Source organism: Melanerpes formicivorus, unplaced genomic scaffold, assembly GCF_026170545.1.
Source record: "Melanerpes formicivorus ecotype bairdi unplaced genomic scaffold, bMelFor1.0.p_v2 SCAF_4, whole genome shotgun sequence".
In the NCBI taxonomy this organism is placed as follows: Eukaryota; Metazoa; Chordata; class Aves; order Piciformes; family Picidae; genus Melanerpes; species Melanerpes formicivorus.
In genome coordinates, this window is record NW_027142356.1 from 39,516,739 (window position 1) to 39,802,062 (window position 285,324).

Consider the following 285,324-nt stretch of genomic DNA (forward strand, 5'->3'; position numbering starts at 1 on the left):
TCTCCTCTCCTGCCCTGCTGCCCACTCTCCCCTGGCTGCAGCCTAGGACATGGTTTGCCTTAAGCAGTGCCAGTTTCCAGTGGCTGTGTGTGCTGTGCTGGAGCTCACTGGAGCATCCCAAAGGAAATGCCACTCAACACTGAAGAGCAGGTGCTTGATTTTCAGGAGGCAGAAGCTTTGCAGCATTTGCTGTGAGATTTGAGCAACCAATGGAGAGCTATTTAAAACAAACCCCAACAACAACAGAAGGTTTGAAAAGAATATTTGTCATGTTTCAGAGCTCTTTGTGGCTCCTGCAGAGCAATATTCCTCACTCTGAAAGGTCACCACCACAAATAAATCAAGTCTGTCCCCAGCTAAAGCATCGTGCTGATAACAGAAATGAAACAATGCATGGAGTTAGGCTTCTCACCACAGACTCCTGTCAGGCCAGCATCTATCTTAGCTTCAAACACCGCTTTGAGAACATCATTTTACTTCCCTTCTGTTGTGAAATTACCTTTAAGTGTCCACTATGAGCTGGCCAGTTATTGAAGACAATCAATCAAGGTAGGGACTTCTGTGCTGCTCAGCCCTTCTGTGCTGCTCTGGGTGGTGCTCAGCCCTCCTGTGCTGCTGCCCGTGGTGCTCAGCCTCCTGTGCTGCTCTGGGTGGTGCTCAGCCTCCTGTGCTGCTCTGGGTGGTGGTCAGCCCTCCTGTGCTGCTCTGGGTGGTGCTCAGCCCTCCTGTGCTGCTCTGGGTGGTGCTCAGCCCTCCTGTGCTGCTCTGGGTGGTGCTCAGCCTCCTGTGCTGCTCTGGGTGGTGCTCAGCCCTCCTGTGCTGCTCTGGGTGGTGCTCAGCCTCCTGTGCTGCTCTCGGTGGTGCTCAGCCCTCCTGTGCTGCTCTGGGTGGTGCTCAGCCCTTCTGTGCTGCTGCCCGTGGTGCTCAGCCTCCTGTGCTGCTCTCGGTGGTGCTCAGCCCTCCTGTGCTGCTCTGGGTGGTGCTCAGCCCTTCTGTGCTGCTGCCCGTGGTGCTCAGCCTCCTGTGCTGCTCTCAGTGGTGCTCAGCCCTTCTGTGCTGCTCTGGGTGGTGCTCAGCCTTCTGTGCTGCTCTCAGTGGTGCTCAGCCCTCCTGTGCTGCTCTGGGTGGTGCTCAGCCCAGCCCCTGTGCCAGGCCAGCGCTGCAGTGCCAGGGGAAGCCCAAGTGCGGGGCTGTGCTGCTTCAGGAGCTGGGCGAGGTTTGCCTGGCTGCCGGGTGCTGGGCAGAGGGATTTTGTTTCCCGGGACCCTTGGAGACAGACTCCCAGCAGGAGCCAGCCCCAGGCTTGCCTCTGGCCACCAATCCATCACAGCCTTGCTGTCTCCCACCGCAGCTGCTAGCACCCCACAGCTCCTCTTGGTTTCTCAGCTTCCAGTGCCTGTCTGCCTCCCCCCATCCCTCTGCTCTGCCCTGCTGAGGCCACATCTGGAATGTTGTGTCCAGCTCTGGGCCCCTCAGCTCAAGAAGGAGCTCAGGGAGCTGCTTGAGAGAGTCCAGCAGAGGCCAGGAGAGGAGAGCTGCTGGGAGGGAGCAGCTCAGCAAGGTTAAGGATGGACACAGCAAGGAAAATCTCTGCTCCTTTTCCTGCCAGCTTCTGAGAGGGGAGAGGAGAAGAGGAGAGACCATTGCTCCCTCTGCCAGCTTGACTCGCCAGAGGAGGCTGAACGTGTCAGCTCTGTCCTGACCACTGGGAGCTGGGGGGCCCCCAGCTAGGCCAGCTGCAGCTCCCTGAAGGAGCCATGGGAGCACAAGAGCTGGGAGTGCTGCTGGGATGGTGGGCATAAGGCTGTGGAGCTCAGGCACTGAAGGCTCAGGGCTGTGCTCCACAGGCAGGGGCACCTCCACTGAGTTCAGGACTACTTCTGCCTTCTCCAGGAAGGGATTGATCCCAGGCTGCCTCAGTGCACCTGAGCTGTGGGAAACCATCACCCTCCTCTACTGTTTTGCACACCCTGACACCTTGCTGTTTACACCTCCTGCCTCCCTGTGTCCTGACTCAGCCTCTCTCCCAGGCACCCAGCACCAGAACAAGAGGACACAGTCTCAAGCTGTGCCAGGGGAGGTTCAGGCTGGAGGTGAGGAAGAAATTCTTCCCAGCAAGAGAGATTGGCCATGGGGATGTGCTGCCCAGGGAGGTGGTGGAGGAAGAGCCTGGATGAGGCCCTTGGTGCCATGGTTGAGTTGATCAGATGGTGCTGGGGGATAGGTTGGACTGGATGATCTCTGAGGTCTCTTCCACCCTGGTTAATTCTGTTCTATTTTGCCCACCTCAGCTGTCTGGTGACACCCTGGGAGAAGGAATTTCCCAGCTCCTCGTGACATCAGAAGGGATCAGCTTTCAAACTCAATTGCAGCTTATGCTAGGTGAGCAATTCAGCTCATATGAAACCCTGGTGGGCTGTAACATGCTGCCAGGCTTGGGGGTGTTCCCTCTTTACACACACCCCCACCCTTCCCCTTCCCAGTATCTGCAGGGGGCTACAGGAAAGCTGGGGAGGGACTTTTGAGGGTGTCAGGGAGTGATAGGACTGGGGGGGATGGAGCAAAACTAGAAGTGGGGAGATTGAGATTGGATGTGAGGAAGAAGTTGTTCCCCAGGAGGGTGGTGAGAGCCTGGCACAGGTTGCCCAGGGAGGTGGTGGAAGCCTCCTGCCTGGAGGTGTTTGCAGCCAGGCTGGATGTGGCTGTGAGCAACCTGCTGCAGTGTGAGGTGTCCCTGCCCATGGCAGGGGGTTGGGGCTGGCTGAGCCTTGAGGTCCCTTCCAGCCCTGACAGCTCTGTGATTCTTTAGTGTTTGCAAGCCAAACACAAAGTCTTCCTTTGACAATGAGGCTACCTTCTTCCTTTTCACCTTGCCTTGCTCAGGCTGAGCATCACCCCACACTCTCCTGCAGTTTCACATCCCCTGTGGGTTAGGCAAAGGCCTTTCTGACATTCTCATTCTTTTCTGAGGTTTGCTCAGACTCACTGTAAGCCACACCTAAGCTGCATGACCCCCTTCCCCCCCACCCCCAGTATGACATGGATTCATATCACACTGATTTGCTCTTCACCTGGAAAGCAGCTTTCAGCCTGCATGCCCTCTCCCACTGGCTCTGCCCAGCACCAAGGAAGCCTCTCAGAAGTCTGACATTTCATCCTTCCATTGCCTGCTCTCCACTGACAAACTGTTAAATGCACAGAGCTGTGCCCTGCCCAAAGCCCAGCTGCTGTGCCAGGGAGGACACAGAGAGCAGAAGGCCAGACACCATCCCGAGCTCTAGCCAGGGAGTGGCAGTGATGGATGATCAGCTACCCAAAGATGCTATCACTGGGACCCACAAAGGTTCCCCTGACTCCAAAGGACACCACCAGCATAGCACAGCTCAGGCTGGAGGGGACCTCAGAGATCTCCTCAGGGACTGCACAGAAAAGAGAGGGGCCTGGAGACAACCCCAAGAGGCTGCTAGCTCCTGGCACAGCTTTTCAGAAGCTCTCTGCTCTGTCCAGCAAGTTTTGAATCTCTGTTTGCAGCATCTCTGCCATCCTCAGCCCACGCAGGGCTCAGCAGTGCCTCACTTCACTCACCACACAGGCTCTGTAAACCTTCAGCATTCATCCCACACAGGACAGAGGCTTACTCTGGAGTCATTAGTGTGCCAGAGGCTGGTCCATAGCACAGGTAGTATCACTGTGGGGTGAAAGCTGTTGTTAGAATTGGTGGCTCCTGGCTTGTGTGCAGCCTAAGGTTTGCTGTGTATTTGGAGCCCCCCAGCCTTGCCTTTTCCCCTGTGCCATGCTTGTGCCACTGCAGCTCTGCTGCAGAACCTGAGGAGAGCTGCATGCAACCTCTATTTGTATTCATTTCTCAGCTGACATCTTGAACTGTTAGCTGGCTTCTGAGATCCAGGGGGTTCCCACAGGACCCTTCACTGGTGAGTGGAAAGCTGAGCTTGGATGTGACCTCTCAGCCTCTTCTTCATTCTGCAGCTTGTAAGCAGGCTGTTCCTGCGCAGCTGCCTACCAGACAAGAAGCTACTGCCACAGATCTGCTCTGTGCTTTGTTTTCCCTCCCCTGTGGCACCATTTCCTACCATTGCTTGTCCTGTTGAAGACATTCTGCTCTCACAATGCATACAAGGTGAGGAGCTTGCCTGGAAAGCTCTGTGTGAGTCACACACCTTGTGGAAAGCTTGCAGGAATCATGCTGCCAGACTGTGCCTGGGACAGAGATTTCCTGAGCAGGCAAAGCAGTGCTCTCCTGGCTCTGACCCTGGCTGCAGGTGCAAATCTCTCTCGATTTCAGGTAAGTGCTGTGGCTTTGTTTAAAAACTAGAGAGAGAGGCCTGTGCTGGGCTCTGGGTTCAGAGAAAACACAAAGGGAGCTGCAGTGAGTCCTGCCTTTGAGAGAGAAGGTGACACAGCTGTGTACTGCACTTGTTCCCAGGGGGCACACAGGCAGCAGAGGAGCAGAGGGCTTTTCTCTGCCTGCATGAGACTGAACATTTCAAAGAATCAATCCTAGAACAGCTCAGGCTGGGAGGGAGCTCAGAGCTCAGCTCCTCCAACCTCCACACCATGCCCAGGGACACCTCTCAGCTACACTCAGCTGCTCAAGGCCTCATCCAGCCTGGCCTTCAGCACCCCCAGGCAGGAGGCAGCCACAGCCTCCCTGGGCAGCCTGGGCCAGAGGCTCAGCAGCCTCCTGCTCAACAACTTCTTCCTCAGCTCCACTCTAACCCTGCTCTGCCTCAGCTTCAAACCATTCCCCCTGGGCCTGTCTGCAGACACCCTGAGGAGAAGTCCCTCTGCAGCCTTCCTGCAGGATCCCTTCAGCTCCTGGCAGGCAGCTCTGAGGTCCCCCCAGAGCCTTCTCCTCTGCAGGCTGCACAGCCCCAGCTCCCTCAGCCTGTGCTCACAGCAGAGCTGCTCCAGCCCTTGGAGCATCTCTGTGGTCTCCTCTGGACTCTCTCCAGCAGCTCTGTGTCCTGCTCCTGCTGGGGACACCAGAGCTGGAGGCAGGATTGGAGGTGAGGTCTGAGCAGAGCAGAGCCAGGGGGCAGAATGCCCTCTCCTGCCCTGCTGCCCACACTCCCCTGGCTGCAGCCCAGGATCCATGCTGCACACTGCAGTTGTGCTCCTGGGGAGCTGTAGTTCAGGCTATGCTCTACCACACAGGGGGTGGGGGAAGAGTGCAAACTCAGCTTCCAAGTTGCTCCTTATTAGTTGCTGTATGGTTGCTATATGTTTAATTCACTAATTGCTGTGTATTTACACTACAAAGGAGTCCCTTGCTGAAGCTCTGTTTCAAATTCATCATTCTGCTGGTTCTCATCCAGTCTCCTGTCCTCCAAAGCAGCACCATGGGGAGATGACTTCTTCCCCAGCTGGGCTCCCAGACAACCAGAGCTGATTGCACTTTCCTGTCCAGGACTTCTGCCTTCTCTTTCTTTCTTCTTTGGCACATCCATTGGAAAGGCTCCCAGAACGTTTTGATCTTTGATTTTCAGGCTGCTGAGGTCTGCCATTAATTTTTAGTGGTGATCTATAATTCATCTGTTTGGTTATTGCTGTCTGGAGCACTTCTGCACAGCCCAGGGGCTTTGCACAGAGGGCAGAAGGAACAGGTGAACCAACTCTGGCTTGAAGAAAAGCTATCACCGTAGCTTATGAACATAAGCTCTAATTGAAGGGGCAGTTAATTACCTTGCTGCCTTCTCTGTCTTCTCCTGCAGCAGTGTGCCCAGCCTTTATTGCTTGCCTGCACATTCCAAGAGCAAAGGAGGAGCTGAGCAGGCAAGGCAGGGTACAGGCACACAGTGTGGGAGTCTGAACAGCTGAACCTGTCAGATTTATCACTCTGTAAACCCACAGGACCCCCCGAAGGCAGCCTGGGGAAGTGACTCGAGCAGCAGTGTGTTTGATGGGACTGGCTCAAGGCTCCTCCAGAGCCAGATCACTCTCTTGCACTCTGCTGCTGCACACTTGTGCTGGGATGACTGATCAGCCTCTCAGCACCCAGCTGCCAGGGCACAGATTCTAACAGCCTCAGTTTAAGACACAAAGTATCTCTGCATAATTAAATGATGTAGTTATCAAGGCCTTGAGAGTCAGCCTGCTTGTGGCTCTGCAAGCACCAACAGCTACTCACTGCCAGGACAGGTCTGCCACACTGGGCAGCAGATTGCCAGCAGCATCCTCTGAGTAGGGAGAGCCTGAGGTCCCCACTCTGTGATGTGGAATTGCTTGGGATGGAAGAGACCTCCAAGATCATCAAGTCCAGCCATCAACCCAGCACCACCATGGCCACTGAGCCATAGTTCTGGTTCACATCCCATCACCACCACCCTGTGCTTTGTACTGAACAGGTGGGTGACAGGCTGCAGCAGGTGGGAGGCCACACAAGGCTTGGGCTCACCAATGCTGCTAACAAATGCTATTGCTCTCCAGAACAGGTAGCAGCTTCTGTCCCTGGCCAGCAGACTTGTGAAGCCTTTTGGGTCAGGATCTGAGATGAGAATGAAACCTGAGTTCACAAACTGTTTTTGCAGCCTGTGAGGTCAGAGAGGTTGCAAAGCTGGACAGAAATAGAAAGGATTAGAGTGGGACTTCAAAACACAGAGCTTACACTTTGGAGCATGAGAGACTCTCATCCCAATCTGCCTGCTCCCTTCAGAGCTCACCTTTGACTCAGGGGAAATAAAACCAGCAGGGCAATGTGCAATGCAGGAGTTATGCCAAAGGCCCCTCTAGGACACACTGACCTGCACAGCAGAGTCCCAGGAGCTGGCATTTAGAGCTCATCCAGAGCAGTGTGGGCAGCAGGGCAGGAGAGGGGATCCTGCCCCTGGGCTCTGCTCTGCTCAGACCTCACCTCCAATCCTGCCTCCAGCTCTGCTGTCCCCAGCAGGAGAAGGACACAGAGCTGCTGGAGGGAGCCCAGAGGAGGCCACAGAGATGCTCCAAGGGCTGGAGCAGCTCTGCTGTGAGCACAGGCTGAGGGAGCTGGGGGTGTGCAGCCTGCAGAGGAGAAGGCTCCAGGGGGACCTCAGAGCTGCTGCCAGGAGCTGAAGGGATCCTGCAGGAAGGCTGCAGAGGGACTTCTCCTCAGGGTGTCTGCAGACAGGCCCAGGGGGAATGGTTTGAAGCTGAGGCAGAGCAGGGTTAGAGTGGAGCTGAGGAAGAAGTTGTTGAGCAGGAGGCTGCTGAGCCTCTGGCCCAGGCTGCCCAGGGAGGCTGTGGCTGCCTCCTGCCTGGGGGTGCTGAAGGCCAGGCTGGATGAGGCCTTGAGCAGCTGAGTGCAGCTGAGAGGAGTCCCTGGGCATGGTGTGGAGGTTGAAGGAGCTGAGCTCTGAGCTCCCTTCCAGTCTGAGCCCTTCTGGGATTGTCTGAATCTGTCCTAGGAAATGCTGAAGATGTCTCCTTGCATCCCCAGCCCAAGGCAGGAACGATGCCAGCACTCACAGCTCTCTGCCTGTTCTGATACCCTGGGGCTAATCCACCCTTGAATGACCACAACCAATCTGATCCCCAGCAATGGATCTAGTGGGAGACACTTCATCCCATCTTGAGATTGGCTTTGAAACTGCTTTCTAGAGACATAGTAGGATGAGGAATTACTCCTGATTCCCTGGTAGCTGTGGCATTTCTGCTCTGCTGTAAGGGGTGAATGATCTACACCCAAAAGTAGGAAAGGAAAACTTCTAGCAAAGGCTACCTGTAGGAAATTTGCCCTCAAGGAGAGCTGGAGAGCTGGATTAGGATGCTTGGAACCTGCCTTGCCTGGCACTTGGGTAGGATGCCAGAGGAAAAGCAGAGCAAAAAGAAAGGCAAAAAAGGAGAGAGAGAAGGTTTCAGGGCTGCAGTTCCTGTGGAATTTTGAGGGCAGGAGAGCTAATTCTGCTGTGTGCCCTGGGCAAACAGCCTGCCTGGGCAAACAGCCTGCCTGGGCACACTGTGGTTACCACAGCAACCACTGGCAGGCAAGGCATCCCACAGCAAACAGTGAACAACTCTGATGAACCTGGACTTGATTACAAGGGATGGTGCAGGCTGAGGTCTCTGGGGGAAGAATGAAACCTGAGGGTTGTGGCTGGTGCAGAAGGACTGGGCCTGAGATAAAGGAATCCTTTGTGCCCATGTCACATGTGGCTGGTTTTTGCCAGGCCATGGTGTGAGCACAGCAGCAGGGAGTACAGAGAGATTCCTGTGGCAGACAGAGAAGTGGAGCTGAAGGAGGACAACTGGGCAGGGAGGACATCCTTCAAAGAAAGCTCTGAGGATGCACAGAAAGCTCCTGCAGCTTAAATGGAACAGGGTCAGCACCTGCCAACGAACAGTGCCCAGCTCAGATCACCAGCACTGCTTAGGAAGAAGTTGTTCCCCAGGAGGGTGGTGAGAGCCTGGCACAGGCTGCCCAGGGAGGTGGTGGCAGCCTCACCCCTGGAGGTGTTTGCAGCCAGGCTGGAGGTGGCTGTGAGCAGCCTGCTGCAGTGTGAGGTGTCCCTGCCCATGGCAGGGGGCTGGGACTGGCCGAGCCTTGATGTCCCTTCCAACCCTGACAGCTCTGTGAGTCTATTTCCCAGAGGCTATGAAAGGTGTCAGCAGTCAGATCAGCCAAAGAAGCAGGTCACAGCCTGGGAAAATCACATCTCCTTTGGAGAAGACTTTACATTACCTTATTTCTGTGTTTGAAGACAGGAATTCTGAGACCTGATGTGTGGTGCTGAGCAAATGTTACCTCTGCCCTGGTAACACAACATGCAGTAAGGTCACAGAGGCTGGGAGGGACCTCTAGAGATCACCCAGTCCAAGCCCCTGCCAGAGCAGCAGCACCCAGGGCAGGTCACCCAGAACACATCCAGGGGGGTTTGGAAAGGCTCCAGAGCAGGAGACTCCACAACCTCTCTGGGCAGCCTGCTCCAGGCTCTGCCACCCTCACCCTGCAGCACCCTCCTGGTGCTGGGGTGGAACCGATGAAGCTGCCCCTTCCCTGCTCAGCCCTGCCTCATGGCTGTCACCCACTGCATGCCCTGATCAGTCAGTCCTGCTTTCACTGCAAATAAGCAGCTCCAACAGAGAGAGGCTTCTGACTGCTGCAAATAGCACTGCTGGTGACACGGGAACAGCGTGGGATGTGCTCCCACTGGTCATTTACACACATAGCACCTGGGTGTTAAATATTAGGGCAGAAACAAGCCACTCTCTCATGCAAATCAGAGGCACTTCTTGTGCTCCTCAGGAGAGAGATGCCAGCCTGGCTCCTTCATTAGGGAAGGAGTGCTCAGGCTTCACTCACTGTGTAATCAAGTGGTTAGAGTCAACTACAGATAAAGCTTATCAGCCAGGGGAATAGAAGAGTCCTTTGAAACAAATGGCAAAGAAAGTCCTGAGAAGCAATCTGCATCTAGAGAGCTCAAACAGCTCTCCTTTCCAGCAGCAAAGCCTCCTACAGCAACTAATAAAAGCAAATCCCCAAGGCAGGACCCAATGGAACCACAGCCTCCCTGGGCAGCCTGGGCCAGAGGCTCAGCAGCCTCCTGCTCAACAACTTCTTCCTCAGCTCCACTCTAACCCTGCTCTGCCTCAGCTCCAAACCATTCCCCCTGGGCCTGTCTGCAGCCACCCTGAGGAGAAGTCCCTCTGCAGCCTTCCTGCAGGATCCCTTCAGCTCCTGGCAGGCAGCTCTGAGGTCCCCCCAGAGCCTTCTCCTCTGCAGGCTGCACAGCCCCAGCTCCCTCAGCCTGTGCTCACAGCAGAGCTGCTCCAGCCCTGGGATCATCTTTGTGGCTCAGCAGTGTTCACTGAAGTGAAATAAAAGCCTTTCCACCCCCTGCCCCAGGAAAATGATCCTGACTTGCAGTATATTTGCTTCATTTACTGTCAATTAAAAAGGGGGAAAAAACCCAACCTCCAGCCCAGGACTCCTTGAGCCCCAGCTTTGAGCATGGCAAAAGAGAAGATAAACCATTCACCAAGCACACAAGCAAGCTCTCCTCTTCTGCTCCCCAAGGCCAAGCCCAGCACATGCCCAGCATCAGCTCTTCCTTTCCTAGTCTCAGCTTGCCCTGTTTGGGCCTCAGTGATGCCCAGCCCCTGGCAGACCCTCTGGTGATGCAGGGGGTTTGGAGTTTCTTTCTGTTTCTCCAGCCTGCTTCTTGCTGCTTTCCTCTGCCTTGTGAAGCAGAAGGAGCTGAGCCCTTCCCCCAAAGGAGAGAGAGGCATGGCCAGCACCCCCACACACAGGACACATCCTGAATGCACTGAAGGGCCCCAGCATCTTCTGAGAGCCTTGAGGTATTCCTTTGGTCCAGGGAAAGACTGAACTGAATCAGAGGAGGAAGCCAGGCATGGGGGGAGGACTGAAAACCAAACACCTGCAGACCACTGAAGTCTGCAGCCCCGCTCCTGGGACAGCCCACCCCACAGACACACACAGAGCTCCCTCTGAGCATGCAGTGTGAGGCTGTGCAGGGACAGGGCTGCTGCTCTCTGGCAGTAGGTTCTCTTGCTCACAGGCCACCTCAGCTCTTAACAGGAGGAAGTTTTATTATCCTCTCCACACTATGCTTTGTACAGAACACAAGGTCTTAGCTACTCCCTGGTCTAATTTCTGACTCTTCATCAAACCTCTTCATTACAGACACAATGCTCTCTGCCTCCAGGGGGGCTTTAACAGCTCCATATCCCACAGGGACCTTGAATCAAATTAATCTCGAATCAAGCCGACCCAGAGAGACAATTGCTCCCAGAACTTCCAGGGAAGCCTGTGCTGAGCAGCCCAGCTCTCAGCAAGAGGTGTAAGCCTCCCCTCCCACCAGCCCCAGGCTCTTCCTCTCCCGGGAGAAGCGCAGGGAGCTGCCCCCAGCAGCAGCAGAGCAGGAGGAGGATTAGCTGGGCTGAAGGGAGCGCTAAGGCTCATTGTGCTGCGATGGGCACAGCAGGGTTCTGACTCACACCACTCATTAACCCCAGCAATCTGGGGCCGTGTGGACCCAAGGAAGCCAGGATGTGTATCTGGGCTCTGAAGGCAGATCTCACAAAGCCTAAGACCAAGACTTACTGAGAGGAAATTCACTTTCTGTTCACAGCCATGGCAGCTGTGTGCTGGGCTGGCTCATTTCTGCAGGGGCTGACTCAGCCACAGCTACACATCACACACAGTGACTGTGGCCAGCTCTGGGCCCCTCAGCTCAGGAAGGACCTCAGGGAGCTGCTGAGAGAGTCCAGCACAGAGCTGCTGCAGGCAGTGGAACATCTCCCTGGGAGCACAGGCTGAGGCAGCTGGGGCTTGGAGCTGGGAGCAGAGGAGCCTGAGGGCTGCCCTCAGTGCTGGGGAACAAGATGTGCAGGGCTGGAGCCAGGCTCTGCTCAGGGATGGCCAAGCACAGCACAAGGGGCACTGGGGACAAGCTGGAGCAGAGGAGCTGCCAGGGGAACAGGAGGGAAAACTTTGTCCCTATGAGGGTGGCAGAGCCTGGAGCAGGCTGCCCAGAGAGAGGTTGTGGAGTCTCCTCTGGAGCCTTTCCAACCCCCCTGGATGTGTTCTGTGTGCCCTGCCCTGGGTGATGCTGCTCTGGCAGGGGCTTGGTCTGGGTGGCCTCTGGAGGTCCCTTCTGTGGTTCTGTGGCTTTGCCAGAAGCTGTTGGGCAGTGTAAAAGTTACCTCTCTAGATAATTCTGAAGGGAAGGGAGTGCCCTGAGCCATCAGGTAATGCAGAAAGCTGCACCTGTCAACGGGTTCTGAATCAAAGGGAAGGAGTTTGAATGACCTGGGGAAACAAGCAAGCACAAAGATCCAAAGGGAAGTTCCTCATCAGTAACCCACCCAAAGGCTTTTAATTGCATGTGCCTGCAGGGTGCTGTATCAAAGATGCAGATGGCAGTGGGCTTGGCACCAGGGCTTTGGTGCAGTGTGCTGCCTCCAGAGCTCCCCTTTCTGAAAGGGAAATGATGCAAAGCTTCAGTGAAATCCAACGACTAAGGTTTGTCTGAGGATGCAGCCCACTCCTCCCCTGTTTGCTCATAAGTGATTCATCTCTGTGGGAAACTGAAGATCTCCCTGCTGCACCCTGTGAAGTCTCAATAATTCTGCTTGAGAAAACAGGAGAGAGATTTTTCCACACCATTTTTGCCAGCACCATGCAGAATCAGCCATTCCCTTGGACCCCAGAAGTCTTTGCTACATGTCAGTAAATGAAGTATTAAAGAACCACAGAATGAGTTGGGTTGGAAGGGAGCTTAAAGATCTTCTAGTTCCAACCTACCTGCCATGGGCTGGGACACCTCCCACCAGCCCAGGTGGCTCAAAGCCCTGTTCAGCCTGGACTTAAACACTTCCAGGGACGAGATGTCCACAGCCTGCCTGGGCAACCTCTTCCAGTGCCTCACCAGCCTCACTTCAAAGAATTTCTTCCTCCTCTCCAGGCTCTGCTCAGGGATGGCCAAGCACAGCACAAGGGGCACTGGGGGCAGGCTGGAGCAGAGGACCTGCCAGGGGAACAGAAGGGAAAACTTTGTCCCTGTGAGGGTGGCAGAGCCTGGAGCAGGCTGCCCAGAGAGGCTGTGGAGTCTCCTGCTCTGGAGCCTTTCCAACCCCACCTGGATGTGTTCTGTGTGCCCTGCCCTGGGTGATGCTGCTCTGGCAGTGGGGTGGACTCAGTCTTTTGAGGTCCCTTCCAGCCCCTACCATTCTGTGGCCCTCACCATGTGTCCTTCAGATGGAATCTGTCACCTGTGAACAGTTGCAGGCCTCCAGATCCCTGTGCCTAACTTCATTTTAAGCAGGTCCTTCAAGCAGGCTGAGAGCAGACCCACTCCATCTGTTTTCAGACTCACAGCCTCTGCAGCTGGGGTTTTAGAGGTCAGAGCTCCTGAAGCCTGTCCCCACAAATACATCAGATTCATCATGTGAGGAAACCATAAAGATCAGGAAAGGTGTTTGATGCATGACTGGAGACTGCCCTCAGTGAGGTCCATGCTCTCCTCTCACAAGCTGCTGCCAGACACTTGCCTGGCACAAAAGGTTCCTGTCTTGTGGAACGCTTGCTGTGAGAGCAAAGCCTTGCAGAGGCCTTCCTGCCACACAGAGCAAGGAATGCCTTTCCCCTTCCAGCTGTGGCAAGGATTGCAAATTGCTATTTGTGCTCTGGGGGCAATTTTCCTCCTATAGATGGACCAAAATTTACTTACATTGTGGCAATTATGTTTACTAAAGCTGCTCAAGTGTGTCATCAAAATGCACTGCCGCAGGGTGAACAGCTCCCTTGTGAGGAGCTTCCCAGCCAGTGCAGACACCACCAGCAGGAGGAGGTTCACAGGCACTGGGGTCTGCCAGCCCTCGCACTGACTGTCCAGAGAGCTGGAAGGGAACCCTGGAACCAAACCAGGAGCAGCTATGCAAGAATGAAAAGAGTGGTGATGATGACAGCCTCAGCCAGAGCCTGCCGAGGAGGCTGCTCCTGGAGCGTGATTCCTTTAGAGACAACCTGATGGAGCCAAGGGAGGCCTTCAGCTGCACTGCTGTGCCTCTCCCTTTGGCAGTGTCTCCATTGTGCAGCATGCACTTGCTGCAGTCCTTGCAAGGGAGCAGCCAGCAAATGGGGACAAAGTCACAGAGTGCACAACGAATCTAACCCCTGCTGGGCTGCAGAGCTTGGGGTGCAGAAGTGCACAAGGTGATAAACCTTTGGGTTTATATAGGTACAGTATCTGCAGAGACTGAGACCTCACAGAACCCTGGAACAGCTCAGGCTGGAAGGGAGCTCAGAGCTCAGCTCCTCCAAGCTCCACACCATGCCCAGGGACACCTCCCAGCTACACTCAGCTGCTCAAGGCCTCATCCAGCCTGGCCTGCAGCACCCCCAGGCAGGAGGCACTGCTGGAGCAGTGATATTCAAACCAGGGTGGGTTGGGTGCTTGAAAAAGCTTTGAGATCAAGAACTGAGTTTTCTCAGCATTCCACATCCAGCTAGAGGAATGAAGACAGATGTGTAGAGCAATTGCTCAGGGTCCTTTACAAGGTCACAGCACCCAGCTCTCCTTCTCACAAGAAGGAAATCAGTGCTTAATTACTTCTGAACCAGCTCAGGACATGGTGGAGTTTTTCAGGTTAATCACAGAAACACTCAGGGTGGAACACAGCCTCAGGAGCACCAAGTCCAACCCAGAGTCCTGCTCTGCAAGGCTCACCCCTAAACCACAGCCCCAAGCACCACAGCCAAACCACCTGCAAACACAGCCAGGCTTGGGGACTCCACCACTCCCTGCCCAGCACATTCCAAGCCCTGACCACTCTGGATGGGAAAAATGTTTCCTACTGCCCAGTCTAACCCTCCCCTGTCCCAGCCTGAGGCCATTGCCTCTTGTTCTGTCACTAATTACCTGGGAGCAGAGACCAGCAGCAGCCTCTCCACAGCCTCCTGTCAGGGAGCTGCAGACAGCCAGGAGGTCTCCCCTCAGCCTCCTCTCTTTCACACTAACCAGCCCCAGCTCCTTCAGTTGCTCTCCATCAGATTTCTTCTCCAGGCCCTTCCCAGCTTCCTTGCCCTGCTCTGCCCTGGCTCCAGCACCTCCACATCTCTCTTGTCCTGAGCTGCCCAGAGCTGGCCGCAGCACTCCAGGTGTGGCCTGCCCAGGGCTGAGTGCCAGGGGACACTCCGGGAGGTCTCTGCCTGCCAGGGCCAGCTCCTGCTGATGAGCGCAGCAGAGCAGCGCAGGGTGAGGAGCTCGCTGTCGCCTGGCAGTGCAGCCGTGCCCCCAGCAGCATTCAGCAGGGCAATCGCTGCAGCTCAGGGTCCCTGCAGCCTGCCTGGGGGGAGTCAGTGCCACCACCACCAGCTCCGCTGGGAAAAAGAGACTCTGAGGCCAATGTTCCATCATTCATTTAGCTGTTTAGTTTGTTGGCAGAGAGATGAATGCCATGAACATCCTTAATTACTTTTCCTGTCCCTTGACAAAAGCGATTGTTAGGAAGGGAAATGAGACTTTCAGAAGCAATCAAAGCAAGGACTCCGCTATGTCAGAGGTCTCCCACACAACAGGAACGATCGGAAGCACTTATCAGCTGGTTTCTGAGGGGGTCTGAGGGGGATGAGAGACACAATGGCAGTTAATGAGAGACATGTGCGTGCCCCAAGCAGCCCGGGGAGGGGGGTGCTTCCATCGCATTGCTGAGGCATCCACTGTACCCCATCATCCCCCAGCTATGGGACACAGGAGCACGATTCCACAGACATCATCTTGAGTGTTTGCTCCATTGTGGCTCTGAAAGCCAGCAGAATACCTCCAGGGAGGAACAACCTTTACAGCTCAGCTTCAGAAGCCTCTGCAGGGCTCAAAGTGGTTCTGCTCCTTGCTGAGACTTCATGGGAAACACTGGTGGAAGCCAACCACCATTGTTACTTAGCTACAGCTTCATGTCCAGCAGAGAAGAGCTCTAGGGGCTGCTTAGCAAACTGCTTCCTCCCTCCATGGCCAAACAACTCATTTGCCCATCAGTAATGAAGTAACTTTACTGTGCTCCCAAAATAGGCACAGCTGAACAAACTCAGTCACAACCTACCAGGGGATAAAGTGCTAGAGAGGACTGAAGCCTGCACATGGCCTCTGAGCTGGAACCCAGCTGCCTGCATCAAAATCTGCCTCAAGACACAATGGATGCAACCTTTTTACACTTCAGTTAGCCTTGGGTTTGCCTGGTCCTGTGAGCAGCACTCTTAGCTGCTTCATTCCTGGTCCTGTGAGCAGCACTCTTAGCTGCTTCATTCCTGGTCCTGTGAGCAGCACTCTTAGCTGCTTCATTCCTGGTCCTGTGAGCAGCACTCTTAGCTGCTTCATTCCTGGTCCTGTGAGCAGCACTCTTAGCTGCTTCATTCCTGGTCCTGTGAGCAGCACTCTTAGCTGCTTCATTCCTGGTCCTGTGAGCAGCACTCTTAGCTGCTTCATTCCTGGTCCTGTGAGCAGCACTCTTAGCTGCTTCATTCCTGGTCCTGTGAGCAGCACTCTTAGCTGCTTCATTCCTGGTCCTGTGAGCAGCACTCTTAGCTGCTTCATTCCTGGTCCTGTGAGCAGCACTCTTAGCTGCTTCATTCCTGGTCCTGTGAGCAGCACTCTTAGCTGCTTCATTCCTGGTCCTGTGAGCAGCACTCTTAGCTGCTTCATTCCTAAGAAGAGGGAGAGAGTGGAAGTGTTCTGTGTGACCTGCTCCAGGTGCCCCTGCCCTGGCAGGGGCCTGGACTGGGTGGTCTCTGGAGGTCCCTTCCAGCCCCTAACATTCTGTGATGCTGTGGGCAGGAGGAAACACAGAGAGCTGAACACCAGGAACAAAATCTTGGATGAGTGTGGAACAAAGCAAGGCAAACACCACCTCTGCTGAACACCTTTCTGAGCAGCAGCCATTCCTCAGGCCCAGGATGGAAGCCCTGCATTTCCTACCAGCTCACTCCAGCACGTTCTGTGGGCAAAGGGATTGGCCAAGCTCTCGGAGAGCAGAGATCCCACAAGCAGAGGTGGTGGATAGCAGCAGCAGGCTGTGTGCTGGAACAATGTGACCTGTGCAAGGGGCTGGCACTCCTGGAAAGAGAGAAGGGTGCTCACAATGTCCTAAGGAGCTCTCTCAACACTTCTGGACAGGGCTCTTTGCACCCAGAGCCCCAGCAGTGTGATTTGGCTGAGTGTTCCACACAGCCTAGGGGAGCCCTGACTGGAAAAGGAAAGAAATTGTGTGTGGGGGGTGTTACATACAACTAAATCCATTTAATGCTCCTGCACCTGGGGCTGAATTGTTGAGCACTGTTTGACTTCAGAACTCTTAAAGGCTCTTTTTCCCTGCTCCTGGAGAGGGAGGAGATAAGATCTGGAGAGCAGTGGAAGAGTGATAGCCAGGAATTCTCAGTTTACAGCCTGCTCCTTCTGGGCTGTTTGCAGGGCAGAGCTTTAGCCAAGCTCCTTCTCAAACCCAGGGGTTATGTTCAGGTTCTTCAGTAGTTACAGAGGAGTTCCATGCAAATAAGGCAGCCTGGAGGCTGCTGGTGGCCAATTAAGGGACAGTCCAGGACGGGCAGCAGTCATCCCTCCCCTTTCCTAGCACTTCCTCGATGCCAAGGTGCAATATGATGCTTCAGAGCAGGTACCAGCAACGTGGTACCAGCAGTGTGCAGCCTGGGGGGCAGGCTGGGAGCATTTGCCTTCCATGCCCTCATGCTCAGAGAAAGACAGATGGGTGCTGGCACACTGCTGCTGGCTGCCTGCATTCCCACTCAGCAGAGCTCACTTAACTGGATGAATCTCCAGCAAGGCTGCAGACTTCTGCCAGTGGCCAAATTGAATCTTCCCAGGATTAGAAAGACACAAAGCATCCCTGCAGAGAAGTGCTGCAAGGTTTGGCAGCCAGCTGCTGGCCTGGGCTGGAAGGCACAGGCTCCAGGTGGAGAGGCAGAGCTGCTGGGCAGCTCAATCCTGCCAGGGCTCTGCCTTCAATACCTCATGCAGGAAGTGTTTCCCTTGTGAGTTAGAGTGGCATGAGGAGCACCCAGGGGATGCTGAATCCAGCCATGACAATGGGTTCCTGCTCTGGGAGAGCCACCTGACAGTTTTTCAGTGTCTGTCAGTCATCCTTCATTGGAACAATCTTAGTAGCAGCAAAAAGTGACACTGGAGAAACAGATTGCCTCTGTGCAGGGCCTTCTGCCCTGCTCTGCTCTGAGACAGCTCATCAAATGAGCAATGAATTGGAATAGTGCTCAAGATCACCTGCTGATCAAATTCATCTCAGCTGAGTCAGGTCAATTTGTCTCCTGCACTGTTAATAACAAGACAGAGGTAGTGGGATAGCCTAATTTGTCTTAGTTCCTGAGCTGACAACACCTCAGTTCAATATTCTTATTGATCACCATTGACTATTTATTTCTCTTTTGAGCTCCTCTGTGTGTCAAATGCTTTATCCACTCCCACTGTGGAGTGGCACAGGAGACAAGATGAAATGCAAGCAGCCAGAACAACTTAATGAATGCTCTGCTCCAAGCAGCACACCTGACAGGTTCAGCCTGCTCCTGCCTGTGGGCTGATTGCCACACTGGGACCACCCTCATGTAAATAAACCAAAGCAAAGCAACCCAAAAAAGCAGTGCAAAAAGAATCCTGGAATGGCTCAGGCTGGAAGGGAGCTCAGAGCTCAGCCCCTCCAACCTCCACACCATGCCCAGGGACACCTCTCAGCTACACTCAGCTGCTCAAGGCCTCATCCAGCCTGGCCTTCAGCACCCCCAGGCAGGAGGCAGCCACAGCCTCCCTGGGCAGCCTGGGCCAGAGGCTCAGCAGCCTCCTGCTCAACAACTTCTTCCTCAGCTCCACTCTAACCCTGCTCTGCCTCAGCTTCAAACCATTCCCCCTTGGTCTGTCTGCAGACACCCTGAGGAGAAGTCCCTCTGCAGCCTTCCTGCAGGATGCCTTCAGGTCCTGGCAGGCAGCTCTGAGGTCCCCCCAGAGCCTTCTCCTCTGCAGGCTGCACACCCCCAGCTCCCTCAGCCTGTGCTCACAGCAGAGCTGCTCCAGCCCTTGGAGTCCAGGGGCAGGATCCCCTCTCCTGCCCTGCTGCCCACCCTGCTCTGGCTGCAGCCAGCACTCAGCTGCCTGAGGGCTGCAGGAGGCACTGCTGGCTCCTGGGGAGCTGCTCAGCACCCAGCACCCCCAAGGCTCTTTCTTCAGAGCTGCTCTCAGCCTGGATTTGTGCCTGGCCCAGCTGTAGATGGTATCAGCACAGGACAGTAAGATGGCCAGAGCAGTGCAGGTGACTGCTGAGACCCAGCTGAATGCCTGCAGCTTGCACTGCCACACTCATGGCTCAAACTCTGCAGCATGCTCAGCACTGACTGAAACCATTGCCAATGGCTCTGCTGTGAAGTGAGCAGAAGGCATCAAGCACATGCACTAATCACTCTCACAAACCAGGAGCTGAGATCAGTTGCCCCCTCCCCTTCCTGGTAGCCATTCTTGCCAAGCACGAGGGAGAAGGAAGAGCTCTTGCACAAGATCTCATCAGAGCAGCTGTTGAGCCCTGGCTCCCGAGGTGCTGTGAGGATGTAGTCCCTTAGTAACACCAACAGCTCTTAGCTTGCTGGTTGAAAGTTTGCCATCCCTTGGTTTTCTACCTTAAATCAGAGTGGAAGGCAGCAGGTTGACACCACTAGAACACCAGAATTCTCCCCTGCAGACCCTCTGATGCCTCTCCAGCTGCTCTCTAGCTTCACCAAGTTGTCCAAAATACAGTTCAGGATGCCTCTGAAAGCTGCCCCCCAGGCACCAAGCAAGGAAGACCTTGGCCATGGCACATGATTGTATTTCTCCAAGTGTGGCTAAAGCTCACAGTGGAGGCAGGACAAAACCACTAGCTGATGGTGCTAGTGGTCACTTAGCTACTCACCCTGTGAGCAGCCTCAGAGAGCTTACTGAGGACTGCTGCCTACCAGCAGCTGAAGGCTCCTTCCCCTGACTGGGAGCTCAGTACACTGCAGAGGGGTTGGAGCAGTTAGGGCAGTCCCCAGCCAGGCTAAAAAGCACCTTTGACCACGGGGTCATTCATTCTTGCCACACGTGAAGCACTAAAGAGCATTGCAGGGATGACTTCCAACAGGGATCCAACTTCCCATAAGGAAAAACACCAACCCCAACACTTTCCTCTGAAGGGCTTTTCCCAGCCTCAACTGCTGCACACAGCTTTTACCTGGCTCTCTAGAGAGCTCTCATCTCCAGAGGGCACCAGACACAGGGCACCTGCTGGCAGGCAATTCCCTTCCCTCCAGGGGTACTCACCTGCTGGCAGGCAATTCCCTTCCCTCCAGGGGGACTCCCCAGGCTGCTTCCCCTGGAACACGGATGACAGGATGTGTCCTGTGAAGCAGAGCCCCAGAGCCAGCAGGAGAAGCCGACACAAGAGCTGGGCTGAGGAGGAACTACAGCCACATGCTGTTAGGAAGGCAGAAACCTATCAGGAGGAAGAAGGCACCAGCTGCAACAGCTTCAAGCACTGATTACCAATCAAGCACCCAGCAGGACCTCCTGGAGTCTCCTTGAAGCACCTTTTGACCCTCAGAGGACTGGCTGGAGGAGCAGTCTGGGAGGTGGGAAACTTGTGAGAGACCTGAGTGCAGTCTGAGAGAGAGACCTTGCATGAGGCTGATGTGGCTGCAAACCACCCCAGAGCAGCCAGGAGGTGAGGCTCAGGCAGGCACTCAGGCACTCCAAAGCAGCTTCCTCTGCTGCTCCCTGGATGTCCATCAGTGTTCTCCAAATGTGGTTTAAAACCCCAGAGCACCAACCAACCACCCCCCATTGCCTGCCCAGTGACATACAGAACTAAACCTTTGTGTCTGAGCTTGCTGAGTGCTCAGGAAGCAGAGGAGCTGAGGTGCCAGCAGAGCACCCTGCCTGCCATGAACCAGGGGAGCATGGGGGGAGAAGAAACCACAGCTGGAAGAGCAGCCCCTAGGAGAGGGGCAGCTATGGGCAGAGGTCACAGAGAGATTGTGCTGAACAGTGAAATGGTCAAAGGGAGCTAACCCTGCTGCCTCCCTGGTGTGGCTTTAACACAGGGCTGGGGAAGGAGCCAGAGGTGCCCCCGGGGGCTGAGGACTGCATTGTTCTTGCTTTCCAGCAAGCCTTGGTGGCTGTGCTCGCAGAGCAGGGGTTCCCTGCAGCTGGGGCACTCCTGGGCCCTTGTTGGCAGCAGAGAGGAGCAGTGCCAGAGGACTGTGTGTCCCCTCTGCAGCAGCACTGTGAGCCCTCAGTGCTCCTGTTAAGGGCATCCTTTAATCAGAAGGGAGCCAGCCCCTGCAGGCGGGGAGAACTGAAGACCTTGCAGAGGAGTATTTCAGGGAGGAGCTGGGGGAAAGCCAGCAGGCACACAAGAGCACCTGGTTCAGGCTGATGTGACCCCTGAGAGGATGTGAGCCTGTCTGAAGGGCCAGGAGGGAACCACCACCACAATCACAATGGAGAGAGCAGACAGAGCAGGCTGGTGGCCAGGCCAGCTGGCTGGCAGCTGCAGTGCCAGACACGGCAGGAAGGGCAAAGCACACAGGGCTCCTGTGCCTGGTGCAGGAGGTGGCCCTGAGGCCATGCCCACACTCCATGCAGGGCCTGCAGCTGACAGGCTGGAGGGGTCAGGCCGTCAGGGAGCAGCTGCACTGCAGGCACCAGAGCAAGGAGCTCAGGTGTCAGGAAGTGACCAGGACTGGGTGGGACAGAAGGAAGCGCTCCAGAGCCTTGCATGCAGAGCCTGAGGAGGGGATTGGGACTCAGCAGCTTGAAGGGGATGTGTGCAGCCTTTAGAGCGGTGGAGGAAGGTGGGTGCAGAGCTGGAGCTGCACTGGGGGGCATGCAGACTTGCCTTGAGGAAACATTTCTTTACTGAGGTGGTAACCAAGCCCTGGAAGAGGCTCCCTAGAGATGTGCCCAACGCCCCAGGCCTGCCAGTGTCTCAGAGGCATTTGGACTACACCCTTGGGAATGTGCTTCAGCTTTCAGCCTGATCTGCTGCGGTCTGGGTGTTGGACTTCTGCAGGTCCCTGCCCAGCTGCAGGCTGTGGATGCTCCTGGGGGGGAGTTCTCCCTAAATCCCCTGCTGCCACTGCCAGAGGCTGGTCTGACTTAGACTTGGGCATTGGTTGGGTTAAGTGCATCACCTGGGTGTCTTCTCCTGAGCCCACAGAAGTCCAAAGGCAACGTTCCTGGGAAAACTTTGCAGTGACATCTGAGGTGCTCCACGCAGAGGGTGATCAGGAGGGTCTGACAGCATCTTGAAAGGTGGCTTAGAAAGTGCAGCATCACTTCCATCTGTTCTTGTATTACACTCCAGAGGGCGAGGTCGTTAACCTGGACAACTTCCACTAATTAGCAATTAGTGCAAACTGTTAGAGTCCTAAGGAGTTCTAAGGCTAATGGGCAGCAAAGGAGAAGACAGAAGGAGGAGAACCATCCTGACTGAAAAAGAAACAATTAACAGAGCTTCGGGACAATTCTTCCTCCCAGAGCAGGGCTGCCAGGGAGCTGCAAAGCAGAACCTCCCCTGCAGAACCTGAGCTGACAGAGGAGATGTCTCCATGGAGGCGAGACTGCAGCCTGCTCTCTGCTCCTCCTCTGCACTGCACCATCCTGAGCCTGCTGACCACTGCCGGGGTGTCTGAGCTCTCTGCTCCCTGCTAACAGCAGAGCAGTCCTGCAGCTCAGCAGCTTCTTCCCGTTTACAAACTCAGTTCGTGTTTGGTTTTGAACCCCCCCTCCCCGACCCCAGGGCTGTGTAACAGCTGGCAAAAACCTGTGGCCAGCAGCACTGCCTCCCCCTGAGAGCTCACACTGACTTTCCTCAGCCTGGGCACTGTCTGAGGAGGTGCAGCCAGCTCGGCTGGGAGGACAAACCCACCACGAGACCATCACAAGGAGCAAACTGCACTGTGGCAGCTGAACATTGCCATCCAGCTGCTTCTGCCCCTTGTGTACAGGGTGAAGGATTTATCTGTGTCCCAAGGCTTCAAATCCAGATCATTGCTAGAGCTCTGTGTGTGAAGCACGGCCCAGTCCCAGCAGCTTGCTCCCCTGACTCCTGGCACTCAAGGACACGACAGAGAATGTTCGTTGAGCCAGAAGGGCTTCTTAGGACTTGCACAAAACACTTTCACCACAACAGATGCTGCTGCAATTCAGGTCAGAGGTGGGAGTGGTGCAGACCTGCAGTGGTGCACAGAAGCCACACAGATCTGGAAAGGGAGATACTGCTTCTTGCATTGCCTCAAAGTTGGTTTTACTCAGCTCAACCAAGCAAAGGTGAAGCACTGTGGAAATGGCTCAGGCTGGAAGGGAGCTCAGAGCTCCTCTCCTCCAACCTCCACACCATGCCCAGGGACACCTCTCAGCTACACTCAGCTGCTCAGGGCCTCATCCAGCCTGGCCTTCAGCACCCCCAGGCAGGAGGCAGCCACAGCCTCCCTGGGCAGCCTGGGCCAGAGGCTCAGCAGCCTCCTGCTCAACAACTTCTTCCTCAGCTCCACTCTAACCCTGCTCTGCCTCAGCTCCAAACCATTCCCCCTTGGCCTGTCTGCAGACACCCTGAGCAGAAGTCCCTCTGCAGCCTTCCTGCAGGATCCCTCAGTACTAAAGCAAGCTGCAAAGATCCCCCCTCACAGGAAGGAGAGGTGAGACCGTGGGGAGCAGCACAGGCTGTGCACCCAGCGTGGAGCTCCAGCTGTTTTCCAGCTTCTGTGACTAGAGAAGGTCAATGAATGCACATTTGACACGAGTTTATACTAAAGGATTTTATTTACACTCATTTAAAAACTGCTGTAACTTCTCTGGTGACACAGCACAGGGTGGGGGGGACACATCACCTGCTAAAAGGGAATAATACACCATGGGGGGGGTTGTCTTTGGAATGTCCACCCTTGGTCTGACTGAAGTGGTTTGTTGGGCAGACTGTGCCAGATTTACCTCGAGCTTTGCTCCTTCTCTTGCCTAAACCCAGCTGGGGGTTGCCTCCCCCAGCCCCAGCCCTGCTGCTCTGCAGCTGCTGAGCAGGTTGGGGTCAATGTATTTTCCCCTTTCAGCTCCCAGGAGACGATATGGCCATTGAGAAAGGGTTCTGTGGGTTAGAGACAGCATCCAGAACTCCCCAAAGCACTGGTGTGCTCCATGAGACCAGAGAGACAGAGCCCACAGGAGAGGAAAGCCATGCAAGACTTTGGAAACTGGAGGGAGCCCAAGAGAGCCTTTCAGGAGGCAGCTCCAGGGGTCTGGAGGATTGTGTGGTGACCTGCTCCAAAGGAATGCTGACATGCATGGGAAGAGACCTTCGTCATCACAGCACTGCTGAAAGGCCTTTCCCAGGGGGAAGGGAAGAACCAGCAGCTTCAGAGAAGATTTTTAGCAGGGTTACTGCAGTCTGGCTAGGAACCTTGAGCATGAAACCACCACGGAGAGCAGCCCCCCTCAGAGCAGCTTTGCCCTGCCTGTGATCTGATTCAGAAGCAGGAAGTGTTTCTGGACAAGAGATGCAGGCAGGGGCCTCACCTGGGCTCTAAGCCTGTCAGTGAGATGTGGTCAGATGCAGACAGATGATGTGCTTGAAAAGCCCTCACCACAAACAGAAGCTTGCAGCAGCCCAGCTCCTGAGCTGGTGCTCTGCCTTCCTCAGCTACTGCTTCTGCAATGCTCAGAGACTCCTTGGCTGCTGGGGAGCTTGCTCCCAGCTACCCTTTGGAAAACCCAGCCAAGCCAAATGCAAATACTCTGCAGGCCAAACTCTGACCCCAAAAACCCTCCGAGGGAGAGCACCTCAGCCATCTATAGGCCGTTGTCCAGCTCCTAACTCTGGCTGCAGCTGTGCTCTGTTTGCATGCTGCAGGCTAACCTTCTCCCAGGACTGCCCCTTTGTGTTCTGTATAGCTTCCACAGCTGACAGGCTGCAGCTCCCACCATGGCCAGAGCAGCAGCAGAGGCTCTCTGGTGCCCTCTGCACTGGCTCTGTCCTATGACCAGAGCACTTCTGGTCCTGGAAAGGATTTCTGAGTCAGGGCCATCCTGAAACTCTTCCTCTGCTTCCTGTGCTTTGGGCAGAGGTGAGGAGGAGCTCTAACTCAGCGTGCCTGCCTCCCCCTTTAGACTGCAAACCTCCTCTAGTGCCACTCCCTGCCCCTTTTCCCCACACCTTCACCCCCTTTCTGTGCCCTCTCCCTGTTCCACGTTTCTCTTGCGTGCTTGCTCTCTGCCCCTCGCCCTGCTGCAGCAGCAGGGGTGGTCTCCAGCAACAAGCACTCCTTTCAGCCATGAGCAAGGGCAGCTTCAGCAGCTGCCAGGAGCCCTTCCTCTCCCCATTACACTTACAGACAGGGATTCCAGGGTGTCCACAGCCAGGTTGTGCAACAAGAATCAAGCAGAGCCCCCAGTGGTGAGGACTCATTTCCCTCACCCAACTCCTTTGGAGGAGGGAAGGGAAGCAGCAGGGTCTGCAGAGCCTCCCTGGAAGCACCTGGAAGATCAGGACTTGCACATTCATTGCCTCCATGAGCAGCACAACTCCTCCCCTTTGCAGAGACCACTGGGCCCAGACAGGCAAAGGCAGGGGATGTTGTTACCATTTCCTTTTATCTGACCAATTTTGGACATGTTGCAGTTTGTTAACCTGCTTTTGACACAGGAGTGAGGGTTGCACAATCATTTGGAGCTTCCCTTGTGTGGGAGCCCAAAGGGTAGCTGCAGGGAGGGGTGGGAATGACTTGCAGAGGGGAAGTGCCCTGCTGTGGCTGATGCAGGTAGAAACAGTGCAAAATTCACAGCCTGTGGCTTTGCTTTTGCATGACCTTTTAAAGGAGATGGAAAACCTGCTCCAAAGAGATGGAATTTGTCGTCATTCCCTGCTGCCTTCACCTGGGTGTGAATCCACCCTCCTGCACTGGCCTGTTTTCAGCCCCTGCTGCCACACCTGCAAGCAGAGCTCGCAGTCAGCTGGAGAAGCACAGAATTCATACCCAGGCTCCTGCTTTCCTCCTTTCCAATCATGTTCTTACAGAGAGTCAGGAAAAGACAGGAAAGAGAAAGTCCTGTGGATATAAACACATCAGAGTGATTCATCTCCATCTGACCTCCTGTCCCTGCTGCTGAGCTCCTGCTCACCGCCTCTGCACCACTGTGCTGCCCACTCCTGCGCACATCAAACACCCCAGCACCTTCTCTGTCTGTCCAAGGTTATAGGAGGGTCCTGCCTTACCCTGGGGAGCACAAAACCTTTCACTCCACATCCTGGAGATCAGATCTAAATTGATGTCTCTCTGTGTCTCTTTTGCCTCTTACATGACTTCTGTTTTCACAATGCAAATTCACCTCAGCTGAGGCAGCAGCTTCCTTTTTGCTACAGTTCCAGCAGCTTACCCAGCAAGAAGCCTGATAAAGAATCAGCTAAATCCTTTCCCTTGTCTATTCTTCTGTTGTTCTTCAGCCTGCAGAGGAGAAGGCTCTGGGGGGACCTCAGAGCTGCCTGCCAGGACCTGAAGGGATCCTGCAGGAAGGCTGAAGAGGGACTTCTCCTCAGGGTGTCTGCAGACAGGCCCAGGGGGAATGGTTTGAAGCTGAGGAAGAGCAGGGTTAGAGTGGAGCTGAGGAAGAAGTTGTTGAGCAGGAGGCTGCTGAGCCTCTGGCCCAGGCTGCCCAGGGAGGCTGTGGCTGCCTCCTGCCTGGGGGTGCTGAAGGCCAGGCTGGATGAGGCCCTGAGCAGCTGAGTGTAGCTGAGAGGTGTCCCTGGGCATGGTGTGGAGGTTGGAGGAGCTGAGCTCTGAGCTCCCTTCCAGCCTGAGCCATTCTAGGATGATTCTATGAAGAAAGGAGGAGGCTAAAGGCAGAGATGAAGCTCAACTGCAGAAATGGGAGTGGGTGGAAGATAGGGGGAAAGATTTTATGCTCAGCAACTGCTGCAGTGGTTGGGACAAGAGAACTGAGCCTTTGAGTTGACTCAAGACCTAGTGAGACCTCCATTACTGAGCATTCTGTGCAGCTGTTGGTTTTGTGCAGAAATGATGACTTTGAGGCCTTATGCAGTGAGCCACTGGCTGGCTGCTGTGGCTGCTGCTGAAGCATGGCCTGCAGGAGCTCAGTGCAGACAAACCACCCACAAGCTCACCCTGCCTCTTGCCAGAGCTCCCTGCGAGGCTGCGCTGCCGGCAGAGCTGACACCACCCAACTCCACCACAGGGCACTTGCTCACCTTGCTGGCATCACCAAAAGGGTTCAGTGGCTGCCAAGTGGCTCTGAATCAGGAGCACTTCACACACAGTTATTACTTCTGCTGGCAAGGTGCAATGGAACCTGGACAGTGGAGTGGACTCCTTACAGCAGCCGAGATGCAGCACTGCTGTTTGAACTTTACTAATGGTGATGCAGAAATAAAACCTGCTCTGCTCTGAGGGTGGATTTGCTCAGGAGCCACAGCCCAGGGCAGAGCTGCTCTTCACATGGAGTGTTTTGGAAATAAAATCCTACTATAGAGTCCCAGAACAGCTCAGGATGGAAGGGAGCTCAGAGCTCAGCTCCTCCAACCTCCCCTCCATGCCCAGGGACACCTCTCAGCTGCACTCAGCTGCTCAGGGCCTCATCCAGCCTGGCCTGCAGCACCCCCAGGCAGGAGGCAGCCACAGCCTCCCTGGGCAGCCTGGGCCAGAGGCTCAGCAGCCTCCTGCTCAACAACTTCTTCCTCAGCTCCACTCTAACCCTGCTCTGCCTCAGCTTCAAACCATTCCCCCTTGGCCTGTCTGCAGACACCCTGAGGAGAAGTCCCTCTGCAGCCTTCCTGCAGGATCCCTTCAGGTCCTGGCAGGCAGCTCTGAGGTCCCCCCAGAGCCTCTCTTCTGCAGGCTGAACCCCCCCAGCTCCCTCAGCCTGTGCTCACAGCAGAGCTGCTCCAGCCCTTGGAGCATCTTTGTGGCCTCCTCTGGGCTCTCTCCAGCAGCTCTGTGTCCTTCTGCTGCTGGGGACAGCAGAGCTGGAGTCAGGATTGGAGATGAGGTCTGAGCAGAGCTCAGGGACAGGATCCCCTCTGCTGCCCTGCTGCCCTCACTCCCCTGGCTGCTGCCCAGCACACTGTGTGTGTGAGGACAAAAAGACTGAAAGCCAAATGAGAGCTGCCATGAAACAGCTAACTGATCAGAGGGAAATGTACTCTGACAAAGAAATCTGCCCATCAAAAACATGCAGAAAACCTAAACGCTTCTCAGCACCTCCCCAGATCTGCCTCTCACCCTTAGGAAGTTTCCTGCTTGATTCTTCCTGGAAGGAGCTCTGCTTTCCCCTGCATCATGTCTGTTTTATGGAGGAGCTCCAGGTGCAAAGGCTAAGATCAAATGAATGAAGTGCAGGAGGGATTCCAGGTGGCTGTGTCAAGTCCATACTGGAAGAGTTCTAGCTTTCCAAGCAAAAAGCAATTTCCAACTTCCAAAACCTTGCTAGTGTGGCCACAAAACAAACACTCCAAGGAAAAGGAGCACAGAAGAATCCTGAAGCTGCAGTGGAGTGCTTCTGGATAATCCCATCTACAGGTACAAGGGAGAGTCCAGCAGATAGAAAAGAGCTTTGTCTTGCCTACAGCAAGAGAGTACAAAAGCACAGCTTTTGCCATTTTGGTACTATTGCAGTTGTACAAAGATATTGCATAGTAGGTGTAAGAAAATAGTTCCCATCTTTTATACAGATATTTATAGCCAGAGGGGAGCCCGGGGCAGGGAGGGGGCAAAGCAGAGAGGATGAGCAGGCTCCCAGCGCTACGGGAAGGGAGGGGACGCTCCAGCTTCAGTCCTGCTCCCATGGAGCATCCCAGAACAGCAGCTGCTGACAAGCCACAGGCCAGTGGCTGGGGGTGGTGTATTGTTGCTGTGGGTGTTTTGTGTGTTTGCTTTATTTAGGCAATGATTCAGTATCCAAATAAAACACATCAACACGAGCAGATGGTGTTAGCAACTGAAACGTCCTGCACTCACCCCTCTAGGCATTTGTGGCTTTATCTTCAAGCCTCTGCACCTCAGATGAATTCAGCTATCCAGTCAAGCACCACAGCATGGTTTCAGCTGAACCAAGCAATGCCTGGGCACACGCTGGAATGCAAACTCTTTCCTTAGGAACAGCAGAGGATCCTCACCTGCAGGAGCAGTGATGGAGCTGCACCAGCTGACAGGAGCTTCAAGCCCTGGGGCAAAGTGAACAATCCACAGCTCCAAAGGCTGCCCAGATGGAAGCCACCACACCATTCCATGTTGTCATCACCACTTGTCAGCTCCTCCTTCCAGCAGGACTCGTGGCAGCAGCAGTGCCAGCGTTGGGTACCACACAGGGGTCAGTCTGTGGTCTCATCCCTTCCCCGAGGGATGGACTGCAACACAAACCACCCAGCCAGGTGCTCAGGCAGCCTGCCTGATGCTTTCATTTCCCTGTCCTTTAACCAAGACAGAGACAGGAGCAGATATGCAGAGGAGGAATCTGTTGATGTGTTAAGTGCATGCAGCCAGTAAGGCCCTTCCACACATTCCCCTGTTGCCATGAGGAGAGCCCTGAAGAAGTCACACAGCTGCATCAGCACCTTGGTGGTGCCCAGACCAGCACTCGAGCACAGGCAGCAGCTGTATTGAGACAAGTCCCTGAACACTACACAGCCCTCAGAGGCACATTTTAGCCACTGCCTTCCCTTTTTTTGTTTTTAATTACCCAAATATTAAAGCTCAAAACTGTCCCAAGGCCTCCAGTCTTTTGCTGCAAGTGTCACAGCAGAGTGATTGCTACTGGGACACTCTTGCCTGAACCAGAGGAGCGATGCCTCTCTCCTAAAGCACACTAACAAAACAGGCAGGCAGAGAGACATTAGCTGAGGTTCCATCACAATCTGAATGTCAGCTGTGATAAATTGCCCTCAGAGACTGCAAACATTTGGAGGCAGGGCCAGGTGTGGGTGTGGAAGGTGACAACAAGAGCAGGGCTGTTTCCTACGGCTTAGCAGGCGACCACCTCGGCGCTAGCACAGCAGCGCTGCAGAGCACAGCTATGGCTCCGTGTTTGAATGTGGTATCTGTGCTGAGAGCTGCCCCTTTCCTCCCACCTGAAGGCAGGGTGGTGTCCTGCCTTCTTCCTGATAGATCTGGGGACTACTATGAGCAGCACAGCTCTGCTAGTGAGGGTTTTGCTATTGCCCCTTCCAGCCAGCCAAGCACTCTGTTGCTGCTGCCCCTCAGGAAGGATGACGCTGCTCACACAGGATTGGTGTCTCAGCTTTTCAGTTCTCTAAAGGCATTGAAATCACGTGGGCTCATAATGTTCTCTAAAACAAAACCTGAGATTTTTACCCCTCTGGGAGTTTTCAATGGATTGAAAGTAAAACATCAATGTTCTGTAATTCAGGAGAATGCTAAGCCGTGAGGAGAAATCTTTCTGCTGCCTGGCAGGCTGCTAAAGCTCTCAAACACTCTCTGCTTCAGACTGAGGATCCTCCAAGCAAGGCAATTCCAGCAAGGCAGAGCTCTGTGGGCTGGCTGGTTTGGTTTTGTGGAGTCCAATGTGCCATCTCCACTTCTGCCCTGAGTAAAGTGGGAAATCATTTCAGCCTTGCTGCTAAAAGGAATCTAGCAACAAGGGACTCTTTTTTCCTTACCTGCTCATTCCTACCCAAGCTGCTGTAAAACATACAGAGAATCATAGACCTGTCAGGGTTGGAAGGGACCTCAAGGATCATCCAGTTCCAACACCCCTGCCGTGGGCAGGGACACCTCACACCAGAGCAGGTTGCTCAGAATGAGGCTTTGCAGCTGATGGGCAGACACCTTTGTGGGAAGCAGTGCAGGTAAGGTGAAGGGCAAACAAGAACATCTCAGTGGGAAAATCATGGGAAAGGCTTTGCAAGCCACCCTGTGGGGTTATTAGAGGAGAAAAACAAACCCAACAAAACCCTTGGTGCAGTTGTGTGCAATCGGTAAGAAGCTGCAAGGGAATTCACTACAGAGATGAGTGACCGATGTCTGCCCCGTGTCCTTCAGGCAGGCAGTGCTTGTAGGTGTGCACAGGTAAGGACTACACAGGGATGGATGTGTCCTCATCCCCACCTCTACCTTCGATTTCCTCCTGACATGCTCCTTTTCTGCATGACTTCCACACTCCCACCACATTCCTTGTGTCTGTAAGAGGAATGCATCCACTTCCCTGCAGCTCTCAGGGTCTGTGTTATGGCTGCTCGTTCTCAGGCCCTCATGTCCCTCTCTCTCTGTTCCCTTCAGTAGAGACCCTCAGGCTTTTAGTATATTTTCGTGCAATATTTTCTGATCTATTTTCTTCCCAAGTGAAAGAATAAAATGCTCACAGAAACAACAGCTCAGCTGTTAACAGCCTTCTTTTGAAGAGATAAAATACTCCACTTAAAATCTTCCCTCAGCTGGTAGAAACAGCAAATGAGGGAGGAACTGTCGCCGTGGGGTGAAACTCACCCCTCCAAAGAGGACTGATGGATGGCAGGCACCAGGCAAGCCACGCACGTGCCTGGTGCTGGTCTTCTGCACAGGAGTGGATTTCACCTGAAGTGAAACAGAACCAGCCTCAGGAGGTGGCAGTAAGATGCAAAGGGAATTGCAGGACTCCTTTGCTCATTTTATTTTGTTGTTGCTTCTCTAAGAAAAGAGAAACCTCTGTGTGGCTCTGCCCACCTCGCACTGCCTCCCCTGACTCCAGAGCTCCCTTGCACAAGGCACTATGGCGTGTCTGACCTCACCCTCAGAAGCCTCTACAGCCCCATGCTAGCTGATGTAATTCCACGGACAGAATGCCAGCCACACTTACCTCACGGGATCAGGCCATCTGCCACAAGAGGAAGCATGTTAAACCTGTTTTACACGCCTGGGTTCTGCAAGTTTCAAGCTGCTCTCCTTAATCAGCATTGTGATAAATGTACTAGCAGCATCCCAAAGCACTTTTCCCCCCTGAGGTTTCAGTGACCAGCTCAGCCAAACAAGTCTGAAGGTTGACACAAGGAGGAAATGCCCCATCAAAGCAACCCAGCAGGAGATCCAAGTGCTAAGGTGGCTAAAGTCAGCATAGCGTGGGTGTACTTCTGACTCCTGAATGCCATGGCTCCTGTGGCTGCTGCCCCTGCTTCACGGAGCTCGGCAGCCTGTGGTGGGCAGAGCAACAGAGGTGACTGCCAGGGCAGCTGTCAGCACTGCCCAGGAGATGGGCGCTAACGCTTGCACCCTGGGCAAATGGACCAGATGAGCCTGTGGAGAGGCCAATTACAATCACCTTGTGAGGAGCAACACACTGATCAACAGACACATCCTCAGCACTGCCCTCTTCTCCAGGAGCCGTGTGCTCTGCTTCGCACGCAGCAGCCAGGGAAGCGCTGGGTAAGGCCACTCGGGTCTGGGGAGCCAGAGCAGGTGTCTGCTTAACTCTGAGGGGGACTATTGCTGAGCACCTCCACAATCTGCCTGGTGTACAAAACCCTAGGCTGGGCAGACAAAGAGTGACACCACGCTCTGAAGGGAAGTAAACTGAGGGAGGGACTCTGTGTGTGTGCCTGTGCCTCTGTGTGTGTGTCTGTGCCTCTGTGTGTGTGTGTGTGCCTCTGTGTGTGTGTGTTAAAAAGGGCCTGCTGCAGGGAACCCTTTAGTCAAGCCGGCGTCAGGCAGCGCTGCCAAGCTGAGACGTTCAGGGAGAAAAGTTCACATCCACAAAAGATGAATGGGAAATTGTGCTTTCAGACATGAAACTTATTGATCACAGAGGGTGGAACCAGTTCATCTCACCATCAGGTTCTGGGCACGTCCGTGCACTGCGTGTCTGTGTCTGCGTGCAGTCCGTATCCAGGTCCCGCACCAACCCAGGACTGTGTGCTTCACTTCACGAGGCAAAGGCACCTGTGTTGTTCTCCCTTGGGGGCAAGGGGACGCCACGTTCCAGGTCTCCTGGTGGTGAACACACTGATTTCTGAGCGTCACTCCCATCTGCAGGCCGAGGGCAAGGCAAACCGGGCGAGAGGCGGCGCCGCGCTCCTGCCCGGGCTGGAGGCAGCCGCTCTGGAGCGGTGGAGGCGCTGCCAGGGAGGCTGCACGGAGCTGTGAAGCAGAGGGGCAGTACCAAAAGGCTACTCTGGTGTGAGGAGAACCCGCAGTCACTCTAGCTCCACAAGCAGATGTTGCTACTGGACTGACACGTGGAGCCTGCTCCTGCTGGGGACAGGTAGAGTTTGCCATTGGGGCAGGCGCAGAGCTCATAGATAGTCTGGCGAGGAGCTGAGGAGCTGGGGGAGGAGGAGGAGGCAAAGGAACCCACTGGCAGATTCCCCAGGCGGATCGTGTCTGCATCTAGAAATATCTGCAAGAGGGTGGAAAGAGCACAGGAGTGAGAAAGTTTCTTCCAGCATGCTGAGCTGTTTGACAGAAGGCTTGGAGGTGGTCATGAGGTAGTTAAACCTGTGTCAGAAACGAGAGCTCTTCCCTTAGCAGCACTGGAGAGGCTGTGAGGAAGATGAGAAATACCTCAGGAAGTCATCTCTAACAACAAAAGAGCTGTCACCAGTTATTGGGCTTCAGCTCTGGGCAATTTTACAGCCATTAGTTCTCCTTACAGTAACTCATAGCTTCACAGACTCACAGAATGCTGCAGGTTGGAAGGGACCTTAACCATCATCCAGTTCCAACCCCCCTCCAGGGGCAGGGACACCTCCCGCCAGATCAGGGTGCTGGAGGCCTCATCCAGTCCAGCCCTGAGCACCCCCAGGAAGGGGGCACCCACGACATCCAGCCACCACAGGAGCTAGGACAGGAGCACACAGAGGTATCTCCCCCAGAGGTGGTTCGGATCCAAGCAGAGTTACACAGAGCCATTTAGAGGACCCTGAGTGGGTGGATTTTCACCTGCACCTGCTACCGTTAGCATTTCTTCATTCATGGCAGCAGCGTATCCTTGCTGGGGAAGAATCTGCATTTTAATAGGTGTGAAGTGATACTGAAGCACATTCCCCAGTGGGTACCTGCAGGCAGCTAGAATATGTGCTGAACGGTGCTAAATTGCAGGGGCTTAACAAAAGCTACAGCCAGAGAATAATTAGGTGAGAGCACAGAGTCACAAGCACGAAATAAAGAGCTTATTTGCCCTGAATTAAGCAAAGGTCTCAGGTTAGAGTCTTATTAAAGAGGTCATCAAGCTGTTCCCACTTGTTTCTGAACATTAAATGTGGTTTAAAAATACAGCTGTTGCTAACCTCCTGCCAGTGGATGCAACACTGCTGGGATGAAGCTGCAGACACTGACAAAGTCCATGGATCCGGCTCCAGCTCTGCAGGGTTTGCATTCATGCCTGCAATGCTTAGCCCTGGCCATGGTACATGTTGGATAATCACTCTCATGAAATCCAGCAGCTAAAGCAAGCTCAGGCACTAAGCCTCACTGCAGACTAGGAGCTTCCAGGGGACAGATCACAAATCAAAATGGCCTAAAGCCCAGCAGGTAACAGCATGGAGCTTGGGAGAAGGTGAAGTCCTAAAAGCAGAGATCACAGAACCAGAGAAGGGCTCAGGCTGGGAGGGAGCTCAGAGCTCAGCTCCTCCAACCTCCCCACCAGGCCCAGGGACACCTCTCAGCTACACTCAGCTGCTCAAGGCCTCATCCAGCCTGGCCTTCAGCACCCCCAGGCAGGAGGCAGCCACAGCCTCCCTGGGCAGCCTGGGCCAGAGCCTCAGCAGCCTCCTGCTCAACAACTTCTTCCTCAGCTCCACTCTAACCCTGCTCTGCCTCAGCTCCAAACCATTCCCCCTGGGCCTGTCTGCAGACACCCTGAGGAGAAGTCCCTCTGCAGCCTTCCTGCAGGTCCTGGCAGGCAGCTCTGAGGTCCCCCCAGAGCCTTCTCCTCTGCAGGCTGCACAGCCCCAGCTCCCTCAGCCTGTGCTCACAGCAGAGCTGCTCCAGTCCTTGGAGCATCTTTGTGGCCTCCTCAGTACAAGCCCCAACCACTGCCAGTCTTCCAGCCCCCAGAGTGAAGATGCTGTCATCAGGAGGAATTTACACTAAAAGGGAGGACCTCAGAGGCACAGAGAGCAACTGAGTGGTGTGAGCCCTGTTTCAATTCACATCCTGACTGACAGAGGAATTGATTCCAAAACTGGAGTGCATTTTCATGGCACAGCAGTGGTGTGGTTACACAAACACTGATGCATTGCTGCTTTGAAAGCTCAGTGTCACAGACTGGAATAATTAGGATTCAACACCCACCCAGAAATGTGAATGGTGCTGGGGAAAAGAAATTAATCATGTTCTGCTGGAGCTGGGACTGAAAAATAATGATTCCAAATGTAAAACTTCAGAGCACCTAGGAGTCAATGTGCAAGTGACTACAGCAAGCACAAGGAGCAAACTAGTAGCAAATGAGGGCAGGGGGAAGTGAACCAGGAGCTGGAAGTGGTGAAGTGTAGGATGGAAACGAAGGAGGTAATCACCAGTCAGAGGAGTGACAGGCAATAAAAACTGCTCTTCCACTTCTCATGTGAGAAGAAGAGAAGTGTCCACTGCTAGCACAGCCATGGTGGAGCTGCCTGACAGCCCTGCAGAAGCATGCAGCGGCACTCAGCCCTGTGCAAGGGGCAGCGCAGCTCCCTGCCGAGCAGCGCTCAGCACCAGGCTGCAGGGCAGGGCTTTGATAAACACTTCCCATTGCAGCACTGCCTCCACAGGATATTAAGCAGCAGCCAGCAGTGCCAGGCACTTCTAATCAGCAGCTCCTGGGAACTTGTAACAAGCAGATCTCAACAATCAAATCAAAGGAAGTGAGTGGCCTTCTGGGCTCCTCACACTGCTTCCCCCTCAGCCCTGACACCCCTGGGATATCAAAGGAGATAAGAGAAAGACTAATTCTGTGCTTTTGATTAAAAAAGGCAGAAGCAGGAGATATGAGGCTATTATATGTGGTGATAATAACAAGCACTTCAGTGCAAAAGGTGAGTAAGAAATCCAAGGCCTACTTGCTGTGTGGGCAGAGCTTGTGCCTGGTGCTTCTAACAGTGGCCGCAGTGTTGGTGGGGAAGGACCAGGAGACGTCTGCCAATAAGAATCAGATTGGTTCTAAGAGACATCAAACCAGAGAACCATTTTGGCTGGAAAAGCCCTAGAGGTCTTTGAGTCCAGCTGTTGCCTTAACACCACCCTGGCCATCAAACCCTGTCCCCAGGTGCCATCTGTTTAACACTTCCTGCCTGGCAGCCTGCTCCAATCCCTGACCACTCTTGCAGCAAACACATTTGTCCTGATATTCAATCTAAACCTCCCCTGGCACAACGTGATGCCATTTCCTCTGGTCCTGTCAGTTGTGACTTGTGAGAAGAGAACAACCCCCACCTCACTCCAACCTCCTCTCAGGGAGCTGCAGAGAGCAATGAGGTCTCCCTCAGCCTCCTCTGCTCCGGACTGAACACCCCCAGCTCCCTCAGTTGCTCCTCACCGGCCCTGTACTGCAGACCCTTCCCCAGCTTGCTTGCCCTTCTCTGGCCATGCTCCAGCCCCTCAATGTCCTTCTGGGAGTGAGAGCCCCCAAACTGAACACAGTGTTTGAGGTGCAGCCTCCCCAGTGCTGAGTCCAGGGGAACAATCCCTGCCCTGCTCCTGCTGGCCACACCATTGCTGATCCAGGCCAGGACGCTGGAGGCCTTCTTGGCCACCTGGGCACTGCTGGCTCATGATCAGCCAGCTGCCGAGCAGCACCCCCAGGTCCTTCCCTGCCAGCAGCTTCCCAGGCTGTGGATAGCAGGGCATGGTGTTAGACAAAGGACTGCAGGGGCTTCTGGTGCAGCTGTGTCGCTGTTAGCTAGCTGGGAAGGCTGTGCAGTTGAAACTGCTCAGCACTGGGGAAGCCCCAGACGAAGAGGATTAATAAAGATGGCTTCAAGCTAGCATCAAAAGCTAATTTGTGCATCTGCTGACTAGGTGACCAGGCTGGATGAGGCTCTGGCCAGGCTGATCTAGTGTGGGCTGTCCCTGCCCATGGCAGGGGGGTGGGAACTAGCTAATCCTTGTAGTCCCTTCCAGCCCTGAGGCAACACTGCTATCCATCAGTTATGCAGAGGTTCCAAGACATCATCACAGCAGCCCAGTGTGTGAGGGGTTTCAAAGGAACAGTCCATGTCTGGGGATACAAACTCTCCCCTCTGAGCAGCTGCTACAAAGTGAAATGCATGGCCAGAACATCCTGCAGGATCAGGAGAAATCCCACTCATTACTCCCTCTTGCCTGCTGTGGTGAGGTGTTTAGAAAGAAGCAAAGAAGTGGTGAGGAACAAAGGGCATTTGTCAGGTGTCCAGGGAAGACTGTTGCTGGATGACAGCAGCCACTGCAGTGCTCTGTGCATGGCCTTCCTCTATGCCTCTGTGCTGTGGAAGGTATGAGGTAAGCCATTTCATACTTCACAATGCATCAAGGCCAGGCATGCTCTACAAATTAACTTCCTCATTAATAACTGCCTGAAGCTGCAAAGGCAAGGCTTTGTTTCAAAATCAAATGCTACCTTACTGATGTTAACTAACTGTCACAGCAGCTGAATGGGATCCTTCAACTCAGTAATTAAAGGAGGGCAGAAAGCCTTCCACTCATCCCCACTAATTTCTCTCCACCCAGATGACAGTGATGAGTCAGCTGCTTCAAGGCTGTGAAAATGAACTGCAGCACACATTTGTCAGACTGGGTTTGGGGAGTAAAAAGTGGAGGTTTGAGCTCTGAGTTTACCACTGCTTATTTTTCACTGAACTCACTTCACCCACACCAAACAATTAATGACACCATGCAGAGCATAGAATCCTGGAATGGCTCAGGCTGGGAGGGAGCTCAGAGCTCAGCTCCTCCAACCTCCACACCATACCCAGGGACACCTCTCAGCTACACTCAGCTGCTCAGGGCCTCATCCAGCCTGGCCTTCAGCACCCCCAGGCAGGAGGCAGCCACAGCCTCCCTGGGCAGCCTGGGCCAGAGGCTCAGCAGCCTCCTGCTCAACAACTTCTTCCTCAGCTCCACTCTAACCCTGCTCTGCCTCAGCTCCAAACCATTCCCCCTGGGCCTGTCTGCAGCCACCCTGAGGAGAAGTCCCTCTGCAGCCTTCCTGCAGGATCCCTTCCTTCAGGCACTGGAAGATGAGAGGTTATGGGAAGAGCTGGCTGCCAGAGAAACTCAGACAGGCTGGGTAGTAGACACATACTTGAAGCTCTGAATTAAGGAGCTATTGTGCTTTAAGTATGCAGCACAGCCACAGCAACAGCAGAATGCTCTGCAAGCAGGCCTCTGGTGGGTGTCAGGCACAGCTGCTCTGCTGCACTGCCATGCCAAGGGGCTGCACTGCAGGGCTGCAGCTGTCCCAGTGCTGCCCCTGCCTGTTGCTAGGTGTTTGGGCAGTTGTTTATAAAGCACCTAGGAGCACTGGGTAAGAAGCAATGCAATGCAGCCCCCAAAGGCAAATCATTTCTGAAGAGTTCCTTCCCCATTGGATATTTACATTCAGTGATTTGTTTTCCACAACTGCTGCAGCCTGGCAAATCCCCTGGAGAGCACCTCTGAAAGCTGCCCATTTCTACACAGTGCTGGCAGGAACCTGGGCACAGGGTGGCTGGGTTTGGTCTTACACCACTCTAAGGGCTGGCAGAGGAGGGCCTCTCATGTCTGCAGGGCATGGATTGCCAGCTGACCCACTGACAGGTTCTCAAACCATGCTCCTGAGTTCACACAGGAAGAACCTCTACCAAAACCTTTGTATGGATCATCTCTTGATGTCAGGCTGATCACTGGGCCCAGACACTGCTGGAACAGTCCGGGGCACACATCACTGAAGATCTCTGTCCCTCCTGCAGAGGTGGTGCCAGTTCAAGGGGTGAACCACACTGCACCAAACTGATTAACCCTCTTCAGCATGCTGTAAGGAAGTGCTCATCCAAATCAATCCAAACGTTGGTTCAGCTTGCCAGGCTGATCCAAACTCATGTCCCAGCACTGCCACTTAGCTCTCTCTGTCTCATGGCTCTAATGAAGGACTGGGTCGCTCTTTCCTGGTCTCTTGGATTGAAAGTCATTCTTACCTATGCACATTCACATCTATTTCAGTGTGAATGGAATCAGTGGCTCAAATGCTTGCCAAAAGCAAACAAGCATTAATAATGGAGCCAGCTGAACCACAACCACTTCTGTGGAGGCAAAAGCAGAGCACCCCTGTGATGTTTATGCTGCTGCTGAGCAAACCTTCCCCACAGCATTTGCTTGATGCTGGGCAGAGCTGTAGAGCATTGCTCTGCTGCCTGAACTTACCTCCCCTTCTGTGGACTGCAAGTGCAGTTCTTTCCTACAGGTAGCTTTCAAGTCTCCTGCAGCTGCATTGACTTGCACTCCCCTGGGTGCTTCCATCACCAAAGACCTGGTAGGAGATTCAAGTCTGAAAGACAGAAACAATCACTGAGAAAAAAATGCACTGAATTGCACCAACCTCCCCAGCACCAAGGCCCAGAGTGCATGCAGGTAAAACTGCATTGTGAAGGGTAAAGAACAGGTATGATCCTCTCACTGCTGGGTAGGACTTGGAGGAAGAAAACAATTAAGCATGGCTTTGAATCTATTCCTATTCCAGACAGCATTTAAGCATACACTGAGATCAGCTGGTCTGCTTAGGGATGCTTACCAGCATCAGCAGCTAACTTACTTGACTGTACTAACACTGGGACAGAGCTGCTTAGGAGCCCAAATGTCTCCATGAGTGCCTCTGTGGAGACAGCTTAATAACTAAAGCCTGCTCAGGGACCAACGACAAATGCTCAACTCAATCAAAAACTAAACCCAGCACCACTCATAAAGGTTGAAGTGGTGATGTAAAACTGATTGGAAGGACTTTGCTTCCCTGGGCTTATTGATACTGAGGGCAGCTGTGGCAGTGTTTGCTATAAACAAGAATCACAGAGTGCCTCAGGCTGGAAGGGAGCTCAGAGCTCAGCTCCTCCAACCCCCACACCATGCCCAGGGACACCTCTCAGCTACACTCAGCTGCTCAAGGCCTCATCCAGCCTGGCTTTCAGCACCCCCAGGCAGGAGGCAGCCACAGCCTCCCTGGGCAGCCTGGGCCAGAGGCTCAGCAGCCTCCTGCTCAACAACTTCTTCCTCAGCTCCACTCTAACCCTGCTCTGCCTCAGCTCCAAACCATTCCCCCTTGGCCTGTCTGCAGCCACCCTGAGGAGAAGTCCCTCTGCAGCCTTCCTGCAGGATCCCTTCAGGTGCTGGCAGGAGCTAACAATAAAGGCTAAGAGGCTCTCTTCTCTCTCTGTTATTGTACCTTTTTCACACTCCCTTCTGCTCTGCACAATGCTCATTGTGCTCTTTAGCTCTGTTAGAGCAGGGTTAAAGCACATTGCACTGGGTCTTGGTGTCTTTCCTCAAAGCAAGGTCTTCTGTTGCCAGCCTTTCAGTTTCTCCTACCCTAGGCTCAGGATCCTGCACACCCTGAATGCAGAACTGTGCTCTCTGAGCTCCTCTGTCTCACAGCAATCTCAAGGTTTCTCTAAAAGCAAGCACTGCTGCAAGGATTTCCTCAGACACTTAACAGGAAAGATGGTCAGAAGAAAACTCTATTGAGCCAGGAAACAAAACTATGGATTCCAGTTGTGTTCAGCTGTTAGAGTCCTGTTCAGGGGGAGATAAGGCTGGCCAGCTATTTATATCCCAATAACTCAATGGCAGAACACAGCTCCACTCCACCTGAGCAAAGGCTAAGATGAAATCTATTACTGATAGAAATGTCTAAATGAAAAGCTCCAAGGAAACACTGCATGTCCTTCTCCACCAGACTGTACTTGGAGTGCAAGCTCATATCCACCCAAAAATACAGTGAGGGAGGAGATGGATAAAGGAACAAACAGGATCTGCCAAGCAATGGAACAAGAGGATTTCAGTGCATTTCAGCTACTGAGGTGCACAGGAGAGTGATGGAGTCTGCCCCCAGAAGGCCACACTCGCACACAAAGCCAGGCACTGAGATGGTGTCTGTGAAGGATCTGTTTTGTGTCACTGGCACTCAACAGGGAAAGGAAAAACAAAGAACAAATCACTAAATTGAAGTGAAAGCCTTCTTTGCCACTACAAAACAAACCCATGAGAAGCAGGTGTCCAGAGAGGGGAGAAGATGACTTGGAGCCATCTGTATGAAACAAAGCAGCAATTGGCTACAAAGAACAGAAGCAGCAGAAAAATCTGAATGCCTGTTGGTGCTGAGCCTTTCCCTTCCTGAGGCTGCAGAGAAGATTCTGCAGCTCTTTGTACCTAAAAAAAATCATCCTCCAGCTCTGCTGTCCCCAGCAGGAGAAGGACACAGAGCTGCTGGAGGGAGGCCAGAGGAGGCCACAGAGATGCTCCAAGGGCTGGAGCAGCTCTGCTGTGAGCACAGCCTGAGGGAGCTGGGGCTGTGCAGCCTGCAGAGGAGAAGGCTCTGGGGGGGACCTCAGAGCTGCCTGCCAGGAGCTGAAGGGATCCTGCAGGAAGGCTGCAGAGGGACTTCTCCTCAGGGTGTCTGCAGACAGGCCCAGGGGGAATGGTTTGGAGCTGAGGCAGAGCAGGGTTAGAGTGGAGCTGAGGAAGAAGTTGTTGAGCAGGAGGCTGCTGAGCCTCTGGCCCAGGCTGCCCAGGGAGGCTGTGGCTGCCTCCTGCCTGGGGGTGCTGAAGGCCAGGCTGGATGAGGCCTTGAGCAGCTGAGTGTAGCTGAGAGGTGTCCCTGGGCATGGTGTGGAGGTTGGAGGAGCTGAGCTCTGAGCTCCCTCCCAGCCTGAGCTGTTCTAGGATTCTATGAACTCATTCTTGGGTTTGTTGGTCTCTGGATGATCTCCATCTGAAGAGTGGCCTGAGCTGCAGAGTCTCCAGCACGCTGCTGGAGCTGCAGAGGTCTGCACACACACACAGATTGTTGTTACTTCCTCAGTGCTCTGAGGTAAATTACCTTTGATGTGCAGCTGCTTTATAACATTTGTTCTGTTTGAAAGGCTTCAATCTCTGCCTGAAACCTCTTGCAACACTTCCCACTGCAGCACTCATCCCCCCAAGGAGAAGGCCATTACTGCAGCCACAGAGCAGGAATTGTCTCTGCTTTTGTTTACTTCTGTGGGTGAATTTTTGTTCACACGATTCAGTTGCTCTCTCCCAGACAACAAACAGCTAGGATGGAGAATGGAACTGCAGGGAATGGCTCTTCTGCTTTTTAATGACCAATCCTTGGGTTGTGAATTAAGGACACAGTGCAGAGGATCAAAGCTCTGTGTGTTTGTGGAGCCTTCATTAAAGACTCACTGCCAAAAAGGGAAACATTTCCAGTAGCTGGAATCTGCTCCTTTGAAGGCACTGCAGAATCTCTCCTGAGGAATGCAGGAACATTGATTTCTCATTTGCTGTTTTCTGTTTACAAGCTGACCTAGATTGTATTAGGGAAAAACTATGTGAAGAGATTTAATTTGGGGGGGTAAGAAGCATTTCAGATTCACCTCTTGCATCTCCCTTGCACCCACATGGGATATAATTCATCTCTGTTAATTGTGCTCTGCTGGCTAGCAGAGGCTGTTCCTAAAAATAGAAGGGCACAGAAGATTCCCCTGTGCAGGTGTGAATAATTCATTTGCTTTGTCTGTGTTTGAGCACTGGATCCAGCCCATGCTGCTCAGCACAATGACTGCAATGAATTTCTGCCAGCCTGGAATGGGTGTTCAAAACACTGCACTGGAAAACCTGCTGCCAGCTAGAGATCACACATGGAAAGCAGGTAGTCCTTGCCTCTGCACTGCCAGCCCTGCAACTGAAGGTCAAGGATCAATCACACAATGGCTCAGGTTGGAAGGGAGCTCAGAGCTCATCAGAGGTCAGGCAGGAGGCAGCCACAGCCTCCCTGGGCAGCCTGGGCCAGAGGCTCAGCAGCCTCCTGCTCAACAACTTCTTCCTCAGCTCCACTCTAACCCTGCTCTGCCTCAGCTCCAAACCATTCCCCCTGGGCCTGGCTGCAGACACCCTGAGGAGAAGTCCCTCTGCAGCCTTCCTGCAGGATCCCTTCAGCTCCTGGCAGGCAGCTCTGAGGTCCCCCCAGAGCCTTCTCCTCTGCAGGCTGCACAGCCCCAGCTCCCTCAGCCTGTGCTCACAGCAGAGCTGCTCCAGCCCTTGGAGCATCTCTGTGGTCTCCTCTGGGCTCCCTGCAGCAGCTCTGTGTCCTTCTCCTGCTGGGGACACCAGAACTGGACAAGGCCAGGCGGGATGAGGCCTTGAGCAGCTGAGTCTAGCTGAGGTGTCCCTGGGCACGGTGTGGAGGTTGGAGATGAGCTCTGAGCTCCCTTCCAGCCTGAGCCATCCTAGGATGCTGTGATGAAGCTCCATCTGACACCTGTGACAACACAGCCCCTAAGGGCACAACTTGGCTCTGCTTTGTGACTTCACAACATAGGTCTCAAGTAAGAAACAGGCAGAGGTAAGGCCTGCAACAGCAAATATTAACTTGACTTCCCCCCCAATATTCCATTTTGAAGTAGAAGAAACTTAAATGAAGAGAAATCTTTCTTGACCTGTGAGCAAAGAGGAGCACAGCTCAGTGGGGCAGCTGATGCTTTGCCCATGCTGTGAGTGCATCTGACCTTGGCCTTTGTGGGCATTATGCCATCCTCACAACCCCTGAAATTCTCCTTCCCCCACAATTCATCTCCCCAAGAGTGAGTCCTGCCTGGCCTGCACGTGCCCTGGTTTCAGCTCCCAGAGGCTGCATCACCACAGTGGCTCCAGCTGAGTGCTTTAATATTGTCTGACAGAGAAGATAAAGCAGAAATCCAATTTCCCCACACAGGGAAATAAAGCTTCTCAGCTGAGAATATGAAAAATATTAGAGGAGCAAAATGTCATTAAAGAGTTTTTTGGGTGAAGTTATTAAAGGAACAGGAAATGGAGAAGCATCCAGGAAAGCTGAGCAGGGCTGGAGGGAGCGAGTTTTAACAGAGGAGCCTGACAAAATCAGCAGGAGGTGTGGGGAAGGTGAGAGAGAACCTGGGGCCTGAGTGGGTGAGGGCAGAGCCAGAACAGCTAAGGACACTAAGGGACCAGTCAGGACACTAAGAACATAAGCCAAAAGCCTGGCTGCAGTCTCAGGCAGCAAACCCCCCATGCATTCCAGAGTGCAAAGCCCAGGAAGAGCTCAACCTGTGAAAATGGAACCAGTGAGCAAGCAGGGGAGGATCAGAATGTGGGTTATCACTTCACACAGGCTTGAAAGCCTCAACCTGCAGGCAGAGAGAGAGACCTGCACGTGAGCAATCCAAAGCAGGTTCCTAGAGAAAGCTATGGGTGAAGGACTCCTCAGAACCCCAATGTCCTGCAGCTATCCCCTACTGCACCCTTCCCACCACCTTCCTTGTTTTGCTGTGACCTGCAGCCCCTTCCCCTGCCCTGCACAGCCTCAGTTTATATCCAGCTGCTTTTTGTTCCTACTGTGTCTTACCTACACTGCAATGATAACCTTTATTACAGGCATTCTCCTCCAGGTGCTGCAGTGCTGAGGTTGGTTGAGCCACAGAGATGCTCCAAGGGCTGGAGCAGCTCTGCTGTGAGCACAGCCTGAGGGAGCTGGGGCTGTGCAGCCTGCAGAGAAGGCTCTGGGGGGACCTCAGAGCTGCCTGCCAGGAGCTGAAGGGATCCTGCAGGAAGGCTGCAGAGGGACTTCTCCTCAGGGTGTCTGCAGCCAGGCCCAGGGGGAATGGTTTGGAGCTGAGGCAGAGCAGGGTTAGAGTGGAGCTGAGGAAGAAGTTGTTGAGCAGGAGGCTGCTGAGCCTCTGGCCCAGGCTGCCCAGGGAGGCTGTGGCTGCCTCCTGCCTGGGGGTGCTGAAGGCCAGGCTGGATGAGGCCCTGAGCAGCTGAGTGTAGCTGAGAGGTGTCCCTGGGCATGGTGTGGAGGTTGGAGGAGCTGAGCTCTGAGCTCCCTCCCAGCCTGAGCTGTTCCAGGGCTCTTGGCTCATAACCCTTCAGCCAGCATGCTTTCAGCAAGCCCCAGGCTGTCCTGGCCCCCAGGCCCAAGTGCCATTCTTTCCATCCTGGCTCTGTGAGATCTGGACTATGATTTGGATACCTGCAGGGCTCATAGTGTCTGCCCTACAGATCCTGGGAGTTGAGCTCAATCTCCTCTGGGCAGGAAGCCATGCAGAAGAAGTCAGATCCACAGCAGCTTCACATAGCCACTGTGCTCCAGCCACTCTGCTCTCTGGCCATACTCTGCAGTTTTCAGGGAGGAGCACCTGTAGTGTCTGTTGCTAACAGTGTGCTGCATGGAAGTAAAGCTCAGCTGAGACTGGGGAACGTTTCTCCTGTCCCACAGTCTGAAATCCTGGCTAGTGAGGCTTTCCCTCAGAAAAGGATTCTCCAGAATCCTTTGTGGAAGCTGCTAAGTGATTTTGTGTCGATCCAAAGACCTAATAAAGCCTGGCTTTCATTAGCTGGGAGAAGCAGCATAAGAGGATCAGGCCTTAGAATCAGGGAAGTAAATCCTAGCTTGCTAAGGTAATCTTGACACTTCTCTTGCTGCTTGTTCTCACAGGAACACAGTTAGGAGAGCTCACCTGCCAGTGGAATATGGCCCCAAATGCTGGCTTCAGGGTGACAGTGCATTAGAGCATGGGGCATGGTACTAGCCATGCACAGGGGACAGCCAGCAGGTGAATGCTGAGAGCTTTGCCCTCAATAACCTCCTTACTAAGGCACTGAATTAATGTGGGGGTGTGCTCTGGGGATAACTCCAGATCCAGTTTAACAGATGGTTCCTCTTCTCCTGGTCAAGCCTCACATGCCACTGACCACCAGGCTTTGGGCACCATCTCCCACAGCATCCTCCCGGGGAAACTCAAGAACAGAGGCTCAGGTGATTGGAGCATGTGGCTTGGAAACTGGATCAACAGCAGGGTTCAGAGAGCTGTGGTCAGCAGCACAGAGTCCAGCTGGAGGCCTGTGCACAGGGGTGTTCCCCAGGGGCCAGTTCTGGGGCCAGTTTTGTTCAGTATCTTTACCAATGACCTGGATTGAGTGCACCCTCGGCAGGTTTGCTGATGGTACCCAGCTGGTGGGTGGCTGACACCTGCCAGGCTGTGCTGCCATGCAATGAGAGCTGGGCAAGGGAGAACCTCAGGAAGTTCAAGAGGGACAAGCACAGAGTCCTGTGTGTGGGAAGGACAGTAACAGGCACAGGAACAGGACAGGGAGCATCCTGCTAGAAAGCAGCTTCAAGGAGAAGGACCTTGGAGTCCTGGTGGACAGCAGACTCTCCATAGGACAGGAACAGGTGCCTGATGGTTGGCATCTTTCAAGCCATCTTTTGAGGCATTTAAGGGCTGGCTTAATAAGAGAGCAAAATATCTGTCCTCTAGAAGCCTGGAAGCAGAGGAGGCACCAGACAGCCTGAGGAGAAGTCCCTCTGCAGCCTTCCTGCAGGATCCCTTCAGGTGCTGGCAGGAGCTAACAATGAAGGCTAAGAGGATCTCTTCTCTCTCTGTTACTGCACATTTTTCACACTCCTTTTTGCTCTGCCCAATGCTCATTGTGCTCTTTAGCTCTGTTAGAGCAGGGTTAAAGAACATAGTGCTGGGTCTTGGTGTCTTTCCTCAAAGCCCTTCAGGTCCTGGCAGGCAGCTCTGAGGTCCCCCCCAGAGCCTTCTCCTCTGCAGGCTGCACAGCCCCAGCTCCCTCAGCCTGTGCTCACAGCAGAGCTGCTCCAGCCCTTGGAGCATCTTTGTGGCCTCCTCTGGACTCACTCCAGCTCCAACAGCTCTGTGTCCTTCTCCTGCTGGGGACACCATCAGGACACAGAGGAAGGCCACAAAGACCTTCCATGGGCTGGGACTCTTAAACAGGACTGTACTGATTTGACCTCACCAAACCCCTGACTGCCATCCCTGGGAACACACTGCTCAAGGATCCTTCTGTGGCAGACATGTCACTGCCAGAGAGGAACCTATCCTGCACCTGGTGTGCTAGAGGTTTGTGGGGACTTGTGGGCTTGTTAGGAGAAATGAGTCCAGCAGTGCCTTGGAGCTGCATGAGTCAGTCAGCAGGCAGCAATACCACTACACAGACCATTCAGAGAACTGCTTTCCATCAAGGCTTCATTGGCTTGGAGAATACTTGATTGTTGAAAACAACTTTTTGAACAGCACCTACTTGAGGTCTTGGGAAGGCTCTGCTCTGATATGGGGTGTCTCCACAGAGTGGCCAAACACTGCCCCTTCCGTGCCTAAAACACAAATAAAATAGAGTGTAATTACTTGGGAAGAGAAACACACAGCGAGCACAGGCTGGCACCTCGCTGCAGCCTGGGCAGCAGCGCTTCTGCAGCTTTGACTGCACCCCGCTCTCACAACCTGGCCCTACACCACCTGGAACTTCTGCTTCTCAGCAGATGAGTGTCACACAGCGACCTGAACACCCCTCCAGATCCACTCCTTCCAGCACTGCCTCGCCAGGGGGGCCAGGGGGCGTTTTAGAGACCAGCAAGAAACACATCACAGCTCTGTTTGACCCCCTCCCAGCCCTTCAGAAATGCCTGCTGCTGTTTGAGGGATGCTCCATAGATGAAGATGCTCAGCTCCCAGGAGTTTTGAAGCAACAGCCTCCTGCCTGAAGCTGCTGCCTTGCACCCCAGCATCTGACAGCTGCAAAGCTTCCTTCTGTCAGCTCTTTCTCACTGACCACCTGTTCTAAAGGAAATGTATCTGGGATGCCTTTGGTTCCAGGGGTGGTAGGGGACTCTCGTGTGGCTCTTGCTAGCCATTCAAAATCAAGGTGAAGAGAATGGATGAGTGCTTAAACCTGAACTGATTCTGTGCTGAGTTTGATGTTTATACCTAGGTGCAAACTGGAATTCCATGTCCTTAGTTACATGACCAAAACTTGTCTTGCTCAAACTGCTTGCCAATGGAGAGAGTGAGGAGTCTGATAAATGGGCACTGGAGCCATGTGGGGGGAAAAAGACAAACATTGAGAGGGTGCATTTTTGAAACGCAGTGTTTGGGGGTTTGAAGGCACAAAAGGTTCTGATTCCAACACAGCAAGTTGTTTGTTAAAGTCATAGAGCAGACACCAACATGTGGTGGCTGGCACTGCCAAAGCAGTGCTTCACTCAGACACAAGGACCGGCTGCAGAGCAGTCCCTTATAGCACTCAGTTGGCAACTGATAGGTAGCCATAGCCTCATCATCCTCCCCTGAGCTAATCCTTTGCTGAGGAGTCAGCCGTTTGCCTCTCACTGTTTGGAGCCACAGCCGTGTGCCTGGACGCCCTGGCTTGCCTTCTCTGAGGCCGTGCAGCGGCAGCGTGCAATGGACTAGGGCAGGGCTGTGGTGCGAAAGCCTTTCCATCAGAGAACGGCCAGTGAGAGGAAAGCACTGAATCAAAGCAGCTGCAAACCAGGCGATGCTTTTACTTCCTATCACTAGAAATAAGATCAAGGAAGCTGGGATAATTGCAGCTGATGACTAAATGATCTGGGATTAACTGCTGCCGTTCAGCAAGAGCTTTCCTGCGTCCTGAATGCACTCACGAACCCCCCAGCAAGGTCTCACAGCAGCTGTTTGAGAAGTGTGCAACAGAGGGGAGGAACCGTTCTGATGGTCTCAGTGCTTTAACTACACATCTGCAATCACTCAGGGCATTTGCACAAGGTTTGGCTGCTAATGGCAGACATTTACAGATCATTACAGCTACACGTGGAGTGAAGTGATCAGGATTGAAAGCAGAACATGCAGTTGATGCCACTGCACAGTGCTAAAGACCTGAGGAAACAAGGGGGGAAAGCTGAGTCAATGTTAAACTAAGTTACTGCAGGAAAATCGTCAGTGTTTGTAAGCGTCTCTACTCATCTGCTTCTTTTGAAACCAGCAAGCCCTAAAAGCCCAAACAAACAAACCCAGCGCCCCTAAAATCCCCAAAGCAACCAACCAACCCCAACCAAGAACCCCCCGACCCCAACCAACACCCCTAAAATCCCCAAACCAACCCCAACCAACACCCCTAAAATCCCCAAACCATCCACCCAAAACCAATCAAAAAGCCCCCAACCCCAGCCAAGCAAGACCAACCAACCAAGAGCAAACCAAACCCCAAGCAATCAAACCCAACAAATGAACAAAAAGCCAAGCCAGAACAAATTCCTTCCTTGTAAAATCCTCTGGTGCTGGGGAGGATCCAAGAGAGGACCTCTGGCAATAGTGAAGCCCAGGATTTTATCTCCAGAAATCTCGAAGCTTCCCAAACATCTTAGTAAAGCGTCCTGGGAAAACCTTTTCATTCCAGCTGCTGCTTTGAAGCTCTCAGATGAACACAGCCAAATCCCCTCTATATAACTAAACGTTGCTGAGTGTTGCAGAGAACCACAGGAGAGAGAAAAGAAAAGGTGGACTCTTTCACCTCCAAGCATTTGCAGAGGTGCTGTGCAGGGTCTGCTTCTCACCCCTGACACTGCCTTGCAGTTCTGCTGCCTTTAAGGGACAGGAGTAGCACCTCGGTACAGCCAAAATCAACCTTGCCCTCATCCATAGCTGCAGGCAAGAAACTCCAGGAGCTGAGCATCAGAAATCAAAGAGTGTGCTTCCAGATCCCACTCTTCTTGTCCTTCAGCAAAGCCAAATGCCAGGGGCCCTTGGTGGAGTTGGAGGTAGCAGCTGGGAGATGAAGATGTTAATAAGTGAGCAGGATGAAGAATTGCCCAGTCTCTGCTGATGGGAAGATGACAGCTGTGGCCTCAGAATGAATGCAAAGATGCAGAAAGCATCCCTGCAGTATGGGGCAGACACTAAATCAATCAGAAGTGCCAAAGACATTATCAGGCAGAGTGCCAGCAGAAGAGGAATGACAGCTTCAAAGCAGTTATTAGCATCTGCCCACTTCCAGCAGCACCTGGATGAGATGAGATGAGATGAGATGAGACGAGACGAGATGGGTTTTCCCTTAACAGGGTAGAGCTGGAGAAAGACAAACCAACATTACACAAGGAGATTGACATTCCAGGCAGGTGGAATTCAGCATAAGTGGGGCTTGAACCTCTGCTATGAAGAGAGGCTGAGAGCCCTGGGGCTGTTTAGTCTGGAGAGGAGAAGGCTGAGAGGGATCTGATCAATGTCTAGCAAAGAGCCTTTGACTCTCCAGTCAAGTGCAAGAGAGCCAATCTCTACTGAAACAGGGCAAGCAGACACTCATTTAGCCTGCAGAGGTGTGAGAGACTAAATCTTCTCTCTCCTGATGTGGCTCAACAAAGATAAACTCACCTTTGCTGCTGGCCCAGACGATGGACCCAAGGCCACTGCTGCCATACCTTCGGGAACATGCATGACAAGATCATCCCCAGCCATCAGGTACCCCGGTAAAGGAGGATGGTGAGACAATGGATTCACCACTTGGCCCCTGATGTATATTGGGTCCAGACCTCTGTCCAAGCACAAAGGAATGCACAGGAAGATTTCCTGGGGGACAATACTTGGACACATACCTAAAGACTAAGAGCTGTATAAAAGACTTGAGCAAGTACTGGCTCAGGAGAAGAAAAACACAGATGAAGTAAAACACAGGAGAAGGACAACACTGCTGAGAAGGAAAGCAGGAGAGAGGGAAAAGCCCTGGGGCAAAGCTGCTCTGAAGAAAACCAGAGAGAATACCAGGAGAGAAAATATGACAGAGACATCACCAGGGAGCCTGGAAGAATCAGAGCAAGAGAAACCCTCTCTCCGTGTCCTAAGCTCTGCCTGCTGCAGCTCATGGAGCTGAAGAAGCTCGCCAGAGGACATCTCTCCCACAGCCAAAACTGCAGCACCCCTCTACAGACCCAACACCTCCTGCAGCACCTTTCCTCCACAGACCCAACACCTCCTGCAGCACCTTTCCTCCACAGACCCAACACCTCCTGCAGCACCTTTCCTCCACAGACCCAACACCTCCTGCAGCACCTTTCCTCCACAGACTCAGTCTTGGGGGTGGGGGGTGTGGTAGTGTAATTCCTTTCCTCTTCTCTCCCTCTCTATTCTCTCTCTCTCCCCTTCTGATCCATCCACTTTATTTGTGTAATGAACAGTCCAGCTGTTGATATTTTGGCCTCATTTGTGCCTCTAATCTCATAACATGAGAATATTCAAATGAACTGAGGCTTTTTCCCTCTCTGGACCAAGACAAGAGGAGAAGGCTGAGAGGAGATCTTAGCAACACCCATAAATAGCTGAGGGGTGGGGGTCAGGGTGAAGGTGCCAGGCTCTGTTTGGTGGTGCCCAGTGACAGCACAAGGAACAGTGGGGACAGGCTGGGACACAGCAGGTTCCACCTCAACACCAGGAGACTTCTGCATGGTGATGGTGGCAGAGCCTGGAGCAGGCTGCCCAGAGAGGTTGTGGAGTCTCCTGCTCTGGAGCCTTTCCAACCCCCCTGGATGTGTTCCTGTGTGGCCTGCCCTGGGTGCTCCTGCTCTGGCAGGGGGTTGGACATTCTGTGATTCAGTGATCTCCTAAACAGCACTGAACTACAGGCTCTAACTTCCCATCTAATTAACCAAAAACTAACGAATACCTTCCTGCAGCTTTCCTGCAGCTGTGTACTTTCCACTAATGCTGACCCACATATTTTACTTGCTGGGCAACCCCCCCCAGTGTTCTTGACCCTGATGTTTAGGTGCTGGCAACCCCCCCAGTGAGTTCTGGCTGCCTGACCTGTTGCACCTTTCTTAGTGAAGCAGGGTCATGCCAAGTGCCTGCTTTCCATCCAGCATGAGATTAAAGGAACAGAGGATGTTCCTGAACTTGCTGGCAGCATATTCTCTGAGGATAAAGGACTGCCATACTTTGGCTGTTGAGGCCAGCTGAGAAGGAAAGTACACATGGAAGGTTCTGTTCTCAAACAGCAGAAGGAGCAAGCGTGGTTTGGTTTGAATTTCAGTGTTTTGTGCTCTCACAGCTTGCTGAGTGGTGAGCTGCAACCCGCTGTCGTCCAGCTTGGACCCACTGCTCCTCGAAGTGATGCTGCAAACAGAGCTGCCTGGGGGGGACAGCAGCAGGACTTGGGATTCCAAGTGAGCAGCAGCAGTTTTTAATGAAGGAAAGATGCTTCAGGTGGTTAGATGCCATTCCCAACGATAAACCACTCATGGGCTACAAAACACAGCAAGGTGCTAGGAACTGCTTTCCCTGAGGGACAGAATCACAACCAAGGCCTACTCTGAGAGGAGGGAGATTCCAGAGAGCTGAATGAATACCCCAAAATACAAGAATCAAAAGCAAAGGCCTGAACCATCAAGGCCTTTCAAGCACACTCCAAAGGAAGTAGGCAGGGAACTGAATTCACAGGAACATGAGTTAGGATGGAGAGGTAGAAAAGGTGAACCTTTCAGAGGAAATAAATAGCAAGGGCACAGACTCTGTGCAAAGGATGTGGAATCAGACTGTAACTGAAGAGAACTACTCCCACCCCAGCTTCCAGGGGAAGAGGAGGCACAAATCCAGGCTGGGCAGTGACTGGCTGGAAAGTAGCCCTGAAGAGAGAGACTTGGGGGTGCTGGTGGACAAAAAGCTCAACATGAGCTCTCAGTGTGCACTTGCAGCCCGCAAAGCCAATCAGATCCTGGGCTACATCAGGAGAAGTGTGGCTAGCAGGTCGAGGGAGGTGATCCTCCCCCTCTACTCAGCCCTGGTGAGACCCCACCTGGAGTACTGTGTCCAGTTCTGGAGCCCCTATTACAAGAGGGATGTGGAGGTGCTGGAACGTGTCCAGAGAAGGGCCACGAGGATGATCAGAGGGCTGGAGCACCTCTCCTATGAGGACAGACTGAAGGAGTTGGGGCTGTTCAGTCTGCAGAAGAGAAGGCTCCCAGGTGACCTCATTGTGGCCTTCCAGTATCTGAAAGGGGGCTACAGGAAGGCTGGGGAGGGACTGCTCAGGATCTCAGGTAGTGATAGGACTAGGGGGAATGGAATGAAGCTGGAGGTGGGGAGATTCAGGCTAGATGTGAGGAGGAGGTTCTTCACCATGAGAGTGGTGAAACCCTGGAATGGGTTGTCCAGGGAGGTGGTCGAGGCCCCGTCCCTGGGGGTGTTTAAGACCAGGCTGGCTGAGGCTCTGTCCAGGCTGATCTAGTGTGGGGTGTCCCTGCCCATGGCAGGGGGGTTGGAACTGGATGATCCTTGTGGTCCCTTCCAACCCTGACTGATACTATGAAACTATGAAACTATAAGTGAAGACTTCCACAGAACCAAGCAGCCCTGAAGGCAAAGCTCTGGTCAAAGAGTGCTGCTGGCTGTAGAGGAAGACTCAGTAACCAGCAGGAGTCTGGGGAAACACTAGAAGCCCACTTCTGTACTGACAGAGAAAGCTCCTTGGGCACTGCAGATCCAGAAACACACCAGAGCAAAGAGCCTCAAGCTACAGCCAGAACCATCACACGAAGCTGCCCAAGCTGAGCACTCAGCACTCAGACAGGCTTGGGGAAACTCTTCATCTCTGCTCAGGTTACAGGCTCCTGAAATTCAGCATTTGGGAAATGACAAGTGTGAGAAAAACAACAGAAGCACAGAGATCCTCCTTGGCCTGTCTGCAGACACCCTGAGGAGAAGTCCCTCTGCAGCCTTGCTGCAGGATCCCTTCAGCTCCTGGCAGGCAGCTCTGAGGTCCCCCCAGAGCCTTCTCCTCTGCAGGCTGCACAGCCCCAGCTCCCTCAGCCTGTGCTCACAGCAGAGCTGCTCCAGCCCTTGGAGCATCTCTGTGGCCTCCTCTGGGCTCTCTGCAGCAGCTCTGTGTCCTTCTGCTGCTGGGGACAGCAGAGCTGGAGGCAGGATTGGAGGTGAGGTCTGAGCAGAGCAGAGCCCAGGGGCAGGATGCCCTCTCCTGCCCTGCTGCCCTCTCTCCCCTGGCTGCAGCCCAGCAGAGGATTTGCCACATCCTGTTTTGGCATGCAAATGAGAGAGGGTCATGCCTGCTCCCCTGCCTGTAACTTCACATCCCAAATCTGTGTGGGCAACACTCGTTTTACTCTGCTGACAAAGTGAATCTGAGCAGAATGAGCCTAGTCATAGCTCATGACTAGTCATAGCTATATGAGCATAGTCATAGCAATGCACAGTGATATAACTCAGTTAATACCTGGGAATGGCCTTTGCAGACGCTGTGGTGGGAGGAAAGCAGTCACTGTCTGGAGATGGAACTGCTGAGGAGCCACAGCACAAGTGGCTATTGCTTCAGAACCCCAGGGAAGTTGACAAATAAAGGAAGTGTTTAGGAGGAGTAAGTTCTACAAAATAACAATTTCTGTCACACCTTTCCCTTTTCTCTGCTCTGCTGTATGACAACAAAAACTCCTCACCAGAATCATTTGCTGCTGGGATTGATAAGAGTCTCCTTGAACAATAACAAGAGCTGGGGACATGAACAGATTTAAAGCTTGCATTTAGACTCCATAGCAAACCAGCCCTGCAAGCAGCCAGGAAATACCTTCCCTTCCTGGCCACATGTGACACTGGGGACTTGCAGCCTTCTGCTAATGGTGAAATGACTCTGGGTTCACAACAGTGGAGCACAACCAAAGCCTCCCTTGCCTCCATTCAAGCTCTGAAGTGTAATGGGGGCAGTTCTGTGTTTGATAAACCAGAACCAACAAACAACTAAAGCCACTCTCACTCTGTTGCAGGAAGGGACCCTAGGCTTTGGAGCACTCAGTGTCTTGCTCTAGTGAATACTCAATCAGCTGCAAACCAGAATGGTTGTTTCCTTGATGGGAAACAAATGAATCCATGCAGGGAGGATGACCACAGAGCAGGCACCGCCAGGGGCTCGCCTGGGAGGAAGAGAATAGAATAAACTCGGATGGCCCAGCTGGAGCATGAAGGCTTTCACTTCAAGGCTAATCAATCACCCAACAATTTGATCCTGATTTCTAGTGGAATCAGTGTGATGTGCCCCCAGGACCTGAAGGGATCCTGCAGGAAGGCTGCAGAGGGACTTCTCCTCAGGGTGTCTGCAGACAGGCCCAGGGGGAATGGTTTGAAGCTGAGGCAGAGCAGGGTTAGAGTGGAGCTGAGGAAGAAGTTGTTGAGCAGGAGGGTGCTGAGCCTCTGGCCCAGGCTGCCCAGGGAGGCTGTGGCTGCCTCCTGCCTGGGGGTGCTGAAGGCCAGGCTGGATGAGGCCCTGAGCAGCTGAGTGTAGCTGAGAGGTGTCCCTGGGCATGGTGTGGAGGTTGGAGGAGCTGAGCTCTGAGCTCCCTTCCAGCCTGAGCTGTTCTGGGATGCTGTGATAATTCTCTGAACAGATTTGTGCCTAGCAGACCCAGCTGAAGCACAAGTGTCAGGAGCTCCAGTTACTGCAACCACAGTGATTATTTTCTTGCAGATTGGAGCAATAAATTGCAGACCCAGTATTAGTTCCTCAGAAGCTGTTAGAGTTTCAGTTTGATACTGTCACTGGTTACCTTATCACCTATTGTGACATTCTTTCTATCCCTCCTCTTCATTAGTGTTCCAGTTTGCTCTCTAGCAGTAAATGACTCCAAAGACCAGAGCACACTGACCCTGGCATTGCCACAAAGCAAGAGGGCAAATGACTTAGCTAGGCCTTTCCTGCAGCTGCAAATAGAAAGTGTGCAGCTGTGGGGCAGGGTGAAGGTGCAGCAGTAACTTTGTCACTCAGTAGTCACCTCCAAGCCAGCCCAGCGGTGAAGCAACCTGTGAGCAGCTGTGTTTCACACCAGCTAGTGCCAGGGCTGGAAGCCATCACTGGCCATGCAGCAAGAGCCTGTCCCTGTGGGAGCTGTGTTCCCCACAGGATGCTCTCTGCAGGGAAGCAGAATCACAGAACCACAGAGTTTAGGGGTTGGAAGAGACCTTTGAGATCCTCCCATCCAGCCACTCACCCAGAGCTCACGATCCCAGCACTGCTGCTGAGCCTCATCCCTCAGCACCACATCCATGCATCACTTCAACACCTCCAGGGATGGTGACTCCAGCACCTCCCTGGGCAGCCTGTTCCAGGGCTCTGTCAGCCCCACAGCAAAGGAGTTTTTCCTCCCAGTGAGGACATGCTGGATAAGTGGGTTTCAAATCCAGGCCCATGACTTTCAGCCTGCCTGTGGAAGCCCTTCCCATTGCAGACAGCTGGGAGCTCCCCTGGCTGTGCTTGCAATCAGCTCCACAGCTGTGTCTCAAGAGCGATGCCCTGCCAGGCTGCTCTGTTGCCAGGTGGCTAGCCTCCTGCAATAAGATTGTCTTTCAGAGCTCTGCTACAGACAAGGCTGGACATGAATGGCTTCCCTGAGATCTAAATAAGCTTATCAGAAGCCTTATTGATCCAGGCCTTCAGGGGTATATATTAATGTAGCCATCACTGGGGAAGCACAGGAATTCTGTAGAGCTGTGAAGCACTTTTGTCACTGCCAGATAAAGAGAAAAGCATCCTGGTTGACTGGTGTCCAAGGCACTGAGAGCCCAGCAGATCTGCTTAGAGGTTTAACTTTTCACTGCACCATCAACCAGAGGGCTTTTACCAGGGGCACCCAATTTGGCTGTGTAAACCAGCTTAAAGTGATTAAGTGCTTCCCTTCATCTTGTGAGACCTCCATCTCCACATCCCATCTGTTCAGAGTGACAATCCCCCAGCTGAACATGGCAAATCCAGGATCCTCTTTGCTATTCATACCAAAGTGCCCACTCAGGCTCTGGAGCTCCAGATCTATGCCTGCTGTAGTAACAACAGACATCAAATAATCATTCATCCTTCTGCAGCTCAGTACTTGCTATAAATATTTCATGTCCACTTTTGCAGCCTCAGTTACCTCCCCATCTGTTTCCTTACATGTCTGCCCTAGCCCCTTTCCATAACCACGAGCCATATTCTCACTGTATCACTTCTTTTAACTACTCTGGAGGACTTTGCAGTCTTTCAGGCACCTGCAGACCCACAGTCCTGCAGTGGCATCTTAAAGCCAGACCCGAGGTGCTGCTGCACTCCTCTGCATGCTCACCCAGGCTGTGGTCAGTGTATGATCAGAGCACAGGCGTGCAGCCATCTCCTGAAGTCTCCTTGCTGTACCAAGGCTCTCCTCTTCCATGCAGAGAAATCCATGGCTTTGGCCAAAGCCATCCTGACCCCCTTGATATACCTCCATGAGTAATGAGAAGTTACTTGCAGCCCTTCACTGCTTTATCCCTGGCACTGTGCTGGGGTCTGTGTACATTTGACCTCCACACCTCCTGCTGGCTTTCTTGCCTGGGAAACACATTGGGATCATAGAGTCAGAGAGTCACTAAGGCTGGAGAAGACCTTTATTGCCACCCAGGCCAGCCATATCCCAGCTACCATGGCCACTAAACCACATCCTGCAGCTCCACACCTACAGCCCCTTGAACAGCTCCAGGGATGGGGACTGCACCACCTCCCTGGGCAGCCTGCTCCAACCCCTCACCACTCTCTCACTGAAGAAGCTTTCCCTCAGGTCCAGCCTAAGCCTCCCCTGGCACAACTCAAAGCCATTTCCTCTCACCCTGTCTCTGGGTACCTGGGAGAAGAGACCAACCCCAGCCTCACTCCAGCTGCTCTCAGGGAGCTGCAGAGAGCAATCAGATCTCTCCTCAGCCTCCTCCTCTCCAGACTGAGCACCCCCAGCTCCCTCAGCTGCCCCTCAGATGATGCCCTCCAAACCCCTCCCCAGCCTCATTGCTCTTCTCTGGACACCCTCCAGCACCTCAAAGTCTTTCCTATGCTGTGGTGCCCAGCACTGAACCCAGTGCTCAAGCTGTGGGGCACCAGCACTGCCCTGCTCCTGCTGGGCACAGCTGCTGGGTTTGATCCAGGCCAGGATCCTGTTGGCCTTGTTGACCACCTGGGCACCCTGCTGGCTCACATTCAGCTCTCCACCAGCACCCCCAGATCCTTTTCCACCAGGCTGCTTTCCAGCCCCTTTGCCCCAAGCCTGGAGTGCTGCTTGGGGTTGTTGTGACCAAGCTACAGGACCCAGCTCTTGGTCTTGTTCAACCTCACTCTGTTGACCTCAGCCCATGGATTTAACCTGTCCAGATCTCTCTGCAGAGCCTTCCTCCCCTGGAGCAGATCATCACTGCTGCTCCATTCAGTGCTGTGTGCAAGCTTGCTGAGGCTGCCTTGATGCCTTCATCCAAAGCATTAAGAAAGGTGTGAAGTAGAGCTGGTCCCAGTGCCAAGCCCTGGGGGACACCACTTGTGACCAGCCACCAGCTGGATTTCACTCTCTTTGGCACAACCCTTTGGCCCATCCAGCCCATTCTGGATCCAGCAAAGAGTCCTCCCAGCCATGGGCCACAAGGCTCTGAGGGACCATGCTGTGGCAGATGTGTCAAGGGCTGGGTTACCAAGCTGTTTCTGCCAGCACCAGGCTCCCCATGCACAAATTTACACATGGAAATGCCACAAGAAGAGTCAATGAGGAGCTGCAAAGTGACTCTTCCAGGTTTCTATTCATCAATAACTTCCTTTACAATAAATTGCCTGTTGAGGCTGTGCAGTACAGAAGCATTTCTGTGAATGGGGGCAGGGCTCCCCCAGATCCTCTGACAGAGAGGTTTGCAAAGCCCCATGAAAGAGGCATGCCTCAGAAAACTGCCAAACTGCAGCACTGCTTGGAGCTGCTCACAGCACAGTGCTGCCACAGACTCCCCACAGCTCAGCAGAAGCAAGTCAGACTGCTGCTGTGCTGCCACACTGCACTGAGCCTGTGTGGGGAGGTTCCTCACAGCTCCTTTTGGCCTTCTGACACTCATGGGTTTGCCTTCTCTCTGCTCCCAGGATCCTTTCCTGTACCACCCAGGCAGTATGACCATGGGAACACAGGCTACAGAGAAGGGCAAAATGCACTGCACCTGGTGGGTGCCCTGCCAGGCTTCAGCAGTCAGGGCCTGCCATGCAGAGCAATGCAGCCTCACAGGGGCTCATCACCTTCTCATCTCTTGGATGAAGAGCTGAAAGTTATCAGCCAACCTCTGGACAAAATTCAAAGCCCTACTGCATGAAAGAAGGGGTTTGCTGTTTTGTTTGGTTCAGAAGAATTGATGCCTATTTGCTTTACCCTTTGGCAGCTTTGTTCTTCTAAGACTTTTCTTGAGCTTACAAAGAGCCCTGGAATGGCTCAGGCTGGGAGGGAGCTCAGAGCTCCTCTCCTCCAGCCTCCACACCATGCCCAGGGACACCTCTCAGCTACACTCAGCTGCTCAGGGCCTCATCCAGCCTGGCCTTCAGCACCCCCAGGCAGGAGGCAGCCACAGCCTCCCTGGGCAGCCTGGGCCAGGGTCTCCATAGGTCACACAAGGTGTAGTCTCCACTGGGGAGTGTGTATTGAGTAACTCCAGCTTCAGGCTGAAGCCAAGAGGGAAGCACAGAGTCCTCATTCTAGTTTTATTATTGGACTGTAGATTGGGACTGCCACTGCCAAAAGCCTTTTAGGGGTAGAGAAACTGGGAGCTGAGGCTCTCTGCCTTGGCCTTCCAGGGATGCTCATGCATTCAGAAACCTAAGCCCCTTGCCTTCATTCCTTGGGCTCCTATCTTTCCTCTCCAATGAAAGGCTTAATCTAAAGCCTTGTATTTTGAAGCTACCCTGTCAAGGCTGCATGGTAAGATAGTTCAGTGATGAAAGCTGGTTTGGAGACAAGCTGATTATCCAGAGATTAGAAAGAATGATCCTAATGTCATTAAATGCCTTTGGAGGGAGCACAAAAGAGGGAACCAATCTCCAAGTGTTTCCCTAGGAGCAAATGGCTCTTGCAAACTGCAGTCCCAGCACACCTCGAGGTGTTTCTCTGCAGCCCCCCTCAAAACACTGCACCTTATGCTGTGTAGTACAGCAGGTTTTCATGACCCTTAGTGGAGGTGGAAGTTGGATGTGGTACAGTGGTAAGGGTGACCTGTGCCAGAGCTGCCCTTGCCTGCAGCTTAAACCCAAAGCTGCCTTTGGAAGCAGCAGTTTGAGAGTGGTGTGGTGTCTTTTGGGTGGAGAGGCAGTCACTGGTGATGAGGAGACTTCTTCCTCTTCAGGGGGTGAGAGTTTGGCAGGGGAGGGACAGATGAATGCTTCCTGAGGGTGTTCAAAAAGAGGCAACAACAGACAGTTGACATTGACTCAGAAACCTCGGTGTTCCCTACCTGTGACTGTCAGTCTGTCGGCTCCAATGACAATCTCATCTTCATCTGCAGAAAACAACACTTTGCCACCTTCACTTGCCCTCACTTCAAATCTCTTACACTGGGCCTCCACAGCATCAGCTCCTGCAACCAAGGAAGGGAACCTTTCATCTAAGAGGCTTCGTAAGGGTCACAGTCAGAGTCAGCACACAGGGAACAGCCAAGCACACCGAGCACGCCGCCCCTGCCAGCCTGGGGCACCTCTGCCCTGCCAGCTGGCAGAGGGACTGCTGCTCCACTGCACAGCAGGACAGAACTGGGGGGGCTGGGAAAAACAGCTGCTGCAGTCTCGTGGATGGGAGGCAACAGAAGAACTCAGAATGGACATGAACCTGGGACCAGGAACTGCCCTCTCAGACAGAGCTGCCCGGGGCGGCCTAGGCTCCAACTGCAGCATCCTGCCCATGGAAAGCTACAACAGCTGAGGCTCTTCTGCAAAGAGCAGCAAAGCACCAGGGCAGAACAGGGCACTGGGCATTCACTTCCACAGCAAATTCAAACAGCTGAAAACTGAAGCAAAAAATCCCAACAAACCAAATAAAAACATGACCTAAGCTGTCCTGCTTGGCCTCATCTTCTCACCAAGGGCCCAGGCACACTGCGAGGTCCTGCAGCTGGGCTGGGCCAGCCCCAGGCACAAATCCAGCCTGGGTGCAGAGTGGGTTGAGAGTAGCTCTGGAGAAAGAGCCTTGGGGGTGCTGGGTGCTGAGCAGCTCCCCAGGAGCCAGCAGTGCCTCCTGCAGCCCTCAGGCAGCTGAGTGCTGGGCTGCAGCCAGAGCAGTGTGGGCAGCAGGGCAGGAGAGGGGATCCTGCCCCTGGGCTCTGCTCTGCTCAGACCTCACCTCTAATCCTGACTCCAGCTCTGCTGTCCCCAGCAGGAGAAGGACACAGAGCTGCTGGAGAGAGCCCAGAGGAGGCCACAAAGATGCTCCAAGGGCTGGAGCAGCTCTGCTGTGAGCACAGGCTGAGGGAGCTGGGGCTGTGCAGCCTGGAGAGGAGAAGGCTCTGGGGGGGCCTCAGAGCTGCCTGCCAGGAGCTGAAGGGATCCTGCAGGAAGGCTGCAGAGGGACTTCTCCTCAGGGTGTCTGCAGACAGGCCCAGGGGGAATGGTTTGGAGCTGAGGCAGAGCAGGGTTAGAGTGGAGCTGAGGAAGAAGTTGTTGAGCAGGAGGCTGCTGAGCCTCTGGCCCAGGCTGCCCAGGGAGGCTGTGGCTGCCTCCTGCCTGGGGGTGCTGAAGGCCAGGCTGGATGAGGCCCTGAGCAGCTGAGTGTAGCTGAGAGGTGTCCCTGGGCATGGTGTGGAGGTTGGAGGAGCTGAGCTCTGAGCTCCCTCCCAGCCTGAGCCATTCCAGGGTTCTGTGAATTGCATCTAACAGTGCAACACAGAGATGTCTGCAGCTAGCCAAGCCTGTCACATTGGCAGTGCTTTCCACCCCAGGGCTCCTAGCTGCACTCTTCACTATTTCAGCTGCTAAATTGTTTCTGAAACGTTTCATTCTATGAATAAGTGAAACCCAAAGTTGCATTCTGAAAAGCAAGATTCGAGGGGATGATCATCTGACAATTTCCTCCCTGACCTCCAGTCAGATCTCCAAGGTACATCTGGAATGACCTCATCAATTTAGAGGGGTAAAAACCTGCTGGGAAGCATCATGGACAAAGCACCCAGCCTGGGTAACAGGTTTGCAAGGCCAGCAGCTTCCAGGGCATGGAGGCTCCAGCCTGAGAAGCCAAAGCTCACAGTCAAGAGACAGAAGAAGAAACAGAAAGGCCATGGCCAGCAGCTGCAGATGAGGCCCTGCCACGGCAGCCCTCCGTGTGCAGCATCAGCTGCAGAACGGAGCAATGAGTCACCTGATGGCAGGATGAGCTTGAGTGTTCAAGGGCTTGGTTATCTGTGATGTGTGGATGCTGAGAGGAAAGAGAAGGAATCACTGGCATTGGAAAAAGTGCTGAGGATGCTCTCCTGGCTGGAGCTCTCTTCTACAAATGGCAATTTCCCTCTCTCTGCAGGGCTGAGCTTCATTCTGAATGTGGTCCTCAGGTGGCTGGCTTTGTTTTGAAACAAAACCATGCAGCTCTTGCAGACAGTGACAGACTGAAGACATTCTGCTGTGAACCACAGGACAGAAGCTGCCTCTCACAGATACTCCAGCACACTCATTACCCCAACTTACAGCCAAGTCTAACTGTCCATCAGGATGAATCCAGTGGGGAGATTGGTCTTGCTGAATCACACAGTGCTAGAGGCTGGGAGGGACCTCCAGAGAGCATCCACCCCAACCCCCTGCCCCAGCAGCATCACCCAGGGCAGGGCACACAGAACACAGCCAGGGGGGGGTTGGAAAGGCTCCAGAGCAGGAGACTCCACAACCTCTCTGGGCAGCCTGCTCCAGGGCTCCCTCACCATACAGAAGTCTCCTGGTGTTGAGGTGGAACCTGCTGTGTCCCAGCCTGCCCCCATTGTTCCTTGTGCTGTCACTGGGCACCACCAAACAGAGCCTGGCACCTTCACCCTGACATCCTCCCACTCCTCCAATGTTTACAGACCTTGATCAGATCCCCACACTCTGAAGCCTTCCAACAGCACTGTGTGTGAGGCATGGGACTCTCATGTCCTCCATCCTGCAGCAGGAAGAGATGCTGCAAAGGGCACAGGGACACCACCAGTGCCTAAACCGCAGACACTCTCCTGGTGACTGGGTTTGTGGCACTCAGCATCTGGTGCCCCTGCCTGTGCCAGACTGGTGTGGCACCACCTGGACCAGCCTGCCTGCCCAGCAGCCTGTCTGAGTGCAAGGAGAATGAGGAGGGAGAGACACTGAGGCTCCTTTCAAGATTCAGACAGAATACTTCTGCCAGGTTTTGGGGAAAGAACTCGAGGGGAAACACTCAAAATCCTTCTTTCAACATCTAGATAAAGGTCACCAGAGATATTTGTGCTGTAACAGGTGACAAAGCCAGGCAGACTGAGCAGGGCCTGCTCCCTGTGTGTAACGAGGCCACGCACCTCTGCAGGGGCAGGGCAGGAGAACCTGAGTAAGGGGACAGCCCCTTCAGCACTGCCTGCTGTCACACCAGGGGCAATGGCTTTAACCTGTAAGACCAGACTGAGACCAGACAAAGGCAATTTCACAGCAGGGATGGTGGAACACTGGGGCACGTTCTGCCAAGAGGTAGCATCACACCTGGACACATTCCAGGTCAGCTTGGAGAGGTCTGAAAATCCTGGTCTAGCTGAAGATGTCCTTGCCCATGGCAGGAGTGTTGGACTACATGACCTTTACAGGGCCCTTCCAACCCAAACTGCTCTGCAGAAAAGAAAATACTCCTCCCCTGTGCACAGGGAAAAGCCAACCCCAGCCCCAGTGCAAGCTGTGCTCACCGCCACGGCCCAGGGCGTTTGCGCTCAAGCAGTGCTGGGTTGAAGAGCAGCAGCACCCTGCAGGGGCAGGAGAGCAGAGCTGGAAAAGCATGGAAAGCCAGACCTGTCCTTGTCCTGCAGCCAGTCAGGGGCCAGGATCCAAAAGGGCAATCACAACTGGCTCATCAGTAACTTGTTTCATTTTCCTAGGAGAGCTGATGATTGCTCAGTCACCTGGGAGCAAGTGGCACTCTAAGTGCTGCCAGGCTGTTAACTCACACACCCCACAGTTGCTCTGCAAAGAGCAAGGACTAACAGCAAACATGAGAGCAACCCAGAAGACAGCCCTGTCACGTTCCTCTTCATCAGCACCTCCCAAGTGACAGCCTGGGGTTCAATACCTGCCTCTCAGCACCTGCAGTGATCCAGGGTAACACAGCTCTTGGGGAAGGGCAGCTCACAGAACCAAGAGCTGAGCTTCTGCAAGGAAAGGCACAGACTTTAGAGGCTCACCAGCTGTGCTTCTCCAGCATCACATTTGATAACAGAATTCAGCTAGCCCAAGCTGTCCTCACAGGACATAACTCTGCTTTCCCATGCTAAGAGAGAGGGCCTCCCCCTGCCTGTTGCACTCAGAGTGCAGTGGGGTGAGGATTGCTCTCCTTCCCTGCTTGCTGAGGCAGTGATTAGTGTGGGCAAGCCCCTGGAGTGGGTACCAACAACGTGCAGAGGACCAGAGAATGGCTCAGGCTGGAAGGGACCTTAGACCCTGCCATGGGCAGGGACACCTCTCAACTGCTGGGAGCTACAACAAGTAGCACCAGGAGCTCATTAGGCTTCCAGGGTCCAGACACAATCACAATGCTAGAATCTGAAGAAGGAAGGGTGAACTCAGCTCCCTTTCCAGGTGGAAATCTGCACTGGTATCATCCCCTAGCAGAAGGATAAACTCCTGGTGCTTGTTAGCAGGAGATGGAAGGAAGCTGTCTGTGTGTGCTCACCCTGCACAGGCACTTTGGGTGGGGACTTTCTGCCACTGCTACAGAGCTTATTGCTGTGGAAATTGTAGCTCATCCCAGTTCTCTTTTCCCCTCTCTGCCTGGAGAGTGTGCACAGTCATTACAGGCTGCTGGCCAGCTCTGATTTCCCATCCCAGCCAAATGAACCTCCTCCCAATCAATTCCATGATTATCCATAATTTGCTTTACAATGCTCTGGATCCTGTCTTTTGCTGTGGAAGAGAATATTCAGCTGGAGGTCTTTTTATGCCTCTCTCTTTCTGCCAAACTCATCTGCCTCCCAGTTTTCCATGCAATGCTGTAACAGAGGTAGTAGCCACAGATGAGAGAACTGGTTCAGTTGCAAAAGACTTGTGAGAACACTGAGTGCAACCATTGCTCTAACACCACCATGGCCACTAAACCACCTCCTGAAGTGCCACAGCTGCTCAGCTCTTTGAGCACCTCCAGGCGTGGGGACTCCAACACCTCCTGGGGCAGCCTGTACCAGTGCCTGATAGCCAACCTAAACCTGCCCTGCTGCAACCTGGGGGTGCTGGTCAATGGCAGGCTGAACATGAGCCGGCAGTGTGCCCAGGCAGCCAGGAGGGCCAATGGCATCCTGGCCTGCATCAAGAACAGTGTGGCCAGCAGGAGCAGGAAGGTCATTCTGCCCCTGTACACTGCACTTGAGCCCTGTGTCCAGTTCTGGGCCCCTCAGGTTAGGAAGGAGGTTGAGCTGCTGGAAGGTGTCCAGAGAAGGGCAACAAAGCTGGGGAGGGGTCTGGAGCACAGCCCTGTGAGGAGAGGCTGAGGGAGCTGGGGTTGCTTAGCCTGGAGAAGAGGAGGCTCAGGGGAGACCTCATTGCTCTCTACAACTACCTGAAGGGAGGTTGTAGACAGGCAGAGGTTGGTCTCTTCTCCCAGGCAGCCAGCACCAGAACAAGAGGACACAGTCTCAGGCTGTGCCAGGGGAGGTTTAGGTTGGAGGTTAGGAAGAAGTTCTACACAAAGAGAGTGATTGCCCTTTGGAATGGGCTGCCCAGGGAGGTGGTGGAGTCCCCATCCCTGGAGGTGTTCAGGAGGAGACTTGATGGGGTGCTTGGTGCCATGGGGTAGTTGATTAGGTGGTGCTGGATGATAGGTTGGACTGGATGATCTTGAAGGTCTCTTCCAACCTGGTCTATCCTATCCTATCCTATCCTATCCTATCCTATCCTATCCTATCCTATCTCAAGGCCATTTGCTCTCCTCCTTTCCCTGGATACTGGGGAGAAGAGACCCAGCCCCACCTCACTGCCCCCTCCTTTCAGGGAGCTGTTGATAGAAGCAGGGTGTGTCAGATGTAGATAACACCAGCAGCTGTGTCTGCTTTCCAAACTGCCTTCCAGTTCCAGCTGGCAAAAAGCAAATCTGGACACAGATAGAAAATAAATCACTTGAAATTAAACCTTGGGCCTAGAGTTCAAGAGGAGTTGTCATTAGTTTAGAATCCTCAGGAATGGAAAATGGAATGAAGCAGCATGTGCTGTCTCCTGATCCTTCAGTGACAAATGAGTCAGTGAAACATTTATTAACTGCAGGGTACTTTGGGGTAACAGAACAAATGAGTGTTATGAGAACATGCTGATGCCTCTGAGAATGGAGATTAAAGAGATAAAGCATTATTAATACAGGCTCAACCCCTGGCTGGGCCTAAAATCAATATCTGTGAAACATCCACCTAGATCACCTTGCTAAGGTGCCCAGGGATGGCAGATACTCTGCTCTGCTCTGCTGGCCACCAGAGGTCTCAGGAGCTGTTCAGAGGCAGCAAATGCAGCAGGCCAAGGAAGCACTCAGATCAGCTGAGCAGAAGCACCCAGGGCTTGGGATGAAGAGAGCCTTCAGCTGAGAGCAAGACTCCTGCCCCAGCAAGTGCCCAGGGCAAAGGGAACATCCTCTGTTCTGCTTGCAGAGGGCAGGCATGGTGGTAGTGTGGCTCTCCCTTCCTCACCACCCACAGCCACACTGCTGTCCAGAAAAGATGGCAGGGTAGGACTCAGCCAAAGGGAAGCTCACAGGAAAAGTCTGCCATCCTGGGCAGATTTTGCCTCTAGGACCTCCAGGAAAGGTGCAATTAAAACCTTGCTTGTCACATCCTCCCCTCAGTCTGCTAAACTAGAAGTGGGGAGATTGAGATTGGCTGTGAGGAAGAAGTTGTTCCCCAGGAGGGTGGTGAGAGCCTGGCACAGGCTGCCCAGGGAGGTGGTGGCAGCCTCACCCCTGGAGGTGTTTGCAGCCAGGCTGGAGGTGGCTGTGAGCAACCTGCTGTGGTGTGAGGTGTCCCTGCCCATGGCAGGGGGTTGGGACTGGCTGAGCCTTGAGCTCCCTTCCAGCCCTGACACTTCTGTGATCCTGTAGGAGGTCACAAGCACACCAGAGCACATCTATGCACTCCCCCTGCTGTCCCTGTCCCAGGGTATGCTCTCTTGCAGGCTGGCAGAAATTACAAGGCTCATCAGACCTTTGGGCTGATCAACTCAGCTCTCCATAGGTGTTGTCATCCATGAGCACTCCACATGGATGAGCAGAAGCTGCTTCTGAAAGCTTGCTTGAGCTGTAAGCAAACATTTTGGTTCTGCAATGATTATAAAGCTTAGATCAATGTTTTTTCCCCATGGTAAATGCAACCTGAATGGTAGGAGATCCCAGGAGGGTAATTCCATGTTTTCAGCACAATCCTCAGCCTTGGAATTCTCAGCTTTCTGTGATGTGATTGGTTTCTGTAGCTGAAATCAGTTCCAAAGCTGATCACACACCTTGGGGGAGCTGAGGCTTGCTGCAGCAGTCTGTGCATCACATCTCCACACAAACTTGCTGGGAAGGTTTCCATTGTCTGTGTTAGCTGAGTCAGGCTACAGGGTTACTGCTAAGTTGTTCAGCCACTGCTCTATACAAACCCAAAGCTGCCTGCTAAGGAACTGAACTCTGCTGTTTACAGCATCATCCACTGAGAGGAAATGAGAGCTAACAAAAGACAGAACACCTCATAGCAGGAGACAGCTGAGTGCACGCTGTGCTCCTGAGCAGCACTTCCAAACCAAGAGCAAGGGCTGGCACAAGACAGCCAGGGGAGGAGGGAAAGTCTTCACCACACTGATGAAACCCAGAGACAAAAGAGGGATGGTGCAGTTCCCCTGGGGAAATAAAGCATCTTGCAGGTCATAAGGTTCATTCCTCTCCAGTACTGCTCCTCCTTGTCCTTGCCTGTTTCCTCCAGGTCAGTTACTGTGATGTTTCTAGGGCAGGTGCAAGCCCAGAAGCTGCACTGAAAATCCTTTACCTGTAAGCCTCTACACCCTGGCTTTAGTCAGAGAACCCTAGCATGGCTCAGGATGGAAGGGAGCTCAGAGCTCCTCTCCTCCAACTGCCCCACCATGCCCAGGGACACCTCTCAGCTACACTCAGCTGCTCAAGGCCTAAACAGTTCTTTGCCTTTTCCTGGCTTCAGCCTGTTCAGGTGACTGTTGTGTGTCTTGTTTTGTGAAGGTGTCAAAAGGAAAGGTTTCAGTTTTGTCTCTCCTTGGCAATGCTCTGCAGGCACTGAGCAGCCCTGCTGAAGCTTGCTTCCACTCTCACTGTCTTTGGAAGGCTCCTGGTGGTTCAGCAACACAGAACTCACCACTAGCAGGTACTTTGCTTGCACTCTCCCTAGACACTTACTACTCAGAGGTTACTTTTCTGTCTTGCTCGGTTTTGGTTGCTTTGTGCCTTGCCCCCTCCCCAGATTTCACTGGAGAGATACAAGTTGTTTCTCCAGCTGCCTTTGGCAGCTTCCCATGGACTCCAAATATAACCTGTTGTGACTAGAAAACACTGTCTGATGCTGCTCACTGTGTACTAAATTAGCCTGTGGAAAGTTGCTGAATGCCAGTTGAACTTTTTGAGTTGAATGAATCACGTTTGAAGAGAGGAAGACTGAACCACAGGATGCTGAGAAGCTTTCTCAGGAAAAGAATGTTGGAACCAGGTTTGCCTTTACAGAGACTGAATGTTCCACTCAGAACTGCAGCCTAGGGAGGGCTGGAAAAACCTGCTTCCCCCACAGGGACTGCTGCCTGGCTGATCTGCTGCAGCCAGAGAGTTACCTGTGCAAACCACGTGCTCATGCTTTGGCTGAGCACGATTCCCTGCCAGAATGCACAGAAGGTGCTGATGCACACAGGACTCAGCTATGAGGCACTCCCCCTGGCACTACTGGCCAGTAAAGCCAACCCAAAGCCTGACAGCCTGAGCACCAGAAAAGGGTTGCTTTTCACCCCGTGCTTCCTGGCAGCTTTGCAGGCTTCCAAGCAACTGCATCCGCCGTGGTGATGGTGGCTCAGCACAGCTCTCAGGATTATTGTGTTACCCATTGAGGAAATTACTTGTGTGCTTGCCCTTGAGAGGGGCACAAGGGCCAGGAAAGCTGCAGAAGCAGGATAAAAGCAGATGTGGGCTCCTGGCTCCTGGGAGTGTCTCTCCTGATGAAGGTGCTCAAGCGAGTTCATTGCTGACTTGTACCACAGAGGATGCAATTCAGTTCACAGATGAAGACCCCTGCCTCAGACTCCCACCCTGCTGGCACTGAGGGTCTGCCTGTCTGTGGTTTGACTCTGCTCCAGACTGGCTGCCTTTCAGATACACCACTTACAAAGGCTGTGTTGGTTGATGCCCTGGGAGCAGGAAGGAGCTTAGAGTCATGGGATCTGGATCTGGAGCGAAACCTACCCTCGCCGAAGGAGGATGTCCCCAGTCAGAGGCAGGACGTGCAAGAGGAATGTCTGTCTGGGCCGGCTGAAGGCTTTTGTTGGGCACTACGGCAAGCCATCTAGAATCACTCCACCCCAGGGCCCCTTAAGCCTAACAGGCAGCCCTGCTGGGCACTCCAGGAACAAAAGGAGTAGGAAGCTGCTAGTGACTGGCAGCTGCAGGATGGTAAAGAGTCTGAGTGCCTTGGTCACACAGGTGAGAGAAGAGCAACAAAAGAGCTTCTCCAAACCGAGGGTCTACCCAAAGCAGCACTACAGGAAACAACTCCTCCTGTTTTGGGACTCTCCTGTTAGAATACCTCCCCTTAAAGGCCAGGGAGTCCTTACTTCTGATCTGCAGCAAATGCTTACTTTGTGCTGCTTTGATCTGGGAGTTATGGCAGTGATCAGTGAGTGAGAGCTACTCCCAGGGGCTCATTCGATTCAGATTGATGGAATACTTTTCTTCAGAGGAAGAAATCCAGTCCAAAATGTAAACTGTTCAGCTAATCACTAATTCAGTGCCATCTGTTCATAATTCAGCTGCAATATTTATCACTCCAGGATTAAGCCAAGGAAAAGGAATTTCTTTTCAGAGCTGTGTTACAGAAATTGCAGAAGTCCATGTTAAATACACCTCCAAACAGGCTGCATGTGCTTGAGACAAATGACATCAAGAGAGCTCTGCCCATCCACAATGGGCACAAACCACAGGGGTTGGAAGGGACCTCCAGAGATCACTCAGTCCAACCCCCTGCCAGAGCAGCAGCACCCAGGGCAGGTCACACAGAACACATCCAGGGGGGGTTGGAAAGGCTCCAGAGCAGGAGACTCCACAACCTCTCTGGGCAGCCTGCTCCAGGCTCTGACACCCTCACCATACAGAAGCCTCCTGGTGTTGAGGTGGAACCTGCTGTGTCCCAGCCTGTCCCCATTGTTCCTTGTGCTGTCACTGGGCACCACCAAACAGAGCCTGGCACCTTCACCCTGACCCCCAGCCCTCCAGAGAAGGAAACTCCACAACCTCTCTCTCTTGATTCTCCTCCCCCATCCCACTGGGAAGGAGGATGAGCAGGCAAGCAGCTGTGTGGTTGTTAGGTGCTGGTTGGGGTTAAACCACAGCAACACTGAAGCTGGTTTTGGAAGCACACCCTTGGGTGGGACTCAGGTGTAGCAGTGCAAGAAACAGAAAGCAAAGCTCAACACCAGTGTCTCTAACAGCACACAGTAATGACACTCTTACAGTGAGATGAGCTTCCTGAGAGTCAGAGGCAGAGGAGAGGAAGCTCTGGAAAGGAGAAGGTTCCTTGCTTGTTCTTCAGCACTGGTCATCTGGTAGATGTGATCCAGGACTTCCAAGCCTGGCTATCCCCTGGCAAAAATCTCTCTCCTGTAGGAACAGGTGAGCTTCTCAGAGCTGGCTCCCTGAGAGACCTGACAGAACTCAGCCCTCTCAAAGATCATTTAGCTGAACAAAGACCTGAAGCCTACAACCAAATGCCTCTCACCTATGTTTTTGATAAACCTCTTTGCTGTCCCTCCAACATCTTTAACAGCAGCAGCAAGCTGAAGAGCTGCTTCTTCCAAGTGCTCCCTGTGGCTCTGAAGTAAAGCAGAGCATCTCCAAGGCCTCCCTGCTCTCCTCCCATTTCTTTAACTATGGGTTTGTATTTAATAAAAAGTGTTTGCTTTTCCTTTATTTGCCCTTCTTTGGCCCTTCTTTGGCCCTTCTTTGGCCCTTCTTTGGCCCTTCAGCTGAGCCCCTCCCAGAACAGTTATATATTCTAACACTATTGATGAGCTGTCTGAACATCAGGGCGGGTAACAAAAAGCTTAATGTCCTGCCAGGGTCTTGCTGAAGGCCCAGATGCTGTAGGAGATTGCCTGCCAGAGCCAGCAGCAGCAGTGTGAGCCTCCCAGAGCGTGCACAGCACAGAGCCTTGCAGTGCAGCGAGGGAAGCTGACACCAGGGCCTCAGAACCATCTGGCAAAGATGTGTGCTGCACCCCTCAAATCCTGCTGGAATACCTCCACATCACAGCTGTTTGTTTGGTGCCTGGGACCTCTCTCCTGCAGAAAGCACTCATCCTCCTTGCCTGCTCTGAACATCTGGGGAGCAGTTTTGCTGCCTGGACTGGCCCACAGCATGTGGGAACAACAGCAGCACAGATGGCCATGGATTCATGTCTAAGCACTTCTGTGCCACCCACCGAACCACTAATGACCTCTTCACACTCTGGCTCTACCTCTGCAGTTAAATCCAGGCCACTGCTCAGAGCTCCTTCTCCTCTGCTGTGCTGGGGGGGAAATATTCTCAGTGTAGAATATTTGAGAGCTGAAGCAGAATATCCTGCTCAGTGCAATGCAAACACCCAGGCTTGCATCTCAAATACCAGGCAAGACAAAGTCTGCTAAGCAGAACAAGTGAAGGGCTGCTGTGCTGCTGGCAAAGTAGGTGCTGGTAACTAACAGCTGCTTCACCGGATGCCCAGGCAAGCAGGCTGGTTCTAAAGCCCAGAGGTAAGAGTGAATGTCCTGGATGTGCTGCCTCCAAACCAGCTGGAGCTGATAGAGAGACACACTGAAAGACAGGCACTGAATGCCAAAATCCTTCCCAACGCAGTCAAGAGAATGCTCTGGGTTGGAGGGGACATTAAAGACCATCCACTTCCAACCCCCTGCCATGGGGGCGGACATGGGACACCTCCCACCAGCCCAGGTTGCTCAAGGCCTCATCCAGCCTGGCCTGGAACACCTCCAGGGAGGGGGCAGCCACAGCCTCCACAGCCAACCTGTTCCAGTGTCTCCCCACCCTCAATGTCACAGAATCACAACTTCTGCTCTCAATCTGCCCTCCTCAAGCTTCAACCCATTCCCCCTCGTCCTGTCACTCCCAGCCTTTGTCCAAAGTCCCTCCCCAGCTCTCATGGACCCCTTCAGGCACTGGAAGGCTGCTCTGAGGTCTCCCTGAAGCCTTCCTTTCTAGGCTGAACAGCCCCAGCTCTCCCAACCTGTCCCCACAGGGCAGGTGCATGATGGATGAACTTAGAAAAAGAGAGACAAAGGGAGCTGCAGGGTTTAGTCTGTGCCACCAGTATCCTAGAGGGGAGCAGCAGGCTGGTTACTAAAGCACAAGAGGTGTTCTGCTTTTCTCTGCCAGCTACAGACAGCAAAAGGTGCTCGTGCTCCCCACTAGATCAACGCAGCTCCAGATAAGAGCTGGCAGGAGCTGCACCTTGTCTCCTGAGCTCAGGCTGGGGGAAAGAAAACGAAAAGAAGAGCAGCTGGATCAAGACTGAGATGTTGAAAACTTTGAGCGTTGGAGATGGCATCAAGCAGAAAACTGCAGTGAGCTCTGCAGGGAGAGAGGCAGAGCTGCGGAGCACAGCGCCCGGGAAGGCCCTAAAGAGGGGATCCTGCCTGAGGGGCAAAGGAGGTTGGGCAGAAGATGCAAGTGAGGATGGCAACATTCAAAGCAAGAAACCTTCCATCCACACCCAAGACCTTTGCTGCTACTCTCTTGAGCGCAAACAATGACTCAAGGTCCTGAGCTGACCACACACAGCTTGCACACAAGTGAGTTACTGTCCTGCTCCTGCGAGCACTTGTGATTACCCCAAGCCCTGACAGCAGTGACATGACCTGCTCCTGTGCTGCAGCAAGGGCCTGTCAGCTGCCAGGGACAGCTACCACATGCCCTGAATAAGGGGCAGAGAAGCAGCTTACTGATCTTCATTCTTATAGCATGGTTCAAAAGCAAATGTATCCACACCTCCCACCCGAGGGCACTTCAAGTACTGACAGCAACGTCCTTGGTGTTGCACACAACAGAGCAAGGACGTGGCAAAGAGAGTGTAAAAAGGCTGAAAGTCAGGGAATGGTTGGAAGGGAGCTCAGAGCTCAGCTCCTCCAACCTCCACACCATGCCCAGGGACACCTCCCAGCTACACTCAGCTGCTCAGGGCCTCATCCAGCCTGGCCTTCAGCACCCCCAGGCAGGAGGCAGCCACAGCCTCCCTGGGCAGCCTGGGCCAGAGGCTCAGCAGCCTCCTGCTCAACAACTTCTTCCTCAGCTCCACTCTAACCCTGCTCTGCCTCAGCTCCAAACCCTTCCCCCTTGGCCTGTCTGCAGACACCCTGAGGAGAAGTCCCTCTGCAGCCTTCCTGCAGGATCCCTTCAGGTCCTGGCAGGCAGCTCTGAGGTCCCCCCAGAGCCTTCTCTTCTGCAGGCTGCACACCCCCAGCTCCCTCAGCCTGTGCTCACAGCAGAGCTGCTCCAGCCCTTGGAGCATCTTTGTGGCCTCCTCTGGGCTCTCTCCAGCAGCTCTGTGTCCTTCTCCTGCTGGGGACAGCAGAGCTGGAGGCAGGATTGGAGGTGAGGTCTGAGCAGAGCCAGGGGGCAGAATCCCCTCTGCTGCCCTGCTGCCCACACTCCCCTGGCTGCAGCCCAGGACATCTCAAGTGTTAAAGAGCAATGCAATTCCTGCTGCACACAACACAGAACAGGCAGGTGACAGAGGTGTGAGAGAGCTTGCTATAAAAATGGAGAATGTTCCCAGATGTCTGAGAGCAATCTGGCAGAGTGAGTAAACCACCTCTGTCTTTCAGAGACATTCTGCTGCCCAGGCACAGGGTGGACTGCAAGTGGTTGGTGACACCAAGCACAGGCAAGAGTTTAATGACCTAATGTGATGCATATAAAAAAGCATTCATTCTCAACCCAGCTAATGCCAGGGGTACTGAGAAGGGCCTAAAGTGACCACTGCTGGATGCTACACCTGCAGGTGAACAGAGACTGACACAACTCATGTGCCACTGGAACAGGGGGAACTAGAAAGGAGCTGTTTGCAGCTGGTTGCCCTGCTGCATGAACTGCTGCTGCCTCCTGGTGCTGGATCAAACCAAGCAGGCTGAGAGGCTTTCAGCTAATGGCAGATGGCTCAGACACAGAGCTGCAGAAGGAACAGGGATGAGTTTCAAACAACCAAGTTCATCTTTAAAGGGTTACTTTGGCAGAGCCATCAGAGTGCTGGCAAGGAGGCCAAAGTTTGGACCAACACTCAGAGCTTCCCCTTGTCTAGTGCCACACTCTAAGATAAGGAATTAATTAACAGGGGCAGATTTTCATGCCAGTTCAGCCAAAGTCATCAGGAGTCTACCTAAAGCTGTTCTATGAGAGCTCCTGTTACAAACCCTGCTAGAGGGCAGATGGTCTGTAAAAGGCTTTTCCAGGGACTAGTCAGAGAGAGGCACTGTGAATTATGAGAAGGGAGGAGACTGAGACTCCAGCTGGACAGTTCAACTGTTAGGAGCAGCATGGCCTGCTTTCTGACTGCCTCTTGGCTCATCTCCTGCCCTGCCAGGAGGAGATGTAAAGCCATATGGCCTTGGAGGCACTGCTCCATCCTACCTTCTGCAGCCATCCCTAGAGCTGAAAGAGCTTTGACTCTGCAGTCAGGTGCAAGGGAGCCACTCTCTACTGAAACAGGGCAAGCAGACACTCAGCCTGGAGAGGAGAAGGCTGAGAGGGGATCTTAGCAACACCCATAAATAGCTGAGGGCTGGGGGTCAGGGTGAAGGTGCCAGGCTCTGTTTGGTGGTGCCCAGTGACAGGACAAGGAACAATAGGGACAGGCTGGGACACAGCAGGTTCCACCTCAACACCAGGAGGCTTCTGTATGGTGAGGGAGCCCTGGAGCAGGCTGCCCAGAGAGGTTGTGGAGTCTCCTGCTCTGGAGCCTTTCCAACCCCCCCCCCGGGATGTGTTCTGTGTGCCCTGCCCTGGGTGATGCTGCTGGGGCAGGGGCTTGGACTGGGTGACCTCTGGAGGTCCCTTCCAGCCCCTGCCACTGTGTGTCTGTGATTTACCTTCATTTAAAGGGACTGACAGTGGCTTTCCATCACAGACTAGCAGATGGACACATGCTGATATTTCTGTACCTGGGAAGAGTGTTTAGCTGCCTATGAAACTTAGTTAATCTTCTCCTCTCCAGGCTGAAGGCCAGCTCCCTCAGCCTGTCCCCATAGCAGAGGTGCTCCAGCTTAGTCCTTAGCTCAAGTCCTCATAATCATCTTAAGCAAATGCCTGATGACAGAGCCAAGGACTGGGTGCACCATGCTCACACCTACTGTTACAAGCTCTACTACAGGGAGTTCAAAAGCAAGGAGGTCTGACTCATTGCCTCTTGCTTCAGATGGTCTTTGATGCTGCAAAGGACACCTCACAGGTAGCCTGCAGGCCATGAGTTGCTTTGCTCCTCTCCAAAGTGCAGGGGTAGCACAGTGGGTTACCTGCAAGGCTCAGCAGATATAGGCAGAGGCAACTGCCAGGTCAGAACCATGGAAGGGACAATTCCCACCCCCACAAGGCTACACATGAGGAGTTCCCAGGGCCCCTTTGCTGCTGCACAGCAGCCCCTGGACTCTGGGTGGCACACATCAAGCCAGCAGGCACAGCTTTAAGGACAAACCCCAACACAATCTTGAACATACACCACACATTTTGTGCTAAATGGATGGAAATTGTCACAGAGCTTGACAAGTTATTTAACTTGCTCTATCTTCCAGTTCTGCTACCAGCCTCTGCCAGTGCTGTAATTGAAAATTAGACACCTGCCTGCTATTTTCAACTGGTAATTGCCAGAGTGTGATCTGACTCCATTGCTATTCACAGCACTTTTCCCCATTTGCATGGCTGTGAGGATCTCAGTGAGCAGAGCTCCAGTTCCAGCAGCTCTCTACAGCTGTGGCTTGCAGAGCTCTGGACCTCTCTGAGAGCTGTGGCTCTGCCTTTGAGAGCTCAAAACCTAGCCAAAAAAGGTGTGCTGAGTTTTGCACATTTCAGGTGACCCCAGGGATCTTTATGGATGGAGAGTGGCCAAGCAACAGCAGAAATAGCTGTCGGCACTCCTCAGCCGAATGCTCTCCACCCAGGGCCAGGCAGAGGTACAAGTGATCTGTGCAAACATGGAGACAACAGCCTCCTGGCTTGAGGCAAGCAGCCATTGTGCCTTTATTAGAGTGTCTCACCACCCTCACTCGAAAGACTCTCCTCCTGATCCCCAGTCTAAATCTGCCCTCTCCTCCTGTCACCAAGCTCTTGTTCAGAGTCCCTCAGCAGCCTTCTTGCAGCCCCTCCAGGTACCGGGAGGCTGCTGTAAGTCTGCCTGGAGCTGTCTGCTCTGCAGGCTGAGCAGGTGCTGGCTCCAGTGGTGCTACCATCAGGACAGGTTTGCTCCAGGCCTTTATGTTTGCAGAGTGCTAACCTCTAGCATGCTGCCCTGGAGCAGGGCAGTCTCAGCACATTCACACTGTCAGTGCTGGCTTCACTCAGCAGAGATGCTGTCAGCCATCAAATCTATTGCAGCCAACGTGAGTGCCTGCTACAGGCAGCTCTCCTCTGGGCAATTTCAGCCAAGTGGAAGCTCTTGCTGGATGAACCAGGACTGTTCCACAAGCACAGCATGGCCAGAGCAGGGGGGAGCTGAATTCTCCTGTCTGTCCCTGTGGGCAAGCCTGGTTACCTCTGCACACACAGGGCTGTGGGCAGCAGGGGAAGCAGTGCAGATGCTATGGCACTCAGAAGGCCCTTGCCAAAGACTTTGTACAGCCTGACTCCACTGAGTCCACACAGTGTGAAAGCTGAGCAGGTTACCACTAGGCTTCAACTTCAAATGACTTGTGAGCATCCTGCTCTCCCATGAGCAAAAGAGTGGATCCAACACAGCTTCACCCAACACTCAAGTGGAGAGAGCCAGAGGAGATGTGGAGTCTGAGGGCTCTCTGCTCCTGAGGGGTCTCCCAAGGTGTCAGTTTATACTCACCTGAGCACCTTGCAGCTCTGTACATTTGGTCATCTCACTCCCAGTCAATACTTCTTGTTTTCTAACAGCTCTAGGACCTTGCTTTGTCTTGAGTTGTTTTGCCAACATTCCTACCAAGCAAGGAACAGCTTCAGTACTGAAGCTGGAACAAATATTACTTCACATTTGCTAACACAGTAAGTGTCAAAGCCCAAGCATACCATGGCAAAGAGAAAAGCAGAGGGGAAGGCATGAGAAAGAAGCAGCTAAGCAGAAGCTCTTTCATTTCAGTTCCCTTTGGACCTTTGATCTGCTCTGGTTTATACTTTGCAAAGTATCTGACACCATTTTAATGAACAGCTGGCAGGATGAGCACTCCCAAGTCACATTCTTGTAGTGACTCAGGGAGCATTTGGATCTTTGTTTGATTCTGGAGTTCCACATCCTGTTACTCCAACTGTTCTCTATATAAGCTGATACAGACACAACACAGGAATATCATCCTGGAGTGGCTCAGGCTGGGAGGGAGCTCAGAGCTCCTCTCCTCCAGCCTCCACACCATGCCCAGGGACACCTCTCAGCTACACTCAGCTGCTCAAGGCCTCATCCAGCCTGGCCTTCAGCACCCCCAGGCAGGAGGCAGCCACAGCCTCCCTGGGCAGCCTGGGCCAGAGGCTCAGCAGCCTCCTGCTCAACAACTTCTTCCTCAGCTCCACTCTAACCCTGCTCTGCCTCAGCTTCAAACCATTCCCCCTGGGCCTGTCTGCAGACACCCTGAGGAGAAGTCCCTCTGCAGCCTTCCTGCAGGATCCCTTCAGCTCCTGGCAGGCAGCTCTGAGGTCCCCCCAGAGCCTTCTCCTCTGCAGGCTGCACAGCCCCAGCTCCCTCAGCCTGTGCTCACAGCAGAGCTGCTCCAGCCCTTTATCATCTCTGTGGTCAAGCAATGGGGGCAAACCATTTCCCACTGAAGTGCTGGAAGCCTGGCAGAGCCTGCAGCAGAACACCAGGGGCATTCCCCCAGCAGCTGCTGCTCCAGCAGCCTTTGTGGGGGGTGGTTTGTCTGTCTCCAGCTGTCTCCAAGCTAATACTTCTCCATTCAACTGGTTTAGATGTGTTGAGGCATTTCTGCTTTCCCTGCCTGCAGCTAGCACTGCTGGTCCCTGGGCTGTGCTGTGGCTGCTCTGCACATGCTGCTGGGGTTTCCTGGCTGCTCAGCAGTGGTTTGAGGTTAGTCAGTGACCCCTGCTGCCGCAGCTGGAGTGATGCACACAGCGATCAAGGAGGGCACTCACCTACTGTCAGCTGCCCGGTCAGCTGTCCCATCTGGTTCCTGGCGTTCACTGTCACGTTCCTGTCAGACTGCAGCACCAGGGGGCTGTCCTGGGAACAGGGAGAGGACAGTGAAGAAGAGAACACCAAAATAACTGAGGTAGAATTAAGCTAGAACTAAACACAAGCACACGTGCTGAGAGGGGAGCTGGATAAATCCAGCAGCCTTGGAGCAATCCCATCAGGTATTACACAGGCTTGGTCTTGTGTCCGACCTGAGCCTGTCCTGGTGCAACTTGATGCCATTTCCTCTGGTCCTATCCATTGTGCCTTGGGAGAAGAGACCAACACCCACCTCACTCCAACCTCCTTCAGGGAGCTGGGAGAGTTGCAAGGTCTCCCCAGCCTCCTTTTCTGCAGACTGAACAACCTCAGCTGCCCTTGTAAGACTTATTCTCCCTCCCCCTCACCTGCCCTGCTGCCCTCAATGCCACAGAGGCAGAGCAGTCCCTGCCAGCTCAGGTTAGCGATCCAGCTGATGTGGCACACAGCTGTGTGCTGTCCAGCAGGGTCTCACAGCTCTGGTGAGCCTGCACCACGCCTGCTCTGCTATCAGCACCCTGCTGGGCTCGAGCTCCTGAGGCCTGCTCCCATGTGTACATGCACAGGCAAATGCCACAGCCAGAAATAAAAGCAGGAGGGAATTTCATTTCTTGAACAGAAGAGTCAGATCCACTCCTCCAGGGGGACAGGGAAGGAAACAGCTTCACAAAACCCACCCAGCCCCAACAAAGCCAGCAACAACCAAAACAACAGACCCAGGCTGCTGACCGTGCTCTCGCTGGAGGGGGCTGAGCACAGGCTAGGAGGGAAAGGAGGGTGATGGCTACTGCTGCCAAGAGGCTCTCTGCCCCCTGGAGTCCCTGATAGGACACTGTTCTTCCCCTGAGGCTTGCAGCAGGGACGTGGCTGCTTCCAGCAGCTTGCTAGCATTCCCCTCTGCCTAGGTGAGAAAGGCTCTGGACAGAGGGATGGGAAGTGCCTTGGGCAGAAAGGAGTAAGGGCTGGGACAATATCTCTGAATGTACTCAGTCTATCCCTAGATCCTGGGCTGGGCACCCCTGGGCTGGGCACCCCTGGGCTGGGCACCCCTGGTCAGGCAGAATTCTCATGTACCTGTGTAAAACCACATTGGTTCCTCCTGTGCTGGAAAGACTTCAAGAGGAGGGAAGGAGTTGTGGGGCCATCCATAAGGATTTCCTTGTACCTCAGTGATGAATTAGGCTCACTGAAGCAGCTTTGCAGTTACATTTTCAATACCTCACAATCCTTCCTGGCTTTTTCCATCCAGGCTTCTCCTCTGCAAGAAACACTCTTCCCAGATGTTTTCACGGTGATTATTATCTCTAAATGACCCTTAGCTCCCTGGGCAGCCTGAAATTACTCTGAGCTCATTTCTGAGAGTTCAGGTGTGCCTCATCTCTCACTGGACCACGCTCTGACCTCTCAACACCCTGCCAATGAGCTCTGCAGCACAGAGTCTGGCAGGTGAAAGTCACTTTCTGGCTAACAGCTGTAGTTATCAGCGAGCACTGCTCAGCCCAAGTGCTCTGAGCTAAACATCTGATGCAATCAGGGAGCTCCTGGCAACAAAAGCAGCTGCTAAGGACCTTTCTCTCAACACTTGATTTGATTTCCACTTTCCTTCTGGTCCTGTGATGATCATTAGTGCAGGTGAGTGGTGCTGAGGGAAGGCAGGCTGGCCTGACAGACAGCTGCATGGCCAAAGGAGGTTTTTAAGGAGCCCTTCTCATCTGTGCTTTGCTGAGGTTTGGGGAAGAGCCTTCTCAGCCAGAATGGCCAAGGGAAGTTTTTGCCATACCTATTTTTTGCCTGCCTAGCTAAGGGCTTTGCAACTTCCACTGCTGAGCGCTGTTCAGAGCCTGACCTGAAGGTTTTGGTCACCTTCCACCTTAGGAAAAACCTCAGCAAGAGTCTCAGGCTAAAACGTGCCTCTCAGGTTCCTCGTGCTCAGGCTCTAACTGCAAATGAAGCCCTTGAGTACCAAATGCTCAAATGCAGTGTGATGAAGGATGGGATGGACCAGGCCTTCTTTCTTCTGCTTTCAGGGTCTTGTTTCAAAGAGGGGTGAAGGAGTTAAGAGCTTAAAGCTATATCCTTTAGTTGCTGGGTGTCAAACAGAGCCACAAGCTTCAATTCTGGACCTGGCAACCTGAGCAGCCCAGCATTTTATCTGCAATGCCTACCTGCACTGCTGGCTTCCACAGGAAGCCCAAAGGGCAGAGGCTGACATCTGCTCAGAGCAACTAGCAGCTCAGAGAAGGCTTAGCTGAACGCAGTGCAGGTGTGGATCTGTAAGGTATGAGTGAGAGCAGTGTCAGCCATGTGAACACACAGCCACCCACAGCATGACAAGGGAGGAAAGTGCCTCTGGATCAGCAGATCTCCTGGCATGTGGACCTGGCAGCCCTCAGGACACTGTACATCAAGCTGCCAGAAGGGAGCTAGAGAAGGATGGCATCACCATGCTTGCCTGGGAAGGAGACAGTTCATAGAAGAATCTTTTAATGAACATAGAAACAGGGGGGGGGGGAGGGGGGAATAAAACTGCCCAAATACTGTGGAATTATTTGGAAGTAGAGAAGATGTAATCTGGAGTCAGGCAGGCCTGGGAACAGAGAGAGTTATTTCTTGCTATAGTCTTCTAGGCTGGAGTCATCAGGCAGCTGGTGAAGGATCAAAAGCCCAGACAGAGATGTCAGCAAATGATGTTTGTGTGCTTACTGACTGGGAAAGGCTTCAGGTTATACCTGACAGAACACCAGGAAAAGGTGGATTCTGCTGCTGACACATCAGAGCTTCCAATCAGAGGTGAAAACAAAGAGCACTTCCCTTGGATGAGGGAGCTGGGGATGCTCAGCCTGCAGAGGAGAGGGCTCTGGGGGGACCTCAGAGCTGCCTGCCAGGAGCTGAAGGGATCCTGCAGGAAGGCTGCAGAGGGACTTCTCCTCAGGGTGTCTGCAGACAGGCCCAGGGGGAATGGTTTGGAGCTGAGGCAGAGCAGGGTTAGAGTGGAGCTGAGGAAGAAGTTGTTGAGCAGGAGGCTGCTGAGCCTCTGGCCCAGGCTGCCCAGGGAGGCTGTGGCTGCCTCCTGCCTGGGGGTGCTGAAGGCCAGGCTGGATGAGGCCCTGAGCAGCTGAGTGTAGCTGGGAGGTGTCCCTGGGCATGGTGTGGAGGTTGGAGGAGAGGAGCTCTGAGCTCCCTTCCAGCCTGAGCCAGTCCAGGGTTCTGTGATGATTCTTCTCCAGGCAGTGAAGCCGGTGGGAGCCTCTGTGCTTAAGGGATGCCTCTGCCATCAGCAGCAGCTTCAATAGCAGAGGTCAGGAATGATTATCTGTGGTTTTCATTTCTAATGTGGCTACCTCCACTTCCACAGTGCTTCTCTTCCCTGATAAGCCTTCCTTCAAGAAGAATCACTCACTGCTGGATCCTAATTACCTTAGCAATGCTTTTGGCTTTGCTGCTTCTCTCCACTGTCCCTATGTTAAATACCCAGCAGCAGAGAGATCTCAAATGAGCTCTGAAGAACCCTACTGAAAGGAAAGAGTTTTATTGCTACTTTACTGAGCCTTGCCCTGCATGCACCCATTGCTTATTACATCAATTGTCAGACACTTGCAGGCTTCATTACTGCACTTGCTTGGTACAAGAGCTATGATTTCCAAAGCATGTGGTGTGATCAGACTTTCATGAAGGCATCAAAAAGAGTAAGAATGACAATTACCTGAGTCACAGCTAATCCACTGGCTGTCTTTAGCCCTGCTTATTAGGAAAGCACACTTCAAACTTCCAGAAAACATCTTCTCCAGGCTAGCTCAGGGCTGAGGACTCCCACATCTGTCACAAAGGTCTCAGCATGGGTTTCATTCAGCCCAAAAATGTGTTTGCAGTATGTTTTCTCATGACAGGAACATCTGCAGTGCTATGGAGAAGCCTCCCCTTTGCCTGTCTAGCTAGAGGAGACAGATGACTCTCCACACCCTCTGGCTTCAAGAGAGCAGGAGAAGCTGATTTCTGACTCCTCTGCTTCAGCTATGGAGCCATGAGTTACACCTTCCCTGCCCCCTGCACTCAGTCTCCTCAGGGCCAGCAATATTTCAGCCCAAGCAGTCTCTCATCTGCTCAGAAGGAAGGGTCAGTCTGTGTATTTCTTACCCTTTTCTCCCCCTGGTGGTACTGCACCTGCAGACCCCCTTCCTCCTCCTTTCCCTAGGGCACACCGCTCCTGAGGCTGCTCTGAATTTCCCAGGGGAAGCAACACTCACTGGCAGCTTCTCCTCCCACTTGAGGGAGAGGGGGCTGGTCACTGAGTGACAACAGCAAACTGTTAGCAAGGACTGCTCACACAAGCAGCAGCCAAGATGCCTCTGATCCGGCAGCTGGTTGGAGTGCCCTCAGATTTGCACCAGGCATGCACACAGCTAGTTTGTAGGGGGAGATAAAGTGAGTGAGCCAGCCAGAGCAGCCTGCTTCCCAGCCCTGCAGGCAGGGCCAAGGCAAGAGCTTCATCTCAGCTGTTATTTGTTAATAAAACATAGAACAGAATAGACCAGGTTGGAAGAGACCTTCAAGATCATCCTGTCCAACCCACCCACCAATCCAACCCACCTGAACAACTAACCCATGGCACCAAGCACCCCAGCAAGTCTCCAACATAGAGGTTTTATCACCAGAAGTCCTGAAGAGCCAATAAAACCCAAGTCCCAATCCCCCCCACACCGTGCATCCACTCGTGTCCCCTCACACCAGCACTGACAAGCTGGCCTGGACAAGGACTACCTCAGGGGTGCTGCTGTGCATTCTCTAACCCTGCAGGACATTCCTAAGCAGCTCTGCCCTCAGTGTGACACACAGCTGGCTCATACTGGAGCTCAGAGGTTATTTCCTCTGAAACTTGTCATCCCCAGCAAAGAGATGTTGCTGCCCCCCCCTTCCTACAGGCCAGGGCTTGGTGGCTCAGCTAATCGCCTCCCAGAGCTGGCTCTGGTCCTCGCAGCCCCAGGCTAAAGCACATCACCAGCCCTCCTCTGAGGGGCAGACCTGGGGACTAGAATTCTGCAGAGAGGATCACGGTGCAGAGAAAGGGCAGCACAGGGCCCTTCAGGGAAGCTTTTCAGGCTGAAGTGGGAACAGCACCGGGGTCAATTTCCCGGGGGTAGGCAATTGCCAGTTTGAATAACCCAGGGCTTTCCCCAGGGGCATCATGGGCAGTAACTCTTTGTTTCCTGCTCCCTACCTGTTCAGTTTCTTTCTGTCTCAGCACCTAGCTAGCTTTGCCATAGAGGCAGTGCAAACAGCTCCATGGCTCTGCAGCTCTGCACAGGCAACATCTGGGTGTAAACAGCAGGAGAAATGCCTCGGACCTGGAGCGCTCCTGCAAGCTGAGAACTAACCAGGAAAGTTCTAGAGACCAACTTGCTTTTAAGTCAAGATCAGAGAGCAAGATGGGAAATTGAAAAGGGTTGTATGTCCTCAGCAACAAAGCTGAATTGCTCAGGAGGCCTCAGGCTTGCACTAAGACTGAGCAGCTCCCAGACTTCTGCACGAGGAGCACAGCACCCAGGGCACAGCAGGGAAAGGAGAACTCTCTCTGCATTGTGGTTCTTGATCCTAGGATGGCTCAGGCTGGGAGGGAGCTCAGAGCTCAGCTCCTCCAACCTCCCCACCATGCCCAGGGACACCTCTCAGCTACACTCAGCTGCTCAGGGCCTCATCCAGCCTGGCCTTCAGCACCCCCAGGCAGGAGGCAGCCACAGCCTCCCTGGGCAGCCTGGGCCAGAGGCTCAGCAGCCTCCTGCTCAACAACTTCTTCCTCAGCTCCACTCTAGCCCTGAGGTCCCCCCAGAGCCTTCTGTATTTTAGGCAATACAGAAGTGTTTACTGTACCAAAGTAAGAGAGAAGCAAACCAGCCTGTGTCCTTCCCCTGCATCACTAAGCACTTCAAGTGGGTGCAGCAGTTGGTGTTTCCTCATGCCCATTGTCCATCGCCACGGTCCCAGGGCCAGCGAGTGCCAGTTACTCACACCACTAATACCTGATGAGGGCAGAGACAGAGTGAATCTCCTCCTTTGCCTTCTGTGTTGCTGAAGTCTGCTGAGTGGCACAGCTCCCCTCTCTGCATTACATGACTGCACTGCACAGCACAGGTGTCTCAGCTTGTGCAAGGACAGGCTCTGCTTCTCCTGCAGCCAGGCCTGGCTGTGCCTGCAGGGGCACACAGGGCCAGATGGCTTCCTCCCTGCTGGTGCTGCAGTGTGCTGGGAGGGGAATTCTGTCAGCAGCTCCTGAGTGAGAGCCTTTTGCCTTATTTGTTTTGAAATATTATGGGATGTGATCAGGCTCACAAACACATTTTCCATTAGCCTTCAACCCAATCTTATTTGATTGATAAGAACTTGCTGCATGTCTCTTTATTTTCCTGTGGGGGAACACAAAGCACCTAACCACCCTACCAAAGCAGAAATGTGAGAGGAAAAGTGCCTTTATAACCATTTCTTAAGTGATTTTCTCCCATTCAGTTCACTTAAATTAAATATCCCCTCTCCCTCTCCCTTGTCCTGTCTCTAGATACCCTGATAAAAGGCCCTCTGCAGCCTTCCTCAAGATCCCTTCAGGTCCTGGCAGGCAGCTCTGAGGTCCCATGATAGAAAATTTGTATTTCTGCCCCAGTGATGTTAAAATATCCTTTAAAATATTAACTGTTTGAATAAAGCAAAATGCAATGAAACAAAATAACCCCCAGAGGAATGGGAGAGCCCTCTGCTAGTAGAGCCCAGCAGAGGCAGCCATCCAGACTGCCATCTGGGCACTGGCAGGGCTGTGGAGTGCAGGGGCAGCCCCTGACTCTGCTCTCCCGGAGCACAGGGCACTCCAGGGAGGCACAGGCTTGCTCTCATCCACTTCCACCACTTTGCCACCCCAAAGCAGAAACAAACAAACACTTCCCCACCCCAGCTGCAGTGGTTTTTCTTCTTTATAATTTAGGTGTTTATTCCTGTTGTGGATCTCATTCCAGACTTCTGACCTTCTGGGGATCCAGCCAGACCAGGTAACTGTGCTTCCCCTGCCAGTGCCCTCAGACCTCAGCCCCCACCAGAGCCCAGTCAAGGCTTCCCTTCCTGCTTATTTCACCCAAGAAATGACCAAAGCTGGAGGGGGGCACAGCTGTGCTGCCTCCATGGGCTGCTTCCTTGCCATCTATTCCACAAGCACTGATGCCCCATGGAGGACATCTGTGGGCTTGGGACCTGATGCAGCAGATGAATGCACTGACCTGGAGGGAGAGTCTGCTGCGAAATCTGGCATCCTGATGCCTGCTCAGGCTTTATCTCTGCCTCCAAGAGAAGCTCAAGTAACCACTGTGACTGTTTAAAGTATGGATTAGGACTAATGCAGGATTGGAGCAGTGATGAATATAATCCTTCAAGGGCTGCCATTCCCAGAAGAACAACCTTGGGAGTCCTTCCCTGCAGGTTTTTGTCATGTGCAGCCAGATGGAAGATGTCTATAGAGCAAAGCAAAGCTCCTGAGAGCTGCTGCAGGGGTGAAGGGTGCTGGAGCACCCCAGGGTACGAAGGCTTGCCTCACACAGCTCACTGCAACTCCCCAGAAGTCAGCTCAGGAGAACTTTCTGAGCCCGTAGTTTGCAAGCTCAGAGACACTGAACTGAAGACCACTACAGAAGTTACATGGCCCTACCTCCCCAGGCCTCATGCCAGCCTTTACATGATTAACCTGAGAGGTTGCTCTGCTGTGAAACAATCCCATTGTAAATCATGAATGGTTACCAGCAGCCTTAGTCTACACAACGATTTCTTCTTAGTTTTACATCTAGGGGAGCACCTCTCAATTCTCAGAGGACTTCTCTCTGCATTCTCCAGACCATGGGGACTCACTGCAAACATCCATAGGCTTCCAAGAACCACAGTTTGCTGCATGCTTTCCCCAGCCAGCACTGGAAACTGTGATCAAGATGTGAATTACACAGCAGTACCAGCCCCACTCCTCTTGGTCAGCACAGCACAGCCCCTCTGTGAGCAATGGACAGCTGAAGGAGTCCTCATTAGAGCTGCAGACACCACACACAGGCACTGCCACTCCTGGGGGCACAATCCAGATCAGCTCCTGGGCTCAGTCATGCTTCTGACACGTGAGCTGTGAGCTCAGAGCAGAAACACATCCAGCCTGGGAAGCACTCCCATTAGCAAGCCTTCTTCCATGAGGGAGTGTGAACACAAGGTGTGGAAGTCACCCCTGAGTTCATCACCTGCCTGGGTGGCATTAGCAGAGAGCTGTGAAAGGAGGCAGCTTCAGGAGAGCTCTGCTGCAGCTTTTGGTTCTCTTCTGAGAATGCTCAGAATAAAAACAAAGCAAGCCAACAAAAACCAAACCCCAAAAACCAAACCCAGAGGGAGACCTCCAAACATGTTTGGTTTTGTACAGGTTGTCCCAGGGAAGGGAAGAGGCAGCTGCTGGAATCAAGGACACACAAATAGCCTTCTTCCATTGTCCAATGAGAGGAAATAGCTGAAGCTTAAGATATGCAATTTAAAACACAAAACAAGCCACAAAGAGCAGTCAGAAGATCCAAGAGAAACACAGCCCAGGGCTGTCACTGTGAGGAGGGATTGCCCTGCCACAAGGGAGGAGGGTGCTAGGAGATCCCCAGCGCCCTCATGCAGCCCGGGAGGCAAATCCTGTCCTGGGCTGCATCCAGAGGAAGGTGGCCAGCAGGGCAAGAGAGGGGACTCTGCCCCTTGGCTCTGCTCTGAAGCTGAAGCTTCCTCTGCAAAGGGTTTAACTCATCTAACATAGCCCTTCACCTTTCAAGCCAAGACTTGCACCTAGATCAGGAGTCCCTGTCTGCCAGCTTCTGCAGCTCCAAAAGGCAAAAGGAATCTCAGAAGTAGTCCCCTGCCACTGGACAGAGCTTCCTTCTGAGCCCACCACCACACCCCCACTGCCAGCTGGTCAATCCAAGGTCTGGAATCAACATTTCTGGAGGGTCCAAGCTCTCTTGGGAAATGCCTTGCATTGCCTGTGCTGCTTTTACAGCATGAGAACCAGGCAGGGCTTCCTCCTCTGCTCTGCAGATCCCCGAGGTGCTCAGAACAGACCCAGCTGGAAACTGTTGCAGAAAATCCTGTGAAACGTTGAAAAGCTACTGCAAATCAAACCCAGAGAGAGCCTTCCCTCCCAGAGCACACAGCAGCTCAGGGAGCACTGTGCTCTTGAGCAGCACCAGAGACTTGAACACAGAGCTGGCTGGGGTGAGGATGGCTTTCCCCCTCTTTTGCACACACAGAATGCATGAGCAGGGTCAGGAAGGTTTGGTTAATTCTTGCAGCAGGTAAAGATTAACTCTCACAGGGGACAAAATATCATTTCTTAGAGAGGGGAAGGCAGTTCCTGGGTTCTGCATATCAGTGACACCCTGAGCTGCTCAGACTTTGCACACTGCCCTCATGATCCAACTGCTTCACTTCTGAAGGGCACCAAGCAACAGGAGCTGGAGAGCCACCAGGCTGGGAAACAGTTAGAGGCTGTGAAGTTGCATTTACAATGCACTTCTGTGCTGCTATGAATACCCTGACTGAGGCTCAGAGCTTGCTTGCACTGCTGTCAAAAGGAACATTTGAGACGAGGAGGATGAATAGAGTCCTCCTGCTTTCCTGCCTTACCTTGACAGAGCTGCTGCTTGCTTCCCCATGTCCCAGTTCTATTGTCAGTGGCCCAGCTCCCAAAGCGCCTCAAAGGATGAAGACATTTGTTGAAACAATTCATAATGAAACTGCTCATCCTCCCTTCTCAGTCAGGATCAGTTTCATCTTCTAATGGAGACACTGTGTTGGTAGCCTCATTAGCAGAAGGGCTCAGTAAAGCAATAGGTGCCAGGCCCCTTCAGAGCCTCTGATTAGAACAAGCAGCACATCTCATAAGCAAATGATAGCCCATCAGTCTCAAAACACACAGGAAAGAAATGACAGGAGAAGGATGATCTCCAAATGGTGCCTGTGAGCCTGATCTTCAAGACAAGAAACAACATAAGAGTTGCAACAGTGACTGAGGGCACTGAGCACGAATGGAGGGCCTCAGTGTGCTGGGCAGAGAAAGCACTGCCCAAGCAACACTTCTGTAGTGGTGTTAATGCCACCAGGCCCTGATGATCTTACTTACTTACACCATCTGACAGCACACAGTATTTGAAGTATCTAACTGGCTCCCAGGATCCTCCTTTATTGTTTAAGATGACTTCTGCATGCTACTGGAGTACATCTGGGAAGAGAAGCAACACCTGCATCTGAAAGGGACAAGCAGTGCTCCCCAAACCTGGAGTCAGGGCAGTGCTTGTACCAAGGCATCCCTCAACACAAGTGCTCTGCCTGTGGGATGCAGGGGAGCTCCTGCAAGAGCCTGCTCCATTCTCTGCACTGTCTGTGCCGCTGGTTTGGCTCAGCTTGTCAGCAGGTTTGAGATTCCAACACACCTACACGGCTTTAAAACAGCAAGACAAGCCTGAAGCACTCCCTGCTGGGGCTCTGGAGCTCTCAGGCAGACCACAGCTCTGTAGGAAGAGTCTCACCTGGGGGACACTGAGCGAGAAACTCGGAGACAAAAACAATCCCAGACTGGCCCAGGCTGGGAGGGAGCTCAGAGCTCAGCTCCTCCAACCTCCACACCATGCCCAGGGACACCTCTCAGCTACACTCAGCTGCTCAAGGCCTCATCCAGCCTGGCCTTCAGCACCCCCAGGCAGGAGGCAGCCACAGCCTCCCTGGGCAGCCTGGGCCAGAGGCTCAGCAGCCTCCTGCTCAACAACTTCTTCCTCAGCTCCACTCTAACCCTGCTCTGCCTCAGCTCCAAACCATTCCCCCTGGGCCTGTCTGCAGACACCCTGAGGAGAAGTCCCTCTGCAGCCTTCCTGCAGGATCCCTTCAGGTGCTGGCAGGCAGCTCTGAGGTCCCCCCAGAGCCTTCTCCTCTGCAGGCTGCACAGCCCCAGCTCCCTCAGCCTGTGCTCACAGCAGAGCTGCTCCAGCCCTTGCAGCATCTCTGTGGCCTCCTCTGGGCTCTCTGCAGCAGCTTTGCCCAACCCTTGTATTTCTACATGGCTCTAGCAAGAGCATACCCCCCCTGCCCCCCTCCCCCCCTTGCTGTCTGTTCTGTACCTTCAGTGTAAGCCACAATTCTCTTTCCTAGGAAGTGATTGTGGCATCTTTCACATACATCACTGCTGCAGCAGTCAGGGGAGCTTCAGCACAGATTGCCCTATCTATCAGTAATGCTTCTCAAGCCCAGTAAGTTTGTGTTTTTAAGCATGACTCAGGCTGCTACCACTCACAAGGCCTCAGCCACGCTGCCTCCATCCCCAGCCCCACTGGCAAAGGCCCCAGCAAGAGTTCACACTGCTCTGGCTGCTGCAGGATTGTGCATGACACATTGCCACCACACATTAACAGCCTTGCAGACCACAGCTACTTGCCCTGCAGAGCAACTGATCTGAATTCAGCTGAAGACACAAATGAGCCTCTGGCAGAGGCCCAAGAGCCAGCCTCACTGAGAAGTTCCCAGCTGTTGTTGTACAGTCATAATGCTGAGGCTATAATTACCAATTCCAGTACAGGATGCTAACTTGCTCAGCTGCTTCCATCAGGAGAGTTCTGCTTCTCTTGTGAGCTTGTTTTATCCCAATCCCACCCATGAATTCCATGGTCTAGCCTGAAGCCTCTGCCAGTGTTTATTTCTACCTGCATTTCTGAATAGCAAAACAAGAAACAAACAAACAAACAAAGCCAACAAAAAGCAACAAACCAAACAAAACCACAACCAAACCCCAACCAACCCCCCCCAACCCCCACATCAAAACAACAAAAACCCAACCCAGTAACAAAATCCCCAAGCAAAACCACCCAACCCCCCAGATCTCCCATCCTGCAAGAATCACAGCAAGAGCATCCCCAGTCTGTCCACATCACCCAGCAGTGCACTGGCTGACTGCTGTAAGGGCCACGAAGGTGCTCCAGGGGCTGGAGCAGCTCTGCTCTGAGGAAGGCTCCAGGGGCACCTTAGAGCTCCTTGCATGATGCTCTCCAAACCACTCAAGCTGTGGCCTCACCAGGGCTGACTGGAGGGGCACCATCACTGCCCTGCTCCTGCTGGGCTCACTGGATCTGGTGCAGGCCAGAAGGAAAATCTGATACAGCCCTTTCCAGGGAAAGAAGAAAGCTCTCCCTCAGCTTAAGATGCCCAAGCAATGACAGATCCCAGCCCAAGCTCCTCTGAGTGTCATGATCAGCCCCAAGGCATGAGGAACGGCAGCCTGGTGTCACTGACGTGCACCAGCACAGCACAGAGGGATCACTTCAGGAAGCACTTGGAAACTGACACTGATGCAGAGCCAACAGCAAGCCCCAGCACACCAGCTGCAGCTGCACTGAGCTCCCTACAGCCTCCTGCAGAAGCCTTCCCAAGCCACATGGCATTCCCAGGCTGGTACCGCCTTGGGTGGGCACAGGCCACTCACAGCTTCATTCAGCAATGGACTGAACAAGAAGATGCAGTGATGGTAAGAGTCCAGCCTGACTTGAAGCCTGATGTGTTCAACAGACAGACTGTGCAACTGCTTGGGCCCTAGGGGGGTTTCAGCAAGCCAAGGACAAAGCCCTGCATCCTTAAAGTGCTTCTCAGCTGCCAGTGAAGAGCAGGCACAGCCAGCTCCATCTCAGAGTGGCAGGCACTACAGAGACCACCAACAAACATCAGTGAGAGGTGAGGCTGCAGAGCAGGCATCACAGGCATCCACTGGGGAGCAGTTCAGATTTGATCTGGGATGCCTGTCAGCTGTAGCTACAGAAACAGACACTGCACTTCACTCTGGGCCATGGGGCAGGCTCCTAGGTGCCTGTGGAGCACAAGAAGGGTGAGCAGTGCCCTTTGGTGACTGCAGTGCCTCACACAAATGCACCTCAGCAGTGGCAGGACTGCAGGGCTCTCAGCCTGGCTTTACATCTGACAGAGCAAACAACTCAGCCTCCAATGCTCATAAGAAAATGTTCCAGAGCGGGGGGGGGAACACTTTTCTCCTCCTCAATCCCCAAATCAAACAGATAGGAGACACTTAACAGGGTATTACAAGACATTATGAACAACCTACAAGAAGGGAAGGCTTTGGGAACCACAGCCCAGTCACTCTCACTTCAGCTCCTGGGAAGATTATGGAGGCAGTTACTGCAAAGCAGACGAAGGGCAGTAAGGTAATTGGCAAAGAATGGGCATGGGGCTAGCAAGGGCAAGCAGCACCTGGTTCATTGCTCCTGCACAGCCAGGAGAGAGCTGTGGAGGCCCTACCTCAGCTCCAGAAAGGCTTTCAATGGGATCTCATATGCTGCTGCTTTGTGACCCTAACAGAGGCTTCACAAAGGCATTCGGTCAGAAGAAGACTCCTGGGGTGGGGCTCTCACCAAGGCAACTCAGGCCAAAAAGCCCCAGAGGTGTGCAGGGTGCTGTCTGCAAGGGACAAAGGTCAATTCTCTGCTGATGAGCCAGGCTCCAGAGACGTGCAGAATGAGATGTGCTTTAGGATTGGTTTTGTCAGGACTGACTGAGGTTCAGAACAAATCTGAACGTCCATGAGGACAGTCAGCCTGCAGAGTGAGTCAGGAGGAACACCTGGACAGTTCCACAACTTCTCAGTGCTCCTAGGAGCACACACTCAGATAAAAGGGACAGAGGGTGGCAGCTCCTGTGGTCAGTCAGAGGCTGCTGTGTTTCTATATTTAGTGCTGCTCACTCCTGCCAACTTCTGCAGGATGCACATTCACTTGTTCTGCAGTGAGGGACTGGAGAGCACTGCAACACTCCTCTGGATCCTGTGGCAGTGCTGGATAGTAAAAGAGAACTTAAGAGGTTTCCAACACTTCAAGAGTCTTTCAATTCACTGAGAATGTCAGCAGCAGGACTGAGTCCAAAGGAGTGGAAGTGAGCTGCAGTGGATTTCTGAACACATCATATCTCCATTTGCCTTTCCCCCCCGTGACAACCTCCTGCTACAGGATAAAACAATGACACCCAAGCAACAGTAAAAGCCTTTGCCTTTGAAAAATGGAACCCTAGACACAGCCTGCAGTTTAGCAAGATGGTCTGTACCTAATGAGGGGTGAAGAGAAGAGAGGAAGGGAAGAGAAGAAATCACCCTGGCCAGCCCCAGCCAGAGCCCAGCACAGACAAACCCGTTCCTTAGCCTGAGCCTTTGGCATGAATTACCAGCCCTGCTTTGCTGGAGTTCACATCGAATGCAGAGCCAGATGTTCCACTCCCCGTGCTAAGGTGCTTTGAAGCATGGGCTGCAGATGCTTTGAGTCTCCTTTCTCCAGGAGATGTCTCTTTGGAGGCAAGGGAGGGCTCGGGAGAAAAAGTGCTCTTTGTTTTTCGACATGAAGGAGGCCTTCAGCGCTCAGGGCTCTCAAAGCAAACTCCTACTGATTGCTAATTTGGAAGGTGTGAGCACTAAACTTTGTAGTTTGAGACTGGAGGGATTCATTTAGCTTAGCTGTAAATGAAGGGAAAAAAAGATGAAAGCCACCTACCTTTCGGGACTGGATTTCTTTCACGTATAGAGGGAGCAGAAATTCAGATATTCCTTCAAGGCGTATTCCTTTTTTAGTGACTCTCAAATTGCCCATTCCATCCTACAACCAATAATATATATACACATTCACTTCAGGAAACAACCTTCGTCAGAGCAAGCCAACAAGAACACAGTAGGGGGCCTAATGGCTACACACGGCGAGAGCCGGCCCCTGGCCCCAGCTCCTCTGATGATCAGGGGCGGGAGCTAGGCTGGGGGTCTGCGTTCACAGGCAAAGCTTCGCCTAGGACTGAGGTATTCAGCGCTGCAAACCCAGAGACATTTTGCCAGGGCTGCGCTTCTTTGGAGGGTGCAAATGCAGAGCAGGAGCATTGCTTTGCTGCGGGGGGGGGAAGCCAGAGTTTGACTCAACTGCTACATGGATACAGCAATCTCTTACTCTGTGTAGTGAACTATCAGAACAAGCACTGCTGTGCCTATGACTTGGATCAGCAGCTGCTGGCTCTCCCCAGCAGGTAAAATACACAGGAAAGCAGCCTAGGAGGAAAAAAGACTTAGCAGTTGCTCCTCAGTACTGAGAGCACACTGCTGAGGAAAGGAAGAGCTGCAGGGGTGCTGAGGGTTACTTTGGTTTCTCTTAATTCACCTGAACAGAAATAGGAAAGGGGCCACTGTGAAACTCTGGATGACACAAGCAAACCAAAGGGTAAATCATTCAATGTTCAACAAAATGTGAGCATAGCAGTGGCATCACAAGGCTCCAGCTGTGTTCCTCCAGGAAAGACAACGAGACACCTCCAGAGGCAGCATCGCTCAGCACACCGACAGGGACCCGGGCGTCCTTACCCCTGGTGCCTGTTACTCCTTCCCTGACAGAACACCAGGCTGCCCTGCACAGCCACTGCAGTCCAGCTTCATCTGCTCTAGAGCACACCTAGCACCTTTCATCTGATTGCTGATTGACTGTCCCAGAGCCACTGCTGCCCTGATGAGGCAGAAGCAGCAGGACTTGCATTGGTGGTCTGTCGGCAGAGCTGTGAAACAAGTAACCTCCACTTGCTGGGCAGCCTTAAACAGCTGGGTAAGTGTCCCCAGGACACTGAAGCAGACCAAATCACACTGATGGCACTGCACTCACTGCTGAAGCCAGCCTGTGGGAATGGTCATTTGTGAGGGCAGCAAGAGAATTATGCTTTACAGAGTGTCATTCAGCTGCTGCCACTGCCCAGATGCAACAGGGCTGCGCCGACAGAGAGCTCTCCACACTGTGACAGGTCTGCAAAGAGCATCTTCCCATGGACTGGAAATCTAGGTACCTGTGACTGCAAAACTAGAAGCTACTGGAGCCAACATAAAGAGTTAGCACAAATAGAACTGAGCCAGAGAAAACAGAGAGTAACAAAAGCTGCTGCTCAGGCTGCCTACAGTGCAGAGCACAGCTGCTAAAGGCACGTGGCACCAAGAGGAGCCAGAGACTCCACCAGAGCTCATGGGGTGCTTAGCCAGGCAGGTCCCTGGTTACAGAAAGCCAAGAGCTGCCTTTTGCTCAGAAAAGTGCTGTTTCTGGTAACAAGTGTGTGTTGTTTTTTAAGCCAGCCAGCAGCTCAGCTTCACCCAGCCAGCTGCTCACCACCTTCCACTGGGAGGTGAGTCTGGAGCCCTGAGATCCCTCCCAGCCTGAGCCACTGCAGGATTCCATGGTGGTGCTGATTCCTTGATCTCTAGCTGAAAAGGCACATTCAGTGCAGGCATCTGCCTCTCTGCAGCACCAGCAACTGACAGAGCACAAGGAATAAGAACACATAGGTCACAAGCAATAGGAAGACGATCCCAAGAAACCAGACAAAGTAAGGCAGGCTAGGAAGGCCTCCTCGCAGGAAGTGGGAATGCTGACACTCAGGCTGCCCAGCAAGCGGCACCTGCTGCACCTGGCACGTCTGTCTGTGCTGGAGTCTGTAACTTCACCAAGTATCTACCCTCCTCAGTCCCAGCTAATTCCACACGAGCCTGGCACCACTCTTCCTTGGCAGCTGCTCATTGCTTTGCTTTCACCTCATGATCTTCTTTGCTCTGCATTTATGGTGCTCTGTTAAGAGCCTGCTTTGAAGTCAGTGCTGTCAGTTTCCCTCCTGGCTTCGGCTCCCACCAGTGTTTATTACTGAGCAGACACAGCTCCTCACAGCTATTAACTAATGTTCCAAACACTGTCAGTGCCTGCCCATCAGCTGTTACTGTTCTTAGCTTACTAAAGCACAGAGATTGATTTTTCCCCAATTTTTGGCATTTAGCATGTTTTCTGTTTCCTCACAGCAGAGAGATGTTAATTTGTACAGCAAGTCGAAACTGCCAGAGCCTCAGAAACAAGGATCAGAGCCTGCTGCGCCCAGAAGGGCTTCTCCTCTCCTCAGCAGCAGACCTAAGCCCTTGCTCTTTAGCCTACCAGAGTGGCAGGGGTTGGATGCAGACCCTGGGCAGACAGCAGCACTCCGGCTCCAGCACACTTACATGAGTCAGGGTAAGAAGACAGAGACTGCATTCTGCAGGGCAAGTCACAAATGGTGTTAGAAGAAATGAAGTGAAATAGGCTGACTGTGGCCTTCATGCCCTGATAAATGCAATCATCTCCTAGAAAGCAACTGCCCGAGGTGTGCAGTGACTGACACGAAATGAGGCTGAGGAGTGAAACAAAGGAGATGGTCAGAGATGTGCTGCAGGTGCTTGATGAGGCTCTCCTGAGGCAAACAATCCCTGCCCAGTACGTGCCCTTCAGCAAGACCTCCCTGAGCAGCCCAAAACCAGGCTGGGATAAGAAGGGTCTCTCGTGTCACTGAGTGAGAACTATACTGCTGGAGAGAGCAGCTCTAAGGCTTCCAAAAGTAAGACAGCCTGCTTAATAAGCTCCTGGGGTAGAGAAGATCAGAGGAAGGTCCAGACTGCTTGGCTCATGGAATGTGCTCATGACCAGGAAGATCAGCTGAGCTTTGGGGCTCCCCCAGAACGAGGAAACAACACAGAGGAGTTTGAAACAGACCCCGGGAAGGATTCTGCTGCAAAGCACACTGGCACTGGCACCTTCCTCTGGATATGATTTTGATGAAGAAAACCCCCAAATGATTAGAAATAAATCAACCCAGTTATGTCAGCAAGTGTAAAAAGAACTGACCCAACAACAAGGAGGGAGAATCCCTCCCCCCAGCTCCACAGTGGCCCTGGCCAAGCATGACCAGGACTCAGGCAACCATGCCCAGAGAGTGACCCCAGCAGCGGTGGGACAGCAGAACCTCAGGTGAATTGCTTCTGGCTCCATCACTACCAGCAGGCAGTTGCAGGCAGTGCAGGTTTGGGGTGGTAAATGTCAGCATCCCTGCAGCACCACTCTGCTGAAGCTGTTCATTTTTCACTCAGGCTGATGCTGAGCTGTGGCTGGTGGGTGTGTTTGTTCAGCCTGCATAAGCTGCACAGGTCATTTCATTTGCCTTCCTGCCACGGGCTGGGCTGTAATTTTCACACAACGTCTTGAAGATCATTCAGTCATGCTGAGAAATGCAATCAGACATCACCCTGGCAGGTTATCTTTCCAGTACCTGGCTGCTGACCTCAGAAAGAGCAGTGAAGAACTGCAGAGGGCCAGCACCCTGCCACTGGAGGACAACCAACAGCTCTGCTCCCCAGGAGCAGCCAGGGCTGTTGGTGCCTCTGCACAAAATCTTTGCCTAGAAAAAGGGAAGAGATCAGTGCAGCCTCACTGTTTGCTGGGTGTGCAAAGTGCTGAACTCAAATGTGAGAGCAGAGGCTTTGCTCCAGGAATGGCCACAAACAGACCCTTGCTACGTGTCCCTGTGCCTGCACCCAGCTGAGAGCAGTGCCAGGATTTCAAGAAGCAGAAAGATGATGTAGGCAGAGACCCCACACTGGCTCAGGCTGGAAGGGAGCTCAGAGCTCAGCTCCTCCAACCTCCACACCATGCCCAGGGACACCTCCCAGCTACACTCAGCTGCTCAGGGCCTCATCCAGCCTGGCCTTCAGCACCCCCAGGCAGGAGGCAGCCACAGCCTCCCTGGGCAGCCTGGGCCAGAGGCTCAGCAGCCTCCTGCTCAACAACTTCTTCCTCAGCTCCACTCTAACCCTGCTCTGCCTCAGCTCCAAACCATTCCCCCTGGGCCTGTCTGCAGACACCCTGAGGAGAAGTCCCTCTGCAGCCTTCCTGCAGGATCCCTTCAGCTCCCGGCAGGCAGCTCTGAGGTCCCCCCAGAGCCTTCTCCTCTCCAGGCTGCACAGCCCCAGCTCCCTCAGGCTGTGCTCACAGCAGAGCTGCTCCAGCCCTTGGAGCATCTCTGTGGCCTCCTCTGGGCTCTCTCCAGCAGCTCTGTGTCCTTCTGCTGCTGGGGACAGCAGAGCTGGAGGCAGGATTGGAGGTGAGGTCTGAGCAGAGCCCAGGGGCAGGATCCCCTCTCTTGCCTTGCTGCCCACACTGCTCTGGCTGCAGCCAGCACACAGCTGCCTGAGGGCTGCATGAGGCACTGCTGGCTCCTGGGGAGCTGCTGATCAAAAGGAGATTCTCTGTCTTTAGGCATTCTACTCTGTTGCCTACAATACCTTTTATGGTAACTGATATTTTCTTCTGCAAACTCAGCTCTGAATTTTCAGTGCTGTAATGCAATTGGTTTACTTCTGCTTGTCCTTCAGGTACACTGTTTAGACAAGAACCACAGCTCATTGACTTTCCTTTTATGCCATTTCCCATCTTACTGCTCCCTGCTGCTCCTAGCCTGCTTCAGTTCACCCCCATCTCTCTAAGTAGCAGAATGAAAACAGGCAGCACAGCTTGTGAACACTTACTGTAGCTAAGCAGAGGAAAACCAAATCAATCTGACTCTTCCCAGCACATCTGGGGTTTCAATATTGCTCTGTTGCTGATTTATGACATGCTTAGGATCAGAACAAATTAAAGGTTGGATTCCACAAGCTGGCTGGCAAACAGCTTCTCCTTTCTGTAGTCACTACCACACTCACCCTGCACCTGAGAGGGTCAGCTGAGCAATTGGAAAGGGATGAAGGAGCACTGGCCATGGAGGATGAGGTGGACACTGTCCAGAGAAGCAGATGTTTAGGGAGGCAGCCAGGGGGCCCAACACCCAACAGCAGATGAAGAGCCCATCCCAGTGCTAGTGAAGAAGCAGCTCTACATCCTCAACACCAAGGCTCACGAGTCTAACTACATCTGAGACTCACTAACCACCACCTCATCGCTCCATGCAGCTCCTTTGTCACTACAGCAGTGGCAGAGTGGTCTGGAGAGGGAAGGGGATGGAAGACTTCAAATTCCTGCAGTACCTCTTGTTGAGGAGCAGCAGTAGGGGACATGGATGAATCCCCTTGTCCCGAGGTCAGAACAGAAGAGAGCAAACTGCCAGCTGATTGCAAAGGGTGCTTATAAACTTCAAAATGCCACTGCTCCTGGGGGGCTTCCCTCCCAGAGCAGCAGGACCAAGCAGAGGAGCTGTTTGTGAAGGGTGAAGCAGAGCTCAGACCTCAGAGGCAGCACCGGTACAGACATCCTGTGTGAATGCAGCAGCAGGCAGGCTGGAAATGGAGCTCCTGAAAAGCTCTCATGGGAAGACTGGGGAGGACAGGGGCTGCTTCACTTTTGCCTCTAATTAGCACAGAGGAAACTGCTGAGAACGTGAAGATGAAGTGGTAAGGTGGTTGGGATTGGTCACCAAAGAGCAGAACTCTCCAAGCTGGGAGGAAAACCTCTCCACCTGAAAGCAGTGCATTGCAAACTACAGCAAAGAGGAAACTCAGAGATTTCCTGGGAGGTTTGCCTAAGGTGCAAAAGGAATTAGAGGGAAGTGGAAGCTCCTTAATCAACCAAGTCACCCAAGGGAGAAGGAAGGCTTCCAACAGGTGCTCAAGAATATTGACTCTCTCTGTTTGCTTTAGCTCTTTAAATGTCTCCTTTAGTCAAAAGGTCAAACTCGAATTGGCTCTGTTTTAATTGGGGCACCAGTGACAAAGGACTCAGCTCCTGCAGGGAAAGGATGAATGCACTCAGGAGCTCTTGGACCAGCTGGGCATCCTCAAGCCAGCCAAGTAAACTTCACCCTGAGACACCTGAACTCTGCAAGCTATGGATTGTCAGCTGTGTCTCCCGCAGTGCCAGAGCAGCTCAGAGCAGCAGAGTTCAGCATTCCCCTGTTTCCCCACTTACTCCATGCTGGCTCAGACTGGGGGGCAGATTTTCTGCATGTGAAGGGGATTCTGTTCAAAATGCAGCAACAGCCTCTAAAAGGAACAGAAAGGTCTCAGTCAATGTGTGATCTGCAGCACAAGCAAGTCCCACAGCAAGTACCAAATGCATGTGGACAGACAGACTGCCCTCAAACCACGGAGACCTCCTGCCCCCTCCTGCCTCTTCACAGCCTGAATGCTTCCAGCTCAGGAGCCAGCAAACAAAGGTGCCCCCAGCTGCTACCCAAGGGCACTCCTTTGGCTTACACCCAGAGCTCCCATGTCTCCATGCTCCTTTTCTTCCTTCAGCTGCTCTCTCTGCAGTGCTGTTCTGGCCTGTCTCACATGCCTTTGTTGTCTGAGTCCCATTTTTCCTTCCCCATTTACTTACTTGGTCTCACAGAAGGTTCAACATATTGCAGTCATCCTCAGGACACTGCACTGGCATCACTGCAACCTCTGCACAGCCCCTCTCATTGGCCCTGCCCTTTCCTCATGCAGGTAATCAACTAAGAGGGTGGAAGTCATCAGTTTAGTGGTGGCCACTCGATCATTTTCCTCTGCCACAAGACTGAAGACAAAATTCCTTCCATTCTGAGCTTCTGCCTGGCCAATACTCAAATTCAGGGTGAGGAAGCAGCAGCAGATGTACTGCATGTAAGTGAGTAAGAACAAAACCAAGACCTGCTTCCGTGAAAAGGGCTCCAGAACACCTTGTCTTCTCCACTGCACGTAGGGGAGGATGCTCTGGCAACTGCTGAAGCATCATTCAGAGGCCAACAAACCTGAAAACAAGACTTTGAGGGATGGTTGTCTTTGGTCTGCCTTTGAGGAACAGGCACACCAGGGACATGTGGTCCAGAGGAGCAGACTGATGATAGTCAATAAACTGACGTGGCACTTGGTGCCATGGTCTAGTCATGGGGTCTGTGTTGATAGGTTGGACTCCATGATCCTCGAGGTCTCTTCCACCTGATGCACACCTAGAGGCTAGCTTTTGGGTCCTTGGCACAAACAGCTTGGCTCCCCACCCACTCCTAAGCTCTTGCTGTGTGCTTCACAACGACACTTTACAAGCACAGAGCCTCCGAGAGCCCAGGCAGGATGGATGAGAGCAAGCTGTAAAGGTGGAAGTTAGGCAGGATGGGCTTTTGTCTGCAAAAGGCCAAACAGTGGCAGTGAAGGTCAGCTTACCTTGAACTCCTTCAAAAACACCTGAATAAATAATCCTGTGAGCTCTGGGGGGGAGGCTGGGAGATGCCTGAGGGCCATGAGATGCAAGCATCCCACTGGCTGTAGTACAGGCAGGCCATGCTGCAGCCGCTGCAGACACAGAAGAGCAGAGGCATGTCTCTCTCCACCTTAGGAGACAAGCAGTGCATCCCACGTGCTCAGAGGTGCTTGGAAACAAAACAGGGAAGGCTGTGGTGTGCAGGGAAGATGACAGCAGTCTGCCTGCATTCTGCATTCCTCAGAGAAGGCTTTGGCAATGCTCTCTGCATCCTCTTTCCTCAGTGGGAAGCACCACACCTTGCCTTTGATCTGCCAACAGCCTTCACCAAAGCCACAGCTCTGTCACCTCTCTGGGCAGGTTTGGGTCTGAATCAGCTTTCTGTGAGCAGCTCAGGCTGTGTGCTGCTGTGGTGATCTCTAACTCTGCCTCTGTGTGCAGAGGTTCCCTGAATGCACCAAAAGAAAGAAAAGTATCCTAAGAAAATCAAAGCTATGGAGGGAGAATGGTTTGGAGCTGAGGCAGAGCAGGGTTAGAGTGGAGCTGAGGAAGAAGTTGTTGAGCAGGAGGCTGCTGAGCCTCTGGCCCAGGCTGCCCAGGGAGGCTGTGGCTGCCTCCTGCCTGGGGGTGCTGAAGGCCAGGCTGGATGAGGCCTTGAGCAGCTGAGTGTAGCTGAGAGGTGTCCCTGGGCCTGGTGGGGAGGTTGGAGCTGAGCTCTGAGCTCCCTTCCAGCCTGAGCCAGTCTATGGTTCCATGATCACAGAGCCTGCAGCTTTCAATAACCAAAGCTTGTTGGCAGGCCCATCTGTTTTGTCATTCCCCTTGGCACAGGCTAAATTTATCACACAGGTCTGAAATAGATTAGATGTTGTGTTATTAGATTAATTTAATTGGGCATTGGCATCAGTATAAGTCCCAATTAATGGCTTTTTAATGACAGCACATGCTAATGATTAACTAGAAATAAACAAGGAGGGGTGAAGGCATGGCTTCAGAGATGGTTCCTGTGGCAAGCTTTCAGGTATGGCTACACACAAGAGTGACAAAGGAAAAAGGAAAGGAAACAACAACTGAAAGAAGGCAATGAGCTCTTTCTCCTTACTTCCACCCTGGGAACAAAAGGACAGCAGCAAAGAGCATAAATGAGATCTGCTTACAACTAACAACTCTCTAAGCACTCTGCACAACCTCATTGTTCTCAGGGAAATATTCCACTGAAAGGAAGCCAAAACCTTCAAAGGAGAGAATACCACACAGCAAGGTGTCAGATCTGCCCCCACAGCACACCAACATCATCCCCACCCTCACCCAAGCCCTTTAATTTGGGTCAGTCTTTGATAAATTCCCTCTGCAAGGCAGGACAGAAGCACACTGCATCCCCTCCCAGCTTCCAGAAGCAGCAAGGGTGAGCTGGAAAGGAGTTGCAGAAGTAGCACTTGGGGGTGTGTGAAGCTCATTCTGAGGGAGCCAGAGGCAGCAGGAGCAAGAAAAGAACAAACTGGTTGAAAATTTATATCAATGAAATCACTTAGGGACAAAGCTAAAGACAGCAATGGGGTTAAGGGGAGCTGTTCACAGGCCTCTGCCAAAGCCTCCACTAAATACTCTCTGCTTCACTTCACACAAATGCTCAGCTCATGGAGCCAGGATATGTAGTTCCATCAGCTGCAATCCAGAATCTCCCCATGGCCCTGTGAGAGACCCAGGCTGCACAGGGAGGCTGCGGCTGCCTCCTCCCGGGGGGTCTACAACTCCAGGTCAGATGAGGCCCTGAGCAGCTGAGTCTAGTTGAGAGGTGTCCCTGGGCATGGGGGAGATGAGCTCTGAGGTCCCTTCCAGCCTGAGCCATTCTAGGAGTCTGTGTGCTTAGAAAACAGCTGAGAGGAAACCCCCAGCTCCTCAGATCCAAAGTTTCATCCCTCTCCCTTTCCTCCACTGAGCTCTAACTTAGGAGCCCCATTGCTTATCCCTCATCCCTGCCTGGCTGACCTCAGTCTTTGCTCTTATTTAGCAATGACCTTGATATAGGTTAAGCTTCCTGGCTTTCACAGAGTGCACTGACTTCAGCTCTACCTGCAGCCTCTTACACGTAAAGATCTGCAGGAAGCTTTGTGCTCCTGCTCCTCCTTACTGTTTGTGAAACAAGCTTCCTCACCACCTGTGCCAGAAATGAGGCTCACATCACCTTCCCTTCAGCAGCAGTTACTAAACCCTCTACACCTTCCACAGTGATCCTCTGTGAACTCCATCATAACATTTCTCTTCTATATGATTGCATGTTTGGAAATTTTTCTTGGAGGTAGATTGTTTTTGACTGATGTTCAGCAGCAGCTTAAACTGTGGAGCATTCTCTGGCAATTATCTAACTTCCAGAGCATCCTGGAACAATTAGCACGAGCAGGGAGCTATTTCCAGTCTCCCTAGGAAAACACTTCAGTCACTTCATGCAGACAATAAGAGCAGGAGATCCTTTCAGTGTGACTAATAACCCTTCTGAGTCACATATGCTTGAAGGAATGGCTCAGCAAACCCAACTGCCTGCACCTCGAGCTCCCCACACCCAGCGCAGCCAGCCCCAGGCTCCTGCACCGAAACGTGCCTGCATGAGACACTGCAAGCAGGACTCCACACAAGGCTTCAGACACCAGCTCCTGGCATGCTCTCTTCTGGAGCCTGACCAACGGTGAACTGCAAGAACAAACCTCTGGTTGGATAGGAACAGCCTGGGCCACTAGATGCATAGGGCAGTGGTCAAAGGTTTGCTAGACAGATGGCAGTCACCTCCAAGCAGAGTGCTCCAGGCATCAATTAGTCAATCTGGACTCCCTGGGAAACTGCCCTCAGGGACAAAGGAGATGGTAGACCTCCAAGAACACCTTCTAGAAAGCATGAGAAATCTCACTCCCCATGTGTAAGGAATCACAGACACCTGGAATGGCTTAGGTTAGAAGGGACCTTAGACATCACCTACTCCAACCTCCCTGCCACGGGCAGGGATGCCTCCTAATGAGACTTGGCTGCTCAAGACCTCACCCAACCTGCCTCAAAGACCTCCCCTGTCCAAGTGCAAGCTCCAGAAATGTATGGGTAGAGATCTGCTGGAGCAACAGATGTTGCCTCTCTGGGCAGCTGTGAGGCCTTTGGCATGGTCCCCCATGGATTTGCTTTGCAAGAGGGGAAGACAGAGCCACTGATAAAAGTGAGTGAACTGTGCAGGCACAAGCTCAGAGAGCACATTTTGATGCAGCTGAACTGCACAACTCCATGCCACAATTCAACATCAAATCCATGTGATTCAAAACATAAACCCCTCAGCAAGCAACTTAATTTGCAGGGGGGGAAAAGACCTCCAGCTGGGATTCCACTGCCTGAGCATTCCCCAACAGGCTCTGAGACACCTCCTGTGCCCAGTGCTGGCCCCTGCCAGCGTGGAGGGAGGCACAGCTCCCTGCTGTAGCTCAGCAGGCTAAGATCTGGGGAAATGTCCACACTCAAGGAGTCAGAAGCAGCTTCTGCCTTTCCAAAGGCTGCCAGCACTGCAGCACCTGTGTGAGGAGCCACGCAGGCTGAGCTTCCATTGCTTGCCTAACACTAAACCAAGGGCCTGGGCAATTGATTGCACTCTGCCTTTTGCAGCCCAGCTGCCAGAATCCTGTGCTCTTAGCTCTGCCATGATCCATTATCAGTGCCAAGTGCTGTTTATCAGCTCAGATGTTAAATTCTTACTGCTATCAATTATTTATAGGGCAAAACCAACTCAACCATCAGAATGTAAAATAAGGACACAAAGGCTCCTGTGATGGATATCCTCTGAAATGTTAAGTGTGTCATAAATCTTCCTGTGGGGTATCCTTCCAGCTTAAACCCATCAAGTTACATGAACTTATCAGAAATGCTTTTGGCTGCCTGGTGTAAGCCACCTACTCACTAGGAAATTCACAGCATCCTGGAAGGGCTCAGGCTGGGAGGGAGCTCAGAGCTCAGCTCCTCCAACCTCCACACCATGCCCAGGGACACCTCTCAGCTACTCTCAGCTGCTCAAGGCCTCATCCAGCCTGGCCTTCAGCACCCCCAGGCAGGAGGCAGCCACAGCCTCCCTGGGCAGCCTGGGCCAGAGGCTCAGCAGCCTCAGACTGAAGAACAAATCTGCCCCAGCAGACACCAGCTCTTGGACTAGGAAGGCCACAGAGCAAACAATTTCAGCCATTCCTTTAAGAATTTGCCATCTGCTTTCTTCTCCTTTGGGTGGTTTTCCCCTCCAGAAACCTACCCATGAGTGGGGCAGAAGAGCCAGCAGCTGGTGGAACATCAGCTATCCCTGGTGATGACTGCTGCCCTGGCTTTGCTGGGACAGCACCAGCCCAGCCCAGGGCTGCAGGCCATTGGCAGCTCTGAGTCAGCCAGCACAACTCACTCGAGGTGGCTCCCAGACCACCAGCATCACTTTCAGATAGGAGTCTGCTGAGGAGAGGAGAGTTTCCTGCTAGAGCTTCCTCCTTCTGTTCCTCTTTGCTGCTCCTGAGGGCTGCTTTCCCTGAGACTGTGCCTGCTGCAGTTTGCTGGGCTGGCTGTAGCTTCGTGTATGCTGTCCTGGCACTGGTGTGAAGGTGGCTGCTCCCTGAAGCCCTTTGCATTTCAGCCTCAGGGGCTTCTCTCCTTTTCCTTGGCTTCTGCCTCATGAGATGTGCCTGAGACAACCAGGATTCTCAGACTGAAGTCTGGAGAAGAAGAGGCTGAGGGGACACCTTCTTGCTCTTTATACCTCCCTAAAGAGAGGTTGTAGTGAGGAGAGCCTCCTTGACCAAGTAACCACCACAGAGCAAGAGGAGTTGGCCTCAAGTTGCCCCAGGGGAGGTTTAGGTTGGGTGTAATGAAGAATTTGTTTGCTGGGAGAGTTGTAAAGAATGGGAGCAGGCCCAGGACAGTGGTGGAACCACCTTCCCTGGGGGGCTGGTGATTACTGGCTAGGGCTAGGCTCACAACTGGGCTCCATTCTATTAAAGGTCTCTTCCAACCTCACCAACTCCCTGACTCAATATATCTTTGGTTTCAAGCAAGATGAGTTGTCTTGATTTCCCCCCTCCTCCACCAGTGTATTAGCAGCACTTGCAAGCAGCACACATCTGCTGGCTTGAATTTAACATTCACTGGCAAAATTCAGCATTTTCCAGCTGTGACCAAAACAAATCTCTCTGCTTTGGTGGCTGAGCTCTTTGAACTTTCCATCAGCTGGCTGATGGAAGAACTTGCCTGGCAGAGCCCAGGCCAAATGGAGCTCATTTCCAGTGTTTGTAGGATGAGGCTGAGAGAAATAAAGGAAGCAAGCAGGTTTCTGTTTGTGATTTGAGAGCTTTTTTTTTGCTTTAACAAAGTAAATCCTCATCAGAAGCCTGCTGGTGGTGATTGCCAATTACCTGCAACGGCAGGAGCACTGGTAAAGCATTGCCTTAATTAGGGAGGCCTAAAAGTGCCCTTGGGAACCAAGCAAGCCTGAATGTAGCTGAAAGGGTTTGTTTTTTCCTTGATAGCTATCAAATGTGTGTGGAAGCCACTGACAGGCAATCTCAGCAAGCCCTTCACTGAGGTGCAATGAATGCAGTCATTGACATCAGATAAATCCCCCTTCTTGGCCTGAAGATGTTAGTGCTTTTCTTGTGCTTTCTCAGAGCACTCTGCAGCCACACACACAGAGTGCTTTGCTGTGGGCTCGGTTAGAGGCTCTCTCACCTGACACACGAAGAACAAACCCAGGAAAAGCCAGCTTCAAGTTAAAAAGAATGAAGCTACTTGAGGCAGCCTAACTCCTGGAACCAGCAGCAGGCAGAGAGATGGTTTTAACCTCCACACTCCGCTGTGCTCTGCATCTTGTGATCATTCCAAGCCTTCTTTTTGCTGTACCAGAGGGGCTGTGGTGAGTAGCTCAAGAGAGCTTCTCTTCCCCCTCTCCTCTGCCCTGGTGAGGCCACCTGCTGAAATGCTTTCTAATTCCAAGCAAAGGTGTGCAAGAAAGAACTCATCAGAAGAGAAAGGTCTGTGCCAAGGAAGTCCACTTCACTACAGTTGTGAACATTGCCATAACCTCCTTCATTTAGAATTAACTCTGCCCACAAGGATCTGCTTGGGTTCTTTCCCCAGTGCTACTGTGGCTTCTCTGTAGGGGCTGTGACAAAGAACTAAGCAGGAGGTTACTCCTGCTGCTTCCCACGGAGGAAGAAAGAACCAGGAGCTTTTTATTCCCTCACACAGCACAATGTAGGTTAAGTTTATATGGCAGGGCATCTGAGCCAGCAGAGTTTAGCTCTTGTGCTAGCTGTATCTGCAAGGAGACAGGCAGGAGCAGCAGTGACACCTTTGTCTCTGGGGGAGAAGGGCAATGCTTTCTCTGTGAGGGTTTCTTAAGCCATAGTCCTGGATTTTATGATTCTTATTTTGGAGTTCATTTGCAAGCAGCCATCCCTCAGGGAGATACTGCAGTGGGATTTCACGTGCAGCTGAGTGACAGAAGTGTTCTTTAGAAGTGAGGGAAGAGCAGGAAATATTTCCACAGTACAACCTTCAAACTGCCAGGTTTGATGAAGTTTCAAGTTTAAGCAAGCCTCTGAAGCTAGGTCAGGCCTATCTCAGGCATCAGTCCAGGCTGGGTCCAGAGTGGGCTGAGAGCAGCCCTGAAGAAAGAGCCTTGGGAGTGCTGGGTGCTGAGCAGCTCCCCAGGAGCCAGCAGTGCCTCCTGCAGCCCTCAGGCAGCTGAGTGCTGGCTGCAGCCAGAGCAGGGTGGGCAGCAGGGCAGGAGAGGGGATCCTGCCCCTGGGCTCTGCTCTGCTGGGAGCAGCCTGAGCCATTCTGTGATCCTATGATGTTTGGAGTAGGAATCATTCTTGTGTGGCCATTGTTCCCTTCTGTGCTCTGCAGCAGTGTTGTGTTTGGATGGTTTAAGTGTTACAGTGATGAAAAACAGTAACCTTCCTGTAAAGATAGAAGCTTTGGGAAGTGAGACTGGGATGAAAGGCAACTATGGAAGACAGGAATGCTGGTACCAATTGCTGAAGTGAAGCAAAAGTGCATGGGCTGGGTGCTGGCCCTGCAGCACGCAAGGGGCACGATCAGGAAATGGTCACACTGAGTATTTAATTAGGCTCTAGGGGATCAGCCTTGGTAGGGACTTGGCTAATTATCAAGTGGTTGAGCCAAAGTGATGTTTCAGAGGACTGCACTTTGCTGAGGAACTGGGATGTGTGAGAAGTGTTTGAAATGATGAATGGAAGAGGTGGATGGAGGCAGAGGAGAAGGTTTAACCAGTGGGTTTAGGTTCATCGTGATCCCTCCTTGGGTAGCAGGGAAGATGGATGGAGGCACAGAGCTATGGGAGTGGTGCTGTAGCTTCCAGTAATCTGTATAAAACATCAGAGATCACCTGAGCAGCAAATGCATTTCTGTGAGGCCAGGGATGTAGAGGTTAAGAATGAACAGACACCTTTATCCAGGAGGAGCCTGCAGTGAGAGAAATACTCAAGAGCAAAGCCCTGCCCCGCTGCAGCAGCTCTGGGGGCTCTGTGTGACAGCCAGTCTCTGGGTCAGAGGCTGCTGCTGAAGTAGGCTCAGTAATTAGGTTTGTTTATTTAAATATTTAAATCAGTGGATGTAAAGCCTCTGTGCATGAATAATTCTTCTGTACATGCAAACCCAAGTCCTTACTGATGTTTCTGCACCCCTCCATCACTCAGTCCTTGCAGCTCCATTCATTATTCACTGCCTGTGATTCATTCAGTGGTGAGCTCCACCCCATGGGCAGCACTTGGGTTTGTTTTGCTCTGGGTGTGACACTAAGCCCAGCTGGATTTGTCCCAGGTTAACTGCCAGGCCCCACTGCAGCCAGCAATAAACCCACAGCAGTGCATTTCTGCAGGCATGGAGGAAGTACAATGAATTTTGAGGCACTTATGCAAACACCCTGTGTTTAGCAGTCCATGCTTGCACCACCTCTCCTCCCCCAGTGCTGAGGCCATTACTGAAGCTCTTTCCATGGCCGTTTGAAGAAATCCCTGGGCTCTGACAGGCACAAGCACTACACATTTGCTTGAGAGATGAAGTTCCTTTCAGCATGAACAGCCAAGGCTCATACAGGAGTTGAGGTGGAATGTGTAGTTTGACTTCAGTGGCTCCTGGCAGAAGAAAGGGATCCACACCTGAAGCTCTACACAACAGTAGAATAAACCCAAATCCATGTATGGATGATCATAGAACTATCAGGGCTGGAAGGGACCTCAAGGATCATCTAGTTCCCACACCCCTGCCATGGGCAGAATCCCAGCATGGCTCAGGCTGGGAGGGAGCTCAGAGCTCCTCTCCTCCAGCCTCCCCACCATGCCCAGGGACACCTCTCAACTAGAATAGAATAGAATAAACCAGGTTGGAAGAGACCTTCAACATCATTGTGTCCAACCTATCATCCAACACCACCCAACCAACTAAACCGTGCAACCAAGCACCCCATCCAGTCTCCTCCTGAACACCTCCAGGGATGGTGACTCCACCACCTCCCCAGGCAGCCCATTCCAATGGGCAATCACTCTCTCTGTGTAAAACTTCCTCCTGACCTACACTCAGCTGCTCAGGGCCTCATCCAGCCTGGCCTTCAACACCCCCAGGCAGGAGGCAGCCACAGCCTCCCTGGGCAGCCTGGGCCAGTCTCACCACCCTGGCACTGAAAGTCCATGTTGTCAGAAACCAGGATGGCAGTTCACTGTACCTGGGGCTGCAGCTGAATTTGCCTGGACCCTCTTGTATTTGACAAAGATAAGTGCTTGGGAAGGGATTGTTAAGTACCAGTGGCTGTGGCTACTCATTTTCAACTGACTCAGTGAATACCTAAGAACTGTAGAGAGCAGAGCTCTGTTTAGAATAGAATAGAATAGAATAAACCAGGTTGGAAGAGACCTTTGAGATCATCAAGTCCAACCTATCACCCAACACCATCTAATCAACTAACCCATGGCACCAAGCACCCCATCAAGTCTCCTCCTAAACACCTCCAGTGATGGTGACTCCACCACCTCCCTGGGCAGCACATCCCAATGGGCAATCACTCTTGCTATGAAGACCTTCTTCCTAACATCCAGTCTAAACCTCCCCTGGCACAGCTTGAGACTGTGTCCTCTTGTTCTGGTGCTGGTTGCCTGGGAGAAGAGACCAACCCCTACCTGGCTACAACCTCCCTTAGACATGCACCATTTGACTACCCAGAAAGAGCACCTGGGAAGAAGCCCACTGCAAGCATTGACTGATCAATAGCATGGTGGTACTTACGATCATCTATCCCCAAGTATGAAGCAGAGACCAGGCTCATGACTCCCTGAGGTGTTGCACTGCCCACTGCTCTTTGCAGCTCTCCCCTTCCCACAGCTGAACTGCACAGCAGGAATGCAAAGGGCTGCTCAGCTCACAGAAGCTGTCCGAGGAAGCATTAAGCAAAGCAAACCACTGTGGGTGAAAGGAGAGCAAACTTCAGCTGTGCTGGAGAGCCTTCCCAGAGCAGGGCTGGAAGGGCAAGGTGCAGAGTCACGGGCTGCTGTTTCCTGCATTCCTCCACAGCCTGCAGTGTTTGTCTGCTCCCTGCTGGCTGCCAACTCCTCTAAGCGACTTAGCACATCCGGATGCTCCTCTGATTTCCTCAGCTCAACCTGAGGTCCCTTAAGGTCAGAGCAGTGACAAGCTCCTGCTGGGGAGATGGGCTAGGCAGGGGATCGGAGCTGGAGTGGAAGTCTCTGTCTGACAACTGACAAAAGAGGCCCCTGTTGAGAGAGGGTTAAAAGGAGAATTTCATTGAAACTCTTGGTATTGATTGGCTGTTTGTTGGCTTCTCTCTCCTCTGGTGAAACTGAGTCGAAGTAAATTCAGTCAAAAGCAGCTTAAGTGCAGGCTGCTGCCCCAGCACCAGCATCTGTTCACCCTTGCCTTTGGTCAAGCCTGCCTGTTGTGCTGCCATCAGCACTGCTGCAGGCTCTGCTGCAGCTGCCTTGTTTTGAGGACTAACCTGGTTGTAGACCACAGGCTCACAGGATGTCAGGGCTTGGAAGAGACCCACAGAGGTCATGGAGTCCAAGCCCCCTGCCAGAGCAGGACCAGACAATCGAGCTCAGGTCACAGAGGAACATTCTTTGAGCTCTGAGTTTCAGCAAGCCTGCCCACTGCTACCTAGGCTGGTGCCACCTCAAGTGCCCCCGGAGCCAGTGCTGCTTTACATTCCTTATCTAGCCTGATACTCCTTTTCTGACATTTTTTTTTCATTCAGGCCTGCAATAAGCCTTGGGGACAGCTCTGGGGGTGTGGATCTGCTGCAGACTACCTCCAGATCATTTCCAAAGCAGCTGTTTAATTTCCAAAGCACACAAACCCCAGAGCCTTTTCTGGTGAAAGCACTGCTGTGCCCTAAGCACTGAGAGGTACTCAGGCACTGGGAGCCAGGACTCATTGCAATGAAAGCATGCTTTGTATTTCACCACTTCCATCCCCAAACTTTTAACTTTATGAACCAGATCCAAAGAGCTAATCAGTTCTCATTAGCAGGAAAATGCATTTGAAGAGCAGCCTTTCTGGTGAGCACTTTGATATCTGTGATGGTATAAAGCAAGTAAATGAGCCCAGTAGGTTGAGCAGAAATGAAGGAAGGCAGCCACGAGCCCAGATGCTGCTGCAGGAGAGCAGACTGTTCCAGTTCACCATCTGGAGCCTGCAGCTGCCAAGCACATCTTCTGAGCTCTCAGTGGGGCTGGGGCCATCGCTGAGGCACGTTACCTAGCATGGCAGAGGCTCACACAAAGCCACTGCTCCAGTACCAGCAAGAAGGGCCGACTGGAGTCATCACATATCCTCCCTGGCTGCAGAAGGCAGCTAGGAAAGAGCTGTCCAGGTACAGAAGTGCAGCCTCTGCTTCAAAGTTTGGGTTGAGCTGCTCAAAAAAGCTGTGCCACTACCTGGGTGAACAACAGAGGGTTTCTGTCCCTGCCTGTTAGGGTTTGGTTTGGTTTGTTGGGGGTTGGAAGTATGTCCTATTTACACATCCATGCACAGCTTTGTGGCCACAGGCCAAATGCCAACGTTTTGGACTATAAAAGGATGCAAGTAAAACAAGAGGCAAATGTTCACAGAGTGGCTACATACTCTTCTCCTTTGCTCTTTCACATCTGGTTTGTGAGCATGAATCTGTGAATTGAGTCAACCCTCAGAAGCAACTAAACCATGATTCATGCAGTCAGACTGCTCCATTAATCCACATCCTACCCAGGAAAATGTTCCCCAGCAGAATTGTGATGAAAATCAGTCAATGGCACAACCAGAGAGGCATCTGCAAAAGCCTGGGGTCTAAGCCTTAAGACATTACCCAGGGAGAGGCAGGTGCAACTCACAGGATACTGCTCCAGTGCCATGAAGAGAGGAAGAGGAGCTGTGACTTACAGCAGGTTTGTGTGAGCAGAAGAGAGAGCACTACTCAAAGCCCAGTCCCTTGGATTGCCCTCAGCTGTAGGACCATTCACTCCCTAAAGTTCCTGGGCTTCACCATCCTTTCAATGCCAGGTGCTTGCTCTGCTGCAGAGCAGCCAGAAGAGAGGAGCACCATGAATATCCCCACACGTGCTGAGGCTGTTCTGGTTGCTAACAAGAGCATGCTGAGCTCTTAGTGCAGGCTGTGGACAAACAAACAGCCTGCTATGGATTGCTTCATGCCAGCTGTGGTCTGACTGCAGAGGGTCTGTGGTAGCCCTGGCCCAGGAGTTAATAAAGCTGTACAGTGCAGCTCACTGCAGACTGGCTAAGCATTTACTCTCCAGAGGCTGACACTCGGTGGCAGAGGCTTTCGTGACTCTACACATTAACAAACACTTTCTGTAGTCTGAAGGGAAAGTTTCCTGGATCTCAGACTCATCAGGCATGTGAGCAGAATTGCTTCAGGTACCCTGAGACTCAGGTGAAACATGAGGCAGTCCTGTGAAGAGTCAAGACAAGAGACCTGGTAAGAGGTTTGGATGGAATGAACTTGCAAAGGGGAAGCTGCAGCAAGAATCTGAAGCATTCTCCAACCACTGCTTCAGTGCCAATAAGTACAGACCAGCAGATGTACTCTAATCACAGAACCTCACAGCTCAGCTGAAATACCCTGGCAGGCTGCTCCTGTTTATTGACAGAGGATCCAAGGAGTCTGAGTCATCCAGCCACAACTATTTGACAACACTGCATCCTAGGTAGCTGAAACTCTGGGTTGGAGCATTGCTCAGCCTCTCATAGCTCACAACCACTCACTGACACAGAACTCCCCCAATACCAATTCCACCTCAAGTAATCTGCCTCCAGTGCTGGGAGCATTTCCAAAAGCTTTACCTGATGGCTTTGCACCTTCCTGGGCATGGAAGTGGTTAGAAGCATTTCTAGAAACTTCTTCACGCCTCTCTGCAGCCTTTTGCATGCTGCTCCACTTGGTATCCCCCACACACCACCAACACCAGCCAGGTCTCAGCAACGGATTGGGTGCAAAAAGCCATTTTAAGCCACCCCGATGATATATACTTGTTGGCTTCAAAACAACATCCTGCACAACTTTCTGCTCCTGTGAAGCCCTGCTGGAGCTGTGCTGTGTGAAACATTTCCTGTCTGAGCTTTTGGGTGTCCCCAGCTGGGGTTGTTCAGTGCAATATGCACAGTGTGCTAATCAATGCTGCACTATAAAGGGTAACACAGAGCAGTATCTCATGGCCTGCCTAGGCTCTGAAGCCTCCAAGCTGAGCAGCACTGATTCTGCGGGGCTTGGAGGACTAAAGCATAGAATCACAGAGTGCTAAGGGGTGGAAGGGACCTCCAGAGATCATCCAGACCAACCCCCCTGCCAGAGCAGGATCACCCAGGGCCCCTGAGAACCTCTCATGTCACTGAAGATAAAATCAGGCACGTGCAGCAATGCCAGCAAGGTGCTATTGGTGTGGGCTTGCAGAGCAGTATCTAGGTGCCCAGGTGCATGTGGTGGCTGAGGAGCACAGAGTACACAGCACAGGCACTGCCAGATGATTTAGGAGTTTAAATGTGCCTGGAAATATTTAAGATGACAGAAGTGCTCAAAATATCTGGAAGTCACTCAGTAGCTGTTTCTTTATTACTTGGCCCAATTAATGAAAGGATGTAAACCTGACACTAATTTAGTGTCTAACCATTCTGATTGCTCATGATGTGCTGGGGACATAAAATAAACTCCATTTCTGGGTGCCTGAACCCATGCAGAAATATTTACTGCTCCCAATAAAACTGTCTCTAAACTCTATAATGACACTGCAAAAATTACAGGACCAGGAGAGAAAGGTCTTGAGCAGGAAGAGGTTTCAGGCAGAGCAAAGAGGAGAATACAGCATGAGGCTTGAAATGAGAGACAATGGAAGAGGGAAGGGGGGTGTGGGGAAGGGGGGCACGGGGAGCAGGGGGAGCGAGGGGAAAGGCAGCGAGGGGAGCGAGGGGAAGGGGGGCGAGGGGAGCGAGGGGAAAGGCGGCGAGGGGAGCGAGGGGAAAGGCGGCGAGGGGAGCGAGGGGAAGGGGGGGAGCGAGGGGAAGGGGGGCGAGGGGAGCGAGGGGAAGGGGGGAGCGAGGGGAAGGGGGGCGCGGGGGCTGATGGCTCAGATCAGGTGTGTGCCTCTGCCTTTCAGCGAGGGGCTGATGAGCTTCAGCTTACAACAAAGTCTCTGCGTGGTAGCCAACAGCTTCAGCGCTCCTTGTATAATCTGGCTGCTTTGTAAGGGTGCTATATAAGCTGCAGCAATTTATTCCTCTCCTCCTTTGATTAGTCAGGGCAGAAACTCTTATTGCAAGTTACTCTTACCACTGAGAATTAATTTCAGCACCACCAGCTTAGGAAAGGCTATGCAAAAGCAAATGGCTGGAGTGAGCTGGAGCTGCAGCTAGCACCTGGAGCACCGCAAATGGTCTCTTTAATTGCAGAGGGAAATGATTCATCCAAATAAAGATCCAATTTTCATGCAGAACTCAGATAACTGCTCTCTCTGCCCCAATAATTTACATGCTGGTTTTTAACATTTAACTACTGCTACTGAACCAAACCCAGGCTGGTTGGGAAGCTGGCAGCTGACAGAGAGGTTTGTCTCCAGCTGCTTTCTTGCCTGCACTGTTGCTACAGGTATGAAGAAAGGGATTTCGGGTAGCAGAGAATCATCCAAAACCTCTGCTCCTCCATGGTCTCCACTAAAAGTAGCACTGTGTGGATGAGTGGTGACACATTTCTGGCTTGGGTATCTCATCTCTGACACAAGCAGATGGTGTGTGTGTAGGGAAGAGTGCAAACCAGAGCAGGAGCAGAGCAGTGATGCTCCAGTGCTCTCCTAGGGGACAGCTTCAAGCCTCAGGGATTTTGAGTGCTAGGTCACAGCGTTAGGAGGCAGTTCACCACCACCAAGAGGGGGATAGAAGGCAGACACAAGTGACTCTAGCTCTTTGCTTTAAGGAAATTTCTCTTCCTTAGATCCTGAAATATCAGGAGAAATACAGGAGTGAAAGGGGGGAAACAACCTGCCTTGAAAGGTCGTGGCAGGCACACAGTGCCCAGAGGACAAAGCATCCCTCACTGCTCCTCCCCCAGGTACTGCACAGGGCACTAGCAGTGCCCTACAGACCCCAGAGCTTTGTGTGTCACTGCGGGGATCGGCGCTGCAGGAGCGGCTGTGGCTTGCTTCTGTGAAACGTCCTGTGCTGGGGGATATCACATTGCCATCACCAACAGCACCAGCACTCGGGCTGGCAGAGTCTGAGTCACCCAGGCACAGATTCCACCCCCAGGGTATGAGATTAAGGCTCAGCTCAGTAAGAATCAAAACAGGAGTCACCGTCCCTGGAGGTGTTCAAGAGGGGATTGGTCTTGGCACTTGGTGCCATGGTCTAGTCAGGAGGTCTGTGGTGACAGGTTGGACTCGATGGTCTCTTCCAACCTTAGATGTACTGTGACCTCAGCATCTGGATCATCAAACCGGGTTTGACACTGAGAATTTAAAGGTTGCTCGTCTGCAGCCTCCTGTCCCTGCCCAGGCCTCCTGTCCCTGCCCAGGCCTCCTGTCCCTGCCCAGGCCTCCTCATGCACTTGGAGTAGTGTAAAGCTGGAGGGTGCTCAGTTTCCCTGGGGACAGCAAGGAACGCTGAGCCTGCACAGGGGCGAGCAGGGGCGGGTCTGGCTCTCTCTTGAAATGCCTTTGCAGCATGGGGAGTGGGCTGGGTATGGCTCTCTCTTCAGAGACCTTCCTGCTGTTTGCCTTCTTGCACGGTGCTGCCAGCTCAGCAGGCTCTGGGTGTTGGTGAATCAGAGCAAGGATTCACACTGCAGCTGGGCTCTCCTGCACGGTATTGCTAGAAGCCACATCCCTGGAAAACGACCTGGAGAATGAACTCTCAAGCTGGCGGTGCACCACGGTGTTGGGATGAGCTCTGCAGCACCCATTAGAAGCCCTTTTCCTGAAGGAACACAATGACCTTCCTAGAGTCGGGTAGGAACCTCTCCTCTCATTCTCTGAGGGAAACACTCACTACGGTTCTAGCCTAACAACCTGCACACAGTCTGCCTTCCCTCCCTGCTAACAACCTGCACACAGTCTGCCTTCCCTCCCTGCTAACAACCTGCACACAGTCTGCCTTCCCTCCCTGCTAACAGCCTGCACACAGTCTGCCTTCCCTCTCTGCTAACAACCTGCACACAGTCTGCCTCCCCTCCCTGCTAACAACCTGCACACAGTCTGCCTTCCCTCCCTGCTAACAACCTGCACACAGTCTGCCTTCCCTCCCTGCTAACAACCTGCACACAGTCTGCCTTCCCTCCCTAACAACCTGCACACAGTCTGCCTCCCTCCCTGCTAACAACCTGCACACAGTCTGCCTCCCTCCCTGCTAACAACCTGCACACAGTCTGCCTTCCCTCCCTGCTAACAACCTGCACACAGTCTGCCTCCCTCCCTGCTAACAACCTGCACACAGTCTGCCTTCCCTCCCTAACAACCTGCACACAGTCTGCCTTCCCTCCCTGCTAACAACCTGCACACAGTCTGCCTTCCCTCCCTGCTAACAACCTGCACACAGTCTGCCTTCCCTCTCTGCTAACAACCTGCACACAGTCTGCCTTCCCTCCCTGCTAACAACCTGCACACAGTCTGCCTTCCCTCCCTGCTAACAACCTGCACACAGTCTGCCTTCCCTCCCTGCTAACAACCTGCACACAGTCTGCCTTCCCTCCCTGCTAACAACCTGCACACAGTCTGCCTTCCCTCCCTGCTAACAACCTGCACACAGTCTGCCTTCCCTCCCTGCTAACAACCTGCACACAGTCTGCCTTCCCTCCCTGCTAACAACCTGCACACAGTCTGCCTCCCTCCCTGCTAACAGCCTGCACACAGTCTGCCTTCCCTCCCTGCTAACAACCTGCACACAGTCTGCCTTCCCTCCCTGCTAACAACCTGCACACAGTCTGCCTTCCCTCCCTGCTAACAACCTGCACACAGTCTGCCTTCCCTCCCTGCTAACAACCTGCACACAGTCTGCCTCCCCTCCCTGCTAACAACCTGCACACAGTCTGCCTCCCTCCCTGCTAACAACCTGCACACAGTCTGCCTCCCTCCCTGCTAACAACCTGCACACAGTCTGCCTCCCTCCCTGAACGGCACCGGTGGTTTGCAAGGCAGACAGGAAAGAAGGATAAACTCCATCCCTGCTGGCACGGACAAACCGTTCCGCGGAGCTTAAGGAGCGTTAACTTAACCAAAGCCGATCCCCGCTCCATTGTCACCCAGATAAAGCCACCTGTCCAGACCGCCGCGGGTGAATCCGGTGGAAAGCCGTCTGGGACACAAAGGTGGTGGGTGTGAATCGTCTAAGCCTCTCTGGAACACGGTATTGTGTGTCAGAGACGGGAAATGCTCATCTGCGTTGAGGGGAAGCTCTCGGGAGCGCACTAATTCTGGAGCAGGTTACACCAGTAACTCTCAGCAAGGTTCTCCCCAGCTGAAGCATGCTCCAAGGTCACTGCTGAGGGTGCTGGCCCTCTCCTACTCCCACCACACACCAAAGCATCAATACCATTCAGGCCTATCTGCAGGACAGTGATCAATTGCCAGACTGAATTCAGAAAACAAAACCAATCTCCTCCTGGAATGCAAAGCTTTGCTGAGAGTCAAAAGTGCAAGGAAGGTTAATGTTACTTTCATTAAAGCAGAGCTGATTCATTACTCCTTGGTCATTAGGAGGGTTTGAAAACTTATCACCCCTACCCCCCACCTTCCTCTTCCTCAAGCACCCTAAGTTATTTGGGGAGGGTGTTACAGACAGAAGCTTTTCTTTTCCCTTTTTGTTTCTTTCCTTAAACCTTTAATTCTGGATAAGGTTAATAATGCTACAGCTCAGAGAGAAGTAGCTCATGAAACCATTCTGCAGCCTCCTGTGTCATGGCACTAGCAACTCACAGACAGAATAAGCAGAGGGAGTTCAGTGAAGGACCTGCACTGGTATCTCCTGTAAGGATAGTGCTCAGCAGCCACAGCAGATGAACCACAGGATGGTAGAGGCTGAAAGGGGCCTCCAGACATCATCCAGACCAACCCCCTGCCAGAGCAGGATCAGCCAGGGCAGGTCACACAGAACACATCCAGGTGGGGCTGGAAAGGCTCCAGAGCAGGAGGGGAAAGGGAACCTCATCCAACCTGGCCTTGAACACACGCAGGCAGCCTATTCCAGAGTCTCAACAGCCTTGTGCTGAGGCTGAGGGAGTCTCCTGCTCTGGAGCCTTTCCAACCCCACCTGGCTGTGTTCTGGGTGCTCCTGCTCTGGCAGGGGACTGGACTGGGTGATCTCTGGAGGCCCCTTCCAACCCCTACCAGTCTGTGATTCTGTGACTCCTAAATTACCAGTGTGCTAATCCCACAGCCCCTGCTGTCATGCTGGGATGCAGAAGGGAAGGGAGCCAAGCTAAATGCCAACAACTGAAAGGAAGTTAATTCAATTTTCAGGAAAGCAAATATTTGAAAGTTCTGAGCTCCTTGCTGCAGACTCTTGCCAGAGGAACTGATTAAGCATGAGCTGCCCAGCAAACACTGTTGGCTCAGTAAAACACTCCAGGATTATTTAAGAGATGGCAAACATCCACAAACTGAAAATAAACATAAATGCATCGCCTCTAGCCTGTCACATGAACTGAAGTGGCTGTTGCCCTCTTCTACCCTTCCCGTGCTTCCAGCAGCCCTTTTCAATGGGGAAACTCTTACAAGAGGTTGCAGGAGTCCTAATTCAGTGCAATCAGGGAGAGTGCAGTGAATGGCAGAGGAGGATGCTGCCTCCACACTGCTTTTGAAACATGGGGAAACAATACCTGAAGGGATCCTGCAGGAAGGCTGCAGAGGGACTTCTCCTCAGGGTGTCTGCAGACAGGCCCAGGGGGAATGGTTTGGAGCTGAGGCAGAGCAGGGTTAGAGTGGAGCTGAGGAAGAAGTTGTTGAGCAGGAGGCTGCTGAGCCTCTGGCCCAGGCTGCCCAGGGAGGCTGTGGCTGCCTCCTGCCTGGGGGTGCTGAAGGCCAGGCTGGATGAGGCCCTGAGCAGCTGAGTGTAGCTGAGAGGTGTCCCTGGGCATGGTGTGGAGGTTGGAGGAGCTGAGCTCTGGGCTCGCTCCTAGCCTGAGCCATCCTAGGATTCTATAAGCTACCTGTAACAGACTCTGCTGACATGGGAGAGAAGTACAAGCTGTGAATCTGTGCCCCTGAAGCTGATTCAAAATCAGTCCTGACAGTGCCCAAAAATATCTGCAGCAAGGAGCCAGCAGTGACCTTGCCAAGCAAACCCTCTGATGCTCCCAGGGCACCTCCACGGCACACACTGTTTGTAGGCAGCTTTGCCCAAGCAGACAGGCTCTGGACACTACAATTTCCAAAAGCCACTGCAAGGTCAAGGTGAAATTGCTTAAACTGTCCTGCAAACAGATTTTGATTTGCTCCCCACAGTGACCTCAGGCATTCTCACAAGGTTAAGTGGGGTGCAAAGTGTTTATTGCCTTTGGCTGTTGGACAATTCACCAGTACTGTGCCAGTAAATCTGCATAACCAAACCAAGAGGAAAGTGAGGGATGAATTTCAGTCCAGTTTTCCTTCAACAGAGAGAATTTCTGACCAGATTTAGAGAAATTAATTAGGGCTGTGAATATTAATTACAATATAGTAACAGAGTCACAGAATGTTAGGGGCTGGAAGGGACCTCCAGAGACCCCCCCAGTATGGCCCACACCTAAAGGATTGCTTTCCAGATAAAGCCAGGACAGTCTGGTGTGCTGCAGACACATGCAGCTAGCAGAAAACACATTTACACATCACAAACAAACCATACTGCCTCTAATTACTGCTTTGATGAGCTATTCAACACCCATCCTGAAGGATAACTTGCTCGAGTCACCACAAGAGCGACAGCCTCCCAGCACACCTGATTCTCCTCTCTGTATACAAAGAGCAGGGCACAAGTAGCTCAGCTTCAGAATGCCACTTTCAGATGCAGTGTCAGTCCACCCAGCTGGAGAAGCTGCACACTGAGCTCAGAAAGGCTTCCACTGTGCCAGCTGGCTGCAGCTGTACAGCTGCAAACAAAGTCAGCAGCTGATACAAGCTAGCACCGCTGCAACTGACAGCCAGCAACGACAAGCCCATGCCCCGGCTCTCCCTGACCCCTCCAAGTGCTGCCACTATTCTTGTTTTGGTAACAAGTTCAACACCAGCTTATGGCAAACAGCAAACCATTTACACCAACATCAAAGCAGCTCAGCTTCAACAACTCTGTCATCGTGGCCAGAGTCCTGCCCTGTGCAAATGCTCTTGAAAGCAGGCAAGCAAAGGCATTTCCCTTTCTAAAGGCTGATGGCCACACTTGTGATTTCTTAGCAGGGGCCCTTGAGCCGCTGTCTAGCTGAGAGGTGTCCCTGGGCATGGTGGGGAGGTTGGAGGAGAGGAGCTCTGAGCTCCCTTCCAGCCTGAGCCATGCTGGGATTCTGACTGGGCAGTGCTAGAGCAGCTGCAGCACGGAAGGTCAATCACTGCCTAGAGAGAGAAGCAGGAGCTTCAAATACTTGACTGGAATGCACAGAGAAAAAGTCTCTGCTTTTGAAAGCATCTTCTTAGGCTCTTTAACTTAGCTGCTAAGTTCAGCTCTGGAATAGTGGCAGAGCTTGTTACTGAAGCCCACAGGCACACTGCAACGTGCTGCCCACAGAAGCAGCAAGGGCAGCGCTGGGGTCCCGTTCTGCAGGCACCCTGTGCTGAAGGAAACCCAGCTGGCAACACGGAGCATCAAACAACAGATGGCAGCAGGAATGAAAAAGAAAAGCCCCAACACTAAACCACCCACAGCCCACCCCCAAGCAAACACACACCCCCACCCCACGCCCCCAGACTTCCACTGAACCTCAGTACATCAACAGTAAAGTCTCACAGGGGATCCAATTTGCTCATCCCCTGGTGGCAACTCACAAGTAGCAAAGCATCTGCAGAGCATGTCCCAGCAGGCAGTGATCCCAGGTCACTCTGAGCAAGGCAGAGCATTAGCAGGCACAGAACCATTTCAGAAGTGTGTTCAAAGTTGGCTTTGTTGGCTGCTTTGTTTTTATTTCCAACAGATTAATGGAGAATAGAAACTTGATATGAGCCCAGGAATTGGAAGCCTATTACTGGCTGCAGCAAAATATGGCTCAGGAAGGTCCGAGTCCAAAGACAGACCACAGTGACCTGACCAAAGCACTGCTGTTTCAGACTGTGGAGTGGCCTTGCTTGCTTTTGACACACACAGACATGACAGCACTGCTAACCAGTGGCACCTCTACCACCCCTGTCCAAACAGAGCTTTGGAGGTGGCTGGGCAGAGAGCAGTTGTCACTGTTGGCAGATCTTGCCTCTGAAAGTGGTACACCTGAAGTGCTGGGTAACATCTTGCTGCTGTTAGATACCCCAGGTGGAGACTGTCTGGCACAAGAGTTTGGCTTTTACACCACCTACCAACAAGCAACAGCAAGACAACTGCTCTAAGTTCTAGGAGAAACACAGTTCCAATGGTCTGGACAGCCTAAAATAGTAGAGGAACAAGAAAGTGAAAAAGCCCCCTCAGGTGACCTGGCCAGGCCAGGCTCCCCCTGAGAGAGCCTGCACAGAACAGACTCAGCAGCTCCTGCTGATTGCTACCAGTGGTGACAGGCAGCCAGACCAGCTTGGGGCAGGAACTGCCATGCTTTTGGTTGGGCAAACAAAACCATCTAAGATCCAGGTGTTTTCAGCAGGTATGGTCACACAGAATCTGATCAACCAAAACCATCTGAAGAGAGAGAAGGCAGAGCTCCACTCACTGCAGCAGAGACACCACAGGCACAGGAACCTGAAGTGATGCTCAAAGCAGACACAGTTTTAATCCAACAGCAGATCTCTTATGCAGCGTGGCAAGAACGCAAACTACAAGTTACTACTTCAAGAAACAGGGTACAGAAAGTTGCTGTGATACTCACCACTGTGAAATTCATAACCTTCAATATCCATATTGTCATTGCTAAGTTAACAATCATGGTAACCAACAGCAGAAGGACAAAGAAGTATAAGCACCTCTTTCGCCACCCATATATCCCCACTGGGTAAAACTGAGGATGTTCAGTCCTGGGGAGGCTGTTCTGTTGTGTTGCTAAAATGTACTGCTCTCGTGTCATCTGCAAAAGAAAGATGTAAGCTTAGGTAAGCAAATGACAGCTCTGGATTCCACAGCTTTTATCACACCAAGGTTATCTGAGAACACAGGGAAAATCAGTTTCTGTGGGCGCAGGAGGGATGCCTCCATTCAGCACAAGCAAGCACTGCTATTGCTCCTGCACACTGAGGCAGACTTTGGTGGGGTTCACTAATCTAGGATGGCTCAGGCTGGGAGGGAGCTCAGAGCTCAGCTCCTCCAACCTCCACACCATGCCCAGGGACACCTCTCAGCCACACTCAGCTGCTCAGGGCCTCATCCAGCCTGGCCTTCAGCACCCCCAGGCAGGAGGCAGCCACAGCCTCCCTGGGCAGCCTGGGCCAGAGGCTCAGCAGCCTCCTGCTCAACAACTTCTTCCTCAGCTCCACTCTAACCCTGCTCTGAAGGAAATTGCCTTTCTTTTCACCAACAAAACCCAGTGACAAATGCACCAAAGTGTCAGCTGACTCAGCTAGAAATAAACCCCAGATTAAAGCCACTCGAAGGATCAAATGCTGGTTTGATGAGATTCTGTAAACTGGGGAGCTCAGAAGTGTTTGTGCAAACATCTGGATTGCAGGATACTTATCCAAATCAGGACCCTTGAGGTTTTCACATCTGCTTGTTGGTGAATGAGATATTGATGGCACACATTAACTCCCTGTGAATGATTCCAGCCACGAGTCACGGAATACACATCCAGATCACAGCAACAATGCAGAGACCACTGGCAGCAGCCAAACAGAAAAGGCCTTTCTAAAGCAGTTCCTAAATACGCCAGCAAAGAGACACGTTGTCATTTCAGTCTTTTCCATCAGAAATGATGGGTTTTTTGCCCATAATTTCAATTAAAGGCAACATTTAGCAGTTTTATTTACACTTAAACTTCCACAAACAGAACTCTTCATCAGCAATGTCTCTCAGGCTTGGCAAAGAGTCAGCAGGCTTCAAGACCTTAAGTCATCCCCTTAGCACAGGACCCTAGGAGCTCATCTCCTCCAACCTCCCCACCATGGAACTTCTTCCTCAGCTCCACTCTAACCCTGCTCTGCCTCAGCTTCAAACCATTCCCCCTGGGCCTGTCTGCAGACACCCTGAGGAGAAGTCCCTCTGCAGCCTTCCTGCAGGATCCCTTCAGGTGCTGGCAGGCAGCTCTGAGGTCCCCCCAGAGCCTTCTCCTCTGCAGGCTGCACAGCCCCAGCTCCCTCAGCCTGTGCTCCCAGCAGAGCTGCTCCAGCCCTATGAATCTTCATTAACAGACAGAATGACAAAACATAAAGGATCTGTAAAATACAGAACTGCAGCATGGCAGCAGTCAGATGAGTTGTAGGGCTGAAAAGATGGAGGAGAAACTGTAACTAGCAGGGGAAATCCTTCCCATCAGCACTGAGAGGGAAAGAAGCAAACACAGCCAAACCAACCATCTTTATTTATTGGTTCATTTATCAATAAGCAGTCTGCTCCTAACTGGCCACAGCTCAGGATATCCTAGAGATGATTTCCCAGAGCCAGCTGTCTCTCTGCACTCGCCCTGACAGTCACACAGCCTCTGGCCAGCAGCTCAAGCTGTGCACAGCTCTCTTTTGGTGTGCCCCTACAGCAGCTCATCCGTGCTGCTTCCGCTCTACCCAGCTCGTGGCACTAACGGAGCTTACAGCCCAAGTGTTACTTTATTCTTTCCTTCAGAGACTTCAGCTGACAGTTTACCTTCTGTAGTGAGAAACAGCTCTCATGGAGCAGGAAGTGCTGCAGGAGCTGTAACGTTGCTCATGCACTAAGACACAAATAGTACCTCACTCAGGACCACAGGATGTCAGGGGTTGGAAGGGAGATCACCCAGTCCAACCCCCCTGCTGGAGCAGGAGCATAGAATCCAGCACAGGTCACACAGAACACATCCAGACAGGGCTGGAAAGGCTCCAGGAAAGGAGACTCCACAACCTCTCCATTGCTCCTGGTCCTATCCCAGGGTGCAACTGAGCAGAGCCTGTCCCCTCCCTCTTACCCTTACCCCTCAGATATTGATAAACATTGGTCAGTTTCCCTCTCAGCCTTTTCCTCTCCAGACCGAACAGCCCCAGGGCTCTCAGCCTCTCCTCATCAGGCAGTGCTGCAGTCCCTTCAGCATCCTTATAGTCCTCCAAGTCCCCCAGTCACCCTTATAGCTTCCCTTGGGCTCTCTCCAGCAGATCCCTGTCCCTCCTGAGCTGGGGAGCCCAGAGCTGGATGCAATATTCCAGGTGAGGTCTCAGCAGGGCAGAGCAGAGGGGGAGGAGAAGCTCCCTGGCTCTGCTGGCCACACTCCTCTGAATGCAGCCCAGGACCCCACTGTCCCTCTTGGCCCCCAGGGCACATTGCTGTCCCATGCAGAACTTGCTGCCCAGCAGCACTCCCAGGTCCCTCTCCTTGGGGCTGCTCTCCAGCAGATCCCCTCCCAGCCTGTGCTGCTGCAGGTTATTCTTCCTCCCCAAGAGCAGAACTCTGCACTGATCCTTGTTGAACCTCATTAGGACTCTAAAATTCAGTGTTGGGCTGAAATCAATGAGAATTTCATTACAGCAATAATTATGAAGATGCCAAGCAAGTGGCTGGCAGCTCTCACAAAAGGCCTCCTGAGCAAAAGGATGGATTGTCTTGGGAAGCTGCTGAAGTGTCACACAGCCACACCAAGCTCCTGCTCTCACTTTCAGCCTGTGTCGAAGCAGCAAAATTGTTTCTTCTCTCCTGGTACTCTACAATTGAGTTCCAAAAAGCGAAGAAAGGAAGAAGATGGCATTGAGTTAGTGGAGATCATACCAAGCACCATGCACAGACTGCCAAAGTCATAGACCTGCAGTCTCAGAGAACACAAGACTGGCAGAAGAGAGCAGAGTCCTGAAAACAGCTTTGTCTGGGCCACACTCAGCTGCAAAGCATTCTCCCCATGATCCTCCCACTCCAGCCCTTCTAAGGGCAGACAAGGCATGGCAGCAACCCTCCTGGCTGCAAACCTTCCCTGAGACACTAACTGATGTCCCAGCACGACAAAAGTCACATCCCTTTCTCCTTTGTCACTGGCAACAGAAGTCAGTGTAGGTTTACTGCCCTGATGGACAGCTTGGCATTTGTCAGTTCAGTGGAACTGAGATCAACTGCTCCTGAAGTTACTAAGTGACTCAAAAGCATTTGGAGAGCTGGTCTGAGAGCTCTCTGTGTGCCACAGAATCACAAAGTACTTGAGCCTGGAAAGCATCTCTGGAGATGCCCTAGTCCAACACCCTGCAGGGCCGCCTACAGCAGGTTGCTCTGCACCACACTCAAATGGGCTTTCACTGTCTCCAAGGATGGAGACTCCACAGCCTCTCTGGGAAACCTGTGCTGCTGCTCAGCTCCCCTCACAGTAAAACAATGTTTGCTGAGGCCTGGACAGAGCCTCCTGTGTCTGACTTCATGCTTCTTGGCTCCTGGCATCAGGCACCACCAAAAAGAGTTTGGCTCCAGTCCTTTGTGCACTGCCAGCGACTCTTCAGGTGCCTGCACACATGGATAGGACCCACCTCAAACCTTTCATCCTTTCCTCATGGGAAAGAGACTGGAGCAGTGATGTTCCAGCCCCTTGATCATTTGTGTGTCCCTCCACTGGGTGTTCCTCAGTACAGAGACATGCATGTGCTGGGGAGCCCACAACTGGACTCAGTGCTCCAGATGTGGCCTCACTGGTGCTGATGAGAGGGCAAGAATCACCTTCCTCAGCATCCTGTGAATGCTCCTCATGGAGCAGCCCAGGACACTGCTGGCCTGCTTTGTGCCAGCTGCCCCACCTTCTACTGGCAAATGCTGCCAGCTGGGCTACAGACAGAGCCCAGTCAGAGGTTCTGAACAAGCACTTCATCCCCACAGGAATCTCTGCAGGCAGTCAGTGCTGAGCAGAAAGGGCTTACAGTCAGGCTTTAGAGAACTGGGGAGATGTTGTGCTCTCCATTTCCTACATCCAAGTCAGTACCATGGGGCAGTAAGGAGGACTCTGAGGGGGATACACCTGTCCAGTCTTCCACCTCCAACTTGAAAGCCTTACTTCCAGGCTGACTACACAGGGAGAGCTGACTGCTTCTAGCAGGAAGAGGCTCCCAATCCAAGGGAATCCAAGATTCTAATGTGAGAGTTTGGGTCCTTTCTGGCTTGGCCATGGATTTTTGCCCTGGACACCTTCAGAAATGTAGGCACAACGGCACTCAAAACTCCCAAATCATCTCTCTCAGGCAGCACATGTGGAAACCCCTTTGGGCTCCTGCCAATCCAAAGGAAAGAACAAGCAAATAACCTCAGCACAGAGCTGCACACAGAGCCAGCTGATTCCAGCACTTGTGCTTCCAAGTTTAACACTCCAGGAGAATCTGCTATTCCTTCTCAAGCACATCAGTGTCAAGGAGCCCTAAGCCAACATGTCCTTACTGACAATTTGCTTGGCTTGGTGCTGTCAATTAGAATTCCATCTTTTTGCTAAGTCAATACAAGATTACTGCAGAGGCTTCATTACAGCCAGAGGCAGGGCAGCAGCTGAGGTATGCAATTTTCTCCCCATGATGCCAGCCCTCACTGAACAGTTACTGGAACAATTGTCTATAAAAGGACAATAATTGTTTGCATCTCTAATATTGCTCTTCAAAACAATTATCCCCTGACAGAAATGGACTGCAGTGAGCTGACACCATCACCATCATGGCTTAGTCAGAACATCCATGGGTGCTCTGCATTCAACATGTTTAATTGCAGTGTTCATCACACAATGAAGGACACAGCATGCTAAGAGGAATAAATAATCATATCATGAATAGAACCATCACTTCCCCACCATCTGTCACTTGAAATGCTTCTGTATAGACTCACTGAATGGCTCAGGTTGGAAGGGACCTCAGGGCTCAGCTCCTCCAACCTCCCCACCATGGGCTGGGACACCTCTCAGCTAGACTCAGCTGCTCAAGGACTCATCCAGCTGGCAGAGACACCCAGGACCAAGTGGCCCAGGCACAAAATTGAACAAGGCTTACAGATAATGTGAAAAGCAAAGAGGGTGAAGAGAAGGCTGATGGGAAGTGAACAAGCAATGTCTTCTGATGCTGAGAAGAGCCTGAAGGAGGATCCTACAGCATCTTATCTTCTCAGCTACTCGTAAGCACTGTGGGAAGAATGGGAGAACAAATACCTGCTCTCCTCTGGAACCACACTGAGTGTGCAGCTGCCTGGCCCTGCAAGAAGCCAGGGGCAGCAGAATGTAAAGCTGATCAACACGAAGCACTTGATTTGTGGGGGCCTCTGTACTCAGCTGCCATCACTCTGATACCTGTGAACAGGATGTTCAAGGCAGATCAGGTACAACAAGGAGAGACAGAACTCTGGAATGACCCAGGAGAAGAAAGAGTCTAGAAAACAAGGGGTTTGGAGATGCTAGTGTGGAGGCAGCTAGGAAAAAAGGCAGGACTGAGCAGAAGTCTTCCAAAAGCTCACTTCAACCTTAAAAGAGATTCAGAATGGACAAGGCAGGAAAACTCATTTAGTGAGCTGTGAGGAAGGTAAATATGACCCAATCAGTAATGAACAGGAGGACTGTGTGGAAGAAAAGAAGAAAACCAGCAAAGCCAGCAGAGGAGACAGAAGTGTGGCTCCAGAAGCAACAGATTTTGCAGTGAGGAAGGATCTGGGAAAGAAGCCAAGCACTCACTGTGGAAACTGGCAAAAAGAAGCCAATCCTCTGTGTATTTTTGGGAGGCAGCTAGACATCATCAGAAACACCTCTGAGACACTGGCTCTGAGTGTCACAAAGCAAGAAGCAGCACTTAGCACAACCTGAGTGAAGTCATGAAACTTCCAGAGATGGCAAAATCCCTCAGTAAGACAACAAAACCAAACCAGAGCCCAACATGGAAATAGGGAAGAGATTCTTTGTTCATTTGCTTTGCCTGCTCCAGCCCAGTTCTATCACCAGGCTAAAGCCTCTGCACTTTCCTTGTGACAAAGGCTGTCAGATGAATGAACAACAAATGGCTTTCCTCAGAGAGAATTTGGCTACTGTAAGCTCACCAGTAATGAGGCCACACAGGAAGACAAAGCTGACCCAAGGGCTGGAGCAGCTCTGCTGTGAGCACAGGCTGAGGGAGCTGGGGCTGTGCAGCCTGCAGAGGAGAAGGCTCTGGGGGGACCTCAGAGCTGCCTGCCAGGAGTCTTCTCTTATTGGTGGCAATACCTCGGTCCTGCTGCTCTGACCCACTCCCTGCACAGCAGATGGAGTCTCTCAAGGCTCCTGATACTTGTGCTCCATCTCATTCCCTGCCAATATCTCCAGGGGAGAGGTTACACAAATCCACTTGCATTTGTTTCAAACACCATTGTGGAGACAGCTTTGCCCTTCCAAGCACAAAAAGCTCACTAAATAATTCTTCTGCAGCGGTGCTCATTTGCATAATTAAAAGCTGGCAGCTCCTCAGTCAGTGTTCATTTCCTTCACCTACTCCCAATATTCTGCAGTTGTTTTGCAGGGTACATAATTAAAAGGCAAATTTACAACTGATAAATAAGTAACACTAATCACCAACTATCTACTCTAAAATCTACCCATTGCTGCTGAGTTTCCTGCTGCTCGGTGCTGCAGAGTTAGCTGCGTCCCCAGCCGTGCAGAAGAGCTAATCTCAGCTCTCAGGGCACTTTAGGAGGTGCAGGGGATGTTTTTTCCTCTAACCCAAGATCTAGGGGCAAAGTTGTTCTGCTCCTGAGTTGTGCTCATCAACAAGTAGTAAACTGGTGCACACTCTGCACAACATACCCCAGAGAGGAGAGCACCAACAGACAGGCATGGACCTGATGGGGGGGTCCAGAAGAGGGTCACAAAGACCATCAGGGTGCTGGAGCCCCTCTCCTGTCAGCACAGGCTGAGGCAGCTGGGGGTGTTCAGCCTGGAGAAGGGAAGGCTCCGGGGAGACCTCGGAGCTGCCCGCCAGCCCCTGCAGGGGCTACAAGGAGGCTGCAGAGGGACTGTCTGTGTGACACCTTCAGGCTATGCCTTTAAACTTCAGCTGCAGATTTCGAGCAGAAGAGTAGGGAAATGTCAATAATTCACTCCTGGGTGTAAAAAGGAAAACAAAAGATTACTCTAAACAAATCCACTGGACAGGATGTCCGGGAGGAGCAGGCTGTACCATAACAATCTCTCACACTGCACTTCCATCCCCATTCCTCTGCTTTCCTCTGGCTTGCTGTTCTGCTTCGCTTCAGGAGCTAAGGATGCTTTTGGCTGGCCTTGAGAAAGATAAGCTGAGCTGTGTCTCTCTCAACTCCTCTCTTTTCTCTTTGCTGTAAAGGGGAAGGAGGTTTAGGGGGAGGGGGGCAGTGGAGCAGCTTCCCTAGCCTCTGGGGAACCAGAGGGAGGCCAGGGGGGTTCTGTGTTATTTGCTCGCTGTAAATTCCTGTATAACATTGTAACTCCTGTGTATTTTGTACATCTTCATTGCATTCCACCATGGAGTGGAGTTTGTGCTTGTAAATACAGCTCCTGTTTGAGTCCAGCTGAGTAAGTCATGCTGAGTTAACGTTGGTGGGAAACTTCACCCTCCCAGCCTGCAAAGGCTGCAGAGGCAGGACAAGGGGCAGTGGTTTGAAGTGAGAGCAGAGCAGATTGAGATTGGATGTGAGGAACAAGTTCTTTACCATAAGGGTGGTGGAGCACTGGAACAGGTTGCCCAGGGAGGTGGTTGGGGCCCCATGCCTGGAGATAGTCAAGGTAAGGCTGAACAGGGCTCTGGGCAGCCTGATCCAGTGGAGGATGTCCTGCTGACTGCAGGGGAGTTGGACTGGGTGAGCTTTGAAGGCCCCTTCCAACTCAACCCATTCTGTGATGCTATGAGCACCCAGACCTTTTCTGTGTATCTGCTGAGCAAAACAATCCCAACTGCACAAACAAAAGCTACTCCAGGAGCACACATCACCCCCAGCTGTACTCACACCTACCTCAGCAGTGCAACTCAGTCATCCCAATGGCTTCTCAGACTGACAGCCTATTCATCTGAAGCTCTCTCTGCTGGAGTAGCTCCAGATAAGCAGCTTGACATAGCAAATCAGCTCTGGGCTGGGATGAATTGCCCTCTGCAAGCATCATTCACTGTCCAGGAACAAAACATGAAACACCCAGAGGAGGTTTCTCTCAGCACAGGCACCCTGTGGTAAGTGCCTGAAACCACACTGATGAACCTGAGCACTGAAATACAGAGAGCAGCAGAGGAAGAGAGCAGCCCAAGTCCAAATAAGAGCTCCCTGACTGCAGGAGGAGTGTCTAGAAAATGCAGGGAAGGATTGCTAAGGGGCACTGCACTATGGCTGTGAATCTGAGCTCTTATTTAGGAACTTACCAGCTGCTTTCTGTTTAGTCAGAGCTGAGACCTTCACCTTTCCAACCTTTCCAAGCCTTTTACAGGTGGATGAAATAACTTCATGCCAAGCCACAAGGGAGGGTTGCTCTCCCACCACTGCCTCACTTCTGTGCTGGCATCATAACGCAGCCTCAGTGGCAGCAGCACCACGACAACATCTCACAAGACTCAGCTGCTCAGGGCCTCATCCAGCCTGGCCTTCAGCACCCCCAGGCAGGAGGCAGCCACAGCCTCCCTGGGCAGCCTGGGCCAGAGGCTCAGCAGCCTCCTGCTCAACAACTTCTTCCTCAGCTCCACTCCAACCCTGCTGTGCTGCTGTCTCCCAGACCAAGCACCAAAGCACAACTCTCTTGCTTGCCTGTTTCATGTTTGTCATGCACATCAAAGACACCTGGCAGCAAGCAGACACAAAACTGCAAAAGCAGCCCAAACCACCACTCCTGTTGAGGGGTGCTGGTGACCTGCTCCCCAGGCTCTCTGAGGACAGATCTGAATAGTATCACCTCCTGCCTTATTGCTGACGGAGAGCAATGGCTAATGCTTCACAGCACACCAGCTGGCTGCCATGCAGCACCCTCTCAGGGCCAGGAGGAGATTTCCAGGGACAGGTCTGTGGTTTGCTCAGGTGACAGCAGCTTTGCCTCTCTCCTCAAGCACACTTCATGTCTTAACAGAAGCTCTAATGTGAGAGTCCTTATCTCTGAAAGATCAGAACCCTCCGGGGAAAATTAAACACTCTCCTACTCCTGAAGTGCTAATCTCTGCCAAACTGCTGGCTTGAAAGCCAGGCTATGAAAATAAAGATCATTTAAAGCCTAAACAAATGATGCATTTGCTAAGAGCACAGAAATGCTCCACGTGCAAATTAATCCAAACCATGGATCCAGGTGAACATCTCAAGGGTTTGGAGAAACCCCTCTGCAGCCTTCCTGCAGGATCCCTTCAGCTACTGGCAGGCAGCTCTGAGGTCCCCCTGGACTCTTCTGCTCTCCAGGCTGAATGCCCCCAGCTCCCCCAGCCTATAAACCCACAAAGCTAAACAAACCCAAGACTCCTGGCCAACAATTTAGAAGCCTTGAACGTGCACATTGTGAGTTGAGCATTTACTCCACTACACAAACAGCAGCCTTGAGCTGTTATTATTTTGCCTTAATCAATCCTGATTCACTTATGGCTTGGGGACTTTCCAATCCATCAGGAGCAGAACAGGTGAAAGTGAACTCTTGATGGAGAGCTCAGCTGGGAAGTTTGGCTTGGAGCACAGGTTCAAAGCCTAGCTCAAATACAAGCCAGCCCTTTCCAGTGCAAGAAGTGTTTGCATTGCTCAGCTCTCCACTCCAGAGCTCAGCATGGCAGTAGGGAGGTGCAGTGATCCTTGGGGTCCCTGCTGTTTCCTAAGCCAGATTTAATGAATACTTTCACTGCAGAGAGAATGTTCATGTGGGGAGCCTTGAAGTGCAATGAGATTGCTTAAAAGGAATGGTAAATAGTATAGTTTTATAGCTTTCAGCTCAGAACAGATCTGCTTTATCCTGGCCACAGCAATCCCACAGGAAGTTTGTGCTACATGATTAGAGAAACAGCTTAATAGAAGATGACAGAACCACAGAGTTTAGGGGTTGGAAGGGACCTCCAGAGATCACCCACTCCAAGCCCCTGCCAGGGCGGCATCACCCAGGGCAGGGCACACAGAACACAGCCAGGGGGGTTGGAAAGGCTCCAGAGCAGGAGACTCCACAACCTCTCTGGGCAGCCTGCTCCAGGGCTCCCTCACCATACAGAAGTCTCCTGGTGTTGAGGTGGAACCTGCTGTGTCCCAGCCTGTCCCCATTGTTCCTTGTCCTGTCACTGGGCACCACCAAACAGAGCCTGGCACCTTCACCCTGACCCCCACCGCTCAGATACTGATAGACATTGATCAGATCCCTCTCAGCCTTCTCCTCTCCAGACCAAACCACCCCAGGGCTCTCGGTCTTTCCTCACAGCAGAGGTTCCACTCCCCCAGTCATCCTTCCAGCTCTCCATGGGAACATAAAGAACATAAGAAAGCAATTAACACTTAAATAATGAGCCAAACCCCAGGAGGACTCAGGAGCTTGGTTCTGTTTCATTAATGTTGTGAGACTGCAAACTCTGTGCTTGCTCTGTGTGTCTGTTCGTGCTGCTTTGTGGCATGTCACAGAGCAGATCTCCAGCTGAGACTCTACCCACCATGAAGTGTCACTGGGTCCCCTGGCAGCCAGGCCAGCCCCAAACACACCACGCTTTGGATACAGGGGCATCATGCCAGTTGCCAGCTGGCAAGGAGATGCCCTCACAAAACATCAGGGCTACTGAACTCCATCTGCCACCTCTGCAGAGATCAGCCCTGGCTGTGGGATGGCTGAACTCTCAAAGGAAGATCCATTTCACTCTCTTCAGTGCTGGCAAAGGGCACTGACTGTACTGACAGTTAGCTCCACAAGCAGGATGAGTTGTCACTTGCTCCACCACAGTCCAGAGTTTCCCATCTGCATGCTCAGATTGCTGCAGATGCCCAGCCAGGACACAGGGATCCTCTCCACTCCCTCTTGCTGAGCAGAAACTACTTTACACATCTGAACAACACTGGACTGAAATTGGAACTGAACTTTAGCTTCACCCCTGCCTTGGGCTCATCAGGGTGTGACAGATTCTAACAGTACCTGGCAAAAGCTGGCACTCCACTCCATTATGCTCTCAAATAATGAACCTCTCCTGATAATTACACAGAGGTAGAAAAGCTTCTAAACGTCAAGACAGACAGCAAGGAGGAGAGGGTAGCTCCACAATAAAGGACCAAAGTCCTACTGGAAAGATCCAGCAGTGCATCAGGGGATCTCTGTGCCAAATGTGCTAGAGAAGAACAATCTCTCATGAATATGGGAAAGTTCAGTCTCAGGAGTGACACAGCTGCAGCACTCTCGCTGTGGCTCAGGCTGGAAAGGACCCCAGAGCTCACCTCATCCAACCTCCCCGCCATGGACAGGGACCCCTCTCCGCCAGACTCAGCTCAGACCCCCAAGCACCTTATGAATGGCACAAAGTTATTAGTGCAGTTGCAAGAACGAGTAAACCCAGACCCAGGATAAAGCATGGCCAGTGGGAGCATCCCCTGCAGAGGACTGGGTTTGTCCTGTGCTGTCTGGAATACACAGACTGTGCCTGTGTGGAGGGGACTCAGAGCAAGTTGTGCTCTCAGGCTGGGGGAGTGGTGGCAGGGAAAGAGCTGTAATTCATTGTCAGCAAGGAGCATCAGTTATTGCCTCAGCTCTTTGGTGTTTCACAGATCTCCACAGACACAATCCAATGGAATGCTATTTAAATACAACCTAAAGGCCAATGAGCAGCCCCTCTGTGTCAGTTAGTTACCAGGTAATGAGCTCCATCTTCCCAGACACACAGAACAGTGCTTGGAGAGCACAGCCTTTGCCTTTCAAGACAGCTTAGATGTCTTGTCTGGATGTCTCTCCAATAACTTTGGACATCCTTCCCCTGGAGGCATTTTTGGAATTCATTAATCATTCCCACTGGAAAATGCCAAAGTTTGTGCTTATGCCAAGCTCATGTAGGTGCAGCTTACAGCTTTGGACCACTCAGAAATACACCTGGAGCAGACCCATGGAGGTCCAGGAGCTGGATATGCTGCCCCAAAGACAGCAGAAGTCATTGCAATGCCTCATTGACCTCATATCCTGCCATCCACAGCTCTTACTCTGGCAGACTCAGGCTTTTCTCTCATCCCAGTCTAGAAGCACTGCCTGTGCTTCACACACATCAAAGCAACCAGGCTTAATTAACTGCTTGTTTACTCTGAACACTGACACGGACCTCTCTGGTCCTTCCCTAGCTTCTAAAGAGTCTCCAAGTAATTAATAATAATAACACTGTTACAGATTCTTCCAGCTAGATTAAGCTTCAGCATAGCTAATGCCATAAAGGAGGGGAAACTGCTCGTGGCAGAGCTCCCACTCCATCAGCAGGGCAGAGCCTGGAAGACAGAGGCCATGGGAATGGGCAGCGTCAGAGCAGCTGAGCGCTCGGCTTCCGCTGGGGAGAATCATCCTCGCTGCTCAAAGTGTCAGACCTGCCACGTTTTAGAGGACAGACTTCATTCTGGCTGGCAGGGAATGCCCAAGGGATCTCCCATCACTCACAGGGAATTACAAAAAGCTGAAGGCTTGGCATATCTGGGAACAAAAACCCAAACCAGGCAGTGTTGTCCTGCTAACTGAGGAGAGGATCCCTGCTGTGCTGCTCAGTTTATGGAGTGCTGAGCAGGGGAGCTGAGGCTGTGCTTCCCCTTGCTCTGGGCTCACCTGGGAGGTGCTGTGTGGCAGAACCACTCTTACCAATACCTAAGTGTCTATCTTGTAACACAGCAGCAGTCTCTTTGTAGGATGTGGCACAGAGCATGCCTACAGGAGGGGGAAAGGCAAAACCAGGCAGGAGCTCATCTTGGGGCACCAGCTACTGTTCCAGTCAAAACCAAGCAAAGAGCAAAACCTCTCTCTGCCTTCCTGCTCCACTTCACTGAACAAAAAGACAAACCCAAACCAACACAACCACCAATAAGCAAATGACCCAAAAAGCTCCAACCCCCCCAACAGCTACAACAGCCCAGCGGTGCCTGCTCAGGGCTGGGTGCCACCGAGTGGCTACTGCTGCAATAGGAAGTGGAGATTTCAGCTCTCACCTCAATTGTACAATGTCTGTATTGACACTGTAGCTGCTGGTGTGGATTTGATGATCCCAGGGCTGGAGCAGCTCTGCTGTGAGCACAGGCTGAGGGAGCTGGGGGTATTCAGCCTGCAGAAGAGAAGGCTCTGGGGGGACCTCAGAGCTGCCTGCCAGGACCTGAAGGGATCCTGCAGGAAGGCTGCAGAGGGACTTCTCCTCAGGGTGTCTGCAGACAGGCCAAGGGGGAATGGTTTGAAGCTGAGGCAGAGCAAATAACCTAAACACCAAACATACAACCCCCAAACCTATCTGTGCTTCCAACACCGTGCTGAGGATGTCATAGATGTCAGAACAAGAGGACACAGTCTCAGGCTGCGCCAGGGGAAGTTCAGGCTGGAGGTCAGGAGGAAGTTTTACACAGAGAGAGTGATTGCCCATTGGAATGGGCTGCCCGGGGAGGTGGTGGAGTCGCCGTCACTGGAGGTGTTCAGGAGGAGACTGGATGGGGTGCTTGGTGCCATGGGTTAGTTGATTAGGCAGTGTTGGGTGATAGGTTGGACTGGATGATCTTGAAGGTCTCTTCCAACCTGGTTTATTCTATTCTATCACCCCCCTGTGAAAATGCTCCACATAGCCATTCCTCCTTGAGTGCCAGGGACACAGAGAGGAGAGACAATCCTTTAAAGCAAGCTTCCTATAAATCAGATGGTCCTGGTTTCCAACACCACCCTTGCTTCCAGCTCCATACCAACACTGCCTGTGCTTTATTCACACCTTTCCTTTCCATTTGGTGCTGTTCCTGTCAGGAGCCTCCCTTCTTTACCCCCAAGTTGTAGTACTCCTAAAGCAGTCACTCTCGAGCCAGCAGCAGCCTTCTGCAGTCTCTCAGAGCACAGGCAGACACCCCAGTGCCTGGGCTTGCTGGATCAGTACTCCAGCAATCCAGCTGAAATCAGTTCCAAGCTGACCTCCCCTGAGCTATGGCTTTAGCAATGAACTGTGCTGCTCTCACGTTTCCAGCGACCTCTCCTCCCACCAAATGGCCATTTTGTACCTTTCTAGGCACATCACCTCTGCCAGCATGGGACAAGTGAGAATAAAAGAAGAAAGAGCAGCTCATAAAACCCACAAGGAAGCAGTAAAACAAAACATAAACTCTCTCACTCCCAGCTCCTTCCTGCTGTGCATGGCAGGACAGCGATGCTGCTCCCCAGGTAAACAGTGCTGCCAGCTGATTTTCACAGACTTCTCCATCAGAGGTTCACTGAAGGGGAAGGCAGATGTCACAAAGATAATGCACTACCATAACTGGGTGAATTCTAGCCTGGGAAATGTCATAGTAAGGAATCATAAAGAGACTGAAGTTGGTAGGGACCTCTAGAAGTCATCTGGTCCCAGGGACTACCGTCCAGCTTGGGCCAGGCTCCCCAGAGCTATGCCTGGTCCAGACCTGCTAGTCCCCAGGTCCCTTGTTCATATTACCAGCAGTCTACTGGTGAAGAATCTTCTGCTTGTGTCCATTGAAGGCTTCCCCTCTTACAGCTGGGGACTGTTCCCACCTGCCCTTTCTCTGGGCAGCTTTAAGGAGAGAGGGGCTTTGTCTTTCTTCAAGTGGAAAGACAAGACCTAGCTTACCAGCCGTCCTTCCTCCACTCTGAACAAAGCCCTGACCACTTGACATCTTCCAGCACACAGACCTACCCCTGCTCATCCTGGTAGCCCTTCAGTGGCTTCTCCAGTGTGTCAGAATCTCTTTCCTGCTCTAGCAGCCCCAACACTTGATCTTGGTGGATACTGAGTTGAATGAGCAGCACACCCTTGCATCAGAGGTGTTCAGTCACACCATGGACTGAGGGCAGGAGATGGACTATGATTACTCCCCTCTGCTAGGTACTTGTGAGACCTCACCCTGAGTACTGCCTGTAGCCTTGGGCTCCCCAGTGCAAGGAGAACAGCAATATCCTGGGACAAGAACAGTGTGGTTAGGTGCCCAGAGTGGATGATGGTCAGGGAACCCTCTTCAATGGAAAATGACAGAGAGGACACAGCCTGACTCTTCTCAGAGGTCAACAGAGCTAAAACAAGGGACCACAGACACAATAAATTCTGACTTAGATGAAAAATAAGTGTATCATGAAGTGCCCAGATGCTGGCATGTTGCAGAACTGCACTCCTTAGAAATAGCTGGAACTTGATGGGCCAGCACCTGCTGTGAGCAAGAGCTTGGACAAGAGAAGCTTCCTCCCACCCGATACCAGGCTTGACTCCAGGTGTGATGCAAACAGGATGAGCTAGCACGAACCCAGGCTGGAAACATTGCCTACAGACCTGAAGGTGCATCAGAGCAAGGCTTCAAAACCATGAGCATGGAGGAGTCAGGAGCTCAGGGACTGGATTTTCTCTCCAACACCAGAAGACACTTCTGTATGGTGAGGGTGCCAGAGCCCTGGAGCAGGCTGCCCAGAGAGGTTGTGGAGCCTCCTTCCCTGGAGGCTTTCCAGACACCTGGATGTGTTCTGTGTGACCTGCCCTGCGTGATGCTGCTCTGGCAGGGGGTTGGACTGGATGATCCCTAGAGGTCCCTTTCAACCCCTGACATTCTGTGGTTCTGTGGTCTGATGTGCAAAAAGGGTCAGCTCCTATCAGGAGCTGAAGCCAAAGGAGCTGTGTTTGAACACCCTGAGCTGGCAGCCTGCACACACTGTAAATATTCACTGGGCCAGGAGCAACATTCAGCTTTAGTCAATACTTCAGACTTAGTCACACCACTCACACTTTGACACTTACTATGAGAATAAGAATGAAAATGGGGATATCACCTTCCACAGTACTATGAAAAGAACTTAATTAAGCATTGGGAAGTTTTGGGGCACAAGATAATTGTCATACCCCCAAAAAGCAGGGCAAAGCAAGAATTCCATCTTTAGAGCCTGAGGATACTGAAAAATGAGGAGTGAGGTCGTGCACAATGGAAGGAACTCCCAAATGAATGAATTAGCCTTTACTCTCTGACCTCTGCCCATCCTATACAAGGAATGAGAGACAGTGCCCATGGCGCCCTACAAGCACACACAGAGGTGCCCAGGGCTGGGATGCACTGTGAGGGAACAGACTTTGTCTTGTTGCTGAGATTTGCTACCTCTGAAATCCTTCATTGCACTCATTTGGTTACCAGGATGGTTCAGGAGGTCCTGTTGTGCTCTCTTATTTCACTCCTGCCCTTTAGCTAGCAAAACACCTTCCAGAAGGTGACACTTCAGCAGCAGCTTCTACATCGAACTTGTAGCACCGATTTTCTGCTGCCTGGGACCTGGGTTTATTGTCAGAATCTCAACACAGCTGCGATGCAGACAGGGGGCAGAGAGCACACGGATGCTATCCCTCCTTTTGCTGCAGCTCCTAACTATCATCATCCTCCTGCTTTTACATCCTCTTCACAGTCTAATTAGAAGCTGGCACAGCTCCATTCGCAGGTGTTTAAAGGCTGGGATCAAACAGTCTGGAATCTCCCTGAATAAAACTTGAGTGTTTCTCGGCACCACCTCCTTCAACCCTGCAAGCCGAGCCTGCCTCATTTACTCTTTCCTATCTTAGTCTCTTAGAATGCAATTAGCAGAGGCGTTGTCTAGAGGAGGCTCCAGGAAGCATTCCAAACGTTACTTACACGCTGGTGTCTTTGAGACACGACTTTGCCTTCTGAGTGAACTTGCTATGAAACCTTTGGGATGAGCTGTGTCTGTTGAATGACTTCGGATTCCAAGCTGATTGTTTCTGTAAACCCATTCTGCAGTGCAGTGCTGAGCTCCTTCCTAGAAACTCTTTCTGCAAGCACAGAGCTGAGGGGAGTGCAGTCTGGAGAGCAGTGGGACCTTAGTAACTGAACACGGATCAGTCATTGCCCTTTCGCTCACTCCTTACAAATGAAACGAACCAAACCAAACATCCATCAGCCAAACCCCCAACCAACCACAAACACACACACAAAAGCAAACCCAACCAACCAAGCCCCCAACCAAACACACACACAGAAGCAAACCCAGCTAAACAACCCCCCAGTCACCAGATCACAGGATCAACCAGGTTGGAAGAGACCCCCAACATTATCAAGTCCAACCTATCACCCAGCACCATCTAATCAACTACACCATGGCACCAAGTGCCTCATCCAGGCTCCTCTTAAACACCTCCAGTGATGGTGACTCCACCACCTCCCTGGGCAGCACATTCCCATGGCCAATCTCCCTTTCTGGAAAGAATTTCTTCCTAACACCAAGCCTAAACCTCCCCTGGCACAGCTTGAGACTGTGTCCTCTTGTTCTGTTTGTTATCATAAACACACACAACCAAACCCAACCAAAGCAATCCCAAAGCAAACTAAAACCAGACCCCAAACCCCACCCAAACCCAAAGCCACAGCAGGTGTGGGCAGGGCAGGTCTCCCAGGGAACAGAAAGGGCTTTTCTGAGGAACCATGAGAGGCCTGAAATAATTTTGTGGTTAGTGTCTGGGAGGATGCCCCAGGGAAAGGATTTGCCCCTGCCAGGCCACAGCAAGCAAGGGAAAATCAGTTGGCCAAAGCTGTTTATTTTGTTGCAGCTCCCCCAGCAGAGCTGAGGTCTCCCTGCTTCACAGGTCACCTAGGTCTAACAACAATCCATTTGAGCTTTGGTGCTTCAGAAAGGAGGCAGGGCTTGAGCACCGTGCCTGTGAGATGAGCTCAAGCCCCACTTCCTCTATCAGTTTGCTTAGCCAAATGGATTTGGGCAGGGAACCGATAAAGCAGAAGTGACCTTCCGAGTTACTCAGTCTGAGCCCAGGAGGCACGGGCTCCCAGAGGAGACAGGATGTACAAACTATTGATCTAGGGAATCAAAACAAGCACAGCACAAAGAAAATCAATAGGCTGTGGGATTCCACAGGATCAAGTGTGTGCAAGTATTTGCTCTCAGAGCAGAGGGGGCAGCTGGAAGCCTCTGGAGCTGGTGCGCTGCAAACTCCACTGCTGGTCGCTGCCCTACTTTCCAGAGGCCACCCAGTCTGAATGGGGAGTGAGCAGCTCTGCCCCTGGAGTCCTGCCCTGAACCACACAGAGGGAGGCAAGCTGAACCCCTGGAGAACACTGCCAGAGCTCTCAGAAGCACAGAAACCTCAACCTTTGTCTCAAGTCCTGCGAATTTTGATTGCATCCTTGGCTCCTTCCAGCGTGCCTGGGAGGAGAAAGAGATGCAAGGATACCAGGAGAGGCGTGCAAGTGTTCTCAGAGGTTACAGCTCCATTAAAACAAAGACATCTCTAAATGGATCACAGACAAAGCAGCAAGGAAAAAGATGATTCTTGAAAGAAAAGGATTCTTCATTAAGGGATGATTTTTCCCATGGGAGAGGCAGCCAAGCCACCATGTTCTACTGGAGGAAACACAGGGAGCCTCTTGAGATCTACAGTCTGAGACTGACATCAGTGGAGGCCAGGAAGAGTTGAAAGAGGAAGGCCTGAGTAAAATTGTATTTCCCTACAAGGATGGGACAAAAAAATTCTACTGCATGAGAGGAAGGCCAGCTCCAAACGGAAGGGAAAATCATCAGAAGGTAAAGTTTCATAAAGTAAGAGTCTGTTAAGGTATGGTGAAAGCAACTTGACATTTGCCAGGGGTTGCCAGCAGAAGCAGCAGCCTCACCTTTTCCACCACAAAGCAGTGGCAGCTGATGCAGAACTAGTCCTCAGGCATGCTTCTGGCAGTGAATCCAAGGTGCACAACGTGCACACATCTTACCATAGAATCATGGCATGCTTTGGCTTGGAAGGGAGCGCCAAAGGTCATCTAGCTCCCCCCCGCTGCAGACAGCAGGGACGTCTCAGACTACAGCAGCTTGCTCAGCTGCTCCGTGTGTGCACTCACCCATTGCCCTCCCCCTTCCTTGCCAATGCTCTGGCTGAGCATCAGTCTCACATTATGAAGGTTGCTCTGTTCCTGGGTCCTTCTGGTCTGTTCTGCAGCAGATCTTTCTCCCTCTAAGCTCAGCCACAGTGACAGAGTATGAACTGTGTCACTCCAATCAGCAGCATCTGCACTGCCCTGCACCCAAATGTGTTTGTTGGGACACGGAGGAGCTTGCTCTGCTCCTTGGTCACTGCAGCCATAAACAGCTGTGGCAGCTCTCAGAGTAGTAAGCTCCTGAAGATGCCCACCTTACAAATCAGAGGAGTCTGAGGGGAAGGAAGACTTTGTCAGGTACTAGGCTGCACAACTGCTAGGAGTGCAAAGCATGACCGGCGGCTACCCAGTATCAGCATGGCCTCCCAAGAGCTGCTGTCAGACCCAGGATGCAGGGAAACAGCTGTGACAAACCCCAGCACAGTTTAATCGATTAAACTGGTGTTAGGCATCGTGAGGGCTTCGGTTCTTAACCAGCAGGAGCCAACATTAACGTGAAGCAGCAGCTCCCCATTTTAACTTTCTCCTTCTAGCTGATTCTAGCTTGGTGGAGTCCTGCCAGACGTTTGGAAGCACTCTGCCTTGGCACTGGTGGCTCGCTCTGGTCTTGGCAAGAAAGCTGTTTTGTTCTCACATTCAATAGACACAATCAGTTTCCTTTCTCTCCGAGGAAGTGCTGATGCCAGATGCTTAGATGGGAGTGTTCCCACTTCCCAAAGCACACAGTTGGATTGTGTGCAGACTTCCTGCTGCCTTCCAAGAAGCCCACCAAAATATTTTGTTTGCGTGAGGATTGATCCTCTGCTCTACACTGATCTGTATTTTGGGCACTCCAAGCACTAAGCTTTCCCCTCAGTTCCCCAGTTCAGGCAGTGCATGGCTTAGATCTCTTCCTTCCAACTGCTTGCCCCTGTGCAGTAACTTGAGAGCAATCTGTGGTCAGCAGGGAGAAACAGCCTCGCCTTACAGGAGAAGCTCCTCCCGGCTACCTTCTAGTCAGTATCTCATGGTCCTGAGCACATACTCTTCTAAACTGGTGGTGAAACAGTTGTGGAGCTTGGAAGGACATAACAGCCACAGGCTCTCTCTCTTCCATTTATCACCACTGGCAAGCTCTGGCTTTCTAGACACAGCTCTCACTGCTTACGGGGGATGCATTTCTAACACTTGAGAAGCGTGGTCTCCCATTCTGCCACACAGAATCCTTTCCCAGCCTAGGGAACAACCAGCTGAGCAGTGTTAGATGTAAGCTTGGGAGCCAGCTTCCTAGAACAGCAAGGAGTCAAACTGAACTCCGTGTGGTTTGAGATATTCAGCACCGTCCTCCCGTGTCTGCCTTGCTGTGCAGTTACTGTGCATGCAGAGAACTGGAAGCATGCAGCAGGGTTTGAAACCTGCTAGCCAAGAAGAATTTAAAGGAGAAAAAACCCACACACAGGAAAATCTGTGCTTTTTAACCTTGGGAGCCAAGGAGAAGAGAGCTTTGGGGAGAACTAATAGCAGCCTGCCAGCACCTGAAGGGGCTACAAGGAGGCTGCAGAGGGGCTGTCTGCAAAGGCCTGCAGGGACAGGATGAGGGACAGTGGTTTGAAATAAGAACAGAGTAGACTGAGATTGGATGTGAGGAAGAAGTTCTGCACCAGGAGGGTGGTGGAACGCTGGAACAGGTTGCCCAGGGAGGTGGTTGGGGCCCCATCCATGGAGATATTCAAGGTGAGGCTGGAGAGGGCTCTGGGCAACGTGATCTAGTGGAGGATGTCCCTGCTGACTGCAGGGGGGTTGGACTGGATGAGCTTTGGAGGTCCCTTCCAAGCCAGAGCATTCTGTGAGATGACAGTAAGAGCTATGGGACTAATGATGCTGGAGAGCAGTGCAGCTGTTAGTGAGATGGGTTTCACTGCTGAAAACCCAGTGCACCTAGCACAGAATCAACCAGGTTGGAAAGGACCTCTGAGATCACCCAGTCCAACCTATCACCCAACACCATCTAATCAACTAAACCATGGCACCAAGGGCCTCATCCAGGCTCCAGGGATGGGGGCTCCACCACCTCCCTGGGCAGCACATCCCCATGGCCAATCTCTCTTGCTGGGAAGAATTTCTTCCTAACATCCAGGCTGAACCTCCCCTGGTTCAGCTTGAGACTGTGTCCTCTCCTTCTGAAAGCCCTTGTAAAAGTCCCTTCCTGGCACTCCTGTAGGCCCCCTGTAGGTTACCAAGATGAAATGTGCAGGGCTAGGGGCAGTTATCAGGTGGTCCATGGCATGGGGTGCTCTGACACCACAGGAATGGTTCCTGATTTCCAGACTGATGTTTGTGCTGGACAGAGGTGAAGTCCTGCTTTAACACCCTAGACTAGATTGCTCATTTCATGCAGACTGGCACAGACTTTGAAACTGAACAACTGGCACATGTGTGTGATGAACTTCTGGGGCAGCTCTTTGCTTTTTGCCTCTTTAAGGAAGAAAGGTCTCAGACTTGCCCTGTGTTTGTGTGCTGGCTTGGAAGCACTAACTCACATGGAAACTTCAGGGGGGGTTCAGCCTTTCCCCACATAAGGCACATGGAAGAGCCATGTGTTTGATCTCAATTGGAAATGCATCAGGTTGTAATTTGATCACAGGATCAGGATTTGCTGGATCCCCTTCATTTGGAGCACAAAGTGGATTTTGTTTTCTGACATACATCACTTCTGAGCTGCCTCCTCCTTCAGAGAGTGTGGTAAGCAGGTGAGATGAAATATCAGCTCTCACTGCTTTCCATTCCTTCTTTATTACTCCTAAGCAACTCAGGAAATGGTAAATATCAGACAAACGTTTTGATTGCCTGGAAGAGAACCATCACTGAAGCCTGCTTGGAGGCCTACAGCAGTATTTCACACAATGAACTTCTGTTTCAGTACAGGTGCCACATCCCCCAAGAAGTCAAGCCTGCCAAGCAGGCTGTCCCTTCAGAGCAGAACATCTCTCACACAGGTCCCAGTCTCTTGAGCTCACTCAAGCAGAGGGAAGTGTGGGGGGAACATGGGCTGCAGCTGGGGAAGGAGGAGGAAGAGAAAGAGCCTTCAAAGGCACTGGTGTTTAATCACCAGGAAGAAAGAGGAAAGAATCTGTGGTGTCACAAGCAGCATTAACCAGGAGCTCTGCTACCACCTGGAACTGTGAACAAAGCTTAGCTGCATTTTGCTACACTTGGTAAGAGCTAATTTTGGGAGGACACCTTAGTAAAATAACTATTGCTGGAAAACAAACATTTCTGGATGAGAAGACATGCTGGAAGCCTAAAGAGTTTAACTGACAGATGTAAGAAGCCTGGAAGGCAAGTGTGACAAAGCATTTAACAGCCAACACAGCATCAGGTCTGGGCTCCGGATCAGTGTGGTTTTCCATCATGCACAGCACCTCCAAGGCCTCCTGCTCGCTGCTATCCTTCCTGTTTATTGCTAGAGGCTGCCTTTTATCAATTTCATTAGCAGTCAGCCCCAAACCAATAGCTTTTACAAACTTTACTCTGCTGTCAGGTCTAAGTGGGCAACAGGCAGGTTGTGAGCGGTGCAGAACGTCCCTGTTGACCATTGGCTTCCTTTCTGCAGGGTGCTGCTTCCCTGCCCCTCAGTGTCTGAGTGACAAACCCCCTCACACAAGAGAGTGAACCCACGGGCTGGGCAGGCTCACAGCTGGCTGAAAGAGGCAGTTAAGAGGACCTTTGCTCCACAGCTGTTGGCTGCTGATCCAGACAGCAGATTGATGGCCTGGGCAGGCTGTGCAATTTCCTGGGTTTGTTAATAAATTCCTCTCTTGGGTCTTGCTGTCCTCAGCTGCTCCTGGAGAGCTGAGTACAGTAGTGCCAGAGTCACACTGCAGCAGACACCACTCCTAGGATCACATCACAGCTGAAGCAGATACCTTGTGTGTTGTCATTCCACAGGAGCTCTGGTGCTGCCCTTCCCAAGCAGTGAGCACTCCAAATGTTCCAAGGCCCCCAGTTCTCTCTTCCTGTGGAATGAGCTCAGGTGTAGGGAGAAAGTCACACTGCAGCATTCCTGACTGAGCATCCTCTGGTTTCCATTGCCAGAGCAGTTCCAGGCACGACTGCAATCCCTTTGCTCTGCCAGGGCAAAGCCCAAGAGCTGCTGTCCACCGCTGGGGCTGGCGCTCCCTCACCACTCACCTGCACAGTCTCGCTGCTCCACTCCAGGTGCTTGTGAGGAGATGCCAGGTTCCGTGGCCAGGCAGAGGCTGATGTGGTGTCCCTGGGGAAGCAACAGCCTTCTCTTTCAGGTTCAGAGCTCAGAGCTTGCTGAGGACCAAGATCTTGCAGCAAAAGGCTAGTACACTTGCTCTTTCTGACCAGGCAGTGCTGTGGCTGCTTAGTATCTACTCCAAGCCACAATCACCTTCTGATCTGAGGAGCAGGTGACTTGGTGATTCTCCTCCATTCTGACTGCTATGCACAGCAGCCACGGCAAGGTAGTGTGAAAGATGAAGCAGTAATCTAGACACCCAGACACTTCACTCTGCCCTGTTGAGAACTGGTCCCATGCACCATCATCTGCCACAAGTGGCCTACGAGATGACAGTGCTGCATCGTTCAGGTTATGTGTGCTCCAGTGCTAAGTAAGAAAGATAGAGCTGCAGAAAGGCTCAGAGCACTGCTAGGCAGGGGTGAAGAGCTGGGCTTCTCCCCCACCAGCCATCCCTGCCTCAGAGCCCAGCCACACACTCACCCTGTGCTCAAAGCCTGAAGCAGCCTTTCCAGGCACCAAGAAGAGACCAACAGAGATAACCTGCAGGAGATAACCTGCAAGTTTCCCTCTCCAACACACAAACATTTCTTGCTGCTCTACCAAAGTCAGACCAAAATCCACACTGTGCTTCAGTCATTCCAGGGGATGGTTTAAAGTTAACACAGGGCAGTCTTCAATTTGTGCATTTTTTATTAAGGCAACTTCTTTTCCTGTTCCCAGCATCCACTCTGCCCCAACACAGCCATTAAACTGAGCCACAAACTCAGGAGGTTTCCATAGAGGGACACAGAGCAAGGACAAGGCAGGGCCACAAAGCTGACCCAAGGGCTGGAGCAGCTCTGCTGTGAGCACAGCCTGAGGGAGCTGGGGCTGTGCAGCCTGCAGAGGAGAAGGCTCTGGGGGGACCTCAGAGCTGCCTGCCAGGACCTGAAGGGATCCTGCAGGAAGGCTGCAGAGGGACTTCTCCTCAGGGTGGCTGCAGACAGGCCAAGGGGGAAGGGTTTGAAGCTGAGGCAGAGCAGGGTTAGAGTGGAGCTGAGGAAGAAGTTGTTGAGCAGGAGGCTGCTGAGCCTCTGGCCCAGGCTGCCCAGGGAGGCTGTGGCTGCCTCCTGCCTGGGGGTGCTGAAGGCCAGGCTGGATGAGGCCCTGAGCAGCTGAGTGTAGCTGAGAGGTGTCCCTGGGCATGGTGTGGAGGTTGGAGGAGCTGAGCTCCCTTCCAGCCTGAGCTAGGTTAGATTTCTAGGTTTCTGTGATTAAAATAGCAAAGTATTTCAGGGATGTTGCTGTCCTAAGACACAAGATACTTGGCTTAAAAAATAGAATAGAACTAACCAGGTTGGAAGAGACCACAGAGATCAAGTCCAACCTCTTACCCAACACCATCTAATAAACTAAACCATGGCATCAAGGGCCTCATCCAGGCTCTTCCTGAACACCTCCAGGGATGGTGGCTGCACCACCTCCAATGGCCAACCTCTCTTTCTGGGAAGAAGCCTAAAGAAGTTAGGAAGAAGTTCCTCATAGAAAGAAAAGAAATGAACAGAATCATTAGACTGCAATTGCTACAAAAATCTGGAAGGAAATGCTGAATACATGCATTTCATTTTGGTGATGGTCTGCCTGGTAAGATCCTGTTGCAGGTTTGATCAGCCTAGACAATAAGCAGCTTCCTCTGGTGCTCCCTGGTATGCAGTTAGTTCCTCTGTTGCTTGTTCAGTTGGGGTTTTCACTCACCATTGGATATTTGCTACCAGGACACATTTCTCTTCCTTCTGGAAGAATTTTGTACTCAGGGCTCAGATGATTAAAACTAATCACAGGAAAGTTATCTCTTGGCCTCTCAATCTGAAGATAACCCTGGTTACTTAAAGTCCTTTTTATCCTCAGACACAAACTGCCCAGAGCTGAAAAGTTATCTACTGAAATAAGTTACCTGCTGCTAAAAGGGAATGGATGCTTGAGGCTGTGGTGGTGTCCTTACAAGGGCTCCTGGGGCATGAGCTTTTCTCAGGGGGCTGGGGGTCTGAGAAGCACTCTCTGGCTAGAGATCTAGCTACAGATATCCACAATGGAACACCAAGTACCAAATCAATGATCAGATCCCGAGGCTGCCAGAGGCACTGCCAGGTTGCGATTGCCAGATTAGAAGTGTGCCAATGAAGCCAATCAGGTTAAAAGCACAACAGCAGCACAGCTCTCAGGGTCGGTTTAACGTGCTGAGCAATCACTAGATGTAAGTATAACCACTGGAACAGAGCATTCGTGGGGAAAAGGATCTGAAGCACTCTTAAGAGTGCTCAGCCCAGTGAAAGAGCCTGCTGAAGAGCATTCAGGCTTCCTCACAGCACCACCTGAAGCAGCAGCAGCCACAGGGGTTTGCCTTGGCTTTGTTTCAGGAGTAGGATGCAGAAAAGCTTTACAAGTACTCTAAGACTGCAAGCCCTGTCACGCTGCTTGAAACCACGCAGTAAGAAAATACTGGGGGGGGTCTTTTCAACCTTTTTTTAAGCCCTTTTAGAATGTTCCCTTTAAAGATCTAACATCCTTCCCTTCTCGGGCTGGATTATGAGCTTTAAGAGCTGGGAATGGGCAAGGCTCAGTCTGTGACACCACAGGATGTGTCCCCTGGGGCGGGGGAGGAGGGAGGCTCAGATGAGAAGTCTGTGTCTGTATCCAGAAGGAATCTTCTGTTAATTTGTGTATGCACAAATCAACGAGACCTTCAGTGTGACCCTGGTGGGAATGTTGGGGCAGCATTGCTACTGTGCTGCTGCGATCAGAGGCACTTCCTCAAGGCCAGCTGCCTGTTCACTCAGCAGTGGTTTGTCCAACACAGAAGAGGGCACTTTGAATTTACTTGGTAAAAATGAGGAGAGAGGAACCTGACTCAGCTTTCTGACAGCTGAGCGGCCAAGTTGCTTGGTGGGCACACTCTAAGCTTCAGCTGAAGCAAGTCACCTGGCACTGCCAGCAAACAGGTTGATTTTGCCTAGTTACTGAGATCAGAGATTTCTGTGGAGTCCTTAATCAGTTAATCAGCTATAGGAATGCTCACAGGCACAGCTCTGCACCCCCAGAGGAGAGGGCAGTGTGGGAGCAGCAATGCTGCTGGTGCGTCTGATTGCCCAGCTGACCGTCAGCATCATTGTGGTCCTTCAAGGCCAGAAGCCACTGCCCTGGGTGTGATTTGGCTTGCAGCAGAAGGGTGTCACAGAGCAGCCTGTGGCATTTCCACACTCTTGTGTGAGTTTGGGGCTTTATTACAACCTCTGCAGTAAGCTAACTACAGGCAGAACAGGTCACAAGTGTGCATGCTCAGGTCCTTCACTTTCTATCCCCACTCAGAACTTCTTTTCTCCAAAGGACAGAGCCATAAGGAAACTGACTGCACACATTCAGCAAGGAGGGAAACACTCTGCCAGAGAGGGGGAAATTCAGGTGAAGAGATTAACCAAATGCTGATGGAAGAGATGCAGCAGAGACTATCAGAGGAGTTATTAATATTAATGTGAAGAAAGGGCTTAGGAAAACCTCACAGATCAGGACTGCAATAATCTCCCCTCAAATGAAACTAAAACAAACCCTCCAAGATTAAAGCCACCAATTTCCCATCCAAAGCTGAAGATCAGAAAGGGAGCACAAGCTGCGTGCACACCAGCTCTAGGTGGGATGTGACACAGAGAGAGGGAGGGCCCAAGCTAATGCTGAGCCAACCTCAGCACTGGAGTGTGGGTTTCAGTAGCTAGCAGCTGGAGAAGCTTTAGCTTTAGATTTTACTAACGCCATTTCCAAGGAATTCCTTGCTGCATATCTGCCTTGCTGCCCAGGAGTCCTACATTTTAGTAAAGCCAAGCCAAAGGCTACACAAATCCCAAAGGAATGACATCTTTCACCTCATCCAGAGCAACTTCATCCCATTACACAACAATCATGTGAGAAAAATTAGTAAGACAATTAAAATGTAGTTGTGCTCTAGTAAGTGTCAACAAACAGACACCACAGGAGCAGGCTGTGGGCACAGCTGCAAATCTCTCTGCTGAGGATTGATCATTTCATGCCACAGGGACACTTCCAACCACAGCAGGATGACCAGGGCCACATCCAGTCTGATCTTAAATGTCTCAAGAGATGGGGCTTCCACCACAGGCTCACAGGATGTCAGGGGTTGGAAGGGACCTCCAGAGATCACCCAGTCCAACCCCCTGCAGGAGCAGCACCACAGAATCCAGCACAGGAACACATCCACATGGGGCTGGAAAGACTCCAGAGAAGGAGACTCCACAACCTCTCTGGGCAGCCTGCTCCAGGGCTCTGGGACCCTCACAGGGAAGAAGTTCCTCCTCATGGAGGTGGAACCTCCTGTGCTGCAGCTTCCATCCATTGCCCCTTGTCCTGTCCCAGGGTGCAACTGAGCAGAGCCTGTCCCCTCCCTCCTGACCCCCAGCCCTCAGCTATTGATAGCCATTGATCAGATCCCTCTCAGTCTTCTCCTCTCCAGGCTGCACAGCCCCAGGGCTCTCAGCCTCTCCTCCCCAGGCAGTGCTGCAGTCCCTTCAGCATCCTTGCAGCCCTCCCTTGGGCTCTCTCCAGCAGATCCCTGTCCCTCCTGAGCTGGGGAGCCCAGAGCTGGATGCAATATTCCAGGTGAGGTCTCAGCAGGGCAGAGCAGAGGGGGAGGAGAAGCTCCCTGGATCTGCCACATCTGTGGGCAGCCTGTTCCTTAGAAGAAGAAATCTTAGCAAGCAGGGTCAGGTGAGGAAGCAGAGGACTGGGGAAAGAGTAGGGGGTTAAACAATAATAATACAAAGCAGAGAGCAGTATTTTAAAGGGATGAAGGTTGCTTTGAGGTCCGTTGCCTAAACGAATAGACTCCAAGTGCTAAAAACAAGGAGGCACTCATGCTTGCAAGAGGGAGATGTGAGCAATTCAGTGTTCAGCAGGCAGGCAGGATTTGGTTTCAGCCTGCATCCACTGTTCCTCCAGAGGCTCAGACACATTTGGCTTTCAAAGGCACATAGCTGCAGGAGTTTATTTGCTGCAGATAAACATTGGCCATTCTTCTCACCACTTCCCTCAGACATCTTTTGAAGTATACATTTAAGTAGCTGCACTCATTTGCTGAAAATTAATTCCCATTCTTGACAAGATAATTGACTGTCAGTGCTGCAGCCTCAGAAGGATCCTGTCCTCATCTCTCACTACAGAGAAAGCCACCAAGCCCAGATCTTTGTCTTTCTGCTTAGCTGCAGGAAGGGCTGGGCAGCAATTTGTGAAGGTGCTCTCACCCCAGAGCGTTGGCTTCAGGTCACCCTGGAGGCCCATGGTTGAAAGAGGATGAATGGATGAGCAGAGTTGGAGAAAGATAAGCAGAAGGTGGGAGATGCTTCCATGTTATCTAATGTTCAGTGCTGGTTGTGCACAGATACAATGAGGGCCAATGGAATCCTGGCTGTGGGTTCAGTGCAGAGGGGAAGACCAACGATAGTCCAGGATGTTCACAGTAATGGACTCAGTAGAAGAAGCAGGGTCAGAAACAGTGCATAAATTGCTTCTCTTAAGTGCCTTCCATCACAAGGATCTGCCCCAAGCTCAAGTAATTCCTTCCTCTTCCAGGATTAGTTGAGGCCCATCACCTTCTTTTGTTCTATTGTGTTTCTAGCCTCCTCTGAGCAAGTTATGAATGCACATATGTGAAGACAAGACAAGCAGACCCAAAAGTGACTGCAGTTTATAGCACATGAAATGCCTGACTTGTGACAGCTGATTGAACAGAATAAACTGCCAGGAAAGTTCAAACCAGAATCACCCTGCTGCCCAGGGGGGAAAAGGGAAGTAGATGATGAGTAGAGAATATCTCCACATCCCACACCTACCCCCTCAAGAATGAACAGGGGGAGGGTGCTCAAAACCTGACTCATTCATTTGTATTAACACGTTTGGAACCCTGCCTGTAATGCCTGAGGGGTGAGAGGGTGAATGCCCCTGCTACAGGCTGGCTCCAGGTTTGATTCTGCTTGAGGGTCTCTAGCTGCAGAGTGAATGTTCCAAAGTCTGTTCAGTTGTGTGGCTGTAGTTAGGAGCACACTGAGCCCAAACAATCACCACATGAAGAGGGAAGGCAGCAGTGCTGGAAACATGAGTCTCTGTGGAGTGGTGAGCTACCTTTCTCTGTACTTCAGTAACCCCGGCAGGGCAGGAGGCAAAGCTCTGGTGTCAGTCACTACAGCATGTTTGGCCTAGCTCCACACACATTAGTTCAATGTTCTCTCAGCAATGCCCTTCAGGTCCTGCTGAGCAGCTCCAGCTCTCTGCTGGAGTGTGGGATGGACACAGCTGCCTCAGACACACAGCTCTGTTTCACAGAGGGTTTCAGACTGCAGCTTTCCAGACACCAACCAAGACCACGCAGAGCGCCAGAAGAAATGAGGGGAGCTTGGGCCAGCATGCACTTGCTTTGAGTAATCCAATTAAAACATCTCTGTAATCCTGCCACTGTGGTAAGTGAAACTGATTGAGCACCTCAGGATTCCAAGTGCTACTGTTTCTTACTCAGATTCTTATCGGTGTTCTCTAGCTGTGGAGCCAATTCATCATGTGCTGAGCCATGGAAATGGCACTGGAAGTGGCCAAGGCTGCTGCTTCAGTGCCAAGACCTTGTTCAAGTTCTGTGCTCTATTGAAATGTATAAAGGGTGAAACCAGGTGCCAGTGCAGCAAGGAAAAGGGAGAAGCCAACCCAGTGAATGCACTGGGGGCAAGGAAAGACAGAGGAATGTTTATAGTCCCTAGGTTAGAACTGCACATATGGATTGCTTATCGGCTTTCTTGAAGCAACTTTTAGGATCCTAGAGGATCTGGATGCCTCCTCCTCAGCTCCAGCCTAACCCTGCTCTTCTTCAGCTTCAAACCAGTCCCCTTGTCCTGTCTCTAGACACAATTCTTCCTGCACAGTTCTGTGAAGCTTGGATAACAGCCAGGGACACTACCCAGATCCTTCAGTTTCCAGAACACAGTTATGTGATGGGAAAAGCTCTTTAAGCTTACAAAGGTGGAACCCAAAACTCTCTGCAAATTAAAACACAGCAATCTCTGACAGCCTGCTTTCCACTCCAGTGCTTTTCACAAAGCCATTTGTCTTGAAATACCTTCTGAGAAACAGTGAACCAGCCTGGGAGACAACATAAAACCAGAGAGCAGCTCGACAGCTGCTTGGGTGGTGCTTTGGCATCCAAGTGGAAGGGCTGAAGAGCAGCATTTTGGCTTCCTCAGCATGGTGCACCCCACCATCCTCTGGTCAGAAAACCAACAGCATATACTACAGTCAAAGGAGAGACCAAAGGCTTTAATACAGACTAGCAACAAGGTGATGGCTTCACCACACTCTGCTTTGCACAGCATCAACTCCAAGATCAGTTTTAGCTCAGATTAGGCAGAAAGCAGGAAAATTGGCTAAATTTTTCCAGCTGTCAGTTTAAAATCACAGCAAACAGAACAGCCCAGGAACAAGTGGCCAAGCCATGGCTGAGCTTATAGATCCATGGAATGATTTGGGCTGGAATGGCTCTTGAAGATCATCTAGTTCCAAACCCCTGCCATGGGCCACCTCCCACTAGGACCAGGTTGCTCAAGGCCTTAAGTTTCCTCTTCTGCAGTGATACTTGCTGACAGGCATCACTTCACTGAGGGAAACAAGAAACAGCAAACACCTTTATCAGCAGCTACCTTCTTTCCCTCTGTTAGTCCCATCAAAAGTGGCAACTTTCAGGTTTACTTCATAATCAATAAGTGAAAAGCAGATACAAGAGGTCTTGGCAGTTTAGAAGCAAGGTCAACATGTTGCAGCCAACACTGAAACCTTCACAGTGAGATTTTACTGCTATCAGAATGGACACCTGCAGAGAAACACAGGGGCAGAGCCAGGAAACCTCTCCCTCTCTTCTCCCCCATTTCACCAGCCTTGCATCTCTGACACATGTGCAAATACCTCCATGAACTCTGCAGCTGCCCGCTACCAAGCCCAGCAGCTAGCAGGACAAGGAAGCCTGCCCTTAGAGCTGTCTCCCATGTCCCTCAGGAGCGTGCTGGAAATGCATGCTTATGTTGAAGATACAAACAGAGCAGGCCAAGCAGCACTACAGGGGGTAGGGTAAGATTGCAGCCCAGAGCCAGCTCCTGAGCTCTGTGCCATAGCAGAATCCAGAGGAAGAGAAGACTTTTTTCCCCCCTTCTTAATGAAATTTTCATCTTAATTAGCCTCAATGCATAATTCAGTTTTCCACATTGTGCCATCACTTCATCTCCTTTGCACTGCAGCAAGCCCACAAGGCTCACTCCCAGCCCCCAGCACCCCCTTCCTTATCTGCCTCCCCAGAGGTGTCTGCTGGGCATGCCTGTGACACAGCACAGAGAACACACAACTGCTCAGCTCCTTCCTGCCTGCTGCAACACTTCTTACATGCAGCTGAACAGCTGCTCACACTGATCCTTAGACAAACGTTTTGCACCAACATCACATCAGCACTGCAGGAAGCATTAACCAAAGAAACAAACACTTGTGCCACTTCTCTGGCACCGACCAGATTCCTCCCACTGTGAATCCAAACCACCTCCAGCTACTGCTCAGCACAGAGTCTGCAGGCCCCAAATGTTCCTGAGCCCTCACTTCCCTGTTCAGAACTGCTGCACAATTCTCACTTCATGAAGGGCTTGCAGCTAATTGCTGCAAACAGAGGCCACCTTGTTGCAATATTCTGAAGTCATCTCTTTCCCTTTCTGATACAGCTAAGGATGCTTCCTGCATACCAAGCTCTACCTTCTCACAGACATTTGCATTCAAATCAGGAGAGGTAATTGGGTCTCAGGGATTCATACAAAATGAAAATGCAATTATGTGCCCAATACATCCAGGCTGTGTTAGTACATCCAAGCAGCGTGTGCCAAAGGCGAGCACATGAATTCATAAACCATGAACAAACAAGCTGATGGGAAATTAGAATTGGATTTCACTGCTGCATCAAGGCTGACACTTCTAATCCACACCTGTGTGTGCATGGCTGTCCTGGAGCTTTGCTAGAGAAACATGGAACTGCTCAGCAAACTGGACCCACTTCACACTGATTAATGCTGGATGGGCTTGGAAAGTGCTAAGGTCCTTGCTCGAGTCAAGAGATTCTTAGCTTAAAATAGACCATCCCATTTTGTTACCTAGGATGAGCTGATTTGGTAAAGCTTCCCTTTAACTGAGCAGCTGCCACGCTGTCATCCATGCACTTCCACAGCAAGTTGGAGCTCCCCCTCTGTGGAGACAGGCTGAGAGAGTTGGGGTTGTGCAGTCTGGAAGAGAAAGCTCCCAGGAGACCTTGAGACCTTATTGTGGCCTTCCAGTATCAGAAGGGGGCTACAAGAAAGCTGGGGAGGGACTTCTGAGGGTGTCAGGGAGTGATAGGACTGGAGGGGAATGGAGCAAAACTAGATGTGGACAGAGTCAGATTGGATGTGAGGAAGAAGTTGTTCCCCAGGAGGGTGGTGAGAGCCTGGCACAGGCTGCCCAGGGAGGTGGTGGCAGCCTCATCCCTGGAGGTGTTTGCAGCCAGGCTGGAGGTGGCTGTGAGCAACCTGCTGTGGTGTGAGGTGTCCCTGTCCATGGCAGGGGGTTGGAGCTGGCTGAGCCTTGAGGTCCCTGACAATTCTGTGATTTCATTCTCCAAACACAAAACTCAGCAGTGGTGAGAACAAAACAACCTTCTCAGAGGCCTCAGCTGAAACAGGACCCTTTCTCCTCTTGTCTTCATTTCCACATCCTGGGTCTGATTGACTCTTCCTTATGGAAGAGCAGGAGCAAGGAAGTGTTGCACAGACTCATGTTGATAGAAGTTTCCTGTGGACCTAAACTTGCCTTGAAAATCTTTCGTTGCATTACTCTGGAGCTCTGCTTATCAGACAGGACACAAGCCACCAGGCTGGGCACTCTAAAAAGTTACACTCACTCTCCTAAAGGGTTCCTTCAGCACCTAAAGTCGATCTGCCTTTAATCAATCAACAGCATGTCAACCAGAGCCTGCTCCTGGGGGTGCAGTCACTGCAGGTCCCTGTGTACTTTGGGCAACTTCATTTTCTTGTCTCGGTGTGATTCTGACTGCAGAGTTCTCCCTTTGGAACACAAAGGCACTGATTATCTGAAGGAGTTTGTGTTAAAGCATAATTACAAAGGGAAATGCATGCAAAACACTTCAGATACTCAGGTTTTCTCCTTTTTTCTCCTACTCATTAAATATCAAAGCTATTTTGGTTAACACCTAAAACTGAAATGATTCAACATGTGTTTATTCATTCTGGGATTTCAGGGCTGATTTGTGATCCAGCAGGCAGCTTTTTGTCTTCTAGTTATTCCTGCTGGAGGTTTTAGAGGACTATTTGATTCATCTGAAAGCTGTGATTGTATTTCTCCTTTGTAATGGAATGAACAAATCCATGCTCACTTGCACAAGTACTCAGAGCATCAGCTCTGGATCAAGGTCACCTGGGAGCCTTCTCTTCTCCAGACTGAACAGCCCCAACTCCTTCAGTCTGTCCTCACAGGAGAGGTGCTCCAGCCCTCTGCTCATCCTTGTGGCCTTTCTCTCACAGAAGAAGGCAACTTTGAAGCCTGCTTCCTTAACCCTAAGTCAGAGAGAAAGTAAAGTACCAAGAGCCAAAAGTGTCTTTCACTTCCCAGCACAGTTGCACCAACAGAAACTCCTTACTGCTCACCTCCCTGACTGCTGCAGGTACCTCACACACTGATTGAATGCTGTGCAGCATTTTTCAGCATTCAGATGTGAAGTGCACCACTCAGTGTCATCAGAAAAACCTTCTCCTGGCCTCTTGCCTGCCCAGGCCAAAGGAAGCTTGATCCTCCTCGAAGTATTCAAAACTGTCATTGCAGAGTGAGGCTGGGGAGCCACAGGAGCTCTTCCCATGGCTTTTGTCTCTTTGAGTCGGCAGTCTGGTGCTGCTGCCACAGCAGGGCTGCCACAGCTCCTCGGGGCACTGTTCTGTGGGGAAGAGAATCCCAGACTCACACAGCATCACAGACTGCTAGGGGCTGGGAGGGAGCTCCAGAGATCACCCAGCCCAACCTGCTTGCCAGAGTGGGATGCCCAAAGCAACTTTAAACACCAGAGCCCTGTGGTTTCTGTGCCTCCCCTCTGTACCACTGGGTTTTTGCATGGGATCCAAACTGTTCACACAGCTCACAGGCAGAGCTTGGTGTACACAGCCTTCTGCTGGACTACACTGCCTGACACTCTGAAATGATGGAGTCTTCCCCACTCCATCCAGCCAGAATAAACTGCTGGGAGCTTGGGTCTAGATTAACTCAAACAGCAGCCCAGGCTGCTGGGAATGCTCTGGAGTTTGTCCTAAGTTGCTTTTTGACCCAAGATGATGACTGTTGAGGAATGCTCCAGCAGCAGCCTGGCCCATACTGGGATCAGCACAAACCCATACCCACAGCTGCAGGGGATCTGTGAAGCTGTGGCTGTGCTGCTGTGTGTGGCAGAATGAAAGAGCCAGGAAGCAAGGCACTTGCCATCAGCACAAGATGATGACTTGGGTACTGCCAGGAATTCATTCACAGGATTTTGAAGACCTGCACTGTGATCTGCACTGCTTTACTTTAGTGCCTGTCTACCCTGCATGCTTCCATAACATCCTGCTTGGAAATCAAAGTTGGGGCTGGAGCCCTTAGGTGCATTGTTTGGGTTTCTCTGGCAGTGGAATGAAGATCACTCATTCAGCTGGTTACAAGAACAGCAATCACCTGGAAGCAAATTAAAGGCACCAAACACCTCGATTTCCATCTTGTCTGAGGCCTGATGGTTGCCAAAACAAGCAGGCTACAAAACTGCAATTAGCAGCAGAGCTGCTGCTTTGCACAGCTGAAGGAGGCAAGGTGGAGCAGAGGGATTTGAGCAGGCAAGAAAACAATCATTAAAAAGAGTCAGTGACAGCAAAAGCAAAACTGGATCCTTCATCACAGGAATGACATCTCGTGGTGCCCTGGGGAGTGACAGAGAGGAGACCTACAGGGACACGGAGCCATGCCAGTTATTGAAGGCTGTTACCTTCACAGCTCTCTGCTCTGCACTCCAGAGCACACAAAGCAGGAGTGTGTGCCCCCAAAACACCTTCCACCCCCTGACACTCTGACCCCCCAAACTGCAGCGAGGGTCTGCATGCTGGGGACACCCCTGGGTCACACCAGGGCCCACAAAGCAGTTCCTGAAGTCAGCCTTTGAACACACCTGGCACAGTCAAGCCAGGGCAGGTTTCAGGCTGTAGGGGTTTCTGGGACTACTCTGATGTGCATTTACTGCTGAGAGTGGTGGTTTCTACTGCAGAACCTTATGAAAAACCCAAACCAAGCCCCCCAAAGGCAGCCATCTTTCACAGTAAAGAATAGGGAGAAAGGTTCTAACCTTCAAAAGCCAGCACTGCCTGAGCAACCACTGCTCCCCCTCTTACCTGCTGAAGCACTGCTGCTGCTGGCAGTACCAACCTGCAGAACAAGGTCAATGATTTCGCCCTGCATCTGTGCTCCTAACTATCTTTGCTCTCACATCCCCGTGTGAGGGGCCTCAAAACTTCAGAGAAACCAGGTCAGCGCTCTTCTCTGTCTAGAAAACCTCTGATCCAGATTCCTGTGTGAAGCTGATAAATGTCAAGAGACTGTTCTGTGGAGTGGCCTTGAGAAGCACTTAGCAGCCTTATCAGAAGAGGATTCCATATTCCAGTTCTATTTTCCATTGCAGATCTACTCAGAGCTCTTCAATGAGTTGCTCTCCTTAATGGAAGAATCTTTTCCCTGCCTCCTTGATCTTCAAGCCATTTTAGGTAAAACACATGAATGCCATTTCCTGTCCTTCCTGTTAGGAACAAGCATCTGTCTAGCAGCCCCCACACGGTTGTGCTGATTGACTATCACAGATAATAACATATCCACTCTAGTGGATAGCTGTTGGTTAAATAAAGCCAGGTTAGCTTCTCTGCATGCAAACTGCTCCTGAAACAACGGCAGAGAATATGAGAGAGGGGAAGCTCTGCCTGTGTGGAGGCAGCAGTGGAGGTCAGCCAGGTTTGTGGTACGGAGGGCAGCGAAGATGCCGCAGTTTCCATCGGGAAGCAGCAGTGGGCAGCCAGATTTGTTTTGCCTGGTGCTTACTCTGGACAGCATCCAAAGCCAGAGGTGCAGCCTGGGGGTGCTGGCAACGTTGCTTGCTCACTCCGAGCCCGAGGGGCATCCCCAGCCCGCACAAAGCTTGCCTCAGACAGAGCCCTCACCGCGGGGCGGGCACTCGGCAGCCCTCGCAGAGCCCCGCGCCGAGGCTGCAGCAGGCGGTGTGGAAGCAGCAGGGGCTGCTGGCATTCCGCAGGGACACTCGGGAAACCTTGCTGTTATTTATAGCATTTGTGAGACTAAAGCAACAGGTTCAGAGTGTCTGTACACTTGTCTGGAGCAATTTGATTCTCCAGCACTTCATTTTCCATCTGAAGCCTGCGCTCCTCCCTTCCTGCTTATTAGTCTCTTGCGATTGTAAGCGCTGAAAGCAGCCTCACCTTCAGCCTGCACAAGGCTGCTGAGCGCTGAGATAGATTTCCCAGTGCCCATTGATTAAATTATTAGGCAGGATGTTTACAGCTCTCATTCTAAAGGAATCACAGATGAAATGCCCTGACAGCTACTAATGGAGCTGATCAATGCTTCCATTATACCTTGTAAGCACTTCAGCTGCTTTGGTATTTTTCAAACCTTTAAAACATTTTGGCTTTGAAGTTGCTGTAAGGCACTTTAAGGACCTGAGTGAAGAGAGTCAAATAAAGATGTAACGGGAACGCTGACATTAACAACATCAGCTCCTGTATAAACCCAGAGCTCCAGCCCTAACCCCAGACTTCATTAGTGCTTCTACTGAGGAGGAATTGATGATTTTCTTTCCCCTCTCCTTTTTCTACCTCCCCATTTAAGATGACTAGGAAGCCAAAGGAAGGGAATTGTTACACTTTAGAGCATCAACTCGAGCCCCCCTTTGTCACACTTCCCAGCAAACAAACAATTTTGTAGCAGAAGTCCTGTGTGGTACAGGAGCTCATGATGTGGGGAGAGGAGCAGGATGCATCCCCCTATTTGCTCAGTAACTCCAACTTAGTCATGTCCCCATAAGAACAAACCTGTCAGACCCTGCTCCTCTGACAGACCCAGCTCCTGCCTCAGCTGATCCCTGAGCCTCAGGGCTGCTAGCCAGCCCGGTAAGAACTGCCTAAACGCTGCTGAGTGATCACCTCAGAGCAGGGCAGAGCCAGAGACTTCATCTGCAAAACTCCTGAACGCATCACATTTGCAATCACCATCTGGGGCTTCTGTAAGGCAGCTTGGAAGGGACCCTACAGAGCATCTGCTCCAACCTTTCCAGGTGATGGTGGAGCTGCAATGAGCTGGCCCAGCACCCTGGCAAGCTGAGGCTGAAAACTACCCAGTGGCTACAAACTCTATTGGAACCAAAGTTCTTGACCAGATCAGAAATTAAAGGGGATACAACAAGGGAACATGAGAGCTGTTCTGGAGAGAGAGAGCACAAACCCTTCACTGCCATTTCTTTGCTATCAAAGGGGATCCTTAACATTACTACCTGCTGAATACCCAAAATTCCAGGTGCTACCTGGTAGCGGTGACCCAGTTGGATGCAGGACTGCAGCTGCTCAGGTATGAGTGGCATTGAGTGCACCCTCAGCAAGTTTGCTGATGACACCAAGCTATGTGGTGCAGCAGACACGCTGGAGGGAAGGGATCCATCCAGAGGGACCTGGACAGGCTGGAGAGGTGGGCACAGGCCAACCTCAGGAGGTTCAACAAGACCAAGGGCAGGGTCCTGCAGCTGGGTGGAGGCAATCCCAGGCACAAATCCAGGCTGGGCAGGGACTGGCTGGAAAGCAGCCCTGAGGAGAGAGACTTGGGGGTGCTGGGGGAGGAGAAGCTCACCAGGAGCTCTCAGTGTGCACTTGCAGCCCACAAAGCCAATCAGATCCTGGGCTGCAGCAGGAGAAGTGTGGCCAGCAGGGCAAGGGAGGTGATTCTCCCCCTCTGCTCAGCTCTGGGGAGACCCCACCTGGAGTCCTGCCTTCAGTTCTGGAGCCTCTAATACAAGAGGGAGCTGGAGGTGCTGGAAGGTGTCCAGAGAAGGGCCACAAGGATGAAGGAGTTGGGGCTGTTCAGTCTGGAGAAGAGAAGGCTCTCAGGTGACCTCATTGTGGCCTTCCAGGATCTGAAGGGGGCTACAGGAAGGCTGGGGAGGGACTGCTCAGGATCTCAGGCAGTGATAGGACTAGGGGGAATGGAATGAAGCTGGAGGTGGGGAGATTCAGGCTGGAGGTGAGGAGGAAGCTCTTCCCCATGAGAGTGGTGAAGCCCTGGAATGGGTTGTGCAGGGAGGTGGTTGGGGCCCTGTCCCTGGAGGTGTTTAAGCCCAGGCTGGCTGAGGCTCTGGGCAGCCTGATCTAGTGTGGGGTGTCCCTGCCCATGGCAGGGGGGTTGGAACTAGATGATCCTTGTGGTCCCTTCCAACCCTGACTGATTCTATATACCATGAGTGTTACCAAAGAGCTTCTCTTGATCATACCTGAGTGCATCTCCTGCTGCTTCTTCCACCTGCCATGGAAATTTTCAGGTGTTGCAGTGAGTTCAGGCATCACTGACCCCAGCACTCCCATGGATTATTCCATCAGCCTATGTTCATAGATCATTATGAAATGAAATACTAATTCTGATTCTTAATTCTATCTTCTTCTTGAGGAACAGAATTACTTCACTTGCACAGCTTCAGGATTTAATTAAGTGGACTATGAAAGCATTGAGTTATCAGACAAAAGAAATTAAGTCTAGAGCCTGGGTTAACCCTTCCATGAAATATGGATAGTGCTATCATAACTTCCCATGGTGATTTTTTTCCAGAGTGGCTTGCTGAGAGCCATCTCCATATGAAGCACAATCCACACTTGCTGAAGCTGAGGAGTAGCTAGCCCAGCTCCACCCACGATCCCTGCACAGCCTTCAGACCTGAGCCCAAGGCAGAGATGCAGCTGTGCTGCTGTGGGTTCCCAGCTGCTGCTGCTGCTGCTATGAAACCTGCTGGTTTGCCACAGGTTCTGAACCAGGCAGCACCAGGAGCAAGCTGTGATGCTGCAGCAGTGGCTGGAATCCACTCTGTGATGCAAGTCCTGCCACTGATCCAGTCAGAAAGTGCTCTGGGAACAGAGGCTTTTGAGCCTGAAGTCCATCTCAGTTTTCTCTCCCAGGGAGAAGATTATTTCCAGACTGTAAGGCCCAAACTGTGATGATGCTACAGAAACACAGTATCACAGTACACAGTAACACAGAGCTACCAAGACAAAAGAGCACTCAGGTAACCCAGTACTGGAAAACAATTACTGCAGGGAGTGAGCATTTGCAAACACCATAAATCAGTGCTTGCCACACCACCACCTGAGGAAGCCCTCAAAGTGTTGAGTTGGTTCCACTGGCAACTGGAGTTTCTGCTAGGGGGACTCTGCAGCCCACAACACCGATAAACACAGAGCAGAAGAGAACTCTCCCAGCACTCTGTTAAAGCTTTGTGATCCAAGGTGTGGTTAGCAATCCCACCAGTGGTAATTCACTGACAGCTGAAGTGCCACCTCAACCCAGACATCTGCAGCTGCCTTAGGACCAGCTCTCACTGCTCCCAGTTACTGCTGACGTGCTAAACTGCAGCCTGAAGACACAGGAGCAAAAGGGATTGCTTGCATCCAGATAGATGACAGCCAGTTCCAACCACACCACTGTAGCACACCAAGCAGCTTTAGAGTGGAGACTGACAGCCTGGCTGGCTGCACAGGGCTCTGGCAGCTCTGTCTGCAGCAGCTTCTGTTGCTGCCACAGCTCAGACACATGGAGAGCACCTGCACAGCATCCTGGTTACATCATCAGCCTCAGCAGCTGGCAGAAACCTCTTCAAACACACTACAAAATAGAACAAAACATTAGGAGCAGGACTGTTTGTTGCTTTCATGTACCCAGCAGTGGAAACAAAGCATGTGGCATTTCAGCAGCTCCCAACTCTGCAGCCTAACTCCCACAACAGCTGAGCTTTACAGCAGGAGACCCTCAACCAAGGGACATAATGGGGTGGGTGGTTAGGTGAGGGTGCTGGGGAGTGGACTGTCCAGCATTCCAGAGTCTTGTTTTGTGACAAATGCAGACTCAGGGAAAGCCTAAAGGAAGAACAAATAAATGCCTTTCCAGTTCAGATACTTTGAATAATGCTGTGGACTGCACACTCAGCCTCACAGTGTTCCAGCACCACCCTCCATGGTGGGATGCTTACATCCAGATGACCCAGAGACAACAGCACTGCATGTTCATTACTGTTTAGTGCTCTGTCTTCTGAAATGAGTACCTGCAGTCAGAGACTCCAAACAGAGCCAGCTGAACAGTTGCTGAGGCTATCCCCATAGACAAGATGGTTTAAGTGACACAAATCCAACAGGAATCGTTTCAAATCTGATGTAAGCCATAGCATGGGGTAACTCTGAGCTCCAGAGCAATTCAGCCAGCTGTTACATATTCAAATCTAAGAAGGTGAGACTGCATTTAGCTCAAGCCTACTGATACCTACTGCTGGAACAAAGGTGTCAAATCTGACCAACTTCTCAGGACATGGAAGAAATCACAGGGGCAGGGGGAAAACAAGGACTGGGGGACAGAGGACTTCCTTGGACACAATCCCCAGCTGCAGCTAAAAGTGCAGCCAATTATTGCTCAGCCTCAAACAACAGCTAAAGCTGCAGCAGCCGAAGGGAAGGCATCACTACTGTGTTCCTCACTTAGGAGAGGTGCTTCTTCACCCTTGCCTTATAAGGCTGCCACATAATGGCAACAAATACTACAAGGATTCAAGATCAGAGTAGGAAAATCAGCAGTCAAGACAGACAAGGTTCGAAGTTCCAAAGTCAACCGATGTTGAAGGCATGACAGTTCAATGGCTTGGCATTCAAATGCAAAATGCACCTTTCAAAACCCGGTGTAAAGTAGGTGAAGTTTCCTTCCGAATGAAGGAGACAGCAGGAGGAGCCCAAGGGAAGAGGAGCAGCCGAGCAGCCCGTGACCAGCCGGGTTCACTTGCATGCACTTTTACACAGGCAGGGGTTTGGAGGAGATCGATAGCCAGCACGGACTTCTCATTGGTGCTAGATACTAACTATGGATTTCAGCACTGCTTTGTTTGGCGATGGCATTTTGTGCCTGCTGGACCCAAAACCTGCTGCCAAAGCACTGATAAAAAGAGATAAATCACCCCTCTGAAAGCAGCAGAGTGCCAGCAGCCCCAGCTGCCACTGCCAAGAGCACTGCCAGCTTGCTGAGCCTCTCCTTTACTCCTCTCTTGCCCTAAGAAAGCAGAAGCCTCAGAGTTAATTGTTAGTTACGACAGAAGTCAATTATTGCCATTAAGAGGAGGGTACATCTGACTAGGAAGTCACTGCAGCTTGCAGTCTGACAGCAGCCAGCTTCTGGTCCATTCCTAGAGCAAACACCAGGCTGGCATCTCCCTCATGCACAGCCCCCTCCTCCTGCTTCCATCCCCAGTGGTGCAGCTCCAGCCATGTGCCCGTGGGTGGCCCTACAGAATGTGCATCCCCAGACACATTTAAATCCACACACATTGGTGTCTCCTGACCGGGAGGGAAGGGTCCTTTCGCTGCAATGTCTGCATGAGGGCACTGCAGGGGGACCCACCCTGGGAATCACCACCAGCAGTGCTCTGGACACCTATGGTCACTGCAAGCCCAGCAGCCTGCTCCAGATAAAAACCTGGCTCCTTATTCCCATGACAATAAATCAAGCAAATCCTTCTTGGCAGGTGTATGGAACACTCTCCCACATCTTTTGCAGTGCTGATAGCTCCTGCCCAAAGCAGCTCTCCTTGGTGCACTCTGTGGGATGTTTCCAGCTTCTTCGTGGAGAGGATTCTTCCCACAGAACTGCATCTTAGCCAGAGTGCCTCACAGTATTTCTTCTTTATTCTCTGCTGCCAGAAGAAAAATTCTGTGCTGCCTCAAAGCTGACATCCATAAATCCATTACCACACGACTTCCACCTAAGCCTGCAGTTTGGAAAGCCTTTGCAAGGGCTCTTCAGAGGCTGCTGCAAAAGATTCCTCAATGACCTGCACCAAACGGCAGCCCCCAGCTGTGGAACACTGCCACATCACCAGGGAGGGCACTGCCAAGTGGCAGTGTTCCCTGTGAGCGTGCTCAGTTGTGTCAGCTTGCTCTAGTCCAGGGAGCTGGGACGAGAGCTGCCCAGGGCACTGCATCATGGTCAATCACAGGCAACTGAGGGATTCTATCTGGAGAGGCACCAGGGCATCACAGCAATTGCCAACAACATCCCTGAGTCCATAATAGTGTGATAAAATGACAGTGTCAGGGGTAAGCAAAGCAATTCCCAGGTGGCTGCTGGGATGAAGCACTTCCCTCCTGCTTCTGACAGAAGCTGCCACTAGAGGATAGAGAATCAGAGAAGCACTAAGGCTGGGAAAGACCTTTCAGATCATCCAGTGTAACCCCAACCCACCTACCATGGCCACAAACCATCACATCTACAGCGTCTTGGTGTCTAGTGCTGGCTGCCAGGCAGCTGTTGTGTGCTGCTCGCACTGCCATGCACAGAGACCTTGCCTTTTGTCAAGGCAAAAACTACCCTGCAAGCCATTCCATGCTCTGGGTGGGTGCTGCTGGCTCTCTGTTGTGTGGGCAGGAGCTCCAGTGGGTCCTTTCCACACTGCTTGAATGCCCCACAGCTAGCACAGCTGGAAGCACCCACAGCTAGCACTGTGGTTTCCCTCGCTGTAGCTCACCTGTGTCCAGGACCAGCACTGCTTCAGGAGCCCTGGTCTCTATCACGTGCACAGTGTGCAACACAGGCACACAGCTGTAGGAACACACTGGGGCTGATTCTTTGATACAAGACACAAGAACAACCTGGCCCAGTCTGCCTGATGAGGCTGATATGAAGGTATTGCATGATTAGATCACAGTACATTAGAGGCTAGAAGGGACCTCCAGAGACCACTCCAACCCCCCTGCCCGAGTAGCATCATCCAGGGCAGGTCACACAGGGTCACATCCAGGTGGGGTTGGAAAGTCTCCACAGAAGGAGACTCCACAACCTCTCTGGGCAGCCTGCTCCAGGGCTCTGCCACCCTCACTCCAAAGAAGTTTCTCCTCATGTTGAGCTGAAACCTATGTTCAAGCTTGACCCTGTCTGTGCCTTGTCTTACTACTGTGCACCACCCAAAAGAGCTTGGCCCTCTCCACTTGACCCCCAACCCTCAAATATCGATGGACATTGATCAGATCCCTCTCAGCCTTCTCTTCTCCAGACTAAACAGCCCCAGGGCTCTGCCTCTCTTCACAGGGGAGATGCTCAAGTCACAAGGAAAGGCACAAGGTGATTCCAGACCCAGGCAGGCAACCCAGGGAAGTGGCATCTCTGCAAGCTCAGCAGTGGCCCTGACTCCCTTGAAAGCAGCAGGTGGTGTAACATGAAACAGAAGAAGGCTCCTGGTATCAGACCTTCATAGAGACTGGTGGGGTGGGAAAGAAACTGAACCGGCTGGGATGGAAAGAGAACAATCCAGCGATTGAAGGTGGTCTCTTCCACCCTGGCACTCCATGATAGGAAGGGGAAATTCAGGAAGATTTAGAGGCATGCCTGCTGTGTCAGATGCTGAGTTACCTACCTCAGGTACTAGGTGCTGAGGTGCAATCTTCACCAGCACAAGCTGCACGTTTTCCTCACCAAGCTGTGCTTGTCACTGGTGACAACTGGTGATTTAACCGAGCAGGGAAGCAGCCCTGGCAGTGGCAGCTTGTGTGTGTCTCCCTGGTTTGGCTTTCCTTTACAGAGGTACCACTCACACAGCTTGCTGAGCAGACCAATGCCAGAGGGATTTAGTTTAAAACTCAAACAGGTTTTTTTCCTCTACCTACCCTCTCAATGCAGCATAAAGAGATGTTTACGGCCTTACAGGTGTCCACAGCTCAGACAGCATGCCCACTTTGGGAGCTCCAGATGTGCTTCACCTTCACATTTTGCACCTGGAAGGACACCTCTGTCCCTGCCCTCCACCCCTTGGAAACAGTGAGTGAAAACAGCTCGGTCTGGTTTAGTCAGGCTCTCCTTTCCAGATCGGTATTGCCACATCCCCATGGACAGCACAGCCTCCCTAGCCCCCAAGGAATTCCAGGGGGTCGGGGCACACTGGGTGTTTTCTCAGGACTTCTCAGGAGTAAAAGTTGATCCTGGGGCAGGACTTCATGTTAGTTTGTTCAGAATATTTTTGCTGAGAAGCCTTCATGCTCTATCAATTCAAGACACTACTCCTACAGCAAACCAATCTCTCTGCAGCTCTGTTTCAAAAGCACACTGAGCTCCAGAAGTGATTAATTAGTGAACTGCTGCCTACAAGCAGCACAATGTACACGTGGCAGAACTGTCTGGTGGGTGATTAGCAAGCATCCTCCAGATGGGTCAGGATTTGTTGGAGGGGAGGGCAGACCTCCCTGACACGAGGAGCACAGCCCATCTGCTGTACCCACTGCTCTGACAGCGTTTGTGAGGTCGAGAGCAGTGCAGCACCCAGGCTGTGCTGGCTGGCTGGAGGTGGGGGCTGGAGGAACACAGCAGTGGGGAGGTTCACACACTGAAGGCATCAGCAGCACTGTCACAAACGTGCTGCTTGTGCCAGCTCTGACATCTTCATCTCACTTGGGTTGCCTCACCACCAGATGAGGCACAGATGCACACTCAGAGGGCTCTGCCACTGCACCAGCCATGGTGGACTGCAGCCAGGTGCTCATGTGCCAAAGTGGTGGTGAACCACTCCCTGCTGCCTGGATGAGGCAGTTCCTGCTTGCTCCAAAGGCTAGCTGCTGTCTGCAGCACATGGATCACGCAGAGCTGGGCAGAGGGCTCCTCTCCTTGTTTGGCACAAGGCACTGCCATTATGGCTTGTCATGAGTCAAATGTGCTGTCCAGTGTCATTTTTATTTCCTTCCAAACAGCTGATGGTGGGCACCAAGCTAGCAGCAGGCCCTGCTGCAAGGACCAGCCAGCATCTGCTGCCATCCCAGAGTGCCGTGGCACAGAGGATTTCCACAAGTTCACCCTTGCAGGCTTTTGTCTTTTCAGTCAATAGCAGCTCAGCTGCTTGCCCTTACTGCCGAGGTCTCCACCTCTCCCACACCCCATGCCTAGAAGCAAGAGGAAGAAAACCCACCCAGAGAGGCAGAGTTTGGATCCCACCAGGTGCTGTGATTCCCGTGTCACTCTGGCTGGCTGCTGCCTTCTTCTAGGGACACTGACTAAGAGCAGACTGAGAAGTGTCAGGGAAAACTTGCAGTGTGTTGTCCTCAGGTCCCATAAGGCGGCAGTTTATCACATTAAACACTTCTGATACAGCCTTAGGGCTCAGGGAGCACACTAAATTATTGTGCTGTTTGTATAAAAGCTACCTCAATAATCTTACAGCAAAGAAGAAACCAATACCTCCATCAACAGCAGTGAGCAACCACTGTAGACCACCTGGGATTCCAGAGAAATCCTTCCAGCAGGCAAGAGGTGCAGGTTAGGAATGCCACCCAGCCCTTGTGAGCTTGGCTGGAAGGCCAGGCTGTGCCTTCCCTTCAGTGTAGGCATTTACACAAGGAGCCCAACAGCAGAGCTGTGCAAGGCCTTTGTGTTGTTCAAGGCACTCTGCTGTCCTGGCTACTCCCCTCAAAAACTAACTGCAGCAGTAACTGTCTCTTGCTGACACGAACCAGCACAGGACTACTCAGAGCAACACAGAAGTCACTCTCAGAGAAACGAAGCAACTAAAGCACCGAAGACAACTCAAACCCCCTCCAGCAGAAGAGAAAAACTGGCATTTTCTTCACTGTCAGGGGCCGACAGAGCTGTGAAAGAATCCACAGCAACAACTGAGGCTTCTTGGCGAGCTCTGGCTCGCTGGAGGAGCAGTAGCTGATGGCTTGCCACATGCAGGCTGTGCACAGCAGATGCTTTGCCAGAAGCTGTGCATTTTTATGCTGACAGCAAACAAGCAGCTCACATTCCCCAGCACACACTGAAGCTTTACACCCAGGCAGGGCCAGATTCTGTTCAAGTTACAGCCACTCAGTGAAACTTTCACAGATGCTTTTAGAAACCCAAAGCCTGTATGGTGCTGAGTCCTTAACAGAATGAAGGCAGCTGTAGGGCACAATGAAACACTCTGAACATCACTAGCAGGAGAGCTGCATCCATCACCGCAGCTGCCTTGGGCAGGGGCCTAAAGCAGGCATGCTCCTGGCAATGGCAATGCAGAGAGACTCTTGAATCCTTGCCACCCTCCTTGTGCTGGAAAGCCCTGCACAAACAGGCCTCACTCACCTCAGCAGCAGCACAACTCCAGCTCAAGCACACAGGCTCAGCTGCACATGACCTCAACAGACAGCACGGTCCCCAAGGGCTGCTTCTGCCCAGTGCCCAGAGCTAACTGGGGGAAGGGGGCACAGACATCACTGAAAACACCAAACTCAAGCACAAGCCCAGAGCTCTGCTGCCAAATGACCCCCCTCAGCTCAGGGACACACTGCAGAGGTAGCCTATGAAGCACCGGTTACTTGGGCATCCTTCTAGCCACTCAACACAACCAGACCTCTTCCACACATCAAAAGAACCTTACCTTGCTTTCCAGAGGCCTGGCAGTCATGGTTTGAGGAACTGCTGGCAGACAAAATTAGTCCTTGAACTTCCTTCCTTCTGTCCCCTTTTCCTTCACCATAACTTGGGCCTTCAATCACAAGCTATTGAGACACCACAGAACTCTCCAGAAAGCAAACCCTGGCTGTTTCCAACACAGTAACTTCACCTCACTTACTCCTTAGCTGCTTGCTTTGCCCATAACCCCTGCCTCCTAAATAGCTGTTCAGAAACACCAACCCACCCCTTCCCCCCCACCTGGGACTAATGAGATCAATTAGAATCAGATGCTGAAAGCTCTGCTTTGGGCTGGTGGCTCTCACCACAGGATGGTAAGAGTGAAGGGGCATTTGGAAAGAACCTTTGGGCTCTTTGTCAACTCTCTCATGTTTTCCCCCAGCCATGTATAACCAAGGTGTAGAAAGTAGCTTGAGAGGGACCTGGTGGGTCACAAGCTGACAGTGAGGCAGCAGCAGGACCCTCTGAAAGAGGCATCCTGCAGCCTCCTGGGCTGCTGAGTGCTGCTGGCAGGTTGAAGTGAGGACCCTTCCCCTCTACTCAGCCCTGGTGAGACAGCCCTGCATCCAGCGTTGGGCTTCTTGATACAAAAAGAATTTGGCACACTGGAGCAAATCCAACAGAGGGCCACAAAGATGATGAGGGGGCTGCAGCAACTCCTGTGTGAGTTCCAGACTGAGAGCTGGGGCTGCTCAGCATGGGCAGGGAAGGCTCAGGGGCATCTCACCCTGTATGGAGCGATGGGGAGAGGCAAAGAAGGTGGAGGCAGACTCTGTTCTAAGAGGCAACAGGCACAGATTTAAAAGCAGGAGATTCTATCTAAATGTAACAAAAGCTTTTTCTTGGGAGAGTGGTCAAAAACCAGAACAGGTTGCCCAAAGTCTGTGGAGTTTCCACCCCTGCAGATGTTTGACACCCAGTTAGACCTGGTCCTAACCTGCTCTAGCCAACCCCTCTCAGAGCAGGGGGGGGTCAAATTAGATCAGCTCAGGAGGTCCTGCACACCCTCATCCCCCCTGTGCTGTGGTCACCTTGGAAATGTAATGAATGTGAAATGCTCCACACACAGCAAATCCCTACAGCTGCCAGAGAACAGTCAAAAGGTGTCTGTGCCCCAAGAACTCCTCTCCCAAGTATTTCCGTGCCTTTCAAGACAGAGAAGTCAAGCACACAAGATTCTGAATGGAATGGCAGGGAAAGGCCTATTTTTAAGCTTGTAAAAGAATATTCAATTAGCAGTCATATAATGAAACAAAGCTGTGCAGCTAACAGCTTCTCTCCTGAGCCTTGCCAATCAAGGCACTTTTTCATGGCACTCAGCTCTGCAAGGATCATTCAGTGTGAAAATGCATCTGAACCTGCAGTTGAAACAGTCCTAAATACTCCTCTGCAGGCTTCTCTTCAGGCAGTCCTGTGCCTGGGTTCCACTCTCGTTTCTGTGCCATACTTTGCAGTGAGGTAATGCTTCGCAGCCCCCGGTCCAAGCCCCACAAGCTCCTCTCAGGCAGCTGCAGGGTGACAAGCCAACTCGCTCATGGGCTCTCCCCCTGCCTTACAAAATGCCATTCTGTTAAGGTTTTGCTCCTGAAAGCTTTCTAAGGGCTATTCAGTGGGGGAGAAGAAGAATGGCCGCAACAAGAACACCAGGAAGGATCCATGCTGCTGCCTCGGGGACAATGAGGGCTGTGCTTGAGCAGCTGTGACTCAGAGCACTCTGATTCCCATCGCCTCTGCAAAAGGGCCACTTCATCACACCCCCACCCCCCCATTTAAAAACACTTCTTTTCCCCAGGGCTGCTTCTCCACCAGCAGGCAGCCATGCCTGGAGGACTGCATGTAGCTGCTGTGCAAAAAACAGTTTAGAACTTAAATGTGAATGTCTACACCTACTAACACTTGGAAAGTGTCCTCACCGAGGAAATGCTTGGTAACAGTTCAGATGGCAACACAACAGAAGCAGAGTGTTCCATTGGTTTCGCTGTGGCACACAGTAATTGACTTCTCCATCCTTGGAGGCTAACATTTCTTGAGCAGGATGCCTTTACCAGAGCTGCTGCACTGCCCTCAGCACAAGGGAATTTCATTGCAGTATCACCTACAGCAGAAGTGGCTTTACCTTTTCAAGGTCAGGCACCTCCAGAGTTCTCTGTTTCATACAAAACTAAATTAACTAGAATGCAATAATCTGAGGCCTATTACAGTACCAGTTGTTAAAGCATCCTAAGGTACTGTGACACCTGGTGGACAGTTGGTTATCTCCTCTGGGCAGCTGTCCTGGACACATGCAAGGGACACATCATTTGCTTGGGCAATGCAGCACTCCCAGCTTGTAACCAAGTCTGGTTTCAGTGACATTCAGAGCACCTAATTCTGGGCAGCCCTTGCTGTTAGGTAAAGCACTGACTCAGTCCTACCCAGCAGTCCATGCAGTACACATCCTCATCGTACACAGGCTTCGGATCATACCTCCAAGGCTGTTTAAAGGCAAAATGAGCAGAACCATGCTGCGAACATACAGCACAAGATGATTTCACACAGTTAATTTTCCTTTCTGCCTTTTGTTCATGCCTCCTCCCAGCCAAATTTGCTCTGTCTTTGGCAGGGGCTCGTAGCAGACCCAAAGGCATGCAGGCAACTCTCAGAAGATCAGAAGGCAAAAGGTTTTATTCAGAACTGTTCGTATTTATTAGCTTCCTTGTAACTTAAGAAGTTTAGCTTCATTCTGAACACTATCAGCACAATGAAATGCAACAGAATCCCTCTGAAATTTAAGTGCCAAATACTTCTTTACTCACTGATTACCAATGCAGCCCCTTGCACAGACACAGGCAGGAGGGCATAACCCAGGGGGGTGCTTTAGAAAGTGCTTTAAACAACTGTGGAGTCCAAGAATGTGGTCCTTGAAACACTGTGTGTAGGAAGATAGGTAAATGTTTGCTACACATCTGAAGGCAGAGAATGTATTAAGATGGCTCCAAGTTACCTATGCAGAATTCACCACCCAGGTTCCTCTTTTGCCATGTTGGGCAAAGGTTAATGAACTTCCTTGGGGCTAATAAGGTAGAAGAACACCCAGAGGGCTCAGATGTAGCTGAGTGATGAAGGACCTTCAAGAAAACATGGAAACTAACCTTCACTAAGCCATCCCCTGAGAAGTTTAACATACGCTTAGACACAACAAGCAAATTGTTGCTGTGCTGGAGTGTCCAAGAACACTGCAAGGATTCTAACTTCCCGTGGCCATAAAAGCAAGCAATGCATTAGTCTGAGCTGATGAGCTGGGATGTGCTGTGTTGACCTACTGTGCTACAGCTGCTGAGGCTGATGGAAGCTTGTGCCAGATGGAAAGGACATGAACTGCAACTGCAGTATGTGACTGCTTTTCCTACTGCAGTAATGAGCAAGGGATGGTAGATCTGCCTTTTTTCTGGTTTAAGCACTATTTGAGGGGGAAGTGAGTGCTGAAGAGCATCTGGGAGTTATTTTGAATCTCTTTGGTGACTTTGTCAAAGAAAAATCAGATTCAGGTAAAGCAAAGTGGACCCCTTAGAAACACTGAAGAGCTGCATGCTAGCTGGCTGGAAATAACCTGCTGTGTGGGTGGGGGAACCAGAGCCCTTCAATGGATGTCTGCATCGAACAAAATGCATTGATTTAAAAGTTTAACTTCACAAAATACATTTTAATCACATTAATTAAGGTTGAAGAGGTGGAAACGTGTTTTGAGTTCATTTCATGTCTGGGTAGCTACAGTCAGCTCTAAATATGCAGGAAGAATACTAGAGAGCTCCACCTGATTTCCACCAGAGCTGTGTTGGCCCAGAGGAGTTGCAGGGGTTGGGTTTTGTGCATTTCGGTAAAACAAGGCTTCCTGAAGCCCTCTTTATAATGCAATAAAGTTCCTCTTAGCATCATCAGGGAATGCATTTACATCAAGTAAAACTCACACAAGAAACAGTGCAATGCATGCAGAATAAGCACAGCAATGGTGGGGAGCTCCTGAATATTTCATGAAGCTCCTTAAATTCAGTGGAATTGCTGTTAGAAGGTGAGTTCCCTGCCAAAGGGGACAATGATCTTGCACCTGGGACACAGATGGCCACCTGCTGCTCGACAGACAACTACATAGTAGCAGTCAGGGTTGGAAGGGACCACAAGGATCATCTAGTTCCAGCCCCCTGCCATGGGCAGGGACACCCCACACTAGATCCCAGCCCACACTGAAAGCAGAGTTCAGAAAGCCACACTTCAGAAATGAAAAAGAGTTAGAGTTGTCTTTAGGATTGTAGGAGGCATTTTGCAGGTATAGACAGGTGTGTAGAAGGCAGGGGGGTTCCCCCTCACTCTGCTCTCTTGTTTACAAACCTCATGCTTTACAGAAACACAAATGTAAGACAATCGAGTGTTAACTGAAGCTGGGGGTGGTGGAGAGCAACTAAAAGAATAGTACTTGAAAAGGATGCAAACACTGATCAATGAAGAGTCCAGGCTGGAAGGGTGATGGTTAACAGGATTAAAGCAGCTAGCCACTCTTACTCCCGGAGGTGATCTCCAATCCTGAGCCCATTAGCATATGTGCTTTACTCCCTGGTATTCAGCGAGGAGAAATACTCAGTCCCCGACTAACAGCCTTTGTGTTCACTCAGAGGCTCCTTGCACACCATTCATGTGCTCTGTCTCTCTAATAATTAGTCATTAAGTTACACCAGGAGACATTAATATAGAGGCTGCTGAATGAGCCTCTATGTTCATTCACCACAGTTACTGAAAGTCACAATCATCTGTGTTGTAAGAGTTGTCTGCAGCCCGATTAGCTTCATAAAGGACAATAATTAACAATATTAAGCAGCTGAAACATGGTTTGGATTTTTTGATGGTTTGTTGGGTTCCTCCCTCCCCCCCCACCCCCCCCAGTGATGGAAATCTCTTACTTGCAGGATTCACTGGATTTGTGTCCAGCCTTCCCTGAGTTTCCAGCTGCCACATAACCAGTTGTTCCCATAGCTCTGGAGTATTGACTCTGTATTGTGGCCAGGAAAGCAAATATTGAGGTAATGCTATCTGCTAAGCTAAGCACAAGATCATGGCAAGAAGCCCTTCATAGAGAAGCGATGGAGCTGCCTTAGAGGCACTGTCCTCACTGGGTCTGCTTGGGAATGCTGTGCCCACAGAGCTTTGAGCACAGCAGAGACAGCTCTGCAAATCAGGAACTAAAGAACACCCACCCAGCCCCTCACCAGAGAGTCCCAGGACACAGAAAGCTGCTGCAAGAAGAGGAGGAGGGTTCAAGTTAAAGAGTACAGGTCATGGGAATTCATGTGCCTTGTGTCCTGGGTTTGCACCAGGCCAGCAGGTCTGTGGCAGCTCTGAGTCAGGCAGCAGAGCTCACTGGAGGTGGCTCCCAGACCATCAGCATCACACTCAGCGCGAGGGAGGATGTTTTGTAAGGTTCATTCAGATCATCTTCCAAGTACCTGAGCTCTCTTTCCAAGGTACAGCATCACCACCAGCACACACCCCCAGGGACACGCACAGTCTGTGACCTGAAAAAGGTAACCGAGGTGGTGGGCTCAAAGCTTCCAGTGTTGGAGGTTTGGGAAACCCTTGAAAAGCCACCAAAGGAAGTGCTGAAAGTTTGCCCTTCAGATAAAGCATTCAGCAGCAGCGATTCAAAGCTCCTAGTTTGCTCTGATCAGAGACACAGGGGAACAGCTTTTGCAACCCAGCTTGAAATGCAAAGAACCCATACCATATATGCCAAGGTTTGCCAAAAGATTAAGAGGTGAAAGCCTTGGGTTTCATTTCTGCCCCTTGAAACTGCTCATGTGAAATACAGAAGTGCCAAACCAAGGGAACTGACAAGACACCAGAAATACTTCGGAGCTCTGGAGGAGCCTACTGGCAAACAGCAACTTCCTGAAACAGACATGGATCTGCCAAGTATTTTGAGTTAATAAATATTCTTTTTGCCAGAAAAGAGTTGTCAGTGTTGTGCAAACACAGCTCCACTTGTTAGCTCCACTGAGCATCAGGAATTGTAGGACGTTAGTTGCTTTGCTCTTTTATTTGAAGTAGGAAAAAGCAAATCCTGTTCCTGCCAACGATGTAAAGTGAGCACAGACCTCACAACTCCTTTCATTTGGCTACTGGCTCTTCATCTTTGATTACTCTTTGTCTGTGAGCTGCAATTGTCACAAAAGCCAGCTCCAGCGACTGGTAAACTGAACCAGCATTGCACTCAGCTTGCTGCTTTCTTTTAAACTGTTGCCAAAACAATCAGCAGGAAACAGAACCATTAGTGGAAATGCCCTTTTATTCCTCTTCCTCACAGCCTCCTCCTCTGCTTTGAGCACAGCCCTGGAAGTTAATTCAGAGAATCCTAGAACGGCTCAGGCTGGAAGGGAGCTCAGAGCTCAGCTCCTCCAACCTCCACACCATGCCCAGGGACACCTCTCAGCTACACTCAGCTGCTCAAGGCCTCATCCAGCCTGGCCTTCAGCACCCCCAGGCAGGAGGCAGCCACAGCCTCCCTGGGCAGCCTGGGCCAGGGGCTCAGCAGCCTCCTGCTCAACAACTTCTTCCTCAGCTCCACTCTAACCCTGCTCTGCCTCAGCTTCAAACCATTCCCCCTTGGGCTGTCTGCAGACACCCTGAGGAGAAGTCCCTCTGCAGCCTTCCTGCAGGATCCCTTCAGGTCCTGGCAGGCAGCTCTGAGGTCCCCCCAGAGCCTTCTCCTCTGCAGGCTGCACAGCCCCAGCTCCCTCAGCCTGTGCTCATGGCATACTTACTCCAAAGTGTGCTGCAAGGCTGCTGTAGTTACAACAGCCACAGATCACATTCTCTGAGCTTTGCTGGTTACTGCTCAAGGTGGAACTGCAGGTTGCCTTCCTTTTAAAGCTAATCCTTCTGCTTTAAGAATCATCCCAGAGTGATGGGACAGTGGTGGCACATTTGCTGTGTAGGTTACTGTACAGCTACCACTAAATGAAGCACTTCAGCATCAGCATTGGAATGTTTGCTTTTTGGAAGCTCTGGCCTGATTTCCATGCAGCTCCTGCTGGCTTTTCACTCCTGCTCCACAGTCTCTGTATTTTCCACTAGCTGGAAGTGTTATTTTTCCTGCCATTAGGGACAAGTATTTTATGGCAAGCACGGGGATGTTTTGGTGATTTTCTGTGTTTGATTGCTTTTGTTTTATAACATGAATGCTGCAATCCCTCCTAATTTAAATGTAGAGCTCCATTTGGGGACTCCAGAAGGAAACAATAAGCAAGCTTCCAGATGCCAGTGTGGGTAAATAATCAGTACAGAACTCAAAGAGAGGATTTTTGCTAGAGGAAGGCACGCTCCTTTCATTTGCTATTCCCTTTCATCCTCCCAGCTTTTGCTTTGAAAAATCCATGTTTCCAGGCAATAACAAGGGCATGAAGTTACTTTCTGCAAATTGTGCAGTTCTAGCAATCTTTGTTTCTCTTAAGTATCTCTGTCAAAGTGGTTGTATAAGCATTTTCCTATTACACATCAAAGTGTTAAGGAGTTCTGATGCGTGCAAGGGCCAGAGCTGGGTACTGCTGGGATGGGTCTTCCCCAGCAGCCTCTTACTTCACAGAATCACCAAGGCTGGAAGAGACCTCAAAGACCATCGAGTCCAACCTGTCACCACAGACCTCATGACTAGAGCACAGCACCAAGTGCCACGTCCAATCCCCTCTGGAACACTTGGCATCCACCTTATTAACACTGTCAGGAGAGAAGCCCCTTAGTAGTAAAGAGGTAGGTACAAAACAGAGGAGAATAAAAAACCACCAAAGCAATGAAGGAACGAGGAAGCATTTCTAGGTGTCAAGACTTAGAGCTGTTCATAGCCAAGCCACAGCTCTGCTGTGTCCAAGTGCAGCTCCTACAGCTGTTGCCCTGAAATGCTCCATTTGCTTCCCTCTCTCTCCCTCCAAGCAGGCTTCCCACAGTCTTCCTGAGCCTCGATGCTCAAAATGGAACCTCTCTGTTCAAAGGCCTTTTACTCTTTGAAAATTCCCCTTCCTGCTGTAGCCTCCCTTTTTCTCCTCCTCAGGCAGCTCAGCCATTCAGCAGTACCTGCAGGAGGAGGAGTCTGACACATTTGGCTGAAGAAAGCAGGAGGCAAGGTGGGTAAGGGTCAGGCGGGCCTGGGGCTGCAGAGTTCTTTCAGAGGCAGTTGTTGGAATTGCTTGGAAGTGACTTGTGAAAGAGGAGGCAACAGCTTCAGCTGTGCCCCAGGAATCACCCTCAGCTTCACATGTAAGGTGAGGTTTCACTTGGTACCTGTCTGCTGCAGCAGAGGTGAATGGAAGTCTGGCATCTTCACTGCACCCCCAGGGAGTCTCAGTGACAGCCTGGACAAGGTGCAGCATGCTCCAGAAGGGCAGACGCAGGCAGATCACACACTAGGGTGTTTATGATCCAAGTACAATCCACATCAAGAGCTCAGCACACAGATTACCCTCTTGTCCCCCAGCACTTCAGCACCTGGGAAGCCTCTGCAGAGACAGCACTTGCAGGGTTACAGGACTCGAGCACTCTGTGTGAGCCAGCATCCACAAACTACTGCTCTAACCTGCAGGCTCCTTTTCTGCAGGGGAAAGATGAACAGTTTGAGCTTGACAAACATGGGAGATTCCTTTCTGATGCCTTTCTTCTCATCCTCTTGATCCTTACCCATCTCTACATAGGGTGTAACTAATTCACTCTGCTCTCCCACCTGCAAGCTTGCTTTTCATATCCTTGGGGAAATGGTGTGCTGGAGCACCTGGCAAACAGAGCTCCTGGTTAGCTGATCAGCTCTTCCTAAGCACAGATTTCATCTTCACAAACCCAGATTTCCAAGCTGCATTTGTGCAGTTTTCCTGTCAGCTGATGACCTTCCACACTGTTTCTCTTCAGTACACAGATGGCCCAGGGAAGGGGCACAGCCAGGGCAAACTGAGTTGATGTTCTCCTGGCTTGATCCTTGGTTAAATTGTGTCTCTGCTGGCATGGAGTTCATTCTCTTCATAGCAGCTGCTATGTGGCTGTGCTCTGGATCTGTGCTCAAAGCAGTGCTGATAGCACAGCGATGTTGTAGCTGCTGCTGAGCAGTGCTTTCACAGATGATAAACTTCTCTGCTCCTCACACCACTCTACCAGCAGCAAGCAGGTTGGAAGCACACAAGAAGCTGGGAGGGGACACAGCCAGGACAGCTGACCTAGGGGTTCTGAGGGATATCCTGTACCATAGGGCACACCACCAACCCCAACAAAATCCATAATCAAAAGATTGGCAGAGTGAATAAAGAAACATAAGCAGGATTCAAGGGAAGGAATGGAAAGGAGGCAAGCAGGAGCAGGAAGGAATGGAAAGCCAGCCTGCTGAGAGCCATGCAGGAAATTCTGTTTTCTAGCATACAAGATGAACAAGAGCAAAATACAAGTCAAAGCAACTCAGCTCAGAGAACAAGGGCCTGAGCCCAGAGCGTGTAGTGAGAACTCAAGCACCTCAGTGTAATTCCTGCCTTAAATTCATATCCCTTTGGGAAACAAGACAGCCCTGGCACCTGATGCAGCACAGAAAACACACGTGCCCTCCCATACATCCAAGTCAGACACAGCCTCTTGCTTTAAAAAGTGATTTGATTCCCCAGCATTTGAACTCTAAGAATTTTGGTCTATCACCCCTTTGGTTTGCCACAGATACCTCAGCTGTGCACACACCTCAACCCTCCCCAAAGACTTCACCTGCGAAGCACAGCGGCTTCCATCAAGGCCCCGTGATCACTCAATCGTATTTCCTAGTTGGTTCATGTGTTACATTGCTTTGTGCTGTGTATTGCAGACAATTAGGCCCTGTGAGAGAGCACTGCAAGACAAGATCTCAAAGCATTGGAATGTGAAGAGCTGCAGTAGCAAGGCTCACTCTGACTTCACTCTCACCTGTATAAGCTGTTTGCTTTCTCTCCCTCTTGACATTCATGTTTCCAGTGCAGTTCTTTCATTTCTCTTCCTGAAGTTCTCTCTCCTGCCTCATTCTTCCCTTGTATCTTTCTGCCCCTACTATTTCGAGGTACTTCTAGGCACTACTGTGCCTTTTTTAGCCATCATTTGCCCTTGGCAACAGAGCAAAACCAACTCAGACAGGCAAAGAGCTGAAGGAAAACACATTTTTTCTTCTCCCTCCTCTTCAGTTTTCCCAAACAAATGCAGAGCTTTTCCAAATCAAAGTACACTTGAAGGAATGATTTGATGAAATTCACTGCTTTAACAGGACATAGCTGCACCTAAATGCTACTGAAGCAGTGATGTGCCTCAAAAATTTGCCAGGCAGGGTGATTCCAGTGGCCACACTGCAGAAAGTGCTACTGAGAGTATGGCAAAGTGCTGTGCTTGCTTAGATCTGGTATAGAGAGAGCAGCTGTGGCCTTGTAAAGATGTGGTGGTTCTTTCTCTGGGGGATATTCTTACTGCCTTCTACAGATGCAAGTTTGAAAGAACATAAACATGGATGCAAAAAGCTTGGTCACCACTCAGAATAAACCAGTGACAACAGGTTATAGAAGCATCAGCTGCTAAAGAAGTAGAACAAAGCTTCCAATGTCCCCAACATTAGCTTTAATTTATTGTATGTCCTGACTTAAGCAGCACTTCAGCTTCAAATAGAACCATAGAACAGAATCATAGATTAGAAACCCTTTCTTCTAGGGACAGCTTTCCCAGACCAACTCCACCTGAAAGGCAGGGTCAGGATAGCACAAGTGCAGAAGCTGTGTCGCTCCAGTGTGCATAATATGAAAGCAAGCAAACAAGCAGCCCCTCCATTTGCTCCCAAAACACTTTGAACAGAGGCCTTCCACTTGGTAAAGAAAAGTTATTCCAAGGGAATCCAGTACTAAATTATGGTTTCAAAGTTTGGGGCTCCTAAGTGCATTTGTAAGGGTTGGTTAGGTTTTAACCCCTAGCAGTTCTGAAACACCACCTGGGATCTCAGAGCTGCCTCTCCTCTGCACTCAGTGTGGGTGAGCTGTGACCAGGGCCCCCCTCACCAACAATCCTTGTGCCTCTCTGACCAGAAGCTGTAGCAACCACCAGTCAGAAAGCAACAAGCAGACCAGGATCTGGACAGGACATTCCTCCTCAAGAAGGTGACACTAGGGATGAAACCCAACCAACCAACAACAAAACACAAACCCCACCCAGCCCACCCAACACCAAACCAAACCCCAGGAAAGCTAAATTCAGGACTTACACTGCTGGCAACCTGCTTCTGGCTTCAGTCACAAAGAGTTGTGCCTTCAAAAGCAGATTTTTATCTGTAACATCCATGGAGTGCCTGCTGCCCAAGCTCAGCTCAGCTCAAGCCAGTGTGCTGTTGCAGCCAGAGAGACATTTCACTCAGGCATTTTTCTTTTGGCAGACATAATGCTAGCCTCTCAAATAAAACCCCCAAATCCCCTTTCCCTCTCCCACACAGACAGTGGAGGGAAGCTTTTCCAGCTTTCACAGTCTATTTACAAACAGAGATTGCATTTCCATTCCTGAGGCTCACAGAGGAAGCAGAGTTACTGCAGCACAACCTGAGGTGTCTGTTTGCACTAACAGCAACGGGGAAGGAGCAGGAGCTGACAATTCAGAGCTGCTGCCAGTGCTCTCAGCTTCTCCCTGCCAACGCCCAGGATGTGTTTTGTGTGTTTCTTGGCTTGCTCTTAGCTAATTACTGCATTAAAGCACCACAGCACCTCTTGCCCAAACTCTTTTCCTTATGCAGATCAGAGCTCCCAGTTCTAGTGGTGCACTGCATCTGGAGTTTAATCTGGGCACCACTGATTTGTCAAAGGCTCTTCCCAGCTGACAGTGCTGTGAAAAATGCAATTATACAAAGCTGATAGAATTCCCTTTTTTAGGGACTGGAAGCTGTCAAGTTCATTTACCCTGCTTGCAGAAGCCTGCTCACAAGGATGTCAATGTGAAGATGGTATGGGCAGAAACATCTTCAGGTCCCTGGTGTGTGCAGGTTATACCTAGAGCCCTAATAAGGCGTGGAAAGCATGAAAAATGAATGTATTCCAGCAGACTAAATTAACAGCCCTGCTCAAAAGGACTGTGGTGAAGTTTTCCTCTTTACCTGATTGATGTCACTTCTAAGTGCCCAGGAGACCATTCATCTTAAGCAGTGACTGTGGGAAATCAAGTCAGTGTTATCTGTGTAGTTTGATCTCTCCCCTCAGCAGCAGTGATGCAAACGCATTCACTGGGAGGACAGAAAGAGTGGTGAGGGGACTGAAAAGGCTGAAGTTCATAAGAGCTTAAGCTTGTAAGATTCCCCTTCTTTCCCTTTCCACTTCTAGCACAGAAGAGAGGACATGACCTGCACCAGACAAGGGACCTCATCACGGCTAAAAGCCTCTCTGCCACAGTGGAAGGACCCAACAGAAAGAGCAATCGCACCTCCTCTTCCACTCGCAGGACAGAGCAGGGCTCCTCTCCAGCCACCACAGCAAACTGAACCTCCAGTCTGGGATTGAAAACTTGGACCTGAAAGGAGGATCTGACAGTTCCATACGGTCCCAGGAAGAAACAGAGTGTTATTTCTGTTACCAGCAGGTGGATCTCTCCTTACTGATCCCAAGAATCAGCCCCTAGGCAATTAAAAGCCACAGAGAAGTGTCTTACCATTCAATACAGCAGAGGATGCTATGATGATGGCCTTGTCCTACAAGGTTTGTGTTTTCTATTGCCTGCCTCAACTTCCTAAGCCTCCATCAACATGAGGAAGCAGATTTGTAGAGGGAAGCAGACCTGAAGGCCACTCTGTGCACAGCTCTTGTCTGTTGCACTGTCTGAGCAAGCCACACACTACCGGTGAGGAATCTGTCATCTCCTGCCCTGCGTCTGCTGTGGCGTGCAGCAGTCATTTCCCATCATGTGCTGCTGACTACAAAGCAACCAGGAGCAAGTTACACTGAAATAAATTGTTCCAATCCATCTTCCTGAAGTGCTCTGCACTACTTGTCCTTTACTTCCTTTGCTTTATTAAAAACACAGCAAGATATTTACTGCTCCCAGCGCTGAGAAATGCCTGGGAAAGCCACCAGCCTTGATTTGATTTGATTTTGTGTCTCAGGTGAGGAATGGTTTTTAAAAGGAAACACAAACAACAGCAGCAAACAAAACCACCCCAAGTTTGCAAAGTTTTTCACACAAGGGCAAAGTCCATTTCCTTTTCTTACAGTGTTTACACACATGCAGAAGTAGGTCAGCATTAGCTTATGTTCCCAGATCAGTTTCACTCTTCAACGTGCCTCTCATTGGTGCTGCCTCTCCTTTTGTGTCCCTGTCGGATCTTTCCCATTCCAGACACATCAAAACAAACAAACCAACCCACCCCCCCAGCACCTCTATTCTCCCACTCTTCAATACAGTTTAATCACTTTCCTCCGCAGTCTACTCCATCTTCCTGCTCGCAGTCCAGCAGTCTTTGTCTCCACAGCAAAGCTGCTCTTTCATTTCCTAAGCCTCACCCTGTGCTCACAGCAGAGCTGCTCCAGCCCTTGGAGCATCTTTGTGGCCTCCTCTGGGCTCTCTCCAGCAGCTCTGTGTCCTTCTCCTGCTGGGGACACCAGAGCGGGAGGCAGGATTGGAGGTGAGGTCTGAGCAGAGCAGAGCCCAGGGGCAGGATCCCCTCTCCTGCCCTGCTGGCCACACTGAAGGCAAAGAGGTGCAGGACAGGTTACAGAGGTCCCCCTGCTCTCTAGGACTGTCAGATCTAAGAACATTTATGCTGAAGGACCTGTGAAGTCCTGAGAAGGTCTGGGTTGGAATTTTCACAGATGCTATGATGTGTATGTAATCCAAACCTTGATGTGCTCCAATAGCTGCAAGGCTTTCCTTTTCCTGCCCTAAAGGGTTTTTGATTGCTAGGCCTAGTAAGAGCAAAATAAGATTGATGCTGGGTTTTGTTCACTAAATACACATTTTTCTCTTGAGGAAATCAACACATTTGCAGATGTGTATGGATGGAGATGCCTGCATGAGCTTGTCCCTCGTATCTCAGCACACTCAGTGGTACATTTTGTACCTTACTCCAAAGTTGTTGTGCTTTCAAATAGAGAAATCTGAAAATTATCTTCATTTCCTCCACCAGAAGTGGCTTCTTCCCTACTCTACACCCGTGTAATTACATTGTGCACTACAAGGCTGAGGGAGCTGGGCTCTTGAGCTTGGAGCAAGAAGGGAAAAGATGCTGATACCTGGGTAAGAGAGGGGTAACATGCTAGACCTCCAGGCTGCTTTGAGCTCAGAGTGCCAGGCAGCCTGGCAGCACTGGGCAGGTCCTTGGCTTCACTTCCCTTGAGACTCTTGGAGGAGAAGCACTAAGATGAACTGGAGTTGTTATTAAATGTAATCTCATTGTTACACTGCCTTACAGCTCTTGGTGCCCATGTTTTCCACCTCTGACCACAGACTTCCCTTGCTACAAATTTGCGTGGCAGCCTTAACCCTGCCTAGTGTGAGAAGCCAGTGCAGAGGAAGCCAGCAAACAAGGGCAGAGGGATTATTGACTGTGTAAGTGTCATTAAACTGTACCCACCAAAATGAAGCAGCTGTGAAAGACCAAGTCCTGAGGTGAGCCTTCAACTTCAGCTGTCAGCACCAAGTGACAGAGCCTGAGGAACAGCCCTTCCTGCCTGGCAAGCACCAACTCTCAGGCAAGCAGCAGATGGCTGCAACACAGCTGAGCACTCTGCACGTTTCCTAGGATCACTCCAATCACCAAGGAAGTGCCGAGCAGCCAAATCAAAGCACAGAAGTTCCTGTTAGTGCTCAGATCTGTGGCAAGAGACAAATCAAGCAGAACTGCAGTGGGAAGAACCACTCTCTCCTAAAACTGCTTCCCAAATCATCCTGCTTCCCTCAGGTTTCCCTGCTCCAGCAGGTGCTCGGCAGCTGCCAAAAGCAAAGTCTCACTTGCAGCTCTCCTCTTGGGGCAGGTAGGATTAATCAGTGTGTGAAAACAATCTGGTCAGAAGAGAAGACTGAGTAGGATTCAGAGATACTGGACAGCAGGCAATCCAAAAGGAAATGTCTATCTTTGAGTTTAAAAGCAGGTCACACACTGATACCATTCCAGACTGAAGGACACGTGGGGATCCCCTGGCCCACATTTATCTGTCCAGGCAAGTTATTTCTGCCCCTTGGTGTTTCTAACCTGTATACATGTATGCACACACATAGATAGATATGCCCTGGGGAAGCCTTAGGCTCAAGATCTGTATTCAGTTGTAAAAGCTGGATTAAAACAATCCAACACAGTGAAGAGAATCTTAGTCATGCAGTAAAAACAATGCAAAGGCAGCACCTATCTATTCACCCAGGGCTGCACACTTGGGAGCTGCAGCAGCAGCTCCAGCAGCACTTGGAGAGGGCAAAGCCCATGGTGCAGAGCTGCAGTTGCACACTGGGTGTGTTATTCTGGCTAGGACTGGTTGGTTAATCTCTAAACAGTGATATCAGCTGTGACAAAGTGCTGCCACACTCAGCCACACAGTAGGCTTCCATATTCCTCTGGGTTTGGCACCTAAATCAGCACTTCAAGAGCTGCCCCTTGCAACCTAGAATTGTCTGCACTTGCACCATTCTAGTTTCACTAACTCTGTGCAAGCAATTTTCTCCAAAGCACTCTATTAAGACAGACAAAAGAGTTGGAGAACTGAGCAGAGCAGCACAGGAGTGAAGTGGCTGCTCAGAGGGAATTGCTTAGTTATCAGAACCAGAACCATTAGATCAGAAGTGTTGACAGTAAATTAAGTTGTTTATCCAGTAGTGTTGCCAGTGAGAATTTATGCTATGCTCTCACTAGAATGAGCTCTAAAGCCAGACTGAAAGGCAAGGAATGGCATTCCCACAAGCAAAGCAGGAAGCACTGAAGGGAACAAGTGCAGGGAGAGCCCCTGGGAGCAATTAGGATTCAGGGCTCTCAGGTTACATGAAATCCTGTGTTCTGTATAGTGAGACAAGCAGAGGGAATCAAGCTAGCAGGAAGGAAGTGTAACCAGCATGGCACAGGAAGAAACTGGTAGGAGAAGGAAGCACCCAGCCAGCGCCGGGGCTGCGGACGTGACGGAGGAGTAGACTCATTGGGGATGGCAGTGAGCAGTGACGGGCTGCAGAAGCAATTACACCAACAAGGACCTCCTTATGCAGATCAGCTCTGCTGCTTGGGTAGAGCATGTTCCCTGCATCAATAAGCTAGAGAGATATCAAAGAATAAATAAAAGCCACTGGTGTGGAGAGGATACAATTTGCATCAGTTAAGGATGCATTCACTTAGCTGAGCAGGTGACTGCCCTGCCAGAGCTGCATCAGACATTGCTTCATCCACAGTGGAGCACCTGGAGAGCTTTTGCACATGAAGAGAATTTCACAGGCTTGACAGATAGCAACCCAACAGCCTACAGAAATCCTCCTAGCCCTCCCATGGGGTATGGGAAGGTGTGGGAAGCCCCTCCATGCTTTGCAGCACCTTAGTAATCTCAATCTAGGAGGAGGAAATACCTGAATGCACCATGAGAGCTGGCAGCAGTTCTGGAGAGCAAGGCAGGTCATTGAACCAGCACCGACTGTGGCCCAGGCACCAGGCTTGTGTGCATGGCTTGGATGACAGAAACCTGAGGGGTGGTACCAGAGCTTACAGTGACCTCTGTCCAGGCTCTCCAGCATCCTGAGCTCTGCTCCTCTTTTCCTCACCAGCCCTTATTCACTCCTGCCTGTAGCAGACTTTAACCAGTGAAACTCTCGGCTCTCCCCTGGGGCCTCTGCAGCCTGAAGCAGTTGTCCAAGTCCCTAACCACCACACATGGTTCTGAATGCCTGTCCTGAGCTGCAGCTTGCATTTGCCACAAAGCCCTCCCTGACATCTTTGTTTTAATCTTTAGAAATGCTCATTCAGAGCCTCAGAAAACAGTTCAGGTACTTAAGTTTGGTCTCTGCACTAAGATCCACCACCAAGCTCAAACTTCCAACAGAGAAGTACTCCTAGCAAGACAAAGGAAAAGAGCTGTGGGATGCATTCATTAGTTCCAGCTTTGCTCAGCACAGACCATACAGATCAAAGAGATGCAGTCAGGAGTGTGCCACTAATGAAGGTCTCCAAAACCACCAAGAAAAAGAAGTCCTGTCTTGGTAGGAGCCAGTCTTGGGCAGAAGGGGCTGCTAGCACTCCCTGCTTGGCACATCTTCTTTCTCCTACTGAATGGGAAAATTGACACCTGTGGGAAGAGCACTTGCAGGGCAGTGGAGCTATTCCATACCACCTCATCTACACCAGGAAAGAATGCATAACAGATGACTGCTCCTCAGGAAGTGCTCCTGGCCCCACACACACTAAGGGAAAGCCCTGTTGCATGGAACACAAGAACCACCACCACCTTCCTGCTAAGGGGCATCTGCCTGGCACTGCAGTGTATGGCATTGGTTTAGGGGTGAACCTTGTAGGGTAGGGTTCTGGGTTGGACTTGGTGATCCTGAGGGTCTTTTCCAACCTGAATGTTTGTGATTTATTCCTTTCTTAAAGCAGACCCAAGGGTGGCTTTCATAGCCTCTCACAGTGCTAACATGCATGGGCTCCTTCACACCCACCTTGGCTCTCCATCCCTATCACCTCATGGATGATGTGCACTCAAAACTTCCCATACAACCTTTCTTGCAGCTCTGGTGTGTGCTCTCCCACAGAGAGAATCTGCACTTGGGAAAGACAAACCTCAGCAGGTGCCACCTGGCACAGCTCTGCCCCTTGCCAATGGAGCAGACCTGCACACCAGCAGCATCAGGTGACTGCTCCTCCCTGAGGATGCATGCCACCAGTCTGCTTCTCTGCCCTGCTCTTCAGGCAGAATGTGGCAGCCTACATTTAGCATCCATTCAGCCACAGGTACTGCACAGACATGTTCATAAAAGATTGCCATTTTTCTCTTTGTCATGCCAGCCTGACCAGATAAGGAACACAGGCTTTGGAGGGGTAGAAATGAAGGGATTAGTGCTGTAATCCTTTGTGGAATGCTGCTGCTCAGCAGCTTCTTTGTGAGTCAGGGAAGGTGACCCTGCTATCAGCACAGCTCATCGAATTTCCCTTGATGAGGACTGAAGAGGGCACTGCTGAGAAACATGGGATGGAGGGATAACTGGGATCAGCGTGAGGGTACTGCTTTACAAATCACATCTAGTGGCACTCAATTAGTTTGAGATGTTGAAATCTAGGAGGAAAACACTAAGCAAGGTGAGATGTATGGGGAGAAGGGACTGCTCTCCCAGCCGATCCTGCTCACCACACACAAGCAAACCTTCAGCTCAGCAGCACTACAGCAGGTAGCTTCTCCCAGGAGCCAGCAGTCACCTCCTGAAAATGGATCCTTTCCTCACGCACCACAGCAGCCACAGCAGCAGCTGAGGGGAGAGCTGCTGAAGAGCATGCAGGCGAGTTCACACCAAGCAATGTGTTGGTGTTCCCTCTTGCCAGCATTTGTCCCCAGGCTCCTGTACACAGGCTAACAGAATCCCTGAACACTGCAAGTGAGAAGGGGCCTCCAGAGGCCATCAAGTCCAACCCACAGCAGGTCTTGGGCGCTTTGCAAATGCCTGCACTAACATTTCACAAACTATTGCTTTGTTTTTCAAAGGCACCTTTTTGGCACTGTCATGAGTTAGAGCTGCCTGGAGCAAAGCAGAGCACTGAACTCTGCCCTTCAGGATGCTGCACGTCACACATGATAGCAGCTCACACCGAGTCAGCCCTGCTAGCTCCAGCACAGAGCGGCTGAAAAGCCTCAGTGACCCTTGGAAGAGTGACTGAGAGGTGGAGCTGTTGGCCCCAGTCAGTTCAGCTCTGATTTTGCATAGGGATTTTCTTGCCAAAGATCTAATCAGGGAATGACTACTCTGATTTTTTGCAACATGGACACTGTCAAAGTCTTTCTTCCACTACCAACCCTGCTTATTTAAGGGAAAACCCCCAAGACTTAGTTCTTGCACACACAGACACATTCCTCCCCCCCCCAAATGAATACATTTTCTGTCTCATCTATCAGAAGGTCAGGTGTGCTGGGCCAGACTTCCTACCTTGACTAAGGACTCTTCAAAGGCAAATCTGACTGCTGTGCCTGTATGCTAGAACTGAAGTGCCATGGTTTGGATGCTGTGTGATCAGACTGCATCGTGGCCATCTACTATCTACCTCCTGTGTTTTCATAGGCACAAACAGCTGGAGACAGGCAAACAGTGTTGGTGTGTGAAGCTATTTGCCCGTACAAGACCTCAAATACTGAATTATCTTGCATCAAACATGCTATTTCATCATCCTTTTGTTTGTTTACTTCCAACAAACATGGAAAACCAACTTCCCTTGCCCAGCACAAGTGGGTGTCACTGTCTAAATATTTACTGTGCCTCACAGGTAGGAGTAAGTTGTGACCAGATCATGCTTTTTGTCCCCATGGCACATGGGTGGCTGTCTCCAGCCACCAGCGGCCGTTCCAAGAGCACCCGAAAGGTGCTGCTTCTGTTTGGTCTCTGCCTGTGTGACAGATGCGCCAATGAAGCGCAGAAACATGCATGCCAGTCTCCAAGGTGATGCCACACATCCCCACATCACAGCGGCCCCCTGCAGCCATGTCCCTGTGTGGTCCTCTGCCCCTGCTCGCCGGAACCGGGCAGCGCTTTGAGCAGCGCCTGAAGGGCCGCAGGCGCCCTCCTCTGGACACTCGCTGCTACTGCACTCGGCTCACGGCACAGACAGCTGCGTCGTGACCAGGTAGCCAACACACAGCGCGCTGAAGCATTTCGCGTGGCACATCCCTTGTGGGACACGAAAAAAAGCCCACGTGAATCACTGAATTCTAATCCTGCTAGTGCAAGCTAGACAGAACACAGAGCATCGGCCCAGGAAGGAAATACCTAGCTGTGTAATTTAGCAGAGCCTCAGTGCCATTCACAGCCACTCTCTCTGGGAGTGTGTTTCTTAATTAACTGAGAACAGAAGATTGATCCTTAATCCTATCACTTTCAAACAGGATTTAGATTAAGAATACAGCCCCTCCTTTTTCCTTCAAGTCTGAAAAGTCTTTCCATTGTCTTATGAGGAGGATCTTCTATACCTGAAATATTAATAAGGCTGTTCTAGACTTTAAATAAACGATTAGAATGTCAAACAAACAAACATTGGTATGTCTTATACCTAACTGTCAATCCACCACAAGGCAAAGGTTCCTGCCAGCAGAGCTGGGAGAACTCACAGCTCTGGAGGGCATCAAAACACATCCCTACATCAGCATGTGCCCAAATATGGTTTTAAGCTGTTGGCTGTAAGTTCAGGTACCTGCATCTGACCCTCCAGGCAGACACATTCACATCCACTGAGTATCCAAACACATGCTGTGCATGTTCACAACTGCACAGCTCTCCACAGGAACGCGGCAGGCACAGCTTTGTGCTGCAATCAGCAGCATGCAGAAAGCTATGCACAAACCTGAAGCAAAAGCAGAAATTTTAACCTAAAGCATTGACCCCATTCCACTTCAGCTGTCTGAGCACCAGTCAGCTCTCCACTTAGACACACAAGACAAGAAAAATTGAGCTTCCCACCTGAGCTGATCAAGTTGCTCATACTCCACGTGGCTTGTGCCTTTAGAAGATGAACTGGCCTGGGGTAAACAAGTCATGAAATGCAGGCTCTCTTTCACTTTGTTCAGCATAAGCACATTCTGCTCAGGTGCAGCACCCAGTGCAGACACCCTCCCAAGGCCCACTCGTGCCAGAAACCCGTCATCATGGTCCTGAATAAAGGCAGGCTGTAACCTTCTCAGTTAAAGAGCAGAGCATCCAAAGTCAAAAAGCCAAGTGTGGAAACCAAGCCTTGCATTTGACATTGTCCCAGACAAGTGTCATCCTTCCTGTCAAGCACTTTGCAGTTCTCTCCTCAGCTGGTATCTGCGTGGCTTTCTTCGAGGACAGAGTCCAAAGATCAGCACAAACAGAAGAGATCTCTCCCTCACCACTGCTAAGTGATGTGGGGAAGCCATCCAGCTCTGCCGTGCTCCATCTCCTAACTCAGTGCCTTCAGATTTCAAGTGCTGCCCCTCCACTGCACAGTAGGGCACGCACTTAAAAGCCTTGTGTCAAGTACACTAAACCTCCAAATGCCTCTGCCCAGATTTTATTTCCTCAGTTTGAGGAGCTGAGTAGCTTTTGCAGTGCTAAGAGCTCCTGCTAATCCAAGTCACGAAACAAGATCCACCCATCTGAAAGGACTTTCAGCTGGAACTATACATATATATACACTGTGATACTGTAACTACAACCTGTCCTTCCAAAGCCCCAGCACAAGACCTGGCATTCAGCAGTCAGACCACTCACGAAGTAAACAGAAGTGGCATGAAAGACACACTGGTCACCTGGGGCAGGCTGATTTTGGAACAGCTAACAAAATTAGTCAGATAACCAGCAAAGGAACCAAACATAGAGCAAGAAGTTCCAAGCAGGATTCAGACTCTACAGCCCAGCTGTGTACCTCAGTGTTTTTAACCCCCATGGAAGTTTGCTGGGAAATTCAGAGGGAATTCCTGACTGACTCCTTAGAGAAATACTTCCTCCCTGAGCCTGGAAGCCCACACAAACAGACCCCACTCTCTCTCAGCTCTTCCTCTGCTCACAGAGGTTACAGCAGTGGGCAGGGCAAACATGAAGGATGGTGCTGGAAAGCAAAGCAGAGCCAGCTGCTGTGGGCACAATGGCAACGAGGCACAGCCAAACCACATCCATGGGCAGACACTGGAGAGAACCCAAGGTACAGCCAGGTGCACACCTCATTCCTCACCAGGCCTACCTGCAGATGCAGGGCAGCTGCTGACCAACACTTGCACCTCAGGACTTTCTTCTTACTCCCTGCATTTTCTGACAGAAGCAGCCCACAGCTACCTTCGCTGTAACCATTTGTCACCACAGAAGGAGGGTTGTGGCACCTCAGATCAAGTAGCTGCTCAGACTTTCAACCTCTGTAGGTGTCTGAGCTGACTTTATTGCTCTGTGCTGCTCCTTAGTGCAGCTTTATCTGAGGAGGCTCATTACCATGCTGGTTACATCATTTGCTAATCACTAATGAAAATGTTAAATTAGATGAGACATGAAATTGATCTCCGTGACACTGCGGCGCACACTCCTTGCCCTTCACACCCAGCTCAATATGCTGCTGATCATCATCATCGTCTTTTGTTTATGGTCTTTTGGATGGGTTTCAGCCCCTGTGCTACCAAAGTCCATTTCCAATCAGACTCTGGAAGCCAGGCTTTCATTAATTCCTGGTGCCACAAGTATTTCATTACATTCTACACACACTGAGCTTCCTGTATCCATTCCTGCATTCCCTCTGTCACCTAGAGATGATTTTAGAACTACATCTGCCTGCTCTTATTTGTTCTTTCCCTGTCCTGATGCTCAGTGAGCTCTCAGTGTTTACAAAGCAATATTTGTTTCAGTGTATTGCTGAGCCTCCACGTCAGGACTTTTCCACAGTGCTGTCATTTTCAGGCTCAGGTTTTCAATCAGCAGAACATTTATCTCATCCCAGCAGCAGCTCCTCAGCTCTCCATGACTTTTCATAAATCACTACAGGCGGTGTGCTCATCATCCTTTGGATCCTGGGATGCATTTGCTTGGAAGACCCAATCTTTACTTTCCCTCTCTAGAAGATTTTCATACCAGTTTTCATTTACTTCCTTTCTACATACTGCCTTAGACAAAAGCCTGCTCTGAAACGAGCCTTTATTTACTCCAGCACATACTAAGCCCTTTCATTCCTGTTTCTTATCCTTCACTGGTTCTGTACTGCAGCTAACAGCAGCAGTAACACATTTCCTTCCTTCCTATGGAAGCCAAGCAAGTACTGGGTTTACATATGGCTGCTTAAGCATGGCTTAAAAATCATGTCACATCACTCTGAAGAGAAGGCTTTTGTCTGGCCCAGATTTTAATCAAAGAGTGACCACATTTTCAGAGCAGTTTCTGAATGACCAGAGCTGTTACATAAACCCTTTCAGAAACACTCATCAAGTATGAGGAGAAATATATCCCTTTCATTTAACTGTATAATGAACATCAACTGCATCCAACCAATACTTTGATCTTGGAGATCAAGCTGACATTCATGAATTAATTGCTCTGACCAATTGCAAGCCATCACTAATCTGCAGGAAAAGGAATTCTTATGCAACAGAGAACCAAAACTGCAGCTAGATATAATGTTATGAGCTTCCAGGGAATAGTATCAAGTGCCTGGCACTGCAGAAGTGATTCACCAGACAATATGCAAGTAATCAGCAAATACACTTTATGAGGAGCAGAGCTCAGGAAACCTGGGGGAGGGAGGATAACATCTAGGAGTGCAGCAGATCTCTTGTCCAAAAGGCCCATAGTCAGTGGATCCCTATGTGGATTACAATTAGCATCTAGTAACTCCTAAAATGCTACTGACTGTGGGATTTGAGCCAGATCCACACGAGGAAGCTCACTGATGCTGTGCATTATAGCCATGCAACACAACAAGCACAAACATCTTTTGTTTATCTGGATCAAAAATATCAAAACCAAGGAGAGGAAAAGCCTGAACCCAGAAGTCTGCATTTCAAAGCTTTTGCACTGTGAATAACAAAGACCTTTGTTTTAACTACCTAAATATCTAGGTGCTTAGTCAAAGGTGCTTATCCAACTTCAGAGGAGCTCAGTCTTTGCTGGCTGGGGAGAGGAGGGTGGCAGGCACCCAGATGTAGGCTGCCTGTGCCATCGCATCTCTCTGCACAGGGCGGTTGCACATGACACAGGGAAGCCTGCAGGGGCCTGGCATGAGATGGAGCCACACAAGCAGCTGCAGGGCATGAAGAATGGCAACAGGTCCGTAGGTATAAAACGCAGGTAACAGAGGGCAAGCTCAGACTGGGTAAGCTTTAAATGACTACAGAGAGGTGCAAGCCACTTTTATTCCACGTGTGTTAGCTCACGGAAGCACAACAGCAAAAGCATTCTAACACAAGTTTGAAGCTAGATGCAGAAATGATGGGCTCTGGAATGCTTGGAAGTCTTGCTAGATGTAAAACTACTCTTGAGCAACACACACAGGGTGCCAAAACAGGGCAAAAATCTCTTAGCTAAAACTTCCAGAGGTCAGCTTTGGAAGCCTGGTTTAAAACGATGGCCAAATTCAACCCATTAAGAGGGTGAATGGGAGAGTTTAGCAGAGGAGCTTTTCTCCTGAGGATAGCTTACACCAGTGGAGAAGCTGCCATTAGCTTAGTGGAATGCAAGTGTCACCTATTTACACTTCTGAACTCCTTCTCCTTGCAGTTTGTGTTCTTCTCCTCCAAGTTTTCTTTCCCTGGGATCACAATTTAACATCCAGCTGGCAACAGCTGCTTCCCACCTTCAGCAGTCATCACCTCACCCCCAGCTATCTTTAGTTACTTGCACTTCTTGTGATGCCTTTGGAGCAAGGAACAAGAATTCCTCCCTGTAGAGGCAGCCAGCAAGAGGAGCTCTGTGGCAGCCACCAGAGCACACACTAATAACGACAACAGTAATAACTTCATCTCAGCTATTTTTCTCTTAGCTGCTCTTGGTAATCATTTCACTCATCTAGCATTAGCACTTTACTAACAGCCACCAATCAGCTGCCAAAATATTTAACTTCAGAACTGACAAACATTCCTTGGCTGCACATGCTGAGGTATTAAAGATCTGAAGCACACACAGGCCATATGCTGCCTATGTGCATTTTAAATGTACACAGCCATGAAGCCTCATCTGCATTATTGTCAGCCCAGAAGCATTTCTCACGTTCAAAGTTTCAGCCCAGCTGCACCAGGAGAGGATTAGATTGGATATCAAGAACAATTTCTTCCCTGGAAGGGTTGTTAAGCACTAGCACAGGCTGCCCAGGAAGCGGCTGAGTCCCCATCCCTGGGGGTTACTTCAGAGATGGGATGCTTAGGGACATGCATAGTGGTGGGCTTGGCAGTGCTGAGTTAGTAGTTGAACCTGATGATCTTAAAGGCCTTTTCCAACCTAAGCAATTCTGATTCTATGGAAGTGAGCATGCCAGGGATGATAGCACATGAGCTTCCAAGTGCATCAACGCATAGAAACCACAAAGCATAGAATCACAGAGCTGTCAGGGTTGGAAGGGACCTCAAGGATCAGCCAGTCCCAACCCCCCTGCTATGGGCAGGGACTCCTCACACTACAGCAGGTTGCTCACAGCCACATCCAGCCTGGCTGCAAACACCTCCAGGGATGAGGCTTCCACCACCTCCCTGAGCAACTTGTGCCAGGCTCTCACCACCCTCCTGGGGAACAACTTCTTCCTCACATCCAGTCTGACTCTATCCACTTGGAGTTTTGCTCTATGGCCCCTAGTCCTATCATTACCTAACACCCAATCATCTACACCCTAGCAGCTATCACAGACCCTGAGCTGAAGGTGACAACACAGGAAACAGCTCCCACTGACATTTCCCTGATGGCATCAGTTAAAAGAGTAGCAGGACTCAACAAGAGACAACCAAGCACTGGGTACCCCTGAGGGAAGGTACTAAGACCGAGGCAGAGCACACATTTGTAAAGCAGCCATCCAGAAAACCTCAGCCAGCTCCTATCCCAAGCAGCACAGACAGCTCCACACCCCAGGAAGGACAGAGCTGAGTTTGATTCCAACAAAGTACAAGCAAGGGCAACTGAAAGAATGGAAGGCTTGCAGCAGCTGCCCTCCAGGGTAAGATTAAGAAAGCAGAGACTGTAACCTGGAGGCAACAACACTAAGAGGACATGATTAAGCTCTAATTTTTGTTGAAAGCAGTGAATGTGTGCAGAGCTATTGCTCACCAGAAGGCCTGGTGCTAGAGCCAGGCAGCACCTGCCACAGCTGGGAGCCTGTCTGAAACCAGGGAAAGGCAGCAGCCGCACAGGGACAGCAGCTCCTTACAGCACTGGCTGCTGCAGCTCAAGGCTGCAGAGGCAAACAGTACCAGGACGTTAAAAAACAGATTACAGACAATAAACCTCACAGTCAATAAGCACACAGAGAGAAATTAAAAAGCATAAGCAAGGTCCCACCTACCAGCACCCCTGAGGCAGCAGTTCCAAGGCAGCAAAGAACAGACAGAACTGAGCCCTTCCCTGAGCGGCACTTCCCTCCACCAGGCTCTCCGATGAGGAACTCGCTGCCTGGCCCCCTGCTCTGCCTCAGCTGAGCCTTTTTATGCCATAATTGGCCTCACCTTTCACCCTGGAAGGTAGGACAGTGCAATTATTAACAAAAGTAAACACCTGCTTCTCAGGCAGCCTGTTAACTCAGCTGTGGTAACACACAGGGCTTCAAAATCAAAGGGCAGGACTTATTTGCTATCAGGAATAAAAAGATTGCCTTTAAATTCGGTATTGTATTAGGTTTGGATAGAAATCATGCTTGCATCTCTTCAGAAACAGCCAGTTTTCACTGAGGCTCTTCTTTACCTTAACTGCTAATTGACTTCATAGTGCAACACAGGAAGCTTCATCATTCTGCACAGCCTTTGGAAAGCATGGAATTGTTACATTCCACCTTGCCCATCACTGTTTGCAGTTATTGGCAGCTCTGTCTGTGGAGAAGAGGAAATCTGCCAGCAAACACAGCACCTCCCACAGCACCATTCACTGAAGAAACTGAAGGCAGTGTAGGAACGGATGCAAGCTGTATCTGCCATGACCTTACTGCTCAAACCATCAGCCACAGCTACTCCTGACTCTCAGGAGCATGGAATTAAGGATCATGAAGTAACTACAGTTGGTGATTCTCTTGGGACAAAAAAAAAAGAAAGTAGATCTGTGCCCTTGTGGCTCTGGGCTGCAGAGCTGGCTCAGAGAGAAGCCTGTCCAAAGGGATGGAACTGCCTGCTGCTGAAAGGCAGACCACAAATGCTCTGGTCTCCTCCCCAGCCTAGGGAGTCAGCAGCACTCACATTTTGTCCAGATTCACAGCACCTCCCACTTTGGCAGGACATAAATATGTCCTTTATTACTCTCTCCACCAGGTATTGCAGGCCAGCCTTCAGCATGCACTGCTGCATGCCTACAGTGGCAGCACGAGAGCGAGCACCACACACCAATGGTGTCATACAATCATCAAATCAGTCAGGGTTGGGAGGGACCACAAGGATCAGCCAGTCCCAACCCCCCTGCCATGGGCAGGGACACCCCACACTAGATCAGCCTGGCCACAGCCTCATCCAGCCTGGCCTTAAACACCTCCAGGGACAGGGCCCCAACCACCTCCCTGGACAACCCATTCCAGGGCTTCACCACTCTCATGGGGAAGAACTTCCTCCTCACATCCAGCCTGAATCTCCCCACCTCCAGCTTCAGTCCATTCCCCCTAGTCCTATCACTGCCTGAGATCCTGAGCAGTCCCTCCCCAGCCTTCCTGTAGCCCCCTTCAGATACTGGAAGGCCACAATGAGGTCACCTGGGAGCCTTCTCTTCTCCAGACTGCACAGCCCCAACTCCTTCAGTCTGTCCTCACAGCAGAGCAGCTCCAGCCCTCAGCGGAGCACAGGCTTGGCCAAAACCAACCAGCAGCCCTGCAGCTCTGACCGTAAAGAAGCAGGGGAATGCTCCCAACACCAACCTCTCGACAAGCCATAATAAGGACTGTTTGATGCTTGGTGGTGTCCTGCTCTCTCCTTATATACATTGCAGGACTTTCTTAAAGCAATTTCTGCCTCTGGGCACCGGGGTTGAATCCACTTCAGCACCAGAGGTTTCCCACTGCTGAGACCAGAGATGAGAGGATCACTGTTCAAACCCTTTTCTTCTGTGTCTACACCTGAAATTGCAGAAGTGGGGAGCAGTAAGCTCTGCATCAGCAACCGGTCCTGCAGACTGCCAGCTGATGTAGTGCTCTCTTGCAGTTTTAGTCACTTTTACTACAGCCTATGCATACTTATATTCAGTACAGTATCTTTAGTTCTAAGTACTAAACCTGGTAGAAGTTTCAGCTCCAGATCGCTGTTATAATTACTCGAGTTCTCCTCCAGAGCTGGCAAAACTAATCCTCTTGCAGCTAGAGCCTCATCAAGAGGGACCTTTTAAGCCACAAACCCCACCTGAAAGGATAAAGCCCAAATGTTGTGGTTTGATATGAAATAAAAGCTAAGCAAGACCCACTAAAGATTCATTAATTCAGAGATGAAAGTGAGGCCTTCAATTCACTGGTTTGTTTGCACAAGTTTTACTGCAGCAGTTTAGATATCCTGAGAAATGCTGCAGCTCCCCAGCCCTACCGCACAGAGCTTGTGCTGTGCCAGGGACACAAACCCAGATGTTGTGCACTCACTGGAATGAGGCTGGGTGAGAAAGCTTCTAGAAAAACAAGGCCTGTCACTGAGCTGGATGGTGACAACTGCAGTCTTGCATAGCACAGCAAGCAAAGCATCCTTTACCTTCTTCATGTTCATTTAAACGGAATCCATCGTGCTCCACCCCCAGCAGGAGATACAAAGACAGGTAAGTAAGATACTGTTTGGCTCTGGCATGCCTGAATTGCCAAGTGAAAAGCGACCAAACCTGGCCATGTACTTGGTTAAATAAACACAGTGGCTCAGTACAGTCCTATGCCATGGGCTAGCAATTAGCAGTTAAATGCCCTGGAGGCACTGAGCCAGCAAGAAGCTGGGATGGAGACTGCAGCTCTGTGCAGTGGCGATGAGCAGGCCTATGGAAGGCTTTGCTCAGATGGGTACTGCACCACTCAGGAAGCTGTGTGCAAGTGATGTCAGTCACCCAGGCAAGCTGTAGCTCAGGCACACTGAAGGCATTCTGCAGCAAGCATCCTTCATTAGCTCCTGCACTGCCCTCAGACAAACACCAACTGTGCTTCAGCTGCTGGAGCAATGCACTGCCAGAAGGTAGCAGAGCACAGAGGACAGCCCAGTGGCCTTTGCCATAGAACAGACAGCCCCAGCTTGCAAAGACACAGCCAGTTTAGTGCAAACTGCCTACTACAAGTCAGTGGTTTCAATGACCTGAGCTGTTCATTGTCATGAATTGTCTTTGGGTATCTTCAGCAGTTACTGATTTGATTTCCATGCTCCAGTTCCTTTCATGCATTTCCCTGCACCTTTCAGAGTAAAGAGGCAAAGTTACCTCCAGAGGAACTGCAGAATGTCTTTGGAGGTCTGGGGGTTTGTCTGAAGTTCCCCACATAAAACAAGAGTCCCTTTCTTGTATCACAGAATCCCAGACTGGCTCAGGATGGAAGGGAGCTCAGAGCTCAGCTCCTCCAACCTCCACACCATGCCCAGGGACACCTCTCAGCTACTCAGCTGCTCAAGGCCTCATCCAGCCTGGCCTTCAGCACCCCCAGGCAGGAGGCAGCCACAGCCTCCCTGGGCAGCCTGGCAAAGTTTAACCAAAACAGAAATGATTTAGAACAGACTAAGGGTTTGCTTCTGCTCTTTCTGCAGCAGGCAACTATGGTTCCTCAGCTGACTGATGTCATTTAAACACAAAGATTTGCAGAACAGTGTCCTATACACTGAGGTCATAGTCCTCCCAGTTCTGACACTAACTGTCCATTATTTGCTGCTCCCTGCAAAGCAACATTTCTCTTATCTGCAGAAAAAAATAATGCAGTGTCCAGAATATGGACTGAGCAACACAGTGAGGAATAACCTAGAAAGCCCAAACCCCATCCAATGGGGTATAAGCCTCCTCCCCCCATTTTCACTGTGAGGACAGCCCAGCAGAGGAGCAGGTTTGCAGAGAGTTTGTGCAAAGCCTGACTGGAGAAAACACCGAGCAGCTCTCTGACCTCCTTTCCTAGGCTTGGACTGCAGAACGCCTGAGGTTCCTTCCAGCCTGAGGCACTCTGTGCACCAAACACACACCAAAGGATGGAATTCCTGCTTTACCTGCTCCATTCCCACCTTCATTTCAATATTGGTTGGATACTTACTTTTTCCAGCACAATGAAGAGCAAACAGAAGCCCTGCTCCAGCTGAGCTACAGATATCAGGGCATGCAACATGTTCTATGGCTCTTGCATTTTCCTGGCTGTGTTATAGCCTTTGCTTAGAGGAAGTCTGTTTATCTGCTGTATGCCAAAACCCAGGAGGCAGCCTAATGCTGAAAGTAAGCTAGCAGGAACACAGAGTCCTCCTGACAGTGGTAAGGCTGGTGAAAAGCACAGGAATCCTGCCTGTGGCTATCAATCTGCTGCTGAATCCTAAGCAATCCGACTGTCCCTTCATAGTTTCTGCAAGTCTGCCTCTATACCTGCCTAAGCAAAAGCTCCACACAGCACCCAGTGGGCATGGGCACCTCAATGCAGCAATGTGTTTGACTTTGGTAACTCTCTGGCAATGGTGTTCAGCTAGGAAAGGTTCACTTAGTAAATGTTTTCCTGGCTCATAAAGAGCTACACAGCCCTGCAGGGAGCAAGTTATGAAATCCTAGTAGATGTCATATTACTGCTGAGATCTGCACAAACAAGGAAACCAGGAACCCTCAACATCTGAACTTTGCCACTACTCAGTATTTCAGTAGCTACATCTTCACTTCATAAATCCAAAAGGTCTCCATAGCTGGAGCCGACACAGAATCGCAGCCGAAGCTGAGGATACGATAGTAAATGTGACAGGGGAGAGAACAAATGTGGTGTTAGGACTCCAGGACTTACAGTCCCTCCAGGAATGCATTATGTTCAGTGACAATTCTCATCATTTATTCATCTTTTTAGGAGTCCCATGAAAAACAGAGAAGCCCTTCAAAATCAGATTGATGGTGTGTGCATCACCGAGCAGCCCAGCACGTATTCACTGTGTGCCCTCCTGTGCTCTCAGGGGTTCCTTTGCTGAGGGCCAGGCTCCAGGGTAGTGGCACTCCAGCACTGCCACCGAGCAGCTTTATGCCTTTCTCATTCTATTGAGCCACTTGTAAGAGCTTGGATTCTCCAAGAGTTTTTGTAGCATCTGCCACTGCTCGTCAGTGACCTTCCTTGTTGTTAAGACTTGGTGTCACACTAGAGGACGCCCGCTCAGACCCTGCAGGAGCAAGGTGACGAACACCACAGGGAGGGAAATGGTGCACACTGTGCCACACAGCTGCAGTGTCAGCTCAGGAGCTGTGCTCCTGGGTGCTGCAAGAGACAGAGCCTCTAGGGACCGTGTGGATTTGAACAATGCAGGATTCACACCTGTAGCTGGGCACACAGGATACACATTGAATGCAGACTAAACAGGGAAATGCTCTGGAAAGCATGGCCAACAATGAGAAGCTGCTCATGAGCCCAAGCCATCCATGAAATGCCATCATGGAAAGGGTCAGTAGCAACTTTGCACACACACAAATAAATGCACAGAGAAATAGCTTTGCATATTATTATATACTGAGGGAGACCCTGCAGCCTCTCTGCCTTGCCTGCTCGTTGGTGCTCCCTTCTCACAACAAATGCTGGACTGTGGACTGTTGAAAGCAAGCCACGTACCAAATCTAAGTACATAAGCACTTGTTTTACCACCAAAGATTCAAAGAGCTCATGCTGTTTCTTTAACAAAAAGGAGGAGGAACAACTTGATTGCTCTGTGAAAGTATCTCCACAGAGAGAGAAAAAAGCCCAGCTAGTAAAGAGCTCTTTATGCTAGCAGAGAAAATGAAGCAGTAAGCAAAGGCCAGGTGCTAAAGTGGCAGCTCTGAAGATCAGAAGTTAGGCCCACGTTGCATCAGAGCCAGCTAGTCAGGACATCTGTCAGCCCTTTTCCTATCGATGCCTTTTGAAGAGCTCTTTTTTAATCTGAAAATACACAATTTTATGAGAACTTCTGCTCATGCTTCCTGCTGCTGCTCCACCGGGTTAAAATGTAAGAACTGGCTCTATAAAATGAGTGGGCAGCCCTAGAGAAGGGACAGGGAGGAGGAATGCCACTGTCCCCTCCCTGTAGCAGAAGAAGGAGCCAGTGGGTGAAATGCAAGTTTCCCCAAGGCATAGCTCAGAGCACTCAAGCAATTCATCAGTGCTGTTCCCATACAAAGCTCACTGAGAACAAGTTAAAGCCTGAAGTTTTGAGCTGCTTAGGATTCCAAGTACAGCAGGCTTAACAACTTTTAGCTTAAAGTGAGCATCCAACAAGTTTTCTGAGTACTTTTCAACTCAGCTACTTTCAAAACCAGAGGTGCAAGCTCTCAACATCCCGTATAAAAAAGTCTCCCACTTCATGTCAGTCATGTTCTGCTCAGCAGCTAACAGAAGACACCGTCATGAATGTCTCAGCAGTGACTGCACAAACTGAAACCCCACAGCCCAGCCCTCAGTAACATCAGGCAGACAACGGCAACAGATTCTCTTCTCCGCTGGAAATCGTAACAAGAGCAGTGACTGAAGCCAGTTGCCAAACCCAGAGCCATGCCACCCGTGCAAAGCCTTCCAGCTGAAAGGCCCTGGTCTTTTTGCCAGGACACTTAAGGGCTTAAAATAGCTGAGGCTTCAAAGCACCTTCTTTAAAGGCCAGGAGAGCAGAGAGCTTGCCACTGTGCCCATTTACTGTATGCTAAGCATGGCAAGATGGATAGCCAGCCACTGATTCTACTCTGCAGCTCCCTCCTTCCATTTGATCATTTTCTCAAGCCGGTTGAATCGTTTTATTCACTGCAAAGATTCTTCTTTGCTAATTTTTGTGCAAGTATCATGGACTAAATGCATCTTCTTGGTCAAGATAATCTTGTTCCACCACCAAAGGCAGGAAGAACAGCATTTCTCCTGCCATGATAAATATATTGTGGACATCTTCCAACCTTTTCAGTTTTATCTCTTCCCTTCCTTCTTTTTTCTATAAATTATCCATGAGATTAATCAATATTTGACTAACCAAAACCCAAAATGTTGCTTCTAAGTCAGACAAAAGAAACTGTTTCAGCTGTCACGTGTAATCCCCAGTACTTATTTTAACTCTGGAAGTTATTTTACTCCTGCAATTTGCTGTCTTTTCACCTTGATCCCAGTAAATGTGAATTTTACATCTCCCTCAAGCTCTGGCTGTGTGGTTTTTCAGCCATACACTCCACTGGCTTCCTGGAGTGATGCAGTCACAAAGCTGTCTGACACAGGAGTCAGGCTGTTCACTGCTGCTCCAGTGTGCCTGCCCTGCAGCTGCCCGCTGGTGTGGATCTTCTGGTGCTCCACACGGACCGGCAAGCCAACAGTGGATGTCAGTCAGAAGCTGCCCTGGTGAGAAAAACTCTTGTGCAGAGAAAAAGAACTTCAGGACTGCAGCTCTTTTGTCCTCTCTCGGTGGCCTGCTCGAATCTGAGATTGTGGGGAGTGTCAAACAGCAACCAGCGAGAGAGGCAAGCTGCACCATTTGTGAAAGCCTTTGTCACTCGCCCAGTGCCAGCCAGCTACATGAAAACAGATAAGGAGAAACACGAAGCAGAATTTCCAAGGCTCTGACCCAGGGAGAGGTCATCATGAGAAAGGTTTGCACTGCATGTGAGGAACTGCACTGGGGTTGGAAAGTCCCCTGTGGGAGAATGCAGTGCCCCTCAGCACTTAGAATCTGCTTTGTCTTGTTCAGGAATCTTGCTAGAAAGAGCAAGGCTACCAAGCACTCTGATGTTTAAATTGTTTCAGTAGAAATTGTACCAAACAGTATGTTGGGAAATTCAGTCACTTATTGATCTGCAGCTGAATTGCACAGAAAAGGCCTTGCTGTCTACTTTGGTATCTGTGAGTGTGGAAAGCAACGTGCCAGTCTGTTCCAAATAAATGAAGGGCCAAATCGGTTTCCAGCAGGGGGTCAAGTTTTAACCCCCTGGCAAATGACACTTAAGTAGCCCAAGGGAGCAGATTGTTTGTGATAATGGACCCTCAGCCAGTTCCCCTTTGAAGAAAGAACTTCTTAGGGAGTAAGTCAAATCATCAGACCTCTCCAGTCTCACAATTTCTACAGGACTGGAAAGGAAGCTCGATAGTTATCACCAATTAAACCAGTTTCCAGAGTGGAAGGAAGCTGACATCATCTCTTCTATACTAAGGAAGAAAATACATGGAACAAGAGTGACCTAATGTGCTGCTAATTACTGCTTTGGAAAGAACAGCTTCACAGAGTAAGATGTACCAAGACGCAATAAAGACTTTTGCTCCGGGGTGATGACTCACAGCAGCAGTACTTACAGCACCAGGTCTTCTGACTTCCTCACTTACAATTATCCACTTTTCATCCATCTGTGGGGAACAGAGGCCTTGAATGAGAAATCCAGTCTTGTGCAGTGCTTTAATTCATGGCTTCTGCAGAAGAGGAACTACTCTATAAAAGGTTCCTCTCCCTTTCTTTCCTTGGTACCATACTCAGGAAGCAAAACTCATTTGGCTTCCTGCTACAGGCAGCAATGGAGCATGATGCAAGGCAGAGCTGTACTCTGCATCAGCAAACCCTCTCACACTTGTTTTCTTTTGCATTACTCCCTTTCACTTCATTTTCCTTCCAGAAATGTACTTCCAAACTCCAGTTCAGTTTAGGCTTACCAGACAAGTGGAAGGACTTAGTTCTAGGATCTTCTCTCCTGCCTGAGCACATGGGGATAGATAGGATGTCAAAATGAAGGAAGATATCAGGTGGTTGTGTTTAGAAAGGCAGAGACAGTACTGGTCTGCCGTTCTGGTTGGGATGTGTAAGGGTACAACAGAAGGACAGAGCTGGGGAGAACAGAGCCAAACAGAGAACCAGAGAGGGTTGGCTTAGATGTCAGTGCTAGATCCAAGAGGCTGAAGAACGGAACTTCCCTTCATCTGTTTAATCTCTCTAGAACGTTCACAACTGCAAATCACAGGGAACCTGGGGTCTAAGCAGCAGCTGAGTATGCCACAGGAGAGTTGAAAACCAGTAATCTTTCCAAAGATAAAGCCTTCTTCCTAAAACAGCAAAACAGCAAAGCAGCTTAGAAAATGGTTTAGGAAGAGACTGGATGAGACCCTTGGTGCCATGGTTTAGTTGATTAGATGGTGTTGGGTGACAGGTTGGACTCAATGATCTTGAAGGTCTTTTCCAACCTGGTCAATTCAATTCAAGAAATGTCTTGCAGGAAGAGTGAAATGTTGAAGTAGCACAGTCCAAAGGAAACTGTGGGACTAGAAAGGTTTTCTTGTGCTCAGGGTTTCAATTTGTGCTCCACGTTATCTGAAGGCCACTCAGCTCCATTTTCTGCTTTCAATACATTCAGACTAGCAACATAAATCAGCTGACAGAAACAAACCCAGCTGAGCTGAGGCCTGGAATTTACAGCACTATTGATAAAAGCAGTGGACATTCCTGCCAGAACACTGGCATGAGGCTTGGGAGGCACCATTCTGAGAGACTTCCCTGATTCTTCATATATCTAAAGACACTTTGTGGTGCTGCAAGGCATCAGTGCAGAGAAGGAAAGGGAAAGAAAATTGAGTTCTCTCCATGGAAGCCAACAAATGACATTTTTCCTTACAACTGTCAAGGATGTACCTTACTGAAGACTGGGTAAGCCTCAGAGTGATGCTAAGTTTTAAGGAGACATAGAGAGGAAGACACACTAAAACCTTTATAGGTCTCCCTGGATGGTTCCTATCATGCAGAGGGGCTGTGTAGGAAAAACCTGTGGTACCACTTGCTGTCAGTTTAACTGGCACAGCATAAACTGAACTCCATGGTAGGAAAGGTGAAGGCATCCAAGGCGGTTCAGCATTAAGCAAAAATCAATACTTGAACCAGAAAGCATGAAAATAGCTTTGTTTGCCTGTTAGAGAAGGCTCTGGGGAGACCTCAGAGCTGCCTGCCAGCACCTGAAGGGATCCTGCAGGAAGGCTGCAGAGGGACTTCTCCTCAGGGTGTCTGCAGACAGGCCCAGGGGGAATGGTTTGAAGCTGAGGCAGAGCAGGGTTAGAGTGGAGCTGAGGAAGAAGTTGTTGAGCAGGAGGCTGCTGAGCCTCTGGCCCAGGCTGCCCAGGGAGGCTGTGGCTGCCTCCTGCCTGGGGGTGCTGAAGGCCAGGCTGGATGAGGCCTTGAGCAGCTGAGTGTGGCTGAGAGGTGTCCCTGGGCATGGTGTGGAGGTTGGAGGAGCTGAGCTCTGAGCTCCCTCCCAGCCTGAGCCCTTCTGATTCTGTTCTTTAAGATTCCTTTTCTTGTATGTAATTCCATGGTGGGATGTCCACATTTACTAACTGCACAGGGTAGAACAGGAGTATCTCAGCAGATTGTTCTCTGCTTCTCCTAAGTCACTATCAACTGCATCAAAAACACCTGCCCAGGCCTTTGTGTAACCCACTGGTGAAACACTCCAGTGGTGAATACTCCAGCAGTGAACACTCCAGGGGTGAACACTCCAGCGGTGAACATCCCAGTGGTGAATACTCCAGTGGTGAACACTCCAGTGGTTAACATCCCAGTGGTGAATACTCCAGGGGTGAACACTCCAGGGGTGAACACTCCAGGGGTGAATACTCCAGGGGTGAACACTCCAGGGGTGAACATCCCAGGGGTGAACACTCCAGCGGTGAACACTCCAGGGGTGAACATCCCAGTGGTGAATACTCCAGGGGTAAACACTCCAGGGGTGAACATCCCAGTGGTGAGTACTCCAGGGGTGAACACTCCAGGGGTGAACATCCCAGTGGTGAATACTCCAGGGGTGAACACTCCAGTGGTGAACATCCCAGTGGTGAATACTCCAGGGGTGAACACTCCAGGGGTGAACACTCCAGTGGTTAACATCCCAGTGGTGAACACTCCAGGGGTGAACACTCCAGGGGTGAACACTCCAGGGGTGAACATCCCAGGGGTGAACACTCCAGCGGTGAACACTCCAGGGGTGAACATCCCAGTGGTGAATACTCCAGGGGTGAACACTCCAGGGGTGAACATCCCAGTGGTGAGTACTCCAGTGGTGAATACTCCAGGGGTGAACACTCCAGGGGTGAACATCCCAGTGGTGAATACTCCAGGGGTGAACACTCCAGGGGTGAACATCCCAGTGGTGAATACTCCAGGGGTGAACACTCCAGGGGTGAACATCCCAGTGGTGAGTACTCCAGGGGTGAACACTCCAGGGGTGAACATCCCAGTGGTGAATACTCCAGGGGTGAACACTCCAGGGGTGAACATCCCAGTGGTGAATACTCCAGGGGTGAACACTCCAGAGCAGCTCTCTTCAAGTCCATCCTAAGCCTCAGGCAGAAAACATTTCTTAATGCCTACAAATCCCTCATTGCAAGATCATCTCATTCCCTCTTGCCCCTGGATGAAGGGAACACTACTTCCTTCCTCCTCAGACCACCTTTGTCAGGCCTCTGATCACTCTCCATGCTTTTCTCTTAGTGCCCCCAGCTGCCCAGTCTGAAGTGCAATAACCACAGCAGGATACCAGAGGGCTGCCATGGATTCTCCTTCCCTTTGCCCCCCCACCAATATAAATGTGGCTGCTGGTGCTCCCCTCAACAAAACATCTCACCTTGGGGGTTTCTGTAGCTTCTGCCTGGCCAGCCAGTTCCTCTCTTTGGCTGCCCAGATGACTTTTCTCACTGAAGTGCAGTAATTTGTGCTTGCCCTGCTTGAACTGCATCCAGGCCAAATCACCAATTAACCATATTGGGTTAGGCCTTAAACCTTTCCTCCCAAGCACTTGCAGATCATCCCCAATCCATCCTCAATTTCTGTACAGGAATGCATCCTCTTTCACCATTCTGAGGTGAGTCTCCCTGGCTTCCTTCTCTTTAATAATTACCATGCCAGCTTTTTTCACTTCACCACACCAAAATATTCATGTCCACCACAGCTCTGCATTTTGAGAGGCTTGGTGCAGTGATTTTGCATATTTTTGGCTGCCAGGGTGAGGAATAACGTTAAACCTTCAATCAATAATCTTGAGCTATTTCATTAGAACAGTGAGAAATAGATATTAGTTCAGAAATTGATGGAATAAAGACTCACTCAAAGTTTACAGCCAGGGGACAACTTGGTTTTCCCTAGAATCACCTAGAAAATATCTCTGAATTTGCAAGCAGCAGGCTTACAGAGCAGAAAATAATAAACAAGAAGAAAGCCAAAATGTGCTGGGTGATAAATCAGTGTACACTGCAAGAGAACAAGAGCACAGCAAAGCCCTGGTGCAACTGTCTGATATGAATACTTTCATTTTGCATGAGGATTCCTGGCTTAAGCTACTCCAACAGAAGGGAAAACATTGCTGGGTTTGACCTAGTGCTAGGTAACACTAAACATATTGCTCTGGTTTTCTCTGAAGGAGGAGCTGAGAGAGTTGGGGTTGTTCACACTGCAGAACAGAAGGTTCTGAGGAGACCTTCTTGTGGCCTTCCAGTACCTGAAGGGGGCTACAAGAAAGCTGGGGAGGGACTTTCCAAGGTGTCAGGGAGTGATAGGACTGGGGGGGATGGATCCAAGCTAAAGGAGGGGAAATTTAGATTGGCTGTGAGGAAGAAGTTGTTCCCCATGAGGGTGGTGAGAGCCTGGCACAGGCTGCCCAGGGAGGTGGTGGAAGCCTCATCCCTGGAGGTTTTGAAGGCCAGGCTGGATGTGGCTGTGAGCAACCTGCTGGGAATGCTCTGTAATGCCCCAGATGTATTCTGTGGCCTGAAAGAGAATTATGAAAGAGTAACAGCTCAGAATTTGAAGACAAATAAGGAAGTTTTGCCAGCAGAGTGGAACTCCACATTTACCTTTGAGCTTTGCCTACCTAACCCTTGTATTGTATGCTGAGTTTGTTGAGTAGGATGCCTTGCCATGAATCAATTACTCTGGAAGATTTAGCTTGGAACTTGCATTGGCTTCAGCCAGACAGAATGAAAACTAGAACTCACAAACTTCATTATGAATCTTGGCCAGATTATATATATTGTGCCCAGGTGGCCAGGAGGGCCAATGGCATCCTGGCCTGCATCAGGAACAGTGTGGCCAGCAGGAGCAGGGAGGTCATAGTGCCCCTGGACTCTGCTTTGGTTAGGCTGCACCTTGAGTCCTGTGTCCAGTTCTGGGCCCCTCAGTTTAAGAAGGACATCGAAACACTTGAACGTGTCCAGAGAAGGGCAACAAGGCTGGGGAGAGGCCTTGAGCACAGCCCTGTGAGGAGAGGCTGAGGGAGCTGGGGTTGCTTAGCCTGGAGAAGAGGAGGCTCAGGGGTGACCTCATTGCCCTCTACAACTACCTGAAAGGAGGTTGTAGCCAGGAAGGGGTTGGTCTCTTCTCCCAGGCAACCAGCACCAGAACAAGAGGACACAGTCTCAAGCTGCGCCAGGGGAGGTTCAGACTCGAGGTGAGGAGGAAGTTCTTCACCGAGCGAGTCGTTCGGCATTGGAATGTGCTGCCCAGGGAGGTGGTTGAGTCATCGACCCTGGAGGCGTTCAAGGGGAGATTGGATGTGGCACTTGGTGCCATGGTCTAGGCATGGGGTCTGTGTTGATAGGTTGGACTCGATGATCCTCGAGGTCCTTTCCAACCTAAGTGATACTGTGATACTGTGACACTGTGACACTGTGATACACATGATGAGGTTTGGTGGTGTAGTGCAGAAGTACAAAAACCAATTCTCATGGCACAAAGACCCCCCCAGAACCCTCCTAGTATAAAATGAACCATGTAGAAATGCCTTCAGCAATGACCTTCTGCAAAAGAAAGAGATGTGACAACTTACACATACTTGATGTTTTTAATGTTGTTTTGATGTAAACTTGATGTTTTCATTCCAGTAAGGCATAAAGAGCTTCAGTGCCTGGAAGTCTAAACAGGAGGGATGCCAGATCACTCTGGTGCCACTGCAGCACTGCTCATGTCTAGAAGGCAGACTCTGGCTTTCCAAATGATTTCTCCAATGTTTTACCCTACAACAACTTAATAGGAAACTCAAAATGTAGTGCCTGTTTCTCCCACATAAAGAGATCTTGGAGTTTGGACTTCAGAGTTTTGGAGGGCAGAGAGAGAGTAGTTAAAAGATGTGGAGCTTCAGAGACAAACCTCTGTAACACCTTGGCTCCACTTGTCACCGACACAAAGAAGAGCCTGGAACACCTATCACCCAAAGCTCAGGAAACAGCTATAGAGCAATCACAGAACGGGTTGGGTTGGAAGGGACCTCCAGAGCTCATCCAGTCCAACCCCCCTGCACTCAGCAGGGACATCCTCCACTAGATCAGGTTGCCCAGAACCCTGTCCAGCCTCACCTTGAATATCTCCAGGGATGGGGCTTCAACCACCTCCCTGAGCAACCTGTTCCAGTGTTCCACCACCCTCCTGGTGCAGAGCTTGTTCCCAACACCCAATCTAGGTCTCTTCTCTCATTTCAAACCATTGCCTTTCATGCTGTCCCTGCAGGCTTTTGACTACAGTTCCTCTGCAGACTTCCTGTAGGCTTTACTCTCACAGTCCAAACTCCTCAGCTTTAACACACTTTTTCTTTGGGTTCTCCACCTTCTCTTTATTTTTTTCACCTTTATGAAGCACTGCTCATATAACACAAACCAAAGAAGTTATCAAAGTAATCCTGCGTGTTCCTTCAGGCAAGAAACACAGCCTGTGTTTACCCAGCATCTGACAACAACTGCACAGCCAGGGAGAGCAAACCCTTGCTTTTCAAACAAACCCAAATATTATCCTTCTGCCTGGGAAGCAAATGATGTGTTTGTGGAAACAGGAAGGGAACCTCCTCGCCTGCACCCTGAGAATGACACTTCTCTTCAGATCAGTTCCTTGGTCCAGATAATAAAGAAAGAATAAAGTCACTGCTGTGCATGGTATCTTTAATTAGGGGATGGATTGCACCTCCTAAGTTCTGTTTTCAGGCAGCAAATACGGTTCTCTGGATTTCTGCCTAGAACACTGCTACCCCTGGAGAACACACTCTGTGAGGTTCTGGAAGGACAAGGGGGTGATAGTTTTGTTTAAACAGATGGGGGGGTCCTTTTTCCAAAGGCATGGTTCTAGTGTGGGGTGTCCCTGCCCATGGCAGGGGGGTTGGAACTAGATGAACCTTGTGGTCCTTTCCAAGCCTGACTGATACTATGATACTGTGATGCTGCCTGTGTCTTTCCAACAGAGGATTGTCCTGCAAATACATCTTTAAATCTTTGTCCAAATTAATTCTTCTGAAAAATGCATCAAGAAGTTTGGCCTCACAACAGATGGACCCCTCAGCTCCAGAAGGACCTCAGGGAGCTGCTTGAGAGAGTCCAGCACAGAGCCACAGAGCTGCTGCAGACAGTGGAAGATCTTCCTGGGAGCACAGCTGAGGCAGCTGGGGCTTGGGGCTTGGAGCAGAGGAGCCTGAGGGCTGCCCTCAGTGCTGGGGATCAAGATGTGCAGGGCTGGAGCCAGGCTCTGCTCAGGGATGGCCAAGCACAGCACAAGGGGCACTGGGGGCAGGCTGGAGCAGAGGAGCTGCCAGGGGAACAGAAGGGAAAACTTTGTCCCTGTGAGGGTGGCAGAGCCTGGAGCAGGCTGCCCAGAGAGGTTGTGGAGTCTCCTGCTCTGGAGCCTTTCCAACCCCACCTGGATGTGTTCTGTGTGCCCTGCCCTGGGTGATGCTGCTCTGGCAGGGGGGGTGGACTGGGTGACCTCTGGAGGTCCCTTCCAACCCCAACACTCTGTGATCAGATGCAATCAAGTGCATGCCACAGCTGCCATTGGTACAGTGCCCCTGCAGCTCTGCCAGGCTGTGCCAGGTGCTGCAGCAGACACCCTCAGCTGACCTGGGGATGGCTGTCATGCTCTCAGGAATGGGACTGATCTTTTCCACAGAACCTTGGCCAAAACAAAAAGTGAGAAAATGAACTCCTCTGCACAGACCTAACTAAAGAGTCTGCTGCCCATCTGCAAACCTGCTTCTGGCACTTGCAAATGTTGCTCCATTTTGATCATGCTTCAGGCAGGCCCTTGGAGATCACTCCATTTTCCCAGAGATTCAATGGCTAAGAACAATTGATTGTTCTCAGTGTCACAGGCTTATTTCACCTACTTACCTTATTTACTGTATTAAGCTGCTAACAGATTAGACTAAACAGAATTCATGACTGCCTTAGGCCTATCCTGTTGAAGGCATTCAGTTTCAACCTGTGAACAGCCAGGGTCTGGCAATTCATCTCTTTCCTGGGAGGTTCGCTCCAGCAGCTCATCACACTGCCTCTGCAACTCCTGGTGGGGATCTGGTTAGATCCATGCCCCCAGCACATAGGATTGTATCCTCCTGCTGCATAATGAAGTCCCTTAGTATGCCCAAGTTACTCTGCATGCTATCCAATCAGGTCTCATTGTTCTGCCTGTGTGTCTGCTGAATTAAACAGGCCAAGCTGGTTCAGACTTTCACTGGAGGGTGTTTTTCAAGATGCTGCTGTTCCACAATACTTGAGCAGGCATTAGAAGCAAAGTTGTTTGCTTGTTTAGGAGCATAAAACCTGCCACAGCAGATTAGCCATTGCAGCAGGATGCCTGGGGACACTGCATTTAAGGATGTTTTCCTCACTCTCCATTCCTGGAGAAGTGGCACTGGTTAGAGATGCCTTCTCTTTCATTCAGCTGCTCTTTATGAGAAGAGTTTATGTGAAAGGTTCTAAGAACCTTTACTATAGGATTTAATCCAAAATGTTTCAAAGGGGCACATCAGAGATCTTGGAGACATGCCTCTGGTTGCCTTACTCAGCACTGCACCTCACCAGACAAACAGACCTTGACCAGCAGCTTTTCCTGTGCTGTGGCTCTGCTCTGAACCACCTCACTTACAGATGTGGGCCTGGGCACAGGACATGGCTCCACTCCTACCCTACACCTTCACAAGGTCATCTAACCTGTGTGTGGAGATGGCTTGGCTTGGGAAGCATTCCAAGTGCAGTTAATTTGTCTTGAAATACTTAGGAGGTGAAACCCACGTGATAAAGTGAATGAAATCAAAGGTTGATTCACACATGGTCAGACACTGGCACAGGTTGCCCAGGGAGGTGGTGGAAGCCTCATGCCTGGAGGTTTTGAAGGCCAGGCTGGATGTGGCTGTGAGCAACCTGCTGTAGTGTGAGGTGTCCCTGCCCATGGCAGGGGGTTGGAACTGGATGGTGCTTGAGGTCCCTTCCAGCCCTGACAGTTCTGTGACTCTATGAAACTCTTGTGCCAGCTCCTGATGGTGCTGCTGTTATCCAGAGAGCTGTTCAGCAACTTTCACACAATATCCCAGCACAATTCTGTGGCAAGGGTGCATCACAATGCAGGGGTGACTGCTTTACATGTGAATGAAGACTGGGAGCTGGCTGGATTGTTCAGCTGCAATGTGGCTAAAATACAATTATCTCGCTCACAGAAAGATTCCTATTGTGTCTTTCCTAGCTGTGAGGTGCATTGTCACTGCTCCATGTGGCATCTGCATGCAGAGCACTCCCAGGCAGTAATTGTTGGCATAATTCTCACACACAGCCTGTGTATGTACCACAAGCATGGGTGGATTCACTTGCTGAAGCAGAGCACTTGTTATCCATGCTGGAAACTGAGCAGCACAGGTGACACAGAACCTCTGCTCCGTGGGTTACAGACTGCAAGGGGCTCAGGGCAAGTAAAAAAAGGGGGGGTTGATGGCACAGCTGCAAAGGCTGTCACACTGCCCCTTTTGTTTATGACTACCTTCATTTTCTTTCATCCACTCTTAAGTACTGATGAGCTGTAACATGTATGCCTTTGCCTCATGCTGAGGCTGAGCTGAAGTTTCATCTTCTGAGCTGAAGCTAGTAGCAAGGGAGGACACATCCCCCACAGGCTTGGAGTCTCCATCTCCTTGGTAAGCAAGACTCAGCCACCTACAAGCAGAGAGGTGAGATGCTTCAAGGGGTCCAATCCAGAGAAAGGGACTGCCTTCCTTTATAGGCACCATGAAGGGAAAATAACACAGGCTGAGACCCCCCTCTCATTTGAGCAGAGCTGCTTTTAGCACACAGAAGAGCAGTCTCAGGGCTATGGGTGCTGCACAACTGAGGGAGGCTGCTGCAGCAGACCTGGAGCTGCCTTCCAACCTCTTCCCTGCAGCATGGCTCTGCCTGTCCCTGGCACTCCTGCCAGGAGGAAATGGGAGCAAAATCAAGTCCTCTGCCTCCTGAGGCAAACGCTGGCCAAGGAGAGATTCAATCAACAGGTATTCACCTTGCTTAGCTACAGTTATTACATAAAGGTGTCCTGCCCCATTGCTGCCAAGACCTTTGAATTCTGATGCCTGTTGCCTCTGTTGTTAAGCTCTGGGCTACAAAATGCCCATTCCCACCACACTCTGCCTGGGTGCTGTGTGCCACTGCTGCTGCCAGTAAAGAAAGCCACTAGGCAGCAACAAGGTCAGTGAGGACAAATCTGGTACCCACCTGGCAGATCACAACACAGGACAGCATTTCCCACCTGCTTCCTCTCTTGCTTCTTGCTCTCGTGCCAGAATGCATGGCTCACATGTGCAAGTCTTGAAAACAAATATGAACCCCAAAATCTCAGCAAAAGTTTCCTTATTTTGCTGAAATTAATGAGATGGCTCTGAGGAGTGCTCATAAAATCAGAGGCTAATCAACAGAGACCAGCTCCACAATAACAGAACTTCTGAAGTAGTGTCAAAAAGAAGGCTAAAATCTAAAGTAAGGGGAAAATGAAACACCACACATAAAAGCTGCACACACAGAGGGCTCTGTGTGCATACAGACACTTGGAAAGGGTTGGGGAGCTCTGCTTGAGAAGAGCAGCATTCAGAGAAGGAGGGCTCCAGTTCAGCTGATGCACTGCACTGCATCAGTGGCCAGCAGAAGCCTTTTTCTCAGGGATGCTTTTCAGAGAAGCTCTGAAAGGCTCCAGGATATTTTCCAGAAGTACTGAAGGCTACACCTCAGAAGATGTAAGGTGAAAAGCTAAAGAAAATTAAACCAAACCAAAGGCTGTGTGTCGTCCCCACAATGTGCAGCTCTCTGTAACCTTGCAGCTGTAACCTAGTGAAGCAAAGCCCTTTCCTGTTCTGTATTTATAACCCAGCACACAATCTTCCCTTCTAATTGTGCAGACAAAGCAGATGTCTCGTGCAGACCCTGCCTCTTTTGGAGAAGATGGGAAGCAAAAGCCTCTCCCAGAGCCAAACTGCCAATTTCCTAAAGACCTGATGCAGGCTCTCATCTTTCATGCCAGGTTCTGTGCCAAGGAAGGGAGAGATGTGGGCAGCAAGGCAGCTGCCTCAGAGCTGTAACTCTTTATCATAACCACACTTACAGCAGAGCCAAGACCCACTGGTGGTCACTTCAGATGGGCTTGCTTCTTCCATACTGCTTCTTCAGGGGGTGTGCTAACACCCACAGAGAGACTCAGAGCTGATACCTTGTGGGCATGAGCTGGTAATGTGCCCTCACAGCCTAGCAGCATCCAGAGAAGGGCAGTCAGTGGGTCGAGGGAGGTGATGCTCTCCTTCTCTCCACTCTGCTGAGACCCCACCCTGGGGGACGGCTGTGTCCAGCTCTGGAGCCCTCAACACAAGGAGGACATGGACCTGTTGGAGTGGGTGCAGAGGCCTGCCACACAAATAATCAGGAGCTGTGACGAAAGGCTGCAAGAGTTGTTCAGCCTGCGGAAGGGAAGGCTTTGGGGAGCCCTTATCGCTGCCTTGCAGCACCTAAAGGGGGCCCACAAGAAAAATGGAGATAAAGGTTTCAGCAGGTCCTGTTCTGACAGGACAAGGGCAGAGACCAGAGGTGAGGAAGCCATTTCTCACAACAAAGGTGGTGAAACACTGGCACAGGTTGCCCAGAGGGGCGGCAGCTGCCCCATCCTTGCAGACATTCAAGGTCAGGTCGGACCTGGGCTCCGAGCAACCTCACCTAGTGCTTCTGAGAGAGGGACTGGACTAAATGATCTTGAAAGTTCCCTTCCAACCCCAGCCATCCCCTGATAGGGTATTTTGCTACCAGCTGGTTTTCTTCAGTGAAGGTTTGCTGCAGCATTCATCATTTGGCCTAGCTAGGGACGGTCTTTCAAAGTGACTGTTCAGAGAAGTCTCCAGACCAATGCCCTTGATAAAACCACAGCTTCTGAATTCATTCTGTTCTAAATCACACCTAAAATCAGGTTTGCTCTCCAGGAGTCCACAGGGAATGGTATTTTCCTCCATAAATCTTATTCTTCCACATGACTGAAAAGGCCCAGAGCTGGTTCCTCTCTGAGGCTGAGAGTCAATGCAGATGCCTAGGAAGTAATAACTCTTCATGGCTTATGCTATGACCACAAAGAGAAACCCCTTCTCTACCAGCCCCTGTGGATATTTACTCACAGAATAAACCTAATGATAGCATCTTCAGAGCAAAAAGTCTGGCAAAGATTGTCAAACAGAGGCAGGGCACGCCCTGCTCCATTGACACCGAGTTCCACAAGACACAAATTAAGAGACCTTAGAGCTCATAATAGTCATTTTAATTAATTAATTAATTAATTAAACAGTTAGCTTCCATAGATTTATTCCTCCACACAGCCTTGTCAAAACTGCTGGCACTTGATCAGAACCCCCAGTTTAGTCACCCTCCAGGACAGTGCCCCCAAGAGCACTGAGATGGTTTTCCTGATGGCTCTGTACTTTGTTTTTCCCTCTAAATGCTAGAGGCAAGCAGCTCTGGTGGTGCTAAATGCAGAACTGGGCAGCTGGCCCCACTTTCTAACCCCTCAGGCCGTAGTTAATGCACACTGGCAGAGCTGACATTTACATTTTCAACTCATCAACATTCCCCTACCAGTGAACAAACAGCCTGCCAAGACAGAGACGTCTGAAGAGTGGCCTGGGAAGTGCAGAAACTAACTCTCTGTGCCCTAGAAACTCCCTGTGCAGTGCCCAGCAGCAAGCACAGCCACACACCTGTGCCCACATTTCTGAGGGAACAAACCAGTCCCAAGCCTCAGAGGCTAGAAAGGAGCAAGGCTGTGATGTATGCAAACTGCATCCCTCCTGCATGTTTTTAGGTGCATACTGATTGACTTGCCTCAGTTGGCTTTAGGCAGTCAGGTCTCTTTCCAGAGCTACTGATGATGATATCACTAACCCTTGGTATTGAAATTCTGTTAGCAGCATCCCAGTAAACAGCTTTGCCATCTCCCTCTTGGCCCTGGCCTCTGAAACTTTGCAGCTGCCAGGCTTTCCTCTGCCTGGTTTTCTGGGAGAAGGTCTCGATAACAGCCGGCTGCCCCCCAGAGCGACCCAGACCCAGGCTGTATGGGAGGGAGGCAATTGCATCTCACCTGCCTTTAGAAATGTGCTTCTAAGTTGTTTTTTCTTAATAAAGAAGTTGTTTTAATTGGCTAAAGATTAAAGCAGAATGTAATGAGCAGATGTGCCATGCCCCCCCTGCTGTCTCCCCTTCCCCTGAGAGGTTCCAAAAAGGCATTTTCTAAACAAAACCCAGGGCTTGCTTCTGTCATTAGACTCCACCGTGCCATGCCTTGGGCTGGTGCAAGGGTTGGCTGTGTGGAGCTGTGGCAACAACCACAGCCAGCCCCATCAGCCCCAGCTCAGGCTCTGGACAGAGGCAGCTCTCAGCTCCCTGTGGGATGAAGGGCTATCTGGGACAGGGCAGGAGGTTACCAAGCAGGATTCCCTTGCCACATACAAATGAAACATTTCTTTCTCTCCACTCCAGTCAGACTTCTGTGAGTAGTTCTGAGCAGGTTTTGGGGACTCCAGCTTGACTGAGAATAAAATGAAGAGATGCCTGGCTCTGGGCAGCTGTGGTCTTTTCGTCTGTGTTGGCCTGCAGCTGGCAAGGCATTTTACAGGAACACATTAGGCTCTTCACACCTTCCCAACAGCAGTGAACCTCATTCCTGCTGCTGACCACGGAAGTAATTGTTGAATGCAGAATAAAAGTGGTTCTTCTAAAGGTTCAACTCTGCTTTCTTGTTTCAAGCTTTTTGCTCTTTTGTGGGGGGTTTGTTTGCTTGGGTTTTTTCCTCCAAGTCTACATCTAGATGTATTTAAGGCAAATACCTTCACACAGAACAATTCTTTCTCCTACTGGGGTAAAAACATGCATGAGTGAACACCAAACACCAAACCACTGCAAGGTGAGGGGAGCTGGGCTCTTCTCTGAAGTGAAAAGAGCTGTTCAGCTTCCTCATGTTGAAGGCATTCTTTTCATAGGGAAACTTTCATAGCTGTTTTCTTGCTTACAAGATCGGGGGGGGGGAGGGGGGGAAATCAACAACAAACTTTTAGGCAATTTTAGAGCCCTTCATTTAAACCTGACACCTAAGAATAACAATCAAAGGGACAAGAAACAGAGCTGCCTGTGTCAGCAAGCAAGCAATTTGTGTCCAGGATGTACCAAGCAGCTACCCTTGTGCCAGGATCCCTGGGCCAAATTCAGGAATAATGCGAGTAGTGGCAGCTCCTGGGATACACACACTGGCCAACACTCCATGCAGCAGGGGCACCTAACACCATGGTTGCTTGTTTCTGGTCTGTGGGTGGTGGTCCAGTTTAAGATGCTCCAGCTCCCAGTCACCCATGCCAGCCCTCACAGAGAGTTTACTGCCTCTGCACCGCTGCTCGTGCAGCTGCCTTTCACCTTGCAGCTTGGTTTACAAGTGTTTGTGCCCCCTGATGTTAAACTATGTGGCACCTGATCATTGCTAGCAAACTTAAGCACACTCAATCTGTGCACGGTGCTGGCAAGTCAGATATGGCTGAGAGAAAACCCCAGAGCTGTACTGATCTGCCTTGGCTAAGCCCATGGAGGGCACCTTCACCTGGCTCACCTTGTGCTGTGGCTTCTGCCAGCAGACCTGCATCTTGCCATTCTTTCCTGCCCCCCTCCTCTTCATGCTACTGCCTTTGTCTGGGGGAGGCACAGCAAGAGGCTGGAAGAGTTTACACATCAACACTACAGAATGTTTTGGTGCTGTGCTAAAGAATGTAAAAACCCATAACTGAACATGTAACTGAGACCCCTTATGCATAAGGGCAAAGATGTCAGGACAGAGTCCTAGCAGCTGCAGTTTGAGTGGATTCCTGCTTTAGTGAAAACCCACAGCATCATCCCAACCAATTGCCAGTCTGGTTATTGCATCAGTTTTAAGGGCAGACCTCAGCAGTCTTCTCCACAGATGGAAGCAACATTGAGACCTGTGGTTGCTGGTCTCTGCCAGCACTGTCAGCTCCTCATTAAAGGTGAGGTAGCAAAAATGTTGTTTGGCATGATGAGAAACAGAAGTCCACCTGCTCAGCAGTAGAGGAGAGGTTTTCCTTAAGGTAGTAACCAGAGAAAGCTAAGTGGAACAGGTCCCAGCTACAGACTTGAGATTTGCAGTGCCCAAGTGTGCAAGTTTTGATCCCATAGGTGGGTCAGACAACTATAAAACCTATCAGATAGCACTTCAAGGACTACCTTCCACTAGGACAGCACCTTGGCAAAGGGGGACTTCACTTTGATGCCTGTCAGCAGTATGATGGAAATGCTACCATGAGAAACAAAGGCACTGCTCACACAGCCACCGTTTCACTGAGCAGCAGAGCAAGCGGTCTGGGCAGCCTGGGGAGAGGACATATTTACACCAGCAGAGAAGGTTATCTACCTCATCTAAATGGATCCTGAGCGAAACAGGGAGCTTGGCTGGGTAGAGCTCTCTTCTGGGCAAAGAGATCATTCTCCTATCACACACTCATAATGAGTTGGGGGAGACACGATGCAAAGTATGAGAAAAAGCCTAAAAATAGTATCTGCCTCTCCTGAAAGCAAGGAGTGAGACTCAGCACAGTGCTGGGGAAGAAGCACACACCAACCCACCTGCTGCCAGGCTCCACAGCACGCTCTTCTCTGCCAGCTCCTTCAGGAAAAGCTGGTGAAACATCGATGGAATGCAATCATCACTTTCCCTGCATGAAGATGAAGCAGGAGCCTGAGCCTCCATGGTGACTGTCTCTGCACTCATCTGATGCCTGCTCAGCTGCAGAAGTCGTTGGGAAGGGGCACGTGGAATGGTTCCAAACCGAAGTGTATCTGAACTGGAGCCCTACAGGAAGTGACAGACAATACCAGCTTGTTGCTAGCTGTTTGTGTACCTGCCAGGGAAGTCTGACACAGGCAGGCTCGTGTGAGGCCTGAAGCCCACTGTTCCAGCAGCAGCACAGGGGAAGATCATCATTACCAACACTAAGTACCGGGTACTGCCCCTGGAGGCAGTGCTAAGCACCTGCCCGCATGCTGGCAGCTGTCTCAGCCTTCAGGAGACCGAGCTCCTGGCAAAGAGAGCGAGGGTAGACCTGAGGGTAGGTGCCTTAGGTACCCCACCAACCACAGTAACTCAGCTGAGTGATTCTGCAGTGCTTGCCATCTGTCAGTGGTGACTCAAGGAAAACAAAGCACAGATGGATCTTAGCCCAAATTTGTGCCTTTCTCTTTCCTTCCTGACTCTTCTAAACTTCAGAAGGGTTTGGGATTTTGTGTCATTTTGGAGGAGTATATTTGCATAGTGAGTTTGGGCTCATTCACTGGCTAAGTCCTGTGCCCTGCTGCTGTATGTTGACAGGTCATGAGGGAAAACTTGTTTTCATGAGGAAAATCTTCTGTACTTTGAAGGTGACAGAGCAGTGTTTCTGTGCAGCCTGGCTAGGTGAACCTCCCTCAGCAGAGGAACTGGACTAGGTGATCTCCAGAGGCCCCTTCTAACGCCTGCCACTCAGTGATTCTCTGTGGCTCTGCCCCATCACCCCTCCTGCAGGCTGATCAGCCTGCCTCCTCATTTTCCAGCTACTGAGAGCAATAAACGGTGACAGCACTTTCAGCCTAAAGGCTAAGCAGTCTTCCTGGAAAAACTGCCAGTCTCTTTGTAACTCTGAAAGTCTCTCTACAGTTTACTGGGGCATAGATCATTCCAATTCCTCCCCCACACATACCTTACCCAGTGAATGGGATTCACAACAGCCAGCCTGCTTAGCAGGGGGGCTCCTGAACTAGCCAAGAAAAATTACCACAGAACAAGCCAACAAACACAGCAAAACCAAAACCCCACCAGATGCAGACTGAAATCTTATCTATTGCCAGGTTCTCTACTGGACTGAGATTCATATTCTGAAATGCTCTGCTGGACTGGACCAAGCAATCACCCTGAGTACAGAAAGCTGGCTCAGTACTTCAAGATAGAAACAGCTCCTCCACGTTGTGCTGCAGTCACCTGCTGCTGTTAAAACATTGGAAATTGAAGCTAGTAGTAAAAAAACCCAAAGCATTAAAGGGAAGTCTCAGGCACCTGCTCAGGCCACCTACCAAGTGAAAGCCACTGGCACTGCCCCAGTGTGCTGAGCTCAGGCTTGCAGGGAATGAATTGTGGGACCACTCCCACTGGATCGCAGTCCTCAGCAGATTTCAGTGTATCTCTCAGATGAGTATCAATGCCCCAAAGCAGGATCAATCCTAAAATGCTGCTCTCAGCCCAGATGGGAATATGCAGTGTGTTAGTCATCAGTGGGATGTACCTAGCAGCATCACCAGGGGAAACAGGCATCTGCAGGAAGTGAGGTCCTTGTGCATTGCTTTCCAGCACTCAGCCTCTGTTGCACTGCAGGCAGCCTGCTCATAGCAGCTCCTAAAGGAAACCCTGAAGATTCCTGGAAAACAGAGGAGATGGAGCTCTCCTGATGAGGCTGTTAATACCTTGACTGCTTCCCAAGCTTCTTATAGCCAAACCATGTTTGCTCCCAAGCCACAAGTGCAATGAGGAAAGACAGATTGTGGAGAAGAGGCCTCCCAGCCGTGACCTCCTCCCAGCAGCCAGCAAGCAGGCTGGGGGTGTGACAGCCAGGAAGCTTCCCGAGTTCAGGTTAAAGACCCTCTCCAATCCAGGCCTGAAACTGAATGCCAGGCAAAGGCCAGATCCTGAGGCTCAGTGCAGCTGCTCTCTTCCTTCTTATCACAGGTAGCTCCTGAAACTTTAAATTGCCTTCCAGCTCCTTCCAGCTCTGTGGAGCTATGTGCAGAGACAGGCCAGCTTAAAAGCAGCACAGGCTCTATCCATTTGACTCTTGGTTTTGATTTGTTTATCTGTGTTGGTAACTCGTTAAATGCAACCCTGATGTGCATAGTTAACGTGGTTAACTTGCTTGTCTTCAACTAGTTCAAGGGCAGAGCCATTTATGGACTGATTTGCATATGTCAAAACAATCTAATTTAGTCTTACTGAATAACTTCATTGGGAAGACTGCTACCTGTCATTTCAGTGAGTTATGCCATACTGTTCTCAGCTCCAGGCCCTAGCACACCACAATGCATCAACCACCCAGGTACCCATCAGATCATTTTGCTGTTTTAAATTAGATTGGTTTTCCAGAGAGGTTTTCCTGGATTCAGACCTATACTGATTTCCAAGAGCTGTCACACAGCCACTCCCCTGCACTGCCTGTGTTCAACAGGAAGTTAGGAAGGTTTTCCCCTTTCTTGAATCCTACTCTAAATGCCTTATGAACAATTTTAAGCAGCCAGTCTACACAACTGAGAAACACAAGCATCATCCATACTGATGTTGCAGAGTGAGAACAGCACAACTACCTGTGTGGATCTGGTGCAAGAATCTGCACTCTCCACCCCGACCACGGCACAGAGCAATGCATTTAGACAGCAGAAATCCCAACTCGTTGTGTTCATGTTTGGGCTCCCACAAACTGCACTCCACTGGCCTCTGCCAGACTGGAGAGGAGGGCACGTTTGGGCAGCCATGGCTTCTGCCTACTAGCAGCATTTGTCTGCTCGAGAGCTTTGGAGCAGGAAGGTGGAACCTCTGAGCTCCAGACCATGCTGCCCAGCTGAGCTGAAGGGGACTGATAAAACAGAGACATGTGGCCAGAGGCCAGATTCTTATGCCTGAGGCATTCTATTGCTTGTGGCACTGATTCTTAGGCATATCACTGATGTACTTCTGCTGATGGAACTGCACTAACTTGAAGAAGTACTGCTAATTTATAACTGCAGAAGGATACTGTCCTCATCCAGTGCTTTTCAAGGAGGTTCTGTCCTCATCCAGTGCTTTTCAAGGAGGTTCTGTCCTCATCCAGTGCTTTTCAAGGAGGTTCTGTCCTCATCCAGTGCTTTTCAAGGAGGTTCTGTCCTCATCCAGTGCTTTTCAAGGAGGTTCTGTCCTCATCCAGTGCTTTTCAAGGAGATTCTGTCCTCATCCAGTGCTTTTCAAGGAGGTTCTGTCCTCATCCAGTGCTTCTCAAGGAGGTTCTGTCCTCATCCAGTGCTTTTCAAGGAGGTTCTGTCCTCATCCAGTGCTTTTCAAGGAGGTTCTGTCCTCATCCAGTGCTTCTCAAGGAGGTTCTGTCCTCATCCAATGCTTTTCAAGGAGGTTCTGTCCTCATCCAATGCTTTTCAAGGAGGTTCTGTCCTCATCCAATGCTTTTCAAGGAGGTTCTGTCCTCATCCAGTGCTTCTCAAGGAGGTTCTGTCCTCATCCAGTGCTTCTCAAGGAGGTTCTGTCCTCATCCAGTGCTTTTCAAGGAGGTTCTGTCCTCATCCAGTGCTTTTCAAGGAGATTCTGTCCTCATCCAGTGCTTTTCAAGGAGGTTCTGTCCTCATCCAGTGCTTTTCAAGGAGGTTCTGTCCTCATCCAGTGCTTCTCAAGGAGGTTCTGTCCTCATCCAATGCTTTTCAAGGAGGTTCTGTCCTCATCCAATGCTTTTCAAGGAGGTTCTGTCCTCATCCAATGCTTTTCAAGGAGGTTCTGTCCTCATCCAGTGCTTCTCAAGGAGGTTCTGTCCTCATCCAGTGCTTCTCAAGGAGGTTCTGTCCTCATCCAGTGCTTTTCAAGCAGCGCAAACACACAGGACTTAAATCACAGAGTCCTGCTCAAGGTGTAACCCAGAGGTGTAAGAAGGGAGGCCAGACCATGTTTCCATTATTAACACAGCTTGCTTGCACTTCCTCAGCCCCTCTGTAACCCCAGCTGTGTGATGTGCTGCAGTCACGCTGCCAGCCAGAAACAAAGCTTCATCTTTTGCATCTCTCGCTGCTGTGGCATAACCAAGTCAGCCTTCCCTGTGATAAGCAACAGAACTCAGTGCTCTTGGACAGCAACCTCACATCTTTCTTCACAAAGAAAGGGTTTGCTGTGGAGTAATTAACATGAACTACCTCAGAATTAGTGAAGAATCTGATGGCTTAGCAGATAAATGTCAGTCCTCACTCCTGGACTGTTAATTCTGGCTTTCTGATGGCATTCCACGTGGCTGCAGCCAGCAGTACCACAGGCAGCCAAGCAGGTTTCTGTAGGCTGCTTCAATGTAGAGTATTAAACAGTGTAAGCAATGGTGCACTTCTGAGACACATCCTCCATCTTCCCTGTGAAGGAAGAGAGAGAAAACAAGAGTGGTCTCCCTGTGGGGATGCCCCTGGACCTTCCATGTCAAGAAGGGTCTTCACTCAGCATGGTGTCAGGTTTTTTTCACATCTGAGTCCTCGTCTTGTCCTTTGGCATTCTGAATCCTTAGAGGATGCAGAAACAACCACATTGGACATGGATTTACAAAGCTTACATCAAATAGCACAAGACAAAATGATTTCATAGGAAAAATGCCTTGTGGCATTTCCATTATAACACCTTGCAAACAATCTTGTCCATGGCCTAATCAGGATGCTGGGAGGGCAGCACCAACATCCAAAAGGTTAAGGGACATGATATGAAAGCAGGACTGGGGCTCCCAAATACACCTCCACATTAGACTGACGTACCTCTGAAAGGCTCCAGCCCAAGTCAAACGCTCTCTGACCCACAGGAGCCTCTTCCATTTCAGGAAGAAAGGAATGTGTTGCTAACCTTTATGTGAATCTCTCACATCTGTTTTGTATAAGTAGCAGAGGAAAACACAACAAGACTTATCCCGTCAGCCACAGTGAACAGGGAGATGAAGTGTTTTTTTCCCTTAACCAAGCCTTCAGATGTTGATGTGTTTTCCATTTAAGGACTGCAGAGCTTAGCAAAGCTGTAACCTACAGTGTCAAAAAGCCTGGCCACAGGTTAGCTCTATTTCTTGGTGGGGATAGGACAGGAATGATTTCTGATGTGTACAGCGAGAGCACTGCTACTGTCTGGACCTTTGTTCTGTGTCCAGTGTAAAACTACATCTTCTGCACAGAATTGTCTTCAGACTCCTGAACTACAGCAGCCCTTACATATATTGGGAGATGGAGAGGAATTCCCACAACAGGAACACATTTGCATGTACATTACCTGAAAACCATTTCAGCTTCACCTTTCATGAAGAACAGTTTAAAGGCTGAGTTCTCTGGCTGTGAATGCACAGGTTAATAGTCTCCCTTGAGCACTGCTGATAGAGCCCTAGTAAACCAGAACAGTCTCTCAGAGGGATGTAGGCAGAGGAGAGGAGGAGAGAGCAGGTTCTGTGTTAACAAAAGACAAACCCCTTAGAGTCCACAGTCGTATGTCCACATCCCTAGCAAAGACATGAATAAATGAGGTAGAGCTTCACAGGGGGATGCTGAGTGCTACAGAGTACTACATTTCTCATTATGGAATGACTAACTTAACACAGAAATACAAACACCCACTCAGTCTCACCAGAAGTCCTCCCACAGCAGCCCAAGCCCAAGAGCTTCTCTGGATCCTTCTTTTGGGGAAAAAACCCCAAAGCATTAAACAGTATTTACAGAATTGCTCTAGGATTTTATTAGCTCTCCTCTTAATTTCAGTGGTGCAGTGGTTTACATGCTAAGATCACAACACTACTGGGTCAACCTCTTATTTAAACTCCTGTGATTCTCTTGCTGGACTTTTTTAATCCAGTATTTCATCATTACATAGATTGTATCAGAGGACTGTTGCTACAGAGCCTCATAGGTGAGCAGTTCCGTGTGGATATTCAGTTAGCAGCTTTGTATCACCAGGAAATGTAGAGCTGCAAACGGGCTATAAATATTCACTCCTGCAGGAGGAGATTCAGCTGATGTTCACCAGATGGTTCAGAAACAGTGTGCAGTGTTTAACGTTGCTGGGTATTAAAAGTGATACTCTCAAGACACTTCAGCACACTATCACAGACAACATCTTGGCTTTCTAATGGAAAACTTACTCTGAACCAGCACCTTCAGGCAGCAGGAAGTGGATTTCCAGGACTGTTTTTGTCCCCTCATGCCAACAGCCTCACTGATACCACACGTTCCACTCCAAGCCAACCTTCCTCCAGAACAGCATCAGAGTGGTTTACAGACTACAAGGAGTAAAACCTACCCCTACCTCAGGCACACACAAGTTGCAGTTACTCAACCAGCCTGAGAGCAAAAGGATCACAATGCATGGCAAAGCAACTGCACGGCAAAGGACCGGGCAAATGTGCAGAACAAAATCTGTCATCATCTGCCCATCACAACTCAGCAGCAGTCCAGAGAACACAAATGCTTCTCCAGGCCTCTTTGCAAACCAAACTCAGCCAGTTTCAAGCAAATAAATACAAATGCCTCACCATAAGGTTTGAACACGTTAAATGCAAACTGGGTAGGTTAGCTCATCCCATTGCCTACAGGTACACCAATTACAGAGCCCTGTGACACACGCTGCCCTCCTAGAGCACTGGAGCTTCAAGCACGTTCAAAATGTTATCTAATAGAAAGTGCTTCACAAGACTAAACCCAAGGCTGCAGAATTCTTTAGTCTGCAGTTTCAGTCCTACTTCTTTAAAACAAAACCCCCACAGGCATGTGAATTAAAAAGTCAGAGGAAAGTTCCTGCATGTATCTGAGAGCAGGGATGAGACAGATCAAAGGAAAACCAGGACAGCTCCAGATCTCTGGCAGAGTACTCCCTGTTTCCAGTACTGCTCTGTTCCCCCAGGAACTCGTGCACAGACTAGCAAGGAGGAGCACAGCCACCCTCAATGCCAGGTCTTGCACACAGGATACCTGTTCAGTTTGCCACCAAATGACCTTTCAAAATGTATATTCATTACACCTCATCATATTTAGTCTTTATATACCTCAGGATTCATTTCCATCAGCGCAGCAAATTGCACACAGACGTCAAAGCTGTATTTACTGCCTGATCTGACCCGTTTAAAAGCTTTATCTGTTGCATAGTGTGTACTTCTCATGCTGTTATTACACAGCATCGCTACAGCACACTTGACTTGCAGTATTGGTAGCAAAGTTATCGTTGTTGTTTTTAATGCTTACTGACATGCATTTGTCAGAATGAAGGAAGCCCGGCGTCGTGAACCCAGCCTGCTTCCAAAACCCCCGGCAAGTTCTGCTATGACACCCTGCTACACCCTGCTGGGAGAGCTCAGCACCTAGAGCTGCCTGCTCCCTCTGTCCCAACTCCATCCCTGTGGTCCGGTAAGGCACCGTGCCGGCCCAGGGGAGAAGGAACGGAGCACTGAAATTACTTCAGCTCTTCTGAGACCGGCCAGAAACTGATGAAAGCTTTTCCCTACTTAGAGCAGTGTTAGAGGTGCTTTTTATTGTGCCCAACTACATAACAGCAAGGTCACCAGCTAGGAACTGCTTTAGTCCCCAAGAGCTTTACCTCTCTCATATTCCTGTTGGTAGGAAAGCGGCTAGGCGGCTCGCACTGCGGGAAAATCCCAAGCTGCCGGTGCAGGCTGCACGGCTGCTTGGCACCAAGGGTCGCGCTCAGGCGGGGGTCCGCCGCTGCCGGCCGCGTTGGGCCGGGGATCGAGGCCGCACCCGTACCACCCTCTGCCGGCGGCCGGCGCGAAGCGGAGCTGCCACAGCCAGCCCAGCGCTACGCGGGGTACCTTGCCAGCCTCCGGGATCACCCCCAGCCGACACGCATCTATAGGACACCTGCGGACGCCAGGGGAAGCACCGTGCGCAGCGGCCTGTCCCAGAAGCTCCAGACGCGAAGCTGAAGGTGCTGGCGCTTCGGAGCAGTGCCCCTCGCAGAGCTGCTCAAGGTCGCTCAGCTATGCACGCTGCAGCGCCAGTTGTAATTGCAGCGCAGGTCCCTGCGGGACTCAGGGCAGCCCCTTCCTCCTCAGCAGCCCTGCGCTGGGTGCGCCGCGGGACGTGCCTGTCCCCTAAGGACAATTCCTGCAGAGCACGGAGCCCTTCTAGCACCAACATGTTCGCTTTAGAGAGCCTTTTAAAAGAAGCCCTTGAAATAAAACTTCCCTCCTCCTCCTTAATTGGAAGACTCGGCTCCTGTCTCTCCCGCACCAGCTGTCTCCTGTGAATCCTGGTCAGGCTCAGCAGGGAGCAGGCTCCCTGGCTCGGGCCGGCAGCGCTAGCACCGTGCCGCGCTCGGATCAGCGGCTCTCAACACGCAGTGGTTTCAGTGCCTCCTCCGTCTTGCTCTCCCGTCACGTCCAACACCCGGGCGCTGCTACAGCTCAGCCCTGCTTCTCCTTAGGGATTTACAGCAGCTGCAAGCACAACCGAGGTGTGAATCTATTGATTAACTGCTGTCTCGCAGACAAGGGTGCTCAAGTACTTCCCGAGCTGACTTGTCAAAGAAGAGACACGTCTAATGTCACCAGTTTCCCTCCCCGGCGTAAAGCCCTCTCCAGGCGCGGGGTTGCCGGCGCCCTCAGTGGGTGTCCCGGGGAGAGCTGTGCGCGCAGCGGGGGAGAAAAGCTGTCCTCCCCATGCTCTCCCATCGCTTCATTAGCCGCGCAGCGATTCCTTCGCGCCCCGCCGGAGAGGTGTCGGTCCCCTCCGGCCCGGTGGCCCCGTCGCACTCGCCCCACGCGCCTCCTCCCCTTGGTCGCTGCCTCTCCCGACCCACCCTCTTTACCCCCGTGTTGATGAAGGCGTTCATGGTGCTGCTGTTGTTATTATTATTTTTCCTGCCGTTGTCATTACTATCATCAGTGTGACTCCCGTGATTATTATCACAGCCCAGTTCCCCCCAGGGCTGGGGGTCTGGCAGCGGGTGTGGGCAGGCTCTCCCTCTCCCCAAAGGAGCATGCTCAGCGCTCTCGGGCATGCTCCTTCAGCGGGGAGGGAACCGGAGCTGAGCCGGGGGGGCGGCGGAGCGGGGGAATCCTCACACTCTCACCGTCCTAATGCGAAGTTTTATTGTTCAAGCGGCACCGGCGGTAGAGCCGACCCGGCGCCCGCTACTCCTCATCCTGCCGCCGCTTGCTCGGCTTGGTGAGGGAACCCGGGCACCGCGCCGAGGGCGAGTGAGGTAAGGATGGAGAAGGAGATGCTCCCCCTCGCTCCCGGCGGCGAAGGAAAGAGGAGGAGGAGGAGGAAGAAGAGTAGATGCCCAGGCGAGAAATGCTTCAGAGTCAACTTCTGCCGGGAAACCCTCAGGTTCGCTGCCGCCTCCTTCTAGAGCGAGATTGCTGCTGCGCTCGGCGCTGCTCCCAGTGCTGGTGCAAGGCCGAGAGTACAAGGGCTCGCACCATCACCATCATCATCACCACCACCATTATTATTATTACGAATGCTATTACGGCGATGATCGCGGCTGCGGAGGGGAGGAAGCCGCGCTCGGCTGCTCAGCTGCCCTCCAGCGCTTCCCCCGCCCGGCTCCGCGCCTCGGGGCTGCGGGAGCTCCGCGCACCGCACCGAAAAGCCCCCTCCCCCGCGGGCAGGCAGCGGGGACAGGACGGGGTCCAACCCAAATCATAATGACAGCAGCCGGCGGGTCGCCTACCTTGAGCTCCTCCGCGTCCAGGTTTGCTGATCTGGCCATGCAGCGAAGCTGAGCGGAGCGGAGGGGAAACTAGGGAAGTTGTGTTGTGCCAAAAAAATTATAAATAAATAAATAAATAAATAAAGCGGCGCCGGGGGGGGGGGGGGGGGGGGGGGATGGGGGGGGAGAAAAAGGGGAGGGAGGAATCTAGTCTCTCAGCTTCCACCCTAAACTCAGCGTTGTCCTCCAAACCCTGGCAGCTCCCCTCAGTCTCATTCTCCAGGATCACGCCGCCGTCGGTGTAAATAAATAAAAAAGATAAATAAATAACGGACTGAAATGAATAATTTTCACTTCTTAGAAAAAGAACTCCCTCAAGGATTAAAGCGACAGGTGATCCTTCCCTGGTGAAAGATCTACGTCCTCTGGAAAGGAGGAGACGGGGAAAAATCCACTCAGTTTAAAGATTATGTTTTTCCTTCTGCAATAAGCTCAGAAACCGGCGAATCGCAGCATCCGGAGAAGAAATCCTGCTTCCCTGGACAGCATCATGCAGCAAATACCAAGCCAGTGCGTTCAAACTGAAGAGGATACTCTGTGGTGAAAGCCTCTCTCCATCATGCCTGCTCTGAGAGCTAATTTAGCACCCTGGGAGCACAAGACATTAGCGATGGACAATTTCGCTGGCGAGATAATCCCCCAAGTCCTGCACAGACTCAGCAACGCTTTGGCAGTTATTCTCTCAATCACAATAACAGTATTTCAAAAAACAAAAATCCAAGCAAATACCAAAACCAACCCAAAACCTAGAGACGAGAAAGTCTGTAGGGGATGGTCTCCTGTGAAGGTTACGCTGCGAGAGTTGGTAGGAGGCAGGAGGTGGATCCCTCGCAGAGGAGAGGAGCGGAGGCAGAGGCAGCGCCGTCCCCGCCGCCGCCGTGTTGCTGTCCTTCACCGCCAGGTGCCTGCCCGCCTTCCCGCCGCACCGGGGTCCTCCGGCTCTCCAAGCCCTCCGCTTCCTGCCCGAGCCGCGCAACCCCGGCTCTTAACGCCCGCGGCCGCCGCGCCGCCAGCACCGCCCCGCCGCGGCCTGAGAGGCGGGCACGGCCCCCACCCGCGCCCCCTGCGCGCCGCCCGGGCCCCGCCACCCGCGCCGAGAGCCTCCTGTCGCTAGCCCCACGTGTCCTGAATAGCAGCCGCTTTCACCGGCGCAAGCCCGCTGCCGCCTGAGGCATCGCTGCCGCCTGATGCATCGCGGCCCGCGCAGCCCCGCGCCCGCCCGCGCAGCCCCGCGCCCGCCCGCGCACACGCAGGTGTGTCTGGGCGAGGAGGGTGCTGCGAAACTTCCCGGTGCCTGGCGAGGGGCGCACCGCATTTGTGCAGCTGTGGAGCGCATCGTGCTGTGCGGCAGCTCCGGCGGAGCAGCCTTGCTGGTGGCACACGGATGAAGTCCGAGGCGCTCTCAGGTGTTCCTTTACTAATCTTTTCTGGAGGAGTCACCGACTTGAGGACGTCACATCTCACAAAATTAGATTGAAAAACCCCAATTCCTCCCCAGTGAGATCCTGCTTTTCTCATGGTCCTTGCTGTACGCCTGTCCCTTGCCTTTTGGAGAGCAAGGCAGTGATTCTTGGTTTCCTGCTACCAGTCCAGCCTCCACGAATGGCAAACTCGGAACATCCCTCTCTAGTGCTATCACCTCCTCTCTACAGTACTTTAAATAACGTTGGTACTGCTGATAATTTGGTGTGAGCAGGCAGAACTAACAGCCCCAAGTGCACACTGTCTTTCCAGTTCGGTACAAATCTGTTTGCTGCTTCCAATAAATACTTTGAGGTTACCATGAGCTCTCCCTGGGAGACAGCCAGCGGTGGCCATTTCTGAAGGCTGAGTATTGCCCTCTTCTGGAAAATTCTACAGATGTGAGGCAGACCCTGGCAAATGACATTTCTCCTCCTAGCACAAACTGTCCATGATTTCCAGGCTCATTGTGGATGCACTGAAAATATCACTGTTACCATTAATCTAGAACAGCAATTTGTAAAGATTAAAGAAAGACCTGGAGTGATGCTCCTGCATGAGCCAACAGATTGGTGTCCAAGCAAAAGACTGCCAAAGTGGACACTAAATCAAGCTGCTGTAGGACCTATACAAATTCAAAAGAGTGGTTTTTTTCCCCCTGACAGCTTGGACAGGCTTCTGGAATAGACCATGTCAAGTAGAAGCATCTCTCAAAGAGCATTTCTAAGCCTCCCCAAACGTGTTAATATGCAGTACTGGGAAGAGGAGAGGACTGGCCCATTGTGTGACACCAGCCAGGGGACATCCTCTGAGAGCACCTTGGTGCCCTGGCCGGTGCCACTGGATAACCAGAAGACCCCTTGAGCCTCTCAGTATGTCCATAATAAGCATGGTCCATAGCAGACCAACAAGCAGCAGCACAAAATGCAGCTGCATCGAAACAGAGCCTCCAGCACCATGACCTTCTGCTGTCTTGCTGCTGCCACACCACAGCCTGTCTCAGGAGGGACACTCCTCAGTTTGCTTTCATATGGCACAGAGCATGTGGGGATGGGGGAGTTTGTGACAGGTTCCTCTGTGCAATTCAGTTGACAGTGGTCAAGAGTTCACGGAAGAGAAGGAAAATTGCTGGGGCAATCCTCTAAGCTTCATTTCCTTAGAGAACTAGGCCAAACTGATTCTGACAGTCACTTCAAAAGGTTTCCCTCTTCATAGGCAATAGAACCAAACAAGTAACTTTTAAAGTGTTTTTTTGCTGCCAAGGCAGGTGCTCCACAGTTAATTAACTGAACGTTTAGTCGCTTCAAATGCCTGGTGTAGTTTTTTGTCTGGTGTATGATCTGTGAGACGTCTGCTTTCATTGCAGGGCCCTACCCCAGAGGGCAGGGCTGCCATTTCCATTCATTACCCACCTGTGGCCCTGTGCCTTAGCTGTTGCATGCAGGATAGGATTATTCTTCTCCTTAAAGAGGACTTTCTGTTTCATGCTGTGTTCTGTTAACAGCTGTGTTCTGCTCAAGGCTCAACACACATTTTTGCTATGAGGGCAAATATTATCATTACCATTAATGCAGGGGAAAGCTGAAACCAAGCCAACAGACCAGATCCAAAGAGGAACCAGAACACTCTTTAAGCAGACCTGAGTCTGAGCTCTGAAAATGGGCCCTGAGCCTGGTGCTTACAACAAAGCATCTGGAAATGAAGGACACAAAGCAAGCAGCAGTCTGCAATGGCTGAGCAGTGAAGTTGACCTTGGGCTCTTTGTTCAGCAGGTCAGCATGTGGTGGACCAAGGGCAGAATCCTGTTCTTTGGCATAAATGCCCCTGTCTCAGCTGCTCTATCACCTTTATTGATGGCTTCATTACTTCTCTCCTCTGCCAAGCCTCCCAGCCTCTCCAGGTTGATCTTTTCCCCCTGCTAACAAACCGCTATTCACAGTGCTGAATGAAAAGTCATTCACGGCCTAGTCCTGCGTCTTCCCTGTGCCCTCCTCTTCCTCTCTGAGGCATTCCTGGTGAGCATAACTAAGGGTTACATACAGGATATTAATAAAGATTGTATTGTCAGGATAGGATTAAATACTGTAGGAGAAGGAGAGTCCGGGAAGAGTAAGCATCCTTAAAAACTGAGTGTTTGCCTTTGGCAGGCCGAGCTCAGGCTGAGCTTATTTTTTGGTATTTAATCTTCTAGGTTGTTTGTTTGTTTTTCCTTTTATTAAGGCTAAAAAGACTGTCTCTGAAGATCCTCGATGTACACTTCTGCAGCAGTGTTGGCACTGGAGTACAAGAGCAGGGCAGTGAACTTGGCAGTGGTCACCCTGGTCAGGACAGAATCTCACCCAATCTGCATAAGCTGCCTTCTGGACATAAAACACCCAATTCTGCAGTCTTTCAAGACTGCATGCAAACAACAGGGGAGCATGTTCCTTACATGTTTATAATTGCCAGGTATTAGAAAGCTCATGAAGAGTTTGCAGCCAACTCCCCCTGTGAGACATCCAAAGAGTGAGAAAGAGCAGCTCAGACCTGCTCTGGGAGCAGTGGGAACCTGCAGCTTTCAGCTTTTTAAACAGGCACAGCGGGGCCAGTGCTGGATTGCTGCTATCATTTCTGTCTCCTTCCAAAGCCACAGAGATGAGTGGTTGTCCCAAACAACACGGCACAATACTTTGTCCCCTTGCCAGCACACTGATCTTTGCAATACCTCTTAGATAGAGCAGTTTCCAATGTAGGGTTGCCTCAAAGAACTTCTTGGGAGGGTTTATCTTCTCTTGGTACAGATGATACAATGGTTTGGTTTAGGCTCTTGGTACAACCTGTGCAGGAAGATAAACACTTCCAAAGGGTGACTTTTTTAATGGAGGTCTGAGTCATCTCTGGTAGAGACTGCTTCCTTCTGACTGTACACAGAGCTCCTGAAGGGATCTGTCTGAGCCTGGGCCCACATGCTCAGTAACTTAGTACAGCTACGACTGAACTGAAGCCAGAGTTACACATATGCAGCTGAAAAGGGATGTCAGTCATCATGAAACCATGACAAGTGATGGAGACTTCCACGGTGCAGCCACAGGTGCTATGCTGTCTCATTTCTCATCCTTTCAAAACAGAGGAGACAATTTTCCCAATCTAAGTGAGGGAAGAATAATTCCAAAGCCAGTGCAGCTCTTTTGGTACCTTTCACAGGTGTTTTCCATTCCAGACCCAGCGTTACAGACTTCAGCATCAAAGATGAGTGCACAGGAGTCCTAATGCGGTTCCTACGCAGCAGAGCTAAAATCTTCTGCAGGTGCTAAGGGAAACCTGTATGCCTGACAATGTGGGTGATGTTACTCCCCAGTGTGCAGTTATTGTTTATTAGACAGTGGAGGTCAGGCCAACATGGGTGTATGTATGTGACATTAGAATTATCTCTTGGTGAGGGGATTCTGAGCAACCTCAATCTGGAGAAAGAAGTCATTAAAACACCAATCCATCTTCCATGCTTTAGAACCTATCACAAGCCAGAAAAACTCATTTTCCTTGGGCTAGCACAGGCTTCAGGTGCAAAGGGGCCTGCAAACCTTTGTTGTGCCCTGAGGCTTATGAGAGCTAGGAAGAAGGAAGAACCATAACACTATAATAAGAAAAAGAGCAGAGAGCAAATAGATGCTTCCCGTGAGCTGTTGTGTTTGGCTTTATCATGCGAGTAAATAAATGTGTTGGCAGTGAAAATATCCAAGACTCACCCCAATCATTCTTCTATTCACTGCAGAAGTGCTTTGACACTAAACAAAAGCCCTGGGGTATTTAAAGATGAATTGTGTGCTTCCTTGGCGTGGCATTATTGTGCTCATCAGTGGGAATTAACAGAGCTGCAGCACTGTGCTGCGTGTGGGTGTCTAACCTGGGGCCTGTGTAAGTGTTCCTGTGCACTCGTTTGTGTCGCCCCAGAGAAGGCCACAGGTCTTTGCAAGGTGTGAGTGAAATCTGAAGCAAATGAGAAAGCTGGAGAAATAAAGGTAGCAGGTTGGATCAACAAGAAGAAAACCTGAAGAGATGAAGTAGTTCAGCTTGAATTAGGCCTAGAAAGCTCAGCTTCTACCCTCCCCAAACTTTTGGGCTTGCCTTTTTCATCACTCCAACTAATGCACATAACTCTTCCCTTTTTGCTCCAACCCTGTGCTGGGTCTTTCTCATTCTCCAAAGACTCTGCACTGACCACTTGCCTGTGAAGCCTCCAGCAGAAGGCCAGTTTGGAAGCTAGTGGAGGAGAAGCAATCCTTACCTTTCTAATACAGCTGTCTGAGGTTGAGCTCACTCTTGGGGGTTCTGATTCAGATCTTGTGTATCAGACTTTCAGTCCCCTGACGTGTTAGAAATTGTACAGCAAAATTAGTACTTGTAGGAACAATTCCTTATGATGCCCCCTTTGCCAATCAACACACAGAAAGCAAGGTAATATTCAGGGAAAAGGGAGGCAATAGAGAATGGATTCTTTTAGGAAGGGCAACAAGCAGGTTTGCCATGAAAAGATGCATTTTGTGCCAAGTTGCTTCAAGAGAGCAGAGTTATGCACAGAATAGTCCAGCTGAGAGATGGCATAGTTAGGAAAACTACTTCTGCTCTGCCATTGACCTGCTCTGTGACCTTGTGCTACTCAACAACTCATTTCCCACATGGCTTCAGTTTCCACAACCCTAAGAGGAGGGGAATTGTACTTAGCCATCTGTGCCAGCTTGTGAATGCAGGTCTGTAAAGTATCACTGCAGGGCAACCCAAATTGCAGCCTCTCAGTTAGGATACACTGTTCACACTTCAGCCCAACAAAGTCCAACATTTCTGTAGCTCCAAGAACTGTTGGTGTTCTGACAAGCATAATCCAGGTGCATCATCCTGTAAATGCATATGGATAACTCAGCTTCCAGGAAAGAAATATTTACTGATCTCTAGGCAGTAACAGAAGCACGTTAATGACTGAACATGCAAGCAGATAATTAAGGTGACAAATCCCTAAACCTTTAGCTATAATTAAAATAACTGTTATAAATCGGGGGGGAAGAAGTAGGAAAAGCCACTGGTGGTGTAGTGCAGTGCTTAGGGCAGCTGGCTGGCTCCACAGGAAAGAAAGAGTTTCAGAGTGTGCTCGCTTTCATCAGCAGGTAAATGCTCTTCACACCAGTGGCATTTAGACTGTAAGCTCTTGAGGACAGAGACCTTTCCCTTTTCATATCCAGCAAGTGCCATGCAAAGACAGGGGTGTGCATTAATATTTAATACCCAAATAACGATAACACCTCTGTGTGAGGGACGAGCTTGCTCACAGAACCAGGCTGGGTTACAGCTCAGTGCCAACAGAAGAGCCTTACAGGGGTGCCTGCAGCTGCTCCAAAGAAATGCTGAGCAGTGCTCAGCACAGCTGTGAGTCACATTCCTGAAGGGGTGGGATTGGTGTGGTTTGAGGCTTGGGGGGTTAGCTGTGTGCTTGTACCTGTGCCTGGCCTCTGCCTGAGCCCCTCTGAATTTAGTGACCACCTCCAGCAGGTGTTATCAGAGCTCTTACAGAGATCCTCCCACCCACTTGTGAAAGACCACTTGGAGCACCCCCTCCAAAGGGACAGGAGCAGGGTACAGCCTGTGATCCCTACTAGGTATACAAAATTCTGCAGGAGAGCACTGAGTTTAGGAAGCTTAAGTCATAACCATGTACTTGGCAGTCCCTTCCCAGTCAGGCTTGCTGAGATCCAGGTGCCCTTTGCTGATGCCCTTGTGGCTAGCAATGAACAGCCTTTGACAAAAAGCTTTTCTTGCAGTTACATTTCTTTTCCCAGTGGATTCTCTGCTGTCTAGTTAGGCATGAACTCGTGTTGCAGCCTTTGTATAACTCAGTTAAAATGTCAATCAAGCCTAAAACAAATCCAATGCAAGGCAGACTTGCCTGAGTGCAGGACTCAGGCAGCTTCATGCTGCATTTTGCTAGGATACTGCTACCCTTCTCACATTTAAATATTACATTCCCACTGCATCTATTTTATCTGTCTGAATACTCTCAACAGATCTGCTTGTGTCACCACAGCTTGTAAACAACAGCATGGCAATTGTATTACAGAATGTGGGAATCTGGTTCTCTTATTACACACAGAGAAAGACAATAAAAAAGCATCTCTGTTGTTGGACTGACTGCAGTTGCCCACATCCTGCACTCCTGGCAAATGGCCACAGGGCACAGAGCTGCTGAGTGAATCCAGAGGAGGCCACAGAGGTGATCCAAGGGTGGAGCAGCTCTGCTGTGAGCACAGCCTGAGGGAGCTGGGGCTGTGCAGCCTGGAGAGGAGAAGGCTCTGGGGGGACCTCAGAGCTGCCTGCCAGGACCTGAAGGGATCCGACAGGAATATGAAATGTTGGCCTTCTTGGCAGCTGTGAGAGCAGCATCCAGCCCATCATTTATCTACACCCCACCAGGTGGCCAGCCAGCAGTGCCTTGAGTGCCTTCTTTTTCCTGATTGAATCATACAATCCCAGACTGGCTCAGGCTGGAAGGGAGCTCAGAGCTCAGCTCCTCCAACCTCCACACCATGCCCAGGGACACCTCTCAGCTACACTCAGCTGCTCAAGGCCTCATCCAGCCTGGCCTCCAGCACCCTCAGGCAGGAGGCAGCCACAGCCTCCCTGGGCAGCCTGGGCCAGAGGCTCAGCAGCCTCCTGCTCAACAACTTCTTCCTCAGCTCCACTCTAACCCTGCTCTGCCTCAGCTTCAAACCATTCCCCCTGGGCCTGTCTGCAGACACCCTGAGGAGAAGTCCCTCTGCAGCCTTCCTGCAGGATCCCTTCAGGTGCTGGCAGGCAGCTCTGAGGTCCCCCCAGAGCCTTCTCCTCTGCAGGCTGCACAGCCCCAGCTCCCTCAGCCTGTGCTCACAGCAGAGCTGCTCCAGCCCTTGGAGCATCTCTGTGGCCTCCTCTGGACTTTCTCCAGCAGCTCTGTGTCCTTCTTGTGCTGGGAACACCAGAGCTGGAGGCAGGATTGGAGGTGGGGTCTCAGCAGAGCAGAGTAGAATGTGTTCTTCAGCAAGTCCAGTTGCAGATCAATGTTCATCCTCTCAAGAGGAGGATCCTCTCCAGAAGCAGTGATTCATGCACCTGTCGATCAGCACGGAGACCATGAGGGGATCCTTTTCATGTCCACTTGCCAATGGCTCTTTCATTTTACAACACATGCCTAACAATATTAAAACTCTGATTATGGGAAAGCTCAATTTTCACTCCTTGCACAAGGTATTCTCTTCCTCAGTAGGCTTACATTGTACCAATGGGTCGTAACTGACACGTGAGCTCTCTTCCAGGCTGTCCTTTCAACATGGAGATGAGAGAAGAAAAAAGAGGTCATTTTGTTTCATTACTATTTTTCAATACCTGAGGCAATATTTTTCCAACAGTTGTCAGATTTCAGATGAAAATCACAACACTCCTCTGAGAAACTGCAAGAGCATCTTATTGATGTCCTGGCACTCTTCATTTCTCTTCCTAGGTTCCAGGAGCTTTGCAAATGTCTGTGTTAGATGACTAAGCTATTAAGTTACTCATATCAGCTCCCAGTGAGTCAGCATCTGTGACTGCCAGTCTGCTCTCTAGTTTAGAACGTGGACTCTGGCTCTCAGCTTGCACGTGACAAAAGGCAGGGCGGCAGTTTGACCTGCATGGTTCTTGTCTGAGATGTTCAACCTGTGTGGCTGTTCCCATGGCAGACAGGCAGCCCCTCCTGATGGGCAGCATGTGCCACCAGAGCCTCCTGCACACTGCTGCTGCCCCATCTGTCACTCCTTCCTGGCCATTCTCACATCAGAAACCTGGCAGCAGACTTGTAGAGTACAAGACCAGCTTTAAAATGAAGTGGAAGAAAAAGGAGTGTTCACATCAGTATCTCATTTTGGTCTTGCTAAGAGTGGGAATGTTTCCAGCTTTCAGGGCTCTTTCAGAGGAGCAAGCAGGCAGCAGAAGCACAGTGGTGCCAAGAGGCAAAGAACTGGCTGTACGGGAGCCCATCCCTGCTGCTCCGCAGCTGAGAGGCTGTGCCGAGGGCCCTTCCAGCCTCCTGAGCACGGTGCTGCAACTGAGAACTCAGATGCAAACCAGCACTGTGTGGGCACAATGTGCTAATCTCCCACGTTTGGGGCATCCCAGGATCCAAAGCTGACCCTCTCTGATGTGTTGTGGGGTTTTTGTGTGTGTGGTTTTGTTTGGTTGGTTTGGGTTTGCTTTTTCAGTTTTCCACTGAAAGAAAACCAGAAATGCAAAGCAACCTGCCTCCAATGGCTGCCATCCCTGCTGGATCAGTCCTTCATCTGGGATCACAGAGCCTTGTTCTTCAGTGGAGGCTGAAATGCAGTGGGTGAAGAGCAGTGCTTTGTGCAGGCTGGAGTGGAGTGGCAGCAGTGCACTCACAGGAGTGCAGTGCTGCTCTGGAGCAGCAGGCAGGGGCTCGTGCTTGCTCCTCCTCATCCACAGATGGGTTTCATTTTGACTGCAGTAAACAATGATCAAAATCCTGACGGAGTACTAAGGGGGGAAAGAAAGGATTTTTGTAAGGCCTCCACTTTTGCTGCATGTTGAATGTTGAAGAAGTTTCCCAAGGATTATGAGGGGGAGGGCAGTTGGATGTGTCGTTACAGTGAACATGTGCACAACTGACTGACTGTCACAGGGTACCTTGGTGTGCTTTTGCTGAAGTAAGCTGAGCTTGTCCCTGCCCAAGAGACTGATTTAATTGCCCCCTCCAGGTGCCCTTGCTCCTGCAGAAGGCTCCTGCGAGGGAAGGACACCATCCTGCCTCACCTCCAACCAGCAGAGGGATCTGAGCCAGGGCTGCTGCATCTCAGTATCCTGGGAAATGTAGTGTAGCAGAGGTGGCCATTTTGCATCTGCTGTGCTCTTTGGTACATCACTGAGTTTCAAGCAAGGGAGGTGCAGAGTAAGGTTGATGCCTGCCCTGCATTTTCAGCCCAGGAGCTGTGTTTTCATTAGCGAACAAAGAGCATTTAGATGAGATGCTGTGAGGAAGTCCCTTTTATGACAGGGAGGGTGCTAGGAAGTGTGTGGCACTGCCACTGTCACCTAATAGAGGTTACGCACGGACAGAAGGAAGGAGGGAGCTGGCTGAAGCCTGTCTTTGGCTGTCAGCTCCAGGCTGCAGGCTTTTGGGTCCATTTGTAGTGCAGTCGATAAGGAACAGCTTAAACTGGGCTCTGGAAGCCTGGGTTTATAGTTTGCTGAATTTCTCTTTTAGATCTGTTTAAAATAAAAGAGAAGTTTCTATGGAAACCTTCCCTTTTATGCAGGAGAAACATCTCCAAGTCTGCCAGGCACTGTCTGTGCCTCACACAAGCAGGGCTGGCTGGAGCCCAGCCAGGAGCCGCTGCGCTCCGTGCCGGCCACAGCAGCACAGGGCTGGGCAGTGTAGCAAGTGCCACCTCGCCACTGGCATGCACCTGAGGCTGGTTCCAGCCCCCAAACCAGCTGGCAGCAAAGCAGATTCCCTGCTGGCCTGGCATGTGCTGGTGTATCCTCACTGCCCTACAGTGCTGCCTGGAGCAGGGCAGGCTAGGCAGAGCAAGCAGAAGCCTCTGACTCTTGGGAGTGGGAGCCACTGGCCACTTGCTGGGAGGATAGGTGGCTTCCAGGACTCAGAATTGTTCAGATAAAGCTTTCTATGTGGAAAACCAGGAATCTTTCCCTATTTCTGAGTTACAGAGTCCTGGGGTCTTTTCCCCAAGCAATGCAAGCATGTCTGCTGACAGCAAATTAAGAGGCTGAATTGCTTAGGTTTTGGGATATCCTTACCCACTGCTACCATCAGCATCAGATGATGCACATGAGTTTGTTGTTTTCCCTGCTTATAGCTCAAAGGTTCCTCTCCAACAGGCTCTCTCCCCAGGCCTCTCTGCCCTCTCATTTTCTGATACTCTGAGATTTGTTTTTCCTTTTTTGCATTTTGGTGCAAACTGTATTCATGCTGCTGCTGCGTTTGAGACCTTCCTCACTCTCCACTCCCACTGCTCTGCCTCCCGTCAGCATCTTGCAGTGTTTTCCAGTCTAGGAACCGGGTTTGAATTACCTGACAGATTTTAGGCCTTCACATTTTCATTAAACTCACAGCCTCACCTGCTTCACCTATCCTTGTTCAATTTGAGCCTCAACAGTCAGAGAGAGGCAGGGGGAAGCAAAAAAATCTGTTCAGGGAGGATCTATTCCAGCTGTTACCTTAAAAATACAGTAGAGCATTTAGAAAGACAAGAGTCTAACAATCAGATGTAAACCATGGCTTCTCATAGCTGTGGTAACAGACTCTCAAAGGTAACAGGCTGTATAAATACACACAGTACTTGAGATCTCTGCTGCATTCAGTTCCATGTAATATATTCCTAGTGCAGCATTTCCTTCCATCAGCTATTGAATAAGCCAGAGAATCCAGGTTTGCCTCACTGCGTTTCTCGAGCCAGGAGGAAGCTGTGCTAATTGGAGGCACATGCATGATTGCTGCATTTGTAGAGTAAAATGAGAAACTTGGGGGGAAAGAAACACAAACTTCCCTCAGCTGCCATAAATCAATTGAGAGGAGCTCCCCACAATGAAAATATTTGCATTCATAGTCTTAGTATTTCTCCAGGCTTCCTTCTCCTGGGAAGAACGGGGTGGGAGTGGTGGGGTGGCTCAATGTCATGCATCCTTTACCTACCTCTGATGGGGATCTTGCCAAGAGGAGACCCCTGTGCCTGTTCCTTACCTATTCCTGCGCAGGTCAGCCGCCTAAGATAACCAAAAGAGGATTTTTCGGTCCGTGTGGGAAGATGTGGTGGGTTGAATTTCCCCCCAGCATTAACTTTGCCAGACTAACTCAGCTGGAAGCAAATGGAAGGATTTATATATTCTTTCTTTCTTTTCAGTTTTAGCTTCTTCTGTAGCCAAGCTTGCCTAAGAAACCGATTGGATTGCCCCAGGGATTTTCCCTTAACCCCTCCATTGCCTGGGTGACTGCATTCATTCTGCAGCTCACTGTAACTTCCCTAGCACAAAGGTGATGTAAAGCAGGGCCGTGCAGCTTTTTGGACAACCAGAGCAGGTTTTATTGCTGCTGTTATTGCTCATGGACCATAGAGCAAACAAACCTGTTAACATGGTGAGTCGTTTAGGGGACAGATCCCACCTGCATGCCAGGAGCTGGACGGCAGCACTGTAATGCATGAAGGGCTCCATTCCATCGCTGGGACACCACCTGAACGGCCAGAGCCTGAACCCTGAGCTCCTGCAGTCTGCCAAAGCTGGAGCTGTCCTTGCTGCAGAAACACAAACAAGACCGAGCAAACAAGTGGCAAACATTAACCTGCTATTGCTGGCATCTAGGCTGGTGTTTTGACTGCATTAGTGGTGCGTGCTGGTCTCATGGCTTTGTGATTAAAGCTGCCAGGAATAATGTTCTTTAATCTCCTTGTCATCAAAAGTTATTCAAATGGTGACATTTCTAATTACAGATTACTCTTTTTGTTCGGTTTTTCAGTAAGTGCCAAAAAATCCCATTAGATAATGGTCAAAAGAGAAATTGTTCTGCTTGTCAATCTCACATCACAGGTATGCTTAATTAGCTCTTGTCGTTTAGAGTCCCTAGATGTACGATCAAAATGATCAATTGCATCGTTCAAAGCCAAGATACAGCAGCAGGGTTTGCCAGGATGAGCGCAGTGCTGAGGAATACAGGTGTGGGGGTACAACAGCTGGTTACCACCTGAGCACAGGAAGGGTCAGGGCAGCCTTTGGCCCATTTCAATGTCCTCACGGTTTTATCTTCACTCCAAAATGATACAACGCCTGCAGACCTGCTGGAATACTGCTTCACAAGGCTGCCTTCCTCATCTCCAACAGCATTTTCCCCTTCATTCCCCACAGCACTGAGAGGAGAAAGATGAGGAGGGAAGCCTCTCCAGACGTCTTTGAGTTCCATTCCGTGTCAAACGCACACAGACGCTGCAGCATCCTACCTGTGCAACTCGGGCTCTGCTGCCTTGGCCTCCTCGGCATCTCCTGCTTGCTCCTTCCTCTGTTACAGAGATGAAGAGCTCAGCTCCTGTGTGCAAAAGATCTGCATTTTTATTATGTGATTTGGGATATTGTAAAGGTAGAGTCTGATGGAACCGGACTTGAAGAATGCTGAGCACCTACAAAGGAAGTTTATTTTCTTCCTGTCCATGAAAAGGTTTTGCCTTGTTCTCGGCTGTCCTTCCCTTCAGCAGGAAAATGATTGGAACAGCCCAGAGGAGTGACGATCCGCTCCAGCCCGCAAAGGGCTGGAGCTGGGCTCTCTTTTCTGCCTTTGCTCTCCAGGTTTTGATTGTACTTTCTTACGAGTCCTTTACTCTGCCTTGGCCAACGCCTACAGGATTCCCTGCCCGGAGAACCCCTTAGGTCTGCCTACCTTATTTTACAGGTGTCTCCCCAGCACCCAACTTAATTTTCGATCCCTCAAACTCCTTTCAGTGCTGCCCCTCCAGCCTCTGCAGATTGCTGCCTGTTTGATCAGACAAGGTTCGTCGTGGGAAAGGCTTTCTCTGGGCCGTGGTGCCATTGGAAGGGCATTTTGCGAGAGAGCCTTCTCCTGCGCACACAGCTATGGGTAATGGTCCTTTATCAAGAAGCTGTGACTTTGTTCAGGGGCTGGCTTCCAGCAGCCAAAGTCTTTATTGTTTTTAACACACAGATTCCTGGAGCATTTACACAGAAGCAATTAACGCCATATTCAGCCAGGCTCTTGTTGTGCCTAATGGGGACATAATGGGTACTTAATAGGTCTTTAGGCTCCTGTTATGCCTCCTGGTTCAGAAGTGCGAAATTATCGGACTCTGCGCCCAGTCCAAAGAGAGGAACTGCCATGATGATTTAGGACTAAGGGACATCAGGATGTGAGAAACTCTAATATTCGGCTTTCACAAGAGGAATTGCTGGGGACTGTGGGGTTCGATCTTTGGGCTGATTGCTTGGTTGTAGTCTGTGTTGTGTGGGGTTCGATCCTTGTGTATTGGGAGAGAAAGGTGAGGCGCCAAGATGTCCGAAGACTGGTCAGGTAAAAAGTGCAGGTTTTGTCCCAGCCCTGATGGGGAGGGGTGGGAGCGTGCCGGGGAGATGTATGAATGTGTGTGTTTGACGCCTCTGTAGGTTCAACTCGTGTGGTTATGGTGCCTCTAGCAACCCTGCTCTGTGCCCAGCGCTGTTTTGCCTTTATTTCATAATAAACCGGTTGTATTTAAACTTTAGCAGTGAGCTGTTTTCTCACCATTATGTCCTATACCTTGGGCTCAGAGGCATTGTTCTGGACAAAAGCAGGCAGGAGTTCCTCTGTGTTTCCTCTGAAGTGGTTCTTCTTTCAGAGCAGAGCTGTAGGAGCTTGTGCAGCATCCGGGAGCTGGTCCTTGTCTGACGGCCCCCGATGCCGGGAGCGAGTGACTTTATCACGCGATGTCACAGGCTACTTTGAGCAGACTGACAAAAGAGAGTCTTTTGCCCTAACATCGCAGCAATCATTCACCTCATTTATTTGAAGAGTTTTCTTCAGGGACATTACCCCGTGAAAAGTGCTTTAAAAAGAAAACTCAGACAAAGAGACTTTTGCTCTTCTGATCACAACACAAACCCAAGGAAAGACTCTCGTGTTCCACAGACAAAAATCCACCATACTACCATTCTAATTCTCCCTCTTTGATCGCACCCTGAACCCCACCCGGGTTGTAGAGCAACCACGCTCAGTCTGAGCAGGGCACTTTGGAACAAAATGTTAACAGCATTCTGCCTTTTTATTTTTCCTCTCTTAAACCAAACCAACCACGTTGCTCCCGGCTCCTCTATGACTGAGAAGCCACAGGACATGTCCCTCACTGGAGTTTTCTCAATCAGCTGGTAGAAAAGCAGCACTCCTGGGTTTGTTGCAGAAACATATCACAAGAGTGCTTAGTCACAATCCCAATTAATCCACGCCTAAAGCATGGCAGAATGCAAAGGCAAAACAAAAGAGTCAAAATAAACCCAGAAGTTTTGTGCAAAGTTTGTGAAGCTTCTCTCATCAGGCTAACTCTAATCAAGCCCAGGCAAGCAGACAGCCACTTGCAGCTTGCAGGTGAAAATTCAGGGTCTCCCTCCTCCATGCTTTTCCTAGCAGGCTCTTCCTGATGCCTGACAGCAGCAGTGCCTGTTCTCACCCTGCCTCTTCTGGAATTAGGAAGCAGATATGGGAAAAGTGTGGAGTTACTCCCAGCTGTGGGATCAGCCTCCTTATGGATAGAGTGGAGGTAAACTTTGCTTAGGTTATAGGTAAAACCCCTCTCTGTGGTTTCTGAACACGTGCTTACAGGAAACCAGAGTTCTGATGATAAAATAATTAAACTCAGCTCTCAGAGGGCCTCTAATTCTGCCTGTGGATCCCCATCATAGCTCTTCAGACATTTCAGATATCCTGTTAAATGTCCACAGAACTGGATTTCCCTGTCTGGTGGTGAAACCCTACACTGCACCATCCTTTTCTGCTGTAACCTGAATCCCAGCAGCAGAATATTTGATTTTAAATCCAAGCTGAAAGCAGCAAGCCTGTTCCTGTCGCTCTGCCGGCAACTCTGTGTTGGGCAGCTTGCAATCCAGATAGCCAGCAGACAAACCAGATCAAAACACAGCCCAACCATGTCTGCAGAATCGCTTCTGGTTTGCTTTCTGGCCTCTTCTTTCCACAGAGGGGGATACACAGAATCTCAGGGCCAGGTAAGTCCCACTGCTCAGCACAGCCCCTGGGAGAGCCAAACGCTGCCCATGACCAAGGCCTTCAGCCAGTGCCTGGACTGCCTGGAGGCAGAAGAATGAAGATTTAAGAAAGCTCACTATGAAAGCTGAAAAATTCAGGGCTTTTAACCCACATATCACTGCAGTAAGGAAGATTTGAACAAGTGCTCTTACATCATATTCAGGTATCAGAAAGTGACTCTCAAGTCTTGCTCAGTTGCAGCTGAAAGGCTGAACTTAAACAATTCCTAGCTTCATGAATCCTTAACTTGATTTGTTTCTGTCTTCTGGTGACACTTGAAGTGTTTTAAAAAGTCAAAGGCTACTGATGCAGAAACTGAGAAGCAGAGTCCAGGTTGCATGGTTGGTAGATGAAAGAAGTTCTTTGTGCAAGGAGAAATTCTGCAGCATGCTCAGCAGGAACACTTTATAAATGTGGCATGTTCAGCAGGATGCTTTATACATGTGGCATGTTCAGCAGGATGCTTTATACATGTGGCATGTTCAGCAGGATGCTTTATACATGTGGCATGTTCAGCAGGATGCTTTATACATGTGGCATGTTCAGCAGGAACACTTTATACATGTGGCATGTTCAGCAGGATGCTTTATACATGTGGCATGTTCAGCAGGATGCTTTATACATGTGGCATGTTCAGCAGGATGCTTTATACATGTGGCATGTTCAGCAGGATGCTTTATACATGTGGCATGTTCAGCAGGATGCTTTATACATGTGGCATGCTCAGCAGGATGCTTTATACATGTGGCATGCTCAGCAGGATGCTTTATACATGTGGCATGCTCATCAGGATGCTTTATACATGTGGCATGTTCAGCAGGAACACTTTATACATGTGGCATGCTCAGCAGGATGCTTTATACATGTGGCATGTTCAGCAGGATGCTTTATACATGTGGCATGCTCATCAGGATGCTTTATACATGTGGCATGTTCAGCAGGAACACTTTATACATGTGGCATGCTCATCAGGATGCTTTATACATGTGGCATGTTCAGCAGGATGCTTTATACATGTGGCATGCTCAGCAGGATGCTTTATACATGTGGCATGTTCAGCAGGAACACTTTATACATGTGGCATGCTCAGCAGGAACACTTTATACATGTGGCATGTTCAGCAGGAACACTTTATACATGTGGCATGTTCAGCAGGATGCTTTATACATGTGGCATGTTCAGCAGGAACACTTTATACATGTGGCATGTTCAGCAGGATGCTTTATACATGTGGCATGTTCAGCAGGAACACTTTATACATGTGGCATGTTCAGCAGGATGCTTTATACATGTGGCATGTTCAGCAGGAACACTTTATACATGTGGCATGCTCAGCAGGATGCTTTATACATGTGGCATACTCAGCAGGATGCTTTATACATGTGGCATGTTCAGCAGGATGCTTTATACATCCATTTACAGCCCTGTTGTCAACATTTAGTGACAAGTGTGTGACCATGCTGCATACGTGCTCTGTTTCTGTGAGAGCTGAGCAGGTTTGGTGCCTTGTGGATGCAGTTTATTTGTTCCTCTGTGTAAATAAGAGAGTGTAGCAATTTCTCAGCATAATTGGTAGAAGCATTGTGCCTTTGATTTGATTTGATAACTGCCAAACCAAGTTATTTCTCTCTTACAGAGGCTGCTCTACATATTAACTTGCCTCTGAGGTACTGCCTTATAGGACTGAGAATTCACAAGCCTACATTGTCCCTTCTTTGGCTGCTCAAAATAAAGTGCATAGTATGACTGGAAGATTGAAGGTCTCTAGCCTCAAAATCCAATGAGCTGGCTGAGGCAGAAGTGAAGAGCTTGAAAAGCAGTCCTCACTAGTGTCCCCTTTGCATTGTGTTCCTCACGGCCCCACAACTGTAATAGTCAAACTAACCACAGGTTCTGATGTTAGCATGAGGAGTGTCAGCAGGCCTTGAAGCAGCAGTCCTGTTAAACCATCCCCCTGTGGTGTGAGCATACACTTCGTGCTCACCTCCAGGCACTAAGTTGCAGCCTCAATTCAACTTGCTACAATCACATCTTCCATCTCACACTAATCATTTAGTCAGGACTATGCAAAGCGAAATGAGACACTACCAAGTCAGCCAGATTCATTGCTTTAGAAGAAACTTCAGAAAGTTGCTCCTGCTGATGCTTTTGTCAGAACTGTGTGTCTGCTTAGTGTCCACATCTGTGGTGTTTGCTAAGGGAAGGGCTTGGCAGTAGAAGCTGCTGTTTGTGGGGCTGAAGCATAGACAGGGATGCAGCCCCTAAGTTAGAAATCTGCTTGGCAAATCCATGGGAAAAACCTACTGAAAAGAGAATTCCAAAGACCTTTGCTCAGACATCCAAGATCCACAGACCACTGGAGTCTGGGAAAGTATCACAGCACATTGCCCTTGTTCTTTTGTGGAGTCCCTTTCTCTGTGCACGTAGTGTTGGGCTGCGTGGCAGCTGGGAAACTACGGGAACAGGAAGGAACAGCTGGTAGAGTGAAATGCTGATGGCAGAGTGAAGACTGCTTCTGGCTGTAGATTGTCCTGCACAGTGCTCATCAAAATTCCTCTTAAAAACTGAAGTAAGCAATCAAGCAGGGAACCTACTGTACTACAACAACAAAGTAAAAGAAACTCTTAGAAATATAATGAATGAAAGCCATGACCAAGCAGAAGAAAAAGTCTGAAATCCAAACCCTTTGATCAATTCATCCATCTTTATTTTGTTAAATATAAGCCCAGAATGATAAAAGGCAAAAGAGTTCCAAGGAACAAGTTGTTAAGTGCACAAAAGTTACTGAGGAAAACCTCCTTTGTTTCTAATGCAGCAGAGGCAGGAATCCACTCAGAAATTAAGTTCAACAGAGAACTGAAATATGCTGACTGATCTTGAGAGAGGCAAGGCCGTGCTACAGCAGCAAAATTAATCCAATTCCCAATACACAAAGAAGGAGGAGAAGGGAGGGAGGGAGTAACTGTCTGATATTGAGTGTCAGATGTCACCACAAATCAGTAGGAAATGATGTGGCAAAGCATCCATGCATTTGGTAAGGAAGAGGACTAAAGGAGTTCAAATAGTGAGTTACTGAGTAGGGTAAGCAATCTGTTGGCCAGATCAGCCTCGCTGCAGGACAGCAGGAGATACCCAGATACTCCCAGGCACAGCAGGTGCCTGGCTTCAGAACTGAGACTGCCCAGAAGTGCTCAGGGAGAGTCAGACTTCCCAGGCGGTGCAGGAGCTGTGCTGCCCTGGAGAAGGTCAGTATGCTCTGTGCCAAGGGAATGTCATCTGCAACAGCATTTTTGCTTCACAGATCTGCTGGAGTCCAGTGACAGGGTCAGTACAGTGGATAGACAGATCCTGTGATAGATTCTATGGCCCTATTCTGGCAGGGGATTTGGACTGGATGATCTCCTGAGGTCCCTTCCAAGCCCTAACATCCTCTGATCCTGTGACAAAAGATATGTTTAAAGTGGCATGCTAAAATGAGCTGACTGTGAAGACCTGCAGGAACATCTTGTGGTATTAACTCTGCAAATGGGAATGAAATGGCAGATGAAATTCAGCGTCAATGAATGCAAAATAATAAAGTTTGGTGAGGAAGACACAATAAACCTACTGTAGATGCACAATAATGAGCTCTCAAAGATCTTGTAGCCATTATGAGTAGATTTCTGAAAGCATCAGCTGCATGTTCAGAGGCAGTTAGAGTAGGAAATAGAAGTTAGAAAATATTAGGAAAGCAATAAAGAACAGAAATGGTCCTGATGACACTGCATGAAGTCTGGGGAGTCTATGTCTTGACTTGTGATCACCCCAGTTAGAAGAATGCAGCAGAACCAGGGCAGTTCCAGAGGTGGAAGCTAAGTCAGATGAGAAATATGGAGATTAAAAGCACTCCTTCTTTTGGAGAAGAGATGACTGACAGGAGGAGTGTGTGATAGGGTTATGTAAAACCTCTAACGTCCCAGGGAATACAACCAAGAGAAGCCTGCCCTTTACATCTCATAGCAAATCTGGTAAGGAGCAGGCTTCAAACAAGTGGAAGAGAAGGCCTTACTCATATTAAATAAGTACAAGATAGTCACAACTGCCAGGAAGAAGAGAGCCCAAAGGAATTAAGGAAATTGTGTGTGATAAGTTTATCAAGAATCAATAAAAACAAAAGTCCAAAGGCAATCTCAAATCCCCAAAGCCCAAAGCTGCTGGTAACCAACAACTGAGTAACTGCAGCAGGGAAGTAGTGTTCGTTAATGCTCACACTGTTTTTCATCCTTTCTCTTGGATCATCCAGTGCAGGGAGGGCTGCTGGGTTTGATGCAAGAGAGACTCTTCTGGTGCTTGCGTTCTCCTTTTCTGACCCATGTTTGTGCTCACACTTGCGTGGTGAGTGCCCTGCCATCAGCACAGGCTGCTTCTCGTGGTACAGGTATGTCAATATTCAGGAGTTTTCAGAAGGGCTGTGGGAGCTAGCCACAAAGATTCTCCCTGCCTTAAAGTGTGAGAATCATCAGGCTCTGTTCTACAGCCAGCCACCAGACTCTGAGGTGCAAGTTTTGCTACTGCACAAAGCATCCAGTTTGGGCTGCATTTAAAAGAGAAATAAGCATCTGAGGCAGAAAGCTTGGTGATTCCTTCAAACAGGGCTTGGTAAAGCATCTGAGTGAGCATTTGTTTTGACAGATAATTTACTGATCACATTAAAGCCTATCCCTTTCCTCCCTGAGTTTTGCCTCAGACACGGTGGGAAATGAGCCCCTGCCGAGGCACACCCTTCATTGTTGCTGTCGAACTTACCCAATGAAGAAGAATTTATCACAAGGAGATGGATTTAACTAAGCCTGAAAGACTCCATGCAGTAACTAAAGGCTTTAACAGTGGCTATAAAGCAAGGCTGTAAGGGGATGAGCTGAAGGGGCTCGTTGGGTGGTTTTTCCCCAGCTGTTTTGTACGGAGTCCCTGCGTGGCTGCCCCCTCTGCCTCAGGAGGAGCTTGGTTCCAGCGAGCTGGAGCACGAAGGTACAGCTGCAGGTTGGATGAAAGGGAGGCTCTAATAAATCTGTTCTTGTGTTTCCATGTTTAAGTTAGGAATGATTCCAAAGAAACATAAAAACCCCAGCTAACACAGCTTGAAGGTCTCACGTAAGGATTGGGGAGCAAGAAATTGAATTGGTGACAACAAGAGATTGGTAAAACCAATGTCATGTTCATGTTAAGATGGGTATAAGCAAGTAGTGTGTTTTAATCCCATCAAGGATGTGGCAGAGGTGCAAATGCAGCAGTGACTAGGAAGCAATGAAAAGATTTTTGGACATAGCAAGAAAGAAAGGGGAAGAAGGCTACTTACACATCACACGCACTAACCATTCATGCCTCTGCTCCCTGGTGTGGTCTTCAGTGCAGCCATAGAAGGGTCTAAAACCTAGAGAGACTTTTACACTGCTAGAATAATGATGGGAACCATTCCATGGTATGCTTTAGTAATGCTTTAATGTTAAGCAGAGGTTCCCATCGTTGAATCTTTGTGGGCAGAGCTGCTGAGACTGGGTGGAGCAGGGCTGTGCTGTCTCAGCCAGAAAGCAGCTGTGGGCAGGCGTACCTATCTGTTTTGGTAAGGCCATACATCACACATTTCTGTCCATAAGCTGTCCTTTCCCAGAGGCCACATGCAGAGATCCATCTGAGCAGGTTGGGCTGATATGGGTATTTGTACAACATCTTTAAAACCGCACTGTCTCCTCAGGGTTTTACTGCACAGATTTTCTGTAGAGATTGGTTCCATCATGCCAAATGTAAACCATTCCTGCAGTGTAAACACAGGTACTTCTGGGAATGTGAACAGCTGAAAATGCAGTGCATGCTCTTAGGAGGCAGTGTCAGGAATTCTTTGTTAATTGAATATCGTATTTTAACCTCCCCCCCAGCTGTCATTGTTCTGCCATTGCAGCTGGGTCACACATCTGCACGTTTTGCCTCCTCAGCTTCAGTAGCCATCACTAACATTTCCTGGTGCTGATGCAGTGAGCACACCCTGCCCCTTCCCCCCCGGTGGAGTCCCCCCAGTGACAGCTCTGGAATCAGAAGTGCATTGTGAACAGCCCAGCACCAGCACACTGCCAGGGTTCCCTTTGGCTTTTGCATTGGCTCAGCTGCTCCTCAAAACCATACCTGAAAAGATCTCAGCTTTATCTGGGACAAAACCAGCAATCCAGCCAATGTGACTGCAGCCTTCCACACCAGGCTCATGTCCTCATTGCCTTTGGGTAATTAAAGACATCCAGTTGCCTTTAGGTAGGCTCTTGAGATGACATCATCATGCACAGTGTCTGAATTCAGCATCTGAGTGTCATAGATTATAGCTACTTAAAGCATACCTGAGCAGTGGGTTTGAGACTTTATTTGCTGAAGCTCTGAAGAGAGCTGATTCTGCAGAGGTGGATATTACAGAGCAGAGAGATTCATAGGATAATTGTCTGTGGTGCAGGAAAGTCCCTGTTCATTACTGTCTGTACATGGATGCTCAGCTGCTGCTAGGTGAAATATCTTCTTGGTTTGATCAGAATGAGAAAATGGCAAAAGCACTTCAGCTCCAATTCACACTACCACAAGTTACTTACCAAAATAGAATCAGGTTCACCCTCCCTTGACGATCCCCACTGCAGCAGCAATGCTGAGTCAGCATCAGGAGAGTCTGCATTTTCACCAGATCCTTCTCTGGAGCCACGCAGGACCCTGGGTGTTGCACACAGGTTTGTTCTTTAGGCCATTGGGAAAGGTCATCTGCCAGCAGCTGAGGGCTTTGTGCTGATCTGTATCTACACAATCACTGTCCTGGCTTCATTTACTCTCATCTGCTAATCTCATAGCTTGTACTAAGTAAAATGAAATCCCTGACTGAACACCGCAGTGATGGACTGCAGGATTGCCTAGGGCTAGGAATGCATCAGATTTGACTCCTTATGTTCAAGACATTTCCTTAACATATCTGAAGTTCTGAGAACGAACTGAGATCTCATTCTGAGGCCTGCAGTGTTTACAGATGTATTTTTGCAGTTTAAAGCAACAAGGGTAGGGCAGAAATTGAAGGCTGACCTTTCGTGCCATGGAGTTTCCAGGGATGGCTTTGAAACTTTCCCTGGCCATGTGAAAAAGTGAAGCCAGTGACTCTGGGTTTCTGTGTGGCTCTCCACAGCAGGTGAAACTCACTCAGTGGCAGAATAAATACATCAGCAGAAAGGTAAAGCACAACCATGCTGCTAATGATGTTTGGATTGTCCCTCTCTTTACAACTGGATTGACGACAAGGAGCCACAAACCCCACTTTTCGTTATGATTGCCCCGGGAGGTGGTGAAGTCCCCATCCCTGGAGGTGTTCAAGAGGAGATTGGACGTGGCACTTGGTGCCATGGTCTCGTCATGGGGTCTGTGGTGACAGGTTGGACTCGATGATCTTTGAGGTCTCCTCCAACCTTGGTGACTCTGTGATTCTGCTATCAGCAAGCAGCCCAGGGGCAGGAAGCTGGTGGAAGCTGTGGTGTTTCAGTACAAACACAATAAGGAAACATTTGCATTGTGTATGGTGGTGCAGCAGCCTGCATTTGCCCAGTGTGAAGTGTGAAAGATTGGGTTGCTTAGAGACACTGTGGTTTTGCTCAGTGGTGATGCAGTGGGTTCCAGGGAAGTATGAAAAGAAACAGTTAGGAAAGCATCTGCTCCATTTCTGACATATTGGTCACACAAGCATAGCCCTGCCTGCCTTTGTCACTCCCAGCCTCAAAGCCAACACAAGATGTACTTCCCTTTCCATGATTTGTTTCCCTTTCCAGCTTGCCCCTTTTTATCTGCAGTCAGTAAAGCTCAGCCTCAAATGCTGAGAAAATGCTCCCTGCATACCTGCCCATCCAGGTGGAGCTTCTGATGAAGCTATGTGAGACTCAGTGCACATTTTCTGATGCAGCTGGAGTGACCTAATTCCTAGCCACATTGCAACGGTTCAGGAACATCTATCTTCAGACAAAACCAAACCTTTCTCATTGATTTTTGGTGTGGATGCCACAGGAACAGCTGTATGTCCACAGGTAAGGAGGTGATGTGGCAGCTTTCATCTGCTGGGTGAAGGAGGAACCTGCCCATCACCTGGAAAGCCTCCAAAGTCAGTTTCACAGGAAATTGGCAGGGCCTGGCTCCCAGGATCTGATCACAAAACATATGCCCAAATCCCAGGAAGAGGCAGGCCTGGCAGGTGCTCTGGAGAGCAGGTCTGACAGGCAGCACACAGCACACCAAGCAGGCTTCATTAAGGGGCACAGCTGGGTTTTGTGCAGACAATGGCAGCCAGACGGAGCCCTGCTGATCCTACTAGCTTTGTCTAATTATATCATACACTCCAGCTGGGAAGGCCACAATTCATCCCCTTCACCTGTCATGAGGGACTAAAATTCACACCTAATGCCTCTTTCACAGGTGCCTCTTCATTAGTGCTTGATTCTGGGTTGGTGGTGTGCTTTTGAAGAGCCCTTCCTCATGGCTCCATCAAGTACCCTGCAGTTGGCATTGTCTGGCTGGCTGCTGCCATTGGAAGTCCTGAAGTGTGTCTCATCATGACCTTTTTAGTGGTGGTAAACCAGTGTAGGTATCCTTTATGGCCTTTAATTACTGATGATCGTTCAGCCCTCAGGGCCAGGCTACAGCACTGGGATGGGCTGCCCAGGGAGATGGTGGAAGTCTTTAAGGAAAGCTTGGATGTGGCACTTGGGGGCATGGTTTAGCTGATGTGGGGTGTTAGGTCATAGGCTGGACTGGATGATCTCAGAGGTCTTTTCCAGCCTCAATCATTCTGTTTAGAATAAACCTTTATTTAGAATAAACCAAACCAGGTTGGAAGAGACCTTCAAGATCATCGTGTCCAACCTATCAAGCAACATCACCTAATCAACTAACCCATGGCACCAAGCACCCCATCAAGTCTCCTCCTGAACACCTCCAATGACGGCGACTCCACCACCTCCCTGGGCAGCCCATTCCAATGGGCAATCACTCTCTCTGTGTAGAACTTCTTCCTGTGATCTGTCAGACTCCAGCACTGTCTGTGTACATCTGCTGCTGCTGTCCTGGACTGCTCAGTCCTGCAGCCTGAGGCTGCAGCCCCCCCTGGCTGCACAATGCCACAGTGAAGGGTTCAGCATCCACTACCCTGGAGTCCCACAGGTGTCTGCACACAAGCCTGTAAGGTGCTGGTTGTGTAGCTGAGCTGAAGCTGTGGTCTGAGTGCCTATTCATTTCTGGGAGCAGTGTCTCTCTGTTTGTGTGAGATCAGTTTGACTGCCAAGAGTGCTGGGTGAGCTTCTGAACACTTTCTGCTCCGGAACAAACTTGGATGCTCAGGGACTGTTGTTTTGCATTGTCTGGGCTCCCTTTGGATCAGATGAACACCATTAGTAGCACTAGTATCTCCAGTCACGCCTCTGCAGTTCAGGTGTAAGTACTTCATGAGATGAAGCACAAACTACCTTGTGGTAGTGGTCTGAGGAGTGGTCACAAAAAGCCTTTGCAGGCTATTTTCAGGACCACACAGAGATTGTACCTCACTTCCAGTGCAGCAGGGTAGTTTATTCTCTTTGAAATCCAGAGTTTACCTTTCTAAGTTAATATATGTGTGTATATATATATTAGGAAAGACAGAATATAAAATATGAATAAGACTGTGCTTCATGTTAGAACACAGCAGGCTGCATGATAGAGTAGAGTAGAATAGGATAGAATAGACTATTTCCATGGGAAGTGCCTGCAGTGATCATCTGGCCTGACTAATTGACCTCTTCAGGGCTGACCAAAATCTGAAGCCTGTTGTTGAGGGTGTTGTCCAAATGCCTCTTAAGCACTGCCAGGCCTGGGACCTGGGCCACCTCTCTAGGAAGCCTGTTTCAGTGTTTGACCACCCTGCTGGCAAAGAAATGCTCTGCCATGTCCAGCCTAAACCTCCTTCGGTGCAGCTTCCAACCATCCCCACACATCCTGTCGCTGGATCTGAGAGAGAAGAGACCAGTATCTGCCTCTCCCCCTCCCCTGCTCAGGAAGCTGTAGAGAGCAGTGAGCTTGCACCTCAGCCTCCTTTTCTCCAAACTAGACAAGCCAAGAGCGCTTAGCTGCTCCTCACAGAATATTCCTTCCAGCCCTTTCACCAGCTTTGTTGCCCTCCTCGGGAAGCATTCAAGGACCTTCATGGCCACCTCAAACTGTGAGAGTCAGAACTGCAGTACTCAAGATAAGGCTGCACCAATGCTGGGCAGAGTGGGCTAATCCCCTCTATACTGAGCTGTTAAGGAGGTGATAACTTCTCAGATCACTATCTACCTCAATGGACTTATCTGCTGTGACCTATTTCAGTGAATGACACTCAGGTAAAATATTCAGCTAAAACCACCCAATTTAATAGAGGGTTCTGATAATCATAAAAAAGCAAAATGTGAAGGATAATAAATAGGACAGAGAGACATTGTCAGTCTGCTCAGCTTCTTGGCTCTTGAGCAGTCTCCCAGTGTCCAAGAAATATGGCTGGGAAAAGTAAAAGTGAAGATCTGGCTGGCGACATCCCTCTGCCTTGGGAGAGTGCTGCTGTTCAGTAGAGCTTTGCAGCTTAACTGCAGCCAGGTCAGTGAAAAACAGACTGAGAAAACCACAAACACTGGCAGAAAAGTTCTTTTGCTATGTTTGCTCTGCAGCACAGAGAGTTATCACCTAGGAATAACTGCTGAATAACTGATGATCAATATTTCACCCAGGCTGTTCTTGCATCTTTGCAGCAAGAGGAGTAATGAATTTCTGATCCAGCAATTGGAGCCCCTAATTACTGTGCTCTCATAGCCTTGGGTCAGGTATTGCTTGCATGGCCATAGAAATGCAGTGAGAGAGAGTAGTGATGATTAATAACGAAATGCACTGTAAAACCATTCTACTGGCACTCCTGCAAGGAGAGGAGGCTCAGCTCAGAGCCTGACCTGGAAAAAGCAACCCAAGTGATGGCAAGAACTCTGGGAACTCTCTTCCTGTTTGATGCCCTGAGCTCTGAAAGCAAACAGAGGTGGACTGATGGGATCTAAATCCACCCTGGAAGTAGTCTTCATGGCTGGCCAGTCCAGCTCAGCATAACAGCCTGCTGGAGGGGGTGTAAGAGCCACTTCTGGGATGCTCTCTGACATGCAGAACCATTCTCAACTCTGCAGTTCCTTGGGACAAAGCATTCATTTCATCGGGCTTCAGCCCTACCAATAGGTATCTCTCATGTGTATCTCTATCTGCTTATCAGTAAAGCAAGGCCTCTTATCTCCAGGGTGTGTAAATACTCAAAGGCATTAGTAAAACAAAACATGAAATTAACTGATCTTAATTTCATGGCTGTGTGTATTAAATTATCCAACATTTAATCTCCTCTGTAAAGCCAGTGAGGGGCATCCTGTCACTTAGTCAACAATGGAGAACGCCAGAGACCGGAGACCCAGCTGAACTTGGGGTGTTCAGAGGGAAGCAAGCCTTTGGATCAGGGCAAAGGGACAGTGACTGATCAAACCATTCTGCATGCAGTGGCACAGGCCAGTGAAGATGCAGCTGCTCTGTAGATGAAACCAACTAACACTTCTTGCAGCTGAACACTCCCCACCCCACAGCCTTTCCCTTAAATGCCAGTTTAAAAAGTGATGTGTGAAACTGGTGACACATGGGTGTGATGGGTGACCACTAGATGGATAAGGAACTGGCTTGATGGCCGCACCCAAAGAGTGGCTGTCAATGGCTCCATGTCCCAGTGGAGGCCAGGGACAAGTGGAGTCCCTCAGGGATCAGTCCTGGGACCTGTCTTATTCAACATCTTTGTGGGTGCCATGGACAGTGGCATTGAGTGCACCCTCAGCAAGTTTGCTGATGACACCAAGCTGTGTGGTGCAGCAGACACGCTGGAGGGAAGGGAGGCCATCCAGAGGGACCTTGACAGGCTGGAGAGGTGGGCACAAGCCAACCTCATGAAGTTCAATAAGAGCAAGTGCAGGGTCCTGCATCTGGGTCGAGGCAATCCCAGGCACAAATACAGGCTGGGCAGTGACTGGCTGGAAAGCAGCACTGAGGAGAGAGCCTTGGGGGTGCTGGGGGAGGAGAAGCTCAACAGGAGCTCTCAGTGTGCACTTGCAGCCCAGAAAGCCAATCAGATCCTGGGCTGCATCAGGAGAAGTGTGGCCAGCAGGGCAAGGGAGGTGATCCTCCCCCTCTGCTCAGCTCTGGGGAGACCCCACCTGGAGTACTGCCTCCAGTTCTGGAGCCCCTATGACAAGAGGGATCTGGAGGTGCTGGAAGGTGTCCAGAGAAGGGCCAGGAGGATGAGCAGCAGAGGGCTGGAGCACTTCTCCTATGAGGACAGACTGAAGGAGTTGGGGCTGTGCAGTCTGGAGAGGAGAAGGCTCCGAGGTGACCTCATTGTGGCCTTCCAGTATCTGAAGGGGGCTACAGGAAGGCTGGGGAGGGACTGCTCAGGATCTCAGGCAGTGATAGGGCTAGGGGGAATGGACTGAAGCTGGAGGTGGGGAGATTCAGGCTGGAGGTGAGGAGGAAGTTCTTCCCCATGAGAGTGGTGAAGCCCTGGAATGGGTTGTCCAGGGAGGTGGTTGGGGCCCTGTCCCTGGAGGTGTTTAAGCCCAGGCTGGCTGAGGCTCTGGCCAGGCTGACCTAGTGTGGGGTGTCCCTGCCCATGGCAGGGGGGGTGGAACTGGATGATCCTTGTGGTCCCTTCCAACCCTGGCTGATGCTATGTAACAAGGCAGGAAATTGTCGTTGGCTAATCTGTGATTGTTGTCATTATTGTTATGTTAACTGGAGCGTGTAAAGGAGAGAAGTCAGAAGGCACAATCATTTTTTCTGTATCACAGCAGGGAACTCCAAGCAACGGAGACTTTCAAGACCTAGTTTATTATTGTACCACATCTTGCATCCAGAACAATCCTCTAATAACAGAGCATGAATGGAGTAAGGTGTAAGATCCAGTAATCAGAAACCAGAAGAAGGCAGGCTGCCTTGGACCTCTTGGTCGTACTGATTTCCTGCATATGCAGTCCGTAACACTCCATGCACAAGGGAGTGTTCAAAATACCCTGAGTGATTTCAAGGAATGCAAATACTGAATAACCCTCAGTGCCTGACTATGTCTGTGGGACTGCCTGGAATGATGAAACCCAGTGGGGAGCCAAATTCACACCGTGCAAACCAAAACACACCCTCTAGACTACAAACAGTAGTCCAGACCACAGGCACGCAGAAGATCAGAGGATACCTGACTGTCCATACCTAGCTGAGGGGCAAGATGCGCTCCTCAAGGTCCAGCCCCAGTCACAGCAAACTCATGCACTCAGTGGAGGTGGACTCTCTCAGGTGAAATGGGCCTGCTCCAAACCGCAGGTAAATAAACTGTCGTAATGGTCACTTCTGCTCCTGAATCCCTACCATCTCTCCTCGTGCCATGCTTGAAAACAGAAGTGCAGGAAGCTGTTTGCATTCCCTACAGCTTTGTTTTCTGAACACTTTCTAATGCTTTCAAGCACATTGTAAACCTCCCAGCTGATAATGGGTTGTGTGCAATATTTCCTGTCCTTTGCTTCTTAGTGAGGGTGCTTCTAGGGAGCAGTGGGATATTCGGTACCTTTCCCCCCAGGTCTTCCTCCTCCTTCCTTTTCCCTTTGTCTGTGTATTTTCTCTCACCTTCATTTGGAGACGTGAAAGGGAGAACTAAGCCAAGGCAGGGAGTTTTTCCTCTGCTCTGAAGCCAGGGAGATTTGTGGTCATCCTAATCCCTGCTGGTAATGAGCTCCCAAGCCCAGGTGCTGCTGCTAAGCAAGGTGCCTTCTGCTCTTCCAGGCTTTGCTCTCATGATTGACAGCTTCATTGCTCCTAAAGGAACACAGTTGTCAGGACACAGCTCTGTTGCAAAATCTACCAACCCAAAAAATACCCCCAAACCATCCAGACAAATATAAATACAGCCCCCTCCATGCACAGAGCTGTAATGCCTGGGGTAACCTGCTAGGTTAGCAGGTATTCAAGCAGAGCAGAACCCAGCCAGTGTTCTCTGAGCACGTTTAAATCCACCTGATAAAACTAACCAGGAAGCTTTTTGTGGGGCTTTTTCAATCACTGAAATAGGCTCTTATGAGCTGGAAGAGACTCATGCTTCTGTGGGCCAAATCCTTGCCTAAGAAGATGCTATTTTTGTATCCTCATTTCCTGAGTGCAGCTGCACCTCCAAGCCAAAAGCAGGAAGCCTTGTAAAATCAAATCTGGAATTCAGTTCTGAAATGTATGTGTAGGAGCCCAGCACAGAGCCATTTGAGGGGCTGGGCTGAAACCTTGATTTGATGGAGGTGCTGTACTTCTGTGACTCAGAATATTCCCTCAGACATGCACATCTGGGCCTAAGACCAGACACTGAGCTCCCTTCCTCAAGAAGTTGTTTGGCTGTGGATGTCTCTGGATGCTTCTGAGGGACTTAAAACTGCATCACAAAAGTTGCTTCAGTTTATCACTGAGAAAAAAAGGTAAGATTTAGTCATTTTTAGCTGCCTTTTGATTACTAGCACATTGCAGTCAGATTAGGAACTGAACTCAGCCAGCTCCCCTCCCAACCTTTACTGCTGTAAATAGCTGAAGAAATGCCTGCTGTGCCTTGTTTTCCCTAACTTCTGTTATTTCAAACACACCACCACTCAATGTGTTCAAGGCTATTTATCTTTGATTAAGCGTTTTGGGGGTGTTTTGTAAGAGAAGTTTTTAGTGCTCAATTCCCAGTGCCACCTCCCTCCCCATTCCAAACTATTATTTTAGGCTTTTGCACGGCAGTCGCTGGCCTCAGCTGCAGCAAACATCTTTTCCAACAGCAGCAGCAGCAGCTGTGGCAGCTGCTGGCTGCTTGGCAGGGCTGGCAGCCAGCTGTGGGGCCGGGGATGGCAGCACCGCTGGGGCTGCTCCGTGCCCGCAGGCTCGGCTGTCCCCCGACCCCAAAGCAGAAGGCTTTGCACATTTCGCTTCGGTTCAGTTTAAAGGACTTCCACACAACCACTACAAGATAGCTTTCACGGGTGCGGTGTAGATGTCGTCACTGCCAGGTTATCGTCGTTTCCTCGCAGAGCCCCAGAAGAAGGGACTCCCTCTCGCCGAGCTCTGAGCGCTCCCCACTCTGCAGTTGCGAAGCGGCTGCCTGCCGAGCCGCGCAGCCTTGGTTCTCGGCACTCACCCAGGGACGCGGGGCTGGGGCTAGGGGGACAAGGGTGCCTGCGATTCACTGCCACCTGCAGGAGTTCAAGGAAAGCTGGAAGAGTGTCTCTGCTTCCAGGTGTGTTTTGCCTCCTCAAAAAGGCTTTCAGATTCCATTCGGCATCCCGACAGAGAAATTAGACTGGCAGCTGGGATTACATATAAATAAAGGTGTATGGATTATTATAGCACAAAAGAGTTAATGTGAACACAAGATGACTGCTCCTGTTAGTGACCCGTGCCCACATCACTTTATTCCCTTTAGTCCTGGAGTGCAAACACAGCTGGAACTCTTTGCCTTTATTTCTCCATTTCCCTCCTTCTAAACCGGGCCTGTTTGTCTTATTACTCTAAATAATATGAATGAGATGTGTGAAAACTTTAGCACCTCATAAACTGCGTTTCTGGTTACTCAGTCATGTGCAAATTGAAGCAATTCCAGTCAGCGCTAAAGGCTCTGTTGTGTCTTCAGGGTTGTGAGTATTCAAACACCGAGCCTCTGGCCACCCAATTGCGAAAGAGTCCTTAGTGTCTTCCCAGATGAGTTCAGTGAAAAATTCTTCCTCAGCATTCCAGAGAGCACGGCTTGCATCTGCTAAAAAACATCTTCTCCTCTTTCCTCTGCTGTTTTGCTAATCAAATGCAGTTTCTGTTCCAGTGGTGTCAGGCTCTGTGTACGCTCCCCAAGGGCTTTTTAAAGAATATATTTACTTAGTAAATGTTACTGAGTTCTGGCGAGGGTTTATAACTCAAATCGTGGGCTGGATGCACATCGATTCTCACCTGTCAGACCCGATCTCAAACAGATACTGTTAATGATTGAGGTCTCTTGTTAACAAATGCATTACCTATCGAAGTGCAAATGCTTCCAGCTGAGCACCCCAAGAGGAAAACTCCAGATGACCTCTGCCAAAGGACAAAACCCACCCGGGATCTGCCCACTTCTTTAAATGAACCTTTTGAAGGCCAGGATGACAAGTCTCTCTCGGGCTTACCTCCTTTGTCACACACAAGGTGCTGGTGGGGATGAATCCTGATACACTCAGCCTGCTGTTTTGCCACGGTGACCACACCTCAGCAGGTCCAGGCTGCAGTTTCAGCCCGGGGCACTCACTGCACATGGAACACAGCCCCAAAGGTACTGCCACAAGCATGTCCAGCCTCCTCTGTCCATGTCTCATGGCTTCCAGCACACATCCCAAGGCACACAAGATCTTCTGTAGAGAAAGCTAAACGGAGACCAACTGCCTGAAGGGTTAAACCATACCAGTCCCTAAGTTTGCAAGCCTGAGCTCAGACTCAAATCAGAGCAGAGTCCCATCTGCAGACTCAGGTCCTTCTGGCTGCATTAGTTGTATCTATTACAACAACTAAGTGCTCAAAACGTAGGCATTGTGGCCATAAACAGTTAGCAACTGTAGCCAGGAAGAGGAGATCTTTCAAGGGGGAAAAGACATTGTGTGACCCAAGACAGACATTCAAACCACTCCTGATTTTCCCCTTTGGAAGCAATTCCTCTCCTGCAAATACAATCTTACCTAAATTCAGATACATAACCTTTGCCTGCACATTTTGTATAGGATTAATCACATCCCTCAAATCAAATCTTCAGATTCTCTTTTCAACCCCTGTTATTTGACTATTTCAGTGTAGATCTATATGGTCTGACAGATCTTCCTTTTGCCCCAAGAAGCAGAGTTGCTGAAGTGTGATTGTTAGTGCTGTGCTCTTCATCAGCTTCATCTCTGCTGTGGCCTTGCTGGGACAGAGTCATAGAATCGGTTATCTGTTCAGGAACACTCCATTTCTGAGAGGAAAGCAGCACCCAGCTCAGAGGGAGCAAAGCAAGGACACTTTCTTCTCCTCTGTGGCCAGCCATGGAATGTGGCCATGGTGAGCAAGGTCTTCAGCAGCTTGAGTGTAGCCAGGTGCTAGAGCTTGGAGCAGCAAAAGCCAGAGCATCTGACTCAAGCTGGCCGACAGAAGTATTCCATAAGCTTCACACTCACCAGACACTGGAAGCTTGTTGGGGAGGTGCTCTTCTCCACCATGGTCATCATCCTCTGAGGGGCTCACCTGTCACTCTGTTCTTGAGCTCTCCTCTTCTGCTCACTGTGACTCTCCCGCTCTCACTGGAGCTGTGGTGCTGGCAGTGTCTGACACTGAGCATTCGCTGCTGTGAGTGCACAGCTGGCACCCACTTCTTGGACTGAATACAACTTTGTGTGCCTGCTGTTGGCACTAATACTGTTACTGTATCAAATCTGTTTGCATTTCAAGCTATGGTTTCCTTTCCCTTCCCCAGTTCCCCTTCTCAGGGCAGGAAGTGAAAGCGCAAGAGACTGAACAGAGGCAATACTGGGAGGCATGGAAGGTTCCGTATGAGGTGTGAAGGCTGGAACTCATGCTCCAGAGAAGGAGCCTTCAGCCACTTGCCCTCCTCTCCTTTGCTGCTAGGAAGGCTGTGCAGCAGACAGCTGAGAACAGGAAGGGCAAGTTTTGAGTCAGGCTTTCTACCAGCAGCTGCAATAATGAACTGCAGAGAGGAGAGCTGAGGATCTTTCCCTTCTTTAGGGGGAAAGAGATGCATGAAGTGTTATTACCTGGGTGGAATGTTAGTGTTAGCTGAATGCTAGACTTAATTGCTCTCTGGGGAAGTTCTAATGGAGTTCAGATACCCACAGGCTGTTCTTTGGCTTGCCCATTCTTCATCTTCATGGGGTGACATTGTTGAAGAATGCAGGCAGGAACCCTGGCCTGGGGTTCACAAAACAGAAAATGAGAAACTGAGCAGAAATTGATGGAGATGACAAAAAGCAGAGTGGCTCTAACAAGAGTCACAGATAGCTCTGTGGGGAGCCACCAGCTCTCACAGACCCCTCAGGGGGAGCTGTGTGAGGAATGCCCAGCAGCCTTCCCAAATAGTGAGAGGAGATCCTTGAGGAGGACATTCTGGAGGGCACAGCCTTATGTTAGCAGTGGGTATCAGGGACACCCATCAGCATTACCAAGAGAGCCATGTCAGTAATGCCAGGGACTGGAAGCAGGGACAGAAATACCACATTTCGGTATGAGTTTAGCAAAGCCACTGAGGGGAAAAGAGTAATTAAGCTTGGGCTTTGTACTTGGATGGAGATAAGAGCAGAGAAAGAGAGGGGATCAAAGTGTCTGGAGGAAGGAGGAGAATTAGGAAGTGGAGAGAAATGAAGACAAAAGAGTCTGACCTGGAGTAACTGAGCACAAGCATGTCTCTGAGACACTCATGCCTAAGGCTATGGTGCACTGCACACCTGTGCCTGTGCATCTCCAGCACATAAACACAGAGCTAATTCCTTGCTTTCCCTCAAAGGTGTGCAAGGGAATATGGCAGCAGAGGAAGAGGATTTAAATTCTAGGAGGAGGAAACAGACTCCACAGAGTGCAGGGAAGGCCCAGCTGTCCTGCACGTTCTGGTGTGATGGAAAGCCTGTGTCCTGGCAGAGAGGGGCTGCAGGGCAGGCAGTGATGGAGAAGAGGCTTGCCAGTCTGTGTGTGATGCTGGCATCAACAGCTCGTCCCAGGCAGCGTGTCCTGCAGGTAAGCTCCATGTGCTGCTTAAGGTCTTTGTTCATATATTGCACACGGTGGGTAACCTAGCAGGGGGTTAACCTTACATGGGGCTGACCAACAATAAGCCTTTGGAAGCTCTTACCAGAAGAGAAGTCAAACTCATGTGAGGTCATCAGTGGAGAGAGAATATGCCTGCAGGTTCCAAAGGATGGCATAAAGATAACAGAGGAGGTCTCCTCCAGACTCACTCCTCTGGAGAAGAGTTATCTGGGCCTTACCTAGGACGTTCCTGTGGGCATTTGTGACTTACACTAACACAGGCTGTTGTATGGTTTAGCTTTGGGCAGCCTGCAATGCCAACAGCCCTGTTAGTGCTTGAGCCGGGTGTCCAGCCCGAGAAGCACCTCTCAGATGTGAGGGCTGTGTTCTGTCAGGCAGGAGCAGAGTTGCAGGCAGTGATCTCTCAGCTGTGTGTGATGGAGCCGTTAGAGAGTGCAGCACATTGTCTACAGCTGGCAGGGGCTGCTGAGGAAGGGCTCAGAGCTGGGAGCACAGCAAGCACAGAAGGTCAGGACTGAAATTTTCATTTGTAAGGATGCAGTAGAAAGCTTGAACTTCATTTGCTAGGCACTATGGGTCACTGCCTGTGCCCATTCTGCACATAGACGCCTAGAGTCAGTGAGGCTGCAGTGCAAGGAGTGCAGACAGAGGCTGCCTCACAACCAGGGCTGCAGCTCCTGCCTGCTCCAGACAATGAGAGCACACAGAACAAACAAGCATGCTTCTTAAAGCTATTTATTTCTCCTTCAGAGCTATTCCTATCAGTATCACCTAGGAGACCCTGGGAAGATGCATCTGCTTATAGTTCTAGCTCAGCCCAGGTGGGAAAACACAGAAGATGGAGGATTGTCTCATGCAGCCCAGAAAGCAAACTGGGCTGCATCCAGAGGTGGCAGCAGGGCAAGAGAGGGGATTCTGCCCCTTGACTCTATGCTCTGCTGAGACCTCACTTCCAATCCTGCCTCCAGCTCTGGTGTCCCCAGCACAAGAAGGACACAGAGCTGCTGGAGAGAGTCCAGAGGAGGCCACAGAGATGATCCAAGGGCTGGAGCAGCTCTGCTGTGAGCACAGGCTGAGGGAGCTGGGGCTGTGCAGCCTGCAGAAGAGAAGGCTCTGGGGGGACCTCAGAGCTGCCTGCCAGGACCTGAAGGGATCCTGCAGGAAGGCTGCAGAGAAGAGGGACTTCTCCTCAGGGTGTCTGCAGACAGGCCAAGGGGGAATGGTTTGGAGCTGAGGCAGAGCAGGGTTAGAGTGGAGCTGAGGAAGAAGTTGTTGAGCAGGAGGCTGCTGAGCCTCTGGCCCAGGCTGCCCAGGGAGGCTGTGGCTGCCTCCTGCCTGGGGGTGCTGAAGGCCAGGCTGGATGAGGCCTTGAGCAGCTGAGTGTAGCTGAGAGGTGTCCCTGGGCATGGTGTGGAGGTTGGAGGAGCTGAGCTCTGAGCTCCCTTCCAGCCTGAGCCATCCTAGGATGCTGTGGTACCCCTCTAAGGGACTGATGTTTCAGACTCTCTCAGAGGTTAATAATTCTGTGATCAGAATCTAAAGTGACAGCTCTGGCCAGAACTGTAACAAACTGCTGCTCAAAGGAGTAGCACAGAGATGAGGAAGAAAAAGATTGAAAACTTGCAGGAGAAATTGCTTGTTGCAAAGATCTCTAGAGAAAATGTAGAGAACTGTGTGAAAAAAATAGGTTCCATGCCCTATAAAGTGTTCACAGTCTTTGGAAAGACTTTATCTTGGAATATGACAACACTGGCATGCAAAAAAACAACATGCTAGAAAGTTTGCTGAAACTACTGAAAGGTTTTGTTTCTAGAAATTGATTCCAATAAAACCTCTTCCAAATGTCAGTGTTTACAGTTCACAACCCTGCTCTGCTATGAGTTTTCACACCATATCAAAGCACTGCTTTGAAAAGTACTTTCTTAGCATTGGAAAAGCATTTAGAGGACAGCAAATATCAGGAAAACAAAAAAAGGATGAGGATAAAAAGTGTGCAATAAGTGTAGAGAATGATCAGTGCCTAAGCCCATTGCTGTGCTCCCTGGGCGACACATCCGGTGCGGGGAGCCCAGGGAACGCTGCGCGGTGCCAACAGGCTCCGTGTGCGCTGTGTGCACTGGGGCTTTGCACACTAACCCCCGTGGCCTCCCTGTCCTGCCAGCCTGCAGCACAGCCACACCAAGGTGTTTGACAGACCTGCTCCTAGAAGTGTACTTTGTGCCGACACCCACAGCCAGAGCCCTGCTGCTCTCCTGCCTGAATCTTCTTGTGCTGTGTCACAGTGGCCACATCATGGCAGTGGGATCACACATGCACCCAGGGAGCACACCCTGAGCAAGTGTTGGGAAGTTGTATGGGGGCTCTGCTCATCCTGCTGCTCAGGGAGGGTGGGACACAGCCTCATTTTCTGACCTGGGCTATGCCTGGTTTAGGAGAAATCTTTTGCCACCTCCTAGCCATATAAATAGCACAGAAACCCCCACTGCAGGATGGAGAAGCTGGGTGCAGCCTGCGAGAGCAGCCCCAGGTGCACACAGCACTGCTGTAGCTCCAGGAGAGCCATAGATGCTACCACACCAATGCAGGAGCTCTCCTTCCTCCCTCAGCCTTATCACCAGCAGCTTATCCACCAGAGCTGTGCAAAGGACTCACAATCTGTCAGAGAAACTGCCTGCTTCACACAAACCAGCCCTTTCCCTTTTGCTACCAGCACTCCAGCTGCAGAACTTCCTGACAGTCTTCCTGACTTCACAGACCTCAGGAAGGATTTCTTCCCATTTCTTTCTCCTTTTAAGTGCTTCACAGGAACAGTTCTGCTCCTCCTGCTGCTGCTTTAGTCTCTCAGATAAATTAAGAACTCTCAAAGGTACTGTGCTGGTGCTGGGCAGATTTCTTTTCTGAACCTGGGGCAACCTCTGCTTCTCCTCTGCACTTTTCCATCTTGTAAAAGAGTTGTGACAGGAAAAGGCTTCATGGGCTTGAGGTGATACCAGTGAGTCATTCTTACCTGATGAAGTAGCACCTAACAGCCTGCCAGTGCTAGCTGAAAGCCAAGACAGCAACATCTGGCTAGGAAAGGCCTGCTGCTGCTTCCTATATGGTTTGGTTTTGTCATCAGAGAGTTGCCATCCAAGTCTGAAGACAGCCCTACAAAGCCTCAGCCACCAGGTGAGCCTGAGGGCTGGAGCTCCTCAAAACACCATTGATTCAGCCAGGCCAGGAACTGGTTCCCAACACCATGTCAGATGATACTGTGACCAGCCACACACACAGAGAAATTGATCTGGGCAATTTAAAGCCAATGTCACTGCCAGCTCCTTCAAGGCTTCAGGAGTCTCCGAGATCCCATGACTGCAGACCTTATTATAGTCTCAGACTGAAACACAGAACAAAACCCATTTCCCTCCTCTTTCTGCTCTATTTGATTCACCAGCTTCAAATGAAGTTGTTATTGAACTGACTTGGCTGGAAACCAAACCAGAGAATATGTTTTCCTGTACCTGCAGAAGAAGAAACATCTGCTAGAAGGTGGATTTGTACTCTAATAAAGCGATTCCAAACTTTAAGCTAACAAGTCCACTGCCACCAGTGTTTAGAGCAAGTGCTTGCTGGCTCCTGGTTTTCAGTTTGCAGGAGAGTTCCATTCATCTAAGTTCATATTCTTTAGAGTTGTGCCTTCCTCCCCTTTTTATTTTCCATATCTGTAGTTTTCCCCTGCTTATGTGTTCATTAAAAATCCCTTGCTCCCCTTCTGCATGCTCTGCTTGCTCTCTGGCCTTGCTTTAACTGGCTGCATTTAGTGTAGCTGCCTTGGAACAAGGGTCTGCTGTGAAGTAATGCTCCTTGGTGAGAGCATGGTGTGCAACCATGGTAGGACAGATCCTCATCACTTGCTGATTTCTGCCCTCCCTGCATGGGCGAGTTCAGCTAGGCTCTGACTGGCATGTTCCTTGTGTTGATAGATCCTGCTTGGGCTGGCTGATGCTGAGTCTGTGCTGGTGCTTGCTACCAGCCCCCTGAGTTCTGCCTGGGACACACAGCTGCCCCTTCTAGCAGGCTTTCTGCCAAGGCTGGACACAGGCATGCTGGGTGCTGGTCTGCCAGCACTGCACTCTTTCGTGCATGGATCACAGCAGAAACTGCAGTTTATCATCTTGGATGTTCTTGTATCTGTTTGTATAATGCTGTTACTGCAGAATCCTCTTGCAAAGGGGGAAGAAATGGTCTGAAAATGAGGCACAACAGCAGAGATTTGTTGAAGGATGAGAGCAGACTCCAGGTGTCTCCAGGTAAAGCCAGGGTTGATTAGCATCACATCATCATCCCAAAGCAGCTCCTGCTCCTCCACCATCATTCCTGCAGCCAGCCCAGAGCCAGGGGCAAGACCCTCACCAGCCAAGGCACCACTCAGAGGAGCTCAGCCCCAGCCAGCACCCGTGGATGGTATTGGAAGAGTCATCAATCCTAGCCCTAACAGCCGGGGGGCCACCAGGCCCCCCGGCCTTTTGTCACCACCACCATCACCCAGTGCACACCATGGGGACTCCATAGGTACTCACCAGAGATGAGAGGAGGATCCTCAGCCCAGATGGGCTCAGCTTAGGACTACTGCCCTTACTGGGGGGATTAAATAGGGGAGTGGGTGGGGAGGGCAAAGTGGTGACACCTGGGGTGGGAGGAGACTCCAACAGAGCCCAGGTGCTGTGAGTTTTGAGGGGAAAAGGGGGGAAATGGGGCAGGTGAGGGACTTTGAGGGTGTCAGGGAATGACAGGGCTGGGGGAATGGAGGCAAAAAAAAAACAAACACAAAAGAAATGGGTAGATTCAGCTTGGATGTGAGGAAGAAGGTGTTCCCCATGAGGGTGGTGAGAGACTGGCACAGGTTGCTCAGGGAGGTGGTGGAAGCCTCATTCCTGGTAGGCCAGGCTGGATGTGGCTCTGGGCACCCTCCCCTAGTGTGAGGTGTCCCTGCCCATGGCAGGGGGTTGGGACTGGATGATCCTTCAGGTCCCTTCCAGCCCTGACAGTTCTGTGATTCTAAACCAGTTTTGCAGTTTAGGCTTGTGAGGGGTTATCACCCATCCTAGAAGCAGGGGGGAGGGCTTATAAGAGCATTGCCCTCTCTGCAGGGGGTTTTCCCCCTGGGAAACTAAATTAGTCTGTTCCACTCCCCCTCCCTGACCATCAAGGCTATAAGAGGGAGGACACTGCAGCTGTTAGCTCTCTGGTCCCTGCCTTTGCCTGGGCGAGGACTGCCTCTGGTTCCCCTGCTTCTCTGCCACGTGTTCCTCCCTGCTGCACCCGAGGCCTTTGCACAGCACTGCTTTTGTATTGTATATTTCCCTGTTTTTGAACCCTATCCATCCCTCTGCCTTACCCTTGTGAACCCTGGTATTCTTGCATGGATATAGATATCTATTGTATAAAGGAAGGCGTTGGTGTCTTCTCCCAGGCACCCAGCACCAGAACAAGAGGACACAGTCTCAAGCTGCGCCAGGGGAAGTTTAGGCTGGAGGTGAGGAGAAAGTTCTTCACTGAGAGAGTTGTTAGCCATTGGGATGTGCTGCCCAGGGAGGTGGTGGAGTCCCCATCCCTGGAGGTGTTCAAGAGGAGATTGGATGTGGCACTTGGAGCCATGGTCTAGTCAGGAGGTCTGTGGTGACAGGTTGGGCTTGATGATCCTTGAGGTCTCTTCCAACCTTGGTGATGCTGTGAGACTGTGAAAATTCTTTGTCTTTCTATTTCCAAGCTGAATCCAAATTATTGTTGGTGGATTTGTTCCTTTTTTTCCCCCCTATCTATTGGGAAAGAGGAGGGGGCAGTGGGGGAGGGACTCTCAGCCTGGCCCCCAGCTGAGCTTTTAAGTCCCAGTTAAGGCTCAAACCACCACAAGGCTGGATGTTAGGGAGAAATTCTTCCCAGACAGAGAGATTGGCCACTGGAATGTGCTGCCCAGGGAGGTGGTGGAGTCCCCATCCCTGGAGGTGTTGAGGAAGAGCCTGGATGAGGCACTTGATGCCATGGTTTAGTTCATCAGATGGTGCTGGGGGAGAGGTTGGACTGGATGATCTCAAAGGTCTTTTCCAGCCTGTTTAATTCCGTGACTCTGTAATGTTCAAAGCTGGATAGGAAAGCAGGGCAGATACCAAGCTACGCTGCAACAGCTTTATGCTGACTGTAGGTCTCTGCTTCGTCACAGACATTCTTAACTTCATCCTGTGTTACTGGTGCTGCAGGCCCAGGAATGTTTGCATTCCCTTCCAAAGTTTTAGCAGCCCTCTCTTTGTTCAGTTGTGCTGTCCGTGGGGGCAGCGCTGCTGTCAGTGGGGGCAGTGGGGGCAGCGCTGCTGTCCGTGCTGTCAGTGGGGGCAGCGCTGCTGTCCGTGCTGGCAGTGGGGGCAGCGCTGCTGTCCGTGCTGGCAGTGGGGCAGCGCTGCTGTCAGTGGGGGCAGCGCTGCTGTCCGTGCTGGCAGTGGGGGCAGCGCTGCTGGCAGTGGGGGCAGCGCTGCTGTCAGTGGGGGCAGCGCTGCTGTCCGTGCTGTCAGTGGGGGCAGCGCTGCTGTCCGTGCTGTCAGTGGGGGCAGCGCTGCTGTCCGTGCTGGCAGTGGGGGCAGCGCTGCTGTCCGTGCTGGCAGTGGGGGCAGCGCTGCTGTCCGTGCTGGCAGTGGGGCAGCGCTGCTGTCAGTGGGGGCAGCGCTGCTGTCCGTGCTGTCAGTGGGGGCAGCGCTGCTGTCAGTGGGGGCAGTGGGGGCAGCGCTGCTGTCAGTGGGGGCAGTGGGGGCAGCGCTGCTGTCCGTGCTGTCAGTGGGGCAGCGCTGCTGTCAGTGGGGGCAGTGGGGGCAGCGCTGCTGTCAGTGGGGGCAGTGGAGGCAGGGCTGCTGTCAGTGGGGGCAGTGGGGGCAGCGCTGCTGTCCGTGCTGTCAGTGGGGCAGCGCTGCTGTCAGTGGGGGCAGTGGGGGCAGCGCTGCTGTCAGTGGGGCAGCGCTGCTGTCCGTGCTGGCAGTGGGGGCAGCGCTGCTGTCCGTGCTGTCGGGGGGCAGTGCTGCTGTCAGTGGGGCAGCGCTGCTGTCCGTGCTGTCAGTGGGGCAGCGCTGCTGTCAGTGGGGCAGCGCTGCTGTCCGTGCTGTCAGTGGGGCAGCGCTGCTGTCGGGGGGCAGCGCTGCTGTCCGTGCTGTCAGTGGGGCAGCGCTGCTGTTGGGGGGCAGCGCTGCTGTCCGTGCTGTCAGTGGGGGCAGCGCTGCTGTCAGTGGGGCAGCGCTGCTGTCAGTGGGGGCAGCGCTGCTGTCCGTGCTGTCAGTGGGGCAGCGCTGCTGTCGGGGGGCAGCGCTGCTGTCAGGGGGGGTCAGCGCTGCTGTCCGTGCTGTCAGTGGGGCAGCGCTGCTGTCGGGGGGAAGCGCTGCTGTCCGTGCTGTCAGTGGGGCAGCGCTGCTGTCGGGGGGCAGCGCTGCTGTCAGGGGGGTCAGCGCTGCTGTCCGTGCTGTCAGTGGGGCAGCGCTGCTGTCGGGGGGAAGCGCTGCTGTCCGTGCTGTCCGTGGGGCAGCGCTGCTGTCCGTGCTGTCCGTGGGGGCAGCGCTGCTGTCAGGGGGGGCAGTGCTGCTGCACAACTGCATGCAAGAACAAAAGCCTGCCGTTTGGTACCTGTAGCGCCCCAGGGAATGAATCTGGGTGTGCATCCAGCTGTGAATGCATGCACGAGCTTATTGCCTGGATTAGTTACTGCACCCAGGAACGTCTCTGCAACTCCAGCTTCAGGACCTGGTGCTCTGAGTTGTTCAGTACTGGCAGTGCCTATTCAGATCACTGCTACAAAATAATTCATAAAGCTGAATCAGGAGTTCATGTTCTAAGTTTAATTTAGAGTAAGTTAAAATATGAATCATTCCATTTCCATTTCCTCTCTGATGTCTCTCAGGCACACATTTTTCAACTAAGCAGCCTAATGACTGAGAGGAGCAGGCTGTGCCTTCCCTCTTTGTCATCAGGGAGGCTGCAGAATTGACAAGATGAGCAACTCCACTCTGTCTGAGAGTTGCAAGCCAGCCTGCTGCGAATGGCCACTCTTACTCCACCAAGGCCTGCTGGGCAGTGCATCTCCAGGTCTCCCTGCACCCAGGTGCCTGCCTGTGAAGACTTTGCTTCCATCATCTGCAGCTTCCCTTAAGCAGGTCTTACCAGGGGATCTTCTCTGCTGCAGTACAACACTTCCATACCAGAACTAACCATCAGCTTCAGAAGCTGTTGAGAACTCCTGTTTTTCCCCAGCTGATTCCTGAAATCAATGGCTTTAGCATGACGTTACAGCAGCGATTAGCCAAGTGATGAGTCAGTGCTTTCATCTGGAGGCAAAGGCATGGGGAGATTCTACAGAACGTTTTTCCTCTTAATGCTATTTATTTTTAACTTCTGTGCCCTTCAGACTTCTAACACCTTAGATTGGGTGGGCCAAGCTCTCAGATACTGGAAGTAGTCTCTATCTTAAAGGAGCAGCACAGCCGGTTTAAACTATTTCTGGAACCAGCTCTTAAAATCCCAATAAAATAAGAGGGGTTTTTAATACTCTGTTCTTGAGTTCCTCTGTCTTTAAAGGAAGTGTCCTCTGTGCTGCACAGAAGCACTGTTGGACCAAGCTGCCTTTCTGAAGAGTCCACCACTCTTAACAGGAGTTCTGCATTCCCCTGGTGGTGACTTCAACACCGTCAGCCAGTTCCCCATCCTGTCAGCTGCCTGCTGTGGTGGCAGGAGAGCTCTCTTCCCTGTGTGTAGTGGTGCTGCCTGTTGCTTTGATTCCCTCAGAGAGGGACTGTCCATGCCAGGAGCAGTAACTGATGAGGCAAGGTCTTTAGACATGCCTGCCCTTACTGCTAGAAGCTGCTGGCATTTTAGTGACAGGTACCAAGCCCCCTCATCATCCAAGCCAAGCCCCCTCATCATTAGTAGCACTGAGTCTCACCACTCATCACCTAGGCTTCCTTGCATGCAAGGGCTGCTTTTATGTGCTTGGGTTCACAGCTCCCTTTGAAGCAATTTGGCTTGCACTGCAAAGCAAATGGGGAAGCAGAGCATTACCTTTGCTATGAGAGTGCAAGAGCTGTGTTTCTGAAACCTGGCATCCAGACCACACCTCTCATAGGCTGCACTGCTAAAGGTATAAACATGCTTCTGAAAGCAGTGGGTGCCTGGCACAGCATCAACCAGCACCTAGCAGAGAGCAGTTACCAGCTGGATTGTTGGGTTGGTCCTGTCTGGACTGCCTGTGGTGCCCTCAGCACCTGCAGGGGACTCAGGAGCCTTTGACCTTTGTGTGGAGCACACTCAGACAGTAGCACACAGCTTCTTGTCAAGAGTTAAGTGATTGCATTCTGTACCTGGAATGATTCTTTGCAGTAAGGAGGAACTTGCACCTTTAGCCAGGAGCAGCCTGACAATGGCCCAGACTGGAGTTAGTGTTCCAGAAGCTGCTGCTTGGTACCATGAGTGCCAGTCTCCTTTCAGCTGTAGCTTGGCTGTTTCCTTGTTGTGGAAAACATCCCACACAAGGGGAAAAACACACCCTAGGCAGATCACACCACATTTTAGATGGAAATACTGACCCCAAGCCACTGCTCCTGCCTGTGCTCCTTTAGGCACTGCCAGAAGGTTCCATCGCATTGGACAGTTATTGGAATGTCTTTTGACAGCAGTTTCTGAAGCAGCTGCATAACAGAGTGAACAAAGAAGGGAAAACAAAGCCCAAACCAAGCAGCCTCATGGGCTTTAAACCCTGTGTTAAAGGGAACAGCTTTAATCTGGCTCAGTGTGTCTCCAGCTTGGCACCTCACACTGAACATACTTTTCACAGTGTGTGCAAGGGTCTTGTTGGCTCCTTGGCTGAAGCAGCAGCACAGGTGGGACCTCATTTCAGGCAGCACAGTGACCTTTTGTGACACAGGAGCCAAACCATTGTTTTATGGGACTAAAAATTGCAGGTAGCCCTCCTGTGAGCACTGCTCAAGCTGCAAGTGGCAATGCTTTTTAAAAGCAGTTCTGCCACTCACAGGAATTTTATTGGCATTTGCCATGGCTACCGGTGAAGCAGTTGAAGAGCTGGAGGTGTTCCTCTGCCATGAGTTAGCTGTGAAGGATGTGGGAAAGCTTGGAAGATTGCTCCTTTCAGTGAGTTCAGGACCTGCTGAGGGAATGAAACACATCCTGTCCTGTCCAAATTGGGGAATGGTCTCTGTGGAAAACGCTTTGAGAGGCACCATGGTGCTGGGTTTGCCTGCCAGGGCCTGCACACCACCATTCAGCTTGGCTCATGGCATCTGCTGCCGCTCTGGTTCCGTTGTCCATGCACTGGCAAGCAGCATCAGCTGCCTGCAGATTTTCCTGTTGTATAGGTTTGTTTCCCAGTTATTACTACATTTTCCTGTTGGGAAAACCCATGCAAAAGCAGTGCATGAGGGAGCAGAGGGCTGGAGGAAAGATTTCTACTTCCACGTGCTTGGGATTTGCACCCAATAGCAGAGTGTCTTCACCATAAGGTGCAGCTGCGATGACCTGGAGTGAATCCCCTGCAGTTTGTTGGTAGACTTGGAGTGGTTACTGTCTTCTTATTAACTTAGTCAATGGAAGAGCACAGCACATTTTCTGTTCAAGTCTTGTGCTGTTTCTGAGTTTTCAGTGCAAACCACAGCTTCTGTGTGATCTGTGACCCTCATGGCTACCCCTGGCCCTCTGAGGAGCTTCTCCCCTCTGCACCCAAGCAAGGCAGGTAGGAAGAGCCTCCAGAGCAGTCATTGTCCCTGTGCTCTTATGGCCGTTACACTGAATTAGTCATCAGCCTCTGATTTAAACTTTGCCCTCTTGCAATCTCTACAGACATTTGATCTGTACCTGGCTGAGCTCTTGTAGCTCAAACTGCTGCTGCTGCTGAGATGGTGTTGGTGCTGTCCCTCCCAGAAATCTGGTCTCTGTTGAAGGTTCTCACAGAGACTGTTTTGGTTTGTGCTTTTCATATCTCCATCATTTTCCCCGTTTCCCCACACTTTCAAAACACCTCTCAGGGTTCCATTCCTTTCCAGACCTTCAGACTGGCTGCTGGAGTGCACTGCTGCTTCTGTGGCAGACCACAGCTTGTTGGAGCTACCCATGCAATTTTGGTTCCTGCTTAGTGATAAACAGAACTTCAGGACTGTTTCAACTGGTTTAGACATATTTACTCCCAGCAAATAATTCCACAACAGTTCTTTGAACTCAGAGGATTTATTACAAATATTACCCAGTCTGAAGTAATTTTATGTACCACAAAGAGAATTGTCAAACTTTTATGCTGTCCTTAAACTCAGATGTCCTAACATCTGCCACGTGGTTACAAAACCACATCGCCTGTGCCTTTATCTTCCATGCTGACACTGATGTTTTTCTCCTCAGCTAGCACATCATCATAAATGGCTTCCCTTCCCCCGCAGTAACATGAGGCCTGTAACAAACTCCTCTCTCTAAGCTTGGATGGAAATGGGAAACTTCACCAATGCAGACAAATTCGAGAAGGTGCTGCAGAGCACAAGGGAATGGCTGTTGCACTTCTACACAGACCTGGCTATGGCAAAGTGAAAGCTGATTCAAAAGCAGCAATGGTTTTTATATTTATTGATGCCTGATGAAGAGGAACAGAAGCCTTGCCTAGAAGATAATGAAAATGGGTTGGACTAGATGACCTTTAAAGGGCCTTTCCAACCAAAAGCGCTCAATAGTTGTATGAAAATGGATGGGGGGCTGTGTGGCAGAGAGTGAGCACATCACTGGCTGTGTTACTCCAGGCTTTTATAGGCCAGTTGGACCTCCAGTAAGAACAGCCAGGACAGTGAACCAAATGAGCATGAATCTGGCAAACACATGCAGGAAGCTTGGAAACACTTTCTCAGAAGCCTTTTTGCTCAGTGGAAGCACAGCTAACAGCCCAAGCCTCTGCCTTCTTAAGGAGGACTCGTGAAGCAACGCGCAGGAGCGGCTCAGGTCCTCCCTGGCCTGCACGAAGTGGTGCTAATGGATGAGGAGTTGATGCTGTGTAGCCTGAGGAATTACTGCTCACACTTTCAAAATGTCAGCCTGCAGCTCTTTCCCATGCTAAATACAAGCTTGGAAATGCAGAGTAGCCTAAGCTGAAGGCATGGGCTGGGAGCAAATCATTACCTTCCCATAAAGCTGCTGAGACTCTCCTGCTCTCCCACTGACAGCCTTGTCCTTCAGGGGTGACATTAGAGAGCTAGGAAGTCCCTATTTGTGATTTTGTATTCCAAATCTTAGTTCAACTCTTCAGCTCTGTGAAGGCAGAGAGGCTTCACAACAGTTAAGAATGAATCAGCTGAACCTGTTTATTCTATTCTACTCTGTTGCCTTTTTTTCTTTTCCTTGGTTTCTTTCCTTCCTGGAGGACAGTCTGGTAAGGAGACCTAGTAGATTGTTGTGAGGTGCTGCACTCTGCCAGGAGACACATGCTCAGGGGTAGCTGGTACTAACACTTTAATATCACCAATTCCAACCATCTAAAAGCTTCTCTGAGAAATTTAGTTTCTGAGACCATTTAAACCTAAATGAGAAGTTCACATGAAGAGTTTGCATGGAATCAGGGGCTGACCCTACTTCAATTAACTTCTTCATCCTGCTACGAAATGCCTGGAGAACATTAAGAACAAAAGGAGCTGCACAGAGGATCTGTGCAAGAGAGATGTGTTATCATGCAGGGGGAATGTGCAGACCCAAAACTGGCCCAGTGCAGCGTGCAGACGTGAACATTTGGCGTCTGGCATTGAAAACACACTTGGTGCTTGGCTAATCTAAACACCTATTGCAATGCATGGGAGCTGCATAGCAGGAGGCAGTACCAAACAGGGAAACAGACAGATATAGACCATGCTCATCGCTTGCAGTCCCTGGGTGCCAGCAGCTGAAACCTCCTGTGTGCTGCTTAATCGCTGCCACACTCTGCTCGGTCTTTGCCAGGCTGTGGGATAAAGGACACTGAGAGACAGCTTTGGTATTTGACCAGGCTTTGTGAGTGGACAAGGTTAAATGAGGGTCATCTCTGGACTGGTGTCAGAAACAGCTTCTAAGCAGCCAGTTGTGATCACTGAAGAAGCATCCCCTGCAGTGCCAGTGATGGCCAGTGGAAGACACAGGCTGAAACCAGCTGTCAGCAAAGCTAGCTGCTTTTACTAGTGCTGGGTGAGCATGAACACAGTTGATAATCACACCTGTCTCAGGGGTTTTATGCAGTTCCAAGGCATTAACGTGCAAGAAGGAATCCCATCTGATTTTGGTGCAGAGATGGGGTAAGAGGAGAACCAGAGACCCAACCTCCTGTGAGAGTGAACAGAAGGTTTGGTTTATTTCATGGAGCAATGTGACAGGGTGAAGATGAAGGCAAGGTCCCAAAGACTGCACACCAGCGGCGAGGGAGGCATGTGCAGATCCAGAGGAGCAAATGCAAAACAGGAAGGAGATGTACATGTTGCCAAAAGTAGCTTTGGTTGGAAATTAAAAGGGAAAAACATTTCCTACTTCCAGTGTCATGACCTTCCAGAAGAGGTTTAAGTAGGAGTGGAGGTGAGGACAAGACACTTAACCATCTGTGAGAGAGACCTCCATAGGCACAGGCACAGGATTATGTGTTAGGGTGAGGGCAAGACAATGCCCTCCACTGGCTGCTGTGCTCTCCTGGGCCAGGACCATTTTATGCTATTTATTCTCCTAAAGAACTGTATTTTTATTCCAAGTCATTTGCTCCAGTCATGACTAAAATGTTTAGCTTTTGTTTCAAACAGAAGCCCAATCCTGAGCCCTGTGCCTTGACTTTTGTGATGTAGTTGTTGTCTCTTTCTTGCTGACACAAGCCCACATTTGCCATTCTGTGAGGTCCTGGCATAAAGGCAGCAAAGACAAATGGAGCCAGCCCTAAGAAATCTTTGGCTCAGGATATATATTCAAGACTATGCAGCAAAACATCAGAGGCTATACACAACACTACTCTGCTTGCTCTGATGTTGCCAGATGAGTTTATTGCAGATGCTATATTTATTGCAGTCTTCCACTGCATCTGGAGACAACTAATGCAGATTTATTGGTGTATCTATGCAAAAGGTTCCCTGCTGTCATGGTTCAGACACCCTGATGGAATGAGGAGAATTGGGAGAGGAAAAACACCACCAAGATTAAAAAAGCCTAACACACACAACACCATACCAACAGAAACCACCAAAGCCCTGTGGGTTGAGAGAGTTTGATAGAACAATGCAGAGAGGCTGCAACATGCCTATACCTTGCTCCCAGGGGAAAAAGAGAGGAAGAAAAATAAGTTGCTGTGTCACAGGCACAGTCCTTCCCTTTGCCCTGGCCAGGCCTTTCCTTATACACTGGGCATGACACCCATGTGGTATCAAATACCCCTTGGCTGGGTCTGCTGGCTGTCCTGGCTGGGTCTGCTGGCTGTCCTGGCTAGGTCTAGGCACAGCTTCTTGTGAAGGAGCCCAAAATCTTGGTCCTATCCTAGCCAGAGCAGGACAGATATCAGTGCTCACCACTAGAAATGCCTAAAGACAGCACGTGGTGGTGCTGGCAACCTCACCATGAACACCAGAGAGCACAGTGCTTGGAATACAGTTAGAACTTGCACATTGGGAGCCAGCTTTGCCCAGCTAGTGAAAGAGAGCAGCACAGTGCAGCCTCTAGTGCAGGGCTGCAGAAAGAGCTGCAGCAAAGGGCCACTGGCATTATGCCATTATTGCAATGGAGATGCAGGAGCAGAGATGAGCAGCTGCTGGGTGCCTTTGGAAGGTGAAATCATCACCCACACAGGACAGTGCAGCGGAGGCTGGGACACTTCTTCCATCTCAGGCTTCACCTTTGGAGACAAACCTTTCACACAGGCTTTGAGCACATTTTGTGACGAAGTTTTCATAACCACAGGAGGTTCTGTTCATTTTGTTATTTCCTTTTAATGTGCACTAATTGTGTTCTTAGTGAGCAATGCAATGCTTGGCCAGACACCTCCCTGAAACTCCCTTGCACTCCTCTTGCAGAGACTCTTTGAACCTGTCCACAGATAGCAGACAAAAAGTCCCAAAGGAGGAGCTGTGTCATCAGGACAAATCCTTTGTGCTTCACTATGGAGCCCCGGTGGCAACAATACCTGGAAGGCTCAGCTCCCTGCAGCACATCTAACAGGCACAATCTCAGGCAAAGGAAACTGACAGACATTTTCTCTCAGTGCCTTGCTGCAGTGCAGACTCAAAGGGCAAGAGGAACTAAATTCATCACCCAGCTGCTGCTCTGCAGCTTTTCTTCCAGCCACCCACACTATAAGGGCTCTCTGCCTGAGCTCAGCTGTGAGAGCACTGCAGACCTCAGGTTTCAAATGTCACAAGCCACGGCTTTCAGCTCTGAGCAGGTAGAATGGTTTCTCATGTGGAAGTAGTGATTTCAGGTAACACACTGACAAAAGGTGCTGGGACTGCCTGTGGAAGCTTCGGATGAAACAGAAGATACACAGACAGGTTTCAGAGCATTGCCAGTTGAGCACTGGATGTGTTTCTAAACTGGGGAGAGGTAAAGAAATGTCTGCAGCAGGATGAGGGGGGACTAAATGTGGCACTGCACTGAAGGCTGGGAGCCTGGACTAAAACCTGGCTGCAGTTTTGCCTGGCTCATTACAGACAAAGTGCTGCAGCCTGCTCTGGAGCAGTGTAGAGAAGGCAGAGTTTAATGTACAGTGAAGTTCTGTGGATTGCTGTTGACCCTACCCTTGGCATTTGGCTTCGGCATTCTGCTGCTTTCCCTTGTTTCAGTAACAACAAAACTTCTCTCCCTTTGTAAGTATGATTGGTAATTGATGGAGCACCCAGAAGCTGGGCACCGACTGGCACTGCAGGCTTTGCTTTTTTGCCTATGTGATTAATGAAATTATCATTTCTATCTATGCTTCATTAACATAATAGATGACCTGAATTCATTGTCACTTTTGAGAATGTCCATTCCCAGCTCAGCCTACAGACCCTTCCAGTGTAATGATTTATGAACAGCTGCAGTTAATCTAAAGCTCAGTAATGCTACTATCATCTTGCACTGGTGTGTCTCCTTTTTGGTGGCATGGTCTCTTCTTTATCACCTTGTTTACCCATGTAAAATTGGCTCTCTTAAAGAGAAAGAATACAGGAAGATATCAGGAGCCACTGCTGACTGATTTCAACACTGACTTTGGGAAAGGCCCTTTGCTCTTGCCGATGCACCCACAGTGTCCTGTGCAAAAACTGGGATGAGAGCACATTGGGCCAGGGTGGATTTGGACAGGGCAGGCAATAGCAAAGCCAGGGTTGAAAGTGTCACCCAGGACATCATCACCTGCTTGAAAAGATGTTTCTTTCTTTCCTGGCTTTCACACAGACCCAGTAAGTGTGGCATTGGAGCCCTTTACCTCATCTGTCAGTGCTTACCAGTTTGGGGTCAGTGAGGAAGAAGTGGTAAGTTTGTGATGGAATTTGGCACTTATTAGCCACCAGTTCTGGATTTGTTTAGATAAGGTGACTCCAAGTGAAGGCATGATGTGAAATACTTGTGGTTGTAGCTGCTTGCTACAGACACCACTGAGAAATCCCAGACTATGGCTGAGGACCAAGAACTGGCCATGGCAGCACTGTGTGTGTCCTGCCCAAGATGCCATGTGTCATTCAAGACAGCTGATGCTGCTGACATCCCACAGTCCAGAAGGAAGGAAGGACATGGGAGAACCATTCCTAGCCACAACTTTCTCCTTGTCATTGTGGAAAGATCGATAGCGATGGATCAGTTGCCAGCAGAGAGCCACTTCCTGCCTCCTCCCTGCCCTTTCTGGAGTCTGACAGAGGAGTTGAGGGTTTTGGTGAGGCTTTTCCTATGGCCTGGCCTCCAGAGGCAGAGCTGCAGTGAGCCTAGCTTGTGCTTTCCTTCCTAAGGCAAGGAACAGCACAGGAACCTGCACACAGGTGCAGCAGAGGTCTGAGTGCTGGTCCTATATAGACAAGAGCACAGTTTCCCTTGTGGTTGCCTCCAGGACCAGAGCACCCCTTCTTTGTGATCAAAAGTCAACCTTTTCTCTTCCATTTCCCTGTGGACTGTTGCCCAGTGTTACACATATATATGGCTGGGATATTGCTTTGCTGAGCTGAAGGCTTCTCCTCAGAATGATAAATCAAAGAAAAATGCATGGGACCATTACAGTACATTAGTGGTTTCCTTACTCTTTTGACTGTGTTATTGATTCTAAAGTATTTTGCCTTATTTATAAGGCCTCTGGTAATATTGAGCCCTAATTGTTCAATTTTTCATCCTTTTCCTATTGGCATAACTTTTGAGTCAGAATATTCTGATTCATGATTTTGTCCTGAATGCAATTTGCAGCTTGTGGGTGTCTGAGCCATTAGGCTGTGGTCTCACAATGAAATGAAATTCCCATTTCAATGTGGGAAGCTTCTCAAAGCAGAACTGGGATGCCCTGTTTCCTGTGCTGCCTTCACTTGCTTGGGGTGCCAAACTCCCTGGGACTCTGAGAATGCACTTCATAAATGAATTTTACTCTTATTGCTGTTTTCTCCACGATAAAAGCTATATGGGTAGTGACAACTGAGTTCCAGCCTTACAGCTCCCTCTCCACTGCTGTGATCCTCCAGATTGATCCTTTTGGCCCCAAGCATCTTATGCTTAGGTTAAGCTGAAAAGTGTGAGTGGAATGGTGGACTGAAGGGGGTCCAGCTTATTTTTCAGTTAGCAAAAACAGGTTTTACAACGAGTCTGTATATAAACAAACAAACAAAAGATGTACTTTGGAAAGCTGACTTTTCTTACAAGATAAAACACTGGAAGTTGATCCAGGAAGGGCAGATGTTTGGCTGCTGTGAATGTTGCTGTTTCCTTCATTTCAGTGAAGCTTTGTGTGTTCCTAAGTGTCAGACCTCAGCTGTTCCCTCAGCAGCAAGTCCCAGTGAGGAGCTGCTGATCAGAGTGGGCTGATCCTGAGCGGGAGTGGGAGCCTGCATGTATCTGCTGTGTTAGGAGGTGCTTGGGAACTTCAGCCACCTCCAACATTAAACTTGACAGAAGTCTAATTACAGCCAAAACCCCAACTTCACATCTGAAAATGTGCAATTACCTTTTGTTCGCACTTCATTGTTACTTAACATGAGGCAGCAGGGAGTGAAAAGGCTTCATTGTGATATAAGTGTTGTACAAAGCTTCAATGCATTACTGCATAACCGTTGGGTTTATAAATTGATCGCTAGTGGAGCTGCAGTAACTGCTGTGGCTGCGGCCACCTGGGAGTGCCTGTGCTCGCCTGGTGGGTCTTGCGCGGTGTCTTCTGTGTGTTCAACTGCAGGCTGCCTGAAGGGTTAAAAGGCGTTTATGAAGACTCTGTTAAGAAGACTGGGAGACAGCACAAGAAGCTGCCACGAGCCAGATTTGGGTGCCCTTTGTATGCAACTTAGAGAAAGGATGGAACAGCTTTTGGGGGAGAAAGCGGTGAAGTGCCTGTGCTCAGCTTAGAAGCCTGGGCGTAGCACGGGAAATGTTTTCCCTCTTGATAAGATGATTACTTTTAAATAGTTCAGTTGAGGTAAAACTCTTCAAGGGTTTCTTCTGAAAAAAAATGTAGGAAAGAGATGAATGAAAGTTGAGAGAAAGTGACAGAGGTTCCGTTACTTCCCTTCCTCCCTGAGGGTGAGGGCATTCCTCTCGGTGATGCAGGCACAGCATCGATTCCTGCCCTTCCTGAAGGGGGTTAATCCCATACTGTAAGGAGGACTCCTTCCCACACTGTGATTTATCCTGGGTGGGTGACACTCAGTGTCTCCCCTTGGCTGTGACCCAGTGAGCACTGGCTGTGCATGAAGCAGACTGCCTCTAGGAGCTGATGGCTTTAGGGGTGTTCAGCTGCTCCCCCAGGTCTGGCAGACTTTGTCTCCTGCACCTGGTGTCCTGCATTGACTCCAGCTATAGAGCAAATGCTGCCTTTGGAACACCTTCTAGTCTGGTGATTTGATCTGAGACATAAAGCTCATACTCAGAACAAGAATTACAGCCAAATGTGCCCCACAATTAAGATGCACTTCTGCCTTTCTCACCCACTGAATATCTGAGCAGAAGAGCATCACTGGGTGAAACTGAAGCTAGCTGACTCCAGGGTGTTTCATTACATGGTGCTCAGCACACTCTGGAGGCAGATGAAATCCAGTGAGTCAGAGAAGGCCTCCAAATTTGGGTCAGGCACCATGGGGCTGGGCCTGAGGAGGAGGTACAGGGCACAGGGTCTGGTGTGTAGGACAGAAAGGCTGTCAGCAGCTTCACTGCGTGTGTCCTTCAGTTCTGTGGACAGTGTCAGGCAGTTTGTAAGACAAAGGCATTTTCAGCAAGCACTTTCCAAACAGAAACCAAGCCACTGTGTTTCACAGCACAGAAACATTTCAGCCCAGCTACAGGATGGGTTTTGCTTCTCGTTTCTGTGTTTATCTCACTCTGTGTGAGTGTGCCTATGTATGCACACTGACATCTACAGGGATAAGCCCAGAGCAGGGCTTTCTCTCTTGTAGGACCATGATAGGTACCATCTGCTTTGCCTGTGGCTGTGCTGTGCCAGATTCCTGTGAGTAAGGAGTGCTTGGGTTATGTGTAAGCCTCTGAAATGAAGGAGATTTTGCATGTTGCCCTACTTGTCCCATTCCTTATCCCAGCATGTGGTAGGTACTGGCTGAGTGTGCCAGGAAGGGAAGCTTCCCTGGGACAGGATGGGTCTGACAGGGGACACTGGGCATTGCATGAACTAGGAAAGCCATGGGAGGTGCACAGGGAGACACAGTTCCAGGACGTGATGGGGAGAAAAAAGTGATGCTCCAGGAAGCAGAGTGTGGTGTGGAACTGTGTGCAGATTGTGAGGCCACAGAACAGCAAGTCCCTGGGAGGAAGGGGCTGCCAGCCTGGGAGGAAGGGACTGCCTTTCAGGAAGCTCAGTTTTGGTGCCTTTGATTCTGCATCACTTACAGCCTGTTTTAAAAGATGTTTTAGCATTGTTTCAGCTTCTGCTCAATTAAAACCAGGATTCTGAGCTTAGAAGCTCAACATGAGCTCTCAGTGTGCACTTGCAGCCCGCAGAGCCGATCAGATCCTGGGCTGCAGCAGAAGTGTGGCTAGCAGGTCGAGGGAGGTGATTCTCCCCCTCTGCTCAGCTCTGGGGAGACCCCACCTGGAGTACTGCCTCCAGTTCTGGAGCCCCTATGACAAGAGGGATGTGGAGGTGCTGGAAGGTGTCCAGAGAAGGGCCACGAGGAGGAGCAGCAGAGGGCTGGAGCACCTCTCCTATGAGGACAGACTGAAGGAGTTGGGGCTGTTCAGTCTGCAGAAGAGAAGGCTCCAAGGTGACCTCATTGTGGCCTTCCAGGATCTGAAGGGGGCTACAGGAAGGCTGGGGAGGGACTGCTCAGGATCTCAGGTAGTGATAGGACTAGGGGGAATGGACTGAAGCTGGAGGTGGGGAGATTCAGGCTGGATGTGAGGAGGAAGTTCTTCCCCATGAGAGTGGTGAAGCCCTGGAATGGGCTGTCCAGGGAGGTGGTTGAGGCCCCATCCCTGGAGGTGTTTAAGCCCAGGCTGGCTGAGGCTCTGGCCAGCCTGATCTAGTGTGGGGTGTCCCTGCCCATGGCAGGGGGGTTGGAACTAGCTGATCCTGGTGGTCCCTTCCAACCCTGACTGATATTATGAAAACCCCTGGTATCTTTTTGGAGGTGGCAGGCTGCCTTAGTAGATCCAGTCAAGGTTGAGTGGCAAGTGAATGTGTCATCATAAAGGCAAGACAAGAAAGTTCTTATTACCTTGGAACAGACACTCTTGGGGCTTGGCAAAGCAACCCCTGCATAAGGTCAGCTCTGAAGCTTTGGGGTTACTCCTCTTGGTTTATGCTTTTGTTGTTCTCTGCATAAATAAAGCCATGGCCACCTCCTTCCAGTTAATGTGCCACTAGCTTAAGTCATTTTGAAAACAGAAGGGCTTGCAGGACAGAGATGATGTTCATGAGCTGTGATAATGACATTAGGCACAGATTGAAACTGGATATTAAAACTAAGAGTAGGGCTTGTGATGTGATTTGAAGTTACTGCAGTAAGGAAATCCTGAGTGACCCCAGCATTCCATGACATTTACCCCTCCCCATGTAACTACTGTACCTGAGGAAAAACTCTGGCCTGAGCCTGAGCTCTGCTTAGTTTCACTCTGCACCATTAAAGCTTTTGCCTATAAATGACTTCTGCACTTTGAAAGCTGCCATTTCACTGACAGCTAAGGGTGGTCTCATAGTTAAAAGTTAGCAGTGTGATGGATCTGCACTTCAGGGACTCTTTCCTCTGTGGATAATTCTGTTTCATCCTCTGCTTTCACAGCCCTGGCACCCATCTGCCCCCCCAGCTGGATTGCCATTGTGCTAGGAACCAGACATTCACAGACATGCTGTGGGCCCTTTCCTAACATCAGCAGCAA

The 285,324-nt window shown here is 50.9% G+C and overlaps 1 protein-coding gene across 1 annotated transcript; it reads right to left on the reverse strand.

Annotated features, from left to right (window-relative positions):
* Positions 1-31,917: 31,917 nt before the first annotated feature.
* SGCZ (sarcoglycan zeta) lies at positions 31,918-228,680 on the reverse strand. Its single transcript, XM_068136666.1, has 8 exons — positions 228,612-228,680; positions 121,597-121,791; positions 92,592-92,693; positions 77,949-78,036; positions 59,683-59,805; positions 46,718-46,790; positions 38,828-38,951; positions 31,918-32,870 (listed from the first exon to the last, which is right to left on the reverse strand). The coding sequence occupies exons 1-8, from the start codon at positions 228,648-228,650 to the stop codon at positions 32,673-32,675; spliced, it is 942 nt and encodes a 313-aa protein (XP_067992767.1). The 5' UTR covers positions 228,651-228,680; the 3' UTR covers positions 31,918-32,672.
* Positions 228,681-285,324: the final 56,644 nt, after the last annotated feature.

Bases quoted from the DNA above. Each gene is read 5' to 3' on its own strand.
- SGCZ (XM_068136666.1), bottom strand. From the start codon at position 228,650: ATGGCCAGATCAGCAAACCTGGACGCGGAGGAGCTCAAG. The intron at 38,952-46,717 runs GTAGGTGCTGTT...TCTGTCTTTCAG, and splicing joins GAGCCTTCCCAAGACCTCAA to ACTTGAATCTCCTACCAGGT. The intron at 32,871-38,827 runs GTAAGTTCAGGC...ACCCTCTTGCAG, and splicing joins TGCAGTCCACAGAAGGGGAG to ATATTTCTAGATGCAGACAC.